This window comes from Delphinapterus leucas, chromosome 1 (assembly GCF_059928025.1).
Source record: "Delphinapterus leucas isolate spDelLeu-1000000601 "Yukka" chromosome 1, BTC_Dleu_Yukka2, whole genome shotgun sequence".
NCBI lineage: Eukaryota > Metazoa > Chordata > Mammalia > Artiodactyla > Monodontidae > Delphinapterus > Delphinapterus leucas.
In genome coordinates, this window is record NC_143129.1 from 51,614,651 (window position 1) to 51,867,209 (window position 252,559).

At 39.4% G+C, this 252,559-nt stretch overlaps 1 protein-coding gene, 1 long non-coding RNA gene and 1 other non-coding gene across 4 annotated transcripts; 1 reads left to right on the plus strand and 2 right to left on the minus strand.

The window, feature by feature from the left end:
* Positions 1-12,124: 12,124 nt before the first annotated feature.
* LOC115803109 (U6 spliceosomal RNA) lies at positions 12,125-12,233 on the minus strand. Its single transcript, XR_004023772.1, has one exon. It is a non-coding gene; the product is annotated as a U6 spliceosomal RNA (small nuclear RNA).
* Positions 12,234-61,902: 49,669 nt separating this feature from the next.
* On the minus strand, positions 61,903-67,089 carry LOC111184656 (uncharacterized). Its single transcript, XR_016392925.1, has 3 exons — positions 66,801-67,089; positions 62,619-62,684; positions 61,903-62,217 (listed from the first exon to the last, which is right to left on the minus strand). It is a non-coding gene; the product is annotated as an uncharacterized LOC111184656 (long non-coding RNA).
* NIBAN1 (niban apoptosis regulator 1) lies at positions 67,078-229,827 on the plus strand. Of its 2 annotated transcripts, XM_022593361.2 has the most exons (14): positions 67,078-67,181; positions 133,221-133,351; positions 137,435-137,566; positions 143,285-143,399; positions 147,605-147,772; positions 198,672-198,787; positions 204,818-204,922; positions 205,231-205,393; positions 211,565-211,752; positions 214,945-215,106; positions 216,680-216,790; positions 219,150-219,257; positions 223,243-223,354; positions 225,278-229,827. In XM_022593361.2, exons 1-14 carry the CDS (start codon positions 67,127-67,129, stop codon positions 226,411-226,413), a joined length of 2,802 nt encoding a protein of 933 aa, XP_022449069.1. In that variant the 5' UTR covers positions 67,078-67,126; the 3' UTR covers positions 226,414-229,827. The 2 variants fall into 2 exon arrangements, with proteins under 2 accessions (XP_022449069.1, XP_089766151.1); XM_089910025.1 differs by lacking the exon at positions 219,150-219,257.
* Positions 229,828-252,559: the final 22,732 nt, after the last annotated feature.

Genomic DNA, 252,559 nt, shown 5'->3' on the forward strand with positions numbered 1-252,559 from the left:
AAGGTCCACTTTCTAGAGACAGGGCAGTTGCAGAAGCAACTCCCTTCTTTGTTCACAACTGCACATGTTCAATTAATGCTGCTCATAATTCAGAACGTTTTGCTTTAGTCAAAATGCTTATGAAAATAATGTGTGGTTAGTTTAAGAAATTCAATTGATGTTGAGGAAAGTGATCATCTGTAAAAAGCATAGGAACTTTATGGATAAAAGTTAAATATGGTACTTTAAAAAAATTCACAGGACAATTGATGGAAAACTTATGGGATATCTGGATTAAATGTGATTAAAAAGCTAGACCTCAGGCTAGCATCCTTAATACGAAAGACACTACTGACAAATTAATGGAACTCATTATCTATTTTCTCTCTTACTCAGAAACTTGGACTGAGTATTATGGGCCTTCCCTGACTACCTTAATCAGGAAAGGCTGTGTTATGGTATAGTAACAAATCTCCATGCCTTAACACGACAGAAGTTTATTGCTTGCTCATGCTTCATGTGAATCAGACTCATTCTATTTCAGTCACTCCAGGACTGACAGAGGGCTCCAGATTGACAGAGGGCTCACCATCTTGTAGCTGTATCACCCAGAACACAGCAACTGAGTCTCTGTGGCAGAGGAAGAAAGTGAGTAAAGAATCCCTTTGAACTTTTCACAGCCTTAGCTTGGGAAGGAAACAGATCGCTGATCACATGTCATTCGCCAAAACTAGTTACATAGCCTCCTCCATCTGCAAGGGGACTGAGTACTTGAGCTGAGGCTGAACCGAGTTCAGAAGAAGTGGTGATATTGGTGGCCAATACTGACGTCAATCACCCTGACCCCACCAGTCAGCTTCTAGATATTATGAAAAATCTCTAAGAAGTTTTATTTCATAACACTAGCTCTTTTGAGTGGCTTCAAGAAAGGTATGCTTTCAAAACATAAACTCTCTGTACTTGTTAAGAGTTGATTATCATATAAATAGAATGGTCTTTCCATTTTTCTTCCCCTTTAATTGTGTATTAAATCAATGTCAGGTCCATAGTCAGCCTGTCAATAGTGATTTGACATATCCAGGCTATATTCTTTTTGCTAATTTTTCGACCTGGCATGAGGGATACCACCCTGAAAAACATTTTCTACTAACACCCTCCTCCTTTGTTAAATGTACTAATTGGAAGTGATAACTATATTTTAAGCAGGAAGACATTAAAATAATGCTGTACAATACTAGATGAACTCTAGTTAGAAAGTTTCTTTTCCCTCAAAACTTCAGAAATAGTACCCTGTTAATCACATGGTGAATTGGGTAGATATCTCTGATTACAAAAATCATCTCTTTACTGGCTTTCTGCTATGGTAATGCTACAAAATTAGATTAGTTCAGCTCAGTCGACTTTTATTGAGCATCTACTATGTGCTAACACTTTGCCGAGTGCTTGGAATAAAGATATTAATGTAACTAGGACACAAGTTCCTTGAGAGCAGAAATCTTGTTCACCAGCGTATACCTAGCACAATGCTTGGCATGTAATAGATGCTCCTTAAATAGGCGTTAAGAGAATGAAAGACTGGGAATCTTTGATTCCAGTGTGTATATGAAATAGAATAGTTCATATGAGCTTGGTTTGCCTCACTTTACCACTTAAAAGCAGACATTCCTATCAAGATTGCATTTAGTCCCCCAGAGGCTTTCTCTGTTTAGGCAGTGTGTCTCAAATGGAAATTCACGCCTGCCTATTCTATATCCACTCCATGGATTTCTTTTCAGCTGTGCTCCAAATATCTAATTGTTATCTGCTTATCTGAGATGAAAATTGCAGGCCACCAATAGTTTGTTAATAACAAGCTATGTATATATCACAGTTTACAGAACACTTTTATATCCATTATTTCACTGACTCTTCAGAACAGTTCTCCAAGGTATTATTCCTACTTCACAGAGGAGGGAAATGTGATTTCTGTGGTTAACTAACTCTCCCAAACATTGAGCTCATAAGTGGCAGAGCTGAGGCTCAAACCTAGGTAATCTGACTCCAAGTCCAGGATACATTCCATTATGCCACACGTGCCTTCCCACTCTGTGCTGCATACACAGCTCCAGCATTTTTCTTCTCTCTAATGGGTAAGCAGTCTGAGGCAAACATCTCCAGAGCTTCCTCTCAACACTAGTATTTATTCCAGTCCTCAATGTGGTCTACTTTCAAGAAGCCAGAGATAATGCTAAATATAATAGTATATGAACCTGATCTGTTGACAAAAAACCATCAGGTTTTGTTTTTGTTTTCTTAGAAAAGTTAAGAAAACAAAACAAAATTAAAACTAAAAGGTAGGTTAAAAGACTGGAATATCTTGGGATTTAATCACTATATATATGTATATATAAATATATATATATAAACTGTCAAAATATATCTTCTACCAGAATCTTTATTTGCCATCTTTTAGATGTGTTGTGCTTTCTTTGAAAGGGTCAAATTAAGTAGAAACATTGTAGAAAGGCCTAAAGAGACCTATAATTCAAGGTGGCTTCAGGAAGCAGGCAACTCAAGATTTGCTACCTCTTCAGCTGAAAAAATATAGCTCTAGCCACAAGCTTTAGTGAAGTTTTTTTAATTTGTATTTCAACATAGTGTATTTCTTTTTGTGACACTTCCCTTTTGGTGTTTTAGTTCATTGTTCCTTTTTATATTCCTAAGACAACCAAAATAATTGGTGCTACTCTTAACTGTTCAGCTTAAACAGATTAAATGAGATGGGCTGGTAGAGCTTTTGGGGAGAACTAAACAATACTGCTATTTCCCTTCTATGGAGACTTGGAATGGTATTTTATATGTCCCAGATGTGGCCACATTCTGCCTAACATCTGTTAGTGCCTTTTAGTAAAATAATGAACTAGGATGTGTTTGAAAAAAGGCAAAAGAATAAAAGTTTTCATTCTGATGCAGCACAACTAGCCAACTGTTTCTTTGTAGTTAATGATGGAGGATATTATTGTGATATCCAACTTGATATATAAAATAAAGTATGATTTAATAATTAACTGGCTTTAGTTTTCTAATGTGAAGTAAGTTTATTCTATTCAAAGAAACTTTGCAGGGTTTTTCCTTTTAAAATGTTTACTGCAAGAGATGAGAACTGTGCCTTGGCATTGATCTAGGAACACCAAGAATAATCCTGGAAACTAGCAAGGGATAGATAATTAAGATCAAAACTTGGAACTAAAATGGAAATTTCTCTGGAAAAGAAGGCTGGAAGATCCCAGGGGAAAGTACAGATGAAGAGTGCGAAATATTTAAATCAAGTTACAGCTTGCTCAAACTGCCCTTGTGGACAATTTAATTTTTCCCACTTAAAACAAGCATGGAAGAATAGTTTTTGTGGGTGAGAGAGTGGAGGGTAAAGACATCTCTTATCTAACACATTTCTTGGAAATGTTTTTCAGTAAAGAATTTAAAAGAACTGCCAGATCCCAACCATACAAAGAAAATTTTGTTTTATTTTAGACTACATCAAGATGTAGAAAACCCTGCAGTATCCATTAGCCTTTAATACTCCACAAAAGTAAACCATTGAAATATACATTGAATAACATACTGAAGTAGGTTACAATTCAGGTAAATCTGAAAACCATTCTGGTCAACCTAGAATACCAAGGTTTTATGTGTTACATCCAGGAAGAGATTTTTTCCTAAGGATTTTAGTCTGTAGAAAATTTTTTGTTTTATATTTTTTAAAAAATTTATTGAAGTATAGTTGACTTACAATAGTATATTATTTTCAGGTGTACAACATGGTATTTCAATATTTTTATAGACTACACACCACAAATATTATACAGTATTATAAAGTATTGACTATCTTCCCTGTGCTGTACATTACATCTCTGTGTCGTATTTATTTTATAACTGCTAGTTTGTACCGCTTAAGCCTTTCACCTGTTTTGCCCCTCCCCTGCCCCCTCCCCTCTGGAAACCACTAGTTTGTTCTGTGAGTCTGTTTCTGTTTTGTTATATTTGTTCGTTTGTTTCATTTTTTAGATTCCACGTAAAGGAAAACGTACAGTATTTGTCTTTCTCTGTCTGAGTTATTTCACTAAGCATAACACCTTCCAGGTCCATCCATGTTGTCCCAAATGGCAAGATTTCATTCTTTTTTATGGCTAATATTCCACTGTATATATTGTTTCATCATTTTTAAATAAACACATTTCATAAGTCATGCTTATAAGATCAGAATTGACTGTGGTTCCTTAAGAATTATGAGTTCTGCCACATATGGAGTAAGATAAGATACAGGTAGCTGCAAATAAATCTTCTTGTCATAGTATCCTGTTAGGTATATAGGGGTGGCCTAACTCACCTGGTTGTGTCCCTCTCCAATACTCACTCATCCTCTGATCTAATCAGCTTTGTTCTAGAACAGTATTGATGTTCAGAGTTAGTGGATTTCCAATTCCTTGACTTCTTGACTCATACATCCTTAGCTCCAGTTTCACTTTTGGACTTCATCACATTAGCTGCCCTGTTTTGACTCTCCCTCTCCTAAAATTCAAAAGACTACTCTGGGCCTGAGCTCAACACAGCTGTCCTTTCTTCTACATGATCCAGTTCTTAGCTATTTGCCAACCTATTCATTTCCTGACTTGGCTCTTTAATTAGGCTTGGCCATATTCTCATCTAAGCCGTTAGCTTGTGGCTTCACACATAGTGAATACAAATTACATTACAAGAAGACGTCACAAATATAACCCGTAGACACCATGTCATTCATGGTATGGAAAAAGAGCCATCTGTGTCAACAAACAGAAAATACAGACCTCTTCAGTGGAAAAGAACAGAGAAGGAATGAGGTTGCTATCTTTAGAAATGAATACTCCAGAAATGATCTTGGGTCAGGAGAGCCCATGTTAAGAATGTCATGTGATGTTATTGCAGCTACCCTAGGAAAAATTCTGACCAACAGGAAAGTTTGTTATTGGGGGACTTTCAGGTAGAACTGCATTTGGATGTTGATTTTAAAGTCTTGTCAAAACACAGTAACATTTCATACCAAGAGTAGAAGTTTAAAATGCTATATATTAATCCTAAATTCCAATTGGGACTCAAAGTTTGACTAGTTCTCAAACCACATTTAGTGTCTTTTCTCCCCAATTCATTTGCTTAGATTAGCAGTGTGCAAGTATGTCCCCCCTCCTCCCAGAGTGAAAGTAGCAGGAGGGCAAAATGTCATTACTCATCTTTCAACACCAGTCATTATTCAGCACTTGAAACAAGGTTTTATATATTTTATGTAGATATCGAATATATATGTGTATATATGTATATATATATACATATATGTTTCTGCCTTGCTCCTAAGATACATTTGTTATACCTTTAATTAATGATAACTACAGTTTTGTAAAAGCAGTCAATAAAAATACTTTATATATTTTACAAAAAGTATCTAACTTGATCATTACCATAACATTTAGAGAAATGCAAATTTGAATAGATATAATTTTCTACCTACCATGTTCAGGCAATTATAATACTCACTGTTGGTCAATGTTTATGAACACAGATATTGCACACTTTGTTGATGTTCATGAAAAATGACACAACCTCTTAAAAAGGCAATTTGGTCATTATCTCTCAAAATTTTAAATGTGTATATTTTTAGCCTAAGAAATCCAATTCCAGGAATATATCCTACAGAAGTACTCACACAGTGTACAAAGAAATATATACATGAACGTTAATTTTTGCATTGATTGTGTTTGTAAAAAACTTAATATAACCTACATTTTTGGCTAAACAAATTTTGGTAAATCCATACAGTAATATATCATATACCCGTTAAAAATGAGACAGAGCTACAAGTACTGACGTAGAAAGGTATCAAAGGTATATTATCAAATAAAATAGTTCTCAGCAATATGTTCCATATATCCCATTTTTGTAATACAGAAATATTTTTTAAATATACACCAAACTATTAGGAGGGATTGAGTATATTTAAGGAGAGGAGGACTTTAGAGGACTTTCAGTTTCTAAATTGTTTACTTTCTGTATTGTTTGAATGTTTCACAATGGAATAAAACATTGGGTTTTATCACAACAGTAGTAAAGGTACAATTACATGCTTATCTGTTAAAAATGAGTGAAATTTTCAGCACATATCTACCTATTATTAACTGAAGGACTGAGGTAAAGAAAACAATTGTTCTAGATCAGGCATCATCAACAAAACAAATAAGAAAACTAGAACTTGGGAATTCTTGACTTTCTAAGAGATCTGGTAGTGTAGTGGGCTTGAAACTCAGGAATTCAAATGGCTTGTCACTAGACCTCAGTCTCTATTCCCTAACCCTACCTGATAAGAATTTAAGCTAAACAGGGACCAACCAATGCTTATAGAGCCCTCAAAAAGAGTTCTAGGACCGATATAATTATTTTGGGATTCTCTTCTCCTCCTACTAATTTATATCCCACAGTCTCTAAGGCAAATGTTAGGTGTCGTTTGCTAGTTAGACTCCTTAGTTCTCCCTCAAGAAATTCCTACTGATTTAGCATGTGATTGCAGGAAGCAAGTACAAATTGTAGGTTGAGAATCAAATATTTGAATTTTCCATCTTATACATCTCTATTCCAGGGAACTTTTTCCCCAGACTCTTTGAGATCACCATATAGTAAAAAGCTTGGGCAGTATATTAGGGTGGGTTCAGGAGACTTGACCTCCCTCCAACTATGGCTCAAATGACCTGAGGGGTCACAGCAAAAAGTGCTATCCACTGAAGTTGGGGAAGAGTGGGGATGGAATTGTGCAGAAATAGAGGGACTCAGGGACTGACTGGAAAGTACAGGTGGTTTTTCCAAAGTGGCCGAATGCCCAGAGCTGGAGCCAGAATACAATACACAGGCAAGGAGAAAGTCCAGGAAAGCAGGGCTTAGGAAGTTTAAGGGGGTGCAAGGCACCCAACCTGAAAGCTGAATCAGAGGGTCTGAAGCAAAGAACATCAAGAGTAGCTATCTCTCTGTCTCTTTCAGTGGAGAAGATGAGAGGTGAGGTGAGGAATAAGGGAAATGTACAGTATGGCTTATGTGAGCTGAGGCTGTAAATGGACACCCCGACCCTATGTCCTCAAGTTGCAGGTGGGCCAAATCTGAAGACAAAGGCAAAACAGAGAATTACTGAGTGAGGGTCATGAGAAGCAGAGGGGCAGATAGGAAAATTAGTGATAATGCCCCGAAGTTGGAAGAAGCTCCTGATATAGATGAGAAGAATCAGAGTGCGTGTTGAAAAGAGCCAGGGACAATGAGAGCTGAACATGTGATGACTGGTTTTCTCTTGGTTCTTCTAATCTCTCTGACCCTCTCTAGCTCAGTCTCTTTTGTGGCTTTTCATCATTACCCCAAACTCTAAGTTTTGGAATGTCCCAGGGTTTAGTCTTAGGACCTTATGTCCTCTTAATTTATATCCCCTCCCTTGGTGATCCTATTCAGCCTATCCTATGGCTCTAAGTACTACCTATATTGACAACTCCCCATTTTCTCCAAACTGTGAACTTCTGTAAGTTTCTGGAAACTTGAGAACCTCTCCAAACTTATGTCCAACTCCCTATTCAGTCTCTCCACTTGGATGTCCAATGGGCATCTCAAACATAAAATGCCTAAACTGGACTTCATCTTTGAAATGTGAACAAAGAAAAATGTGATTGATAACTGTCCTTTTATTTGTAGCTGTAATGTCTATATTGCTCTACTGGACCCAGTTAAAAGAAATTCTTCTTTCTAATTACTTGAAACCATTTAAATAACTCAAATTTAAAATGAATGTTTCAAGTATATTCACATACATGTTCATTTATACATTCCCTTAGCAAGTGTCGACAAATAACCAGAGCCAGTAATTCAGAGACATAAGACATAGATAGACCCTATCCTCAAAGAACGCAGCATCTAGTAGGGGAAACAGACACATACTAAATGTGGTGAGGCCAATAAGAGAAAGGCCACAGAAATAATTCTCCCTCGACCGCCATTATTAATTACACACTATGGAACAGCATTTTCTCTCATAAGACTCCACTCTTGGCAATATCGGCTTTAATCCTAGAAGTTGGAAGAGGTGTAGGCAGAGTCACAGCTGTGCTAATATCCAACAACCTCATAAACTTTGTATGTGTTAGGTACCGTGCAAGTATTTTATAAGCATCATCTCATTTAATCTTTACAACAAACCTATGAGGAAGTTACTACCATCATAACTACCATTTTATGGATTAGAAAATGGAAGTTTAGGGAGTTCCCTGATGGCCTAGTGGTTAGGATTCTGGGCTTTCACTGCCATTGCCCAGGTTCAATCCCTGGTCAGGGAACTGAGATACCACAAGTCACGGCGTGGCCAAAGAAAAGAAAATAGAGGTTTAAAGCATTTCAGTACTTGCCTAAGGCACCTCAAGCAATAGGGTGTGCAAATTAATGTCCTTAACCATTATTTTAAACTGCCCTCTCACAACTGGTGGTCCTGCTTTAATTAATAAAAATGGGGATACATTTTTTTGAATATTTGTACTAAAATAAGAGAATAAACGTATGAATAATCGAAATAGTGAATATCCATTACACTTTAGTAATAATCCCCAATTACTAAACATAACTGGATAAAAAGGACTATAGCATAGGAAGTTGTGAAATGGTGGTTCAGTTTTTCAAAGCTCATAGAGACACAGCAAGGATTGATCATTTCAAGTTTCCCACTGATTGCCTTTGGAGACAAGTTCTGAGTTCTAAAGCACATTCTGTGTGAGCTAAGAATGGAAAAATCATCAGACTTGCAAAGGCTAAAAGAATAGAAGCCAAAGTCTATAGGAATACAGTCTTCCAAATTTATTATCTGTTATGCATTGATTTATCACATGTGGCGGGAATTTAAAACAGATGTGTGTTTTGTGGAGGAGACTATCCCATGACAGGGGAGAGGAATGTGACCTCAACTTGAAAGTAAAGAATCAGAACTCGTACATGGTTCAGAAGTTTCCTTTTATGCTAGTCATATAATGAAATAAAAGTTCTCCAATCATCTTTTCAAATTAACTGGGACTTCATTTCTTAATCTGGAACTTGTTGAAACTTCTGGCTTTTGAAATGCAGTTATTTTCATTGAAATGCAATTATATTTGAAAAATATTTCAAAGATCTAAGATTTTCTGAGTAACTTTTACTTAATCTAAAGCAAAATATCCTCGGAAAATACAGCTTTGATATGTAAATATTAACATTTACACATCCCTATTTTCTCTGTTCTCATCTGTAATTTCAGACATCACATTTCAATAGCTAGAATTCAATAACACATCTTTGTCTGACATCTGCTTTTTTTTTAACTGAAGCTATAAAGAAGTCTATTCTTTTCAGATCACATTTAAGTACCAAAAGTAATTTCATTTTAAAGATTATATCTAAGGAAAAAAAAGATTCTTTTCTACATTAGCCTAACATATCTACCTACAGTTATATAAACTTTCTATTTTTCAATACTTCGAAATTATTCATAAGTATTTCTCATAATAAGTGTTTTAGTTTGGAAACATCTTGAGACAAAAAATGCACAATATAGAATAACTTTGTAGTCATTCGTCTAGTTTTGAGGGAAAATTATCTTAAAAATCATTAGTTAAGCAAAAATGCTTTTCTCAAAAGTACATGTGATTTAGCTTTCAGTTTATTTTTACTATCCATTTATATGATCAGATAAAATTTTAAAAATAATTCATCAATTTAGACAGTTTCTATCACAGGAGAAAAACTCAAGACAACTGATCATACTGTGGAGACATCCACATGTGCACACATACATGTATATTGAACACCAAAGAGAGTTAATTTGCTCAAAGCTAGAGTGATCATTGACAGTCTAAGAAAAGCAGAGAAGGAAGGTCCCTCTCCCTGTAAGAAGTTTTTGAAGGAAACTAGACACATGCCTGGAAGAAGCTACCTGAATTTCTCACTGCATGTCTATAAACTGCCAAAACGATTTGTTCATTTGTTTAACTTTCCTCAAACATGTATTGAGCACTCATTGTGTTCTGGACATTCTTCTAGGCATGAGGGGGAAAGAAAATGAAAAAGATGTATAAATGATATGTCTTGCTTAACAAGCTTAAGGTTTCTTAAGGAGGTAAAAGTGACATGCAGTGAAATGCAATACCTGGTAAGTGTACAACTGGGTGAGCTTTAACAAATGTAACCATGTAACCAACACCGCAATCAAGATATAAGACACTTTCATCACCCCTAGAAAGTTCCTTTATGTCCTCCTTCAGTCAATCTCCCTTCCCAAATAGGCAATCATGTTCTGATTTCTATCACCATGGATTAGTTTGTCTGCTCTTGAAGTCACATAAATGGAATTATACAATACATATTCTTTTGTGTCTGATTCCTTTACTCTGTCCATTGTTTTAGGGATTCGTCCATATTGTTGTATTAGTAGTTCATTCCATTTTATTACTGAGTAATATACCTGTGTATAAATATACAACATTTTTTCAAAAATCCATAATCTTGTTAATGGACATTTGTGTTTGTTTCCAGTTTTTGGAATAAAGCTGCTATTAATATTCTTGGTCAAGTTTTTGTGAATTTATATTTTCCTTCTCTTGGATAAACACCTAGGATTGGAACTGCTGGGTCATTAAGTGGGTGTATAATTTTATAAGCTCCCAAACAGTTGTCCAAAAAAGCTGTGCCATTTTATACTCCCATGAGCAGTGTATGAGCGTTCCACTTGTACCACACGCTTGCCAACAACTGATGTTGCCAATCTTTAATTTTAGCCATTTTAGTGGGTGTGAAGTAGAATTTCAATGTAGTTTGAATTAATATTTCCCCAATGACTAATGATGTTAAGTATCTTTTCACGAGCTTATTGACCACTTGTATGTCTACTTCTGTAAAATGTCTGTTCAAGTCTTTTGCCTATTTTTAATTGAGTTTTAAAATCCTTTTATTTGTAGGAGTCCTTTATAATGGTCTAATGACATAAGTTCTTTATCAGGTATATGTATAAGATTATTCTCTCTCAGTTTTTTAATAGACTTTATTTTTTAGAACAGTTTTAGATTAACAGCAAAACTGAGCAGAAGGTGTAGAGAATTCCCATATACCTCATGCCCCTACACCTCCTCCCTCACTATCAACATTCTGCACCCAAAGTCCATGGTTTACATTAGGATTTTCTCTTGATGTTGTACATTCATTGGATTTGGACATACATCCACCATTATAGTATCATAAAGAGTAGTTTCATACAGAGTAGTTTTAATGCCCTAAAATTCCTGTATACTCTGCCTATTCATCTCTCTCTTCCCTGAACCCCTGACAACCACTGATCTATCTACTGTCTTTGTAGTTTTGCCTCTTTCAGAATAGTTGGAATCATACAGTATGTAGCCTTTTCAGATTGGCTTCTTTCACTTAGAAATATGCATTTAAGATTCCTCCATGTCTTTTCATGGCTTGATAGCTCATATTAATATTTCACTGTCTGGATGTACCAGTTTATTTATCCATTCACCTACTGCAAGATATCTTGCTTGCTTCCAAGTTTTGGCAATTATTAATAAAGCTGCTATAAACATCCATATACAGGTTTTTGTGTGGACATAACTTTTCAACTCATTTGGGTGAACACCAAGGAGCACAATTGTTGGATCATATAATAAGAGTATGTTTAGTTTCGTAAGAAACTGCCAAACTCTCTTCCAAAATGGCTGCATCATTTCGCATTCCCACCAACAGTGAGAGTTCCTGTTGCTCCACATCCTCACCAGCATTCGGTTGTTAGTATTTTGTATTTGGGCCATTCTAATAGGTATATAGTGGTATCTCATTGTTGTTTTAATTTGTAATTGCTTAATGACACATACTATTGATCATCTTTTTCATATGCTTATTTGCCATCTGCATATCTTCTTGAATGAGGTGTCTGTTTAGGTTTTTGCCCATTATTTAATTAGATTGTTCTAATTAAAGAATTTGGTATATACACGCATTGTGAATAGATTAACACTATCAAGCTAATTAACGTATCTGTCACTGCACATAGTTTCTATTTTTTGTGTGTGTGGTAAGAATACTTAAAATCAACTGTCTTAAAAATATGGACTGCTTCTAGAATTTGCATGTCATCCTTGTGCAAAAGCCATGCTAGTCTTCTCTGTATCATTCCAATTTTAGTATACAAGCCGCTGAAATGAGTACTCAAGATTTATTTTTTCCATACATTTTTTCCAGTTGTTCCAACACCATTTGTTTAAAAGGCTTTCCTATCCCATTGAATTGACTTGGCACCTTTGTATTGATAAATATTCAATTAACCGTATATGTGTGGGTCTATTTTTTATTTCACTATTCTGCTTTACACACACACACACACACACACACACACACATTTTATTTTATGACTGTGTTGTATAATCCAGGCTGGATTCATTATTATATTTTTATTATAATTTACATATTATATTTATTATAATTATATTCATTTTAAAATTCTATTTTAAAAAACTAAAACAAAAACATTTTCATGGCTTCCTAAAAGTGTTGTGGGCCCTAGGCACTGTACACTGTGATTAAGGATAATTGGCTCTGGTAGGGATAAAGCTAGCTTCTGCACCCATAGCCATGTCAGAGACTAGGCACAGGGGCCTATGAAATTTCTCTGTGAGCGCAGGCTGGGCTTGTAGCCCCCGAGAGCAGCAATTATCTAGTAACCTGTGATAGGTTACTTTTAATACAGATTTTCATTTTGTTATCCCTGACCCTTCAGTAAAGTCTTTTAAATATTATGATCCTGACTTAGTTGGTCTATGGGGAATTAAGGAAAATATCTTTATCAGTCAGCGTTCTTGGTTGTAAGCAACAGAAGCTGACTTTAGCTGACTGAGTGGGAAAGGATTTTTATTAAAAGGTATGAAGTAGTTCATAGAATGGTTGGAATATTTGGAACATTAAACTCAAGGCTAAGCTTTTAGGAAGAATGCCCAAAACCACATTCCATGAGCAGGTCTAATGAGGAAAATGTTGCCACCACCAGGCACTAGAAGTTACAATTTATCCCATTGCAATTTTGTGCCAGGAAAGCAGTTGTACTCTTACTGCTATAGTCATTAGCCCCAATGTATTATTTGTGCCAAGAATTCAATCTTGCAGCCCCTGTACTGCTAGCACAGAGTGAGAGACTGAATGTTTCATTAATAATTATGTAAAAACACTTTGCCGCATATAAGACCAACCAAAATGTCTGAAAAGCAGAAAGTCAGGAGAATAGGGAATTCTCAATTTCTCAAGAAGCCAAAAATACCACGTAATATATATACTCAAGGAGCTCACAGTTTCTGAAGGAGAGAAACATATGCACAACTACTAGTAAAGCCACTCTCCTCTTTAATATAAATGAAATGCTGTGGGAGCAGAGAAGAGAAGACAATTTCAAACAAGGAGAATTTGAGTCTTAGATCTTGAAGAATAAGCAGGATTTTGGTAAGCAGAGAATGAAACATTCCTGGATAAAGGGACCCAAGTGGGCAGATAAGCAGAGTTCAATTGCACGGTGTATTTGAGGAACTGTAAGTGGTCTACTGTGGGTGGCGGAGAGGCTGCGGTGAGGTGTGAGGCTGAAGAGGTTGATGACTATTATGTCATGTGAGCCTTACTTAAATACGAGCTCCGGAGTTCAAATTTTACTCTGGAAAGCCCATTGGAAGTTTTTGAAAACAGGAAGTAATATGGTACTCAACTTCATCACTGTGCTTGAGGTGGATTAATTATCCTAGGTTAGAGGAACAGTAAGAGACGCTGGGGAAGTGATACAAGAGTTAGATGGACTTTGGACCAGCTTACTCCAACGTGCTTTCTGACCATAAGACTTGATCATTGGAGAGAAAAAGACAATTGGCAGAGATAGCAAATACTGGCCAAAGTACTTCAGGAATAAGGTAATGAGAACCTGGACCTGGTGGTAATAGAGGGCGTGGAAAAGAATACACACATTTGAGAGACATATTTGAGAAAGAAAACCTGTGTTAGTGTCATACTGAATGTGAGAAGTGAGAGAAAGGAGTCCAAAAGTTCCACAGGGTGCTTGAGAACAGAATACTCAGAGTCAATGTTCAGGGAGAGCTATGGCCCTGAAGTCGATGGATTTGCTTGGATGCTTCTGAAAAGAAAAACTCTTGAGCTCTATTGTATTAAAACAGCTTTTTTTTTTAAACTAGTGGAGAAAGCTTTAGCCCACCAGGAAGCTTGTCCTTCCCCAACAGATGGAGTTACAAAGCTTGAACTTGGTCGGGGGCAACTCTGTTCCATAGCAACTAAACCTAGCAAGACACATAGCCATGAATTAGAATGGGATCCGGAATGTAACCCTTAAGTCCTGGTGTTTTGCTTTGTTCCCTCTGAAGATTCTATTCTAGATATGTTAATTCTGTTCTATCATTCCTACTGCCCCCTTTGCCCTTACAATTCCCATTCCTCTCTTTTTATAAGGCTACCACTTTTCATGTCTTGCACCTGGGAGAATACTAGTACCCATAAGGGAAGGTCAGAGAGGGTGTTCATTTGTGAAAAGGATAAAGAATTTTATTTCAGATGAGTTGAGTGTGAACTAAAGGCAAGAAATCTAGGTGCAAATTTCCAGCAGTAGATAGAAAACACAGATCTGAGCTCAAAAAAGAAATTGGAAATAGACGTACAGATTGCAAAGTCCTGGTCAAAAGCTGAGAGTTAAAGTTACTGAAGATTCCAATGGAAAGTGGTTATAGACAGAGCCAGAGGGCTCTGCTGTGAAACTTGGAGCTTGGTCACCTCTATGCAGTGTAGGGAGGAAAAAAGAGTGAAAGGATCCAAGAACAAAAGAGGCAGTGAAGACAGGTGAGAGAAAATCCAGGAGACTGTAGCCTCATGAAAGCAAGGGAAACAGTTTCCAAAAAAAGAGGATCACAGTCCATATTAGTTAAAGTTTTTTAAGTTTAAGAGGTTTGCCAATAACAGGGAGGCCAAAAGAAAGACAAAAAAATAATATAGAATTCAATTAGGCAGAGAGGAGATTCTTACCAAGTCACAGTAACGTCTAAGGTTTTAAAATATGTTGCTTGTTTAAAAGGAAAAAAGGGTCTTTTTGAGGGCATATGCTCTGTCTGTTGGGATCTTCAGCAACTCCAACTCTCAGTTTCTGACTAGGACTTTCCAATCTATATTTCTTTTTCTAACTTCCTTTCTGATTTCATTCTGTGTTTGATATCTATTTACTAGGTTGGAAGAAAGTGGGCAGGCAGGAGAATGACCATCACTGAAAGAAAGGGCTCAGGAAAGAGCCCTAACTTCATAGTCTCTGATAGACCTCAATCTATGGCATTTTTGTGCCCCAATTTTTAGGCCAAGTAGGATGGAAAATCTGCTACCTTTGGTTGGATAAGTGATTCTGTAACCCTGGGAATATATAGAAAATTATGATATAGCTCAGAAGTATTGAATTCCCATTTTTGTAGTAGTTTAGGGCTATGTTTTATAATATTGTGATAATCCATATGTGTTTGTTGATTATTTAAATGTTTAGATAAATCATGCTGTTTATTCTGTCAGATATTTGAAGTATTTGAAGATTATATAAAATTGGAAAACATAGTTTAAAATATTTTAGGGGAATTTAACTTTTTAAAACATAATTATTTGAATATTAGCCTAATAACAAGTAAAAGTGACCTTTTATACTTTAAATTATTCAATTTATAAATAGAATATGTTGAACTTAAAAATGAGGTTTAACTCTTAAAAAACGTAGGGTAAAATATTTATAACATTGGATTTGGCAATGATTTTGTAGATAGGACACCAGAAGCACAGGCAACAAAAGAAAAAATAGATAAACTAAACTTCATCAAAAATTTAAAACTTTTGTGCATCAAAGGACACTATCAAGAAAGTGAAAAGGAAAATCACCATGAGATACCACCTCACGCCTGTCAGAATGGCTATCATTAAAAAGAACACAAATAACAAATGTTGGCAAGGATGTGGAGAAAAGGGAACCCTCATACACTGTTAGTGGGAATGTAAATTGGTGCAGTCACTGTGGAAAACTATATGGAGGTTTCTCAAAAAACTAAAAATAGAACTACCATATGACCCAGCAATTCCACTTCTGGGTATATATCCGAAAAAACCAAAAAAATCCCACTAATTCGAAAGGATACATGCACCCCAATGTTCATGGCAGCATTATTTACAATTGCCAAGACATGGAAGCAATCTAAGTGTCCATCAACAGATAAATGGATAAAGAAGATGTGGTATATACATACACAACAGAATACTACTCAGCCATAGAAAAGAATGAAATTTTGCCACTTGAAGCAACATGGATGGACTTGGAGGGCATTATGCTAAGTGAAATAAGTCAGACAGAGAAAGACAATTACTGCATTATATCACTTATATGTGGAAACTAAAAAATACAAGAAACTAGTGAGTATAACAAAAAAGAAGCAGACTCATAGGTATAGAAAACAAACTAGTGGATATCAGTGGGGAGAGGAGGGGGGGCAACATAGGGGTAGGGGAATAAGAGGTACAAACTATTAGGGGTAAAATAAGCTACAAGGATATATTGTACAATATAGGGAATATAGCCAGTATTTTGTAATAACTATAAATGGAGTATAACCTTTAAAAATTGTGAATCACTATATTGTACACCTGTAACATATAATATTGTACAGCAACTATACTTCAATCAAAAAAGAAAGTGAAAAGAATCTATAGAATTAGAGAAAATATTTGCAAATCATGTATCTGTTAAGAGATTAATATCTAGACTATGTAAAGAACTCCTACAACTCAACAGTGACAACAAAAACCCAATTAGAAAGTATAAAGATGTTTTAGGAGTGGAAAGGACTTGAATAGACATTTATCCAAAGAAGATATACACATGGCCAATAGGCACATTAAAAGATACTCAACATCACTGCTCATTAGGAAAATACAAATTGAAACCACAATGAGATACCACTTTAACCGATTATGACATCATTTATCAAAAAGTGAGAAATACCATTTGTCATCGGGAATGTGGAGAACTTGCAATCCTTATGCATTGCTGGTGGAAATGTAAAATGGTGCAGCTCTGTGGAAAACAGTTTAACAGGTCCTCAGAAGGTTGAACATAGAATTAACTATGATCCAGGGATTCCACACCTAGGTATATACCCTCAAAGAATTGAAAGCAGGGACTCAAACAGATACTTATACAACAGTGTTCACAGATGTATTATTCACAATAGCCAAAAGGTAGAAACAACCTAAATGTCCATCAACAGATGAATGGAAAAACAAATGTGGTATATATACACAATGGAATATTATTCAGCCCTAAAAAGGAACTAAATTGTGATAAATGCTACAACATGGAGGAACCTTGAAAATATCATGCTAAGTAAAATAAGCCAAGCACAAAAGGACAAATACTTATATGAGGCACCTAGAATAGTTAAATTCATAGAGACAGAAAGTAGAATAGAGCTTACCAGCAGGGATAGAGTGGAGCAGGCATACTTGTTTAATGGGTACAGAGATTCTGCTTGAGATGATGAAAGAGTTCTGGAAGTGCATAGTGGCAGTGGTGGTTATACAATATCATGAAAGTACTAATGCCACTGAATTCTACACTTGAAAATGATTGAATGGTAACTTTTATGTTGCATGTATTTTACCACAATAAAAGATAAAATTACATTTTAAAAACCCCAGGGTTTTAAGATTTACAACTTTAACAAATGGAATCCTGATTTTAATACAAGTAATTGTAGATGGGTATCCCTTTCCAAATCAATCTTCCCTGGACAGTGATAATTATCAATTGACAGAACTGTGAACAGGGTCCAGGAGCAATTTGACTTCAGGAGTCAAGAGATTAGTTTAAGTTGTCTGAAGCAGGCAGAAGGCAGAAATCGGAGGCCAAAGAGAATATCGGCGGTGAGGAAATTGAAAGTATTTGATTTTAAACGGAGGAAATAGCCTATACTTAGAAGAAACATTTAGGTCAAGTGACAATGGTGTTTTAATTTAGAAAAGACTGCTGCCTATCTGAAAAGACAGAATGGGCAGAGATTGTAGATGGTGGAAATCAGGGTAAATGAGGTGAGGAGGATGGGGAGGACACAGGAAAGCAGTGGACATTGGAAGGAGGAGCACTTATTCATCTAAGATGTGAAGGAAAAGAAAAAATGTAAGGATGTGTTAGAGATGCAAAGGAAGAAAAGCCAAAGAGATCATTTACCAATAACTTTGATCTCTATACAGCAGGAGGTTGGAGTTTAAATTATCTCTGCATAATGAGGAGTTGCTAGAATGTAAGACTTTGCATGGCCTGTTTCCTCTGTCCTGAAAGCTTTTTCCCATCAAATGGCTCATTCCTCATCTTCTCAGTGAGCCCAACCCTCACACCATGTCTAAAATCGTCACCTGCTCCCTGCAGTCCCGAACTCCATTACCCTCTCCTTTTTCTTTTTTTCCATAGCTCTTCTCACTTTTAAACATTCTATGTATTTACTTACCGTATTTGTTTTCTCTTACCTATGACTCCTACTAGAATGTAAGGCCACTTGGACGGGGGTTTTTTGTGTCTCTTGTTTACTTAAAATGATGCAAGGTGCTCAATAAATATTTATTTATTTTTATTATTATTTTAAAAATATATATTTATTATTATTTTTTTGGTTGCGTTGGGTCTTTGTTGCTGCACATGGGCCTTCTCTAGTTGCAGCGAGCAGGGGCCACTCTTCGCTGTGCCGCGCAGGCTTCTCATTGCGGTGGCTTCTCTTGTTGCGGAGCACGGGCTCTAGGTGCGTGGGCTTCAGTAGTTGTGGCATGAGGGCTCAGTAGTTGTGGCTTGCGGGCTCTAGAGAGCAGGCTCAGCAGTTGTGGCACACAGGCTTAGTTGCTCCACGGCATGTGGGATCTTCCCGGACCAGGGCTTGAACCCGTGTCCCCTGCATTGGCAGGCGGATTCTTAACCACTGTGCCACCAGGGAAGCCCAATAAATATTTTTTGAATGAATAAATAGAAAGGTTGATGTTGAATGGGGGCAGGAAAAAAAGGAGAGACAGTTTTTAGAAAAGTCATAGTTGAAAGCAGGACTGATATTCAGTTGTTTCAAACCATACAGCTGTACTGGTTGTTTAAAATATTGACATGCTTTCATATCAGCTGGTAAATATCTGCTGCTCCTGCAACCTCGCTTCTCTCCCAAGTTGCCTCAATCAGCAACTAAAAGGTAAATACAGGGACTTCCCTGGTGGCACAGTGGTTAAAAATCCATCTGCCAATGCAGGGGACATGGGTTCGAGCCCTGGTCCGGGAAGATCCCACATGTGGCGGAGCAGCTAAACCTGTGCTCCACAACTACTGAGCCCGTGTGCCATAACTACTGAAGGCTGCATGTCACAACTACTGAAGCCTGCGTGCCTAGAGCCCGTGCTCCGCAACAAGAGAAGCTGCCGCAATGAGAAGCCCGCGCACCGCAACGAAGAGTAGCCCCCGCTCGCCGCAACTAGAGAAAGACTGCATGCAGCATCGAAGACACAGTGCAGCCAAAATAAAAAATAAAAGTAAATTTTTTTAAAAGGAGGTAAATACAGGGTGCAGCTGGGATTCTCTCTCAGACATTGCTGTATCAGTTCAAGGATGGTGCCTCTGCTATAGTAGTTAAAATTTTTGAATATTATCCCCAATATAGACAGTGCTAAGGAATCAGTAAGAGATGACCCAAAAGATTCCTGGGCAGCAGTATGGGCTCTGTGGAGGTGACAAGTGTGAATTTAGAGAAAGCAACATCAACAAAGTTCACTGACTTTTTCCAGCAACAATTGTCAGCTTGGGGACCAGCATGCAGAAAGTGGCAGCAGAGATAATCCAGGAAGGTCAGATGCAGTCAGAAGAGTACAGGGGCTAGAGATTTAAGGTGCTAGGAGGAAGCTTCTTTGGCATGGTTGATAACGGAATCCAGCTTAAGGGTTACATGTTCTTAGGAGACTAACAGGTTAGACAACTTGGGAGGGCTCTGGTGTTGAGAGAATCCAGAATGGGGGTCACCCTACCATCCAACTAATCTGAGCTTTGCGGCTAAAAGGGCAGAGAGATAGTGTCTACTTCAACGATTTTTTTTTCCTGCTGTAACAGATCTGAGGAACTTGTTATTTCAATATTATATTGAGACAGAACCTCTTTATCATGGGTTGTCTTGAACATTATAGGAAATAGCATAATCATATGATATGGTGCCTGCTCTCAAGATGTTTATCATCTAGTGGGAGATAAGAGATTGATATTCTTCAAACAACGTATGTCACTTGTAAGATTGTGTATTATAGATTATAAATATGATTTGACTTAAAATTCTATGAAACCAATGTAAAAACAGTGGGTAGTAGACAGCATCTAGTAATCATCCAATGTTCTCCTGGACTCCATCACCAGTATATACTATGGTTTCAGATTCCCTAGAGAATTCTGCCTGCCAGTGAAAGTGCTGCCTTGAAATTGTGTTGTAAAGTGTTCAGACCCATTTCAAATGTAATGCATGTTATCATTGCTGTGATTAGCACCCATACAAGCTCCTGACCACCACCATGCCCATTCCAAATTTCCTCTTTGGAAAGAGCAGCCCTGGTAATAATTATTGCTTGGCCAGTAACCATTTCTGTACCTTTCCTTTCACTTTTGGCTTGTTGTTTGCTTGAATATTATTAGCAATCTGTAAAACGTATCCTGCTTTAATTTCTACTCTTGAATCATGCCATAATCTGTGTGATTTTAATTTAACTAGTGCCTGCTTTTCAGTCTAGATACATGCTTGCCTTGCAATAATAGGTGATACCATCTCTACATAGGAATATGCTTATTAAAGCTCTCGTTGAAAGTACCATATTTTTGTGAGAAACTATGTAGCAATAGCTCTGCTTGTATTTGGGTGGGATGGAGGGAACGATATAGTTCTTCCTTAGCTTTTTATAATTAGAGATACTTGTGTGAAAATAGAATCTCTGTTGCCTGAGTGTTGCTCAGCTCCTGCGGGTCAGTTCTCACTCACAGGCATCTTCCTTTGCGGTGTAATAGTCAGTTGCTGTGGAGATGATTATCCTGTCATGGAGAAAAGAGACTTATGAATCTAAATGAAGAATGAGCAGCAGGAGCAAAAGAACTCTGCCAAAAGCCAGGATTTCATCCAATTTAGTTTTCTCTTGCCTTTTAAATATATATCATAAAGTTGGATGTATCAACTTAAATACTACAGTTTCAGGATTAATTAAGAATAATGACAGAAGAAAATGTAAAAGAAAAGCAAAATATAATGCTGACATTCTATAGGAAACAAGAAGGGGCTCAATTTAAAGAAAACTCAGCAATAATAAACAGATACTATTGGACCATACCACCATGGTTTAGATAAACAAACTATTTGGACAGCTCTACTGCAGCATCAAAAACAACTTGTGATGAGTTGTTGAGATAATTTAAGCATGCAACAAGTAGGAAATAGAATGTAGAGTTAGAAGAGAACAGACTTTATAGCAAGAAGAGCTGGATTGAATATCACTTAGAAATCACTGATTCTAGGCGGGCCAGTTGACCTTCTCTGAACTTCATAAATTTCATCAACGATGAAATTGGGATAAGTTTGTAGAGTTATTTTCTGGGCTGTTCAACTGGTATGGACTCATATGGCCATACCAGCTGTGTACAGCCCATGTCTGTTCTGATTGTTCGTTACATTCATTCTGATATGTCAGTGCCCATTCTGTACTAGTTATTAAATACTCTGAATATTATCTATGTTAGTCGGGACAGGATAGGCTATGCTGAAGTTATAAATTGTGAAATCTTAGCTGTTTAACACAAACAAATTATATTTTTTGCTTTCATAGATTCCTATGTGGATGTGACAGCTGTGCTCCCTCTTGTGATTAATAGCTTCCAATCCAGGAATGTTATAGCAGGAGAGGTATGGAGGACCTCCATATCGGCTTTTAACTTCCTTGGCCTTTAGAGACATATGTTATTTCTACTCAGTCCATTGCCCAGAACTAGTCACATGGCCCTAATCTATCTGCAAGGGAGTCTGGGAAATGCAGAGGAGGTTATAGAGTCATTGTTGAGCACTGTCTTCGCCACATCACCCCTTGTTTTGTGAGGATTAGATGAGATGATGTATATTTACAATTGTACCTGATGAGGCAGGTCAGATCACAAAGGCTGATTCAGGTTTAAAGCTTGGTTTGAATGACGAGTTGGTTGAGATCATTTTCATTTTCACCTGTAACCAGCAAAGAAGCAGAAGAAAGGATACATGCGAAATTGATCAAGAATACAGGGTAGTGCATGTTGAACCTGCCTTGTTCCTTATGGAAGCATGTCTCACATTCAGCTCACGTCTCAGCAGCCCATGTAGGGGAGGAATTTGTGAGGTCGGAGGAGCCCAGAACAGAGGGTTGCTGCCTTTGCACTATTTTAGGCTGCGCTGGATCATGGTAGTATGATGAATGATGGGAGAAGTCAACATGTAAAGACCCACTCTGTTAGCATAAAGGGATTTCTTGCTGAGTCATAGTTACCTATTACATAATTTATTCCTTACTGCAACTTTGGGGCTGCATTAATTAGAATTTCCTGAGTTCCTACTTTATGTCTGTGGTAGAATTACTCTGGGTGCTATGGGGGATGTTAAAGAAAAAGAAATCCTAGTCTTTTCTCATAAGGAATTTATAATCTAGGAGATTAAGTCACTAACAGTAAAGAAGTCAACTCAGTAAAGGGCAAAAATATACTGTGAAAAAAAGACAATTTAAAAATAGGGCAACGTAAGACTCAAAGATATAGAGAACAAACTAGTGGTTACTAGTGGGGAGAGGGAAGAGGAGAGGGGCAATATAGGAATAGGGTATTTTGCAAAAGGGTTATTATGAGATTATATGAAATCATGTGTGTGAAACTTTTGAAGATTGGAAAGCACTGTAGAATTTAAAGAACCTTTCATTCAATAAAATTAAAAAAAATAGAAATAAAAGTAGGGCAGCATATAAGATTGATTTAGAGGTACAAATGACAAAAAAGTAAATGAAAGGAGAGAATAATTACTAGGAAAGTTAGTAGAAGTCAGGCAGCATTAATTCTCTGTGGACAGTTAAAGAACATTTCAGTTTAGTTTCAGGTACCAAAGCCAAGAAGCGCAAAGAATTTCAGATCATATTTAATAACACAACTGGTCTCGGAGGGAGAAGAAATTTCAACCCAGTTGCTATGGACTAGGTTACACCAGGAGTAGCCTGGATGTTGTGGGAATGTAATATACACAAGGTATACCCTGGGGCTTCCCGGAAATCCCTAGGAATACTGGAGAGACAGAACTGAGGTCTTGCAGTTACCCAGAGAGGGGCTGATGAGAAAAAAATGTTGGACATTAATACAGTAATACCAATAGGTTACAGGTATATTTGGATTATATTACAATTGCAATTGTTATCTGCATATAGTTCAAATCTTAATATTGTATTGTAAGCATTTTCCCATATTCTGAAATATTACTTTATTGTATTATAAGCATTTTCCCATATTCTGAAATATTACTTTAAATATCATTTGTAATGGACAGAAAATAATATTTCTCAAGTGTTAGATAATGTGCTAAATGTTTAGAAGCATACATTCTTTCTTTTTTTTAATTAAAATTTTTTTTTTTTATTTTTGGCTGTGTTGGGTCTTTGTTGCTGTGCACACTTTTCTCTAGTTGCGGCGAGCGGGGGCTACTCTTCTTTGCGGTGCACGGGCTTCTCATGGGGTGGCTTCTCTTGTTGCAGAGCACGGGCTCTAGGCACGCAGGCTTCAGTAGTTGTGGCACTTGGGCTCAGTAGTTGTGGCTCGCAGGCTTTAGAGCGCAGGGTCAGTAGTTGTGGCGCACGGGCTCAGTTGCTCCACGGCATATGGGAGCTTCCCAGACCAGGGCTCGAACCCGTGTCCCCTGCATTGGCAGGCAGATTCTTAACCACTGAGCCACCAGGGAAGCCCACATATGTTCTTTCATTTAATTTTTATATCTGTATGAAGTAGGTATAATTATCAACACTTTGTAGATGAAAAATATGAGGCTAGAAAATATTAAAGTCACACAGCAAGTAAGGATCAAACCTTAGTTTGTCTGATTTGGAAACCTCTCCTCTAACTAGCATATTATACTGCCTTTCCTACTGTATGTTATCATGTCGATGTGCCATCAGTGAATAAAATAAAATCCTGGGCTTCCCTGGTGGCGCAGTGGTTGAGAGTCCGCCTGCCGATGCATGGGACACGGGTTCGTGCCCCGGTCTGGGAAGATCCCACATGCCGCGGAGCGGCTAGACCCGTGAGCCATGGCTGCTGAGCCTGCGTGTCCGGAGCCTGTGCTCTGCAACGGGAGAGGCCACAACAGTGAGAAGCCCGCGTACCGTAAAAAAAAAAAAAAAAAAATCCTTATTGTTGCATTTAAGTTGCTTCAAATTTTTTTAATATCAATAATTTATGGTGAATATCCTTACACATAATCTTGTGTACATAAGATTTACATACATCCTTACACCTGAATCTCTTTAACAGTGAATATTTCTGTAGGACAAACTCCTTAAAGAGGAAATACTTTTCATCAAAACAGTTTAAACATTTGAAAGTTTTTGATAACATAATAAAATTTTCCAACTGAAAAGTTTTATCAACTATACTTTCACCTATAATGTATAAAAGTTACTGTTTCCCTGAAATCTTCACACAATGGGGACTGTATCTTTAGAATTTTTGGTCGATCTAACAGCAAAACCTCAAGAACTCGGAGTCCCCAATAATTGGCTAGATCTGTGGTCTTCTAGAAGCCCTAGGTGTTCCTCATTTGGTATTAGTATTTAATGTAATAACAAATGATGCAGTAATTAATTATAACCCATTTGCATATTTAACGTTAGCCCCTCTTGAACCACAAAAACAAATTTATATTAAGAATTTCATGTTAAGTTCCTGAAATTTATTTAATTCAGGTCAGCAGCATTGCTCAGCCAAAGACAATTACTCGTCCATCAGGAGACTTTTGACTAATCCATATCTGAAATTCCTTCTATAAAGGAGAGAAAAAAAGAAAAAAAGCACTATTCTTTTTTTTTTCCAGTTTTGGTGAGATATAATTGACCTATATAGGTTTAAAGTGTACAGCATAATAATCTGACTTACATACATCATAAAATGATTACCACAATAAGTTTAGTGAATATCCAACATCTCATATAAATACAAAATTAAAGAAATAGAAAACATTTTTTCCTTGTGATGAGAACTCAGGATTTACTCTCAACTTTCATATAGAACATACAGCAGTGTTCATTATATTGACCTGGTTGTACGTTACATCCCTAGTACTTAGTCATAGCTGTAAGTTTGTACCATTTGACTGCTTTCATCCAATTTCCCCTCCTTCCACCCCGTCACCTCTGGTTACCACAAACCTGATCTCTTTTCCTGTGTTTGTTTGTTTCTTTGTTTGTTATTAAAGTATAATTGACCTACAACACTATGTTAATTCCTCTTGAACCACTACTATGTTATACAACATAGTGATTCAATATTCTATACATTTCAAAATGATCACCATGATACATCTAGTTACCAGCTGTCCTAAAAAGATATTATGTAATTATTGACTGTATTCCAAACACTGTACATTTCATACCATGACTCATTTATTTTGCAACTGGAAGTTTGTACCTTTTAACCTCCCTCATGTATTTCTCTCCTCTCCCCAATGCGCTCTCCCATCTGGCAACCACCTATTTGTACCTATGACTCTGTTTCTCTTTTGTTATTTGTGTTTTTTTAGATTCCACATATAACTGAAATCATATGGTACTTGTCTTTGTCTGACTTCTAGGTCCATCCATGTTGTCTCAAATGGCAAAATTTCGTTCTTTTTTCTGGCTGAGTAATATTCCATTGCATATGTGTATACCACATCTTCTTTGTCCATTCATCTATTGATGGGCACTTGGGTTGCTTCCATATCTTGGCTGTTGTAAAAAATGCTGTGGTGAACATAAGGATGCATATATCTTTTCGAATTAGTGTTTTCATTTTCTTTGGATAAAAACCTAGGAGTGGAATTGCTAGATTGTATGGTAGTTCTGTTTTTAATTTTTTGAGGAACTTCCATATTGTTTTCCATAGTGGCTGCACCAATTTACACTCCCACCAACGATGCACAAAGGTTCCTTTTTTTCCACATCCTTGCCAACACTTGTTATTTGTTATCTATTTGATAATAGCCATTCTAACAGGTATCAGGGAGTATCTCACTGTGGTTTGATTTCCATTTCCCTGATGAGTAGTAATGTTGAGCATCTTTTCATGTGCCTGTTGGCCATTTGTGTGTCTTCTTTTGGAAAAATGTATGTTCATATCCTCTGCCTACTTTTTTTTAAAGCAATAAAATACCACTTTATTTTTAAAAAATGTTATTGAAGTACAGCTGATTTACAACGTTGTGTTAGTTTCAGGTGTACAGCAAAGTGAGTCAGTTATACATACACATATATCTACTCTTTTTTAGATTCTTTTCCCATATAGCCCTGCCTACTTTTTAATTGGGTTGTGCTTTTGAGTTGTATGATTCTTTCTATATTTTGGATATTAATCCCTTATTGGATATATTATTTGCAAATATCTTCTCCCATTCAGTAGACAGCCTTTCCATTTTGTTGATAGTTTCCTTTGCTGTGCAAAAGCTTTTTAGTTTGTTGTAGTCCCATTTGTTTATTTTTACTTTTGTTTCCTTTGCCTGAGAAGACATATCCCCCAAAGTATTACTAAGACCCATGTCAAAGATTGTACTGCCTATTTTTTATTCTAGGAGTTTTATAGTTTCAGGTCTTACATTTAAGTCTTTAATTCATTTGAATTTATTTTTGTGCATGGTGTGAGAGAGTAGTCCACTTTAATTTTTTGCATGTAGCTGTCCAGTTTTCCCAACACCATTTATTGAAGAGGCTGTTTTTTCCCATTGTATATTCTTGCCCCCTTTGTTGTAGATTGCCCATATAGGTGTGGGTACATTTCCGGGCTCTCTGTTCTGTTCCACTTATCTCTGTGTCTGTTTTAGTGCCAATACCATACTGTTTTGGTGACTAGCTTTGTGTTATAGTTTGAAATAAGGGAGCGTGATACCTCCAGCTTTATACTCCTTTCTCAAGATTGTTTTGGCTATTCAGATCTTTTGTGTTTCCATACAAATTTTAGATTTATTTGTTCTAGTTCTGTGAAAAGTGTCATTTGTATTTTGATAGGTTTTGCATTGAATCTGTAGATTGCTTTGGTAATATGGTCTTTTTAACAATATTCTTCCAATCCATGAGCATGGTAAATCTTTCCATCTATTTGTTTTGTCTTCAGTTTCTTTAATCAGTGCCTTATAGTTTTTAGAGTACAGGTCTTTTACCTCCTTAGTTAGATTTGTTCCTAGGTATTTTATTCTTTTTGATGAGACTGAAAATGGGATTTTATTTTCAATGTAAACTAACTCTCTTATTTAAAATTCTTTTTTCCCCAGTTTCATTGAGAAATAATTGACATATATCACTGTATACGTCTACAGTGTACAGCAGGATGGTTTTATTTACATATATTATGAAATAATTACCACAATAGGTTCAGCTAACACCCATCTTCTCATATAGATACAATAAACAGGGAAGAAAGAAAAAAGGAAAAAACCTTTCTCCTTTTGACGACAATTCATAGGATTTACTCTCTTCACAACTTTCCTACATAACATACAGCAGTGTTACCTATAGTCGTCATGTTTTACATTACATCCCTAGTACTTATTTATCTTTATTTTTTTAACATCTTTATTGGAGTATAATTGCTTTACATTGTTGTGTTAGCTGCTGCTGTATAACAAACTGAATCAGCTATACGTATACATATGTCCCCATATCTCTTCCCTCTTGCGTCTCCCTCCCACCCTCCCTATCCCACCCCTCTGGGTAGTCACAAAGCACCGAGCTGATCTCCCTGTGCTATGCGGCTGCTTCCCACTAGCTATCTATTTTACATTTGGTAGTGTAAATATGTCCATGCCACTCTCTCACTTCGTTCCAGCTTACCCTTCCCCTACCTTATGTCTTCATGTCCATTCTCTACATTTGCGTCTTTATTCCTGTCCTGCCCCTAGGTTCTTCAGAACCTTTTTTTTTTTTAGATTCCATATATATGTGTTAGCATATGGTATTTGTTTTTCTCTGTCTGACTTAATTCACTCTGTATGACAGACTCTAGGTCACTACTATGTGTGACCTAGAGTCCACCTAGGACTCACTACACCACCTCACTACAAATAACTCAATTTCGTTTCTTTTTATGGCTGAGTAATATTCCATTGTATAAAAGTGCCACATCTTCTTTATCTATTCATCTGTCAGTGGACACTTAGGCTGCTTCCATGTCCTGGCTATTGTAAATAGTGCCATGATGAACATGGTGTTACACGACTCTTTTTGAATAATGGTTTTCTCAGGGTATATGCCCAGTAGTGGGATTGCTGGGTCCTATGGTAATTCTATTTTTAGTTTTTTAAGGAACCTCCATACTGTTCTCCATAGTGGCTGTATCAATTTACATTCCCACCAACAGTGCAAGAGGGTTCCCTTTTCTCCACACCCTCTCCAGCATTTATTGTTTGTAGACATTTTGATGATGGCCACTCTGACTGGTGTGAGGTGATATCTCATTGTAGTTTTGATTTGCATTTCTCTAATGATTAGTGACATTGAGCATCCTTTCATGTGTTTGTTGGCAATCTGTATATCTTCTTGGGAGAAATGTCTATTTAGGTCTTCTGCCCATTTTTGGATTGAGTTGTTTGTTTTTTTGATATTGAGCTCCATGTGCTGCTTGTATATTTTGGAGATTAATCCTTTGTCTGTTGATTCCTTTGCACATATTTTCTCCCATTCTGAGGGTTGTAGTGACAGCTTTACTTCTTCTTTTCCAATTTGGATTCCTTTAATTTCTTTTTTTTCTGTGATTGTTGTGGTTAAAACTTCCAAAACTATGTTGAATAATAGTGTTGAGTGTGGGCAGCCTTGTCTTGTTCCTGATCTTAGTGGTAATGGTTTCAGTTTTTAACCACTGAGAACGGTGTTGGCTGTGGGTTTGTCATATATGGCCTTTATTATGTTGAGGTAAGTTCCCTCTATGCCTGCTTTCTGGAAGGTTTTTATCATAAATGGGTATTGAATTTTGTCAGAAGATTTTTCTGCATCTATTGAGATGATCATATGGTTTTTCTCCTTCAATTTGTTAATATGGCTTATCACATTGATTGATTTGCATATACTGAAGAACACTTGCATTCCTGGGATATACCCCACTTGATCATGGTACATGATCCTTTTAATGTGCTGTTGAATTCTGTTTGCTAGTATTTTGTTGAGGTTTTTTGCATCTGTGTTCATCAGTGATATTGGCCTGTAGTTTTCTTTCTTTGTGACATCTTTGTCTGGTTTTGGTATCAGGGTGATGGTGGCCTTGTAGAGTGAGTTTGGGAGTGTTCTTCCCTGTGCTATATTTTGGAAGAGTTTGAGAAGGATAGGTATTACCTCTTCTCTAAATGTTTGATAGAATTCGAATGTGAAGCCATCTGGTCCTGGACTTTTGTTTGTTGGAAGATTCTTAATCACAGTTTCAATTTCAGTTTAAATTGAATCGCAGTTCAATTCAGACCAATCACATTGGTCTGTTTATATTTTCTATTTCTTCCTGGTTCAGTCCCAGAAAGTTGTGCTTTTCTAAGAATTTGTCCAGTTCTTCCAGTTGTCCATTTTATTGGCATATAGTTGCTTGTAGTAATCTCTCATGATCCTTTGTATTTCTGCAGCATCAGTTGTTACTTCTCCTTTTTCATTTCTAATTCTATTGATTTGAATCTTCTCCCTTTTTTTCTTGATGAATCTGGCAAATGGTTTATGAATTTTGTTTACCTTCTCAAAGAACCAGCTTTTAGTTTCATGGATCTTTGCTATCGTTTCCTTCATTTCTTTTTCATTTATTTCTGAACTTATCTTTATGATTTCTTTCCTTCTACTAACTTTGGAGTATTTTTGTTCTTCTTTCTCTGATTGCTTTAGGTGTAAGTTTAGATTGTTCATTTGAGATGTTTCTTGTTTCTTGAGGTAGGATTGTATTGCTGTAAAATTACCTCTTAAAACTGCTTTTGCTGCATTCCACAGGTTTTGGGTCGTTATGCTTTCACTGTCATTTGTTTCTCGGTATTTTTTGATTTCCTCTTTGATTTCTTCAGTGATCTCTTGGTTATTGAGTAGTGTATTGTTTAGCCTTCATGTGTTTGTATTTTTCACAGATTTTTTTCCTGTAATTGCTATCTAGTCTCATAGCGTTGTTGTCAGAAAAGATACTTGATATGATTTCAATTTTCTTAAATTTACCAAGGTTTGATTTGTGACCCAAGATGTGATCTATCCTGGAGAATGTTCAATGAACACTTGAGAAGAAAGTGTATTCTGCTGTTTTTGGATGGAATGTCCTATAAATATCAATTAAGTCCATCTTGTTTAATGTATCATTTAAAGCTTGTGTTTCCTTATTTATTTTCATTTGGGATGATCAGTACATTGGTGTAAGTGAGGTGTTAAAGTCCCCCACTATGACTGTGTTACTGTTGATTTCCCCTTTTATGGCTGTTAGCATTTACCTTATGTATTGAGGTGCTCCTATGTTGGGTGCATAAATATTTACAATTGCTATATCTCCTTCTTGGATTGATCCCTTGATCATTATGTAGAGTCCTTCTTTGTCTCTTGTAATAGTCTTTATTTTAAAATCTATTTTGTCTGATATGAGAATTGCTACTCCAGCTTTCTTTTGATTTCCATTTGCATGGAATATCTTTTCCATTCCCTTACTTTCAGTCTGTATGTGTCCCTAGTTCTGAAGTGGGTCTCGTGTAGACAACATATATACGGGTCTTGTTTTTGTATCCATTCAGCCAGTCTATGTCTTTTGGTTGGAGCACTTAATCCATTTACATTTAAGGTAGTCATTGATATGTATGTTCCTATTACCATTTTCTTAATTGTTTTGGGTTTGTTACTGTAGTTCTTTTGTTTCTCTTGTGTTTCCTACCTAGAGAAGTTCCTTTAGCATTTGTTGTAAAGCTGGTTTGGTGATGCTGAATTCTCTTAGCTTTTGCTTGTCTGTAAAGGTTTTAATTTCTCCATTGAATCTGAATGAGATCCTTGCTGGGTAGAGTAATCTTCATTGTAGGTTTTTCCCTTTCATCACTTTAAATATGTCCTGCCACTCCCTTCTGACTTGCAGAGTTTCTGCTAAAATATCAGCTGTTAACGTTATGGGGATTCCCTTGTATGTTATTTGTTGTTTTGCCCTTGCAGCTTTTCATATTTTTTCTTTGTGTTTAATTTTTTTTTTTTTTTTTTTTTTGTGATACACAGGCTCTCACTGTTGTGGCCTCTCCTGTTGTGGAGCACAGGCTCTGGACACGCAGGCTCAGCGGCCATGGCTCACAGGCCTAGCCACTCCGCGGCATGTGGGATCCCCCTGGACCAGGGCATGAACCTGTATCCCCTGCATCAGCAGGCGGACTCTCAACCACTGCGCCACCAGGGAAGCCCTGTGTTTAATTTTTGATACTTTGATTAATATGTGTCTTGGTGTGTTTCTCCTTGGATTTATCCTGTATGGGACTCTCTGCACTTCCTGGACTTGATTGATTATTTCCTTTCCCATATTAGGAAAGTTTTCAACTATAATCTCTTCACATATTTTCTCAGTCCCTTTCTTTTTCTCTTCTTCTTCTGGGACGCCTGTAATTCAAATGTTGGCGCATTTTATGTTGTCCCAGAGGTCTCTGAGACTGTCCTCAATTCTTTTCATCCTTTTTTCTTTTTACTGTTCTGCAGTAGTTTTTTCCAATATATTATCTTCAGGGTCACTTATCCTTTCTTCTGCCGCAGTTATTCTGCTATTGATTCCTTCTTGAGAATTTTTAATTTCATATATTGTGTAGTTCATCATTGTTTGTTTGCTCTGTAATTCCTCTAGGTCCTTATTCAGTGTTTCTTGTATTTTCTCCATTCTATTTCCAAGATTTTGGATCATCTTTACTATCATTAGTCTGAATTCTTTTTCAGGTAGACTGCCTATTTCCTCTTCATTTGTTTGGTCTGGTGGGTTTTTACTTTGCTCCTTCATCTGCTGTGTATTTCTCTATCTTCTCATTTTGCTTAGCCTACTGTGTTTGGGGTCTCCTTTTCGCAGGCTGCAGGTTCGTAGTTCCCATTGTTTTTGGTGTCTGCCCCCAGTGGGTAAGGTTGGTTCAGTGGATTGTGTAGGCTTCCTGGTGGAGGGGACTGGTGCCTGTGTTCTCGTGGATGAGGCTGGATCTTGTCTTTCTGGTGGGCGGGACCACATCTGGTGGTGTGTTTTGGGGTGTTTGTGAACTTATTATGATTTTGGGCAGCCTCTCTTCTAATGGGTGGGGTTGTGTTCCTGTCTTGCTAGTTGTTTGACATAGTGTGTCCATCATTGTAGCTTTCTGGTCGTTGAGTGGAGCTGAGTCTTAGCATTAAGACAGAGATCTCTGGGAAAGCTCTTGCTGATTGATATTACTTGGGGCTGGGAGTTCTCTGGCGGACCAATGTCCTGAACTCCACTCTCTCACCTAAGAGGCTCAGGCCTGACACCCGGCCAGAGCACCAGGACCCTGTCAGCCACATGGCTCAGAATAAAAGGGAGAAAAAAAAAAGAAAGAAAGAAAGAAGAAAAATAAATAAATAAAATAAAATAAAGTTATTAAAATAAAAAAATTGTTAAATTATTAGAAATAAAAATTAAAATGTAATAAAAAAGAAGAAAGAAAGAAGAGAGCAACCTAACCAAAAAACAAATCCACGAATGATAACAAGTTCTAAAAACTATCCTTAAAAAAAAAAAAAAAAAAAAAGGACAGACAGAACCCTAGGACAAACAGTAAAAGCAAAGGTATACAGACAAAAATCACACAAAGAAGCATACACATACACACTCACAAAAAGAGAAAAAGGAAAAAGAAAAAATATATAAAAGGAAGAGAGCAACCAAATCAATAAACAAGTCTACCAATGATTATAAGCTCTAAATAGTAAACTAAGATAAACATAAAACCAGAAACTAGTTAGATGCAGAAAGCAAACCCCAAGTGTACAGTTGCTCGCAAAGTCCACTGCCTCAATTTTGGGATGATTTCTTGTCTATTCAGGTATTCCAGAGATGCAGGGTACATCAAGTTAATTGTGGAGATTTAATCTGCTGCTCCTGAGACTGCTGGGAGAGATTTCCCTTTCTCTTCTCTGTTTGCACAGCGCCTGGGACTCAGCTTCAGATTTGGCCCCACCTCTGCGCATAGGTCGCCTGAGGGTGTCTGTTCCCCACCCAGACAGGACGGGGTTAAAGGAGCAGCTGATTAGGGCGCTCTGGCTCACTCAGGCCGGGAGGAGGGAGGGGTACAGAATGTGGGGCAAGCCTGCGGCACCAGAGGCCAGCATGACATTGCAACAGCCTGAGCCGCAGCATGTGTTCTCCCAGGGAAGTTGTCCCTGGATCACGGGACCCTGGCAGTGGCGGGCTGCACAGGCTCCCGGGAGGGGAGGTGTGGATGATGACCTGTGCTGGCACACAGGCTTCTTGGTGGCTACAGCAGCAGCCTTAGTGTTTCATGCCCGTCTCTGGGGTCCACACTGATAGCCGTGGCTCGCGCCTGTCTCTGGAACTCGTTTAAGCAGTGCTCTGAATCCCCTCTCCTCGCACACCCAGAAACAATGGTCTCTTGCCTCTTCTGCAGTTCCAGACTTTTTCCCAGACTCCCTCACGGCTAGCTGTGGCACACTAGCCCCCTTCAAGCTGTGTTCATGCAGCCAACCCCAGTCCTCTCCCTGGGATCTGACCTCTGAAGCCCGAGCCTCAGCCCCCAGCCCCCACCCGCCCCAGCAGGTGAGCAGACAAGCCTCTCAAGCTGGTGAGTGCAGGTCGGCACCGATCCTCTGTCGGGAATCTCTCCGCTTTGCCCTCTGCACCTCTGTTGCTGCGCTGTCCTCCATGGCACCAAAGCTTCCCCCCGACCCCCACCGTCTCTGCCAGTGAGGGGGCTTCCTAGTGCGTGGAAAGTTTTCTTTCTTCACAGCTCCTTCCCAGAGGTGCAGGTCCCACCCCTATTCTTTTGTCTCTGTTTTTTCTTTTTTCTTTTGCCTTCCCACTTACATGGGGAATCTTTTGCTTTTTGGGAAGTCTGAGGTCTTCTGCCAGTGTTCAGTAGGTGTTCTGTAGGAGTTATTCCACATATAGATGTATTGTTGATGTATTTGTGAGGAAGAAGGTGATCTCCACATCTTACTCCTCTGCCATCTTGAAGGTCCTCTCCTTATTTACCTTATGAATGGGAGTTTGTACCTTTTGACCACCTTCCTCCAATCTCCCCTCCCCCCACGCTCTGTCTCTGTTAACCACAAGTTTGATCTCTTTTTCTATGAGTTTGCTTTTTTGTGTCTTATTTTAAATTCCACATATAAGTGACATCATATAGTATTTTTCTTTCTCTGAGTTATTTCACTTAACATAATGCACTCAAGGTGTAAATGGGATTGTTTTAATTTCGCCTTCTGATAGCTCATTGTTAGTGTATAGAAATACAAGAGACTTCTATATATTAACTTTGTATCTTGCAACTTTACTGAATTCATTAATAAGATCTAGTAGGTTTTGGTGGTGTCTTTAGGAGTTTCTGCAGAGAGTATCATGTCATCTGCAAACAGTGACAGTTTTACATTTTCTTTTTCAATTTGGGTTTCTTTTATTTCTTTTTCTTTTCTGATTGCTTTGACTAGGACTTCCATACTATGTTGCATAAGTGTGGTGAGAGTGGGCATCCTTGTTTTGTTCCTGATCTTGGAGGAAATGCTTCCAGCTTTTCACTATTGAGTATGATGTTAGCTGTGGGCTTGTCATATACGGCCTTTATTATATTGAGGTATGTTTCCTCCATACTCACTTTGTTGAGAGTTTTTATTATAAGTGGATGCTGAATTTTGTTAAAAGCTTTTTCTGCATCTATTGAGATGATCATATGTTTTTTATTGTTCAATTTGTTGATGTGTTGTACCACATTGATTGATTTGTGGATATTGAACCATCCTTGCATCCCTGAGATAAATCCCACTTGATCATGATGTATGATTCTTTTTTTTTTAATGTTTTAAAATTACATTTAAGTAACATAATGATACGTTTATTCATGGTATACACCATTTAAAAGAAATAAATAATTTGGTTATGTTCCTGAATTTTCATGAGGTGAAATTCCATCACAATCCTTGAGTAACTGAAACTCAGTGATTTTTAGAGCCATCCAATTATAGGAATTCAGTGCAATTATTTTTCTAATAAAGTTAGTTTTCACTTACATGTGTCTGTCATTTCCTGTTGATATTAGGATTTATTTAAATTAAATTAATTAATTTTTATACAGAAGTTTCTTATTAGTTATCTATTTTATACATAGTAGGGTATATATGTTAATCCCAATCTCCCAGTACATCCCACCCCCCCCACACACACACGCACTTCCCCCTTTGGTGTCCATGTTTGTTCTGTACATCTGTGTACCTATTTCTGCCTTGCAAACCAGCTCATCTGTACCATTTTTCTAGATTCCTCATATATGTGTTAATATACGATATTTGTTTTTCCCTTTCTGGCTTGCTTCACTCTGTATGACAGTCTCTAGGTCCATCCACGTCTCTACAAATGACCCAATTTTGTTCCTTTTTATGGATGAGTAATATTCCATTGTATATATGTACCACAACTTCTTTAACCATTCGTCTGTCGATGGGCATTTAAGTTGCTTCCATGACCTGGCTATTGTAAATAGTGCTGCAATGAGCATTGGGGTGCATGTGTCTTTTTGAATTACAGTTTTCTCTGGGTATATGCCCAGTAGTGGGATTGCTAGGTCCTATTGTAATTCTTAGTTTTTTAAGGAACCTCCATACTGTTCTCCATAGTGGCTGTATCAATTTAAATTTCCACCAACAGTGCAAGATGGTTCCCTTTTCTCCACACCCTCTCCAGCATTTGCTGTTTGTAGATTTTCTGATGATGCCCATTCTAACTGGTGTGAGGTGATACCTCATTGTAGTTCTGATTTGCATTTCTCTAATAATTAGTGATGTGGAGCAGCTTTTCATGTGCTACTTGGCCATCTGTATGTCTTTTTTGGAGAAATGTCTATTTAGGTCTTCTGCCCATTTTTTGATTAGGTTGTTTGTTTTTTTAATAATGAGCTTCATGAGCTGTTTATATATTTTGGAGATTAATCCTTTGTCCATTGATTCATTAGCAAATATTTTCTCCCATTCTGAGGGTTGTCTTTTCGTCTTGTTTATAGTTTCCTTTGCTGTGCAAAAACTTTTAAGCTTCATTAGCTCCCATTTGTCTATTTTGTTTTTTATTTCCATTACTGTAGGAGGTGATTCAAAAAAGATCTTGCTGTGATGTATGTCAAAGAATGTTCTTCCTATGTTTTCCTCTAAGAGTTTTAGAGTGTCTGGTCTTACATTTAGGTCTTTAATCCAGTTTGAGTTTATTCTTGTGTATGGTGTTAGGGAGTGTTCTAATTTCATTTTTTACAGGTAGCTGTCCAGTTTTTGCAGCACCACTTATTGAAGAGACTGTCTTTTCTCCATTGTATGTCCTTGCCTCTTTTGTCATAGATTAGTTGACCATAGTTGTGTGGGTTTATCTCTGGGTTTTCTATCCTCTTCCATTAATCTGTATTTCTGTTTCTGTGCCAGTACCATATTGTCCTGACTACTGTAGCTTTGTAGTATAGTCTGAAGTGAGGGAGTCTGATTCCTCCAGCTCCATTTTTTTTCCCTCAAGGTTGCTTTGTCTATTTGGGGTCTTCTGTGTCTCCATACAAATGTTAAGATTTTTTGCTCTAGTACTGTACAAAATGCCACTGGTAGTTTGATAGGGATTGCATTGAATCTGTAGATTGCTTTGAGTAGTATAGTCATTTTCACAATATTGATTCTTCCAATCCAAGAACATGGTATATCTCTCCATCTGTTGGTGTCATCTTTGATTTCTTTCATCAGTGTCTTATAGTTTTCTGAGTACAGGGATTTTACCTCCTTAGGTAGGTTTATTCTTAGGTATTTTATTCTTTTTGTTGCAGTGGTGAATGGGATTGTTTCCTTAATTTCTCCTTCTGACCTTTCATTATTAGTGTATAGGAATGCAAGAGATTTCAGTGCATTAATTTTGTATCCTGCAACTTTACCACATTCGATTAGCTCTGGTAGTTTTCTGGTGGCATCTTTAGGATTCTCTATGTATAGTATCATGTCATCTGCAAACAGTGACATTTTTGCTTCTTCTTTTCCGATTTATATTCCTTTTATTTTTTTTTCTTCTCTGATTGTAGTGGGTCGGACTTCCAAAACTCTGTTGAATAATAGTGACAAGAGTGGACATCCTTGTCTTTTTCCTGATCTTAGAGGAAATGCTTTCAGTTTTTCACCATTGAGAATGATGTTTGCTGTGGGTTTGTCATATATGGCCTTTATTATGTTGAGGTAGGTTCCCTCTATGCCCACTTTTTGGAGAGTTATATCATAAATGGGGGTTGAATTTTGTCAAAATCTTTTTCTGCATCTATTGAGATGATCATAAGTTTTTTTGTTTTTTTTTTTGCAGTACGTGGGCCTCTCACTGTTGTGGCCTCTCCCATTGTGGAGCACAGGTTCCAGATGCGCAGGCTTAGCGGCCACGGCTCACGGGCCCAGCCAGTCCGCGGCATGTGGGATCTTCCCAGACCAGGGCACGAACCCGTGTCCCCTGCATCAGCAGGGGGACTCTCAACCACTGTGCCACCGGGGAAGCCTGATCATATGGTTTTTATTCTTCAGTTTGTTAATATGGTGTATCACATTGATTGATTTGTGTAGATTGAAGAATCCTTGAATCCCTGGGATAAATCCCACTTGATCATGGTGTATGATCCTTTTAATGTGTTGTTGGATTCTGTTTGCTAGTATTTTGTTGAGGATTTTTGCATCTATATTCATCAGTGATATTGGTCTGTGATTTTCTTTTTTAGTAGTATCCTTATCTGGTATTGGTATCAGGGTGATGGTGGCCTCATAGAATGAGTTTGGGAGTGTTCCTTCCTCTGCAATTGTTTTGAAGAGCTTGAGAAGGTTGGGTGTTAGCTCTTCTCTTACTGTTTGATAGAATTCACCTGTGAAGCCATCTGGTCCTAGACTTTTGTTTGTTGAAAGATTTTTAATCACAGTTTCAATTTCATTACTTGATATTGGTCTGTTCATATTTTGTTTCAGTCTTGGAAGGTTATATCTTTCTAAGAATTTGTCCATTTCTCCCAGGTTGTCCATTTTATTGGCATAGAGTTGCTTGTAGTCGTCTCTTAGGATGCTCTGTATTTCTGTGGTGTCCATTGTAACTTCTCCTTTTTCATTTCTAATTTTATTGATTTGAGTCCTCTCCCTCTTTTTCTTGATGAGTCTGGCTAAAGGTTTATCAATTTTGTTTATCTTCTCAAAGAACCAGCTTTTAGTTTTATTGATCTTTGCTATTGTTTTCTTTGTTTCTATTTCATTTATTTCTTCTCTGATCTTCATGATTTCTTTCCTTTTACTAACTTTGGGTTTTGTTTGTTCTTCTTTCTCTAGTTCCTTTGGGTGTAAGTTTAGATTGTTTACTTGAGATTTTTTTTGTTTCTTGAGGTAGGCTTGTATTGCTATAAACTTCCCTCTGAGAACTGCTTTTGCTGCATCCCATAGGTTTTGGATCATCATGTTTTCATTGACTTTTTTCTCTAGGTATTTTTTGATTTCCTCTTTAATTTCTTCAGTGATCTCTTGGTTATTTAGTAACATATTGTTTAGCCTCTATGTGTTTGTGTTTTTTATGTTTTTTTCCCTGTAATTGATTTCTAATCTTATAGTGTTGTGGTCAGAAAAGATGCTTGATATGATTTCAATTTTCTTAAATTTACTGAGGCTTGATTTGTGACCCAAGATGTGCTCTATCCTGGAGAATGTTCCATGAGCACTTGAGAAGTAAGTGTTTTCTGTTGTTTTTGGATGGAATGTCCTATAAATATCAATTAAATCTGTCTGGTCTATTGTGTCCTTTAAAGCTTGTGTTTTTTTGTTAATTTTCTGTCTGGATGATCTGCCCATTGGTGTAAGTGAGGTGTTAAGTCCCCACTATTATTGTGTTACCCTCTATTTCCTGTGTTATAACTGTTAGCAGTTGCCTTCTGTATTGAGGTGCTCCTATGTTGGGTGCATATATATATTTATATATATATATATATATATATATATATAATTGTTATATGTTGTTCTTGGATCGATCCCTTTATCATTATGTAGTGTCCTTCCTTGTCTCTTGTAACATTCTTTATTTTAAAGTCTATTTTATCTGATATGAGTATTGCTACTCCAGCTTTCTTTTGATTTCCATTTGCATGGAATATCTTTTTCCATCCCCTCACTTTCAGTCTGTATGTGTCCCTAGGTCTGAAGTGGGTCTCTTGCAGATAGCATATATATGGGTCTTGTTTTTGTATCCATTCAGCAAGCCTGTGTCTTTTGGTTGGAGCATTTCATCCATTCACATTTAAGGTAGTTATTGATATGTATGTTCCTATTACCATTTTCTTAAATGTTTTGGGTTTGTTTTTGTAGCTCCTTTTCTTCCCTTGTGTTTCCCACTTACAGAACTTCCTTTAGCATTAGTTGTATAGCTGCTTTCGTGGTTCTGAATTCTCTTAGCTTTTGCTTGTCTGTAAAGCTTTTGATTTCTCCATCGAATCTGAATGAGATCCTTGCTGGGTAGAGTAATCTTCATTGTAGTTTCTTCCCTTTTGTCACTTTAAATATATTGTGCCACTCCCTTCTGGCTTGTAGAATTTCTGCTGAGAAATCAGCTGTTAACCTTATGGGTATGTTATTTGTTGTTTTTCCCTTGTTGCTTTTAATAATTTTTCTTTGTCTTTAATTTTTGTCAGTTGGATTACTATGTGTCTTGGCATGTTTCTCCTTGGATTTATCCTGCCTGGGACTCTCTGCACTTCCTGGACTTGGGTGACTATTTCCTTTCCCATGTTAGGGAAGTTTTCAACTATAATCTCTTCAAATATTTTCTTGGGTCCTTTCTCTCTCTCTTCTCCTTCTGGGACCCCTATAATGCGAATGTTGGTGCATTTAATGTTGTCCCAGAGGTCTCTTAGGCTGTCTTCATTTCTTTTCATTCTTTTTTCTTTATTCTGTTCCACAGCAGTGAATTCCACCAATCTGTCTTCCAGGTCACTTATCTGTTCTACTTCCTCAATTATTCTGCTATTTATTCCTTCTAGGGTATTCTTCATTTCAGTTATTGTATTGTTCACCCCTGTTTGTTTGTTCTTTAATTCTTCTAGGTCTTCGTTAAACATTTCTTACATCTTCTCGATCTTTGCCTCCATTCTTTTTCTGAGATCCTGGATCATCTTCACTATCATTATTCTGTATTCTATTTTCTGGAAGGTTGCCTATCTCCACTTCATTTAGTTGTTTTTTGATGTTTTATCTTGTTCCTTCATCTGGTACATAGTCCTCTGCCATTTCATTTTTTCTATTTTCCTGTGAATGTGGTTTTCATTCCACAGGCTGCAGAATTGTAGTTCTTCTTGCTTCTGCTGTCTGCCCTCTGGTGGATGAGGCTATCTAAGAGATTTGTGCAAGCTTCCTGATGGGAGGGACTGGTTGTGGGTAGAGCTGGGTGTTGCTCTGGTGGGCAGAGCTCACTAAAACTTTAATCCAATAATGTGCTGATGGGTGGGGCTGGATTCCTTCCCTGTTGGCTGTTTGGCCTGAGTTGACCCAGCGGTGCAGCCTAATGGCTCTTTGTTGGGACTAACAGCAGAGTCTGGGAGGGCTCATGCCAAGGAGTTCTTCCTAGAACTTCTGCTGCCAGTGTCCCTGCTCCTTGGTGAGCCACAGCCATCCCCCACCTCAGCAGGAAACCCTCCAACACTAGCAGGCAGGTCTGGTTCAGTCTCCCATGGGGTCACCGCTCCCTGAGTCCTCATGTGCACACCTCCCTGTGTGCACCCTCCAGAGTGGAGCCTCCACGTCCCCAGTCCTGTCAAACTCCTGCAGTCAAATCTTGCCAGCCTTCAAAGTCTGACTCTCTAGGAATTCCTCCTCCCATTGACAGACCCCCCCGGTTGGGAAGCCTGACATGGGGCTCAAAACCTTCACTCCAGTGGGTGGACTTCTGTGGTATAAGTGTTCTCCAGTTGTGAGTCACCCACCCGCTTTTTGATGGGACTTGCCTTCATTGTGATTGCGCCCCTCCCACTGTCCCACTGCGGCTTCTCCTTTGTCCTTGGATGTGGGGCATCTTTTCTGGTAAGTTCCGGTGTCTTCCTGTCGATGATTATTCAGCAGTTATTTGTGATTTCGGCGCTCTCTTATTCAGCAGTTATTTGTGATTTCGGCGCTCTCTTATTCAGCAGTTATTTGTGATTTCGGCGCTCTCGCAAGAGGGAGTGAGCGCACGTCCTTCTACTCCACCATCTTGAACTAATCTCGTATAATCCTTTTTTTTTTTTTTGCAGTACACGGGCCTCTCACTGTTGTGGCATCTCCCTTTGCAGAGCAGGCTCAGTGGCCATGGCTCACGGGCCCAGCCGCTCCACGGCATGTGGGATCTTCCCGGTCCCCACGTCCCCTGCATCGGCAGGCAGACTCTCAACCACTGCGCCAGCAGGGAAGCCCTCGTATGATTCTTTTAATGTATTTTTTTCTTTTAGTGTATTGTTTAATTCAGTTTGCTAATATTTCATTGTTGATTTTTGCATCTATGGTCATCAATGATATTGGCCTTTAATTTTCTTTTTTGTGATACATTTGTCTGCTTTTGGTATCAGGGTTATTCTGGCCTCATAGAATGAGTTTGGAAGTGTACCTATCTCTCCAGAAAGCACTATTCTTTAACTTCTTTGTAAACATGAAGTCATCAGGGACTCTTGTGTTTGTGGTCCTGAATATGTGCTTATGTGTGTATGGGCAGGAGCAGAAGATAGGTGACCTATTGTAAAACATGAATGAGATTTAGGAAAAGGAAGGAGTGATGATGAAAAGTGACATTTTTCTAGACTCACAGACATAGAAACCAGACTTATGGTTACCAAAGGGGAAAGGGAATAGGGAGGGATAAATTAGGAATTTGGGATTAATAGATACACACTATTATATACAAAATAAACAAGGACTTACTGTACAGCACAGGAAACTATACTCAGTATCTTATAATAACCTATAATGGAAAATAATCTGAAAAAGAATACATATATATTACATACATATATATATATATATAACTGAATCACTTTGCTGTATACCTGAAACATTGCAAATTCACTATACTTCCAAAAAGTGACATTTTTCCTAATAATAATTGTTAAGAAATAAAATTTTAAAATATTTTGTATATTTCTGTATGTTTTAGGAGAAATAAAAACTTGCCAGGAGTTTTTAAAGTAATGTCTAGAAAATAGGTGTAGCTCATCAGCTAAAACACAAATAAGTTTATTATGTGAAAAGTAATTTAAATGTTTCTTGGAGGTATTAAAATTACTTAAAACCAGTGGCGCATTTTTTGTAAATAGTGCAATGCTACCTTAATTGTATCTGTTCAACAGACTGAGGCACAGTATCTACAGTGGAGCTAACTGAATTCCTAATTTTGGATAAAAATATCCATTGTGCAAATGCATGTAGAATGTGAAAAGTAGCACATGACAAAATTTTATTGTATTAAGGGCATAGGCTTTTGGGTCAGAAAAAAATATTGAATTTATACCAAGTTCTGTCATGTCTTAGCTATTTAATTTGAGGGCAAGGGGCAGTTGCTTAACCTCCTTCACCGTCATTTCCTAAATTATAAAATCGGTATGCTTATACTCACTTGCCACCAGATTGTAAAACTTAAAGAGAATATGCATCTAAAATGACTAGACATAATAGATAGCTAATAAGTGTTACCTTTATCATTCAGCATTGGTAGACAGAGTAGCCATTCCAGACTCATCATAATTTGCTTACTTATAACAAGTTGTCATTCTCACTGAGGGTTCTACTAGGTGTGAAGTAAACAATCTGTAGTTTGTGGTTTTCAGCTAATAGTTATCCAAGCCAGTCTCCAGAGATGAAAAATGAAAATGGAGACTAAAGGTCCATGGGCAATAGAATAAAAAATAACTCTTGGAGAATTTTGAGGAAATGGATTCTTTCAAGGCTGACATTTATTTAAAAATGAGAAATAGCATTAGATATGTGTAGGGAATTTTGTACTTTGGGCGAACATAGGTTAGTGCTAAAGCCTTTTATGTATTACGTTTAATAGACTCATAATGTGTTAAATAGCTACATGATTTTTATTTTTATGTATTTTATGCAGCAAAATAAATAGCTATTTAAGTGCTTTTTGATGTGTGAAGTAATGGACTTTTTAATTGCCACTAGTAAGTGTCTTTAATTTAGTGAAATTTCTCCCCTGTGTGTTGATGGTTTTGCTTCTCTGATAAGGCAGAGAATACTTACTTGCTTCTTGGTACCTATAGGTATTACAATCATCTTTTATCAGCATGGTGATAAGGGATTCAATAATGATATGCAAATAGGTAAATATGAAGATTTATATGAATTGTATCAAGGTAAAAAATTCTCTTTATAAGTGGCACTGGAATTTATCTTAGGGAGGGAATTGTCTTACTTTAGGAAATACTTCAATCAACTTCTTGGGGTGGAAGGTGAGAATCTCAGCAGAGTCATCGGGAGACACGGGAACAAAAGAGGTAGCAGACTGCTTGGTACAAGAAAGGAATGGTGTCCAAGAAGCTAGGAGAAGAGGAGGTGAGGAAGGAGAGAGGATGGCTGAACAATATAGCAAGAAGGTAAAGGGCTCTGTAAAAGGATCTATGATATTCTATTTTAAGCATTTACTTTTCTGTGATGTAAATTACCTCTTTCTCCCTCATGTTTCAGTAAAACTGGCTGTTCACCCTAATTACTTGTAGAAGTTTTGTTTTGTTTTTAAGGAAATTAGGGAGAGGTATTGGGTTTTGCAAAAGGATCCACGTGGTATGTGAAAAAGAAATGGCACATGTGGGACAGTGAGACCTTCCTTTACCTAAATTAACCCAGCAGAAGCAAAAATGAAAGAAAAACTTTGTACTGAACACTTGTTAAAAACAGCAAGACTGATTTTATTTAGTACCACTGCAGTAGAGGAGAGACCTCGGTATATCCTGAGCTCAACTCCAGCAAAACAAAAGGTGGGAGGCTTTTTAAATGCTGGAATGCGTGAAAGAAAAAGTACTGGACGACATCAGTGGGGGAGGTTTAGTCAATATGATGAGGTCATCAGTTTGCTAAGTGATGCTTATTGAACTTAGGCTCCTACCCTCCAGAAACTGGGAGACAGGGGTTGTATCTTTCCTGATGACTACATTTCAAAGAGATGGCTCCCAGGTACATGAGAAACACATTCTTGAGTGTAGAAGATAGGTCTCAAAGAGACAGAGAAAGAATTTATGATTGCAAGTTTTTTTTTAAAGTAAATGCTCTAAGAAAAAGGAGGTCAGGGCCCTATAGTCAAGTGTTGGCTGGAACAAATAGTAAATTCTTTTGGCAGCATCGAGCTTTATTAGGCAGGAACTTAAGGGGGATGGGGCCATCGTCCTAGGGACATAAACTCTAACTCAGAAACTATGCTAGCGTTTCTTCAAGTTTTTTGGTGAAGGGGACGGGGGTGGATGAAATTGTACTAAAAGTTGCAGTTCTTACAGGCCTTGTTGAGAAGAGGACTCAGAGGTGCTTAACTGAAGTTTGGTCAAATTTTATCAGAGCCAGGTAACGACATGAATATGATCTCCCTAGAAATCTTCAGGAATCTTGAGGAAGATATGGGACTTTCTTTTCTTTTTCTTTTCTTTTTTTTTTAATTTATTTTTGGCTGCATTGGGTCTTCTTCATTGCTGCACCTGGGCTTTCTCTAGTTGTTGCAAGCAGGGGCTACTCTTTGTTGTCGTGCACAGGCTTCTCATTGTGGTGGCTTCTCTTCTCGTTGCGGAGCACGGGCTCTAGGTGAGCAGGCTTCACTAGTTGCAGCACACGGGCTCAGTAGTTACAACATGAGGGCCTTAGAGCGTGTAGACTTCAGTAGTTGTGGCGCACGGGCTTAGTAGCTCTGTGGCATGTGGGATCTTCCCAGACTAGGGATTGAACCCGCGTCTCCTGCATTGGCAGGCAGATTCTTAACCACTGCACCACCAGAGAAGTCAGATATGGGATTTTCTAATAGTGCAGTGAATATTTGAGCTGATCCAATCCATATTTCAATGGACAGGATGATCCCAACTGACATATCCTGTGCATGTAAAGTATTCCTGGTTTTGATTAAGTTAATAGGTAATATACTGCAACATATTTGAAGAGTTATTGGGAAAAATAATCCTCTTAAATTAGTATGCTTACATAATTAAATTTTATTTGTCTTAATTCTCTGTAATATTTTATGAATTTGTCCATTTCATCTAAACTTTCAAATTTTTGGCATAAGTTGTTCATAATATTATCTTATTAATTTTTTATATTTCAAATTCACAAGTGGCTTTATACAACTTTTGCTGTATGATGCTATTTTAATGGAAAATAGACAAATACACAAATTATGTTCTTTAAGCTATTTCTTCTACTTTGAGGAAATGTAAATGTAAGAAAGTATTAGTTCCCAAGCCTGGGTCAGTAAATTTATATTGCCTGAACTTGGATTTTCACATTAGATTGGGTATATATTACACCAAGGGGAGCTTCTGAATTATCTGTTGCCTTGCTCTGGTAGAGTGATTTTGCATGTCTTTGTGTGTACCTTTTCCCCAGCCCTTTACTAAATCAATAAGCCATTCCCTGAAAACCAGAGCCGATATTAATGAGGTCTATTATCATGAGGAAGGATGGAAAAATAAAGAATCCAAGCAAGAATTTTAGGAAATAAGGTAAAAAAGAGGGAAATTTCTACATGAGACCTAAATAGTTCTAATAGTTTGGAGAGCTGAATACACAATTTCTTTTAGGGGAAAACCAAGTATGTTTGGCAAAATACTTAAAAAAAAAATCTTGATTGAGATATGTACAGTTTGCTAGGGATACCATAACAAAATACCACTGACTGAGTGGCTTAAACAACAGAAATTTATTTTCTCACAGTTCTGGAGGCTAGAAGTCCAAGACCAAGGTGTCAGCAGATTTGGTGGGTTTTTTTGTTTGTTTTTTTTTTCTGAGGCCTTTCTTCTTATTTTGCAGATGGCTAGCTTCTCACTGTTTTCTCACATGGTCTTTTTCTGTGCACATGCATCCCTGGTGCATCCAAATTTCCTCTTCTTATAAGAATAGCAGTCAGATTGTACTAGGGCCCATCCTAATGACCTCATTTAACTTAATCACTTATTTAAAGGCCCTGTCTTCATATCTAGTCACATTCTGAGGTGCTGGGGGCTAGGGCTTCAATATATGAATTTTGGAGAGATATAACACAGCTCATATGTAATTTCCATACCATAAAATTTATCCATTTAAAGCATGTAATTCAACATTTTTAGTATATTCACAGAATTGTGCAATCATACCACAGTCTTAAGTTTAGAACATTTTCATCACACCCCAAAGATTCTCTGTAACATTAGCAGTCACTCCTCATTGACTACCACCACCCCTGTACCCCACTTCTAGGCAACCACAAATCTACTTCCTTCTTATAGATGTCTATTCTGGATTTTTCATGTAAATGGAATCGTATAATGTGTTGTCTTTTGTGATAGGCTTCTGTCACCCAGTGTAACATTTTAGTGGTTCATCCAGGTTTAGAAAGAATCAACACTTCATTCCTTTTTATTGAAAAATAATATTCCATTGTATGGATGTACCACGTGTAGACATACGGTTTCATTTATCTTGGATACCTATGAGAAGAATTGCTGGACCATATGGTAACTCTATGTCTAACATACTGAGGAACTGCCAGAGTGTTTTCCAAAGTGACTGTACCATTTTACATTCCCACAAGCAATAAACAAGGGTTCCCATTTCTCCAAATCCTCGCCAACACTTGTTATTGTCTATCGTTTTTTATTATAGCCATCTTACTGGGTGTGAATTGTATGTCACTGTGGTTTTGATATCCATTTCCCTACTGACTAATGATGTTGAGCATCCCTTGATGTTCATTAGTCATTTGCATACTTTTCTTGAGACATGTCTATTCAAATCTTTATTAACTTTCTAATGTCTGTAGTAACTATAATTTTGTCCCCCTTTTCATCCTGATATGATTATTTGTTGTTTCTTTTCTTAATCCATATCAATAGAATTTTATCAATTTTTAATTTTTTCAAGGAAACATCTGGCTTTGTTGATACTCTCAACTATATTTTTATTTTGGAGTTCCTTTTTTTTTTTGTTACTTTATTATTTTCTTCCTTCTCCTTCTTTGGGTTTATTTTGCTATAATTTTTTCCAACATCTTGAGAAGTCTGCTTAGCTCATACATTTTCAGCAATTTAAATTTTATAATTTTTGCAATTAAATCTGTAAATTTTCTTTTGGATACTTAGAAGCATCCTCTAAGTTTTGATTCATGACATTTTTAAAATTCCACATTTATTTCTTTTTTGATCCATGGGTTATTTAGAAGTATATTTCTTAATTTCTAGTTATCATTTTAAATTATTGATTTCTAGCACAGCCATATATGATTTCAGTCCTTTGAAATTTGTCATGACTTGCTTTATGGCTCAGTATATGGAGAATTTTTGTAAAGGTTTCTTGTGTCCTAGAAAATAACTTGTTGTCTACAGTTGTTTGAGCCAGTGTTCTGTATGTGTCTGTTATGTTTGTTACTGTTATTTACATCTTCTATAGTCTTCTATAATTCTTTGGCTTCGTTATTCAGCAAAATTGATAGATTTATGGATTCAGAAGCCCAGTGAGCATATTCACTATATGACAAAATTACATTATTTGAGATAGATGCTATATAATGAGAAACTTAATTTCTCAACCAATAATTTAATAATTTGAGTGAGGGAATATTTATAATGTTCATCTGTAAGAATTAAAAGCATTCAGAATACCTTTTCCGGGGGGTCAGAAGTTGTATTGTTATCTTTTAAGCCTTGGGGGCAAAAATATTAACACGGGGGCAATCAGGAATGATACATAGGTGCCCCAACTATCTGGCATAAATATTTGGAGAACATGGTCCTGTACATTCTGATTCCTTTTGATCCAATTACTTATTTCTTTTGAATCCACTGTGTCTCTCCAGTCTTAGCACTTCTAAATGAAGCTGCCCTGGTCACACAAAGTTTATGTTAATAGAACTTAGCCTCTGATGTTAGCTTCTGAGTATTTCACTATTGCATCTGCATATTCCTCTTCCTCTTTCACCTGGGTTGAGCATGCCTTTCAGCTCCTCTGTCTAACTTTGCTCGGTGACCTGTTTTTTGATGTGCTTCTCTGGCTCATGCTCTTTACCCTCCTTCAGACAGTAACTGTAGGTCACAGCCCCCTCCCCACCCCTTACCCCCTCCACCCAGGGCCTGTGGAACTGTTCAGGCAGAACTATTTCCACCAGGGCTTCCCATCAGAAGAGGGGAATATTGTGTTGGGTTCAGTCATCCGTGCAAATACACTCTGCTATCTGGTTCTCAGATGAAGATTTGCCCAGCAACCTCCAACTCCCAGATGCCTGTCTGCTCTACCACAGAGTTCTTAACTAACGGATCATGGTTTCTGCACTCAGCTTTCAGTTCTGGCCTCCCAGTTGATTAGCTCCTTCCTTTCTCCCTCTGGCAAGCCCCAGCGTGTGAGCCTTAATAACAGTCCTAGTACATTCTCCTAGTCTATTCTCCCTTTTTCAATTTCCTGAGTTTAGAACGGCACAATATATAAAAAGGAATGATAAAACATGGATGAAACTTGAAGACACTAAGCTAAGTGAAGTAAGCCAGACACAAAAGAATGATTCCACTTACATGCGGTACCTAGAGTAGTCCAATTTATAGAGACAGAAAGTAGATTAGAAGTTACCAGGGCTTGGGTTAGGGGCAATGGAGAATTATTGTTTCATGGCTACCGGGTTTCTGTTTGGAGTAATGAAAAAGTTTCAGAAATAAATAGTGCTAATGGTTGTACAACATGGTGGATGTAATTAATGCCACTGAATTGTGCACTTATCATTGGTTAAAACGATATGTTTCACGTCATGTATAATTTGCCACAATAAAACAAAAAGGCACAATAATATCTCCTTGACCTTCTTCAGCGTTCTCCAGGGCTGCCCTCTTTGGGTCTGCCTCTTAAATATTAGGATTCAGCAGTTTTGTTCCTTGGTTCTCTCCTTTTATTGTCCTGCCCTCTTCCTCTGGGGAATCTCATTCAATTTGCTAATGAGGACTGAACTTCAGTTTTTAGCCTCAACTCTCTCCCAAGTGGCAGACCCAGGTTACTGCGATTACTTGAAATCTCCACTTGGGTATTCCACTAGCTCTTCAATCTCATCATTCCCCCACTCAACTCATCCTCTTCCTCCCGGAGCAGTTTGTCCTTCTGTCTGTTTTTAGCCTTCTGTTTTCTACAGCCACGGTTTCCCAAACCAGACATTCAGGTGTTTCTCCCCTTTTTCCACCTCCAGTCTCTCACTAAGCCCTATTTTTCTCATTTTACCTTGTGAAATGTCCCACCACGTACCCTACAGCAAGGCTAGGCTGCTAGCCTGGCCCTAAACTGAATTCTGTGCTTTGGAAATCTCCTGCCTGGACTATTTTAGAATGACTTTCCTTGCTTTGATCTCTTTTCTCTTCACCCTCAAATTCTCTGCCCCTTCTACTTCAAGACCTGAGTGAAAGTTCTTGAAGGCTGTTATCTTCTCTTTGCAATCCCCTTATCTCTAGCACAATCATCTTTCTGTCCTTCTTGCCTGGGAAAAGTGTTCTCTCAAATCAGTGTAAATGAAATAATTTTTAAAGCATGTTGCAATTCATCGCAATTACTTGTTTACTTGTCTGACAGTCTCCTCCACTAGACTCTAATCTTTTTAGAGGTGGGGATTGTGTCCAGCTCCCAGCCAGCACCCTGGTCCATGGCAGGTGCTCCTTAAAGAGCTACAGTGTCTGCCTCTATAAACTTGAGAGAACTAGACATTTTTTCAACACTTGAGATTCAAACACTTTTCAGAAGAGTCAATCCATTTTATGTTTTATTCTCTCTTTGCTGTTAGATATTGCTAAGTGACTATCACCTAACCGCTCAGAGCCTTGTTGTAATTGTACTTCCCTCCAGTTTTTCTGTGGCTGCTCCAGATGCTTTCCTGATAGTTCTTATTTCATATTTTAGTGGTTTTAAACTTAGGAAAGTTTAAAAGTTTAGGGGCACATCTAAATATGGATATTGCAACACAACCTGGATACAACATAAGGATTGAAAAAAAATCCTATGGGATCCCTAAAATTAGTGCTTCAGGGTGTTTAAAGTTGCATCACTTTTTCATTGTCTGACTTAATGATGACCTTAGCACTTTATCAAAGCAATAAATTACATGTTTTAAAAATTAAAATGACCTGCAATTAATTTTATTTTTTTAAACCTTGGGTCTTTTTGTACTATAATTAGAGACTGTAGGATTCCAAAGCATATTTGGAGTTAATGTTTCTGAATAAATGCTACCAAAAGAGAGACACAGACTCCTAATTACTTCAATCTTCTTAATACTAGTTTATTTTTGATCTGTTGCAAATAGCATAGCTTCTATATCAGTCACGGTTCTCCAGAGAAACACAATTAATATATATTTCAGAACTAATACATATGTATACTTATATAATGTTTGTGTGAGCAGGGCAGCTTCATTTAGAGTTGCTGAGACTGGAGAGACAACAGGAGTGAATCCAAGAGAAATAAGTAATTGGAGCAAAGGGAGTCAGGATGTATAGGACCAAGGTCCCCCAATATTTGTGCCAGATAGTTGGGGCACCTGACTGTTATTTCTGATTGCCCCTAAAGAGTGCTCTGGGACCCAGTTTCAGTGTGGGCAGGGGTTCCCCCACACATCTTGGACACCAGCAGTGTGTCCTGCAATTCAACTTAATTCTGACACTATCTACCTGGAGATAGAATCAGATTCCACAGGTTAAGGGCTCAGTCTGACAAGACTGTCCCCATCCGCCACTTCAGATGCAGATGTCAAGCCCAGGTTGTTACCTGTACTTCTGAATAACTCGTTAAAAATTAAAGGCTCCCTCTATTCCCTCTTTGGATTCAATTAGTTTGCCAGTGTCTCACAGAAACATTTTACTTACTAGATCATTGGTGTATTATAAAAGGATGTAAGTCAGGAGCAGCCAGGTGGAAGGCATGTGGTAAGGGCACAAAGCTTCCATGTCCTCTGAGCACCATTCTCCCAGCACCTCCAAGCTCTCTGAACCCTGTTTGTTTTTTTAAGGAGGCTTCATTACCTAGGCATGACTGATTAAATCGTTGGCCATTGGCAATTGATTCAACCTCCAGCCCCTCTCCCCTCCCAGAGGTCAGAGGGGTGGGATTCAAAGTTTCAAACCCTCTAATCACAGAGCTGGCTTCCCTGGCAACCAGTTCCCCGCCCCCCGCCCCTCCCCCTCCTTTGGTTACCTAGGGCTTTCCAAAAGTCACTCATTAACATAAAAAAGACACCTTTATCATTCTCAATCTTAGGAAATTCCAAGGGTTTTAGGAGCTCTGTGCCAGAAATGGGGATGAAGACCAAAAATATATTTCTTATTGTAAGTCACGTCACAGTCCCCATATTAATATTTTTACCCCCAAAGCTTAAAAAATATCAGTGCAACTTCTGATAAAAAGAGAAAGTATTTAGGGAATTCCCTGGCGGTTCAATGGTTAGGACTCGCCACTGTCACTGCCGGGCCGGGCTCAATCCCTGGTCGCGGAACTAAGATCCCACAAGCCTCCAGGTGCGGCTAAAAACAAACAAACAAAATTTTTGAATGCTTTTAATTCTTACAGCTGAGTATTTTGAATGCTCTTCTCCCAAATTATTTTATATATAAATATATATATACATAAATATGTAAATAAATATAAAGAGATTCATTTTAAGGAATTGATTGTGGGGGCAGGTAAGTCTAAAATTCACAGGGCAGGGGCTTCCCTGGTGGCGCAGTGGTTAAGAATCTCCCTGCCAATGCAGGGGACACGGGTTCGAGCCCTGGGCCAGGAGGATCCCACATGCCGCGGAACAACTAAGCCCGTGCGCCACAACTACTGAGCCTGCGCTCTAGAGCCCGCGAGCCACAACTACTGAGACCACATGCCACAACTACTGAAGCCCGTGCGCCTAGAGCCCGTGCTCCGCAACAAGAGAAGTCACCGCAATGAGAAGCCCGTGCACTGCAACAAAGAGTAGCCCCTGCTCGCCGCAACTAAGAGAAAAGCTCACGTGCAGCAACGAGACCCAATGTAGCCAAAAATAAATAAATAAATAAATGTATTAAAAAAAAAAATTCACAGGGCAGGCCAGCAGGCTGGTAACACCGAAAAGACTTCTATGTCACAATCTTGAGGCAGAATTCCTTCCTTTCCAGAAATCCTCAATTTTTGCTGTTAAGGCTTTCAATTGAATGAGGCCCACTCACATCATTGAGGGTAATCCCCTTTACTTAAGTCTACTTAAGATTAAATGTTAATCACATTTGCAGAATAACTTCACAGCAATATTTAGACTGTTTGACCAAACAACTGGATACCATAGCCTAGCCAAATTGATCCATAAAATTTAACCATCACAGCTACCCTAGTAGTTATATTCATTAGCATAGGATGACAAAAAGCTATAGTATAATCATTCATTGTGTCTCTAATTTCACCCACAAAACAGCTGGAGAGAAAGTCAAAGAGAAATCTACCAAGGTAGTCCTAGTGGAACTTTGGACTACTTTGTTACGATTACCCTTTGAGCAGCTACCTTACAGCTGTATAATGTTTTCATTTAAAAAGGTATTGCTGTATTATTTTTATCTTACCCTACAATTTGGCTTCCAAGTTAGAACATTTGCTTGAGAAAGATAGTTGATTTTGAACTTAGATAGGCAGAGTTCAGGGTATTGAGCTATAGATGGAATGTATTAGGATTTGCTAATTTCCATGGTTGAATAGTTTGTGTACTTCCTTTAGATAACCCCTTCCTTATCTACAAAATAGGAATAACATTTACCTCGTATTATTGTTGAGAAGTTTAAACAATGTATTGAAGTGTCTAGTACAGTGCCTCATACACAGTCGGTGCTCCATAATTGTTTTCTTCACTCCTCCTACAATAGTTCTCATAACTGCCACCAGGGAGGACCTCTGAGCAACAGCTCCTTGAGCTCATGCACTAGCTAAGAAGATGAAACCTTTCTTTGTTGCTGAACTTTCCATGAACCCTCAGCATCTCATTCTCTTTCTTTTGACTCTGCAAGACTGCAGAAGTAGAAAGAAGGTTACTTTCCCTCCATTTTCTCTCATGCATGCATGTATGCATTCATTCATTTGTCCATTCACTCAACAAACATTTACTGAATGCCTTCATGCTCCAGGCATCATGACAGATACTGGGGATACAACACTGATCACTTACTGTGGTCTTTGTTCTTCAGGGGCTCACAGAAGATGATGGGGTGACCAGGATTGCTGGCACAAAAAAACAGAGAGGACAGAAAGAGGTAGGTTTAGGGTCTACTGATAGTTTCATATTTAATTGTGGAAAGGATAATGATGTTGCCTGTAAGCATCCAGTAAATAATATTTTATAGCTTAAGAAAAATACCACATACTAAAAGAGAGAAAAAGAAAACAACAGATGATGAAAAAAATCTTAATAACAAAATATTTGTCAGTTATTAGTGTTGGCATTTATATTATCCATCCATTGTGTTCTATTTGTTAAATGGACCGGTTTAAATTACTTAAGTATCACTTAGAATAACAAAATTAAGACTTAGGAGAACAACTTTTGCTTTAAAATTTCTGCTGCTTTGATAATCACAGCAAATTAGGAATGGTGCCAGCTAACCTTTGGTGTGGCCTTATGATGGGTTTAGCATTGTGCTAAGCAGTGCAAGCATTCTGTCCTTCAGTCCTCAAAATGACTTTATGATCCCCATCTTGGGAAACGGGAAAGCTAAGGCACAGAGAGTTTGAGTAGCTTACTTAAGGTCGCTGGTAGGATCAGAGTTTGAACCCTGAAAGCCTGACTCCAGAACCCTTTGAACTACCATCTTATAGGAATTTTTTTTTAACTGTCCTAAAATACTGAGACATCACTATGAGCATGCATGTAGTCACATTTTATTTTATTTAAAAACGTAGGCAATGCTCTTATGTGTTTCAAAATTTTAAAGGTATAAAAGGGTATGCAGTAAAAAAGCTTGCTCCAAACCTCATCTGCCAACTACTTACTCCCCCTTCTCACAGGCAACCATGCATATATTAATTTCCCCTCTTTTTACATAAATGGTAGGCTACTATGTGACCCATTTCATATCTTTCTTTTTTTAAAAAAATTTATTTATTTATTATTAATTTGGCTGTGCCAGGTCTTGGCTGCGGCACTTAGGATCTTCCTTGTGGCATGAGGGATCTTTAGTTGCAGCATGCGAACTCTTAGTTGTGACATGTGAGTTCTATGGCATCCCTGTAGTTCCCTGACCAGGGATCGAACCCGGGCCCCCTGCATTGGGAGCACGGAGTCTTAGCCAGTGGACCACCAGGGAAGTACCTCATATCTTTATTTTCCCCCTTAAAAATGTATCCTAGAGGGACTTCCCTTCCCTGGTGGCCCAATGGTTGGGAATCCACCTGCCAATGCAGGAAACACCGGTTCGAGCCCTGGTCCGGGAGGATCCCACATGCCATGGAGCAACTGGGCCTGTGCGCCACGGCTGCTGAGCCTGTGCTCTAGAGCCTTTGAGCCACAACTACTGAAGCCCGTGCGCCTGGAACCCGTGCTCCGCAACGGTAGAGGCTGCCACAATGAGAAGCCCGCATGCTGCGACAAAGAGTAGCCCCCCTCACTGCAGCTAGAGAAAGCCCGCGCACAGCAACGAAGACCCAATGCAGCCAAAAATAAATAAATGAATAAATAAATAAATTTATATTAAAAAATGTATCCTAGAGATCTTTCTATATTTTTACATAAAGTGCTTTCTCTTTCTCTTTTAACGCTTGCCTACTTTTCTATGGAATGAATGTCCCATAATTTATTTACTCTGTATGCTATTAATGGACATTTAAGTTTTTTCCAAACATTTGTTTTAACAAAAATAATTTTGTATTTCTCAAATCATGAGTATTTAATAACAGAGATTTAGTTTGTCTAATCTGCACAGCGTCTTTAAATTTATTTTTAAAATATATAATACATTTATATGCTTTAAAATCCAATATGTATAAAAAATATTGTAAAAGGTCTTTTTCCCCTTCCTGTCTGTCTCCAACATTTCTGCCATAGGCAGTCTACGTTATTAGTTTCTTGTATATTCTTCCAGATAGGTATATGCAAGCAAGTATGTATATATATTTCTCCCTCTTTTTATACAAATGGTAGCATACTATACATACTGTATCTTGTGTTTTTTTTTAATTTAACACTAAATCATGAAGATTTTTCCATACCAGAATTTAAAGGAAAATTTCATTCTTTTTTTATTCCCAGCTACAATAGTGTTCAATTTTACAATTGCTCCAAAATTTATTTAACTGGCTCCTTGATGGACCTTTACCTGGTCTTCAAATCTTTTGTTTTTACTAATAATACTACAAAGAATAACCTTATCAAATGTAATTTTACAAGTGTACAAGTGTACATTCTGTATGTCTGCATCTTTATTCCTCTCCTGTCCCTAGTTTCATCAGAACCATTTTTTTTTGTTTTTTTAGATTTGACTTGTAATTTTTTTAAATGAAGAATTTAAAATATTTATGTGGACATTAATCTTTCCTTGTATGGACTCTAGATTTTTTTGGGGCGGCGGCATTATATTGATAATTAAATCGACATCTTTAAAACAAATCAGAAATCTAAGAAACTTTATAGTAAAATAAAAAAGAACCCAATGAACCTAGAGCCATATTCTTATATAAGGTATATATAGGGTGTACATGTTCTGTACATGTTGTTTACTCTCTTTTTTGTTCACATAAACATTGCAACATATCTTGAAGTATCATGGCTTATTGAATCATTATTACATCCATGTGGAGCCTCTAGATTTTGTGTTATGCTTGGAAAGGCTTTTCCTAATCCAGGATTATAGAAGACTTCCCTCATAGTTTTGTCCAGTACCTTTAAAATTATATTTTAATTTATCTGGAATCGATTTTGTATAAAGTTTGAGCTTTATTTTATTTTTTTCCAGATGGCTACCAGTTGTCCCAATAAAATACTATATCAGTTAAAATGCTTTCAGCTGTGATTGTAACCAGCGGAAAAACAGCTTAAGCAGTTGGTACATTTACCAAGTCACACAACAAGAAATCTGGGGTAGGGTTGTTCCAAAGTTGGTGAATTCAGTGGTTCAACAATGATTTCATGGACCCAGATTCTTTCCACATTTTCAGTGCATTGACTTCATTCCTTTATTCAAACTAAAAATTGAGGGCTTTGTCTCTTCTACATTGTCCTCAAAACAAGGTTAGTTCTATAAGAATTCCATTTATGTCGATAATGATGCTTTTGTAGCACTGAGCATATTATTATCAGATTTGCAGAATATCTTTCACATTGCAAATTAATTGAAGTAGGAATCACATCTATCAAAAGTTTCAGCTATTGTGTCCAATACAAGAAATATGACATTGTCATTCTAATGGCTATGTATGTGACTTCCCTCTGGAGTGGGATTTGACAAAATTGGATACAACTTTGATGGAATTGGCCAAGAACTGCCTCAGCTCCTTACCAAATCCTGCAGCTCACGTGCCTCTGAACTTAGGCATCTGTTTTTCCCTTGAGTTACAGTGAAAGAAGCATCCCTGCTCCAGCCAAGGCCAAAGGCCAATGCTTCCACATGGCTGTGTATCTTCAGTTCTTCCCTTGCTCTCATTTATCATCAAATTCTTTCTCTCTACTGCACTGTTTCCATTAGCAGTCTAACATGTCTCTTGGTGCTCCAGTCTCCTGCAATCACCACTCCATTTCTCTTCCCCACTCCACAGAAAAATTTCTGAAAGCCAAGTTTAACTTGCTACCTTTTTGTCCTTGCCTCCCATTCCACCTCAACACACTTCAGTCAGGCTTTCATTACTCCATTTTCCCATCCCCACATTGATAAGAGACAGTTCCTATTAAGGCTGCCAGTGTAGCTGTCCATGCAGTCGAACTCTTCTGATTTTCTTGTGACTGGCCTGGTAGCTTTCTCAGCACCTTTTCTGGCTGCAGACCTCTAGCAATGCTCCAGGCTCTCTACCTGCACTCTCTCCTACAGCCACGCTTTAAATATCATCTATTTATGGATGACTTCCAAATCCACACCTCTTCTCCTCTATCCTGAGGTCTAGACTTATTTATCTAATTACCTTTTGGCATTTCCACTTAAGTGTTTAATAAAAATGTCAAACATAACATGTCTAAAGCAGAACCAATTATTTTTCCCTTCCTCCCAATTTATTCTTCCCAGAGTCTTCCCCATCACAGTAAATGGCATCTTCATTTGCCCAACTGCCCACATGCAATTATCAGCAAGTCCTATAGGTACTTAACAAAATATGTCTTTAGTCTGGCTACTGCTCTCCCTTCTCCACTGCTACATCCTAGTAGCCTGGATTACTAGGATAGTCTAATCAGTCTCCAGCTTCCTCTCTTTTTCACCTTGGTCCATTCTCCATACAGCAGCCTCAGTGATTTTTCTAAAATGAAAATTAAGTTATATGACTTCCCTCCTCAAAACTTTTTAAATGGTGTCTCATCACCCTCTGTGATAAAACTCCTTTTCCTGATACCCAGGGTTCTACAGTGTGTGGTATTTGCCCACCTAACCTCATTTTATCCCCTCTTCATTCCAGCTGAAGCACTATGGCTACTTTTCTTTCCATCAAGCACACCAAGCTTGTTCCCATTTCAGGACATTTGCACTTGCACTTGGAATATTCTTCCTCTTACATTTGTGTGGGTGTGTCCTCATCATTCAGGGCTCAGCTCACATGAGAGTTCTTAGAGTCCTGTGCTGAGTAATCTACTAAATCACTTGTGTCTTTCCCCACCCTCTGTCATTCTCCACCACAATATTCTATTTTAGTATTTTCAAAGCATGATTTATCAGGAACTGAAATCTTATTTATTCATTGACATGTTAATCATCATTCTCCACTGGAATATAAATTATTTTGGAGGCAGAGACTTGGGCTGTCTTATGCTCTGCTATATTCCCGTTATTTGAAACAGTTCCAAATGTTTATCAAGTAGTGGGTACTCGGTAAATGTTTGTTAACTGATTTATTACCCCATCTTTGTTCTGGGCAGTCACTTTACCTCTTCTGATCTTCTGATCTCAGTTCCTTCAATATTAAGATGAGGAAGCTTGAAGAAAAGGATACCTGAAATTCCTTCTGGCTCAGTCTGCAATGACTATGTCTTAAAACCTACAGTAATTACAGGAAAAATCTTGTTGCATCAAAGATTTGTATCTACTGAAGAACATTCTTTTTTTAAAATTAAAAAAAAATATTTATTTTGGCTGCTCCTGGTCTTAGTTGTGGCATGCGGGATCTTCGTTGTGGCATGTGGACTTCTTAGTTGTGGCATGCGAACTTTTAGTTACAGCATGCATGTGGGATCTAGTTCCCCGACCAGGGATCTAACCCAGGCCCCCTGCATTGGGAACGCAGAGTCTTACCCACTGGACTACCAGGGAAGTCCCATGAAGAGCATTCATTCATTCATTCATTCATTCAACAAGCTTCTTCTGAGTGCTGACCATATCCTGGTACTGTTCTAGGCACTGGAGGCCAAGTCATCGCCATCAAGATTATAGCGCATCAGTCTCAACAAACAGAAAACCTAGAAGGTTAATGCTATCCTTGTTCTCCAGCTGATTTTCTACTGATACTTCACTTTCACAACAGTTTTCTCAATTTTGCTTAGTTTATCTACGTTGGGCTCCCTTTAAGTTAAAGTTATTATCACTATTACCATAGTTAATTTCCAAGAATTCTAGGATAAAGTGACATAATTTATGTGGCTATAACTTTAATAACACCATGTAAAACATAGCCATTAAGGCTGCAGATTTTCTGCCAATCTGATTGTTTTTATTTTCTTTTTTTTTTGATTTAGTTTTAATCCAAACTCTGCCATGCTTCCAAATTTAATTGCAGCTTGACTTAAACTAAATTTTTGAATTTTATGAATCTAATTTTTTGAAAAAGAGATTAATAAGGAACAAAATTTGTATATATTCAGGTCGAGATGTGCAGAGGACTGCTAATTCTCTTGCCAAAATTTGAGCCAGCTGGTTTTAAATTTGAATTAGAATGAGTGTATATGTAGAGCCAATCATTAATCAAATGTCTAGAATGAAAATAAATCACTTTCAAAACTGTAGAGAATGAAAAATGATTAAGAAAAGAAAAGCAAATTGTTATATATTGTGCTAACTGCCATTTGTCAGCACAGGCTACAAATCACTCATAGAAAGCAATGTCTACTTATATTTGCTTTAATCAATTATATAAAGAGGTATAGTATAGCTATATAATGTTTTAATATTGCATACAAGCACTATATTTAAAGCACTATATATTGGTCAAAATGGTTTTGGTTGGGAAGGAAGACAGAAATCCAATTCAGGGGAATATTTATTGTTTCATGTAACTGGGAAAGCCAGAACTCAACTAATGTAATGTCATCAGAGAATTCTTCTCTTTCAATCAGGGGCTCTCCTGGTGAACTAATGTTCACTAGCAGCTCAGGATTCATATCCTACCAGTTTATCAACCCAAGGGGAAAGAACCGGTTCTTTTTCAATAGCTACAATAGAGAAATCCTGGGCAAGATTCTGACTGGCCCAGTTTGGAAACAAACTAACAAAATGTGTTTCAAAGGTCCTCACACTCCTAGATTACTCTTTTTCTCCTCCATAACTGTTATTCTTGCAGTGAGCTGATCTTAGCTAAATTTTAGGAGAATGTAATCTGATTAAATTGATTCACCTTAAGGTATTTAAAATGATAGCTTTATCATTTGCAACTTATCAATAAATGAACTGATAATTGTTACAATGTCAGAATAAGAAAAGGACTTAAGGCAGTGTGGATAAAGACAGTTTTAATCAGGTTCACTAAATCATGCCAATATAGAAGGATACATTCTTTCATACACAAGGCATAGAAATCTGGACATCTCTGCCCTTCTCCTCACACTATTTGTGAGTGCAAATATTTGGCGGTGTATTGGGAAGATGCTGTGAGAGTGGTCTGTCCTTGGTTCAGGCAATAAGAGATACATGGTAGAGAACAGAAAAGAAATAATAAAACTAAGTCAGCTTGTATTTTTTTTTATCATCATGTACAGAAATTCTAAACAATATCAGTGATATAATATCCATCCCCACCTTGATGTACCAGTCCCACTGTTCCTGCATCCCCCTGGGGTTCCTTGCCAATACTTCCTCCCATCTCCCCATTCAAGCATGCCAGAATAGAAGTCAGAGCCCTGGCATATTACTTTTCACAACTATTGATACATGACTAGGGGAATTAATGTATTGGTGACTTGCATTGTAAAGAAAAGAGTGAAATGAGACTGCAAGAGGAAAAATTCAAGAGACAGTGCTTTACAAAATGGATTATAATTCATGTGTTATAAGCAGTAAGTATAATCTTGAAATATAAAATAATTGAATTAGCCCCCCAAATAAATTCGACAGGAAAAGTCTATTCTGGAAGAACAATTCATTTGTCAGCTGAGCAAAAGAAGCTTATAAGGAACAGCTGAATAATGCCAAATGTCTGTTAAACTAATTTAAAGGCAAGCATATGAATTTGATTTGGATCAGAGTGTCTGTCTTCCTTGCCATGTAGCCCTGGCCAGGGAGGGAGTATCATTGCTGGTCCAGCAGGTGGCACTCTTTTCTTTGTGCACTAGTACTAAACTAACAACTAACTTGTCCAAGTACAAGGTAGTTTAGAGTCCTGCCTTCAGAAGAACCCTATAATCTGTTTATCTATGGCAATAATATGGTTATAGATTTCACAAGGGTAACTATGCTGGTCTGGTCTTTGTCAAATTTTTTTCTTAAATCAAAGACTTGTTTTATTATGGTACACGGACTGGGACTGATGTGAGGGGGTGGATGTAGTGGGCAACCACTGCCCTGATTAGCATCAGATGTCCATCCTGATGGCCATGAATGTGCCAAGGTGCCGCCGCTCTGCATCATGGTTTTCCTGACACCGCCCATCAGACCCCGACCCCGTATTCCGATCCTGAGACAGGAAAAGATGCTGAAGAGCGCCCCCGCCGCCATGCCCGCGGTGCAACCCATCACAAAACCCATCTTCACGAGGTGGAAGCAGCTTGGCTGGAACTGTGCGTAGGGACTCAAGGCCACCAGCATCTCGCTTGTGGCCTTGGTCACTTTTGGTCTTTGTCAGATTTGAAGATTGGTCCATACACATCTAACTACCCCATTGGGTCTAGAGTTTGTCATCCTTAGTTTTAAGCCTTTATCGGTTTCTATGCTATGTCTAAGGTCTTGCACAATGCTGGAGGTCTACATAAAATTGTGATGATTCATATTTGAAAAGCAGGTTGAGCAAAAGTAATGTTTCTCAATTAAAACAAAATATTTTTCTAATAAAAATTCCACACATTCTTGGAGCTTCTGAAACTTCCCCTCAAGAATCACTGATGAGAAGTTGGATTCCATCTTCTACATATTCTTTCTAGAAAAGATTTTATCCAGTTAATTTTCTACAGTTTGTATTACAAAAACAGGTTTTTGTGTCTTTCAAATATACAATTAAAACATAATGGGCACATTTTTTTCCCTTTCCAAATTGATCCTAATGTCCTGCCTCCTGGAGAGTGTGATTTGCTGGTCACAAATTAAAGGTACTAAAATAAGCACAAGAATAAAAAGAACTAACATTGATATGTTAATAAAAGCAATTAAAAACCAAACAGTAAAACACCTTTTCATTTATTACCTCTTACTACCATGCTAGTGTCATTTAGAGAGTGCTAAATATGTGCTAGACATATTCATATGTAATAAGTTCATTACATATATGATATCATTTAATTTTCAGATACCCAGTTTGAAGAAAAGAAATATAAAGCTTACAAACTTTATTTCCCCAAGTCATGTGGCAAGTCAGTATCAGAATGAGGATTTCTAAAGCTTTTACCCCTGAAAAAGACAGAACATATTAGAGTATTGCAACAATCTTGTTAGTAAGTGAAGGAGCTTCATTTAAAAAAAACAAAAACAGTTCATAAAATGACTTTCAATAGTTAACTCTATTTTGTACAACAACCTATAACAGATATTAAGATTAGGCCTTCTTTAGAAGTTGTACAAAGAGGAGAGGGGGAGAGAGTGTTAAGTAAAGATGGGAGAGGGTCAGAGACAAATTAAATTGATTTTACAATTTGCCTATGTTTAGCACAATCTTCAAAGAAGATTATTCAATAAAGAACATAAGGAAATATGTTTTAGTAAGCCAAATGTGTTTAATTTGCAGTGTGTGTTAAACAGGTAAATGTCTTTAATATATATAAAGCTCTTACAAATCAATAAGAATAAGAAATCAATAGGAAAATGGAAAAGTATAACAATAGCCATTTCAGAAAGGAACACATATGGCCAGAAAATCCATGGAAAAACTAATTAACCTTCTCGTTAAGAATTTCAAAATTAAACAATAGAACGTTATACCAATTTCAACTCCCCAAATTGCCAAATATTAAAAGGAATAATGAAAATAATAATAATAAATAATAAAAGATATGCCAAAGTCCAATGTGACTGAAGAGTAGGGAAATAGGTATGCATCCATTGCTAGTAGATAGGTGAATTAATTTACATTTATACAATGAACTATCATGGACCTATATCTAAATATTTAGATGGAAATATTCCAGATGAAAAATTATGATACAGATTACAGAATACATATAGAACATCATTTCATTTTGATAAATAATTATAAATAAATGTATATATAGTTATAAATTATAATTGCATATACATTTGTATGTAAATTTGTAGGAATCTACATCAAACTGGTAATTGGGGTTATCTAAAGATATTGATGTCGGGATTTGGGTGAATTTTCCAGGTTTTTTCTTTTTGTTTATCAGTAGTGTCTAATTTTTCTATAGTAAAACCTGGTTACTTATGTAAATAAACAAAAGCAAGATTCAAAATAAAAGAAGCAGTATCGTGGTTAAGAGGATGAACTCTGGAGTCAGGTAAGCCCAGGTGATGGGTGACCTCGATAAATTCCTTAAACTTCTTAATCTTGGTTTCCTTACCTGTAAAATGGTGATAATAATAGTGCCTACCTCAGTGGGTTTTTGTGAAGATTAAATTAGAAAGCTGATGTGACCTACTGTTTGTGCTTACCAGTCAATCAAGTAATTACAGAGCTTATACTCGGATATTACAGGGCAGTACAAGGTACTTGGGGAAATGCACAGTTTGAGATTGTCCCTGCTCTGCAGGCAGTTAAATTCCCAAATAGACAGATGTCACTAACTCAAATGAGAACATGGCAAACAAGGGGTTCAAAGTTCTGTGACATGCAAGGGAATCCCAAAACACAGTCACATTTTCAATGTGCTAAATGTCTATTAAACTAATTTGTTCCTTTAAAAAAAGGTAATTTAAATGGGCGAATTATATTTCAATTAAGATGTTAAAAAAAGATAATCATTTTAGTATGTGAAACTTACCTGAAAGAAATGGTCTCAAGAGTATTTTAAGACCCAAAACACCGATGCAATACAAAAACTAACATTGTAAAGGAAATTTTCTAAACTAGCTGATTTGAATCATATGAAGTTGAATCTGGTTCATAAAGTTATTGAACTGCTTGGAGACTCATTTTAGTGTGTGATTAATAAAATGATTCCCACATAGGATTTGCAAATATTAAATACTATGACTAAAATAATGAATTCCTTAATTTTTCCTGTAAACCGATTGGGGAAAAGAGCTTTATTCGGGGAAAAAAGGGAGCAGAAGTTCCTGCTTAATGTAACATCAGTGATTTTCAAGGTCCAATTAAAATACACTTTCCCTAGAAAATTGCCTCTTTGACCACTCTGTCCTTACTGATAATAACAATCCTAGTTTCCATTTACTGAACACTTATTATGTTCCTTGGAATATGTTAAGTGCTTCATAGACCCAATCAAATTTAATTTTGACTATACTATGAGGTAAGTGTTATTAGCTCCATTTAACAGATAAGGAGACTAAGACAGGTAAGTTAAGAAACTTGACCAGGTCACATGGCTATTAAGTAATCTATCAGGTTAGGATTCCAAGCTGGAACTGTCTGGTTACAAAGCTTGTTAATAACTACACCATACAAAGTCCTTCCTTGTACTTTGTTCATTCTGTGAATGCTACAAATGAGCAAAGAATGATAGATCAGTATAATCAGTCTTTTCTCAGTGTATTCCCAAATAAGAGCTAAAGAGCTAAGACAAGCTAAAACTATACTCTGGCAGGAGATCCAAACTAGTTTTATTTAATAACAATAACAGTATTCTGAGGCATAATTATAGCAATTTATATAATGAAAGGAATTACTACTCTGAGAAAATATACTTAATAGAGCCAACTAGAATATTGAGAAAAGAGTTGAACATTGAATTGTTTAAATCAGTGAATAGTTATCTGGAAATGCTCTTTATTCACTGAGATCACAGCTTTCATTGACTGCAGATTCTTACATTTTATATTTCACGCATTCACTTATTCAGTAGCCGTCCACTGAGCACCTACTATGTGCTAGGTGTTGTTCTAGGCATTTAAGATATATCAGAGAACATAAAATCCCTGTCCTTAAAAACAATAATAATAATAAAGAAAACAAATAATTTTTTAAAAATCCCAAGAAACAACAGTGTCAACAAAGACAATTCCTGACCTCATGGAGTTTCCATCTCAGTGGGGAGAGACAGACAATGAAATATATGTCAGATGATGCTAGGGGATATGAATAGAAATAAGAAAGGGTAAGAGGCAGAGAGATGAAGGCTGGTGTTTAAATAGGGGGTTAAGAAAAGCCTCTCGGAGGTGTTAGCATTTAAGTAGAGCTATGAATGAAGTGACAGAGTTGGAGGGTAAGCCATGTGAATTACCTGAGGGAAGAGAAATCTAGGTGAAGAAAGAGCATGTGCAAAAAAGGCCCTGAGCTTGGTGTGTCCTAGAAGAGGCAAAAAGGCCAGTAGGGCTGGGATAGAGAGAGCAAGGGGGAGGGAGAGTGTGTGGTAGATGAGGGCAGAGAGGAAGTCCCGCCGAGTGTCTGTGACAGACTTTGTGTTTTTTTCTCTGAAGGAGGGAGACCAGTTAGGAGGCTATTGTAATCATCCAGGTGAGAAATGATGGCGTTGATAGCAGTGGAGGGGATGAGAAATGGTTGGATATTGGATGTATTTTGAAGGTAGATTTGAAAGGATTTACTGATGGATTGGAACGTAAGGTGTGAGAGACTGGGTGTGAGATATGAGAGATCTTTGTGCTAAAACGCTAGATAATTAACCTTGGAGGGAAAAGCCTTCAAAGTCCTCCACAGGCCTGGTTCTTGTGTGAACAGACCATTTGACCTTGGAGGTTAAGTCAACAGTAATCACTAAAATCTGACTGCTAAGAATAGGAAGAAATGAGTGGTGACCCTTCTACCGAGCTGGTTCTTGTTTGGGAGAAGCTGCCAAGCTAAACAGTGGTTGTGGGAAAAGAACAAGTGCACTTTCTAATGAACTATTTCTAGTTTGTGGAGGGGAGGAACCGAACCTAAAGATGTTAAGAGCAGACTCTGATCAAGGCCCAGCCTTCGGTTCTCCCTAGCTTTTTCTATTTCCCTCTTTTTTTCCCTTCATCCCCCACTCCCTCCTTGGTCCAACTTCTTGGCTGCAGGAAGGGACAGTTTACCACTGGTTCTCAAACGTCAACAGGCATCAGAATTACCTGGAGTGCCTGTGAAAACAGATTGCTGGGCTCCACTCCCAGAGTTTCTAATTGGGGCGCCGTGTGTGTGTGTGTGTGTGTGTGTGTGTGTGTGTGTGTGTGTATGTGTATGCGCGTGCGTGTGCGTAGAGCGGTAGAGAGGAAAGGTGCCGAGATTTTGCGTTTCTAACAAGTTCTTAGGTTATGCTTGAGAAGAACTGTTGCTTCCGTACCGGAGAGGAGGGCGTGCAAAGCAAGGAGCTCTGGAACTCCACCTCGTGAAATGTGAGGGGGAAGGTTCCAGCTCACAGAGGTTTCCAGTCACTAGGGAAATTGTCCTCTTACCCCAAGGTGAAAATAAGAAGCCAGAGAAGAGAAGAAGCGGGAAGTAGTCCTTCCAGACCAGACATCCCCTCGGAACTTCCCAGTGAAACGAAGGCGGGAAGACAGCCCCGGGCCAGCCCACAGATCCTCAGAGGGCGCGGACCCGTAGGAGGCGCCCGAGAAGGCCGCGCCTCTTGGAGGAAGTTTGCCCTTTAATTGCAGAGCTCAGATCTCCGTCTCATCAACTTCCAGGAGCGGGCAGCGGGCGCCGACGGGAGTGTCAGTCCCTCCCGCCCAGGGACTGGGTCGGGCAGCCGCAGCGTTCAGCGTTCTCCCGCACCGTCGCCATGGGCGGCTCGGCCTCCAGTCAGTTGGACGAGGGCAAGTGCGCCTACATCCGAGGTACGCCCGCCGGGGGCTTCCCGGGATCGCGACGCCCGTCAGCCCGGAGCCTTGGGCCAGGCTGGGTCCCCGGGCACTGGCCCCAGAGGGGGCGACCCGACTGGCGTCCGCAGCGCCCCTGCCCGCCACGGCCCGCTCTCCACCGGCGTGCGCGGGGATGACAGGGGCGCACGGGACGCTCAGCCAGGGTTCCAGCAACCGGACGGCAGTTCGGCCCGCGCGCCCTGGCCCGGGTGGGGTGCAGGGCAGCCAGGACGAAGGGGCTGGGGGTGCTTAGGGAAGCGCCGCCGGGCGGTTGGGAGACGCAGGTGAAGGTTGTGGAGAGGAGGACCACCCAGCTGCCTCCACTCGGGCCTCTTCGTTGTCTGTTCTGCACACCCCGCCCCCCGCCCAGCAACACCTCGCCGTCCTGTACCTGGCATTGGACTCAGTTCTGAGCTCTTTCTGAACTTGCCGCAGAGAGAACAGTGGGGATGTCCCCTCGCTTCTAGAGATTCCCCTGGGGATTCCCGGCATATAAGGCAGAATTTCCCTGGCCTGGTTTTGTAAGACGCAGCGTCGGCCACAGCTTTACTTGAGCTTCGTAGTGTCACTTGTGGGATGGTTTCATCAGAGGCAGAAAGGACAATGTCATCAGGCCCCCAGGTTGTGCGGTTCCCTTCTCTTCCCGGAGGTGAGAGGTTGGGGAAAACCGAAAGAGGAACACTGGCATATTGGGTAACAGTTGCTAAAGTTGTTTATGGGGAGAAACTCATTCGAGAACCTTTCTGGAATATAGTGATACAGTAAAGAGTGTGAGGCAGAAGAAAACAAAACCCAAACTGAGCTGAAACTGCAGAAAATCATGATTCTTTATCTCCTGGGTGTAACTGGCCTCTTTCTCTTCCCTCCCCCGCAAACCTTGCCGACAACCACTACCTAACAGTTGGTTATCTTGTGAATTTAGTTTTTCTGGCTTTAGAAATACCTTCTAAACTAGGTATTATACTCTAGGTTTTACCCTAATTCTGCAAAAAATGTTCTTTCTGGTACCTCTTTCTGGCCCCTGAACCATTTCCTAAGAGGAAAACATTTATTTAGTGTCTTCATTCCAAATTTGCTTTCAGTCACCACAACATTTAAAACCATTTAAAAAGGATATCAAATTAGGGCACTTGAGAGCAATTTAACTGATTTTCCAGACTTCTGCTCTGGTGCTTTGACAGGTAGAAGATCATCAACAACCCCTACTGTCAGGGAATAAAACTTGGTCAAGTATCCCTTTGCTGTTGTTTGTTTAAAATGGGGAAAAGATGGATGATTTGTTTATATGAGAAAAAGAGCTAAACCAAGTCTGCCTTAATCTTACAAATTTGGCTACATGCTTGTTATTTACACCAATGGTTAGGGGACTGAAAGAACAATGTATTAGAACGTTGTGAGAAGGGGCTTGCATTTAATTATTAGCAAAATATGTTTATGGCATTTATTTTATAAAACTTTGTTTCACTGAAAAGCATAGAAACATCAAGTTGCAGCATGGCCTCTACGGTAATCAGTGGAAGTCCCGCAATGTGAGGGGGTTAACTTGCTTGAAGAAGACTTCATGGTTATCATGGATGTTGCTGCAGACACAAGCATTGTACTCATGTGATAAGAAAATGTGTTACCTTTTTCATTCTGAAATTAAATTATGACATACAAAAATATGAGCTAGCTAGTACACAGGAAGGACTTGTAATAAATGCGTTCTGAATGCATAAAACTATAAGCAGATTGTGTGACAGTCATTATATCCTCTAGTCTTGTTCAGTTATATCTCCTCATTATTTGTTTGGGAGGGCACTTCCAAGGTATGTAGGGGTGGAGGGAAGAGAAGAGTTAAAGTTAGAATACCTCCAGAGAAAATGAGAAGTTGCCTCATTTGAGAATACTAGTCTTGCCAAAAAGAGAAAAGAGCACTGGAAAAATGCATGGTGTTGTGAATTGTTAGTGCATGAGCAAAAGAAGTTCATGAGGCTGTGATTTCCTGATGGTTTTCAAGCCCCAGATCCCTGAAAAAAACCATAACCCTGTCTTCACTGCTTTGCCCATCCGTTAGCCCACAAATATTCTCAAGCTTTGATTTGTGAGCAGAACAATTGAAAGTATGACAGTAAAGTTTAAGCACGATTTTATAACCTTTCTCATAAAGTAGCCGCCAGTGAAATATTATAGATTTGAAATCTCCTGTAGCTGAGAAAATAACTTTTTTTCAAGCTTTATAAACTTTGCCAACATGGAGAATAACTAGTCAATACATTTGGAGTGAATTTTGCTAACTTAATCTTGTACGTGTTATGAGCAGCTGTATTGCTAGTAGGCTAATGATTCTGTATCAGCACTTACTTTTGGCCAAATCATCTAATAGCTGCCACTTGGTTTGTGTGCCTCAAAACTTTGTATTATTAGTGATCTTTGTCCCATGGATATTTTGAAAGTACATTATTTCTTAAGATTTGGTAAATCTCTAGATAAAGGGGCACCAGAAGTGTTAAAGGAGTTACTTCATTTCTAAAGATGTTAGTTTTGAAAATTAGTACCGCGCTCATGTTTCTTAACAACAGAATACATTTTGGGGATGTGTCTAGAAGTCTTTCAGTAACTTCCCTTGATGAGATGTTGCTATTAATAAACAATACTAAGACCAGCTTGTAATCACAGGGGCAGTGTCATCTGTTAGCCGTCAGGAATGCTTTTAACAGTGACCTAAAAGGATCTTGCTTTAATGAGAAAGAAAGCTCATAAAATCCAGGCATCAGTGGTCAATTTAGGGCACTTTTCTCTTTTCCTGCCCTGTGTTTTTTTCCTTTTAAACTTTTGGTATGCCTAAAAGTGAACTACAGCGTCAAAAAACACAGCGTTTTCCTGTTAAAGCAATAATTTTATTTCCTTTAAAAAATTACCATTGAATTGTTGATGAATCAAAAGAAAACAAACTTGAAAACTCTCTCGCATATGTCCTGTGGAGGGTCGGAAAAGTACTGGAAAATCAATGCTGCGGCTGAGAACTGAGGGATACTTGGGTTCTTGGGGTGGGCTGGGGGATGCTGGAGGACACCTCTAGGCCTGGTAGCAGCAAATAGCAGTCAGGAAAACTGTTCTTCTCCTAGACTGACTATCGCATTGTCAGCCACACCTCACCTGTAAAGCGGCTTCCTCTGAAATACTCATCAGTGATCTGATGCTTATAAAGGAAGAAATGAGTTTCAGCTTAAAAACAACATGCATTTCTCTCAGGAATTTTCTCATATTTATACCATAAGGGTTAATTAGGCGGCTGCATGTGAAACTTATGCTGATGATAGTGCCTGGAGTGAAGTCTCCCTAGACCAGGTGAACGGAAGATAGGGAGTTTGCAGTCTCCTCAACCTAGATGCGTAGTTATTAGTCCACACATTTGCTTGTTCTTCAGCTGTAATTTGTTGGTAGGAGATGGGCAAAAGAACTGGTCTGATGTAATCTCAGAATTCAATTTATCTCTAGTAAAAGTACAGTTGGCCCTTGAACAATATGGGGGTTAGGGGTGCTGACCCTCTGTACTGTCGAAAATCTGTGTATAACTTATAGTAGGCCCTCTGTAACTGCGGTTCCTTGCTATCCATGGATCCACATCCACGGATTCAACCAACTGTGGATCATGTAGTGCTGTAGTATTTACTATTGAAAAAAAGTAAGCGGACCCACGGAGTTCAAACCCATATGTTGTTCAAGGGTCAACTGTATATTGTAATGGAATTTTAGGATACAGAGTGTGGTAGACACTATTAGATGCCAACCCAGCATCGTTTCCCCATTCCTCTTTCATAACAGAGCCCCAGTTTTGTTAGGGCAGCCCTCTGTTTCCGAGAGGCTAGCCCCACTTATGGCTTCTGAGAGATGGGTGCTAGTTGGTCCATGCCTATCATGGTGGTGTGTTCTTGTCAGTGATTGCAGTTGACCCTTGAACAACATGGATTTGAACTGCATGGGTCCACTTATATGCAGGGTTTTTTCAATAGTAAATTCTGCAGTACTATATGATCCACAGTTCGTTGAATCTGGGCATGTGGAGCCACAGATATGGAGGAACTGCAGTTACTGAGGAACGCATATATGGAGGGCCAACTGTGCAGAGGGGGGGCGCCCCTCACAGCCATCTCCCCGCTGATGTTCAAGGGTCAACTGTATACAAGGCATGGGATTGTGATGAAATCTGGCCACTGAAGCTTTTTTTTTTTTTGGCTGTGTTGGGTCTTCGTTGATGCATGTGGGCTTTTTTCTACTTGTGTTGTGGTGCATGGGCTTCTCATTGCGGTGGCTTCTCTTGTTGTGGAGCACGGGCTCTAGGTGTGTGAGCTTCAGTAGTTGTGGCACGCGAGCTTAGTTGCTCTGTGGCATGTGGGATCTTCCCGGACCAGGGATCAAACCAGTGTCCCCTGCATTGGCAGGTGGATTCTTAACCACTGCGCCAACAGGGAAGTCCCTGTCCATTGAAGCTTGAAGGGAACTTTGCTGGCTGCTTCTAAGAAAACTTTCTTCCCTTTTCAAAAGGAGACAAAGGGAAGAGATGTATTCTCTCCTTCTTTTGGATTTTATTGCGTCTGAAATGTGATGCCTGGAACTGCTGTTTTTATCTTGATGAGCAGGAGGGGCACTAGCTTAAGACATAGGCAACACCTGGAGCAGTGCCAGGCTGAGGCAGTCTCAGAGAGGAGAAGCTGGAGCCCAGCAAACCTCGCTGATTGCCTGCCCTACTCTTGAGTACGTCTTGTTATGATAGATACTAAGTCCTCTTTGAGCTGGGCTGGTAGAGACTGCTAGTTATCCCCTAATATAATTCTCTCTTGCTTTTTAAAATAATAGAACTTCCAAATGTTAACTGGCCACACGAACTCCTAGAATAAAGATATTTCCCAGTCTCCTTTGCAACTAGATAGGGTCATGTAACTGAGTTTTGGCTAATGGGATGTAGGTAGAAGTGCTGTATGCAGTCCCCAGAAAGTGACCTTAAAGGGAAAGGGTGTGCCTTTCTTTGTCCTGTCCTCCATACTGCTGGCTAGATTGCGAAAGTGACTGGAGCAGCCATCTTGGACGATGGCTTGTCCTTTAAGAAGGAATTCATGCAAAGTGGAATAAGTGGGCAAAGGAGCCTAGGTTCCTGAGGACTTCATGTAGTAGAACTTACATACCAGCTTTGGACTACTTACCTCTGGACCATAATAAGGGAGAAATAAACTTCTATCTTACTTAAGCTAGTGTTATCTGTGCTATTACTGTTATCCACAGTCAAACTTATCCTAACTAATATAATTTTCTTCTGTTATTTATGGCCCAAAGCATTCTAGCCAGTACACTAAGTACTGCCTTATTAGGTCCCCCTCAAGAAAAATTAATCCAAAGAAAGTAGGAAGTGGGTAAGAATTATCCCATTAGTATTTGTCTCAGTTCCTAATTTGTAGAAATAAATGGGTTCTCCTAAGAAGTGAGGAATTGCGGTGCCTCAGGTGGGAACAGCAGGGACGGGAGAAAAGCAGAAGGAGAGGGCCCTGTGTAAATAATGCACAAAGATATATTGATCCCATTATGTTTTAATTTAAGAAATGACAGTCTACTAATGAAGCTGGCAGGAGTTTTGCATTAGGAAAACTATTGCAGATTAGGGATTTCTGGTGGCAATGATTACTTTCTACTACCTTTAGTCTTTGCGAATGGAAATCAAGACTTTGGGAATTTAATGTGAATTGAGGTTCTTAGATTCATCAAAAATAAAGACCCTAGGCTGAGACAAATCAATATTTTCTCCCGTGCTTTTGGAAGAAAGAGTGATCTTCCCTCTTTGGTTCCAATTCATGTTCTGATGAACGCATAGAGTCAGATGGTAAATCAAGATCTGGTTTTGATGAAACACTTTTTTTTGCCTATGGACATTGGCTACAAGAGGATCACCTCATCACGGGTGCTTTAGTAATAGTAACTCCTAGAATGACAATAGTGATGTTTATTTATTTTTGCTGTGGACTGCTGAGCTGATTATGGTTTTACTCTGTTGTTCTCTGGAAAGATCTGAACTGGGTTCCCAGGTAGAAAGTGCAACAGGAGGAGCAGAATTTGTGACAGTAGTTTCTAATTTAATTAAAATAAATGTACTGTGAAAGTTTTACAAAATATGCAACGTGCATTATGACAGTGAATTTTAATCTCCTAATCAGAAATTTTAATATTTTTGATCAGTGAAGCTAACTAACACCATTTTAAGAAAAAAGGTACATACAGCAGTTTGCCTTGTGAAATGGAAAATGAAGTCAGAGGTGAGGATAATAATGAAAAGGAAGACAAAAGAATAAAAGAGCACAATTCATCTGCCACAGTCTGTTAAAAGCACTTTAGTAAAACATATGACATGAGGGCTGAAATTCTAACAGTTCCAAACTAAAACACACACACACACACACAATCCCAAATGCAATACAGATTTTCTCCTTTGAAACTGGAAAATTCATTTTAAAAAGCGACTAGCAAGTTGCTGCCAATAAGAAATTGCAGGCCAGCTTATAAAAGTGCCTCTTTTTTTTTTTTTTTTGGTACTACATGTTTTTTCTCACTTACAGGAGAGAAGAAAAGATTTAGATATAGGAAAGAAATTAATTCAGTTTTGCAAATTGCAAGGTCTAAGACCCAAAGAAGTTTATACTTCTATGCTTGATGTTGTTTGGATATTGCTGTAGATAGGATCAGAATAAATCAATAGTTTTTTACTAGGAGGCTTGAAGTGCTTTTTAAAAAGTCCATAGTCTGAAGGAATTTTGGAAAAAGAGTAAAAGTTTCTATGCCAAACCATGTGGATTTTTTTTTCTTTTATTTAAAAATAAAACATGGCTTCAAAACCATGCAAAACAAATGCATAGCTTAGTGCATCATTACAAGGCAAATGTTCTGTAGCCACCACCCAGGTCAAGAAATGGAAGGAACTTTACTAGCCATCCCAGAAGCCTCCATGTACCCCACCCCAATCTTAGACCCCTTTGTGTCTCCAAAAAAAACTACCCCTGAAGATACTGGCTCCTAAAAGAACTATTTATTTCCTCGCAGTTCTGCTATCTGCCTCGGATTCCACTGGGTGATTCTACTTATTTCCTAGTAGTCAGTCCTGTGAGTCCATTCAGCTGGCAGATTGGCTGGTGGCTGGTCTGAACTTGGGTAAGCTGTCTCTCCAGGTGGACTTTCTACATGGTCTTTCCAGTAGGGTCCTGAACTTTTAAAATGCTAGGTCAGGGTTTGCAAGAATGCAAAAGCTTCTAGACGCTGCCAGAGCTTCTTATGGCTTGGCCTTAGGACAGCACAGTATTACTCTGCCACATTCTACTGGTTAAAGCAAGTCTCAGCGCCAGCTCAGATGCGAGAGGAGAGGACTCCACACAGTCATGAATACCATGAGCTGTGGTTCGTTAGGGGCTGCCAGTGTAACAGATGACCACATTACTCATCCCAGATTTTATAGTAATGACTTTCTTATATTTCCTATAGTTTTATCACCCAACAATGCATTTTTAAACACTATAGTTTAGTCTTGCCCATTATAAAGATACCTTTTTAAGTTTCTTTTAATCTACAGGTTTCCCTTACGTCTCTGACTTTTACTTGCAAATGATCTGTTGACAGATCTGGGCTATTGGACATGTAGGGTTTTCCACAGTCTGGAATTTTTTCATGGTGCAGTTCCACGCATTTCTCCTGCATTTTCTACAAATCGACAGATAGTGAGATGTGATCAGACTGAGGATTAATACTTTTGTCAAGGCTATAGGTGGTTCTGTGTTCTTCATTTGGAGGCACCTAACATTTGGTTGTCTCTTTTTGTGATGTTAGCAGTTATTGATGCTCATTGCCAGGACACATTAATTCACTGGGATTGAAGAATGGTGATGTTCTAATTATGTCACTTTGTTTTCACTTATTAGCTGGAATAGTTTTATAGAGTGATACTTTCCTTATTTACTCTTTGGTTGCCTCATACGATAGTTCATATAGGAAAGGCAGGATAAAAACTTTACCCTTTCATTTTATTTACCACTTTTCAAGATAATTTGTTGGTTTCCTGTCATCCCCTGAAGGTGATCAATTAACTTAAAAAATATCATTGTAAACTTATGAATTCCATTGTAATTCTTATCCTTGTTGAAGCCCAAATTTCCCATCATTGGCAATGAAAGCCTCTTCAAGTTGGCTCCTGAGTCCTTTTGAAATTACCCTAGTAGTATTTGATAGCTTCCTTGCCTTCCAGTAAGTCAAGATGTTCTTGGTTCATCACATTTATTTCCTATTCCATACTTGGAATAAGCAATATCTATAAGAATCCCTGGTTTCTTTTAGTGGAAAATGGTATTCAAGAAGACAGTTTGGGCCTAGAGAGGCTCATTGCTATGACTGGGTTGGCCATTGTTTCTGGACCTTTTTGTGGACAGAACTGCGAAAAAAAAGGTATGTCTCCTACATTATATTTTTATCTCCTTTTTCTTGGTTCTCAAAGGCACAATAGATGGTAGAATTAAATATCCTCAAATTGTTATCTATGTTATCCCACTTAATATATACAACTATTTCAGAGAATAATGTGAATACTACCACCATCAATTATGATTGTAGAAAAATGTTGAACAAGCTGATTTAAGAATTAGTAACAAAATTTTTGTATATGCTATCCCAATTCTCCCCCAATTTTATTTTATGATTTTACTATGTCAGGGCATATAACCATTATATTATATTCTTTTTTTCTCATTTAATCTTTGTTTTCCAAGTAAGTATTACTGAATACATCAGTCCTTATGTTGATGTCTCATTGGTGTTTGAAGCTCATTATCTAGTAGATTTCTCAAGTAGAGCTCATGCGAACATAAAGAAACATGAAGGTAGGACTAATTTAGTGGCTCAGCGATATCATCAAAGGTCAGATTATTTCTATCTTTCTGCTCTCTGTGGACTAGCTCTCCTATGGTTGAAAGATGACTAGAGTAGCAAAAGATATCACGTTCTTCAGTAAAGCAATGTCCCAGAGGCCGAGAAGAGGACTGTCTATTCTGTGAGTCTCTTTATAAGAACAAACCTTCTCCAGATGCCTTACAAGCAGACTTGCCTTTATATCCCACTGATCAGAACAGGGTCACACATTCCTTCCTAAATTATTACTGGCAAGAGTATGGAATTATCATGATTTGGTTAGACTAATCCAGATTCACCCCTGCCTGGGGCTGGGCCCTATCCTCACTGAAGCACATGGCTATAGGGACACCTGAACAAAATAAGGCTCACTTGGCAAGGAAGAAGCATGAATGGCTATTAAATGGTAAGTAAGCAACATTACGAGTTTTGATAAATGTTATGAACGGAGTAAAAAGGGTATTGAGACAGAAAACTGATGGTAATGATAGAGCAAGGAGATGAGATATACTTAAGATATAGTGCTCAGGAGGATGGGGAAGAATATTTGGAGTAGAGGGAACAGTGTATAGAAAGGGAAGAGGAGAAGGAACCTGAAGGAATTGAAGAAAGGGTGGTATGGGTGGAATGTAGTGAGCACGAGGGAAAGGTTTGTGATGGAGGGGATTCCTCATAGCACTTATTACTAACAGACATAAAATATATTTATTTGTCAGTTTTTTATTGCCTGTCTATCAGCACTTTCACCTCCACGAAAGCAGGGTCTTTGTTTTGAGAGATCAGTGTCTGGTATATGGTTTGTTACCAATAAATATTTGCTTAATAAATGAATGAAAGGAGAAAAAAATTTTAACTATAGTGAATATCCTAAAAAATGAGAGAAGTATTGAGTTTGGAAAACAAGTTCAGGATGCAATGAAGAAATGACAATAATAGAATAAGAAATATCTCTTGGAAATTAAAAATCTAATGATCAAGAAATTTAAAAATCCAATCGTTGCTCTGGAAAACAAACTTGAGAAAATCTTGGAGAAAATAGAACAAAAACATCTAAATATGGAGAATAGAAGAGGCGATAATAAAAAAAATTCAAGGGTCAATCCAAAAATTTCAATATCTGACTCACAGAAGTCCTAGGAAATAGAGAACAAAGAAAATGAAGAGGAGGGTTTCCCTGGTGGCGCAGTGGTTGGGAGTCTGCCTGCTGATGCAGGGGACACGGGTTCATGCCCCGGTCCGGGAAGATCGCACATGCCGCGGAGCGGCTGGGCCTGTGAGCCATGGCCGCTGAGCCTGCGCGTCTGGAGCCTGTGCTCCACAACGGGAGAGGCCACAACAGAGAGAGGCCCGCGTACCGCAAAAAAAAAAAGAAAGAAAATCAAGAGGAGAAAATTAGTAAAAAAATAATACAAGACCATTTTCTAGAATAGAAGATCATGTGTATCTGGTTTTATAGAGTCAATTCCTGGCACTCATCCAGGACTGGGAATAGTTTACATTCCCATCATCCAAAACAGAAAGACCTTAAAACAACAACAACAACAAAATGAAACAGAAAGACCTTCTATTACATAGGGCATTGTAGTAGTGAACAGAAATTAGCACTAGACGTTAACCCTGGTCTGGACCTGTCTAATAAAAAATGTAAAAAGCAAACCTCAAAAGGATCAGACTGATCCTAAGTAACTTAACTGCATGCCTGAACAAAGTCCAACATTCTTTATAGGAATACAATAAAATGTACGTTCAACAATGTAAAATTCACAATACCCAGAATCTGATCAAAGATTACCAGGCAAATGAAGAAGCAGGAAAATATGCATAACTCAAAGGAAAAAAATCCATCAATAGAATGGATTTAGGAATTACAGACATGATGAAATTAGCAGACAAGGATGTTAAGACAGTTTTTATAAATATGTTCCATTTCCTAAAGTAGAGGAAAACATGACCACAATGAGGAGAGAAATGGAAGATAGAAATAATAATTCTTGTCTCCAGTCTCTAGGAAAGAATATGAATACTGTGTTTTTGAAGTCTGTTGGAACATCTGTTGGAGAATGTAGCTGTACTACTTGCTACCAACATTCTCAATAGATTTGGGAGAGGAGCAGAGCAGATCTTCATGAAGAACTGCTGAGATGGTGCTGGTCTGGGGCCGGGACAGATGAGCAGGATCAACTCAGAAATGAAGGGAAATTGTGGATGTTCTTTTGAAAAGGACACTGTTAGTAGTGGTCACGTACCATTACCTCTGGGGCTCACATAGGGCAAGTGACAATTTCTATGATTAGCTCAAAAGAACTCAGAAGTTTTCCCAATTTCGAGTGAACATGTTTGTTTTAAAAATTATTTCCTATGTAAGTCATGCTGAGTGAGTTAGTTAGGTATGTCTGAATAATGGACTAAACAAAACAGATGTAGGCTTAGAGTTAGAATAAAGGTAAATTTTACTAGCAATGGTAATAATATTGTGTAATATCTGGAGTATAAATATTTTAAATGGTTTCATTGTAAAGAAGGATTAAATTAGCAACATTAATTGAAATGTACTATTAAATTTTTTTTATGTTTATTAACTTTTTTTGTGTGTGTTAGTTTCTGCTTTATAACAAAGTGAATCAGCTATACATATACATATATTGTAGTATTTAAAGCAGATAATTTTAGAGCATAACTAAGACCTGTGCATATCAACTGGGATGTCAATTCTTAACTAAAAATGATAACTTCTGGTCTGAGGAATGATAATAATAATAACAACATTAAACACTAATATTTATTGAGTGCCTACTATGTTCCAGGCAAGTAAATTTCTCAGAGGATAACCAATGGAATATCAAATGTTCTTCCAGAAATTACAAATCTTGTCCACATAGCTTTTTCTTGTCCACATAGCTCCTTTCTGATGGAAAGGAGCATCAGCTTGATAAGATTTGAACAGTCACTTATTAACTTTAAATAAGATAAGCCAGTAATTTATCCCTTGAAACGTTTACTAAACCCTTGATTCCATATCTTAACCCCAAATGATTTGACTGTTTTTTTGAAGTGAATATTTTTAGTGGATGAGATTATAAATAGCTTAATCCAGAAAGTAAAATTTGTCTAAATGTTAGCAAAACATAGTAGGGAATTTACAAATAGGTGAAAGCAGGCATAGTAGGTCACTTTAAATTAACTCTAATAAAATTGTGCCTTTAAACAACTTCATTATAAAAGAAAATATTTATATTTGGGAAGTAAGGCACAAAAGACTCATAAATGGAGCTTTCAAATTTGAAAAATAGGCATGATAATCTCCTGAGGGCTTGCTGAATCTGAAGCTGGATTCTCTGTAGATTTTGGATCTGTCAACTGGCAGATCAGATTCAGTTTCTCATATGTAAAATGGGGACAGCAGTAATGCCCAGTGAAATAAAGGAAGGTCAGAAATGAAGGTCATATAATTCTGGAATTTCCCAATCCTACTATTATGATAATCAATTTTTTTTACTATCAGGAACAGCATGAGGCTTTCCCAGAGTAAATAATTGGCTTTCAGACACTGCTGAATAGTACCTATCTCCCACATTTGTTCTGTAGACTAATTAATGTTTTAGAGTGTTTAAACACAATGCCTCTACAGAAGCAATGGCATTATAATTTGTTGGGACACTCTAGTATTGTAATTAGTACTAATTAGATTCTTTTCAACAGCTTGTTGAATGTACAAATTACTGCATCTAGGGTATTCTGCTTTATTTATTCATCATGAAGAAGTCAGATACGATGATTTAAATAGGAGCTTTTAAACAACTATTCTCAAGATTCTGCACACACCTCTCCCCTCCAACCAGGGGAGGGTGATAGCAAGACACTCTTCTAGGAAATGTCATAAGGAGAGTAGTCCCAGTGATGTCCCAGGAGTCAACTCACGCTGGCTGGGCATCCTTCCTAATTCAGAATTCAGTGACATCATATTGGTAGTTTAAAATCAGCCATGGGGGGGCTTTCCTGGTGGCGCAGTGGTTAAGAATCTGCCTGCCAATGCGGGGGACACGGGTTTGAGCCCTGGTCCAGGAAGAGCCCACATGCCGTGGAGCAGCTAACCCCGTGCACCACAACTACTGAAGCCCGTGTGCCTAGAGCCCGTGCTCTGCAACAAGAGAAGCCCCTGCAATGAGGTGCCTGCGCACTGCAACAAAGAATAGCCCCCGCTCGCCGCGACTAGAGGAAGCCTGCGCGCAGCAATGAACACCCAAGCAGCCAAAAATAAATAAATAAATCAGCCATGGGGGGGGGGGTCCTTTCCTTTTTTTTTTGAGACCCAGTTTACCAGCTTGTAACTGCCAGTGCCTGTCTCTTCAGTGTATGGAATCTGGTCACAGTTGTAACCAGTTGGCATTGGCCTGAAGCCACATTTCAGTTGTACATTAGAGTGGGCTAACTGCTGAAACTAACATTCCTCAAATCTCAGTGGCTTGACATGATAACGATTTATTTCTCACTCATTACACAATCCAGTGTGATTTGGTGTGGGATAGAGAAGGGGGTTGGGGTCATTCAAGGACCCAGAGTCTTTCCCTCTAGTGCATTGTGCCATGGAGCCTTTTGGTAGTCTGGTGAAACCTATGGACCCCTTCTCAGAATAATATTTTTAAATTTAAAAAAGTACACAGGCTTACAAAAGAAACCAATTTTATTGAAATACAGATATCGAAATACATTAAAAATCTGTGACATAATAATATATGTGCTTCTTTATTAATGCAGTCAATGACAAGGTCTCGTGGTGGGTCTAATAACTGCTGTCACTTTGATGAAGTGCTATTGTATGATATTCAGTTAATGAAATGTGCTAAGAAGACATCTGTGATCTCTGTTGAGGATGAGGTCACAAGTACTGTTAAATTCTACTGTGGTTTGCTTACATTCATAATTGAAGGAAATGCTGAATTTGAGTTGAAAGTTAATAAAAGTAAAGTTGTTATTTACCCTCATTCAATTTTTGGACTCCCTGAATTCTATCTGAAGATTCCATAAACATCCATAGACCCCAGATTAGAAACCCCTGATCTGGTGGCTCCATTATTCTTATGGCCACATAGATCTTAATGGAACACCTGCATATGTCTAGATAAGAGAAGAGGGACAGTGGTGAATTAGGTGCAAACATTTTATCAGGCCTGGAGGTGGCATACATCATTTCTGTCTAACCCTTGAATTTCCACATGACACAGCTTCCTTCTGTATCTTTCCATTTGGCAATTACCATCAAAAGTCCAATCCCTTTGTTGATCACATCTTCCCTTACATCTCTTCAATATGTTGACCCTAACATTTTAATGAATAGCTTTTCTACTTTAAATGTAATTTCACTTTGAAGATAAGCTATATCTTTATCTTTAGGTAAGAAAAGCTCAAGCCCTCTAAACTTGACTATTGAGTACTTGAAATATGGCTAGTCCAAATAAAGATAGGATGCAAGTACAAAATACACATCAGGTTTTGAAGACTTAGTACAAAGGAAAGAATGTAAAATATCTTAGTAATATTATTTAATAGCAATTACATATTGAAGTGATACTATTTTGGTCCTTCTGGGTTAAATACATATATAAATAAAATACATTAAATATAAAGTAAAATTAATCCAATCCATTAAAAAATTTTAACCTGCTACTAGAAAACTTCAGATTACATTTGAGACTCATGTTTATGGCTCACATAATTCTTTTAGGCTCCTACTCTTGAATAAAGATTCACAGAACTGCAAGGGACCTTAGAGATAAACATCTAACCCAATCACTTTATTGTGATCTGAGAGACTGAGTTGCTCCTATCTGCATAGCTAGTAATGGCAGATGTGGGACTGGAACTCAGGTCCCCTCACTTCTGGGACAGAGCTCTTTTCATAGTCCATGGTATTTCAACCAAACCAAACCAAAAATCTCTAACTTTAAGTTTCCAGTCCATACCAGAATATACTCTTAATTCATAGTTATACATAAAATCCTGAAAATGGCAAGTTTCTTCTTTCAGTCTGATATCTTGTTCAGCCCCAGGTTTAAAACTTAAGTGCAGCTTCCTCTTGCTACTGAAGAATTGCAGGCACAGGTGGGCAGACAGACTGGCTCATACTTGACTTCCTCCCTCATGATCCCATATAAAAGAAGCCCTGAGATCATTCTTCCCCCCGTATTTCCCTCTGTTGAATGTTTAAGCTCATAAAGAAATGCTACACTATTCTCATCTCTTCTGGATTTTGTCTTAAAGGAATGGAAACATTTGGAACCCTAGTACTTAACATGATCACCCCTTTCTTCCAGCCAGGAGGGAGAACAATGGAGAGCAATTAAAAGAACTAAATGGTGGGCTTCATTTTCTTTTCTCCCATTTTCTCTTCTTGGCTCCCACTGTGGATTCTATAGCCAGATTTGAGAGGATGTCTTAAGTCTTTGCTGACCTTTTTGTTCCAGAATATTCCTTCCCCCGGGTTTTTTCCTTCCTCCAGATCCTTCTCCCTCTATGATGCACCGATTTTCATAGGATCACATTTGGGCCATTGTGTATTTAAATAATATTTAAGATAAGAGTTTAGACAAAAAACCCTTACCTTAAATGATGCATTGCCAATAAATCATTTTTTCCCCTTTTAGGAATTTAAGAAAATGTAAGTGCTTCTTGAATCATATAATTTGCTGTTGCAATTGAAATAAATAGTTCCCTTACTCAACACTCTTTGGAAAGTATTATGTGTCACCTAGACTCTGGGATGTCTCTAAACTTGCATTTCTCGGCATTTTCAGTGGTCCCTAGAATTGTAAGTTTTGGAAGAGCCATAAGGAATGCCTCTTGCCCCATGACAACTTGGTGACCCACTTACCAACATGTTTCATGTCTTGGCACTTCCTCTCTTCAGTATTGTTCTGTGGCACTTTCATGAGAAACTCTTGAGGCATACCATAACTCCTTTGCTTATTTCAGATCATCACAGTTATTGACGTCAATGAATGTCTGAGAAAGAGAGCACAAACTCTTAGTGTCTCTGTACGGTTTTTATGAAAATATTTGACGTCTTGAGATGTGTTGAGAGCCAAACTCATTGTTTCTCTAGGGATATTTTTTCAACTTTGCATTGTGAATTAAAAGGAGAAATGATATATTTTGCAAATGAGTGTAAGATGTTTAAGTTTAATAAAAATTTTCAAAATGGTATTTATAATATGTATCTGTTCCATTTTTCAGGAAAGTGGACAAAATAAAATGAACCTACAGAGCAGATAAATCCTTATAAAACTTTCATCAAACATGTTACCTCTGCAGCTTTTGTGATTCAACAGAACATTGGCTCAGCAGGCAGACTACTAGTTCAGGTTCTGGCCCATCACTTTCTAGCTGTGCAAGCTTTTAAAGTTACCTAACCTCCTCTGACCTTCGTTTCTTCAATGGTAAAATGGGGATCATAGTACTGCCCCAGATGGAGGTTGTAAGGATTCACTGCGCTAATCCTTGCAAAATACTTAACACTTTTAGGGACTTAGACTCTCAACTGTTAGCTGTTTTATCATTTACAATAGTTTATCTTATTTATTCTAAAACCAAAGTAAAAGGTTTTAAATAAACTGTACAGCATATAAAGTTTTTTCCCTTAAAATCCTTAGTCAGCCAGTTAGAACCAGAACTGAACAGATGCCCATTTTCTATAATTCATGGAGTTGAGACTACGGCATGCGCCATACTCAATAGAAAGCATGGACTTTAGGGACAAGTGCATGACACTTGGTACAGAAGAACTTGTTTGAGTCCTGGTTCTAACACTTACTATGTGACTTTGGGCTTGTCTTTAGGCCTCAGTTTTCCTATTAGTGAAACAAGTCATATTATTGATTAAGTCTCACTAAAGAATCTTACTTAGGATGAACTTATAAAATGGCATGGAACAGACCTATTTCTTCTGGTGAGGCATTCACTGTGTATCTTTCCTTTTAGTCATCAAATAGAATGTGCCCTGTTTCATGAACTGAGATGAACAAAACACACTAAACTGCTCTTGAGGGACCTTATCATGGAGGTATTGGTGGGGAAAAATAAACAAATAATAAGATGATATGTGGTAATGAGTATTTTGAAGAAACATAAGAACAGAGAAGAGGAGGGTGTGATGAGGGCTGCTACTTCAGATAAGGGGCCAGGGAAGCCCTCTCTGACATTTGAATGAAGTGCCAGAGTGGGATACAGGAATATCTGGGGGAGATACATCCTGGGCAGAGGGAAAAGCAAGTTCGAAAGCTTTGAATTTGGAAGGGAGCTTATCCTGCCTTAGGAACAGCAGGGAAGCCAGTGTGGTTAGAGAGGAATGAGCAATGAGTGCTAATGGAAGATGGAGGGCAGGGGGTAGGTGGGGCAACATCACACAGGGACTTGCAGGCTACTGTAAGGACTTGGGCTTTTACTCTGAATGAGAAGAGACACCATGGGGAGTTTTGAGCAGAAGGGTGAAATAATCTGATTTCTCTGACTCCTGTGTAGAGAACAGACGGTAAGAGGGAAAAGGGAGAAAGCTGGAGGTTAGTTAGGAAGCTAGATCTGTGATCCAGGTTAGGGAAGGCTTGGACTAGGGGGTAGCTGGAGGTAGTGAGAAGTAGTTGCGTTATAAATACATTTTGAAGGTAGACCTGCTAGGATTTGCTGATGAGGTCTGTGGTATAGGAGGAAAAAAAAAAGTGGCTTCAAGGACACCTCCAAGATTTCTGACCTGAGCAACATAAAGAATGGGGTTGCAACTTACTGAAATAGGGAAGACTGAGGGAAACACATTTGAGAGTGAAGAGTTCATTTTTGGACATGCTACGTTTGAGATCCAAGTGGAGATATCAGATAGACAATGAATGTCTCCTCTAATAATAACTGTTGTTTTGTTTGTTTGTTTTAAGATTTTTATTGGAGTATAGTTGATTTACAATGTTGTGTCAGTTTCAGGTGTACAGCAAAGTGAATCAGTTATACATATGCATATATCCACTCTTTTTTAGATTCTTTTCCCATGTAGGTCATTACAGAGTACTGAGTAGGGTTCCCTGCGCTCTACAGTAGGTCCTTATTAGTTACCTATTTTATATATAGTAGTGTGTATATGTCAATCCCAATCTCCTAATTTATCCCTCCCCCGCCTTAACCTCCTGGTAACCATAAGTTTGTTTTCTACGTCTGTGACTCTGTTTCTGTTTTGTAAGCCTTTAATTACCTGCCAGGCACTATGTTAAGAACTTATACACATTATATCATTTGAATCCTCACAATAACTTTCTGAGAAGGTACTATTATCATACTTATTTTGCAGATGGTAAGACTGAGGCCCAGAGAGATTTTGTCTGTGGTTAAGGTCACATGTGTGTTATTTAGTGGATGGAATTCCCTCTGAAGCCAAGGCCCTGCTCTTAACAGTGTCACTGTATTGCCATGACAGGAAGAGGCTGGGCTTCAGAATAACCTAATTGAGTTCCTGCTCCCAAAAGGAGTTTGCTGTATGGCTTGATATCAGTTGCCTCGTCCTCTTTTTGTCTTAATTCTCATGGATACCTTGAAGGTTGTTGAATTCCAGTCAGAAATATCATTTATTATTTAAGAGCAGAAAGATGCTGATGATACATATATTTATAATATATTTTACTTCCGAGATTACAAATAACTTTAGTGCCAAATTCTATAATTTCAGAAGAGCAGTAAGAACTGTCATCTAATGAAATTATTGTTTTCAAAGGAAATAAGCTTGGATGCTGATTTATGTTCATTATTGTCCTCTTTTACTGCTGAACTAGGAATTTGGTCATGAATTTTCCTTTCTAGCATATCCTAATCTGAAACCAGCTTCTTATTTGTGATGCTACTGAGCAAGTGAAATTTTTCCATCTATATATCATGATAGCCTTTAGATGAACAGCAGAAGTGTAATCATGACGTTCTCATTTCCATAAGCATCTCCCTGACAGGTCATCAGATATCTTTATTGTTCTCGGGTACATTTCGTGAGCTGCTGAAGGCATACATAATCATCTCTAGTAATTCATCTTCTTACCTAGGTTAATGGCCCCTAGTATATATCAGGAGAATGATGGAGCGAAAAGGCAGTGTGTCCATGGCCTGCCTTCTTAAGAATGTGGAGTAAATTACAGTGGGGAATAAATTACATTACTCTTTCTTATTATTCAGTTATCTTTTGCAAATTTCATCTTACGAGGCTAAACAGTGCTGGATGACCTGAAAAAAAAATTGTGCACCTTTTCACCAACAGGCTCAGATTCCTTGTTCAGCATCAAGCTAATAGGTGGTCAATCATGAGACCATCAACTTCTAAATTAATGAAGATTCCTCTTCCCTGGTAACCTTGATCACTCCCCTATAACCCTTGATTTTAAAAAACTATTTTGGAGATAAAGCAGATATAAAAATCATTCTCTTGGGGACTTACCTAGTGGCGCAGTGGTTAAGAATCTGCCTGCCAATGCAGGGGACACGGGTTCGAGCCCTGGTGCAGGAAGATCCCACATGCCGCAGAGCAACTAAGCCCGTGCACCACAACTACTGAGCCTGCACTCTAGAGCCTGCGAGCCACAACTACTGAGTCCATGTGCCACGACTACTGAAGCCCGTGCGCCTAGAGCCCATGCTCTGCAACAAGAGAAGCCACCGCAATGAGAAGCCCGCGCGCCGCAACAAAGAGTAGCCCCCGCTCTCCGCAACTAGAGACAGCCTGCGCACAGCAACGAAGACCCAATGCAGCCAAAAATAAAACTAAACTACAAAAAAAAATCATTGTCTTGATTGAGTTGTTTTAAATAAACACTCCATTGAATTATCTCTTTATTGCTTCTTTTTTGGCCTCCACTCAATAATGATGATGGCAGTAGTGATGGTGATGGTTGCTGTCTGCCTGGTGGTGCTAGAGCCGTATATATGGCTGGTCTGTGTCAGAGCAGGGACCCAAACTCAGTTATACATAATTTCCTACAAATATTATCATCCCCAATTTCCGGATTACGAACTGAGACTTAAATTCTAACTTGTGATTTTACACTTGAATAGGTGCAATTCATGCCCCTTAGCATCACCCTAGTTCAGTTTTCATAGTTACTGTGAAGGACAGCATTATCGCAAAATTAATAACTGCTTCATTTTGAGAGAGAAGTGCAGTGTGCCATCTCTGTGGATTGTATTTCGCATGCAAGTCTGTATACTGCTACTCCACATTATGCCACAAACAATTCTCATCACCAAATGTTCTTCTAAAGCATGTTTTATTGGCTGTGGATGATATCAGCTTCTGTAAATTATATCCTATAATTTATTTAACCATTCTCCTCTGTGGGACATGTCATTTTCAAATTTTTATTATTAAAAATAGATTTTTAGTGAGCATCCTAATGCATTAATATTTATGTGCATCTCTGATTATTCTCTTAGAAGTACTTCTTGGGTGTAGAGTGTGAAAGAAAAAAGAATTGTAGAGTGTGAAAGAAAAAAGAAAGTGTGAAAGAAAAAAGAAAGTGAAAAAAATTTTAAATTATAAAAATTTTATATAAAATTTTATTATATATTTATTATTATATAAAATTTTTTATTATAAAAAATTTTAAATTATAGCTTTAAAACAAAAGGCATAATAGATGCACAATGTATCACCTACACTGAATTTCTGGCAGTAAGTAATCCGAGCTCTTGGGAGGAGAAATTTTACTTATGCATTTTCCTACCCCCTTTGTATTCCATGGTATCTGTCCTCAAAACTTATTTATTGAATGAAATGAATAAATGAATAAATAATTGCATTGAACTGGAGTTAACTGAATCTCCAGACCTTTTTCAGACAGAAATGTATCTGAATCTAAGCACCATTCTAAGCACCTTTCTAAGCACCGTGTATACCTAAGTATCTCTTGAAAAAAATTCCATAGGCATATTTAATAGTGATTATTGTATTTGGCAATTCTTATTTTTAAGGATATTTTCTTCTTGCTGCATATTCTTGAATATCTTGATTGTACTTATCCAGGAGTAGGTTGAATAACCAAATAATCTGAGAGCTCTTTTTCCATCCCCATTATTTTTCCACTTCACCATTATTTGGGGGCATCACTGTATATGTCCCATAGTTTAAAGAGATTATGGTAAAGGAATAAACATCACCTGCTTACCCCTTTGGAAGGGAATTTAAAAGTTATTAAAGGTCATCTTATGCTTGAATGCCCTTATAAGGCTGCGAGGAGCTTTCAATACCTCCAGTAACAGGAAACTCATTATCTCCTAAAGCCAATCTATGCGTATTTGGATTATTATTTTGTTAGTGAATTGTGCTAGAACTGAATTCTTCCTAGTTTCCACCCTCTGCCTCTTGGCTCACACTTAGCTCCTGGATCAGGCCCTCTGCCACCTCCTTTGCCCAGCCCCAGCCAGTTCTCCCTGGTCTTTGGCCTTTGGTCAGCAGTCAGGCTCCTGTGTATATAAGAAGGGATATATTATAGCACAAAGAAATATATTCATTATTTTTTAAAAATAAATTTATTTATTTTTGGCTGTGTTGGGTCTTTGTTGCTGCGCGCGGGCTTTCTCTAGTTGCGGTGAGAGGGAGCTACTCTTCGTTGCGGTGCATGGACTTCTCGTTGTGGTGGCTTCTCGATGCGGAGCACAGGCTCTAGGCACACGGGCTTCAGTAGTTGTGGCACATGGGCTCAGTAGTTGTGGCTCGTGGGATGTAGAGTGCAGGATCAGTAGTTGTGGCACACACTTAGTTGCTCCACGGCATGTGGGATCTTCCCAGACCAGGGCTCTAACCCGTGTCCCCGGCAATGGCAGGCGGATTCTTAACCACTGCGCCACCAGGGAAGTCCTATTCATTATTATTATTATTTTTTTTTTTTCGGTACGCGGGCCTCTCACTGTTGTGGCCTCTCCCGTTGTGGAGCACAGGCTCCGGACGCGCAGGCTCAGCGGCCATGGCTCACGGGCCCAGCCGCTCTGCGGCATGTCGGATCTTCCTGGACCGGGGCACGAACCCGCGTCCCCTGCATCGGCAGGTGGACTCTCAACCACTGCGCCACCAGGGAAACCCTATTCATTATTTTTAAATAACTTTAAATGGAGTGTAATATATAAAAATATTGAATCACTATGTTGTACACCTGAAACATATAATATTGTAAATCGACTATACTTTGATAAGAAAAAAAACAAAAAGAAGGGAGCTCTCAATCTGTAAGAACCTAGGATTCAAACCCAGGTCTGTGTGGTCAAAGCCAGACATCTTTTATTTTTTTATTTTGGTAAAGTATACATAATACAGTATTTATCATTGTAAACATTTGTAAGTGTGCAATTCAGTGGCATTAAGTACATTCACAATGTCGTGTAACTATCACCCCTATCTACATACCCAAAACTTTTTCATCGTTCTCAATGCAAACTCTGTGCCCATTAAATAATAACCTTTATTCTACTTTCTATGAATTGCCCATTCTAGGTACCTCACTGAAGTGGAATAATACAGTATTTGTCCTTCTGTGTCTAAAGCCAGACCTCTTTTGACTACAGCACCTAACTTCATAGCATCATTTGCTATTACTAATGCATTTTGCCTGTATAAATTTTCTTAAACTCATTTAATTCTGAGAGCTGCCGCGTTTTTACAAAGATCTCAAAAGTTTTGACTGCATGTCAGTTGCTCCAGTAGAAAGCAGGGCAGGAGAAACAATGCATTTCTTTGTCTTGGACTCTAAACTCATCTTTAGGCAATTTCTCCTTTCTGTTGTACTAGATTCCCTTTTATAAAAATATGAAGAACGGGGCTTTCCTGGTGGCGCAGTGGTTGGGGGTCCGCCTGCCGATGCAGGGGACACGGGTTCGCGCCCCGGTCCGGGAGGATCCCACATGCCTTGGAGAGGCTAGGCCCGAGAACCATGGCCGCTGAGCCTGCGCATCCGGAGCCTGTGCTCCGCAACGGGAGAGGCCACAACAGTGAGAGGCCCGCATACCGCAAAAAAAAAAAAAAAAAAAAAATGAAGAACGGAGAGAATGAGCCCCCCTCCCCCATAGCAGTCATTCTGGTTTTGATCCTGATTTTTAAAAGAAGTGCTTCTATTTTTTCCCTAATACATTTGATAGTTGCTTTTAGTTTGCAACAGATACTATTTATGATCTATTTTTTAATTTTGAAATTTCAAACTATCCCATTAATATTGACTCTATTAGCTTTGTTTTAAAATTAAGCTCAAAGTCCTGTAGATTGCAAAGTCTGCATTCATGCTTCCTCTTTTCATTTTTTGAGAATCGGATCTACATTTATCCATTCAACTCTTCCAGCACCTCTACTGGTCTGCAACAGTTTAACAATCTTTTTTTGTTTGTTTGTTTTTGTTTTTGTTTTTTTTTGTTTTTGGCTGCACCACTTAGCATGCAGGATCTTCATCGAACCCATGCCCCCTGCAGTGGAAGGACAGAATCTTAACCACTGGACCGCCAGGGAAATTCCAACAGTTTAGCAATCTTAATTGTGAATTTTCTCAGTACACTGGATTGTAGTTATTTTATAGTGTTCCACTGCTCACTTTAAATCTCTTTAACAATCTTGGGCTTTCTTTTTCTCTTACCATATTTAGTCTACTATTTTAAGTCCCAAAATCATTCTTCTTAGAAGAGAAGACGAGGACAAAAATAATAGTGGAGCAGTTGTTTCTCTTTGTTATTCCAGCAACATCACGGCCTTGGTGCCAGACATCGGGCTTATCTCTTCCTGATATTCCTTTTGTTCCTAACATAACTAAAAGAACCCTTTTTGTTGTTCTTATAAATTATAGGTCTCAATCTATCTATTTTCTTATCCTAGGCTGTCTAAATCAGAGGTCATGATAGAACTATGTAGGAACTCCCATCATTTCCCTTGGTGGAATCACTGTCTGTGATTGTATAGGCAGAATTACAGACTATGTGGGCATGTAGGTGCCACTCAACCCTCTTTCAGAGTCTCTTGCCCCAGAGTCTTGGTTCTGTTTCTTTTGAAGTCTGCCTTACAGAAGTCCAGGTTTTATCATCATATTTTCAACCACCCTCTACCTGGCTATCAAGAATGCCTTTTATATGTTGCTGTTGGAATTGTAACAAGATACATGTACTTTGAATATTGTATTTTAACTTAAAATATATTAATGAAACAAATATATTCATTCCCCAATCTTTGACATAGGGCAAAAGTTTCTTTTTGTATCATCAGTAATTTTTTATCATCTATAATTTCTGTATCATTTATAATTTTTATAATTTTCAATTTTGAGTTCCTTTGAGTTGAGCAAGATCTTGTAAAGAAATCTGATCACAAAATCCATCTAGGTCCATTTTTTGTGGCTTTTAGGTTTTCAAACAATGTTTACTGTTGAATTGCTTTACACCTAATTTAACAACAATTCTCATTAGAACTCTATCAAAACTTTCCCAAACATTTAACTTAGTTAACAATTCTTTTCTTTTTGTACTAATATTTAGTCAGTTTGTGTAATATTTAATTTAAATTACTTGTCCACAATAGCCAGTACAACTGGCATGAATAGGTTTGGAAGGAAGCACAACAGATGTTTGATGAGCACACAGCTTGGCAGGTGAAGTGGAGGTACTAGAGGGTAGTCTGTCAAACCTGAGCCCTGGGATTCTGTGAATCAGCAAGTGTGTTTTATGAAGAGAGTGAAAAGCCTTGGGTGAGTGAAGGATGGTTAAGAGGGCTTTACATATGATACAATGGCATCATTGCCTTCACCCAACTTTCTTTATTTTACTTCACTAGCTGATATCTTGGTTGTTTAGAATAAGATTCAAGTAGCAATTCCCCTGGTTACTGCTTCTCTTTATAGAAAAATAAAGTTGCTATCCAGTACAGGCAGTAACTTGTCAGACATTCTGTTTTCAGTTTAGAGTCTCCAATCAAATGTTTGGCTAGTTGAAGTTTCCCATCACAACTCTTTTTTACCTCTGTGCCAGCACTGTAAACTAAATTAGGAACACATCATCCATTTCTTCCACTTGGCCAGATAGTCTGTTAATATGGATTTCATCAACAAGATGATATCTTTTCCTCTCATTTAATCCTCATTCAAATGGTTTTTCATCACCCTTACCGCCTAGGTTCATGGATTTTCACACAGATGATAAGTGATATTTCTTTAGCACCCTTCCTTACAGATATTTCTTTGGAATGCTACCAACTCCTAGTAATTATTATGAGATTGTATTTACCATCTTACTCTCCAATTCCCATGCTCTGTTCTGGTCCCATACAACAACTATGAGACCCTTGAGAGTGTCATTTTGGGAACTTTTCCCTATTGTTTTCTTATAGGAGTCTCATGGCTCCTCCTGAACTATTCTTCATTTTCCCATGGCAAGACTGCAGACATTTCTGGCAACTGGTTTCATGATTTTGCATGAATATTGCTTTCTTTTTTTCTTCCATATTCAATTTAAAGACCACCTAATAGTCTCCAAGACTTTCTTCCATGTCCTCATGAGAGGTACTCCAGCCCTACCCAAAGTCCATCATTGTACTACATAAAGTCATCAAACAGAAAATGACATCCTGTTTGCTAAACACCTCTTCCTAGTAAGTTCACTTCCTTAATATTCTCACTTTTCCAAAGTCCTAACCATTGAAAGGAAGATGTATGAGAATCCCACTTGTACTCTTGGGTCTTTTAGTCTCCAGCCTGGGACTTCTTAGATGACAATGATGTTCCCTCTGTCTTCAAGCATTCATTCCCATGAAGATCCAAGGACTGAATCCTGGGTTAATGGGGCTTAGTATGTTTCCGTAGACTATTATATTCCAGAACTAGTCACCAGAAAGATGGACAGCAAGCAAGATTGACTTTATCTTGTCTGCACAGAGCCTTTAATACCCCCAACAAAGAATGATAATCATCACCCACTCTTTTCCTCCCAGGGCGGGTAGCAGGTTTCTTTATTCTAGTGGTGCTTGGGTATCTTCTGGATGTGACTCGGTGCTGCACATACACAAAGACAGAAATCAGCAGTGGCTGTAGAGGTAACTATATAGAAGCTGCTATACAATGTGGTAGAGATAAATGTAGTAAATGTTTTTTCCATATTTCTTTTTGGAATTTCATCCTACCCTCCCTACCTTCCTTTTTGTGGTAAGTTTCAAATGCTGAGCTTTCTTTTTTTCATTTGGAGCGTAATCTTCCACAGTGAACTGTACTCTTTTATATCACCTGCATTGTTTAACATAGTGTGCTAGATAATTTAGCGCTTAATAAAGATTTTTTAAGTTAATTAACTCATAAAGAGCCCACTAACTATATGAGCAAAGATTTTGGAATCCACTTTTGAACAGTAATTTGCAGTTGCTGGGTTATTGGTTTTGACTTGCTACATTGCATTTTCTTAGCAGGTTGCAAATATTCAAACCTCAAGATATGTGGTCAACTTCTAAACAGTATGGATGTTTTTTTCTGTGTCATTCAGCAGTAACATTTGCTAGCTTCATTAACAAACTTCAGCTACAACCTTTCTGTTTCCATTAAGAAAATAGAATTTTCTCGCTAAGAAATGGCTTTGATGCATTGGTATTATATTCAAGTTGCAGTGGTCTGGGGCCTACATTAATTCCAGAGAGTCACCATTTTAAATATTGAATTTAAGCCTGAGCTAAAATATTAATAAAATTTAGATGTAATCTCCTCTTTTCCTTTTCTCTTTCAGTACAAGCCCATTATTTTTCCATTTGTTGGCCAATGCAGGCTTCCCACAGAACTCATTCTGATCTAATTTTGTAACTGAGAATATTAGTGATGCTAGCTTCAGAAGGATTCTTCTCAGACATCTAAATCAAAATGTCTTGACCTGGAGCCAGGGAATTTAAAGTGGCATAACTTTGTGTCTATATACCTCTTTCTGGTATCCAAAACTTTCAGCATACTGTTAAATGGGCCTGTGACCCAAAAAGCTTAACCATTTTTCTAGACATGTTAGATTACAACAAAAAGTATCACTTTCTCTCGAAAATAAACGAAACAGCTCACGTTCTCATTGATGTTCTTATCTTCACGTTTCTTTTTCTTGTTTTGGGTTGAGGATTTTTCTAAAACATCACTGATTTTCAAGTCACATGGAGGTGCCTTCTCATATTTGATGTGACACGTCATGGGGGCTGGCTGTTTTGTTAGTGCACAGAGTTACAGAGCTTGAGTATGAGAGACTGTTCCCACCAGTCATTGCCTTGGTTCTACATGTGGACAGTTAGTCAACCATATCCCTGGAGAGCATCCAGGAGAAATGTGATTCTTTTAAAAATGGCACTTTTAAACATATTTTTACTGCACATATGTCTGAGATTAAAGTTTACCCATTAAATTTATTTGTAAAGATTTCTTCCAAGAGGTGATACAGATTTTCTCTAAAGCTAAGTGTTGTTGTATTTTATAACCTGCAAAATGCATCTCCTTTTTAAAGCTGAAGACAGCCAAATGGACTTTAAAAAGCGTAACTTTAACGCACACAGGAAGTGCAAAGATACAGTGGTTACTATGTTCTCTTTCTGATAGTTTACTGTTGTATTTCTTGGCCTACCCAGCTTTCATTATGAACTCTATAGGCTCCCTGAGAAATTATTCTACAGATCAATAATTTTTGTGTATCTGAATCAATGATAACTCGGGGACCTCAGGAGACTTTAAATTGTACCAGTTAATTTGGTTTTGTAAACTTCAGGCCTTGTATGTACTATGCATTGTCTTAATATAGTTTCTGTTATTGGGCTGCGAGCTGTGGGAAGTTGAGTCAAGATTGGTCCTCTATTTTAACATCCTTGTATTTCAGCTGTCTTTGTATCCTTCCCTATTAAAAATTTAAGTTAAAAACTTCAAAAGTTTCCCCTTCTCCTGAGAACTATGAACATCCTTCTTATCAGAGACTTACACGCCCCCTGCACTTCCCTGTTTGAGCAACCGACCCCATAAACCGACCCCAAACACTTTAATTACAGACTTGGCTATCATCACTTACACTATTGTACACCTTTTTAGGTCCTAGAGACACAATTCATGGTGAGACTAATATCTTTACACAACCTCTTTCTTAAATAGAATTGGGAAGACAAGATCTGAATTAGGAGTGAGGAGGTCGGAGAGCTGCAAAATGAATGGCTGAAGATTTGCTACAAATTAGGGCAAATATAGTCTCCTTCATCTCCCAGCAGCAGACCTTAAGCCAAATTATAGATGCATCTCTGAGAATGTTGCAGGAACGTGACAACAGACACAAATCTATGATATCATTTAGCATGGGACATAGGGAAGCACTTCTAATTGGTTTTAAGTAACCACAGTAAAGTAACTAGTATTGTAAGATATATGTATTATGTCCCCACCCCCATCTGAATTCAGGAGGTCCATGGAATCTCTCCCAGATTCTTTAAATAAAAGTGTTGACATTTTAGAGGTTTAACTTTCATAATCTAGAACAAGACTTGTTGGCATTGAGAGGGAAAGGAATGCCGAAGAGCTTCAGCGGGCTTTAGTTTACTTGCCTCAACATCTTCTCTCCTTTAAATTCTCCTTTTTCCTTTTCCTTCTTCTGTTTGCCAAATCCCAGAGTGGTCTGGGTATTGTTCTAAGTGATGTCCAGAGTCAACAAAATGTTTATCACATTTTCCATAATGTGAACCAGGAAATAATTGGGACACAGAACGGGTAGACTGAAGGGGGTGCAGTGCCTTTTCAGTTGTATCTATGTAGGCAGCCAGGAGATGTAGGAAGTAACCCATTCGACACATCTCAAGCAGAGTAAGTGACAAAATGTTGATGATTTCACTTATTTTCCGGTCAGAAATAGAAAGAGCCTTCTCACATTTTTACAAAGATTATCTATTTTGTCTATTAGAATGCAGAATGTGCCTGAGCATTTTTACTCACAGAACTAATGAGGACAAGTTAAAAAAATATTGTACAAGTATTTTGCTTAACTTTCTTGCCAAATGCCTGCTGTAATAGTAAGTTAATATGAACTGTATTACTGTCACATGGTCTTAGGACAATAGGACAATAGTAGTCCTTTTGCTTGCCCTCTACTAAAATAAATTAGGGTATACCAAATTTATACTAATTAGGATCCTGTATACCTATCACTGTGCTTTCATCAGAAAAGCATTTTAAAGCAATACATTATAAATTGTTTTCTTTCCCATATTTTTAAGCTTCTTGCTGCTTAAAAGTGGTATGGGGGTAGTCTGTGGTATTACGCGATTTGAGGAACTTTCAAAGTTCCAAGTCACTCCCAGGTCTGCAAAAGTAAATTTGCTTCCTTGCTACCATTCACAATTGCTGATATCTTCAAAACCAGGTGTCCTACAGTGAATGTGGGAATTCTTGTTTAGTCTCTGAGGTCTAGCTACAGTTCTGTTGGGCCAGCACCAGAAAGAGCTGTTCTAGTAAAATCCAGGGACTTTGGCTTCTGGGCTCTCTTGTCATAATGGTCTCTGAATGGCCACTTACCCACACTGTCCTTTTTCGGGGCAAGAGGAGTCTCCTTTTAATCTCAAGTTAGCCTAGGACCTGACCTCCTCATCCATTCCCTCTTCCTCTCTGTCCGGAGCCTTTCCCTCCTCCCTGGTTTCTTCTTCTGATCTTGGAAACCGGCTAAAGTCTTTCCTGTCTCACACACACCATAATCACCACCTCCACCTTCACCACGAGGAAATCCTTCCTTTGACCTTTTGCGTTGTTATCCCTTGAGCTGCCATCACATAGCTCTCTTTTCCTTCACCACCAACCTTTTTTCAAGAGTAGAATTTTGTATTCATTGCTTTCCCTCACTCTCACTTCTTATCACCCTATATTCCTCTTCCCACCTTCCCTTGTCTACTAAAACTACTACTTTCATATTATCAGTGACCTCTATTCATGAAATTCATTTTTTTTTTTTGCCTTCCTTTTCCTGTTCCCCACTGTTGAGATAGTTGCTTTCATCTGAATCTCTTTTTCAACTTGGTTTCCATGAGCAGGGCTGTCCTATGGTTTTCCTCTTTCCCTAGTCAGTTCCCTTCTTGCACCATCCCTGTTTTTTCTTTCTTCTCCAAACTGGAAAATGTGAGATTATTCTAGGCTCTATTCTCTCTTTTTCTTTCGTCTTTGTATTCCACCTTTTGATATCACTACTGTGTACATAACTCAGATCTACACGTCAATGTAGGTGATTTCCTTTTGAGTGCTAATTCTGAATCACTATCTGTTTATTTGATATTTTCTCCTCAAGATCTTCTCGAGACGCTCCCAGAGTCAGGTATTGGTCACTGAAAATTTTAATTTATTCAGCATTTTCCAAGTGCTGTGCGAGACACTCCCAGAGTCAGGTATTTGTCACTGAAAATTTTAATTTATTCAGCATTTTCCAAGTGCTGTGCGAGACACTCCCAGAGTCAGGTATTTGTCACTGAAAATTTTAATTTATTCAGCACTTTCCAAGTGCTGTGCAAGAGTCTGGAACTACAAAGACAAATAGGATATATCCCTACCCGTCAGAGGTTTACAATCTAGTGTCAGAGACAGTTGTAAGTATGTGATAAAGCACTTACTGAGCATTGACCTTTGTAGGTTTGGTGCTAAGCCCTTGACGTAATTTACCCCATGTAATCCTAACCGATAATATAGGTATCTCCATGTCACACATGAGGAAATCAAAGCACAGAAAGATTGAGTAATTTGCCCAAAGTCCTTTGAATGTCAAGTGGCAAAAGTGAGGGACTTAAAATCAGGCAGTCGTTCTCAAATAACACCTTATACATGCATTTAAACTGTGTTTGGAGGGGCCTTGTGAGTTTAAAAGGAAACTTTAAATTCTACCTAAAATTGTCAGAGAAGGCTTCCTAGAGGAAGTAACATTTGAAATGAGATCAGCAGAAGGAGAAAGGAAGGAAGGAAGGCATTTTAGCCAAAGTAGCCTCAGTGGGAAGGAACAAGCTCTATTGGAGGAACTGAAAGAATAGGGGAGAAACCTTGGGCTTATTACCTTCTGCCTTTTTTGTTTCTGTGATTCTCTCTGCCTGAGAGTTTTTCTCTCTTCGTCTCTGCCTTCAGTTATTTGCCCTGAAAGTGTAACTCTCCTTTGAACTCTCAGAGCCTTGTTTACGGCACTTACGTGGTGCCCGGTGCATTCTGCCTTGTACAGAACATGCTGTATCTCACCTCTACCTTGGCACCAAATTGTGTTCTTCTATATAATTCTGTGGCTTCTTGTGGGGTTGCATGTAATAGCAACCCAATACACATTTACTGAATACTGAATGAATGTTAATCAGGGCAAGAAAAGTAAAATTACTGGGAAAGGAAAAATAATCCATAATCCTTGCCAGATGTAATGGTAATCAATTTAGTTCAGGAGTAAATTAGCCAGTGGATGTTTGATAATGTAACCTACAATGTAACTTGATTTAGCTGCTGAAGCTAACTTTTAAAGTTACAGTTTATCTGCCGTCCATGGGATGTTGGTCATGATTACTAGGGTGAACTCTAAAATTCTACCTTTAATATTGTATTTACATTTGGTATCTACAGCCTCTCAGCACTCTATAATTCCCATTAGTGAAGAGAATGCTTTAACTTAAGAATTCCATCAGATGAACCGGTTTGCAGGGCAGAAATTGAGACACAGATGTAGAGAACAAACGTATGGACACCAAGGGGGAAAAGCCGTGGGTGGTGGTGGTGGTGTGATGAATTGGGCGATTGGGATTGACATGTATACACTGATGTGTATAAAATGGATGACTAATAAGAAAAAAGAAAAGAAGAGAATTCCATCAGAATAATTAATTTCTGAAAAGAAAGCTTAATGGGATTTAAAAATACATTTATAGTGGCTTCATGCTGTCACAACAACCACTTGAAAGCTGAAAAGTATGTTCAACATATTTTTGTATTTATATCTCTGTTTGAATTTCTTCTTTGATTCAAAAAGAAAGATTTTGTTTGATTTTACTAGAAAGAAAACATAGAAAAACACAGATATGCAGATGTCACTTGAGAATCTTGGAGCCATCCTGATCTCCTTACTCTCTGTTACCTGTCATGGACAATCCCCCACTAAATAGTAAATTCTACCTCCAAAGTGTCTTTAATGTTCTTCCTCTCTTATCCTCTTCCATGTCACTGCCCAACTTCAAGCCTATATGAACTTTTGCCAGGATTATTACACCAAATTGTAACTGATCTTCCCAACTCTCATTTTCGTGTGTACCCCAAACCATCCTTGACACGTCTGCATAAATCTGAGCATGTCACTTCCCCCTTAGAAGGTCTCCAGTGGCCCTTTGTAAACCTCATGACTGACTCCTGCCCGCCTCTCCAGCCTCACCTTGTAACCTTCTTTCTAATTACCTTGAGATTTTAGTCTTTGCCTGAACTGGCCCGACAAACCTTTACGTGCATGTTGAGTTTCAGTTTAAGCCTTACGTCTCTGTCAAGCTTCCCCAATTCCCTCAGGCCACTTAGATGCTCCTTGCACCTTGCCTTATATATATTATATTATTTAGTTCTCATGATAGTTGTTTAAAGTGAGTAGTCTTTGTTTCCATCTTACAGGTAAGAAAAGTGAGGCTCAAAGAGCTTAAGTAATTTGCCTAAGGTCCCAGAGTAAGGCAGTAAGTGGTAAGCTGGGATTTGAATCCAGTTCTTTCTGTTTCAAGAACCTGAGCTCTTTCTGCAATGTGTTGCTCCATTGCTGTAGCTTCGCCTGGTACCTGTATTTACTTTCATTCTGGCATTCATCACGTTTACTGTGTTGGCAATTCTCCATATCTGCTACATTCACTGGGAACACCAGCCCACCTTTCATCTTTGTATCTGCAAGGATTAGCACAGTGTCTGGATCGTGGTAGGAAGTTAAGAATATTTACTGAGGTAATGAATGAAACAAACAACATGCAAACCATATATAAATTTTAACTACCTGTGAAGGAAAATATAACTTGATCTTTTCTGTATGGTGGTATGGGGAAGCAGAAGAAGGGGAAAACTAATGAGGGCCATCTTCTAGAGTAGAAGCGTTATCGGAGGACAACAGAAGGGTTGTACAATCTCCAGAACCATCTTAAGGCGGATCTAAAAATCAGCTGCTAAAAGAAGTCAGGAATGAATACCTAGATAATTTCATTAGATTTTTTGAATGTTTATACTGCCTAACACGCTTCCTTAGATGAACTTATAATTAATTCTTACAAAGAAATGTGCAAGTAACAAAGGGGCATAGGAGAAATAGAAACAGGATGGAGTCTTGCAGTGTGGCTTCATATGAGACCATCAGTTTCTTTATTTGAAAATATTTTTATGTTAACAGTGAAAGTGACTTTTGTTAACATGGTGTAGTAGACTGAAGAATGTCCCTCAGAGAAGATATCAGGGCCTGACTCCTGAAATCTGTGATGTTAAATTATTTAAAATAAGGGTCTTTGCAGATGTGATTAATTATCTTGAGACGAGGTGATTAAATGCAATCACATGTATCCTTATAAGAGAAAGGCAGAGGGAGATTAGACACACACACACACATACACATGCACACGAAGGCAATGTGGAGACTGAGGCAGAGTTTTGAGTGATGCAGCCACAAACCAAGGAATGCTGGCAGCTACCAGAAGCTGGTAGAGGCAAGGAACAAATTCTCCCCTAGAGCCTCTGGAGGGAGTGTGACTCTGCCAGAGGGAGGGGAGCCTGCTGCATCTTGATTTTGTCCCAATGCTACCGATTTTAGACTTCTGGCCTCTAGAACTATGAGAGAATGAGTTTCTGTTATTTTAAGCAAAGAATAAGTTTCTGTTATTTTAAGTTTGTAGTAATTTTTTACAGCAGCCATAGGAAATTAGTATACACTGGGAAGCAGCAATCTGGGAGTGTGATAAACATGAAACTCCATAAATAGAGAGCTCCTTTTTTTTTTTTGGTCACACCACATGGCATGTGGGATCTTAATTCCCCAATCAGGGATTGAAACCACACTCCCTGCAGTGGAAGCACGGAGTCTTAGCCACTGGACCACCAGGGAAGTCCCAACAGAGAGCTCCTTTGGATGGCTCTCCATCCCACTTCCCTTGGAAAGTGTTCTACTTTCACTTTCCAGGAGATCAAAAATGGAAAGTGTCTGCCTCCAGAACTATACTGCTGGACTTTGTGAGCTCTCCAGTAGTTCTTTTCTCTCTCGTGATCCTCTGATCCCAGTATCCATCACAGTTCAGGCAAGGCATATATGCATTCCTTCTGGGTGCATATGGCTTTCACTGCCTGGTGATGGAATGTGGGAGCACAGCTATATTTAGATGAGGTCAGTTATAAGTGGGCAAGCTCATAGTACTTACTTAGTTTAGCATAAGTGTAAACCTTTAGACTCAACTTTCTCGTTTTTGTGTCTATCATAAGAATAGTTTTGATTAGATAGCAGTTATGGTCCCTTCCAGCTCTAAAATCCTGTCAGCCTCTCCCTAGTCTACATTTGCTTTCAACCATGAGCCTGTAGCTCTTTCTCACTGTGTAGCTGCTTCTACCTCCTGACTCAAGTTGAGCTCTCGGAGTAACTTAAGATGTCTCTCAGCTACTTAAGTTCCTAGAGAAGGAGGATTGTTTTTCTTTCTGGGTCTCAAATCCTAGTCAAAGCTTAAAAAACCCTTAGCTCTTGACTAATTTGGTGTCCCTGGATTCAGACTTTGACATTTATTCAACTAGCCTTTCTTTGGTCCCCAGGATCTACATTTTACTCAGCATCTGTGAACAGAGCGTGATGAAGCCAGTCTGAATTCTCACAAACTTTCTTCTCTTGTTCACATTTCTTTCTTTTAATACTTTTTCTAGTATGTTACTTACTTTAGACCTTCCAGTCTTAATCAGGTCAACATATTTTCCCTTTTGTGAACCAATGGTTTTCCCACATACACTCTGAGATTCTTCACAACCCTCATCTTTCCTCTCATTCCAACTTCTGATGAGGATTTGGTACGTCCCCACTTCTCACAATGTCAAGGAGATCAGTTGGCCTAAGACCCTCATCTTTGCATCATTATGAACCATCATTGGCATTCACCAGAATACCTGGGACACAATTTTCCTTGTAAACACATTTTGAGCACCTACTATAAGTCAGATATTTCATATAGGGTCAAGTTACACATTAGAATGAGTAAGATTCAATTCTTGTTTTAAGATGTCATTGTAATAGAGAAGGTAAGATGACTATGCAAATAATAAGATCAAGTGAATGCTGCTGAAATATTGATGGAAATAGAGCCAGATACAAAAGTCAGTAGAATCTGCTTCTGGTCCCTAATAAGACACTTGCCATGAATGTGAATTTATGAGCATCAGTTTTTTTCATATGACCAGTGGGTCTGTGGTAACACTATTTAGTTAGGCTGTTATATGGATTAAATGATGTAAATGCATGTGCAAGTGCCCAGTATTATCCATGGTATAGAATAGGAGATCAGTAAGAGATTGTTAAATTGAAATAATACTAGAGAAGAGGAGTTAAAGGAAGAAGAGATCACAAGTGGTTGAGTGGATCCAAAAGGGCTCTGTGGATGATGTAGCATTTAATATAAGTCAGACTGGTGGCTCCTCAGGACAGGCACCTTCCAAATTACTTTTTTTAAAATCCTTAGTGTGCTACACTTAGACTGTGCTTAATATATATTGAATGAATGGATTTTGAAGGATGGGTAGGATTTCTGGAGGGTTGAGTTGGACTTGAAGAAAGGGCATTCTAGACAGAGGGCACAGCATGGACATGGGAAGGTGCAAGTCTTGTTGGCAGAACAATGGTCTAGTTTGATGGGAGTGTAGGGAAGTAGCAGAAGTAAGAGTAAAATGCAAGCTGGGAATTTATATGGGTATTTAAAGGGTTTCCAGTGTTAGAGAGGGAAGTTTGTACTTAATTCAGTCTGGTTACTTTTTAATTTCAATGTCTTCAGTCAAATTTGGGGGGAGGGATTTTTTTTTTGTCATGCTTTCTGGGTTATTGAAAGTTTACCATTATAATGATCATCTGTTGTGTTTCTATTTTTTTGTTGGCAGGGTTGTAGGTAGTCCTTAGTAGGGATAAAGGGAAAATTTTTCTATATGCTAAAGAAAACAGATATAAAGAGACTAGTACTAAAAAGGAATAGAGAGGCAGTTAAGTTTTTCTTTGATTATGCCCAGACTTTGTCTTTCTTAAATACTGTGCTAAACATTAATAACTTTCAAGCTTTTAGAAAATCATAAATTCAAGTCAAAGAAACCAAACATACAAAAGGGAAGAATTCATCATGTTTGGTTGAATTGGCACTCTGCTTAGAACCACCAATAAGGGAATCAAATATATTTGAACCTATGATTTTCCATGTATTCTAGATTGTTTCAAGGAATAATGCAAAACAGTTTATAGCTTTAGCCATCTGTGTCCATAACTTATTTCATAATTAGATATTATGTTTCAAATATTAGTATCTCCCAGAGGGGTAATACTAATGTGCAGGAACAGCTGGGAGTGTATTGAGGTACCTGAAGAAAGGGAGAACCACAGAGAGGGTACTGAGGCCAAATCTAACTATAGTATTCCACTGCTTTGTGTATGATCTCAATTGTGAGTGCACAACTATTTTATGAAAAAAAAGTGCTGCCAATTATGTTTAACGATCATCCTGCACTATACATGATTTGGCCGAATTGGATTATCATTGCTTGGACATTTCTTGCATCTCTTCTGAGATATTTGGCATTTCCACCTGCTCTCAGTTGTATTGCTTGGCATTAGGTGGACAGTCCTTTGCCTGTATCATTGTAACAACATGCAACTCAAATTCCTCTACTGACTGTTTAAATCTCATTTAAAAATTGATTGTTGCTTCACAACAAAATAAGGAATTATGGTCATTTCTCCAAAGGTAAATATTTGTTCCATTAAGTTAAAATTTATCCTGCAACTCCATTTCCATGCCTATTTGTACAATGATTTTTTGTTTTGATGTCAAATCAGTATAATCTTTTAAAGACATATAAAAATGCCAATTAAATTTAATGCTAACTATAAACAAAGCTCAGTTAAAGTGACAGCAATGTGAACAGCTATGACCAAGTTTGTGTACATGCAGTCGTGCCATGATAGCAACTTCGTAGAAGGCAATTATAAGGCCCCATTGATTATAAAACACAGTCCCAATTTAGAGATGTTAAAATATGAAGAAACTGTGCATTTTAGGAGCAATGAAATACACTTACTTTAAAACATGCCAGGGACCAATCTACCTCTTACTGAAGTATTGCCTCTACCACTAAAGACTAAATTAGTTGAGCCACATCCCTTTGTGGTTCTGGTTTCTTGAAATGTACTAACACGTGTCCTAAAACCATAATGTAAATCTGTGACTGCAGTCATCTTACCAAAGGCTCTTCCAGGAGGGAGGCCAAAGCACTGAGCATCCATACTCCTGAACTCTCCTGCCCAAGTTGGTGGTTGTATGTTTACGTGGAGTCATCATAGGCATATTTGCCCTTACTCCCTTCCACCCATAATATGCACTTGTTAGGAGTTATTTAATGGATGATTTTGTGCTTCCGTCTGACTTACTTCTTGTCTGCATTACTTCTTGATGATTCCTTATTTACGAAAGCATATCTTTTCATACACACACAGGAAAGCGTGTGTTGAAATCATATAATTTGCTCTTCTTGGGTCAGTTTCATTCTTATTATTCTGAGCATGCTCATTTCAGGCCATCTCTGTACTAAGGAGTGTGCCCCACAGATATGTGGGAAATCTGCCAAAAGAAATCAGACTGTCAGTCTCTCTGTCTTCCAGGCTGAAGATTGATAGATACATGTGTTTTAGCAGCCTTCACTTTGAATTGAGCAGATTTCAAAATTTCCTCTCAGTAGTCTACCTGGAGTTTAATCTCCGAAGACTTTTATTTCATTGCTGATTATTTGAAAGATGAATAGGTTTGAGTTTTACCCTATCCATTTTTCTCCAGTCTCTTACTGGTAAAATAGTCGCTGAGTAGGAAGTTGTGAAAGAGGATAAAGAAAAGCCCAGTAAACCGGATAGTCCTGTAAAGTCTGTGAGAGACAATGTGTAAGGAAAACACAGTAGTGGCTTTGGTTTCTGGCAGCCAAGGTCACTGAAGCATGAAGAGGACAACTGCAGCTTGGAGCTGGATATACTGATCCTTTGGATGTTCCCTTGGGGTGGAGGGGTTCTTGATTCCTGTTTTTGATCTTATGCCTATTACTATCTCTGGAGGGTTGCTTGTGCTGTAACCTGCTGGGTGTGGTATTATGGCTGGTTAAGTGATGCCATGTGATAATGTTTAAAGCACCAAGCACAATGTTCAGTAAAAGTTAGACAAATCTTATTCCTATTCACATTTCATGACAATCTAATCCATCCAGTACACTTTAACATCTTTGACTGAGCATTAATGGAGCTGATACAATTAGCCAGCATTTGCTTTTTTTGTATTAAGAAAAACCCCCAAATGTAAATTTAAGTGTAAAATCTGTTTGGTGGAGAAAAAGACATACTTTCAGAAGGAAATTCTTAAATCAGTGAGATTTCTTAAAAACTAAATGAGTGCTTTAAAACTTAATATTTCTTCTTCTTTTTGAAAAGAAATCTTCTAGTAAATTGTTATTTACAAAAAATAAGTGTCATAGACCTTCTTTTCAAACTTTTAGAAACCAGACTTACTAAATCTCAGAAAGTCAAAGGACAACACTGTTTGGAATCATTTAAAATTATGATTTTAGAGTACTACAACATTTAAATGGTACTAAATGTTATTATTTGTTTGATGGATGGCCCAAATTTTTTTTTGAGTCTTTGGGGACGATAAAAATATTTTACACCATGATCATGTGATAGTTGTACGATTATAAACATTTGTCAAAACTCATTGAATTGTACTCTTAAAATTGGTAGCTTTTTTTTTTAAAACATCTTTTTTTTTTTTTTTTTTTTTTTTCGGTACGCGGGCCTCTCACTGTTGCGGTCTCTCCCGTTGCGGAGCACAGGCTCCGGACGCGCAGGCTCAGCGGCCATGGCTCACGGGCCCAGCCGCTCTGCGGCATGTGGGATCTTTCCGGGCCGGGGCATGAACCCGTGTCCCATGCATCGGCAGGCGGACTCTCAACCACTGCACCACCAGGGAAGCCCTAAAAATCTTTATTGGAGTATAATTGCTTTACAGTGTTGTGTTCATTTCTGCTGTATAACAAAGTGAAGCAGCTATATGTATACATATATCCCCATATCCTCTCCCTCTTGCGTCTCCCTCCCACCCTCCCTAACCCACCCCTCTAGGTGGTCACAAAGCATAAAATTGGTAACTTTTATGGTATGTAAATTATACTTAAAAAATGCTGACCAAAAAAATTAAGTATTTTGGGAATTAGAAAAGGACTGGCTGGAATTCCAAGGAAGGGAGTTTCTATGGATAAACTATAATACCAAGGTCATAGATGGCAACAGAAATTATTATTTTAATTAGAAGTCAAATGTAATGAAACTATTAAGAAAAATGATTTAGTGTCATTGTATTTTACAAGCTTATACTTCCCAGTATGTTTGAGTTCTCTCCCCAGTGACGTTATAATCATTTGTATGTCTGGAGGTGGAATGCGATGGGGATGAGGGAGTGGGTGGTGGGTGTGCCTCACAGAAATGTAAAAAGAATGAAGAAGGTAAAAAGGGTAGAAAGTGGGGAGAATCATTCCTTCTACTCCTATCAATTCACTTACTGTAATTATGTGCATATAATAAACATTTAATATATTTTGAAAGAATCATGTGTTAAAACTGTAATATAGAAGAAGCAGTTAAAATTGCTATTATTATGTAATTACTTGTTCTTTAAAATTGGGACTACATCTTGAAATAACCACAGCACAGAATCATAGCTTAGCTAAATCAATCCCTTATTTCAACTGTATAAATATTCTTAAAAATGATGGCAGAATCGATGCTGTTTGAGAGATTACTATTGATTACTACTACTCTTAAAATGATTGAATTGATTATGCCATGCTTTGTCAGTTAATGGGACACCCTTTTACCTTGATTTTCAAATACTAATTTAATAATATGTAATGGTTTTATTTGGGCAATTGTGTGCTCTCTAATCTGGTTTTTTAGACCTTAACTAAGCAGGTTATTACTCTGTACTTTTTCTCTGGAGAAAGTTTTCTTTCTTACCCATTTAAAAATAAAATATACCTACCAAAGCATAGCCCTTTATATAAATAGATGGAAAAAACTCATCCATGAGTTTATTATTCAATAATCACTGTTATCGTTTTAGTAGTTTCTTTCAGTCTTTTTTTCCCCTCTGTCCAGCTGGGTTTCTTTGTTTGTTTTTGTTTCATTTGTTTACTTCTCTGTGAACTCTCTATTTCGTTATTGTTGCTTACTTTTATGACATGCATTTTTACATGTTAGCTCCTTTCACAAATATATTTTCAGTAGTTGCTTTCAATTTAAAATATACCATATTTTACTTCCCTGACAGTACCACTTTCTTACACTTTATTATGCATAATTAGATAGGGAAATACACTGCTTTTCAATAGAAGAAAATTTTTATTTGCTTCAACTTTTATATTATAACTTTAAAGCAGCAGATAAACTACCAAGTTTTATAACATTAAGATATCTAAGTTCAGACTACTGAATTTTAAATAATCCCAGAGAATTATATAATAAAAAAGAGGTGTTCTTATTCTACTTTTAAAATGTTTCCTTTGGATTTTTAATGATTTGATGATTTACATACATTTTAATGGCAAACTTAGAAGGTTTTATATATAATACACCTTCTATCTTCTTGATGTCTCTTGATTTTCTTCTTATAGTCTCTTCAAATAGCCGTAAAATTCTAATATGTTGTATTATTCATCTTTCTGATAATCTAGCCTTGGGCTTTGAGTTTCTCTTTTAAGATGAGGTCCTCGATTTACCACTTTTACACACCTTGTGGGTTTCCTACTCCTTAATCCACTCCAGTTGACAGCTCAAAACCACTTCCTCTTTAAAGTTTGCCTCATTTCCTGTGCATTCATTTCCCTGGCTTTGGTTGGCAGGTGTTATTTATTTAAAGCCTTAATAACAAATATATATAGATATTTTTTTCTAGCCCTGGGTAACTGAGAGAAGACTTTCATCTCTTTCCCTCCTAAGGGAAATTCCTTCAATCTTAAAATTATTTTTGAGTACGTTTGGTTAAATTTTTTTCTGTGTGGTTATTGTTTAGTGTTTGTTTTATTTGTTTGTTTATCTGGAGATTTTTAAAGAGCCTGTGACTCATAGAAGGCATTGTGTGTAGAGATATGTTTTATACTCATTACGTAGGATGTTTGCAGAATTTCCCTCTCCCCCAGGGAGTCAATATGCAGCTGCTCTTTATGCCTCACCTGTTGCCATTACCCAAATATAGACAAGTCCAAAGCACCATAGAAACCTATCATGGAAAACAGCAGAACAGATGACAGAGGAACTCACTTCTTTTCTTCTTAAAGGTCTCTCTTTTAAAATTATTTCCAGCATAAATTTGGGTTTCTTTTCCAATAAGAAGTGAATTTCAAATATTCACACTGTTTAAACTTGATTGCCCCCCCCCCGCTTCATGGTGAATGGGATTAAATCAACTAAGTATTTTTGTGCCACCTAAGCATGGTCTTAATCTAAATTTCTACCTCACAACTTTCTTTGTAAATGTGTAGCTTTGATGATTTGTTCCCAGTAGAACAGTAAACTTCAGATCAGATTTGGAGAAAAGGAATAAAATGCTGCCTCTGTGAGTTCCTCTTCTGGAGCCCCAGGCTGTGGGAAGCAGATCAGCCTGATTCATCAGGAGGTCATGACAGTCCAGTTTGTACCAGCTACCTAAACACTTAAGATTACTGATTTTGTTTCTTTGTTTGTTTGCAATTTGTCTCGTACTAAATCCCTGCATAGCTAAGCATATTGCTTTAGAATGACTCTTTCTGACAAATTATTATTTAAATGAAGGCTTCCTCATCCTCTAATAAAGGCAAAATAAGCCCACAGTATGCAAGAAACAGAACAGTTTTGGAATGGAGCTTTCTAAAGAATTCTAGAGGTACTTACAAGTTTAAATGTTGGTGCAAATGTTCCATTTGTTTGCCAAATTAATTTTCTACTTGCTTTTTCCTTAGTCCTGTGGTGATGGATGTTGGGAGGATGGGCAGAAAATGCATTCAAAATAGAGCTGATATCTACAATATCCATTCCTCAGATATTTATCGAGGCATACTACATGCCTGCTACTAACCTCTCTAGGCTCTCAGGAGTTTTCACTGAGCTGCTGTACTGGCGAAAGAGGGGATGTAAACAATTAACTACACTACAGTACACTACAGTGGAAAGGGGAAAACTGGGGGTTCAATTTGGGTTGTAAATATACAAAAGGGCGCAATTAATTCTGACTGAGGTGGTGGGTGAAGGAAAGTCATGAGAAGCTTCAGGGTAGGTTTTCAATTTGACTTTGAAGATGAATAGAAGTTTGGACCTACGGGTTCCAAGAAAAGTGAACGTATATACACTACCAGGTGTAAGATAGATAGCTAGTGGGAGGCAGCCGCATAGCACAGGGAGATCAGCTCAGTGCTTTTTGACCACCTGGAGGGGTGGGATAGGGAGGGTGGGAGGGAGGGAGATGCAGGAGGGAGGAGATATGGGAACATATGTATATGTATAACTGATTCACTTTGTTATAAAGCAGAAACTAACACACCATTGTAAAGCTCCAATAAACCTCCATCTTTACTCCAATAAAGATGTAAAAAAAAAAAAAAAAAAAAGAAGAGCGAACGGTAGAGCCAAAGGGTCAGAGGTGTGCATGTTCAACAGCAGTGGGGAACGTGGCGTAGCCAGTGCACACTGTGCTCTGTGGATAGAGGAGAGCCTGGAGAGGAGGGCTGGGGACAACTTGAGAAAGGCCTGAAGAGCCCAAGATAGTTCTTACCAGGGGAGGGGTCTGATCAGTTACGCACTTTTCATGACGTTACCTTTGTTGGTGGTGTGAAAAACAGATTTGAAAAGGGAGAGGTCAGAGGGAGGAGACAAGATAGGAGCCCAGGAATTGTTCTTGCAGGAGATGAGGGTCTGAACAATCATTGGTAGCAGGGCTGCAATTGGGAGCAATTCCTGAGGTCAAATGGGAAGGATTTGGTGTCTGTAGCACCGAAAGGAGGAAAGGATGACTGAGATTTCTACTGCAGGCACCCAGGTAATGGTGGATCTGTTAAGTGACATAGGAAGCAAGTTTGAAGTGCCTCTAAGGACGTCCATGTGGAGTCTTTAGGAGGAGACAGTTGGAAATATATGACAATGTTCAGGAGAGGGTGGGATGATAGATGTAGTACATGGGTGAGTCATCAAGGTGTACAGCCTGTGGTTTGGAGTTGTGTTTCTAAGGGGGAACGTGGCTGATTAAGAAGTAGATAGGAGGGCTTCCCTGGTAGCGCAGTGGTTGAGAGTCTGCCTGCTGATGTAGGGGACATAGGTTCGTGCCGCGGTCCGGGAAGATCCCACATGCCGTGGAGTGGCTGGGCCCGTGAGCCATGGCCGCTGAGCCTGTGTGTCCGGAGCCTGTGCTCCGCAATGGGAGAGGCCACAACAGTGAGAGGCCCAAGAAGTAGATAGGAGGTGAGGGATTTAGAAGTGGATTTTTTGCTTTGGTTTGTTTTTGTTTCAGGACTTGAGCACATTTGTGGGCTTAGAGGTAAAAACCAGTGGAGAGGAAGATAATGACAATGCAAGAAAAAGGACATAGTTGATGGGGTAAGAGTTTGGAGGAAGAAGTTGGGATGTCTTCCTCTGAGACAGGCAGGAAGGAGGAAAGTGTATTTGACAATGAGATGAACTGGAAGTGGATACGAGAGAAGTGACACTTGTTATCTCTATTTTCTTAAAAAAAGGAAGTCTGGGAGTAAAGGGAAAATGGAGGAGGGAGTGAGGATACTGATGAAGATGCGGTAGCTGCTGTGGAGAGTGGAAGAGGCAGTCACCAAGGATGAGAAAAGGTTTGCTGAATAGTGATGCGTCCAGCCCAGGCTGGAGCTCATTTGTTTGTAGTGGAGCCAAATGCACGGCTTTGTGATGTCTTCTGTACTGCTGGGAAGGCTGCAAGAAGCAGCCGGAGAAAGTGGGCAGAGGAGTTGATCCAGGGCTAGAAACTGATGTGGCAGATTTTGTAGATAGTTAGGGGTAAGAAAATAAAAGGTGTTCCTGACTGTGGTATTAAAGGATAAATCACGGTATCCCAGAGTGCTAGGATAGGTAGTGAAGGAAGTTAAGCTTGGAGGCATTCTAGGGGTTGGTTGGGAGAATCAGAACAGGCAAGTGCCTAAGGGGTGGGAGGTGAATAGTAGAATATTAGGTTTAAACGAAGAAAGAGAGAGAGACAGAGAGAGACATAAAGAGAATATGAATGAGGAAGAAGGAAGAGAGGATGTTGTGAGCAAAAGAATAGTGCTTTCATACTTAGCCAGTTCATTCATTCACTAAAAATATTTATTTTCGTTATATTATTATAATATAAAATATTAATATTTTGTTATTATATTAGATGGAACAAACAACCTCCAATCTTATCTTGGAAATTAAATATTTTACTTAAAAAAACGCCTCATTTTAAAGCTTTAGACCAAATTATATATAATTTGTTTGGTTTTTTAACATAAATCAATTATTTAAAAGGGATAAAGAAGAATTAATGAATTCTTTTGCATTTTTGCTCATAGCTAGGTTATCTCCCATCTACTGTAGTAGTAAAAGTCAAAATTTGCAGTTAGCCTAACATTATAATTTACATGTTACAATTAAAGTGAAATTTAAAATGGAAATTCAAGTGAAGTTCCCAACCTGAGCTTCTTTTAGCTTTACACATATATATTTATTTACCTCATTGCAGCTTTCTTCTTCCCCAAATTACCATCTTTTATTCCTGTTTCTGTATATCTACTATAAAGCAGACCCAATGGTATCTATTTATACTATTCAAGATCAGTCTCCTTGATGAGAAGAGCCCACAGAGCAATAATAGACACATTTATTAGCTTATGATGTTTCTTCTACAAATAACAAACTTTCTGGTACTGTTTGTATCTTTTATTAGGAGAGCTTCAAGTACTCTGAAAGAATGTCATTATGTTCCCTTAAGGAAAGTAAATGAGCAGATGAATTCCACATCTGCAAAATGGGAATGTTCACAGATTTCTGGAACTATATTGAAATTTCAGAATTCCCTTTGGTGGTTATGTAATATATTCATTGAAACAGCAACAAATTTAGGAATGGACTAGAATGCAGGCTATTTGACAAAAAGCCATCCTTTAATCCTACTGAGATCCTTCTTTTTTCTATTTCATGAAGTTAACAACTTTGACATTAAAGAGACTTTTTGCTATAAAAGATTTTTCTTTCAACTTTTCTCTTTCCCCTATCCCTCTTTTACATCTGTTTTTCAAATTATCTTGGTGGTATAATTACATATTAGTTTTCTCGTACCTCCCCATTCCAACTTCCTTCACCAAATTTCCAATATAATTTACCCCATCCAATAGCGTCAAGATCATCCAGCCTTAAAGCTACCATTGAGAGATTCATTGCTTATATTATTCTATTCCTTTCCATTACAACAAACAAAGGAAAACTGATAAAGTGCCCTCAGCCTTCTGGAATATCCCCCACCCCCAGAAGTACTACACTGTCTTACCATATGTCAGAGAGCTTTGAATTGGGTGCTGTAGGGGAGGAAGAAAAAAGCAGCAACTTTCCTCTACCCTCTTAAATTCGGTGGCTGGGGCCTATGATTTAAACTGACAAGAGACAATAACAGGAGAAAAAATAGTTTATTTAAGCGTGCAATTCACATATATTCAACTCAGTATTGAGTATCAGATGGGTAGTTAGAATTTGGGGCTTTTATACCACCTTAACAAAGGGTGATAAATTTGTGGAGAAGTGACAAGACAAAGGAAAAGGGATTTGGGCTTCTAGGGCAGTAAATTGTGGGAAGGTAAATATATGGGGGAAAATAATGAAAGTTAAGGTTTATTTTATTTTATATAAATTTATTTTTTTATCTTTCGCTGCGTTGGCTCTTCGTTGCTGGACACGGGTTTTCTCTAGTTGCGGCGAGCAGGGGCTACTCTTTGTTGCGGTGCGCAGGCTTCTCATTGCCCTCTTCGTTGCGGTGCGCCAGCTTCAATAGTTGAGGCATGTGGGCTCTAGAGTGCAGGCTCGGTAGTTGTGGCGCATGGGCTTGGTTGCTCTGTGGTATGTGGGATCTTCCTGGACCAGGGCTCGAACCTGTGTCTCTTGCATTGGCAGGCAGATTCTTAACCACTGCGCCACCAGGGAAGTCCCAAGGTTTATCTTAGTAAGGTTTGTTTGTACAGACCCATTTTGGTGCTAACTTTCTTTCTCCAGTGATAATGGTTGTTTTCTTCCTCTTGTATGGGAGATGCGAAGGGGGACACATTCACAAAGGGAAATTTATGTCCTGCTTTTAGGTGGATAGGGGAAGGGAAAAGAGCTCTTTCTGTGTTTGCTGCTTCTTAACTGCTTTCAGCTCAAAATAATTCTTATGTCAAAGTAGCATATTTTTTTGTTGCATATTCTGATCCCCTTCAGTACTTTAGATATTAGTGAGCACATATGTTTATACAACAAAATGACTTCTCCAGAACCGGATTCTTCTCTCTCTGGGATGTGTACTGTGCAGGCATCCATATCTACTCTTCATTATAATGCTATTATTAAATACCAAACTCGTCTGATCATAAGAATCAACTGGAAGAAGATATTCAAGGTACAGGATCTCTAGCCTTTCTTGAGTACATTCCAATTCAGTAGGTCTGATGTAGGAAATGGAATTTTCTGTTTGTTTGTTTGTTGTTGTTTTAATCAGGCAGCCTAGGAGAATCTTATGACCAGAAAGATGAAGGAAAACACTGAGATGGGTGGTTTTTAATCCCCATTTTTTTTTTTTTAATCCCCATTTTGAGATGAAGACATGAAGGTTTTCTAGAGCTGCAATACTCTTGGTAGCCACTAGCCATGGTTATTCAAATTAAAGGTAACTATAGATAACTGAAATATTACTCAGTTTCTCAGTCACACTAGCCACATTTCAAGTAACCAGTAGCCTCATGTGACTAGTAGCTACCATACTACATAGAACAGATGTAGGACATCTTCATCGTAGCAGAAATTTCTATTAAATGACACTGCCCTAGAGATAAAGTGACTTGCCTATGGTCATATAATGAATAAGTGGTGGAACCATCTTAATGGGTATTTGGATGCACACCTCTCTGAAAGAGAATTTTTGGCCACTGTAAGTCCAGCCTTGGTCAGGAGAATCTGCCCAAGGGAAAGGCTTGAGGATCTGCTCAGTGCTGAGACTGAGCCAGCTTTCTTCAGATGTATCTGAAACCCCAGAAGTCTCTCATTTAGGGCGTTAGTTCTGAAACCAAATGAGCCCTCTGAGTGCTTGGTGTAAACCTCAAATGGTGACATATTTGGGGGACTGTGGACAGATGACAGCCACTGATCTGATGACACAGTAAGTCAAGTTTGCATCCATAGGAGCCATCCACCTCTGATCTACATTCAGTCAACCGCAGAAGTTCATCTTGTTCAAGAGAGAACCTCCTTTTAAAGTGTTTCCCTTTTGCAAAGTGGAAGTAACAGTTTCTCTTCTCGTATCTAGATAGTCCTTCATGTACTCCAAATGTTTTAATTATAAGTCAGTGATTTGGATTTAGGAAGGCCTTTTCCTGTAGAAACAACTTATAACTGTTAGTTTGGTTTCCAGGCTGGCCTACAAGAACCTGCAATGTATAGAAAAGAAATGGATGCACCTAAACTGTAATAAGGAAGTATAAAAACAGTGTTAGTTACATGTACCTACCATTTACCACTCTTCTTTTGTGAGACTGTACAGTGTACATTTTAATGTACATTCTTGCACAGGTACAAAAGACACATATAAGATGATTCATTACCACATTGCTTACACTAGACAGAGGAAACTGTCCAAGTATCCATCAGTAGAGGACTGAATAGACTGATGGTTCTAAACTTCACTGTGTATCAGAATCACTTGTAGGACTTGCTAAAACACAGGTTGCTGGGCCTCACCCCTTGAGTTTCTGATTCAGTAGGTCTGGGGCTGGGCCTGAGAATTTGCATTTCTAACAAGTTTCTAAGTGATGTTGATGAGGCTGGTCTAGGGCCCACACTTCAAGAATCATCAAATTAAATAACTGGTTTATCCATATAATGGAATACCATGCAAAAGTTAAAAAAAGGAATGAGGACACTTTCTGTGTATTGATATTGAAAAGTCTTCAGGATATGCTGTTAAATGAAAAAGCAAGTTTCAAAGCAGTGTATAAATATGCTAACCTTTGCATAATACATAGGTAAAAATCAGAATATATATATATATATATATATATACATATACACACACACACACACAGGAAAGATATATAAGAAACTAATAAAAGTGATTGCATTTAAGAGACAGGTGGAAATGGAATGGACAAGGATGGGGTGGGAGGAAGATATCTCAAAGTATATCTTTTTATATTACTTTTATTTTTGAACTATATGAATATTACCTATTTAATAAAATAAACACAATTAAAAATAAAATGAATGAAAGATAAAAAAAGAAATCATTCAAGGTCAATGATTCTCAATAGGGACTAGAAGGGCCATTTCACAATTTTTTTAATGGCACTTTTTCAAACATTTGCTACTAATTATTGAGGGCTTATAATGTACCAGGCACTTTGCCAGGTTCCACATGAATTGTTCCTTTGATCCTCAGAATTCTGCTATTTCTGAGATGTGCAAGAGTCAAAACAATTCAATTTCTACTTTTGCCCAAACTATAAGCATTTCTTCTCTGCTTTAATGTTCTCATCTGTAAAATAGGTATATTAGATAAGTTAATAACATAAAGGGTTTAGGATGCTAACTATTACTATTTTCTTAGCGCTCATATACTTCTTTGAACATTATTTTAGCTCTTCCTACACACTCTCATAAGCACCTGGCTATCATACATTCTGCACTTAGGAGGGTAGAACAAGTATCCCTTCTATGGGGCACTCCAGGCTCAAGGATCTCATTTTGGGAGATATCTAGTTGTACAACAGTAGAAGCCCTAGAACTCCATATAATGTCAAAGGGAGTGCAAAGTTCATAGCTGATAATCTCACATCTCCACTCCACTCACCAAAAACCTAAAAACTCTTAAATGGTCCAGTCAAACATCCCTCCTTTATGAAGGCAGAAACCATGTTGTTGATGCTTTTCTTTTAATGCTTCTCATAGTCTTTCTTATGTCATAGTCACTTGAATACAACTTATTTCTCTTTTCTAGGCTGTCTGCTCCTTGACCTCATGAACTCTTACTTGGCTTTAACAGTTGTAGTACCTGGGAAGGACCTTAAGCATAAAAGGAGCTAATTATTTATTGGATTGAATTGGAAAGGCAATTGCAAGTTGTAAAATGCAATTACTCTTTAGCCTAATGATACAGGGATAGACAATAGACAAATGGATCAGAGTAGAGGGTGCAAAAACAACCCATGATATGTATGGGAGCCTGATACATATCATTTGTGGTTATACATATTGGGAGAAATGTGGACTATTCAATAAATAGTGCTGGAATAATTAGTTATCTGTAGGGAAAAGTATGGATTCCTAAATCATATTCTACACAAAAATTAATTCCAGGTTGTAAAAGCTTAATGCTAAAGCACTTTTAGAAGAAAATATAGGAAAAGATCCTTACAAAGAAAATAGTAAGGAAGGATTTCTTAAACCAGACCCTAAAATTACAAACCAGAGAGGATAGGATAGTTAAATTTGACTTCACTAAACTTTAAAACTTTTGTTCAACACTATAATCAATGGGAAAAGGCAAGCCACAGACTGGGAAAAAACAACTGCAATGTTTATATCTGAGAAGGATTCACACCTAAAATTGATAAACAATGCCTGCACATCAGTAAGAATACATATGGAGAGAGGGTGTGAATTCACAGAATAAGAAACCTGAATGACCAATAAATGTATGAAAAGATGCTCAACTCACTAGTAATCCGATAAATGTAAATTAAGGCACCATTTTTTCACATATCAAAATAGACAAAGATGTGTAGTGGGACAATACCTAGAGTTTCTAATGACATGCGAGGAGGAAACTCTCGTACTCAGCTGGTGGGATATGAATTCCACAGTCACTTTGGAGAGAAATTTGGCAATACCAAGTCAGGTAAAGATGCTCACATTTTGCTCCAGAATTCTACACTCAACGCTAGAGAAACTCTTGTGTATTTGCACCGTAAATATTCACACCAGCATTGATTATAAGAGCAAAGCAAGAGGAAGCAAGTGAGAGGTCCATCAACAAGGAGATAAATTGTAGTCTATGTTAGAAGTATAGATAGCAGTTAAAATGAATAAGCTAGAATTAAATACCTTATATATATGTATATGACATATGATGTCTATCTATCTGCCATAATATGGATGAAGAAAACAAGCTGCAGAATGACAGGTAGAATCGAGTTTGAAAATATGCATAACAATGCTATTAGTTTCATATGGATACCTACGCATGTTTCTAAGAGTCTAAAATGCCTTAAAGGAATAAACATCACTTTGAGTATAGTGGTGCCTAGTAGTGTTGTGAGGCAGGGTAAAGGGGGCTAAAAGTGTAGCTGTAGTGTTTGTTTGTTTGTTTGTTTTTCAGGGTTACTGGTTTATTTCAAGATGTAATATTTTGACAACTGTACCAAATTTCAAAAAGATAAATAAAAACCATAGGTAAAGTTGCTTAACTTATCAAGTGTATTCATTATAGCATTTACTGTGTATTAAGTATTCAATTAAAATTCAGTTTATAAATCCCTGATCCTAGTATTTTTTTGAGAGAACACAGTATGACTGATTTATAAATTTGACCACACAAAATTATATACACTCTTATTTCTCCTCAAGTACATCTATACATACATAAAATAACGAAAAGGCAAAGAGCCACTTTGTTAAAAAACGCCAATTCTTTGTTTGAAAGACTGCAATCAAAATCAGGAGTAAAAATTCTCTGATCCTACTGTGTAAATCAAAGGACTCAGATAATTTGAGATAAAGTAAATGGCTAAAAGATCTACATATATTTTCAGATGCATGGGAAATGAAATAATTGCAAAGTAAGGTCATTAGCATACCCTTTTTTTTTTTTTTTTTTTGCGGCACGCGGGCCTCTCACTGCTGTGGCCTCTCCCGTTGCGGAGCACAGGCTCCAGACGCGCAGGCTCAGCGGCCATGGCTCACGGGCCTAGCCGCTCCGCGGCATGTGGGATCTTCCTGGACCGGGGCACGAACCCGTGTCCCCTGCATCGGCAGGCGGACTCTCAACCACTGCGCCACCAGGGAAGCCCAGCATACCCCTTTTTACCTCTTAAATTTTTTTCATTTATTTCACTGAAGACACAGTGAAATATATGTTTCATAGACTGTGAAAAATGTGTACTACTGTTGCAAGGATGTATTTGCAAGCATTCCTCATTGTGGATCTTTCTCATCAACATGGAAATATGGTCAAATATGCCCGGTCTTAAGAGTTAGAAAGAAATGCCTTCACTTCATTTTATATCCCTCTATAGATAATACCCAATTTCTCTACTCCGGTTAATTAATAAGGTACTTGGACATATGTTCTACTTTTACTGGAAGCACTTTATGACTCTCCTGCCTTTTCTTTCTTCTTCCTTTTTTTTTTTTTTTTTTGTCATACAACAGCAGAAATTTATTCTCTTACAGTTCTGAAGGCTAGAAGTCCAAAGTCAAGGTGTCAATAGGGCTATGATCTTTGAAGGCTCTGGGGAAGAATCCTTCCTTGCCTTTTTGTAGCTTCTGGTGGCTGCTGGCAATCCTTGATGCTCTTTTTATTTTACATCTTTATTGGAGTATAATTGCTTTATAATGGTGTGTTAGTTTCTGCTGTATAACAAAGTGAATCAGCTATATGTATACATATGTCCCCTTATCCCCTCTCTCTTGAGCCTCCCTCCCACCCTCCCTATCCCACACCTCTAGGTGGTCACAAAGCACCGAACTGATCTCCCTGCGCTATGTGGCTGCTTTCCACTAGCTATTTTACATTTGGTAGAGTATATATGTCAGTGCTACTCTCTCACTTCGTCCCAGCTTACCCTCCCCCCCAACCCCCATGTCCTCAAGTCCATCCTCTATGTCTGCATCTTTGTCCCTGTCCTGCCACTAGGTTCATCAGAACTTTTTTTTTAGATTGCACATATATGTCTTAGCATACGGCATTTGTTTTGCTCTAGCTGTAGTGTTTTGTTTAAAATTTTTTTGAGGTAAATATGGTGTAATGGTAAAATTTATTTAGATGGATAGTGGGAATATATGTTACTCACTTTATTGTTCATTATGTTGAAATGGTTCATAATTGAAATATACACATATACAAAACCCTTGTTATTAGTGGTTTGTCTCAGATAAAGTAGAATATAGAGAAGCAATGAGAGAAACTTTGTTAAAGACATTTCGAATATCCTACAGATGATGGGGTTGGTCCATAGTAAGTTTTAACCTTGATTTGGTGCAAAACAGATTCTTAATCAGCAGATAAGAAAATCTACCTAATTAGTGTATTTCCCAAGGAGCTTTATGGCATTAGCCAATAGAGACTGCAGCTTTAATTGAGACAGTGATACCACTTAATTGGAACACCTGAATGAGATTAAGGGGCACTCAGATAAGGTCAGCTTGTTCCCCCTGTACCCAGAGCTTTGCTGGGTCTCTGCCTTCTTGCTGGCAACCTCTGCCAACTGGATGAAGCTGAGCCAAATGCTTTTACTGTCCTTCATAAATCACTTAATGGAATGTTTTAAATACAGATTCCATGTGTTTCAGAGAGTATTCTGAAACACACTGGCTTGCAGATTCTACTGAAAAATTTAGAGCTCATTACATTGAAGCCCTAGACATTTTCATTACTTTTAACTTGTTGACCCAACAATTTAATATACATTTAATGAAATAAATTGAGACTTTTGTGAGGATTCAATAATGTACTTCAATTGATTATATCTGTATTAGGGTGAGAAAGAGAGAGAGACAGGAGAGGTGTTTTAAATAAGGAATCGACTCACACAATTCTGGAGACTAATGAGTCCCAAGATCTGAGGGCAGCAAAGTGGACACCGAGAAGAGCTGATGTTGTAGCTCCGGTTTGAAAGCTGGCAGCCTAGAGATCCAGGAGGAGCTGTTTCAGTCTAAGTCCAGGGGCCAGCAAAGACAAATGTCCCAGCTCAAAAGTCAGGCAGGAGGAAATTCCCTCTTAACGCAGCCTTTTTGTTCTATTTAGGCCTTTAACTGATTGGATAAGGTCTAGCTGTAGTGTTTTGTCCACATTGGGGAGGACAATATTCATTACTCGGTTTACCTATTCAGATACTAACCTCATCCAGAAACACCCTCAAAGACACCCTCCTGAATAATGTTTGAGCATATATCTGGGCATCTCATGGCCCGCTAAAGTGGACACATAAGATTAAACATAACAACATCTTTCTACCTAAATTTAAGATCATTTCACAAGGCTTCTTGACAATGTGGTTTTTATTACGAAAGAGTACTTACATTCCTCCATTAATAAAAAGGGAATGCTTGAATTCCTCCATAAAAATCAGTTAGTCTTAGTAGAGAGGAAAACTTTGTTAAAAACACTGACAGTGATCTTTAAAAATTTTCATAAATGTTCTATTACTAACTAGTTTTGTGACCATGGGCCAATTAATTTCTTGTTCTGAAAATAGGAAAAGGTTGGAAATGACCCTTATGATCCCATCCAGCTCTAGAAGTCTGTAATCTTTGGTCTTTTCATCAATATATGGAAGTTGGAATGTGACTGACATTGGCATGTCTGTGCTACTGTCCAGATGGACTCAAGTTGCTTTTGTACGGCTATTGTGGAAGGTAGTCTCAGTTATTTACAGTTCTACTTCATATTTAACCCCCTTGGTACATATAATGCTAGTTTAGAGTAAGTGAATTACCTGTGAGGCTTGGACTCCAAGCAGAGCTAATCGTATGAGGTCCTAGCACATTTATTAAGTGCCATGCGAATTTACTTTATGGAAGAGCAATTCCCACAGTAAAAATGTGTGACTTTAAATAACCTGGTACTATTTAGATAGTACTGTTGGGGTTTTTGGTGGGGTTTTTCTGTTTCTGTTTTTAGAGCATCACATACAATAGCTTTTAGTTAATTTTTCACTAGCGTACATTACTCAAGAATTTTTAAATTTAGTGATTAACTGATATACTGGCTGGCAGTCATTAGGTTGTCAAAAAAAGCAAAATTGAAAGTGTTTGAGCTATCATCAAGAAAATTGTATTCAGAGGACTCAGTGCCCGACTGAATCAAGTGGACAGGGGTCAGAACCATTTTGGCAGTTCTGAAATTTGTGTGAGGATAAGTTAGATCATGCTAAAATATTTTCCCTAATGAGTACTTTATCTACCTTGTAAATGGTTTCAGAAAGTTAGCTGGCCTGCAGAAATGTTGACTAGTTCATGAAGTTTTCCTGGACTTTCCCAAACCTAGCAATGCCACCTTTCATTTTATAGCAAAGTCCACTCCTTCTTATTGTTACCTGTCTCCCCAGACTAACAAAGCACAAGCGTATCTGGGTCCCAAACATAGTTTTCTTGAATTTTTTCTTTTTTTTTTTGCATTAATAGCATAAACTCTTTTTTTTTTTTTTTTTTTTTTTTGCGGTACGTGGGCCTCTCACTGTTGTGGCCTCTCCCGTTGCGGAGCACAGGCTCCGGACGCGCAGGCTCAGCGGCCATGGCTCACGGGCCCAGCCGCTCCGTGGCATGTGGGATCTTCCCGGCCCGGGGCACGAACCCGTGTCCCCTGCATCGGCAGGCGGACTCTCAACCACTGCGCCACCAGGGAAGCCCAATAGCATAAATTCTTGAAGAGAAGAAGTAAAAACTGTAACAGAAAGCATTTCAGACAAACATACTTCTGTGCAGAAAGAAGAAAAGTGGAATAAAATAAGAAAAAAGAAAGGGCATAGTTAGGAAAATAAAAGAGAATCTGAAGGAGACACCAGAGAACCTATTATGTTGGAAGGGGAATCACTTAGTAACATTCCTAAGCTTGTTGCTTCATTTAAGTATGGCCTGACTTCTATTAATGTGCATGTTGTATTCATTTGCATGGCTGCAATCTCAAAGCAAAGATTATCTTCAGGATTTTGGAATAATCTGAGAGCCTCTGATAAAATATGTGCAAAAACTTTAATAACATAATTAGACTCAAAAAGAGCAAAGGGGATTTCATTTTTTCAGTTTCTGTATTTCAGTTTTATATTTTCTTCAAAACCAAAAAAGATTGTTTAATGGGAAAAATATTAGTATTCTTCCTAAATTCATAGTTCTTGTGATGCTTTCTGAAAAAGTAGCTGTATCAGATTGGTTTAATTTTCTTTTTCACACTCTTCCCTCTCCTTTTTTTAAAAATAAAAAAAGACAGCCAATCAGCAACTTCCTTAGGGGAAATTAGACAATTTAGAGAAGTAGCAAAATAAACATGATTTATTCTCATCAAATGTGTCATGAGGAAATTGGAGGCATGCTGTGAAGTAATGGCAAAATAATCTTGAAAATTTCCAAGCACTTTTCCCAAATGAAATGGAAGAAAATTTAAAGTTAGCTTCCATCTAATTATGGCTAAAGAAAAATGTGTGCATAAAAGTACAGGCATATGTATTTTTCTAACACTGCAGTTGGTTTCTTCCCCTAAAAAAGAGGAAACCAGACTTAAGGTCCTACAAGTTCTAAAAATCTGTTCTCTTGAATAGCTGACCACAGTAGGATTTTTATTTTTCCTTAGAGTCAACGTAGTGAGGATTGTAATATAATATGGTAGTGTGTTTTTCCCCCCATAGATAGCTCCTCCCATTTCTCTTATATTAACCTGTCAAAGTATTGTTCTACTAAATATGTAGTGCAGATGGGAACCTTAATTCATTTCAGTGGCTGTGATCATTTGTAGAAAACACCGTTTTTGCTTCTGCCTCACCAACTGGAGCTGGTGCCTGGCCCCTTACGTAGCATCTGTAAGTACATGTGGACTCCCTGAATGCCTTAATGGGCTAAGCTTTGTGGCTATATTAAAGATAATGCGCCTGCTTTTAGAATAGGGATTGGAAAAAAATGAGGGTCTCTAACAGTCCAAGGGCAAGTACACTCAGAGTTTAGGATTTCTATGAGTGTAAGTTTTGGAAACAAGGAAACTGTTTTATTGTTTGTTCCTAAGTATATCTGCTTTCTATCCAGATGCTTTCTGAGTCCGGGGAGGGTCCTGGCATGACTCTGATATATTAAATAGAAGCTCTTGGGAGCATAAGTGTGTGCTTCTCTTCTGTGGATTAATATCTGAAGTAAATCACAGAGAACTTTAGTTGGTTTATATGTCTCATTTTTAACTCAAAGTGGAGTTTCTGCCAGCTAGGATACGGGGACCTGCTGGCATCAGTGCTGCCCATGAAGAATTTTTGTAGTAGAGTCTGTTAAGAAAACCTGTCACTCAAGCACCAATAATAAATGTGCTTTAAAAAATAAAACATCATTTAGTTCAATTATGGAGAATCCAATTTATCCCCATTCTCTAAGGCATTTACTAGAAGAAAGAGAGAGCCCTTGGGCAGTATTTTGTGTAATTAGATTTTTGCACCTTTGTATTGTGAATTGGGATTTCTGATATCTCCACCCTAAGGTGCAAAGTGATGGTGCTTAGAAACCTGGAACTAAAGCTGATGTTATAACTCAGCAGGACTTTTAAACTTTTATAATCTGAGAAACTCTGGGGAAAATAAACAATAGTGGATATTATTATACTTTTATAAATATTAAAAATATTTTATTTTCAGAGCTACTTCTGTCATTCTCCCAAATTAATCTTCACCTGAAACCTCGAAAGGTTTTAAGATATGGTGCCAGGATGGACCTAGAGTCTGTCATACAGAGTGAAGTAAGTCAGAAAGAGAAAAACAAGTACCGTATGCTAACACATATATATGGAATCTAAAAAAAAGTGGTTCTGATGAACCTAGGGGCAGGACAGGAATAAAGATGCAGATGTAGAGAATGGACTTGAGGACACGGGGAGGGGGAAGGTTAAGCTGGGACGAAGTGAGAGAGTGGCATGGACATATACACACCACCAAATGTAAAATAGATAGCTAGTGGGAAGCAGTCACATAGCACAGGGAGATCAGCTTGGTGCTTTGTGACCACCTAGAGGGGTGGGATAGGGAGGGTGGGAGGGAGACGCAAGAGGGAGAGGATATGGGGATATATGTATACATACAGCTGATTCACTTTGTTATACAGCAGAAACTAACACACCATTGTAAAGCAATTATACTCCAATTAAGATGTTAAAAAAAAAAAGGATAGTGTGCCAAAGGCCTAGTTAACCCTCTTCTCATGTGTGAATTTGCCTCAGTTTTCAGGAAACAGCCACTTTGTTAAAAGGAACCTATTTATTTTTTTAATTTCTGTATTTTTCTCCTTCATAGTAACAATAGAAATGTAACATCTGAAAAATGTAATTTTTTGTTTTTTGTAGTATCATAGGAAAAACCAAAGGTGAAGTGTGAAGTAAATAAAACTGGATACAAAATGTAATAATCTCAACTATTTAAAAAATAATTGAAAAAAGATAAGGATATATAGCAAAAATAGTGCTTGGATTTTTTATATCTTGCTGTACTTATGAGCTACATTTCTAAAAGTGACTGAAACAGCATAGAATCTGAATATTTTGGAGAAGATTTTTTAATATACCATAATTGTTTTGACCCTGGGAATAATGAAGGAACTAGGAATAATCCACTAGAAACAGTATCTTTCAAGGAAGAAAACTATTGATAAAGTGTAGAATTGAGATAAGTTACTGAAGGACTGGAATATTGACAAACAACCTTCTAGAATGAGAAAATATACAAATCTGTCAGGTTCTTCAGACTTTATATAAGTTTTACCTAGGCCCTTCCCATGTCTACAAACTGGTCAAGAAAAACAAACAAACCAAGAAAAGCTTTTGTTTGTAAATAATTCCCCACCTATAATTTCAGGGACAAAATTCATCTAAAAGCTTAAACGGAGTTAACCTGTGAGAGTCAGATATTTTTTTTAAACAAAAGAATTGTGCTGTGAGAGTGCATAGTTTTAATAATAAATAGTCAAGCTGAGAGCTGGACCTTTCTCCTTTCTTGGGGTACTAGCATGGGTTTCATGATTGTGATGCACTGTGCTTTGCTTTACTCTTAAATACTTACTTAGCCATTCTCTCATTCATTCAACAAATATTTGCTGAGTACATAAATACACTATACCCCTGGAGGAGAGATAAGCTATATTTAAACAGCGGTAGCAAAAGTGGTGCAGTTTTGGGAGAATACGAAAGAAGGTGAGTGTTTCCAGCTGGGGAGAGCCCAAAAGTCTTCTTCTTGGGTTGGGATTGCCACCTGGACTTTAAAGGAGGGAGAAATCATGGCCATGTACAGGGGACGAGGAGGGTTAGTCTGAGTAGAGAGGTGAGAAATAAAAGATAGTGGGAGCCAGATCACAGGGCCTTTGGTGTCAGGCTAAGTGGTTACTTTTCTAGGCAGTGGGGAACGTTGAAGGTTTTTACAAAGGAATTAATGTGATCTTGCAACAACATGTCAAATGAAACTTGTCAGGCCGGGATGCAGAGGATTATGGTTCTACGACTATGAGGTATGTCTCTTAAGGCTTTCAAAAGAGTTTCCTGGGAGCATTAATGGCAAGACTTGGTTCTGAAGGCCAGTTCCCCAGTCTAACATCTGGGCCTTGATAATTCGTGTCAGCTTTCTCTTGAGTGGAACCATGGTGGCCAGATAGGATTCAGCCTTTCCTGTTCTGCTCCATCAACTCTGGACTCGCTCTGGCCACTTCCTAGAATCTGCCTTTGTAACACAGACCAAGCTTTGTCTTTCTCCCATAATCCTCCAGGATTTATGTATCAGCAGTGGCACTGCCCCCTCCCACTCTGGCTTTGACTTTTTTGTTCCTCTTTTAGAACTGAGAGCTAGAATGGTTTTTCTGGTTTGTTTGCTATGTTTTGTTTTGCATAGTTGCTCCACTGTGTTTCTGAGGTGGGGCAGATTAAGAGACTTTTACAGTGTTGTTTCAAGATAATAAAGACTTGATTGAAGGCATGGGGGTTGGGATGGGGAAAAGAAGATGGATTCAAGAAATATTGTAGAAGTGACAATACCTGATGACTGAATATGGGAGCAAGGGAAAAGGAATCAAATAATAGTGCTGAGTTTTGGAGTCTGTATGAATTCAAATGGTTTTAAGAGGTCCAGAAGATACTTTTCTTATTTTTACAGAGTTGAACTGAAGCTAAGTGTTGTGGACAGACCTGTCATGGAGGCTTCTTTTAACATTAGTGATGATCACCCTGAAGGGTGTTGAGAGCAGCCTGGTCAAGTAAATGGTAGCAGCACCACACCCAGCATAGTATGCTTCAGTAATTGAGTAGGATTAGAAGAAATATGCCTGTGCCAAAAATGCTTGGGTAAGAAAATGCAGAAGAAGCCCTTTGTGGCTCTAGTCTTTATATTATTGAGTAACTTCCTTTTAGAGAAAGACCTGGCACTGTGTTTTACAGACAATTTAGGAAAGGGAATATTATACTAAATAGTGGCAATTCAATACTCAAGCATCTTGGAAACTGTGGAAACAAGCTGGTTTAAGCTGAAGTTATTTTGTGTGGTGCCTGTGGGATGATCCACTTATTTGAATGCTGTCATGGTGGAATATTAAATAATAGTAATAATAGTCAAAATTTATTGAGTAACTAAAGTGTCTGACACTGCTATAGGTACTTTTTAACCTGTAGAATATCCCATTGGATCTTCACAAAACGCTATGAAAATGGGTGTCTTATAATCCCCATTTTACAGGTGACAAAATTAAGGCTCAGACATTTTTCACAGAGCTAGAACAGATAATCCTAAAATCCATATGAAACCATAAAAGACCTGGAATCGCCAAAGCAATCCTGAAAAAAAAGAACAAAGCAGGAGGCATAACCCTCCCAAACTTCAGACAATACTACAAATCTGCAGTAATCAAAACAGCATGGTACTGGCACAAAAACAGACATATAGATCAATGGGACAGTATAGAGAGCCCAGAAATAAACCCACACACCTATGGTCAATTATTCTTTGACAAAGGAGGCAAGAATATACAATGGAGAAAAGACCATCTCCTCAGCAAGTGGTGTTGGGAAAATTGGGCAGCCACATTTAAATCAGTGAAGTTAGAACACACCCTCTCCTCACTATAAACAAATATAAACTCAAAATGACTTAGAGACTTAAACATAAGACATGACACCATAAAACTCCTAGAAGATAACATAGACAAAACATTCCCTGACATAAATAGTACCAATGTTTTCTTAGGTCAGTCTCCAAAGGCAATAGAAATAAAAACAAAAATAAACAAATGGGACCTAATCAAACTTACAAGCTTTTGCACAGCAAAGGAAACCATAAACAAAACAAAAAGACAACCTACAGAATGGGAGAAAATATTAGCAAATGATGCAACTGACAAGGGATTAATTTCCAAAATATACAAATAGCTCATACAACTCAACAACAGAAAAACGAAGCAACCCTATCCAAAAATGGGCAGAAGATCTAAATAGACATTTCTCCAAAGAAGACATACAGATGGCCAATAGGCACATGAAAAGATGCTCAACACCACTAATTATTAGAGAAATGCGATCAAAACTACAATGAGGTATCACTTCACACCAGTCAGAATGGCCATCATCAAAAAGTCTACAATTAACAAATGCTGGAGAGGGTGTGGAGAAAAGGGGACCCTCTACACTGTTGGTGGGAATGTAAGTTGGTGCAGCCACTGTTGAAAACAGTGTGGAGGCTCCTCAGAAAACTAACAGTGGAATTACCATATGATCCAGCAATCCCACTCCTGGGCATATATCTGGACAAAACTATAATTCAGAAAGATGCATGCACCCTTATGTTCATAGCAGCACTATTCACAATAGCCAAGACATGGAAACAACCTAAATGTCCATTGACAGATGAATGGATAAAGAAGATGTGGTACATATAGACAGTGGAATATTACTCCACCATAAAAAAGAATGAAATAATGCTATTCGCAGCAACAGCAACATGGATGCAACTAGCGATTATCATACTAAGTGAGATAAGTCAGACGGAGAAAGACAAATACCACAGATATCACTTACAGGTGGAATCTAAAATATGGCACAAATGAACTTATCTGTGAAACAGAAAGAGAATCACAGACATAGAGAACAGACTGATGGTTACCAAGGGGGAGGGGATTAGGGGAGGGATGGAGTGGGAGGTTGGGGTTAGCAGATGTAGGCTTTTATATGTGGAATGATTAAGCAGCAAGTTCCTACTGTATGGCACAGAGAACTATGTTCAATCTCTTATGATAAACCATAATGGAAAATATAAAAAAAAGAATGTATATATATGTATAACTGAATCACTTTGCTGTACAGCAGTAATTAACACAACACTATAAATCAACTATACTTCAGTATAAAAAAATTGAGGCTCGGAGAGAGGAGCTCAATGTAACACAGCTACTAACTCGCTTTTCACTTTGACTCATTAAGGCTAATGTTTGATTTAGTTGGTTTTAAGTCAGGTTGCACTGAGGGCCTCTTACGTGCTGGTAAGCATTCCTAAAACATCTGTGAAAATGTAGGTTATGTTTGTCTTGAGCTTGCCGTGAGTAGGACAGCTGTTCGGTATGCAGCAGGGCAGGATGGCCCCAGTTAAAGAGTTACAATAGACAACTTGCTTTTGGCTACTCCTTGATTCCTCAGTTTAGTTTAAGGACCTTCCCTGGGTGGTTGGCTTGGGTGTTTCATCATCAATTTAATTACTAGGGATCACCAAAAACTTTCTATGTGCCAAATGCAGTGCTGAGCACTTTTATTTTACTGTGTTGTTTCATGTAATTAAGACAGCACTATGAGGGATCCCCTGGTGGTGCAGTGGTTGAGAGTCTGCCTGCCGATGCAGGGGACACGGGTTCGTTCCACAGTCCGGGAAGATCCCACATGCCGCGGAACGGCTGGGCCTGTGAGCCATGGCCGCTGAGCCTGCGCATACGGACGGAGCCTGTGCTCTGCAGCGAGAGAGGCCACAACAGTGAGAGGCCCGCGTACCGTAAAAAAAAAAAAAAAAAAGACACCACTATGAGATTGCTACTCTTTTTTTCTAATTGAAGTATAGTTGATTTACAATATTGTGTTAGTTTTAGGTGTACAGCAAAGTGATTCAATATTTTTGCAGATTATATTCCATTATAGGTTATTATAAGATAATGGGTATAATTCCCTCTTCTGCACAGTATATCCTTATTGCTTATCTATTGTATATATAGTAGTTTGTATCTGTTATTACCATACCCCTAATTTGTCCTTCCCCCTTCCCTCTCCCCTTTGGTAACCACAAGTTTGTTTTCTATATCTGTGAGTCTTTCTGTTTTGCATATACATTCATTTGTATTACTTTTTAGATTCCACATATAAGTGATATCATACAGTATTTGTCAGCCTGACATTTCACTAAGAATAATACTCTCCATTTCCAGCCACGTTGCTGCTAATGGCAGTATTTCTTTCTTTTTTATGATTGAATAATATAACATCTTAATCCATGAGATTGCTACTCTTGTTGGCTTCATTTTATATGAGGGAAAGTAACTGGTGTGAAGTCCCACTACTAGTAAGTAGCAGAGATGGGACTCTTTAGAGTCAGCCCATGTCTGTCTGACTCCAGAGTCCGTCCTCCTAACTACAGTGGTATTTTGCCCCAACACCAGGCTTTTCTCAAATTGTCAAGATCCCTACACTGGGCATTCCTTTATTTGGGTTTAGATCAGCTTGATCTAAAATCTAGATGCATTTTGGGAATTGCTTTAGGTTCTTTTCCTCTTAGAACTTGTGATGTTGTTAGCTGTTTTATTTACATTTTGAACCAGTCTTTAGGTTAATTCCCTTAGGAAGCTGTAATCTCTTTTTTATAAACGCTCCCTGGTGGATGCTGTGCTGATAGTATATGCAGATATTCAAATCACAGAAACATTTTTCTCATACATTGGGAGGGGGTGGTGGCATTGTAGCATCTCAGTAGAAGCAGGGCATCCTTGAGGGGGCTTGGTGATGTGGCAGGATGTCAGGTTTCAAGGCTTTGTAGAGCTCATCATAAAATGACATCCACCTCCTTTTATTTAAATCCAATTGCTTGCAAGAGTGCAAAAATTAATCAGAAATTAACTGGCTGCTCTCCTGCTAGACTAAATAGTGGTTACTTGGATCTTAAGGGCAAATTTTGTTAATCATTTATATGTTTCAGTGAGGTGAGACCATTCTCATTGTGGGGATTCTCAAAGATGTCCCATGCCTATACAAGAAAATTATAGACAAGTATATAGAATTTTATTCCTTATGCACTGTATAAAAGCTAAAAAAAAAAAAACCAATTAGACACATAAAGCCTGAGTATATTAAAGTATTATGCAAATATTGATTAATAGTAATACCATAAACTCACAAAGCAAGCAAAAGTATACCTGATTCAAATTATAGGAACTTTTATTTGCATTTCTACAAAACCTATTATTAGTGGGTATCAAAGCACCTTACAAGTAATAATTATTAAAGCTCATAAATGCAACCAGAAAATGTCATTTTATTGAGGGAATAAGCAAGAATTCCCCTTTACCTCATATGTATTATGAGATCTAAATGCCTAAACTAAAGAAGGATCTTCCTTATAGAGAGAGTATTTATACACTGTGGGTGTTTGGGGCAATGATTCCATAGGCATAGAAGTTGGCAGCTATGGATTCAAGTTTCTCATATTGAGTGTCTTGATCTATGTGGTTAGAACCCTTCACTTATTTTTGAAATTTTACATGTGTAATAGCTCTAAACAGCTATAAATAAATATAAGTATAAAATATAACATACAGGGCTTCCCTGGTGGCGCAGTGGTTGAGAGTCCGCCTGCTGAACGCAGGTTCGTGCCCCAGTCTGGGAAGATCCCACGTGCCACGGAGCGGCTGGGCCCGTGAGCCATGGCTGCAGAGCCTGCGTGTCCGGAGCTTGTGCTCGGCAATGGGAGAGGCCACAACAGTGAGAGGCCCGCGTACCGCGAAAAAAAAAAAAAAAAAAAAAACCATACAGAGCTATAAGTAGCTATGTCCTTATATTTTAATATTTCTCTCTTGACTATAATATCAAATTTGAAAACAAAAATTATGCCAAGTTCACATGAGAGTATTTTAAAATATTTTGGAATGTTATATCAGGTTTATTTTTTCTCAAACTAATATCTTATTCCAAGGACTAACAGCTTGTAAGCACAGTCAGTGTGACCTGTATTTATTTGTATACTCTGGCAAGTCCTTGAAATATTGTGCGAATTTCTCATCTGCTTCAGAATGCCCCTTTGCCCTTTCTCCCCTATTTCTCCTTCTCCTTTCCTGCCTTTGCAATTTCCCTACTTTCTAAAGTTAAGCATAGGTTGGAAAAGCTCAAGAGTATTCCAGTGCCTGACTCTCCCTCTCCCTCCATCTCGAGTCCTCAAGCTCCTCCCACATGATTATTCCTCAGATTTATTTTCTTCTGGTGCTAAGAGGTCATATTGTAGTTGCTGGTCACAGTTGTGAGGCAGCTGTGCTTGCATGGTTATATTTCACTGTCACGTAGATTCCAAGAAAAGTGTGGACTAGTGAGTGAGCATCTTCCTTTACAGTTAGGATGCTGGAGCCTAGAGAGAATGAGTGACAACTGAGGTCATACAGCTGGTTCACTTCTCTGTCTTCTAGAATTGGGACCAGAATTTAGGTCTTGAGACTCTTAATCCAAAGTTTTTACCTCTACCCCATGGTATTTATATCATTCTCTGAATCATAAAAAATTTTAGGGACTTCCCTGGTGGTGCAGTGGTTAAGAATCCGCCTGCCATTGCAGGGGACACAGGTTTGAGCCCTGGTCCAGGAAGATCCCACATGCTGTGGAGCAACTAAGCCTGTGCGCCACAACTACTTAGCCTGTGCTCTAGAGCTCGCAAGCCACAACTACTGAGCCCTCGTGCCACAACTACTGAAGCTTGCGCACCTAGAGCCCATGCTCCACAACAATGGAAGCCACTGCAATGAGAAGCCCACGCACCGCAACGAAGAGTAGCCCCAGCTTGTCACAACTAGAGAAAGCCCGCATGCAGCAACAAGACCCAACCCAGCCAAAAAATATATAAATAAATAAAATGAAACAAAAAAATTTTTAAACCAGAAACGTAGGAGCAGAACTAGAAGAAACAGTTTGTTGATTTTATCCAGGGCTGTGGATCAGCAGGACTAGAAGTGGAGCCTTAGGATCTGAAGACAAACGGAGTGATGTGTGTGCAGAGTTGAAATGGTGAACCCTGGGATTATTGTCGTATTGCTGTGTAGGAGAAGTTGAATGACTGGAGGTAGAAGATAATGAAGAGCAAGTTGAAGTGGAGAACAGGGTGAGGTAGAATGGTGGTTGTAGAAGAACTAGGAGGATGGTTGAATTTATGGTCATGGCAATGGGTTGTTAATGTAAAATGAAGAAAGTTGGTTACTGAATAGATGGTCCTTAAGGACCTCCAAGTCTCTCAGGACGATGCCAGAGGGGGAGGAAGTCATGGCAGCAGGTATCAAAGTCCTCAGGGCATGTGGGCTAATAACGAATCCCTAGGAAGCAGAGGTGTTGGGGAGCCTAGAGGGGTATATATAGAATTATGGAGAGAGATGCTACATTTGTAAATTCTAATTTTCATATTCTTCCAGGGAAAACTGAGGCTGCTATCAAAAACTTCAGTCCCTACTACAGTCGCCAGTACTCTGTGGCTTTCTGCAATTATGTACGCAGTGAAGTAGAACAGCAAAGAGATTTAACATCACAATTTTTGAAGACCAAGGTAACCCATGGAATTTGGTTTCCATATTTCTCCCACTGAATAATGGTTTATAATTCCTAATATTTCTGAAATAAACAATAATTTGAATGACAGTTTAAAAAATCTGTTCTCCAGTCATTTCATGCTCAAAAAACTATTTGCCTGGAAGTTAGAACATATGATTTCTTGTTGATGGTGTAATCCACATAAAAAGAAAACTAACATGATTTCAGTTTTACTATGTTTTTCCCACATTGATGCTTTGACGTCAGAAATCTGACTTGCTGCGATGAAGCACAGTAAAAAAAAAAGTCATAATTTCAGTGCCTCATACTATGGGTGTTTTTATTTTGGTCATTGATCAAATGTGATTTTATCTTCTAAACCTGTAACTTATTCTCTCTCCTTTGCTCCATTATAATAATTATCCACAACCTAAAAAAATATTTATTGACACTATGTGCCAGGCCCTAGTCTAAGAACTTGAGAACAAGACAAATTCTCTGCTTTCCTGTTAATATTCAAATAGAAGACAGACAATAAACAAATAAACAAATGAACATCAGGTAATAAGAAATGCTACAAAGTAAAATAAAGCAGGAGTCTTATTTCAGAGAGGGTGGTCAGTGAAGCCTTCTGTGGTGATGACATCTGAGCAGAAACTAGAGTGAAATAAGAGAATAGGCTGTGTGAATATCTGTGGGAAGAGTGTTCCAGGCACATGGAACAGAAGTGCAAAGACCTTGCAGCAGTCAGAAGCATAGCAGGAAGGCTAGTGTGCTGAAAGCCATATAAGCAAGGGAGGAGAGCTGAAAAAGGAATGCAGAGTGACAAATAGGGACCAGATCATGTAGGCCCATAGACCACAATAAAGGTTTTTAAGTGTGATGGGAAGTTATTGGAGGGTATTGAATACAGAGTGACTTATAATTTTAAGTGATCTTTCTGGCCTTTCTATAGAGAATAGACTATGGGGAGGGACATGAGAAGAAACTGGAAACTGGCAAGGAAGACACTGTAGCAGTCCAAGAGAAGGATGATGGCCAATTGGACTAGGGTGGTAATGGAAACAGTTGTGAGAAGAGTCCAAGTCAGAGCTGACAGAACTTGTTGATGGGTTGGGTATGAGATAATAGAAGAAGAGAGAAATCAGTGATGACTTGGCTTTTAGCTTGAGCAAATAAGCAGATGGGCTTGTCTTTTACTCAGAAGAGTCAGAGGTGGATGGGAATCATTTCACTTTTGGCCACATTATGTTTAAGATACTTATTTCACATACACCCATGGAAATACTGACTAGGTAGTTGAATGCTCTGATTTGGAGCTCAGTGGAGAGGTTGAGGCTAAGGAATAGAAGTTTGGGAGTTCTTAGCTCATAACTGGTATTAAAGTCGTGGGACATAATCAAGGGAAAGTATAAGCAGAGAAAAGGAGAGCTTCCGTGACCAAGTCCTGGCCCCTCCAACATTTGGAGATCAGAAAAAGGAGAAAGATTCAGCAAGATGGACTGACAGAAAAATAGCCTGTGGAGTAGGAAAAAAAAAATCAGGAAAGTGCAATGTGCCAGAGTCAAGTAAAGAAGGGGTTTCAAGAAAGAGGGAGTGATAAGTAGGTCAGGTATTGCTGAAAGTTGACCAATAGATTCAGCAGCGTGGCTTTGTAGGGATAACTAATTGTCATCCCCATAAAACAGTGATTGACAAAATTTGGGGAGTTTGATAAAAATGCAACCTCTGGTCTGTACCCCCAGAGATTCTGATATAGTATCAGTATAGTATAGTATATAGTATATAAGTCTAGGGTGAGGCTGCATTTTTTTGGACAAATATTGTACAACTCCTGTTACATGAATTTCCCAAAGTAGTCAAATTCATATAGACAAAAAGTAGCATAGTAGTAACAAGGGAGTGGAGGTGAGGGAAATAGAGAGTTATTATTTAATTGGCACAGAATTTCAGTTTGTGGTGATAAAAAGGTCTGGAGATAGATAGTGGTGATGGTTGCACAACAGTGTGAATATAATTAATGCCACTGAACTGTACACTTAAAAATGGTTAAAACGGTAAACTTTGTGCCATGTGTATTTATTTTACCACAATAAAAAATAACATAAGGAAAAAAAGAATACAATACTCAGGGATAAACTTAACCATGTAGATGAAAGAATTGTACACTGAAAACAAAATGTTGCTGCAAGAAATTAAACAACACATAAATAAATGGAAAAGCATCCTGTGTTCATGTGTATTTTACCACAATAAAAAATACTCAGTATAATGAAGGACTTAAATTAATAAGATTAAACCGATCAGGATACAGTAATATATGGTATGGTAAAAAGACAACACCAAAATCTCACTGGCTTAAAAACAGTAGTTTGTTTTTCCCTCATATTACATGCCCTACGTGTCCACTGCATAGATTGCAGAGGGCTGCTCTGCTCCACAGGGTCCTCCCTCAGGGACACAGTTTGACCAAGTCTCCACTATCTGGATGGTTGGTGAGGCGGCATTTTTAACAAGCGTATCACTTGATCTAAGTGGCCCAGGTTTGGGCTTCCCTGGTGGCGCAGTGGTTGAGAATCCGCCTGCCAATGCAGGGGACATGGGTTCGAGCCCTGGTCCGGGAACATCCCACATGCCGCGGAGCAACTACGCCCGTGTGCCACAACTACTGAGCCTGTGCTCTAGAGCCCGTCAGCCACAACTACGGAAGCCCCCATGCCACAACTACTGACGCCTGTGCACCTAGAGCCCGTGCCCCGCAGTGAGAAGCCCGCACACTGCAACGAAGAGTAGTCCCCGCTTGCCCCCCTGCTCGCCGCAACTAGAGAAAGCCTGTGCGCAGCAATGAAGACCCAATGTAGCCGTAAATAAATAAATAAATATAAATAAATAAATAAAAGAAAAAAAGTGGCCCAGGTTTAAGAAATGCTGTACCTAAGAACTATAAAGTTCAGCTTATATATGGTTGCAGTCTCATTTTAAGAGGAGAGTGAGGTCTTCTTTTACGTGTTAATGAGTCCATATAGGAGAGTGCCTCATTATCTGCCTCAATATTAAGCCTTGGAATTTATAAGGCTATTTATTTCAACCCTTAGCAGATTCTTAAAAAGATTAGCATATCACTCTTCTCTGTATGGTTCATGTAAATTTTGCTTGAAAGGGGAGGCATGAGTTTCTAAAGGGACTATGGTTTTTTTTTTGATTGAAGTATAGTTGGTTTACAATATTGTGTTAAAGGCACTGTAGTGTTTGAATAACATCAATGTAAAGTCAGTGACACGTGAAAGACAGGAGGCCCATTCCTATATTTTGAGATAATACATGAGGTAGGATGGGAATTACCCCTTACACGGTTAGCCCAACAGAAGACCTAACTAGGTATCTAACAGAGACTTCCCTACAGCACAAATAATAGAAGAGAGAAATCAGTGATGACTTGGCTTTTAGCCGGGGTTATGAACGAGAAATCCCTAGACCTTTAAGTGGAAGAGGTAGAATGAAGGTTTGCTGGCTTGCCTGCTTGTTCTTTAATTAGAGAGTAAACAGAGTCTCCTTGAAGAGCACAAAGGTGGGTTAAGTGTTTTTAGCCTTGGTTCCCAGACCTTTGGATCTGGGGAAACCACTGAACACTGATTCTTGAGGCAGCCCCTGAAGGTTGACAAAGAGGGGAACAGCCTGTTAACTCCCCTGTTTTAATTAACACTGAGGTATATTCAGGGTGTTGGGATAGATGTCCACAACTTACAGTTAACTGCCTCACTCCCTCTCTTCCACAGAGTTTACCAAGGATTTATTAAGTGCCACAGGTATGCAAGGCATAACCTTGCTACTATAATCCCTTCTAGCATGTGCTTCTGTTCTTGTAGGATAATGAAGGGAATGCAAATCACAAAAATATCAATAAGACAAATATTTGCGTTTGGTCAGGAGAAGTAGGAAAGGGCAAAGTGGAGGGAGGTGGGGGGAAGCAACAATTTCCCCAGGATCTCAGCACAAAATAGTTTCTGAAAATATTCCTTGAAATACTGTGAATAGACTCAGTGGTAGCATGATATGCTATCTTTTGTTGTGACAGTTAATTGCATTCATCTTCTTTAAGCCACCATTGGAGCCTGGAACTGTTTTGTATGAAGCAGAGCTATCACAGTTTGCTGAGGACATAAAGAAATGGAAGGAGAGATACGTTGTGGTTAAAAATGACTTTGCTGTGGAAAGCTATGAGAACAAAGAGGTAAGACATTTCCTTGTTACCACTGATTCTTGCAATTTTCTTAAATGTTGGCTGGGTTGACTGACAAGCCCTCTCCTTTGAGACTGACTGATCCAGTGAGCACTAACAGATTCAGGTATTCATTTCAGTCAACAGATATTTATTGTGGGTTATAGTAGGTTCTAGGCATATCACTGTAGATTAGACAGGTGCTTGCAGTCTAGTGGGCAACGTAGACTTTGAACAAGTCATTGCAAGTGAGTGTGAAGATGGAAGGTTATACTGAGTGGCCAGTGCGGGAGCCTTTCCTATGATCACTGGGCCTCGAGGCCTGTCTTAGTCACCTCCCTGATATCTCTCCCTCTCTGCTCTGTGTCTCCATGTCTTCCCACTCTTAAGCCTCCTCTGTGGCAGAGGAATTATTTATTAAGAGTGTGACTGGATTTGCATGGGTTCCTAAAAATTCAGAACTTTCCACTTTATTTCACTTCTACGTATGAATTTTTTTCACTAGCTTTTTCCTGGTTATCTCATTTTTTCCCTTGTCTGTAAAATGTGGAGAGATGAGATAGCATATGTACAGTGCCTAGCACCTGAGAGGACCTTAGTTTTTATTGGTTCCCATTTCTTTCCCCATCAAGGGAGGTAATGTGGTGTAAATGAAAGAACATTGGGCAGAGAATTTGGAAAACTAAAGTTGAGGTCAGGCCTCCATTAAACTAGAGTGTGAGGCTGAATGATCCCACTGATTCCTTCCAGATCTCATACTGTGCACATATTCAGTCTACATAGATTCTCAAGCTCCCTTTGAAATGAATAGTTACTATTTATGGGTTAAAGTTAGTAACATATTTAAAACTCTGCACTCTTCACTCTTAAGTTCAAAACTAGTCAGGACATCCTCTGCAGATACTCTGAGTAATTACCCCTAATGCTAAACCTTTAGGAAGAGGCTTCAGGCTGACAGATAATGTGTCTCCTTCCAATTTTTGATGGAAAATAGAAATAAAATATAATACAAACTTATTATACCACCTACCAGGCAGTACTTGAGTGCTTTCTTGGGTAGTCTTATTCTTTTCAACATTTGTTAAGCCAGTATCTTCTCTGCTTTATCTATTTTAGGATTTTAGTCAACATTTGATTTGCTCTCTGAAGCAAATGATCAATACAGTACAAATAATGATAATAATAACAAATCACTTTAGATTTCATACGGCCCGTTATACTGTCCTCTCAGGGAAGCTTGAGAAGAGGCAGTATAGCCTAATGGTTAATATTATGCACTTTGAATCACACCTTTACCAGTTACCAGATATGTGTCCTTGCATAAGTTATAAATCTCCTTGGGCCTCAGTTTTCTCATCTGTAAAATGGTGAGCATGATTCCTTCATCACAATGTTGTTGTGAGGATTAAAGACATGAATGCATTGAACGCCTTAGCATATGGCCAAGTGCTGGCAGAGCCCAATATAGAGCAGTTGTCAGCATGACAACTAACTAATGTGGAGGAAACACTCATAGAACTCACTCTTGTATTTATTAAGGTTTTCACCACATTTGGCACTCACGGAAGTTTCATTTTAAATCAAATTTTGGTGTTTTTTTTCCCCTTTTCATTTTTTTACGCTTGCTCCCTCAACTTGCAATTTATGGACTATATTGCTTTCTTTACTTTGCTCATCATTTTCAGGTGAACTTGTTCCGATTGTTAAGATATAGTCACTGAATTTGGTAATAACCAATTTTTTTTTAAACTTGGAATAAAAATGCCCATGCAGTGTGCCATAATTCCTTAAAGTTTTAATGATATCCTGCTTTTTAATTACAGAAGGTTTTTTAAAAAAATTATACCTAAGAGTTATACATTAAGTATCTATCTATAAACTGCCTATTCTTTTATTGAGAATCCAGTTTTGGCTGGTAATTGAGGAGGAAAAAAATGAGCATTCTCATTCTCACTTCCTACTTCCTATACACTTGCGCTGGGGCTGGACAAACCCAGGTACGAATCCTGGATTTGTCACCTACTCACCACTGGGTCATTGGCAAGTTATTTAACCTCTCTGAGCTTCATTTTTCTCGTGTATAAAATGGAGATAATGTCTAATTCACAATGCTGGTTTTTTTTTGTTTTTTTTGTTTTTTTTGTTTTGCGGTACGCGGGCCTCTCACTGCTGTGGCCTCTCCCGTTGCGGAGCACAGGCTCCGGACGCGCAGGCTCAGCGGCCATGGCTCACGGGCCCAGCCGCTCCGCGGCATGTGGGATCTTCCCGGACCGGGGCACGAACCTGTGTCCCCTGCATCGGCAGGCGGACTCTCAACCACTGCGCCACCAGGGAAGCCCCACAATGCTGTTTTGAGGATTAAATAATATAATATATAATGTTTATTAAAGCCTAGATCAGGCCTGTTTTCACAGATAACACAATTCACATTTGAGGCCAGTCTGAATCAACCTGTTCGTAGACTTTCTCAAAATCACACCATTTTGGATTCTTCTCTCTTCTGCTCTGGGTCCTAATGTGCTTGGGCACGTGATTAGTAGTTCTTACAAGAATGAAAACAACCTTCTTAGGTATACAAGAGTTTGTTTTGTTTGGGTTTCTTCAGTCACTATCTTATTGATGCAGAATGAGTCTTGCTACTTGCAGAATGTGCATTTACTCTGATTTTATGGCCCTGATCAACATTATTTTAGTTATTCGCGAGTACACTACAGATTTTGGGTCCCACAGTTTCGTGGTTTCAGTTCTCAACGTGCTTTTAGCTTGTTAGTCTCAAAATTTTCCCTTGACTTATGCCCTCCCATCAGATGCACATGCTTACATTTTATCTTATCTGCATGTCCATGTGAGTATATCTGTTTAACCAACTGCTTCACTGCTTTAGCAATGCTCTGTACCCCTTTTACATTTCTCAAACAGCAGAGCTTTTTGTGTGCTGGCCGGAATTTGTTCTGATGTCATGTCATGATATTACACTTCCATCCCAGATCTTTTTACTGCAAAACAGTCTCACGCCTGAGGGCAAAGTGGCGGTATATTTTATCATGGTTACATTTTTATGTTTCTGGTAAAAATCCTTGGCAACCATAATTGAAGTTACATGTCCCACGGTCTCATTTGTCATTAGTCTCCAAGCATTTTGTGTGGTAAATGTCTGTATGCATCATCATCCTTTTGGTTATTAGAATGATTCAGGCGCTAGCATCTGAAATGATAAGTGTGGTGCAGAATTTCTGAAGTTACTGAGATTATGTTTCACCCCCTTTGAGAAACATATCTACAGTGAATCTCCCTGAGATTAGGGACTCTGACTTACCATCTTGTGACCGTCACACAAAAGTATTAAAGTACTACCCACAAGTAGCAAGGACGCAAAACATTTTTTTCACCCTTGGGGCCAGGAGGGGCTGTGACCCACATCAGGTCAAGTAAAGCTCTACCCTGACTGAAGTGATTGGTCTAGTCTAGAGCTGGTCACATGATCACAGCCCAAAAAAAAAAAAAAGCTACATTAATCAAAACAGCGTGATATTGGCACAAAAACAGACATATGGATCAATGGAATAGAATAGAGAGCCCAGAAATAAACCCACACACCTATAGTCAATTAATCTTCGACAAAGGAGGCAAGAATATACAATGGAGAAAAGTTATTCTCTTCAGCAAGTGGTATTGGGGAAATTGGACAGCCGCATTTAAATTAATGAAGTTAGAACACACCCTCACACCATATATAAAAATAAACTCAAAATGGCTTAAAGACTTAATTATAAGACTTAACACCGTAAAACTCCTAGAAGAGAAAATAGGCAAAACCTTCCCTGACATAGATCATACCAATGTTTTCTTAGGTCAGTCTCTCAAGGCAATAGAAACAAAAGCAAAAATAAACAAGTGGGACTGAATCAAATTTATAAGCTTTTGCACAGCAAAGGAAACCATAAGCAAAACGAAAAAACAACCTGTAGAGTGGGAGAAAATATTTGCAAATGATGCAACTGACAAGGGATTAATTTCCAAAATATACAAACAGCTTATATAGCTCAATATCAAAAAAAAGAAAAAAAACCCAATCAAAATATGGGCAAAATATCTAAATAGACATTTCTCCAAAGAAGACATGCAGGTGGCCAAAAGGCACATGAAAAGATGCTCAGCATTGCTGATTATTAGAGAAATGCAAATCAAATCTACAATGAGGTATCACCTCACACCAGTCAGAATGGCCATCATCAAAAAGTCTATAAATTATAAATGCTGGAGAGGGTGTGGAGAAAAGGGAACCCTCTTGCGCTGTTGGTGGGAATGTAAATTGGTGCAGCCACTATGGAGAACAGTATGGGGCTTCCTTACAAAACTAAAAATAAAGTTACCATATGATCCAGCAATCCCACTCCTGGGCACATATCCAGAGAATCTCTAATTTGAAAAGATACATGCACCCCAGTGTTCATAGCAGCACTATTTAAATAGCCAGGACACGAAAGCACCCTAAATGTCCATGACAGATGAATGGATAAAGAAGATGTGGTGTATATATACAATGGAATATTACTCAGCCATAAAAAAGAATGAGGTAATGCCATTTGCAGCAACATGGATGGACCTAGAGATTATCATACTCAGTGAAGTAAGTTAAAGAAAAATAAATATACAGTATCACTTATATGAGGAATCTAAAAAAAATGATACAAGTGAACATATTTACAAAACAGAAATAGACTCACAGACATAGAAAACAAACTTATGGTTACCAAAAGGGGAAAGGGGAAGGGACGGATAAATTAGGAGTTTGAGATTAACAGATACACACTACTATACATAAAATAGATAATCAACGAGGACCTACTGTGTAGCACAGGGAACTGTATTCAGTATCTTATAATAACCTATGATGGAAAAGAATCTGAAAAAGAATATATATATATATGTAACTGAATCACTTTGCTGTACATCTGAAACTAGCACAACATTGTAAATCAACTATACTTCAATAAAAAAAAATTTTTCTTAAGATAAAAAAAAGAAAAAGGGGCTGGGATTGGTGGCTCCTGACTTGAAATCTCCACAGCACAGGTCCAGTTTCAGGCACATTTGGATCCACAGCTCCAGTGATATCAGAACTCAGTTTGTTCTTTCTTCCATCTCAGATCTTTGCCTTCATTCAGCCTGACTTCCCTAACAGGCCACAATCTCCACTGTCAGGCTCCTTCACAGTCCTCCACAGTAACAAGATGGTGGTGGTGTCCTGTCCTCATCTCCTCGCAGAGCTGAGGCTTTCCTGTCAGCCCCTCTTGTAAGGCCTGTAGCTCACTCTGATTGGATTGAATCAGGTCATGTGACTGACCCTGACCCAATCACTGCAGCCAGGATATAGCCAGTGGAATCTATAAGAGCTCTTCTCGCTGGCCCTGGGACAAACCCTAACTCTCACTCTGATTGGACATGCTGAGGTCATGTGACCTTCCCTGACACAATCACTGCAGCTATAACATAGCCAGTGGAAAGTATAATAGCCTTTCTTCCTTTTGGTCCTGGAGCAAGTCCTGATGCTGTCTCTGACAGAGGCTTCCAGTGCAAAACATATTTTTTGAATAAATGGCTCTTACTCGTTGACATAGTGTGGGAATTTCTATCTCTGAGTATATTTGTCTATTTCTAATATTCCTGATATTTTCCAAAAATCCAAATGAGGAAAAAATCCACTCACTTATGCCTTTCCTTTCCCAGGCCTATCAGAGAGGAGCTCCCCCTAAAAGCCGAATTCTTCCAGCTGGTGGCAAGGTGTTAACCTCAGAAGATGAATACGGTTTATTATCTGATCGGCATTTCCCAGACCCCATTGGTGAGTTGCTGAACATTCCTTCCCAAGACAAAATTCCTAAACATGTTTTGCTTAGCTAGATCAGTGCTTCTCAAGGGGAGGGGTGATGATTTCACTCTCCAGGGACAGTTGGCTGTGTCTGGAGACATTTTTGGTTGTCACAACTTGGGAGGATCGTGCTACAGGCATTTAGTGGGTAGAGGCCAGTGATGCTCGCTAAACAACCCCTGACAATGAAGAATTATCTGGCATTAAATATCAGTAGTTGCCAAGGTTGAGAAACCCTGGGCTAGACACACATTCTCCATAGGCAAACGGAAGATACAATTTCTCTAATTCAGGTAAACATTGTAACAGTTCTGTTACTTTAAATCATATTTGGTAATACACAAGTCAGTCACAGTGCTTCTAGCACATGGAAAATATACCATTGGTCAGGCGTCTTGAAGCTTTGGAATATCTTGCAAGCTTTACACAAGACAGCAGAAATAAATATGTAGGGCCCAGTTTGTGAAATGTGTAATCCCATCTTTCAGTAAGAGCTGTCAGAGAATATTATTTTTCTAATTTTAGGATGATATGCAATAAAATATCCTAAATCAACAAAATAGTTTTAACAAGCATTACAGTAACTCATAGCTACTGTGTAAAAAAGCATTGCATTAATTAGCATATCTTTAATAATAGCTGAATGCTGCCATGGAAAGAGCATTGAACTGAGAATTTGAAGGCTGGATTTTTATCTGGTTCTATCTGTGACGCTTATCAAGCATTTTCCCTAGCTGTTGCTGAACCTCTCTGATTTCTGTTTCTCCCAGTTCTAGGGCCTTGAAATTGAAAATCTAGAAGGATATTACCAGCTCTAACATACTTTGATTCTCATTCATTTCACTTTTTCCATGTAGAGAGTGTGATGGATAGTATTCAGACGAAATAGAGCGTTTCATAGAGATTCATGAACTGTGGATAATGTAATAACACCATCTGGCTTTGTGTAAATCACACTGCACAGTAATTACTTAGTTTCTTGAAGAGAGCCCTGGTTCTTATTAATAGGTATAATCATTTCACTGGAATTTATGGGGAAAATATAAAATTATTTTATCAATTGTTATTTCGGTGCAGAATGCTTAATGTTTTTAATGACACTGTTATAGGATTAGTACATGAACCATAAACCTAGATTAACAAACTCTTACTAAGTAATTCAAGCTAAAACAACACTTTATGTACACTATACATATTATTATATTTTAACATCTACTTACATGTTATCTTGGCTTTGGAGCTGCCACTTAGAAATGGGGATGCCAATACGTTGACTCTTTAGAACCACTTCAAAAGAACTTTCCAATGAAATCAGTCAGAACTGACAATACGTTTATTGATTTATTGATGAAATATATCAGAAGGAATGAAAAGGAATAAAAAACACAAGGCCTGTGTGACTAGTGCCATTTGGCCCAGGGCTTCAGACTGGACATTTCAAAGACTTTTTAAATTGTATGTTGTGCCCTTCTCAGTTTTAAAAATAGAATATTCTACAGTAGATCATTTGTGTTATCCTTATACTCAACTCAGAAAAAATGCAGACTAACCGGTATCTGGAAAATTGTTGTAAAATGTTAAATGAATGATAACAAGAGGCTAATAGGAATGAATTTTATGGGGCTTCCTAAGGCTTTTTTAAATGTAAGTGGTGAATGTTGCTTTTAATTGTTTGTACAAAATTGTGACATCTTGGAAAGGGCAAGGAGAGTGTTTTCACAAAACTATATTAACAGGAATCACACTGTTAACAGCAGTGTGATTCTAATTTTATTGGAAAGAATAAAGGCACAATAAAGATGGGAGAAATTAACCTCACTAGAGGTAAAGCACTGGAGGTTTATCAATGTAGGTCTTCTTTACACAGCAGTGTGCTAAGATGATGTTCAAAAATGGTCCCATGTTTTGCTAAAATGATTCACTTGTTTGGCATTTTATTAGCTAGAATCTACTTTTGTTGCACACAACAAAAATCTCAAATTAAATACATATGTTTTTATTTTCTTGCTAAAAATATTTGGATATTACCAGTACAGGCTGGTGTGGCAGTTCCATAAAGGTCAGGGACTCTTTTTAGCTTTCTGCCCCTTTATCTCTGGGTTGTGGCCCAGATTTACATAGTCCAAGGTGGCTGCTGGAACTCCAGCCACGGCTTTCTCATTCCAGACAGGAGGAAGGAGAAAAGATGAGGAGGCCGGCACATTCCCTCTCCTTAAGGATGCTTCTAGGAAGTCTCACTGCCACTTACATTTCATTGGCCGAAACTTAGTGGCTGTGACACACGAAACTGCAACGGAGGCTGGAAATGTAGTCTTTATTGTATGCAGGCACTTGCTAAACTAAAAATCAGGGGTTTTACTACTGAGAAAGAGGAGAGAATAGAGATGTGTTACAACTAAGAGCTCTCTACTACAGCATTCAATCATTTATTCATTTGTTGTCTTTCATGTGTTGATTCATTCTCATGTTATCATGTGCCAGGCATTTTGCTAGGGACTGGTGGGCCGAAGTTTGTGCTCCCAGTGCATTTGACTCTGTTACCTTCAGAAACAGAATTCCAATGTATGCCCCAGGAAATCTATTCTTTATCTAAGCCAATCTTGATTTATTCATTTGCCAGTAGCAAGACTCAGTTCCAGAGCCTTCCTTAGGGTTATGATCCATTTCTTGCTATGCCCAGTGCTTTCAGTTGCCTCTTACTGGGTCCCTCTTCCCTTGCTTTCCTTGAAATTGTGCCCATTAGGTAGGCTGAGAGCACAGAACTAATTTTTTCTTCTGCTTGTTTTCCGTGACTCTGGAAATAAGCTGGGGCTCGTTTATCCTAGTGCAGTATCATAGAATTGGAATGCACGGAGGGGAATAAAGTTTAGACAGGGGATCTGAATGATAAGGCGTTAACGTCAGTTTCTTGGAATTGATTTTGAGGGAAGAGGTGAAAGTCCCATTGTTTAAGGCTTTTAAAATTTCCTAGGACAACACAGCACATTTATTCATTCAACAAACCGTAGTAGAACATCTACTAGGTCCCATGGCTCTGCTATGGGCTGAGCATACAAAGATAAGTAAGATGAAGCCTCCATCCTCTAGGAGCTCCGGGGCAGTGGTTCTGCTTCCCAGGGAAAATTATTTGGCTGGGGAGGCTTATCTCACTTTGTGTCTCTCACTCTGAGTGTGGGTACCAGACACAAAAACAGATCATTACATTATTTTGGCAGAACAAGGTAGGGTGCACCCAACTCTGTCTCTGGTGCCAACAAAGGCACCCCAGAGGAGGTGGCTTTTGAACTGACTTTTGAAGGACGAATGAGAGTTTTCTATGCAAAAGCATGGTGGAAAGGAAGGAGGAAAAGGAAATATGAATTGCAGAAGCAATATGCAAAATCATGGGGAGAATGATGACACCTCAGGAGAGTAGAGATGAGAATGGATCAGAAACCAGCACAGAACAGGGTAAATACCAACACTTAAAGAGGGAGACGGAGAGAAGGGGCAGAGGAACCAATAAAGCTGAAAAGAGGAAACAATTTTTAAAAAGCATGAAGGACACTGAGGAGAGAGGTGCCCCTGGAAGTCAAGAGAATGTTTTCAAAAGAAGGGGTAATTGACAGCAACAGATGTTTCCAATCGGGTTGAAAGGGTGGGTAATGAAGAAGCCATAGGCCGGCAGTCAGGATGACATTAGTAACAGGCAATTTGGTTTTGGGACGGTGGAGCAGGAACAAGACTAGGGTGAGAATAGGGGTTGATGGCATCAAAGCAGCAAATGCTAGTGTAGCAGTGACAAGGAGGCGGGAGAGAGTGCAGGGCAGAGAGCAGACCTGGTGGGATGGGAGCCTGGGGGAGAGTAGGGTAAGTGCCTGACAGGTAGACACATCAACTGCCGAGGACCGGTAGGGAAGAGTGAGCTCTTTTTGTGGCTCATTCCTGGTGAGGAAGTTGAGATAGATTATGTCTGATGGCCTTGGTTGTCCCTGTGGATAGGAGGTGAGGCCACCTGCTAGAGTGAGACAGGTGAAGCTGAACTCTTCTTTTCCCCCACCCTGTGAAGACATCTCACACCACCTTTCCATCGCATTGGCTGCCCCCCAGCCGGAAATAAACCTTCACAGCCTGAAATAAATATTTTAAATGAGAGATACATGTTTTAAAACATCTTTGTGTTTTCCATGTTTCTTCAGCGTCCAGTGAGAAGGAGAACACGCAGCCCTTTGTGGTCCTGCCCAAGGAATTCCCGGTGTACCTGTGGCAGCCATTCCTCAGACATGGCTATTTCTGCTTCCAGGATGCCGCTGACCAGAGGAAGTTCAGTGCTCTCCTGAGTGACTGCATCAGACATCTAAATCATGGTATGGCACGGCTGCCCTCTGGTCCCCAGTTAGGCTGCCTTTTCTCAGTTGGTCTGGTCAGTCATCTGTTAGAATGATTCCTAGAAAGAGCCACAGACGGTGCTGCCTCTGGAAGGAGAGGGAAATCGAACAAAGTGAGAGTTTTGTACACAAAGAGCGTGGCCACCTTGCTGGTTGTTTAGTCAGGGCAGGGAAGCCTCAGCGCAACAGGACGTGGAGTAGGTATCTGATGGCACATGTAGACAGAGCACCATATTCATGCATATAATTTTGAGTATAATTCCTCCTCTTCCTTCTTCCTGATTTTTAAAAATCTCAGTGACAGCAAGAATGTACCAATTGTCCCTGGCAAAATCCTAGTCCCTTTGACATTTCTTGTTTATTTTCACCTTTATTTCTGAAGAAGTTACTCAGAACTTTAGCGTACATAAGAATCGCCTGGAAAACTTGCTAAACAGATTTTTTTTTGGATCCACCTTCAGATATACTGATACTGGGGCCCTGATTTTGGTTTTCTAACAAACTGCCAAGGGATGCTGATGATGTTAGTCCGTGGACCACACTTGGAGTTGCATTGCTTTAGACCCTGTTGCCTCTATGTACCGATTTCATTACTACTGGGTCCATAATAAAAACGATTTCTCTTTCCAGTATGTGATGTTTTTGATAAATTGATGTGAATGCTGCTTTTTCTGGACTCTGCAAAACCTTCAGGTACAGATAATTGAGCTCTTTGTTACTTGGCAGTTGGAAAGGTAACCAGTCAAATGTTATTGAGGATTTACTCTGTGCCAACCTATAAAGGTATTAGGAACAGAGTAATGAACCATGCAGAGTTCCCCTCTTTGGGGTCTACATTCAAACAGGAAAGAGGGGCAAACACACGTACAAATTCACAAGATAACTTGATAGTTATCAAAGTTATGTGTTACAGAGTAACAAGAGGTTACTATGTAGGGAAGAAGGGAGAAGGCTTGTCAGGGGAGGCCTTTCTGGGCAGGTGACATTTGAGTTGAGTCACCTCATCCATCTGTGCCTTTACTGTATTTCCTAATAATTTCATTGTACATTTACTTTAAAGTTCTCAGGTTTCCCTGAGAGTGTCAGTGCCACGGAGCAAAAGTCACTAGTGATGCATCTCAGTCTGTTCTTGATTTTAGCTTGTGTAATGATAGAAGGCTAATGGAAAAAGATAATGTCACTCTATTTTGCTCTAGCAACCCTGACCAACGTTCATCATAATATTGGCTCATAACTCATTAGGGACTTTACAAAAATGATAACCTTATTAATATCTTACCTTGTGGTTTTGATGTTTTAGAGACAAAGAATTCCCCAGCACTGCCTGCACCATCTAACTAGTACACTTACACCTCTGTGTGCAGGGCCTTGGTCTAGTATGAACATGCATTTGGCACTAAACACAAGAACCATGAAGTTTCACTAAGCAGAGAATGTTCTCCACCCAGCCAGATGGGACTGGCTTCATTCCCCCTTCCGTGTCCATAATAGGAGTTTCTCTGAGGAGTTTTTGGAAGTTATGTAGCCTGTATTTAGAGTCCATTTATGGAAGATTTCAGTCGATTCACAACCCCACTCTGCTTTCCAGTATGTTATCAAAGGCACTGAGGTAATGGGGTCTAGTCACATTGCCCTTGTTCTGTGTCACATTCCTCTGTCCAGAAACCTCACTTTATGCAGACTTAACGTGATTTGGCATAGCTTCCAGTGGCTCCAGTCAGACCCAGAGACCATCAAAACATTGTAGGGAACTGTCTTTGACTGTCATGGGCCAATGAGCTCATGGGTCTCTCCCTTCTCGCCTCTATTTCTTTGTTTTTGACGGCACAATGCATCACCCATCTTTACTGTGTCACTTTTTTTTTTTTTTTTTCTTTTTGGTTTCCATCTCTGCCTGTTACTCATTGTGGGATCTTGACTAAACCAGTAAGAGATTTCACAGACTCCCAGTTAACCATTATTGTTTCCATAATAACCAAAAGAGTTTAGAAATAGGTATAAAATTAGTGTTGTGATAAGGGCCAGAAACCCTGAGGGGGCTTTGGAGAGGCTGCTGCGTTCCATCCCCAGGCGACCAGAGCCAGGGCTGTATGCCTTTGTCATTGCCCCGTTGGCTCTCAGGCCAGCATGCCTGCATGCCTGAGAGCCAGTTGACAGCTAGGCCGTTGACAACTAGGCCCAAGGTATTCTAGCAGCTGATTCTGGGCCGCTATTGATCTGTCCATTCACAAGTCCTCGGGATCTTTTTTTCCCACTTTTATTAAGATATCATTGACATATAACATTGTATTAGTTTAAGGTGTACAACATAATGATTTAATGTATGATCATTGCAAAGTGATCAGCACAATAAGTTTAGTTAACACCTGTCACCTCACGTAGTTAACAAAAGTTTTTCTTGCGATGAGATCTTTTAAGCTCTACTCTCTTAGCAACTTTTCATATACGGTACAGTATTGTTAACTATAGTCGCCATGCTGTACATTACAACCTGTGACTTAATTTATCCTATAACTGGAAGTTTGACCCCTTTAACCCATCCTCCCCCCACCTCCTCTGGCAACGACCAATCTGTTCTCTGTTTCTGAGTCGTTGTTTTACGATTCCACATATAAGTGAGATCATACAGTATTTGTTTTTCTCTGTCTGACTTAGTTCACTTAGCATAATGCCCTTAAGGGATCTTTCAGGGAAGATCATCTCGTTGCCTTCATGGTAAGTTCTGCCAATGATTTCTGTTACTTGGGGTTCCCAGGTGCTCAAATCCCACCACACAGCCCAGGCCACTTGCCCCGGGAGTTCTGGGTTCAAATCGGTCTAGGTACCCATGTCCATTCATTCTGAATCTGGAACCACTTCTCCTGTTCCTCCTTATGGAATGGTTTTTTTCCTATTTAACCCTGACAAAGGGCTTAATTACACCCTGCTCTTGGACAATAAGGCTATATTCTGAGGTAGGTAAGGGCAAGTAGAGGGCTCTCTGCTCCTCCTTCCTTCAAGTGACAGATCTTCCTCTGGGTGCCTCAAAGATGATTTACACTCACAAGGGCCATAGAGGGGTGCGTGTGTGTGTGTGTGTGTGTGTGTGTGTGTTGTTTTTGGCACCCCTTCACTGAGCAGGCATAAGAAAACTCCACAAGATTAATCTTCAGAACATACTGGACAAAATATCAAGCCCACTGTGTGAGGGAGAGGGGAAATTTCCCCTTCCCCACCTTGGTTCTTTTGGCTGGCAATTAAAATGACACAAGGCAGGTTAACGGAGAAAAATCAAATTTATTACATGCAGATGGGGAATTCACTTAAGTATGAAGAATTTCAAAGACAGCAAGGCAAGATGAGGTTTATATATATTCTGGACTAAGGAGAAAGAGCTGGGGGTCTGAGGCTTTTTTTTCCTTGAGGGAAAGTAAGATAATTCACAGGAAGATAGGAAGAGTTAATGTTTGCTGGGCCATCCAAAGACAGTGGGACACAGAGAGGACTCTGATCAAACAGCTTTGCTTAGGCTCCTCCCTGTCTACCACTCCTAATTTCAATACTTTATTACAGTTATCTTTGGTGATAGCTTCTTCCTGGGACAGTCCTCCTACCTTAAATTCTTTTAGGCAGTAAAGGGGAAGTTCAGAGGCTCTTCCTGAGTCTTTTGGGCTTTGATTGTTTTCAGCTCAAAATAATCCTCATGCTAGAGTAGCACAACTTGGGGCAGCCTGCCCTCAACCCCATCAAGTGACATGTACCTAGAGCAGCTGCTGTCTTCTGTCCTTTTGGAATCTTACTGCAGCCCCTTGTCCCTGATGGGAGAAGTCCAGGGTTCTGGAATGTCCACTTCTACAAAAAATGGGACTTATATAAAGCCAAAATGTTCTAAGACAGTCCTATTGTCCAAAATTCAGTCCTATTCAGAACTGTAGTTTGCAAAATATGGTTCTCGTAGTTACAGGGATATAGCTAAAACTATTAACATATATAGAAGACTGTATACATGCAATGTGGAATAATGATCATTATCAATGTGAATCTGTCCTTCCAGCTCAGGATAAACATTTCTTGGCATAAGAATTTTCAGGAAGGGGAAAAAGTGTTCCTGGCAGGAAAAATAGGATATGTTGGGGCCAGGAAGAGAGTCAGAGCATGGACTATTAGAGGAACTGAACGAATTTCATGTGGCTGGTGCTTAGAGAGGAGAGAGGTGCCAAGCAAGCATGGAGAGATGGGCAGGAGCCAGACTATAAAGGGCTTTGTGGAGCATATTAGGGAGTTTGCACTTTACTCTAGCATCAATAAGAAACCATTAAAGGGCTTTAAGCAGATAAGCAACTCAAACATATTTTCATTTTAGAAAGGTCACACGTACTGGCTGCTGTGTGGGCAGTGGATGGGAGGGTAGCCGCTGGGATGCCAGGAGGCCACTTAGGAAGCTTTGGCAGGCTACAGATGGTGGTAGCTTGCACCAAAGAGGTGACAATGGAAATGGCAAGAGGTGGCTGAATAAGAGAGATATCCAGGAAGTAGAATCAATAGAACTTAAGGATAGATCATGTGCGGAGTGAGGCAGTGGGAGAACCCAAGGAAGAGCCCCAGGTTTCTGCCATTCTTTGAGATGGGAGCCTTGTGTGGAGAGGAGCAGCCTCCAGGGAAAGGAAACGACGTGTTCAGTGTTGCAGATGTTGAGCTGGAGAAGTCTAGGGACGTCCAGGCGAGCGCGTCTCATAGACAGATGCCTGGACAAGGCTGGAGAACTGGAGCACAATCTAGAGTAGAGACAGGTGGGAAGTCAGCAGCCTGTCTGTGCTCATGGAGTTGGCTGAGGGCCTGGCATCTGGCACAGGCTCTGTCAACATGTCCACCCTCCATCCTCATGTATAGTTACAAATATGCCCATGTGGGAGAAGCATGGGGCATGTGTGTTGAAGTAGATTAAAGATGTTTGTATCCAAAATCTGTAAGCATTAATATAAAATAGGTTGGTGACTTTGTGTTAAATACTAACTTCACTCACGACATGGGCCTATGATTTTACTGTTGAGTATCTAAACAACATGTTCCTTAGGAATACAAAGTCTGTGAAATTCAGTAAATCAGGGTCTCTGACTCACCCTCTTCATAGAGATAATACTCAAATGCCAGTGTCTCTTCTGTATTTTATTTCAAGTTCATTGCTACCAATCTGTTTTGGGACTCATAAAAAACATTCCCAGAGGCTTTTAGTTGATCTTACTTTTTCCCAATTACTGCCACCTCCTTCCATGTGTGACAGTCAGATAAATCATATTTAAACACAATTTTTGATTAAAATCCTTCAGTGGCACTGCCATTTTCAAAAAGACGAAAATTCCAAAGAGACTGGCTATTGTGTGCCTGATTTCCTACTATTCTCAAGTACAAGCCTCCTGTCCCCCAACCTTGCTACCCTACCCCACCCACCTGCTTTTTTTTTTTTTTCTGCGGTACGCGGGCCTCTCACTGTTGTGGCCTCTCCCGTTGTGGAGCACAGGCTCCGGACGCGCAGGCTCAGCGGCCATGGCTCACGGCCCCAGCCACTCCGCGGCATATGGGATCTTCCCAGACTGTGGCACGAACCCGCGTCCCCTGCATCGGCAGGCGGACTCTCAACCACTGCGCCACCAGGGAAGCTCCACCCACCTGCTTTTAATGAAAGTTTTACCTAGACATTTTTGGGCTTCTCATACACCTGAAACACCCACTCCTCACCTATTCGAATTCTCTCTTATTTCCTTAAGAACAAGCTTCAGTCTGACCCCTGCCATGAAGGCCACAGGGCTAACTTCACTAGTGCCTATTATCTGTTCCACTGATTGGATGCTCACCACAGTCTGCCTTACATTATTCATTTTCATGTCTAGTTGTCCTATTTCTCCAACTCTATTGCAAATTCCTGAAGGAGAATCTTGTATCATCTTTTGTGTCCCTTTGTAGTGCTCAGACATATATCTTGTGTTTCATAAAATGGTTCAAAGACACTAATGAATTAATAACTTAGTACCAAAGTAAAGCTGATTTCAGAATCGAAGTGTGATTTTAGAGATGACAGTTATAAATGTGGTTTGGCCTAATTCGTAAACACACTGGCATGAGTAAGTGAAAGAATTGTCAATACAAGCATAAAGTATTTGAGGAATAAGGGAATCACATGTCAGGCAGCCATCATCAGAAGAAGGTGATTCTGGAATGAAGGTGGAATGATGGCACAGTCTTGTTCAGCAGTACTGTGCTAGCTTGAAGGACAGTCAGGACTGCCACTGAACAAACGCCAGTGGTTCCCGTCATCATGAACACTAAGAAATAGGGCACAGTAGAACATCTGGGAAACATAAGGGCACGTGCATTGGAAAAGATACTATTAAAAAAAACACATCTTTCTTGATAAAGAGAACACAACCATGTAAAGACACTTTGCAAACTTCTGCTTTAACTTGGACTAGTTCAATCACCTATGACATTTATGTTATTCAAGGGTACATGTGATGGAGTGAGTTAGGCTGAATGTGGAGCTATAATAGACAGTTAAACTTTGGAACTGGTTGCTGTCAGGGTTGTATGCCTTGAGCTCTTATCCCAGAAATCCCATGTCAAATCAAATGCCTTTATTAGATTGGATTTTGACACTTACATGTTTTAGGTGTTCAATTAATGATGCTGAATTTAATAGAATTTTATTTATTTATTTTTAAATAAATAAATTTATTTTATCTTTGGCTGTGTTGGGTCTTCGTTGCTGCACACGGGCTTTTCTCTGGTTGTGGTGAGCGGGGCTACTCTTCGTTGCGGTGCGCAGGCTTCTCATTTTGGTGGCTTCTCTTGTTGCGGAGCACAGACTCTAGGCGTGCGGGCTTCAGTAGTTGTGGCATATGGGCTCTAGAGCTCAGGCTCAGTAGTTGTGGCACACGGGCGTAGTTGCTCTGCGGCATGTGGGATCTTCCCGGATCAGGGCTTGAACCTGTGTCCCCTGAACTGGCAGGCAGATTCTTAACCACTGCGCCAGCAGGGAAGCCCCTAAATTGAATTTTAAAACAGAAAAGTGTCAGACTTCCCTGGTGGCACAGTGGTTAAGAATCTACCAGCCAATGCAGGGGACACGGGTTCGAGCCCTGGTCTGGGAAGATTCCACATGCCACGGAACAGCTAAGCCCATGTGCCACCACTGCTGAAGCCTGTGTGCCACAACTACTGAGCCCGCGTGCCACAACTACTGAAGCCTGCGTGCCTAGAGCCCGTGCTCCACAACAAGAGAAACCACCACAATGAGAAGCCCACGCACCACAACGAAGAGTAGCCCCCACTCGCCACAACTAGAGAAAGCCCATACTCAGCAACAAAGACCCAACGCAGCCAAAAAATAAATAAATAAATGAAGTTAAAAAAAAAAAAACAGAAAAGAGTCGTATGATTCAAATTAGCTAGAGCAAATCCTTTTTGGTGTGTTTATTTGAACACCCATTACCATTCATGAAACAAGTTTATTACTTGAGGGACTAAGTGTCTGACGTGGGCATCAATAAATTTTAACTGAAAATATTCAATGAATTTTCTTTTGTAATATATGAAAACATATTTCTGAATTTATGGCACATACTTATATTTATATACACACACATATCTATGAATTACAAAATGCTAACCGTACTTGGGCTCTTTTGGACACTTTACTGCAAATGAATAATGTTTGACTGGACATAGATAAACAAATACAATTTTTGTAAATATCTATTTGAATGCTTTTACTTATAAAAGGTATTTCATAGTGTACGTTTGTTTCAGTGCATTAAAACCTCTATGCATTGTAAACAAAAATGTTTGCTAATTGCTGTTTAATAAATAACTAGATACCAATTTCTAGTTTTCATAAACTGTCCCAAACAAACATTTTTAAAAGGATTCTCTCTGCTTGGAGATTAGTCTCTCTTTGAGTTTACTGTATACTCTTTGCCTCACATAGGTAATACTCGACACATTATAAATATGTGACGTATATGAATATGCCATTTTTTCTTAGGAAGTTATCATTTTCCCCTTCTGACCCTTTTTTACTGTTCATAAAACTCTAAATTTGGAAGAGATCTTAGTGATTGCCTACTCTATCTCCTCAGAGTTTATTTATAAGGCTCAGATAGTAACTTACTTGCCCAAGGTCCCAGCTAGTCAGTGGTAGAGGACCAGTTGTCCTGACACCTAGTCCTTGACTTCTGTTTCAGTTATACATTACCATGTTGTCTTTTCAACATTACTTCTTAAAAGAATTTTTCATCTTTTGGTCAATTAAAGCACATTACTATTAAATCAAGTTACTCTTGTGATACGTTTGCATGATCTAAAGTGAAGCAAACCTGTACCATTCATTGGAGATCATCTGAGACCTGGGATATGTCTGTTTTTTTCATAAGTAGCAACATCTGATAACTTGGTATTTTGTCCACTGGCTAAACATGACTATATTTTTTAGTTCAGATATGTTCAGGGAAAAAAATATTTGGTAATGTAGCTGTTTAATGGTTAAATTTTGTGTAGTATAAAATGCAAACCATCATATAGGGCCTGAACCAAGATGGCAGAGTAGAAGGACGTGCCCTCAGTCCCTCTTGTGAGAACACCAGAATAACAGCTAGCTGCTGGACAGTCATCGACAGTAAGACACTGGAACTCACCAAAAAACATACCCCACATCCAAAGACAAAGGAGAAGCCACAATGAGACAGTAGGAGGGGCACAATCACAGTAAAATCAAATCCCATAACTGCTGGGTGGGTGACTCACGGACTGGAGAACACTTATACCACAGAAGTCCACCCACTGGAGTGAAGTTTATGAGCCCCACGTCAGGCTTCCCAACCTGGGGGTCCGGAAATGGGAGGAGGAATTCCTAGAGAATCAGACTTTGAAGGCTAGTGGGATTTGATTGCAGGACTTCAACAGGACTGGGGGAAAAAGAGACTCCACTCTTGGAGGGCACACACAAACTAGTGTGTGGATCAGGACCCAAGGGAAGAAGTGACCTCAGGGGAGACTGAACCAGGCCTACCTGCTAGTGTTGGATGGTCTCCTGCAGAGGTGGGGGTGGCTGTGGCTCACCATGGGGACAAGGACACTGGCAGCAGAAGTTCTGGGAAGTACTCCTTGGCGTGAGCCCTCCCAGAGTCCACCATTAGCCCCACCAAAGAGCCCAGGTAGTCTCCAGTGTTGGGTTGCCTCAGGCCAAAAAACCAACAGGGAGGGAACCCAGCCCCACCCATCAGCAGTCAAGAGGATTAAAGTTTTACTGAGCTCTGCCCACCAGAGCAACAGCCAGCTCTACCCACCACCAGTCCCTCCCATCAGGAAACTTGCACAAGCCTCTTAGATAGCCTCATCCACCAGAGGACAGACAGCAGAATCAAGAAGAACTATGATCCTGCAGCCTGTGGAACAAAAACCACATTCACAGAAAGATAGACAAGATGAAAAGGCAGAGGGCTACGTACCAGAGGAAGGAACAAGATAAAACCCCAGAAAAGCAACTAAATGAAGTGGAGATAGGCAATCTTCCAGCAAAAGAATTCAGAATAATGATAGTGAAGATGATCCAAGACCTCAGAAAAAGAACGGAGGCAAAGATCAATAAGATGCAAGAAATGTTTAACAAAGACCTAGAAGAATTAAAGAACAAAAAGAGATGAACAATACAACAACTGAAATGAAACTACACTAGAAGGAATCAATAGCAGAATAACTGAGGCAGAAGAACGGATAAGTGACCTGGAAGACAGAATGGTGGAATTCACTGCTGCAGAACAGAATGAAGAAAAAAGGATGAAAAGAAATGAAGACAGTCTAAGGGAACTCTGGGATAATATTAAACGCAACAACATTCACATTATAGGGGTCCCAGAAGGAGAAGAGAGAGAGAAGGGACCCGAGAAAATATTTGAAGAGATTATAGTTGAAAACTTCCCTAACATGGGAAAGGAAATAGTCACCCAAGTCCAGGAAGTGCAGAGAGTCCCAGGCAGGATAAACCGAAGGAGAAACACACCGAGACACATAATAATCAAATTGGCAAAAATTAAAGACAAAGAAAAATTATTGAAAGCAGCAAGGGAAAAACAACAAATAATATACAAGGGAACTCCCATAAGGTTAACAGCTGATTTCTCAGCAGAAACTCTACAAGCCAGAAGGGAGTGGCATGATAAAGTGATGAAAGGGAAGAACCTACAACCAAGATTACTCTACCCAGCAAAGATCTCTTTCAGATTCCATGGAGAAATCAAAAGTTTTACAGACAAGCAAAAGCCAAGAGAATTCAGCACCACCAAATCAGCCCTACAACAAATGCTAAAGGAACTTCTCTAAGTGGGAAACAGAAGAGAAGAAAAGGACCTACAAAAACAAACCCAAAACAATTAAGAAAATGGTCATAGGAACATACATATTGATAATTACCTTAAACGTGAATGGATTAAATGCTCCAACCAAAAAACACAGGCTTGCTGAATGGATACAAAAACAAGACCCATATGTATGCTGTCTACAAGGCACCCACTTCAGACCTAGGGACACATACAGACTGAAAGTGAGGGGATGGAAAAAGATATTCCATGCAATTGGAAATCAAAAGAAAGCTGGAGTAGCAATACTCATATCAGATAAAATAGACTTTAAAATAAAGAATGTTACAAGAGACAAGGAAGAACACTAATGATCAAAGGATGAATCCAGGAAAAAGGTATAACAATTATAAATATATATGCACCCAACATAGGAGCACCTCAATACATACATAAGGCAACTGCTAACAGCTATAAAGGAGGAAATCAACAGTAACACAATAATAGTGGGGGACTTTAACACCTCACTTACACCAATGGACAGATCATCCAAAATGAAAATAAATAAGGAAACAGAAGCTTTAAATGACACAATAGACCAGATAGATTTAATTGATATTTATAGGGCATTCCATCCAAAAACAGCAGATTACACTGTCTTCTCAAGTGCGCATGGAACATTCTCCAGGATAGATCACATCTTGGGTCACAAATAAAGCCTCAGTAAATTTAAGAAAATTGACATCATATCCAGCATCTTTTCTGACCACAACGTTATGAGATAAGAAATCAATTACAGGGAAAAAAACGTAAAAAACACAAACGAATGGAGGCTAAACAATACGTTACTAAATAACCAAGGGATCACTGAAGAAATAAAAGAGGAAATCAAAAAATACCTAGAGACAAATGACAATGAGAACATGATGATCCAAAACCTGTGGGATGCAGCAAAAGCAGTTCTAAGAGGGAAGTTTATAGCTATACAAGCCTACCTCGAGAAACAAGAAAAATCTCAAATAAACAAATTAACCTTACACCTAAAGGAACTAGGGAAAGAAGAACAAACAAAACCCAAAGTTAACAGAAGGAAAGAAATCATAAAGATCAGAGCAGAAATAAATGAAATAGAAACAGAGAAAACAACAGCAAAGATCAGTAAAACTAAAAGCTGATTCTTTGAGAAGGTTAACAAAATTGATAAACCATTAGCCAGACTCATGAAGAAAAAGAGGGAGAGGACTCAAATCAATAAAATCAGAAATGAAAAAGAAGTTACAACAGACACTGCAGAAATACAAAGCATCCTAAGAGATTACTACAAGCAACTCTAGGCCAATAAAATGGACAACCTGGAAGAAATGGACAAATTTTTAGAAAGGTATAACCTTCCAAGGCTGAACCAGGAAGAAATAGAAAATATGAACAGACCAATCACAAGTAATGAAGTTGAAACTGTGATTAAAAATGTTCCAACAAACAAAAGTCCAGGACCAGATGGCTTCACAGCTGTATTGTATGAAACATTTAGAGAAGAGCTAACACACATCCTTCTCAAACTCTTCCTAAAAATTGCAGAGGAAGGAACACTCCCAAACTCATTCTATGAGGCCACCATCACCCTGATACCCAAACCAGACAAAGATACTACAAAAAAAGAAAATTACAGACCAATATCACTGATGAATATAGATGCAAAAATCCTCCACAAAATACTAGCAAACAGAATCCAACAACACATTAAAAGAATCATACACCATGATCAAGAGGGATTTATCCCAGGTATGCAAGGATTCTTCAATATATGCAAATCAATCAATGTGGTACACCATATTAACAAATTGAAGAAGAAAAATCATATGATCATATCAATAGATGCAGAAAAAGCTTTTGACAAAATTCAGCACCCATTTATGATAAAAACTCTCCAGAGAGTGGGCATAGACAGAACCTACCTCAACATAATAAAGGCCATATATGACAGACCCACAGCAAACACCATTCTCAATGGTGAAAAACAGAAAGCATTTCCTCTAAGATCAGGAACGAGACAAGGATGTCCACTTGCACCACTATTATTCAACATAGTTTTGGAAGTCCTAGCCACAGCAATCAGAGAAGAAAAAGAAATAAAAGAATACAAATTGGAAAAGAAGAAGTAAAACTGTCGCTGTTTGCAGATGACATGATACTATACATAGAGAATCCTAAAGATGCCACCAGAAAACTACTAGAGCTAATCAATGAATTTGGTAGAGTAGCAGGATACAAAATTAATGCACAGAAATCTCTTGCATTCCTATACACTAATGATGAAAAATGTGAAAGAAATTAAGGAAACACTCCCGTTTACCACTGCAACAAAAAGAATAAAATACCTCAGAATAAATCTACCTAGGGAGACAAAAACCTGAATGCAGAAAACTCTAAGACACTGATGAAAGAACTTAAAGATGATACCAACAAATGGAGAGATATACCATATTCTTGGATTGGAAGAATCAACATTTTGAAAATGACTCTACTACCCAAAGCAATCTACAGATTCAATGCAATCCCTATCAAATTACCAATGGCATTTTTTTACAGAACTAGAATGAAAAATCTTAAAATTTGTATGGAGACACAGAAGACCCTGAATAGCCAAAGCCGTCTTGAGGGAAAAAAACAGAGCTGGAGTAATCAGACTCCCTGACTTCAGACTATACTACAAAGCTACAGTATTCAAGGCAATATGGTACGGGCACAAAAACAGAAACATAGATAAATGGAACAAGATAGAAAGCCCAGAGATAAACCCACGCAGCTATCATCAACTAATCTATGACAAAGGAGGCAAGGATATACAATGGAGAAAAGACAGTCTCTTCAATAAGTGGTGCTGGGAAAACTGGACAGCTCCATGTAAAAGAATGAAATTAGAACACTCCCTAACACCATACACAGAAGTAAACTCAAAATGGATTAGAGACCTAAACGTTAGACCGCACACTATAAAACTCTTAGAGGAAAACATAGGAAGAACACTCTATGACATAAATCACAGCAAGATATTTTTTGATCCACCTCCTAGAGTAATGGAAATAAAAACAAAAATAAACAATGGGACCTAATGATACTTCAAAGCTTTTGCACAGCAGAGGAAACCATAAACAAGATGAAAAGACAGCCCTCAGAATTGGAGAAAATATTTGCAAACGAATCAACAGACAGAGGATTAATCTCCAAAATATATAAACAGCTCATGCAGCTCAATATTAAAAAAACAAACAACCCAGTCCAAAAATGGGCAGAAGACCTAAATAGACATTTCTCCAAAGAAGATATACAGATTGCCAACAAACGCTTGAAAGGATGCTCAACATCACTAATCATTAGAGAAATGCAAATCAAAACTACAATGAGGTATCACCTCACAGCAGTAAGAATGGGCATCATCAGAAAATCTACAAACAGCAAATGCTGAAGAGGGTGTGGAGAAAAGGGAACCATCTTGCACTGTTGGTGCGAATGTAAATTGATACAGCCACTATGGAGAACAGTATGGAGGTTACTTAAAAATCTAAAAATAGAATTACCATATGACCCAGCAATCCCACTACTGGGCATATACCCAGAGAAAACCATAATTCAAAAAGACACATGCACCGCAGTGTTCATTGCAGCACTATTTACAATAGCCAGGCCATGGAAGCAACCTAAATGCCCATCAACAGACGAATGGTTAAAGAAGATGTGGTACATATATACAATGGAATATTACTCAGCCATAAAAAGGAACAAAATTGGGTCATTTGTTGAGACGTGGATGGATCTAGAGACTGTCATACAGAGTGAAGTAAGTCAGAAAGAGAAAAACAAATATCGTATATTAACACATATATGTGGAACCTAGAAAAATGGTACAGATGAACCAGTTTGCAAGGCAGAAATTGAGACACAGATGTAGAGAACAAACGTATGGACACCAAGGCGGGTAAGCAGCGGGGAGGCTTGTAGTGTGATGAATTGGGAGATTGGGATTGACATGTATACACTGATGTGTATAAAATGGATGACTAATAAGAAAAAAAAATGCCAACCATATATGGTTTTTATACAATTTAAATAAAAACTCTGATTTGTAAAGGAAGATTATACAGCTTTTGAGGACATAGGTTGGAATACTTTTTAAATGTAATTAATCTAAAATAAGCCAGGCAGAGGAAGACAATTAATGCATAGAATCACTTATATGTGAAATCTTAAAAAAAAAAAAAAGTTCGAAGGCTAGAAACAGAGCAGAAAAGTGGTTGCCAGGGCGGGAGGTGGGGGAAATAAGAGGAGGTTGGTAACAGGGTACAGAGTTTCAGTTATAAGATGAGTAAGGTCTGAGGATCTAACGAAAAACATGGCGACCGTAGTGATAACACTGTATTGTATAATTGAAATTTGCTGAAAAAGTGGAACTTAAATGTTCTTACCTCCCCTCAAAAAGGATAAATACGTAAGGTGATGGATGTGTTAATTAACGAGATGGGTGGAATCCTTTTACAATGTACACATAGATGAAATCACCACGATGTACATTTTAAACGTCTTGTAATTTTATGTCAATTATACCTCAATAAAGCTGAAATAATAGGTCTAAACATGTTTTATTCATAGTGTTTATACTTTTGGATTTACTTAAATTACTTGAATCTCTCAAAACAGTCTAAGAGTTGGACCTGAAAGAACAGGTCTCCATCAGAGACCAGAAAAAATAGAACTGCTCCTCTCAGCCATTTAGCATTTATCACCACCAGTTCATATATAGTCTTTGGTTCATTTGTTGTCTAAAGCTATGTTGCCATGGAACTACTCTTGAATATTTCTTTTGGCCTGTCAAACACACGCTATAGTTTCAGTCAAACCATGGATTCCTGCCCATCTTCCCCCTCCACTTTCAAGGAATCAAGTAGTTATTTTGGTATGAAGGTCTAAAAATTGTGTTATTACGGTAGTTAAGGGTGACAAATTGGAACAATAATAGAAAAGATTAAACAGCCAGAGAGTTAAAGTGAATTCAAGCAAAAATTTTTTGTCTGTGCCATTTGGATTGGGTGAATTCAAAAACCACAGGACAGTTTTTGATGTTATTATGACTGAAAGCTTGAATAGCTTTCCGTTTTTTTTACTTGTACCTGGAATATGGTTAAGACTGAAACACACTTATTAAAATGACAGAGCAAATGGTATGGTTGTTTTAATATGTGGCTAGATAATCAACATTATGAAAGAGTTCTATTTGGCATGTATTCCAAATTTCTTTTAAAAATCAACATTCAGGAGAGCTTGGAGAAAATTCTCACCTATTGTTATAGAATGGTGAGCTACAGTACTCCTTCCTATGCTGTAAAGAAATTTAGAGCATATGAGATAGAAGAGACCATACTAGGAGCTATTGTTCATTCTGTTAGTTGTTTTGAGGTTTTTAAATTAAATATTGAGTAGCTATAAAAGAAAGCTTATGAAGCTTACAGAAGATATAAAGAACATTACTGTTACCTCTGTTATTTCTTATGTGCCTCTCCCTGATCCTATTAACTTCTTTTCCCTTTGAGAGAGCACCATCCTGGATTTTGTAGTTTTATCACATGTGTTTAATCATTTTGCATGTTCTTAGACTTAATCCTATGGAATTTTATGACATCTTCTTTCATGGCTTCTGTTTTTCAATATTATATTCCAGTGATTCACCCGTATTATTGCTTGTAGCTGTATTTCATTGATTTTCATTGCTGAATACGTTCCATTATGTTAATATGCTATAATTTCTAGTATCTATTTTACTGTTGATAGGCATTTGGGCTGTTTCCATTATTTATTATTAGCGGTGCTGCTGTGAACACTTTCTGTTTGCTGCTTGTTTATAGAAATTTACTTTTGATTTGATTTGCTAACGTCTTAAGGAATGTTCACATCGTGTGTTTGACCTGTAATTTTCCTATTTTGCAATGACATTTTTAGATTTTGCTATCAAGGTTATTCTTGCTTCGGAAAAGGAGTTAGAGAGTGTTCCTGCCACTTCTTTTCCCTTTTATATAATCTGGAATAGTTTGTTTAAGACTAGAATTACTAGTGTATTTTTCCATTTGGTAGAGCTTGCCTGTAAGACCTTAATTTAGCATGCTTTTTGAGGGAGGATTTTAAACCACTGACAGATTTTTAAATTGTTATAGGATTATTCAGTTTTTCTGTTTCTTAAGTCTGTTTTAGTAGGTTACAGTTTTCTAGAAATGTATCCATTTTGTTTATGATTTTAAAAAATTAGTGGCATAAAGTTATGTATAACATCCTCTTGTTTTTAAAGAATATACTCACAGTGCCCCCGTTATTCTCTGTAGCATCTGTACTTGTTCCTTCCTTATTTCTCATGTTGTTTATTTGTACCTCCTCTCTTTTTTTCTTGTTCAGTCTCACTAGGAGTTTGTCAGTTTTGTCAACTTTTTCAAAAAACCAAATTTGGACTTTGCAGGTTATTGTGTATCTGTTTTCTATTTTGTTAATTTCTAATGTTGTCATTTAAAATTGCCTTTTTTCTGTTTCCTTGGGCTTATTTTGCTAGAGTTTTTTTCTCACCTCTACAATGAATAGGTGCTCAGCTCATTGTGATTGTTTTAAAATGCTTTGACACCCTTTCCTTAAAAAAAAAAAAAAGGACCTGATTTTCCTCCTCTTGTGAACAAGACTTAGTGACTCACTTCTCACAAATAGAATGTGGCAAAAATGATGGTATGTGGCTTCCAAGAATAGGTCACAAAAAGAACAGCTTCTGCCTGGCTTTTTCTCTTTTGGATCACCCAGTTGGGAGAACCTAGCCACCATCTAGTGAGAACACACAAGCAGCCCTCTGTGAAGGGTCACGTGGAGAGAAACTGAGGCCTCCCTGCCAACAGCCAGCACCAGCTTGCCAGCTAACAACCTTGGAAGTGGATGCTTCTGTTTCATTCAAGCCTTCAGATGATGTGACTGCAACCTCACGAGACACCTCAAGCCAGAACCACGTAGCCATGCTTTTGAAATCCTGACCCACAAAAACTATGAGAGAGGATAGATATTTATTGTTGCTCTACACCATTAGCTTTTGGTGTAATTCGTCTTGCAACAGTAGAAACCATTATAATATATTCATTAATCACCAGCCCTTCTACCCTGACATAAGCATTTAAATGCTATAAATTTCCCTCTACATATTGTTTTAACTAAATCCCACAAATTTGGATAGGCAGTATTTTTCATTATCATTAAGATTTAAATATTTTCTGATTTCCATTATTTCTTCTTCTTTGACTTATGAGTTACTTAGAATTATGTTTCATAATTTCCAAATATATATTGTATATTTGTTATTGATTTCTAGGTTAACTGCATTTTGAACAGAAAATATAGTCTATATGATATAATCCTTTAAAATTTGTTGCATCTTACTTTATGGCCCTGTACGTGGTCGATTTTTATAAAAGCTCCATAGGTAATTGTAAAGAATATATATTCAACAGTTGCATACACCCGTTAGCTAAAGTGTGTCAATTGTGTCATTTAAATCTTCTGTATTTTTACTAATTATCTTTTATTATGCTAAGTTTATCAGTTACTAGGAGAGGTATGTTAAAATTTGCCACTATGATGGTAGATTTTTTTCATTTCTATTAACAGTTGAATTATATTTTGTTACATATTTTGTAACATATATATATAACTAGATGAATACATATTTGACATTGTTTTATCTTCCTAGTGAATTGAACCTTTTATCATTATGAAATGACCCATTTTATCATAATGCTTTTTGCCTTCAAGTTTATTTTGTCTGATATTGATGTAGCTACACTAACTTTCTTTTTCTTTAGGGCTTGCATGGAATATCTAGTTAGTAAAAACAACAATCTTTTAAATGGAGCATTCAGTCCATTTACATCTACTATAATTATTCATATAGACCTACCATCTTATTTTGTATTTTCTATATATCCCCCGTTGCCTTTTCTCTACATTCTTGCCTTCTTCTGGATTATTATCACTCTACAATAGATATGTGTATATTCCACTTATATTTTGTTAGCCTGCATAACTTAACTTCTCAAAGTCAAAAATTAACCAGTATCCTTAATTTTCTCTCAAAAAATACAGAGAGCTTAAAGCATTTTAACTCCATTAACACTAACCCTCCCCGCCCCCCACTGATAGGCAGGCTATTGTTGGCTTGAATTTTAATGGTATCTTTTTATCTTAACCTTCCAGTATATTACTGTTACTGCTTTATACACTTCTGATGTTTGCCACAGCTTTACCACTCTTTGTTCATGATTCCTTCTTACATCTCAGACCTTCCATCTGGGAGCATTGTCTTTCTTCCTCAAGTATATCCTGTAGAATTTTCTTTACTTTGGGATCACACGTTCTTAGATTTTGTTTATCAGAAAATGTCTTTATCTCATCCTTATTCTTAAATGATATTTTCACTACATATGAAATTTTCGGGTGGCAGTTATGTTTCTATCACCACATCGAATATTTCATTCCACTATCTTCTGGCTTCTGTCACTTAAGTCGAGAAATTTGCTATCAGCTTAATTGCTGTTCTTTCGAGAGTAATTTGATTCCTTTCTCTCTTATTTTTTATTTTATTTTTTTTAAGATGTTGGGGATAGGAGTTTATTAATTTATTTTATTTTTATTTTTTGCTGTGTTGGGTCTTCGTTTCTGTGCAAGGGCTTTCTCTCCAAAATTTACAAGCAGCTCATGCAGCTCAATAACAAAAAAACGAACAACCCAATCCAAAAATGGGCAGAAGACCTAAATAGACATTTCTCCAAAGAAGATATACAGACTGCCAACAAATACATGAAAGAATGCTCAACATCATTAGTCATTAGAGAAATGCAAATCAAAACTACAATGAGATATCATCTCACACCAGTCAGAATGGCCATCATCAAAAAATCTAGAAACAATAAATGCTGGAGAGGGTGTGGAGAAAAGGGAACACTCTTGCACTGCTGGTGGGAATGTGAATTGGTACAGCCACTATGGAGAACAGTATGGAGGTTCCTCGAAACTACAAATGGAACTACCATATGACCCAGCAATCCCACTACTGGGCATATACCCTGAGAAAACCATAATTCAAAAAGAGTCATGTACCAAAATGTTCATTGCAGCTGTATTTACAATACCCAGGAGATGGAAACAACCTAAGTGTCCATCATCGGATGAATGGATAAAGAAGATGTGGCACATATATACAATGGAATATTACTCAGCCATAAAAAGAAACGAAATTGGGCTATTTGTACTGAGGTGGATGGACCTAGAGTCTGTCATACAGAGTGAAGTAAGTCAGAAAGAGAAAGACAAATACCATATGCTAACACATATATATGGAATTTAAGAAAAAAATAATGTCATGAAGAACCTAGGGGTAAGACAGTAATAAAGACACAGACCTACTAGAGAATGGACTTGAGGATATGGGGAGGGGGAAGGGTAAGCTGTGACAAAGTGAGAGAGTGGCATGGACATATATACACTACCAAACGTAAGGTAGATAGCTAGTGGGAAGCAGCCGCATAGCACAGGGAGATCAGCTCAGTGCTTTGTGACCACCTAGAGGGGTGGGATAGGGAGGGTGGGAGGGAGACGCAAGAGGGAAGAGATATGGGGACATATGTATATGTATAACTGATTCACTTTGTTATAAAGCAGAAACTAACACACCACTGTAAAGCAATTATACTCCAATAAAGACGTTAAAAACAAAAAGATGTTGGGGTAGGAGTTTATTAATTTATTTTATTTTTATTTTTTGCTGTGTTGGGTCTTCGTTTCTGTGCGAGGGCTTTCTCTAGTTGTGGCAAGCGGGGGCCACTCTTAATCGCGGTGCGCGGGCCTCTCACTATCGCGGCCTCTCTTGTTGCGGAGCACAGGCTCCAGATGTGCAGGCTCAGTAGTTGTGGCTCACGGGCCTAGTTGCTCCGCGGCATGTGGGATTCTCCCAGACCAGGGCTCGAACCTGTGTCCCCTGCATTAGCAGGCAGATTCTCAACTACTGCGCCACCAGGGAAGCCCCTCTCATTTTTTTTTTAAACATCTCTTTGTCTTTGGTATTCTGCAAATTCACAAGAATGTGTCTTAGCTGTGATTTCGTATTTATTTATACTGCTTGAGGTTATCTGTGGGTTATTATTTAATCAATTTTGGAAAACTCTTAGCCATTATCTCTTCTTCTCCCTCATTCTCTGTCTCTTCTCCTTTGGGGAATCTGATTAGATATATATTATATGTTCTTATTCCCTTAACCTTTTATTTAAGATTTTCCATATTTTTTTTCCTAAACAGTTTCTACAGATCTCTATTCTCAACTGTATTTAATCTGCTTTTAAACACATCTGTTGAGTTTTAATTTTTATATTTTTTATTTCTAGTTTGATTTTTTTTCTAACCTGAATAGTCTTAAAATTGTCTCTTTCTGTTCACTCACATTTCCAATTCCTTCTTTTATTTTTAAACATGTTAAACTTAATATATTTTGTATCCTGTGGTTGCTAATTCCAACATCTGAGATCTTTATGGGCTGTATTCTGCTATCTCTTATTTCTCTTCATTCTTGCTCATGGCACCTTATTAACTTGTGTACTTTGTGATTTTTTATGATAAGCTCATATCACACTGAGGCCAATTGAAGGTGAATTCCTCTAGAGGGGATTTGTGTTACCTCTTACCAGATGCTTGAGGGCACTGCTAGATATTTGGACCACTCATCTCATGTGAATTTAGGCCATAAAGCCTGTGGGCACATGCTTATGAATATGCGTTCTCATGAGAAATATTTATCTCCTTCACTCAGTGCCAAGGTTTTGAGACAGGTAATTTTCCTTGTCATGGTCTAAGACCATTTGTATGCAGGTGGTTTCTGCAGTTTAAGTTAGTACCTTATATGGATTTGTTGCCAACCCTTTTGAGTTGGGCCCCGACAAGGGTCCTCCTGCTTGGTGTCACTTGTGCCAATAGAATGAGATTGATTTCAGTTCAGAAGCAAAGGAAAGCTTTATTCTTTGATCAAAGAATGGAGACACCTGTGCTCTACAACTCATGCTTTCCTGGGCAGGCCCTTGGCGGGGTTGCTTTGGAAGGTCCTGTCTGTGGAGGGAGGGGGCAGAGTTCTTGCCAGTTGGCAGCACAGGCATGTTGCACATGGTGTGCCAGACTGAAGTGCCAGGCAGAGCATCTCTACCCATGGCCTGCCACCACCGTCTTGAATTGCAGTATGGCGTGCAGGGCTTCTGCACGTGGCCTGCCGAGCTGAGGCATCAGGCAAGCAGTCCTTCACTGGGAACTCTAATCTGATGTGTTAGGCACAAGGCGTCTGCACCTGGCCCCCTATAGGCAAGTGAAACTAGACTAAGCACAAAGGAAGAGGTTAGACCTTATCACTTAGATTCCATCTTAGTTTCCTGGGGACCCCAGTAGGTTTTGCCAGTGACAGATTGGGACTTTGTTTGTGGTCCTCAGCATCCTGGGAGGCTATGAAAAGAGTAGCTAAAGGTTATTAGCTTAAAGATAGTAAGGGCATTAGGTCTAATAATGCCTTTACTTTTCTAAAAGTGGCTTCAAGGCTTGGCTTACATTTTGGTGTTTTATATTAGTTTCCTAGGACTGTTTTTGGGTTTTGTATCAGTTTGCTAAGGCTGATATAACAGAGTACCACTGACTAAGTGGCTTAAAACACCAAAACTTTATTGTCTCATCATTCTGGAGGCAAAAATATGTTGGAAGGGTTGGTTCCTTCTGAGGGTTGTGAGGGAAGGATCCATTCCAGGCTTCTCTCCTTGGCTTATAGAAGCATCACTTCTATCTCTGCCTTTATCGTCACAAAGTATTCTCCCTATGTGCATGTCTGTGTCCAAATTTCCCCTTTTTATAAGGAAATCATTGTATTAGGGCTCAACCAACCCCAGAATGGCTTCATCTTAACTAATTTCTTCTACAATGACCTTATTTCTAAACAAGGTCACTTTTTAAAATACTGGAGGTCAGACCTTCAACATATGAATTTTGGCGGAGCACAGTGCAACCCATAACAGATTACTTACTTTATTGCCAGCTCATTAAGGCATTTAAAAATATTACTTACAGTGTAATTTATCCAACATATTTTTATTTTCAGTTAGAGGATTGGTTGAAGTAGAGAGCCTACCATATTGTTGGATACCAACAGATAAAATTTGAACAGTGTTCAAAAGTTAATTGTCACTAATAGCAGTTTTACAAAGGCCACTTCCATCTTTTAAGCCCCCATTCATTTTGCAACCGTGTTGTATTGCTCTTGAGGTTCTGCAGCTGTACATTTGCCTCCTTGCCCTTGGGGAAAAGACTTAAAAGCTAAAGCTGACACTTAGAATATTTTCAAGTTCTAGGGCCACTTTAGGAATCAGTGTTTTGGTCAACTCTGTTGAATGCTGTCTGCAACTATAGCACATATCAGCCATGACAATAATCATAAAGTCTTCTGTCATCAAGATTAAATTATACCCTATATGCTATGGGTAAGATGACAGAAAAATGTGGACTACATCTTATGAAGCTTTCCATTAAGAATAGTTCAAACCTTTCCTGTATATAAAGGGTTAAGAAGTCTCAGCTCTGAAAACTTTGCTTAATCTGAAGCTCTTATTTGTTTAGGGTTATCTGTAGACAAGGATTTTTAGCCATGTTTTTCAAAATGTGGTCTGTGAACCACTTGTCCCTGAATGACCTGGTGTGGGATCAGGGTGCAGGTGAAGAGACTTAAAATTTCAGGTTCCCTGGCTTTACCCCACACCTACTAAATGAGAATCTCTGAGGAGTGGAACCCAGAAATCTGTATTCTAAACCAGCATCCCTTCAAAGTTAGAGAATGGTTACTGCCTAGGGTCTCCTCTAAAATGTAAGATATTTTGCTTTAAGCAACTTAATTTTTGTTTTTCTTAAATTACATTCCTGATAGTTAGGATTTTTATAATATGAAATCAGTGTTTGAAGTGACATTCAATTAATAGTTAAAAAGCAGAGAAGGGCCACAATGTGCTTAGCAATTATGTGATAAAATTGAACCATTTATAATATTTCAGTTAGGGTACTACAACTTCATAGAATTTCCTTTTTGAAAATTATCTTAAATCTAACAGCAAGTAAAACTGGGATGTATTTTATTTACTTACTGAGTTTTACATTCCCAATGTGAGCCTTTTTCTTTTCTACTGAATTATCCAATTTTACATGAAAGCTCCCTCTGCCAAGTTGTACCTTGAGTATGTGTGTATGGATGATCTCCTTTAAAAGATGGACTCTTTCCCCTTCTGCCTGTGTCCTCTTCTTCTAACTACGGTATGGGAGAAAAAGCTTTTCTCCACCCTTTTAGGGTCCCTGGCTGGCTCTGAATATTAGACTGACAAAGACAGATTAACAGGAGAAAAGCTTATAGATTTATTTAATATAAGTTTTAGATGACATGGGCACCTTCATAAGGAAATGAAGACCTGAAGAAACGGTTAAACCTGAGTGTTTTTAAGTGTGATGAATAGTGGAAAGTCATGAAAAGATATGAGCTAAGTTCAGTAAACTGGGGGAACCTTAGCATGGTCTGTTTGTTCGGATTCTTCTTGGTGTCCCCCTGTTTTGGGGATAAGGAAGTTCCTTCCTCCGGGTATAGGGAAGGCACCTCTCACAAGAGGAGAGGAACCTTGGGTTTTGAAAACTTAAGTTAGCCTAGTTGTTGCCTTTAAATGTTAATGTTCTTGAGGGCTCCCTGAATGTTCCCGTGAGCTTGGGAACAAAGGGAACTGTGCTGTTTGCTTACAGGCATAAATTCAGTGATTCTCCAACTTTGGTGGCATCAGAATCCCCTGGAAGGCCTGTTAAAGCCCGGATTGCTGGGCCCCACCTCCAAAGTTCATGAATCAATAGGTCTAAGAATTGGGTCCTAAGAATTTGCATTTCTACCATGTTCTTGGGTATCGCTGATATTCCTGGTGTGGTGACCATACTTGGAAAACCACTGTATTAACTCATTTAACCCTCACAAGAGCCCTGTAAGGTAGACACCATTATCATCACATCTCCATTTTATACATGAGGATTCTGAGGCAGCCAGGAAGACAGCTAGTAATTAGTACAAGATTTTAAACCCAGGCAGTCTGACTCCAAAGTCCACGCTCTATCTCTCTGTACCATTGTGGCTTCTCAGTGAGCACGTACTTATTAAGCACCCATTGTGTGCTCTTTATTTGACTAGCTGCTATTTTAAAAATCTAGTCCAATTCCTTATTCAGGCCCAGATGATTTGAGGTTAGTCACTTCTCACTGCACCATACTAGCATGGTTAATTTCCTAATATCTATCCAAGAGGGAAGTGAGCTTCTGTCCATCTGTTGAAATTCAGGTGGCAATTGAGATACAGAAGTTCAGTCTTTTCTCTGCTTTTAAGCATGAAGTTGTGTCCTCACCCAGATGGGTGTTCCCATGGTAAACTGTGTACTATAAAAATGCTCTTCCAAAGTCAGAATTTTCTTGGCTTATGCAAATATACAGCTGAGAATCATTTTGTGGGGTATAGTGCAGGGGTGAAGATGAAAATTCATGGTACTTCTGTGTTACCATCTCCTTATGTTTTAAGTACCTAGCCTTTATATATTTTTTTCCTTTCAGCATTTTCTTATGCCAGCTGGATTCCTATATTGGCTTTTGCTGAAGGGAAGTCCTGACTTGACCTGATATGTTTTTAGTGTTTTCTTTTGGAGACCACAAATTATGCTTCAGGTGACCACCATCTGCCTGTTAGTGGGACATTCCTATTTTAAGGGGCTTAGAAAGGGAGTGAAAGAGAAGGAAGTCAGGGAGGAGCATTTTTGACCAAGCCACTCCCTACCTAGTTCCCTTTCCTGTGGGAGATCAGGGCATGAGCTATGCAAGTACCGACTAAGAAAAGAACTGAGACTTCTCTTCATTTGTACTTCTCTGTTCCTTCCCAAGCTTTCCATAGAAGGTAGAGGACTGCCCAAATGCCGGACTGGTGTAACCAATTTTCTTCTAGTTTTGTGCATATATGCCAGGGATAAAGGACACCTTAAGTGACGAGGTAGGCAAAAATTGGAACAAAAAAAACCTTATTAAGTGCCTACCATATCCAGAACATTGTCTTAGGTGCTGGTGGGAGGAAACAAACCAAAAACATACAGCTGCTGCTTATAAGCAAGGCTCCATTGTAAGGCTAGCCCATTCAATCAATAGTGGAGAGTTTTGGAATTATTTTCTTCTGACTGTCAAGGACAGGTGGAATAACAGAATTGGAAAGTCGACCAGGAACATCATTTTACCTCATTCCATCTCATTTCAAGGCCACTCCTGCCCAATTTGAAGTGGTTCAGTTCCCGAGAACATGGCGAATCAGCCCAAATGTGCTTCTGTAAGACATCTAAGCCATTGTCCTTTCCTTCTTCACTTCCTTGTGAGGAGGATGGTAGTTTAAGGTCTCCCCTCTTCTGTTTTTCTCCAGTCGTTAAGACATCAAATTAGATATTTTCAAGTTTTGAGCACCAAAAGCCTTTCCACAAAGTTGTAGACTCCTTTTGGCAATTGTAATGAGTCACTCTTGCCGAGAGCATAGGTAGTTTGCATCCGTCTAGCACTTCTTGTCAGCAGAAGCTTAACATAGACAGAGTGAGCCATACTTCCTGGCACTATGTACCCTAGTCAGAAACCACAACATTTTGCAACAAGGCCATTCATTAAGCGCATTCAGTATTATAGCTGGGCCACTTTTGATATGTGTAGTCTGTGTGTGTGTGTGTGTGTGTGTGTGTGTGTGTGTGTGAGTGAATGTGTGTGTGAGAATGTGTGTGTGTGTGTGTGCCGTGTGTAATGGGGGCTACATCCCAGCTTTCTGGTTGGCCTCACTGATGTCACAGCCTTAGTACAGGTGCTGCACTGTGTATCTTTGTGCAGATGTAGGTCATCATATTTAGTGTTTGACTTTAAAATAAATCAATTTACCTGCATTTGTGCTGGTCAATGAGCAACATTAAAATGGAAAAGAAATTGAATTCTTGTTGGCTGAAACAAGTGCAAAACTTCCATTATTTCTTCTATAGCTACCTTGCAAACAAAACCTTCTTAGGACTGCCAGAAAGTTCTAAATATCTTGAATATCATTAATTTTGTGATAGGTTGATTGACATTTATAGTTGGCTTTGGTCATGATGAAGTATAGGGAAATTCCCAGCATAGATGAGTAAGTTGCCATTGGTTAGAGAAGGTGGTCTAAAGTTTTTCCATTTCTGGTTCCTCTTCTGATTTCTAATTCCATATTTGGTGATTTTAACTGAACATGGTACTACGCTATTCAAACAATTTTCCTTTTAGCAGGTTAGGAATCTAAGTCACTTATGGTCCAATTAAGATGTTCCTAGAAATGTGAATTTCATAACTGAAGAGAAAGGAGCAGATTTGAAATTGAAATATTATAATAGGGAGCTAACAATTGGAAATAAATGGACTGTTACACATTATAATCTTGAAATTATATTTCTTGTCTTCTTAATTTTCCTCCAAAGAATATATCCTAGAATTACAACACTATTTTCACTGCCTTTGCTTCTTTCTGCCTTAGGAATAAATCCTGGGCTAGTAGCTCACTTGGGATTCCTTAGTTTCATTTTCTGAAGGCCTGAGCTTATGTGCTATTTCCCCTGGAAAGCCTTCCTTAATTTATAAGGGCTAGATGAAAGCCCTTCTGATATCCTTCTTCCAGTCTGTCCATCTTTCTTTCCTCCCAGTACTAACTACATTATATCATCACTGACTGCTTACTTGCCTGACTCCCAAAATTAGAAGCTCCTGGAGGCTGGGCCAGTGCCCATCTACTATTGCATTTCAGCGCTAGCCCCAGGCCTGGGGTATAATAATCATGCACACATTTTCTTTTTTTTTTTTAACTGAATGAATGACCTTAAGGAGGAGGTCATTATTTGAAGAAGTGTCTGAAAATGATGAGTAGCTATTAAAGCTATCCAGAGTGTTGGGAGGAAGGTACATTTTATTTGTGTTAACAGCAAAGGCAATTTCCTTGGAAGACTCAGCTTTCTTCCTTGACTATCCACTTGACTATGAATTATTTGATTATTTTCCATTTCTCCAAAGGTGCATCAACTTTGCAACTTTTTCTCATGTTCCTTATCACTTCCTATGATTCCTGTTTAGTCTTTATTCTTGGTATAGAAGAGTACTTTTAGCTTATTATTTGGGTAATTCATGAAAATCTATCTTACTTGACTACTAAGACTGGCCAAGCAAAGTGAAATTTGTTGCATTGTGCTATTAAATTAATTGTTTTGCTGGTTGTGCCCCATTAAATATTCCTTCTTTTTGTTTAAAAAAATTATTTTTGTACATTGGTGGTCATTTTACATATAATCCTTTACAGTTACATTGGTAATTGTAATTGGTAGAGTCACTTTTGAATAAGTAACTTAACAAAAGAAGAACACAAAGAACATTTCTTCACCTGCACAGACTTTTCTCTCACATTGAAGTGGTTTCTGAACCCCTATGCTCTCCATAAAGCTTTAGTGGAATAATGTCAGCCAGGCCAGACAATGTACTGGGTGCTTGATATATGGTCTTTCAGTCCCCATGACAATACTAAGGAGACTTCATTTTTAGCCCCATTTTGCAGATGAAGAAACTGAGACTCATGGAAAACAAAGAAATTTGTTTAAGGTCACAAGACTATTAAATAGCTCAGCCTGATTCATGCATAGATCTGGGTTCTTGCTGCTGCAACGTACTGGAGTGCGTTCAGAGAGGTGATGAATAGTACGAGGTCAGGAAACCAGGTTGTGTGATGAGAAAACTCACAATGATTGAGGAGAGGAAAAAAATCTTCAACTATCTTCTGTCACAAAGAAGAAGGATCAGGGGCTTCCCTGGTGGCGCAGAGGTTGAGAGTCCGCCTGCTGATGTGGAGAGTATGGGTTCGTGCCCCGGTCTGGGAGGATCCCACATGCCGCGGAGCGGCTAGGCCCGTGAGCCATGGCCGCTGAGCCTGCGCGTCCGGAGCCTGTGCTCCGCAACGGGAGAGGCCACAACAGTGAGAGGCCCGCGTACCGCAAAAAAAAAAAGACTGCACAGTGCTAGTCAGAGTGGTGGAGGGGAAGGTGGCTTTCTGAAGCACACTAATCCCACTCCAGAACGCAGAAGCACGTTAAGTATGAGAAGCTGCCATCGTCCTTCTTCCCTCCCTCCCTTCCTTCCTCCTTCCCTCTTTCTCCCTCCCTTCCTTCTGCCAACAGATACTCAGCACCTTTTTTATTTTGAGCACTTGTAGTATACAGAACAGATATGACCCCCGCCTTCTTAGAGGTTACAAACTAGTAATAATAAAGAAAAAAATTACAAATTGAGATGTGTGTGTAAAAGATGCACCCAAACATTTTAATAGAGGGCTTGATTTAGGTTGGTTCAAGGGAAAGATTCTCTGAAGGAGTGACATGGCAAATTAGCCTTGAAGAACGTGTGGTCTAAAGCAAGAGTTGGCAAACTGTGGTCTATAGGACACATTTGGCCGCCACCTGTTTTTGTGTAAAACACAGCCACACTCTTCACCTAGGTATCCTATGGCTGCTTTCGCAATACTATGGTAGCGTTGAGTAGCTGTGACCGAGACGATATGGCCTTCAAAGCCTAAAGCATTTACTATTTTGCCTTTTACAGAAAAAGCTTGTTGACCCCTGGTCTAGAAAATACTTGAAAATAAGAGCTATGATATTTAGTTTGACCCATGCATTTTCAGACAATGTGGGCCATAGACTTTGCATGACTGAAATATTTGTGGGCACAATTTTTTTTTTTTTTTGGACGTGATGGCATATGTCTCTTCATGAAGTAGGCTTTAAGCAAAAAACTTTCTCTGAAACTTGACATTGCATAATTCAAGTGGATTTTCTATTTGTGGAGAGTGTTATGGCATGGTGATGTGAGCTTTACATGGAATCAGATTATTTTGAATTCAAATACTGGCTTTACCACTTAGGAGCTTCACTTATGTGCTGTGTTATTTACCCTTATTGCTCTTCACTTTTCTCATCAGTAAGAGAGAAGTACTTATAGTGCTGACCTCATGTAGTTACTGTGAAAATTCCATGAGATAATAATGCAGAAGAGTACATAGTACAATGACTGACATACAGTAAATGCTGAATACATATGATACATTATAATTATTTTTAAGATACAAAAACATTTTCATAAAATGACATGTCAGTGTTTGTAATGTCATCCCATAAACAGTATTCACAGTTTTTCTTTTATTTTCTATTCTAATAAACACATTTTTTTCATGATGTCTGAGGATAAATAAAAGAGGTGACATCTAAGTCACAATTTTGCAATGATTGAAATTGATGTTATAATATTTTGAAATTTTTAGCATGTTCACAAAATTAAATTTTTTTTAAATTTGAGGGTTTTGCCACATCTCCCTCTCCCAGTGCTATATTTAGGGGGCGTGTGCTTCTTACTGAACTTCACTGCATCAGCTTTGCGTATCTGTGAATGCCCATCGAGGCATGCCTTCCTCCTTACTGCTTCCTCAGTCTACAACTCCAGCCTGTATTAACCCTGTAGCTTTAAGTCCAACCCCACCCAACACAACAGTTCTTGGGTTTATTTTCAGCTATTCAGAGAGGGCCAATTCTTGTAACCTTTTCTTATTGTCTCTCTCTCTCTCTCTCTCTCTCTCTCTCTCTCTGTCTCTCTATTTGTTGTCTATAGTCCCTGTTCTGATGTCCACTCCTCCCACCGCCATCTCACCCTAGCCCATTCTGCCCTAAATTTCCAGCTTTGGTTCCAGTTTCCTATGACTCTGATGTGCCGAGCACATGGGTACTGATTGATTATCATCTGAAGAACCGTGAGGTGTTGGGGTGACAACAGTGAAAGCTGATTACTTCGCACGCACTCTGCTCAGCTGTCCCTCCTCCCGTTCCAGGCCTCAGTTCCCTGCTGAGCAATGGAGTTCTCACCATGCTGTTCATGAAACTGGCACCCAGCACTTCCCTTAAAATGCCTATTTGGTGGCCAGAAGTCATCCGACAGAAATTCAGTGAACACTGCAAAGCACATCAGCAATGTACAGCAAGTGAGCCCGCTTGCACACCGTGGTGACGGCTTCACAGCAACATGAAAATAAGCATTGGCCTGATTACCTAGTCAAGAAAAATTTTTAAAAAGAGAACGGTTAAAACAGAAATCAGGTAGTGGGGTATAGTCTGCTTCTGCTTTCTGACCCTTTCTGTAGGCCACATGGTTACCTGGGAAATACAAACATAGACTTGTGTTTTCAGAGACATCAGTTGATGATGCCAAAGCTGGAGAGAACCTTGAGATCATGTGCTCCACCCCATCATTTGGTAGATAAGGACACAGGGAGGCTGGGTGCCTTACCCAGGATCACATGGAGGAAAAGCAGCATTGATAAACGTGGGTGGGAGGAGGACCAATTTGCAGGCAGCAGAGGGCTTTAGTGAACTACATGATTTTTTTGAGACAAATGTTGTTTCCTCCTTTTTGTTTTATTTTATTTAAAATTCTCTCATCTATATATAAAAAAGACATATAAGTTTATATAAATGCATGAATTGGATATCATAAATTCTAGGCTTTTTTGTTTGCTCTCTCCTTCCTATTCTCTTCATTTCTCTGTAAACAATATTAAAAACCCTATATGTATCTTTCCATATTTTTCTCCATATACATACATACATTATAGGGGTTTTTGTGGTCACTGTTTTTTTTTAATAAGACTGTATTAAAAGTATGTGATACATACTTTTCTGCATTTTTGTTTTTCTTAATAGGGCCTCATGGAAATCTATCCAAGTCAATTGACATAGTTAAGACTTATTAGTTAGTGGCCATATAATAATATTTCATGGTTTGTGTCCTACATTATTCAACCATTCTCTTATTGACAGCCTTAACTTTGCTTCCTGCTTTACCACTATAATTCATGATGAAATAGATATCCTTGTGCATGTATCCTCTTGTTCTTTTTCCTCTGAGGCAGTGAAAAGGAAGTAGAATTACTAAATTTAAAGGTAAATGTATTTTTAATTTAGTAGATGTTGCCAGATTAATTTTCTGATGAATTGTAAAATTTCACATTTCTACAGCATATGAGAGCACTCTTGTTTCTGCATTCCTGTCACTGATAGGCCTTTTTGCTCTTTTTTCTGCTGTGACAAGCTGATGGGGGCGGGGAGAGTGAATCTCCTTGATACTTAGAGTGCCCTTTCTTTGACTACCCGTGAGTCTAAGCATCTTATCCAGTATTTATTGGCCTTGTGAATTTACTTTTATGTGAATTGTCCATCGATGTTCTTTGACCATTTTCATTCATTCATTCATTCTTTTGTTCTCTACCCCCACTCCCTATTTTGGTTATATTCTTGTAAGAGCTCTGTGAAAATTCAGATAATAACCTTTTTTTTTTAACATCTTTATTGGAGTATAATTGCTTTACAATGGTGTGTTAGTTTCTGCTTTATAACAAAGTGAATCAGTTATACATATACATATGTTCCCATATCTCTTCCCTCTTGCGTCTCCCTCCCTCCCACCCTCCCTATCCCACCCCTCTAGGTGGTCACAGAGCATCGAGCTGATCTCCCTGTGCTATGCAGCTGCTTCCCACTAGCTAGCTATTTTACATTTGGTTGTGTATATATGTCCATGCCACTCTCTCACTTCATCCCAGCTAACCCTTCCCCCTCCCCGTATCCTCAAGTCCATTCTCTACATCTGCATATTTATTCCTGTCCTGCCCCTAGGTTCTTCATGACCATTTGTTTTATTTTTTATTTTTTATTTTTTTAGATTCCATATATATGTGTTAGCATACGGTATTTTTTTTCTCTTTCTGACTTACTTCACTCTGAATGACAGTCTCTAGCTCCATCCACCTCACTACAAATAACTCAGTTTCGTTCCTTTTTATGGCTGAGTAATATTCCATTGTATATATGTGCCACATCTTCTTATCCATTCATCTGTAGATAGTAACTCTTTTCTATCTCTTCATTAAAAACATTTTTCTCAAATTCATCATTTATCTGTTGTCATTAGCCAATCATATTGGGGTTTTTGCCACCCATATTTCAAAAATGAGAATATTTCACATTTATTTAAAGATGTTTTTCTCTACAGAGGCATAGGGAAAGTTTTTGAGAAAATTTTACACTTTCTGTAATAGTAATCTTTCTTTTTTTTTTAATAGTAATCTTTCTTAAATGAATCAGGATTACAGACACCAAAAGGAACATGTCAGTTTACAGTTACAAACTATGATTACGATAGGAGACACACATGTGTCTGGAATGGAACCCCCCCCCCCCAGATAATCCAGAGAAAAGTGAAAAAATCTAATTTATTAGCACTGATAATACAGTTAACATATTTTGTCGCCCACATTCTCTCAAAGGAGTTACAAGTTTTAAAGAAGGAAAAGCTGTGAAATAAATGTAAACAAGATATTTTCAGATTAGATGTAATACATCAAGGACCTATATAGGAATTTGGGAGCAATTTAATCATATTGTCATTAACCTTTCATTATGATATATTTTGCCATGCAAAGATGTCTCATTTTTATACAGTCAAATGTGTCTATCTTTTGTTTTATGGCTTTTGGATTTTCTGCCTTTGTTAATATTTCCCCTACCCCTAGCTTATTATGTAATTTCCCTTGATTTTTCTTGAAGTTTTTATATTGCTTTATTTTTAATATTTAAATCTCTAGTCTTCCTGAAAATCACTTGTATATATGTATATTAGTGGATAACCAGTTGTGCCAGCACCATTTATTAAATCTAACCTTCCCCACTGAATAATTGAATAAGCTACTATCTTTGCCATATAACATTATATATATAATCTTTAGGTTATCTAAATATTCTCTTTTATTTTTCATTGATCTATTTATTCCCATGTTAATGTGATTTTGATTCTATTACGGTAGATTTTTGTTGTATGTTCTTATATCTGATAAGAGAAGTTTCCCCTTACAATTCATTCATGTTATACTTTTCTTGACTACTTTAGGCATATAGTCTTTTTTATGAATTCACACTCATTGTAGCTAAGTATCCCCTAATGCCTGCTGGAATTCCAATTGCATTAATTTATAAATTACTTTAGAAAGTATTAACTTATTACATGTCATATTCAGTGGAGGATTATAAAAACTCTTTAAAGACCAGACTCACACTAATGGGGATACACTAGAGTGTCGTACAGCCAAACCTTGTTTGGTTGTGCTTTTGCTTTATTGCACTTTGCACATACTGCATTTTTTACACATAGAAGGCTTGTGGCTATTCCTCATCAAACAAGTCTGTTGGCGCCATTTTTCCAGCAGCATTTGCTCACTTCATGTCTCTGTGTCACATTTGGGCAAGTCTTGCAATATTTCAAGCTTTTTAATTATTATTATTGTTATGGTGATCTGTGATCAGCGATCTTTGTTGTTACTATTGCAAAAAGATTATGACTCACTGAAGGCTCAGATGATGGTTAGGATTTCTTAGCAATAAGATATTTTTTAAGCAAGGTATATACATTGTTTTTTAGACATAATGTTACTGCACACTTAATAGACTACAGTATAGTGTAAACATAACTTTTATATGCACTGGGAAACCAGAAAATTCATGTGACTCCCTTTATTGGGATATTTGCTTTATTGTAGCGGTCTGGAACCGAACCGCAGTATCTCCAAGGTATGCCTGTAATGTGCACTTTTCCTGCCAAGTAAGCTCAAGGCTGCAGTTAGGACACTGAGTGAAGGAGAGGAAGGAAAGCTACTAGCAGCTGTAGAGAAGCCACAAGTGCCAGTCTCTGTCCTCAGTCCTTTGCACGGTGCCTCATACACATAATTTTATATCTGCACTTAATATAAATTAAAAACCCTTTCTGCAGGTAGGTTTGAAGATTTCGTAGCTCAGATATTTGAAAACAGGAAATGCTGTTTGGTGAGGACAGCTCGTGTGTGCTCTGTGTGGTTTGCCTCTTTGCTTTGGATCATGCCCCTCCGTTTGCCTTGAACACCCGCAACCTGCCGCAATTCAACCTATCCTTGTCCACTTAGCTCCCTGTTCCAGGAAAACTTTCCCATCCCAAACCAGAGAGACTCCTTTCCCTTCTTAACTCCCATGGCCTTCTGCTCTCTCTGATAGCATTTATTACACCCTTTATTGTCTTATGGATAATTAGACATTCTTTGTACCACTTTTACCAAATTGAACATCTGCCCTGTGGTTGTTTGGGGTGCTGGGGATACAATGGTGAGGAGATGGTGGATTTATCGTTATTTTCTACACTAAACTTCATGCCTATGAACCAAATCTTTTTCCCTTCTATTCAGAGAATTCTTCACAGTGACTCATACATAGAACATGTTCAACCAGTGTTTGGTGAGTGAGTGAATATATGATAGGGATTAGGCCATAGGTGCAATGATTGTGGCTGAAATATGATTTTTCTCAGTTCTACATCAATCAGTTATCACTTTTTCCCTACTTTAAAATTTTTTAGAATACACCGTATTTGTTGCTTTTCCCCCAAATGTCTTTTGTCAAATTTTTCCTAGTTTGCCAGAATTATTTTTCATTTTTTAAAAAAAATAATAATAATTTAAGATTTTCCCCTACTATATTTTAGGCACCATAATAAGCATTGGGGATAAAATGGAGATCAAAAACAAACCCACATCAATAAAATTGCTGTTTAAAAGATGGAAGTTGGGTCTGTTTTCTCCAGATAGCATGTAGGCACAATATTTTTTAATCTAAAATTATGAGGTCTAACTTATAATACAGGTAAAGGTGTTAGGAGCCTAAAATAGATTTAATATTTGATACCTATATTTAAATTGAGAAGTGAGTGAACATAACTCTGAATATTCTAGATTTGTGGACTTAGTGTTCATAATTAGAAAAATATGGGACTAAAACAGAAATAATCAGTGCTCCCAATCCTTGCTACTGAAGAGTAACAAACTTTTTAAAGAATGAATACCTCCAGTATAACCCAGTTTTCTTCTCTATTGTAATAAAATAAACATTTATTTTAAATTTAGACATTTAATTGTGTCTTGCCTGATATACTTACGATTCAGCTAGAAACGTGTGTCTAGATGAATACTTATACATTAACTTAATTAGAAACTGTGAATTTACACTGACCAGGTCTATATTTATTGAGCATATACTACGTGCCAGGGACTATTCTAGGAACTCAGGGTACAGCAATGAGCAAAACAAAGATCCCTGTTCTTGTGCACTTATATTCTAGTTAGGGGCCGATGGGGGAGACAGCAAATAAACCATAAACATAATAAATGAGCAAATTATGAAATATGATAAAAGGTAATAAGTGCTATGGAAAAATAGTAGGGGAGATTAAGGGGGTTTAAGGGTGCTGGAAGTGAAGGGGTCAGGGCAGGCTGCAGTATAAAATAAGGTTATATTAAATATAATAAGGTTATATTAAATAAGGTTATGTTAATATTAAGTTAAATAGGAAGAACTACGCCCAGCCTAAAACTTAAGAAATGTGGAGTTGTAGAGTGCTATCAGAGGAGATTCAAAACTGCAAGTATGGGGTTGAAAAATAAAAACTGTAAGGAATCTTAGAGATACTTGTATTACTCAGCTTGAAAGAAAAGGTCTGGGAAGACACAATAATGATGTTCCAATGGTGTTTCTAACTCCATTGAAGATGCTACTTGCAGAAATGTTCTCAGTTGTAACATGAGAAATGTAGGTCCCCCATAAGGGAGAACTGCCTGAGAACGCGAACTCTTGTGTTCTAAAATGTGATGTATGGAAAGACTGAGAGAATGTCTTCTGAATGACTTAAACTTGATTAATTTTGATTTGTAAACCCACACATGGAATGTACTACTTAATAAGTATTAGCTTTTACTATTATGAGTAATGATCATAGGTCTGGAATAATTTATGTGGTATTTCAGTTATTAAATAAATAAATGCTACCCTACTCGTAGAGAAATGAACTAGACATTAAAAGTCCATTCTAGTTCTGTGATTCCATCATGTCTTCCTTAGTGGTAAAAATACCATTAAGAGCTGTGAATACTCAAGAGATATTTGCTTATAACTAACACATCAAGGTAAGAGATGTGTGGGCATGTTCTCTTTCTCTCTTCCTCTCATGCATTCAGAAGCTTTGATACTTCCAAAGCTTTTCCAAAGCTTTCCAAAGAATTGAAGTTTTCTTTTTATTTCCTCTTTCTTTTTTTTACCATAAGAGAATTAGATCATCAGGCCAATTCTTCCAAATAGTTCCATGGAATGAGTTGGTTACATCATGTAATTCAAGTCTATACCAACTACTGAGATTGTCTACAGTAGGAACAGGAGGCACCTAAATCCATCAAGCATTTTAGCTGTTTTTTTTCTTTTTGGTGGAACATAAGAGAGGGGTGAACAATTTGCTGCTACAAATATAGCAGATTGTTGTAAGGCTGTATCCTGTTTGGAAATGATCTCATCTAATATGTCCGTTGGTGGTTAGCCACACTAAGCAGAACTATTATGATACAGCATTGTTGTTAGAGAGGCTTCAAAGTTAAAGCCGTAAGGATTCCTCACTGCCCATGGGGCAGGGCTTATGAGTGAGATGTAGTTGTCAAGGGTCTTCAACTCTAACCTTAATCCATATAAGGACTTGTTGCAAGTCATCTTCTTTCTTATTTTCACGCATTATTGTGCTCCTAGGATTATTCTAGTAGATGAACTGTGCTATGTGTGTAACGATGAATTAGAGATAAAGTCAGGTTTCTTCCTTCTTTATTGATTTAGAGTAGGAATACATCTGCATACATCTCCTTTGCAATCATGCTGCTTGAATACCGTTCAGGCGTGCAGTGGCGTGCCCTCTTTTATTGCCTCCTTCCTCTGCCCCCACTCAGATAAACAATAGAACTTAAACCATGAACATTCAGAGCTGTGCAGTCTAACATGGTGGCCACTAGCTGCCTGTGGCTACTGATCACTTGAAACGTGGATAGTCCGAGATGAAATGTGCTGAAAGTGTAAAACACTCACCAGATTTCGAAAACTTAGTAAAAAAAAAAAAAAAAAGAAAGAATGTAAACTATCTCATTGATAATTTTTATATTGCTTACATATTTTGGATATATTGGTTTAAATAAAATATATTATTAATCTTAACTTTCTTTTTACTTTTATGATGTGGCTACTATAAAATTTAAAATCGCATATGTGGCTTTCATTATATTTCTACCGGGCAGCGCTGGTCTAGAGTCTCTTTGCCCTCCCACTTTCCCTTCTGTTACCCTGGGAGAAACCTTTAGAGCCAGTATTGATTACTTCACGCAGCCCAGGGAAAGGTTTGTTTCTCGGCGTGTGAGCTGGAGAAGGAGCAAAAGAAGGAAAAGGAAGGGAGTAGTTTCAACCAGCATCGGTCTGAGACGCCATCCCTTAAAGTAAGGAAGGAGGAAGAGCCGAGCACAAATTAGTTCCCCATCAGGCAACTTTGTTCTTTGTTTTAATAGAGGGAGAATCACTGGGACATCAGACTCTTCTGAATTAAAATGTAGACACAAAATACAGAAGCAGGGCTTCCCTGGTGGCGCAGTGGTTGAGAGTCCGCCTGCCGATGCAGGGGACACGGGTTCGTGCCCCGGTCCGGGAAGATCCCACGTGCCGCGGAGCGGCTGGGCCCGTGAGCCATGGCCGCTGAGCCTGCACGTCCGGACCCTGTGCTCCGCAGCGGGAGAGGCCGCAACAGTGAGAGGCCCGCGTACCGCAAAAAAAAAAAAAATTAAAAAAAACATACAGAAGCAAACAAAGTTTTAAGAATTATCATTGTCATCACTTTCCTTAGTCAACAAAGATAATTAAGAACCGACCTATATCCCACCTGATAGTTCTGATTTGGATAAAGGATATAGTATGTTCTATTCTGCAGCATTTTATAAAAGAGAAGTTTCTGGCTGAGATAGAGTCTTTTAATGATCTTATAGTTTACACTTAAATAAACATCCAAACTAATATGATGGTGTTCCTGGAGAACTGGAAGATTTTGTAAATCAACATGCTTTTGTTAAAAGTTAAGATATCAGGCAGATTCTACTTTTTCAAGAAAAAATAAGGGTATTTTAGAGACCAAGCCCATATGACTTAAGTCAATGATTTAATAGTCTACATAAGACGAATCAGTTTTACTATAATCTTGTCATAGATCATGAAATGGCAAACAAATATTTTCACCATTTTATTGGCATAATTAATTAAATAGCCCAGGTGGGGAGCCCAGTGATAATAACCACAAACTGAACTGTTATTTAGGTTAATGAAAGGGGAAAGGGGAGGGCCAAGACATTTAGATCAGCGCTAGCCAATAGAATATGTAATGAAAGCCACATCTGTAAGTTAATATTTTCTAATAGCCACACTGATTACTTTCTGCAGCTCAGAGAAAGACACATTATTTGCGAGAGAGAGAGAAAGTTTAGTGTGAAGCAAAGGATGAAGTGGTCCTGCAGCTGGAACTTTATATCCCCAGGTTGGAACACTGTCATGGAAAGCTCTAGCCAAGTGTTGATAAACTAACTATACTTGCAGTTTATCATAGGGTTACACTATTTCATAGCCGAAGACGGAGACCTGACAGCCTCTCATTTCAAGGGAGATGAATTAGGCCCAAGGTAGCAAAGTAACTCACCTCAAGTCCCACAGCCGAAGGGGCAGAAGTAGAAATAGCACGCAGTTTTTATCCCCTGTAGACGGTTGTCCGCACTGTTCCATGGTGCCTCTGGATTATTGCGTCGTTCATTTCTTTGCTCATTGCTCTGTTCAGAAGAACATTTGGTGCCAGGCACCGTGCTATGGCCTTAGGATACAGTGATGGATATGACCATCCTCGTCCTCAAGGGCATTATGTCATCCTGTGACCCTGTTCAATTTTCATGGTAAGCTGAGGATAGGAATACTTCAAAGGATATTTGTGACAAGCTCAAAGGGCTCCAAGATGTAAGGGTTTGCCCTCCATCTGTGAAGAGAAACACTTGAAGGAGTCAGCAGAGACCTATTCTGAGTGAACCACACTAAACAATATGGTTAAGGAGAGGACAAAACGCATGACCTCTTCAGTTGAAATCACACTGGAAACTGCTTGATGGACTGCATGAGGAGCCAGGCTTGGGTCCCACCTGTCCTGAGGGAGAGAAAGGCTGTTCCACTCACATCATTTAATTGACAAACACTTCATTATGGACCCTGAATGTTTGGGATCATGGAACATGCCACGATTTGGCAACTGCTGGTGCTCTGAGGATTTAAGAGACAAACCGCCACGGGACTGTTTTGACTCTGGAGGGGCAAATATTGTTCATGGTCATGAGAGGATTGGTAAAAGAAAAGAAAAAAAAACAAAACAAGAAAAGTCATTAGGTCATCACGAATCTTCCTAAGGATCATAATACATTTCATAAAGTTTGAGTCACAAATACAAAGTCCCCATAACTCATTTCCCATTTCCTATGCATTCCCTCCCAGTCAATGCTCCTATGAGTACATATTTTACATTGTTTAATCAGGATGTATGTGTAATTTTTATAACCTGGATTTTGCAATTAAAAATTTCCCCAAACTGCTTTTCCACAGTTTGTCTAAGTCATCATAGTTGTTATTTTAGTGACTGCATAATATTCCGTTCAGTATTCCTATCATGTTTTGCTTAAACTTGTTGTTAACCAACTTATTAAAGAAGATGCTCCTTGGACTTTACTGAAAATCATTGTGAATGCCTAAGAGTTTTCATGATAAAACACATACTTACCCTATAAAGCACATTCAATGGATCATTTAGTGGCACAGTATATGCTGCTGTAGAGTCATAGGCCTTCAACCTCCCCAATAGCAAGATGCTTTCAAAGTGTCTTTTGGCTTAAAACAATTTTGCAAAATTGGTACATATAATAGGCTCAGCTAACCCAGAAATTAAAAAGAACTCTGTTGGCAGCACTGCCCCTTCTTGTAATAGGTCAGGAATGTGGACACTGTTTTTATTGGTACATGACTGCTGAAGTTCCTAGTTTGTTTGTTTTTTGCGGTATGCGGGCCTCTCACTGCTGTGGCCTCTCCCTTTGCGGAGCACAGGCTTGGGACGCGCAGGTTCAGCGGCCATGGCTCACGGGCCCAGCCGCTCCGCGGCATGTGGGATCTTCCCAGACCAGGGCACGAACCTGTGTCCCCTGCATCGGCAGGCGGACTCTCAACCACTGCACCACCAGGGAAGCCCATGAAGTTCCTAGTTTTTATAAAGTGATCTGGTCCCTAAGAACCTGAGGACTAAACTATATAGTGACCCTCCAAACCTAAGGAGGAGACCGTGGATTAACTAGCCTCACTTTTTTAATCAGGGCAGGATAATGGGTTCCAGGAGTCTGTGGCTGCTGTACCTACTTAGGAAGGGAATGGAGCATGGGTCAACTTAATTTTTTAGGTCTTTGGAAAACTGTTATAAATAATATAGGAAACTAAGATATTTTATCCTAGATAAAAGTAGTTACAACTTCTGTTGTAGTTAGAAGTTTTAAGTAAGGTTAGGTCCTTTTTGATATTGAGTCTTTATGGGAGTAGAAATTTTCTTTCTGCCGATTATTTTAACTTTCATTTGATGACCTGATAAAAGGAGTTATGTATTCATCTGACCTTGGGCAATGACTTAAACTTCTTTGATTTTCACTTCTTTCCATTTTCTACCTGGGAATGATTACATCTGGCTTACCTGTATCATGAGATTGCTGTGAGAATCAAATGAGATGTAAACTGTAAAATCTTCTGACAAGTGCAAGGTGGATGCTATTATTAATCACTGGTGATGATAAATGATCATGATGAGTGAGAAATCCCCAGATACATCATCAGACAGCAGGACACTCTGTGGGTGTGTCAGGCTAGGATATGGTGAAGTGATGCCAGTTAGCACCAGTGATTTGTTCCCTAATGTAAACCTCTTCCTTTACTTGTGGAAGCATGCTTCCACAGACTAGGCAAGGTGTTCTGAACTCACAATATTAAGGTCATCCAGAGAATCAGCCAGGAAGAATTTCCCTAATATTTTTGTGTTCTGCAGTGACAAATTATACCAAGACCCATGTGTAAACAGTTATTTCCAGGAATAAGAGACAGTGTCATCAAAAATTGAAGACAAGTCTGTGGCTAGAGGAGCATCTTCCCTATGCATTTGAACACTCAAGCTTGCTTTAAATTGTGTCCAGGTTGTGTGGTTAAGTTTTTGCCTGCAGGGAGTAAACCACACAACTCCCCACAATTTCAGTGGGAGGCACCTGACCCAGTTTCCGTGGTCTGAGCTGAAAGATTACCCGAGTGTGGGCACTGTCACAACGGCCTATAAACATTACATAAAGAACTCTTTTAAAATTCACATTTTAAAGAGTAAATTAGATAGTCTTCATTTGTTTTGCTTAGGTTTTTGGGTGTAATTACTTTTTCCTCCTGAGGCATTTCAGCATCATCTCCACAAATAGTTATTAGAGGATTGGGAAACAGTTCTGCACTCACTGTCTTAGAATATAAATCTCACCCATGTAAAGCCATATATGTTTGTCCTGGGCAGATAGGAAATGACTGATTGTGTCATTGTTCTCTTGGCCTGACTCTGCCCAGGTATCTTAGATACATAGGGTGATAGACAAACTCTTTCAGGGCCACGGAAGACATATTCAACGAATATAGCTTCAGGGCACAGAGTATCTTCACGGTATTTGGAAAGAATAAACTATTTCCTCCTTCCTTACCAGGAGTTCGATTACACCATCCTTACCTTTGGAAGAGATGAGAGCATAGGTCATTTCTATCTCTTTGAGACTTTGAAAAAAATTAAGATAAAGAAAGTGAGATAATATATGCTGAAGAAAAGAAGGCTGCCACAGAAGATATAGTCCACATATCCACTGAGTACCAAAAAAGGGAAAATGAGGTTTAACTAGGGTTGCATCTGAGGATTTATGTCCAGACAATGATGATTGCCTCTGAAGTGAGTGGGAGTTCCCTTCCACGGGTAGAGTTCTAGTTGCATGAGATGATGTCCTTACGAACCTGCCTAAAGTGGCTCCTTATCCACATACCTCTGATAAATCTCCGTCATAGTACTATTTTTATACATCACTTTGAGTAAGTAGAAGGGTTCATTTGTGTTAAATAGGTGAGCAGTTGGCAGAGGGGACATTTCTTAACCTGATAATGAGGGAAAGACCTCATTAAGACCCTAAGCATTCAAGAGTCACGGTCTTCTACTGTATCTCTTCCTTCTCTGTAATTTGTTTTCTCAAAATCTGGTCTGTAAACCACCTGCAGCAGAATCACTTGGAGAGCTTGTTAGAAATGCACATTCTTGGGCCCCAGTTCAGACCTGCTGAATCGGAGACTCTGGGGTGGGGCCCAACAGTCTGCGTCAGCAAGCCCTGCAGGGGATTCTGATGCTCGCCAGAGTCTGAGAAGCATTGGGATGAGGACATCCATTTCCTTCAGAAATTCTTTACAACGGTAGGGAAAAGACTCGCGAAGAGAATGTGATTCATTCGCAGTGCTTGGGTTTTGTTAATCTCAGTTTAGAAGGGAATTTATAAGGAGATTTAATCCAGCCCTCTCTCTAGTATTTGAATCACTCCCTTCCTCCCTTTCTCCCTTCCTCTCTTTCTTTCCTCCTTCCTTCCCTCATTTCTTTTCCCTCTTTCTCTTTCTATCTTATGTGCCAGACACTAGACCAGGGATTGAGGATGCAGTGATGAATGCGAACAGCAGTCTCCTGTCTTCCTAGAGCTTACAGTCTAGGGAAAAGGCATATTAAAATGATTATACTAACAACTATGAAATTATAATTGTTCTAAGTACTATGGTGAGGAGGTACACAATGTCATGATAGTGTATAATAGAGAGATTTAAGCAAGTCCGTACACTTTCTACAAGGTAACTCAGCCCTGATGGAGCACTTCCTCTTGGAGGGGAACTTTTGACAACTTATTGGAGCCTATTTCACTCTAAGATAAATCTAAATGTTAGAAATTTTGAGTCAAAATATTAAGTCAAAATCTGCCACACTCTACTTTGGACCATGCTATCCTGACTCTAGTATCTGGAATCTACAAGGAACAAATCCAGTCCTCTTTTACATTGCAGATCTTCACACAGATAAAGAATTCTTCCCTCTAGTTTTTTTCTTTCCAAGGCTGTGAGATTCCTCATTTACTTGGTCTTCTTCAGAATACTCCACCTTTTTTTCTTTATTTTTAAATTTTTTGTAAAATATTCTGTTGCTCAGCATGAGCTGGAAGTATATAATGATAAGCTCAGAGTGGTGTATCTCAGAATCTATCTATAACCGTCATTGTCTTTGGTATATTCCACATTCCTGTGGTCCAACCTCACCTGCTTTACGTACGACTGTATCACACCACTGACTTGTACTGAGCTCACAGTTAAGTGAAACCCTGGTTACCTATCTATCTCTATCTGTCTGTCTGTCTATATATTACCTTTTCCAAGTAATTGAAAATGTTTTCCTCTAAGATGTCAGTAACATCAGCCCTTTAACCAGCACCCATCATTTAGGCTATTTACCTACTTCATTATGTTTGTTTGCATTATCAACTAATCTAAATTTCTTCAGTGTGTCAGTCAAAATTATGTAAAGCTCTAATATTTGTCTTGCTAAAATCTAGATACAGGATGTCTCCAAAGTCAAAGGTAGCTATATTCTACCAATGTAATTTGTTTAAAGGAAATGAGGTTAGTTTGTCTTCACTTGTTTTAGTAATTTCCACTTCATTTTCTGTGTTAACAAACAGCCTTTTAATATTTATTGACAAGTCAAAAATTCATGAGATGTACCGCTTTTAGCTAGATGAAGCATACAGTTTTTCTGCGTGGTTAAAACATTCTATCAAAACAATAGAAACACCTTTTTTCCATTTATTTAAGAAGTCTTTTATATCCTCAGAGTGAGTTCTCGTATGTTTGTATTTTCAACTAGAGTAACACCATTATAATTCATTCTGGGGTCCCTGGATCTTCAGGAGGTGTACATTCTTTCTTGGCTTATTCCTCTTCTCTTCCTGGTAGGTCTGTGCTCACTAACACAGACATGGTTTGGCCGGTAGATGAATATTTTCGTCTGGCAGTTTACAGAATACTATTCAGGGACTTCTAAGTAAACCTGGGGCTAGTTCTCATAAGAGTTATTATTTACAATTTGGTAATAAATATTTGCTTAAGTTGGTCATGAATAAATAAGTTTTTTAATAAAAATAAAAATTTTTATTACCATTTCATTAGAACAGACATCATTCATTTTTAATCCCAATGAGAGGGTTTTCTTTTGTTTTGTTTTTAATAATGCACATCACATTCTATCTTGCCCTCAATCTGCTCACTAATCAAATGAGTGGTTTGGACTAAATGATCCCTGTGATATAGTCAAATTCTAGAATTATATGATTCTAAACTTTGAGAAGGAAATAAAATTTAAAATAACTTTATAAAATAGTTGCCTGGTGGGAAGCAGCCGCATAGCACAGGGAGATCAGCTCGGTGCTTTGTGACGACCTAGAGGGGTGGGATAGGGAGGGTGGGAGGGAGGCTCAAGAGGGAGGGATATGGGGATATATGTATACCTATAGCTGATTCACTTTGTTGTACAGCAGAAACTAACACCACATTGTAAAGCAGTTATATTCCAATAAAGATATAAAAAAAATAAAATAATTTTAAAGTTAAACCACAACACACACACACACACACACACACACACACACACACACATACACACACACCCACCACCTGTGCATGTAAAACTGATGAAATCTGAATAAGGTGGCTAGATTGAATCAGTGTCAATTTCCTGCTTGTGATATTGTACTATAGCTTTTGCAAGATATTTCCATTAGGGAAAACTGGGTGAGGATATGTTGGATATCTCTGTATTATTTCTTATAAAAATGTGAATGTACGATTGTCTCAAAATAAAAAGTTAAAAAAATAAAACCATAGAGTGTTATAACAGGACATTGGAAGCAAATAGGCCTTGCTTGTCCATATACTAGCTGAAATGGATTAGTTAACCTTTCTGAAACTCAGTTTCTTTGTCAGCCTTAAAGTGGGAATATGAATTCCTACCTAATGGGATTATTGGAAGGATTATATGAGACAGTGTGTGTAAACATCTCTTATGGTTCATACTCCATGATAGTATTCAGTAAATGCTGGTTACTTTCCCCAGGGCTGCTTCTGTGCTCTGGAAGAGAAACTAGGACAAACAGCCTTGCTGCAGGTCTCCTAAAAAAAAGACGACATATGACCTGAAGCTGAAGACAGTTTGGAAGCGTACATTAGTGAGATGAACCCCATAGCAGTGTAGTGAGTAATGCTGTTACATAACTTTCACAAATCACCAGGCAGATCAGCTAACATGGCTTGGCACCATTTACCAATAAAATAAAATAACAAGGCAGCTTCCAAACCCAGCCCGAGTCAGGGAGTCCCGACACAGCAGCCAGAGTTAAAATCCAGGATGACTACATAGGCCTTGGAGCTTTGGCGTTTCAGTTGACTCAGACATGCAGTAAATCCGTATAAGTGGAAAAAAAACAAAAACGATTTCTCTCTGGCTGGACCCCTGAATAATTGTCCCCAAGGGGCCTAGAGAAGCTTTCTTTCCCTTGCAAAAGTCCTTAATCATGTCTCCCAAATATGAGTTTTCCATGCAGCTGCACAGATGAGAACTAGGGAGGGACTAAGGAAAATAGACATGTCTTGGTCCCGAGGATGCGATTGTTGAGTGAATGGCCAAGATGTGTCTCCCACATGTCTCCTAAAATGTTTAGAGTTTCCCAGGGCTCTGTCCTCACCTTTGATCTGATGAATGTTTTTGTCAGTGAGTTGGATAGAAACACAGAAGGTTAAGCCCACCAAATCTTCGTATGATACCGAGGTAAAAAAGGGAGTCTGGGGACAGAATTACAATTTTTTAATGATTTTGGCAGGCTCTAGGTCACTGAACTGATCACGGTAAGTTGTACTTTAACAGGGGTAATGTTAAAGCCTGCACTTCAAAATCAAAAGCAGAAGTATAGGTTAGAAAAGGCTTAGATTGACAAGGGTTTTTTATGAAAAAGTTGTAGGGATTTTATTGGACTACAGGAAATGTATGAGCCAACAGGTTGCTATGGTTGATTAAAAAAGAGGTTAGGGACCAGAAAAAGGAAAGTAATCTTTCTACTTTACATTATTTGCACTAGTTAGACAATACTCTTTATGTTGTATTCAGTCTAGGTCCAAATTTAAGAAAGATATTGACAGATTCAAATTGGTCACTAAGGGAAGGAAGGAAAAAGGAGGGCCAAGTTTTTAAAAATCCCCAAACTATATTGTTTAAAGGATGATTGCAGGAAGATAAGGATACTCAGCTATCTTTTAGTTACCATATGGAAGAAGAGTAAACTTGTCTATTTTGCTCTGAAAGGCAGAAGCAGGATTAATGAGAGTTCATGGAAACAGATTTTGGCTCAACAGAAGGAAAATTTTTCAAATAATTACAGCAGTTCAGTGACAAAAAAGACTATTTCATTAAATTGTGAGCCTCCTGTCACTGGAAATATTCAAGCTAAGGCTGGACGAGTGTCTCAGGGATTCTGAAGTCTCCCAGCATTGAAAAGAGCTTGGGATGGGTGACCTTTGAGATCAGTTCTAACTCTCATAGTCTATGATTTAAGTAAGCATGAATGCCAAGGCTGCTTATGACATGCCAGAGCCACTTTTTCAACTCTTGGCTCTGATTCTGACCAGCTGTGTGACCTTCAGCTAAGAAATTAACCATTTCTTCTTCCAGTTTCCTCATCCGTAAATTGAAGGAGCTGGATTTAATGATGCCTAAGTTCTCCCCAGCACGTCTGTCTCCTTGAGCATCCTCATGACTACAGCATGTTGGAAAAGTAGAGTCTGAGCTGATGCCTGCCATTTTTCTAAGTCAGCTTGCAGGAGAGGGCCGAAAGACCAAAAACCATTGTTGATTCTGGGGGCCATGGAACTAACTCTCAAGTTCTTGTTGGCAGGAGCATGGGTGATTATGATCCCAGAATCTGTTCCCATGGGATCCGTGGCAGGAAGTAGATTAAATAACTGAAAATCTGGTTTCTTTCAAACACCTGTACATTCTGGCTGAGTTCAGCAGTGCCTTGGCAAACAGCTTAGAAGAAGTGAAGATCATATGAGCATTGCATTGTAGTTCTGTCCTTTACAAAGCAAACCTTTGTCTTTATTTCCTTAATGATCTGGCAGTTTCTATTGGACTTTGTTTATAATCATGAGAACCAATATCCATAAAGCAACTTATTACGTGACAGATAGTGTTCTAAAAGTTTTATATAAATTACTTTACTCCGTTTATAATCTAAAAAATCTAATGATGAAATCAGTGATTGGTCCTTTTTACCATAAGGAAAAAGAGTAGTTAAAATCCAGTGTAAGTCTGGCTTAATGGTAGAGTCCAGAATGGAGATTCATGCCCTTATTTTTTTAAACTTCATTACTACTGTTCGATGACTATAATTTCCTTTGTGGTCCATTTGATTGCTAATACTTTTCTTCTCTGCCTATATTAACATGCCTCATCCTGCATCACTGCTGCATTCTAGCTCTTCCACTTCTTCCTTGACTTCTCTCTGGCTCCCACATCATTGCCTCCAAATCTCATTTCTTCAGTTATTTTCTCCAAAGGTCTTTGAAAAAGCAGCCATCAGGGGGAGTGTCATAGTTTTCTTTACATATATATGTATATAGATATAGATGGTATGGCCATGATTTCAGATACCTCCTCCGGTTACTGAGGTCAGCTAGGGGAGAAAGAAGTAAATTGATGCTTCTTGTAGGGACTTGAAGAACTTAAACCTCATTCCCAGGCTCGTGGGTCTGGCAATACTCACTCCATCTAAGTACCACATTTTCTTCCATCTCTTTGTTTCCTTAGGCTGGAAATGAAAACAGCTGTTAAAAATAAGAGCACATGAGTCAGTTTTGAATCTCAGTGTAGTAATTACAGTTTCCATCTCAATTGGTATAGTTCCTCCCCGTGTACTGAGCCCCATATCACAGCCCCCTTGTTGCCAATTTTATACCAAGACCTTAACTTGTGTTTTCCAAACCTCTAAGATTAAACACTAAATCAATTGCCAAACCAAATAAATAAATGGCAAGGAAGAAAACACTTCAGTTTGAAAACCTGATTCTTGGGACATGCCCTTTTTCTGATTTAGATTTTTTTTTTTTTTTTTTTTTTGCGGTACACAGGCCTCTCACTGCCGTGGCCTCTCCCGTTGCGGAGCACAGGCTCCGGACGTGCAGGCCCAGCGGCCACGGCTCACGGGCCCAGCCGCTCCGCGGCATGTGGGATCCTCCCGGACCGGGGCACGAACCCGTGTCCCCTGCATCGGCAGGCAGACTCTCAACCACTGCGCCACCAGGGAAGCCCTGCTTGTACTCATATAGAGGCTATTCCTTGAGTTGTATTTTCTCTTTTCCAAGTTCCTGAGGTTTATGACCTAGTAAGCCAATCTCAAAAGAGTCATCTACAATCCATTAATTGATTGTCCCCTTTTAGAGCAGATTGATCCTCTTTTAGTTCTGCTCAGTCCCCGAATCAACCATTGAGTCCTTAACTGAGCAATCCCACTGGCTTAAAGCTCTGAAGGTCCTCCCCCCCAGTGAATCAGCTGCCTTCAACTGACCTATCTAATATTGCCCTATTAATACAGATCATACGCTATTAGCAAGAGAACTTTGTGTCCTACTGGGGGAGAAGCAGGAGGCAGGAGACTTGACCCTTTCAGTCATTTCACTTTGCCTACTTTATTTCCATTTTCTAAGATTTGATTTCTTTATTGTTAGATTAGATTATTTCTAAAATTCACTTTCCTGCTAATATTTCTATAATTCGGTTATCACTGTATCCTCCATGAGCTAGTTTTATGTGATGAAAATTCTCTTGGTCAGTTTGGGCTGCTCTAACAAAAATACCATGGTCTTGGAAGTCCAAGATCAAGGCAGTGGCAGATCCAGTGTCTGGACAGAGACAGAGACAGAGACAGAGAGAGAGGAGAGAGACAGAGCAAGAGAGCGAGCCTTTTCTTATAAGGGCTTAAGTCCAACGTGAGGGCTCTACCTTCATGACCTAATTACCTCCCAAAGCCTCCATCTCCAAATATCATTACATTGGGGATTAGGGTTTCAACATATGAATTTTAGGAGACACAAGCATTCAGTCCATTGCAGAAATGAAGATATTTGCATGCACGGTATGATTTGTGGAATTCCAGGAAGGCCATTTAGCACACTTAAAAATCCTATACCGGGCTTCCCTGGTCGCGCAGTGGTTGAGAGTCTGCCTGCCGATGCAGGGGACGTGGGTTCGTTCCCCGGTCCAGGAAGATCCCACATGCCACGGAGCGGCTGGGCCCGTGAGCCATGGCCGCTGAGCCTGCGCGTCCGGAGCCTGTGCTCCGCAACGGGAGGGGCCACGACAGTGAGAGGCCCGCGTACCGCAAAAAAAAAAAAAAAAAAAATCCTATACCATTAGGTATACATTCCTTTGTGGTAGGATATTACCTCTCAGATAAAACACCTTTTAAAATCCAATATGTTTGGAAAGGGAAATCAAAAAACTAGTATGTGAGGTAGTATAGCGTAGCGCTTAGAAGCAGGCTCTTGGGTCAAACTATCTGAGTTCATACCCTTATTGGTATATGACCTTTGGCAATTAATTCACCTTTCTGTGCTGCCTGTGCTATAGTCTCCTCATCTGCAAGCTGGAGATGATAATACTCACCTCAGAGGTTCCTGTGAGGTTTCAATGAAATATGTAACACGCTTAGAAGAACAGCATCTTGCTATATGTGTTAGCAATTATTATCCTTCATTTGTATAAATCAGCCTATTATATTGATGTCCTTTTGACAGAAAGTTGATATCAGGTCACAGAGAAATTGGAGTTTTATTTGGGAAGCTGGGAGGGGATACCTTGGGTACATGAGGGACTTTGAGGAATAGTCTGCCTTACTGAGGTGTTATAGTTGGTGGCATAAAGCCACTAAGTGCCTGGGTGTCTGAGGGAAATACAAGAGAGATAAAGGGGGATAGATTTGCTCTGGTCATAACCAGCATGTCTAGTAACTGATAGAATTAATCAGCTGGTAGAGTGAGCAAGTCATGTGATATACACCTGCAAATGAATTTGGAATTCAGTACTTGCTTAACTTTTTTGTGTCTCATAATTCTATCCCTTGTAATATTCAGGTAATGCTAGGTCTCTGGACCATGGCAAAATGTAAAATAAAGTGGTTTTGTTTGCTAAATGCCCTTGCCTCTTTCTTTTAGATTACATGAAGCAGACGACATTTGAAGTCCAAGCCTTTTTAGAAGCTGTGCAATTCTTCCGACAGGAGAAGGGACACTATGGCTCGTGGGAAATGATCACTGGGGATGAAGTCCAGGTAACATGGGGCTCAGACTTTTGGATCCTATTCTCCATCTGAGTGGTAGGAGGTCAGAGTCATAATAAATAAGCAAATTTTAAAACTTGCAAGCATGGAGGATGTGGTTCCAAAGGCCATTTCTCTCATTGTCTAGAAGCGTTTGGTCAGGAAACTATCCGACACCTTCTCTAAAGACCTCCAGACCAGACACTAAATAGGGCAGCCCAAAATACTGCAACTGCAATGGAAGAGCTACTTCCAGTTTCTTTCTGGAAAATGCATATTCTCTCAAATGACCTCATGCTTCCAGACTAGAAGCAAATGTGAGCAGTGTGGCATAGTGCAAAGTGTGTGGTGGGGCTTTAGGTCAGAAGACTTGGGTTAAAGCCTGCCGACCTTATTTAACCACTTTTAGTCTCAGGTTACTCCTCTGAAAAAAATAAGAATGACAATGTTTGTGTTGCAGGGTTGTGAGAATTAAATGAGATGTTGTTGGAAAAGTATTTGGCAAATAGCTGTCTTTATCTATGGAATGATTTATAAAGGAAGTAATTAAAGGAAACAAATTTTGAAAGCATTAGGTAGTTTTCTATGTTTCATTTACCTTTTCTGGTACTCTATTCCCTGTGGTCCAGTATAATTTCCCAAGACCCTGATTAAATGTCAGTCATAGGCTAAGTGTCTTGGTTGGTTTGGTACCAGGCACTTTGTTACAATCTCCAAGGAGACTGTATTTCATGATGTGACCTCATCCTCCATAAGGACACCAATCACACAGCTGATTCAGCCAGGAAGAGGGGGCTGGGTATGGGCATTATTTAATTAAAGGCATACAGGGTCCAAGAATGCTATTCTTTAATTTCCCCTCATATCCCAGAATAGCAAGTGTGAAATTTGTTATTAGGGAACAATATTTGGAAGATGCCAGATGGTGTCTTGCCTTTGTATGGTCATTAAACATCTAAAGCCAAAATCATTTTCTCATGGTAGTGGGCTGTTCTTTACTGTTTTACCATATGACTCAGAATCTTCTCCTCCTCCTTCTCCCCCTTCTTTTTCTTCTTCTTCCTTTTTCTTTTTCTTTTTTTAACATCTTTATTGGAGTATAACTGCTCTACAATGGTGTGTTAGTTTCTGCTTTATAACAAAGTGAATCAGTTATACATATACATATGTCCCCATATCTCCTCCCTCTTGCGTCTCCCTCCCACCCTCCCTATCCCACCCCTCTAGGTCGTCACAAAGCACCGAGCTGATCTCCCTGTGCTATGTGGCTGCTTCCCACTAGCTATCTACTTTACGTTTGGTAGTGTATCTATGTCCATGCCACTCTCTTACTTCGTCCCAGCTTACCCTTCCCCCTCCCTGTGTCCTCAAGTCCATTCTCTAGTAGGTCTGCGTCTTTATTCCCATCCTGCCTCTAGGTTCTTCAGAACCTTTTTTTTTTTTTTTAGATTCCATATATATGTGTTAGCATACGGTATTTGTTTTTCTCTTTCTGACTTACTTGACTCTGTATGACAGACTCCACGTCCATCCACCTCACTGCAAATAACTCAATTCCATTTCTTTTTATGGCTGAGTAATATTCCATTGTCTATATGTGCCTCATCTTCTTTATCCATTCATCTGTCAATGGACACTTAGGTTGCTTCCATGTCCTGGCTATTGTAAATAGAGCTGCAATGAACATTGTGGTACGTGGCTCTTTTTGAATTATGGTTTTCTCAGGGTATATGCCCAGTAGTGGGATTGCTGGGTGGTATGGTAGTTCTATTTTTAGTTTTTTCAGGAACCTCCATACTGTTCTCCATAGTGGCTGTATCAATTTACATTTCCCATCAGCAGTGCAAGAGGATTCCCTTTTCTCCACACCCTCTCCAGCATTTATTTGTAGACTTTTTGATCATGGCCATTCTGATTGGTGTGAGATGATACCTCATTGTTTTGATTTGCATTTCTCTAATGACTAATGATGTTGAGCATCCTTTCACGTGTTTGTTGGCAATCTGTATATCTTCTTTGGAGAAATGTCTCTTTAAGTCTTCTGCCCATTTTTGGATTGGGTTGTTTGTTTTTATGATACTGAGCTGCATGAGCTGCTTGTAAATTTTGGAGATTAATCCTTTGTCAGTTGCTTTGTTTGCAAATATTTTCTCCCATTCTGAGGGTTGTCTTTTGGTCTTGTTTATGGTTTCCTTTGCTGTGCAAAAGCTTTTAAGTTTCATTAGGTCCCGTTTGTTTATTTTCTTTTTCTTTTTTTTTTTTTTTTTGGTGGATTCTAAACTCATTTATTTCCCATCCTGAGACTTACTCAAGAACTTTAATCAATTCTTGGTTTCTGATATTTGGAGGAAGCACATCCATTTATACATCTGAGAGGACTAAGGACTAGCCATACTTATGCCAAAAAGAAAAATGAAAGCATAGGGGAGGCTGAACCACTTGTCATTGATTGGCCTGTTATATAAACATGCATATTTAATAGATATACCAGTATTAAAATGCCATTGTATGGTACTTTTTATGTTCAAATCCTAACTCTTTTCGTTTTATCAATCTCATGAGATATGTAGAGCAGTTATTATTTCCATTTTGTAACTGAGGGAAGAATAGAGCGATTAAGTGACTTGCTCAGTTTTATTCATTCAACAATTATTTATTGAGCTGCTGTATTCCAGGCACTATGCTGGGTGCTAGTGAACCAGAGATGGACAAGGCAGCATGGTCCTTGCCTTGTGGAGCTGATTGTTTTGGTCACTTGCTAAGTGGATAAATGGCAAAGCAAATGATGGCTTCCGACTTCTGGTGCAGTGAAAGATCAACATCAACCATGGGGCTATACCAAGTTAAACGGTTATTTAGCTCCTTGAGTTTAGCCAGGGTACTTGATTTTTTCTTTCATTTGAAATCTCACATCAGCTCACATTCCTTCACGATTGCATTGAAAGCAGGTACTAAGTCCTTTCTGGGAGTTAAGTATTGAGTTTGTTTTCTTTTGTTGACTTTCTGCTCTTTAGTTTGGGCTGATAGGTGTGAATTGCTCTAAAGTGTAAAAGAATGAAATGACTCATCCATTGCCATCGTGGTGAGGCAAGACATACCTAGAAACATCCAGAGAACAAGGCAGCCTTAGCAGTGTGTGTGGGTACATGTGTGGGTCTGTTCGTATATGGACATCATAAAGCATTAGCACAAAGCAGTCACAGGAAGGTGTTAATTTTGCTGTATAAAAAAAATACCTTAAAGGGGAAAACAAAACAAAACAAAAACCAGAGAAGAAATCAGTAAAATCTGGAGTTATCAAGTGACCCAATATGAAGTTTTCCTCCCCCAGGAATCTAAGTTTCTTTGGTGAAATCACAGACTCATCAGGTGTGAGCACTGGAAAGGCATTTCAGGATAATTTGTCCAGTACCCTCCAGGCGAGAGAAAGAACATTCAGAGAAGTTGGCCCAAGTCACAAAGCCAGCCTGTGACAGATACGCGTTTTGAGCCATGTCAGGTGATCCTTTAAGAAGCTGGTAAAAGGAAATAACTTTCAAGACTTTACTGTGTGGGGCCTGGTGAGGGTAAGCTTCACTGTAACCGCTTGCACATGGAGCTGAAGCAGTGTCTGTCCTACGACCCACAGAGAAAAGAGGTCAGCGCCCCAAAGAAGCTACCAAGTAGTTAAAGAAAAGGGCATAGCATAACTGAGTTTGAGAATATGACATCTTTTGTTTAAAGCACTGAATTTACTTGCATTTTTTTCATGTCTGCTAAGAACTTAATCATAACACAGTCCTAGGGGACTGTATTCAGAAGATTTTCAGCATTGTTACATTATTATCTTCATAGTAATGACTCACACAGCTAGTATGGCATGCCCTCGTGGTGATGGTTATTTTAGGCAAGTGTCTAGGCAAAGCAAATATCTTAGAATAACTTGCCTGACAGACTATTAAGGTGAAAATATTTGTACACCAGTTAAAGCATCAATATATTTTCTACTTAATAAAAAATGTATCAAATGAAGTCATGAGGGAAAGCATTTTGTAAAATGTAAGTACAAGCTATGTGGCATACTTATTATTTGCCTTTAAATTAACCAGATGGGCCAAGAGAACAGTTCAAAATTCCCACAGATCAGGGTGGTTTCAAGACCAGAAGACTATCCACATTTTTTTAGGCCTTGTCCATAGGTTGTCTTTTGTCTAATGACCTTGAATGCGACCCATTTAAATGGATTCTTTCACCCATGGTTGCTGAGTAACACAAAGGGCACAAGGCCAACAGCCTGATCAGACCATGGGGCCAGCCTCAGGAAGGAGGGCAGTCTCTCTGGGCCTCACACCTTCCTCACAGCTGCAGCATCTGGAAGGTAACAGGTGGTGTGGCCTTCAGGGAGCGGGCCTGCGTTTCTTGGTTTCGATCAACCTAATGCCGGGTTTGGTTTCGTACATGTGTGGTGGAATTTTTAAATCTCCCAGTTAAATCCCAGCAATTAAATTTACACCCCCCACCCCCACCCCCGTTTTTAAAGCACGAGAGATATCTTTAGGTTCCTTATGATAAAACTCAGTGGATTCTATTCTGAAGAGGGAAGGTTGGGGAAACTCCTTCATTAGTATGATTGGTTTTATTAGATTAGCTACTTTCTTTTCGATAGCCCCAGGGCTTTGGACCCTGCTCATGGAGGGCTGACCAAGGTAAGGAATCTCAGAGCAGACGCTGGGCAGGTGAGGATCCTCACAAGGTCAGGATGTGGTGGGGCTGACGTTTACAGGAGGAAGAGCTGTTGGGATGAGACAGAGTTGGCCTCTGCCTGCCCCAGAGCTATTCCCCCATCACCAACACCCTCCCCCCACCCCACCCCACCCCCGCTTTCAACGCCCTCCCATCCCCCTCCTTTTTTTTTCCAGACATATTTCCTTTCCAATCCCTTAAGTTATAAAATAGAACCAAATTTCTTGGAGCATTGTATGGGAAAGACTAAAAGAAAACTATAAGCCCACCCAGATGGAATGTTCTTTTTCTTTGGACGGTATAATGTTTTCATCTTTCAAATCCCTTTCACACTCATGTTCAGATTCAAGCCAATCTCTGCAAAAGGATGAATTTGGACAATTATTATGATTCTTGAATTTAATACTTTTAAACTAAGACAGTATTTCCCATTGATTTGAAGTTCTGGCTTCAGTGTCCTTACTCTCTCAGCTCACTCTCCCCGTGCCAACACTTCCATCACTCTTGGGCAGATGTGTTCCAAACAAGAATTTACTCCACTGGGCAAGATGAGGTTCATGAATTATTGATGATGTACTTGAACCTAATTTTTGGACTTGCTGATTTCTATGGAGTTTGCACATGTCAAGTTCCTCTTAAACTCCTCAAAAATGCTGCTTCACCTCAGCATTTTAGGAAAGACTTGGGAGCAATATTTTTTTAAAAACACCCTGAAAACTGTAGACAACCCTCGCCCATATTCTACTCATCCCACCAATGTCCAGTTGTTCCAAAGTATTTGTTATTCCCCTCTTTTTCTAAACTTTAAAGAAGATGGAGGTGGGATTCAGGGTGCAGTAGAGACAAAGAGCATGAAGACACTTAGATCCCAAGAAAGCTCCAGGGGAAACGACGGTCTCAGGGGATACAGACAAGAACTCAAGCCACCAAAACCAAGCCTGACCCCCTTCACAGTTTTGCTAAGGATACCCTTATCTATAATGGAAGTTCCCCCTCTTATCCTAAATGGGCTAGATTCTTCTAGTTTGACTAGTAGAAGTTTGAACTGAGGAATTTGTCCTTTCCAATGGGAAAATGTCAACAGGCGTGACTGTTCCTTGCAGGTATTTAAGAACGTTTACCATCTAGGATTGTCTTCCTAGAGATTTCTGTGGCCTCAGACCCAGAGTTAAACTATTAACCTAACAGATTTCATGTAGCGCAGGACAATCTCACGTAGCCAGGACGGGGTTGGCCAGTCATGACACCTTCAGTTAGCCTGATGCTGAGATTTAGGCGTCACCAACTAAACCAGCTCTGAGGCTCTCTTCCTCTTGACAGATCCTGAGTAACCTGGTGATGGAGGAGCTCATGCCAACCCTTCAGACAGACATCCTGCCTAAAATGAAGGGGAAGAAGAACGACAGAAAGAGGGCCTGGTTCGGTGTAAGCGATGATTTTGCCCTGCAGCTGTGCCACTCAAAATGAACATGCCTTTCCCTTCTCTTTTTAGGTTTTTTTTTTTTTTTTTTAATATGTAATTCCTTCCCTGGGTGGAGAACTGCCCAGTCTGCTCAGTCTCACTTACATGAGGACTAATCCAAACAGACTCAAACTTTGAAAGACAAATTAGAATGTGTGTGCAGTTTTGTTTATGTTGCGATTGTCTGCGATTAACCCACCCGCCTCTACTTGACTCCCTCAGGTGCTGACGCACGACAGAGCCCCAATTTATGTGTTGTTCTCTGTTGCAGCTCCTCGAAGAGGCCTACAACCTGGTTCGGCATCAAGTTTCAGAAGGATTAAGTGCATTGAAGGAGGAATGCAGGGCTCTGACAAAAGGCCTGGAAGGCACCATCCGTTCAGACATGGATCAGATTGTGAACTCAAAGAACTTTTTGATTGGAAAGATCAAAGGTCAGTGGAGATAATCCATGCTCCTACAAACTAAATAAGCTGTGTATCTAAGGCTCCATCACATAGTGAGAATTCCTAGTTTTAGAGGAGAATTACACGAGGGACTTGGAAGGAGATGATAACACTTGAAATAGGAGCGTGCTGGTGGTGCTCTGAAGGGCCTCCGCATGGAAACTTCAAGGACACAGGGTGGAGGAAACGTTGCTGCTTGCCTTGTAGTGGTGCCTGTGTGTCCTGATCCTGCACCTCTCCCGTTGTAGCACTTCTCGTACCAAATTGTAATGGCTCTGCTCCTGCCCTCTCCCTGCTGTAAGCTCTCGAAGAGCAGGGCCATGCTGCGCTGGTTCACTCAGGTATTCCCAGTGCCTAGTACCATGCCTGGTATATGCAGACTCACAGTGAATATTTGAATCAGTGAATAATGGATTTTCCTTTAACAAGAAAAAGACTTTGGGCTTAGAGTCAATAAATCTGGATCCTACAGATCTTCCTCCACTTATGATGGGGTTACATGCCAATAAACCCACCATACGTTGAAAATGCATTTAGTACATCTAACCTACCAAATACCATAGCTTAGCATAGTTACCTTAAACACGCTCAGAACACTTATATTAGCCTACAGTTGGGAAAAATCATCTAACACAAAGCCTCTTTTCTAATAAAGTGTTGAATATCTCACTTAATTTATTGAATACTGTACCAAAGATGAAAAACAGAAGGTCGTCTGGGTACAGAATAGTTGTCAGTGTATCGGTTGTTTACCCTCGTGATGCGGTGGCTGATGGGGAATTGTGGCTGCTGACCCTGCCCAGCATCAGGAGAGAGAATCTTACTGCTTATCACTAGCCCCAGAAAAGATCAAAATGCAAAATTTGAGGTACGGTTTCTGCTGAACGCCTATTGCTTTCACACCACTGTAAACTTGAAAAATCGTTAAGTCAAACCATCCTAAGTAGGGAACCGTCTATAGTCCCAGCTCTAATGGTAGATGGTCATGTGTGCTCAGGGAGGTCACTCGACTTCTATGTGCCTCAGTATCCTCCTCTGAAATCACATGGGAGGGCCCATGAGATTGGGGTCAGCAAACTGTGGCCCTTGGGCCAAAGCTGGCCTGCCACCTATTTTTGTAAATAGCATTTTATTGGAAGACAGCTGTGCCCACTCATTTGTGTACTGGCTGAGGCTGCTTTCATGCTACAAAGGCACTGTTGAGTCGTTGGAACTGAGACCTTAGGGACGGCAAAGCTGAAAATGTTCAGTATCTGGCCCTTGAAAGAAAGAAGTTTGTGTGTTTCCACACAAGAGAACTTAGATGACCTCTGAGGAATCCTACAGGATAAAATTCTATGGTTCTGCATTCCTACATCCCAAAAAGCACACCACACTGAACATCATTTCAGAGGGAAAGCACGCCGGCTCATCTGTGATTGTATATCAGCAATCTTCTTATATAGTCAGTTTTCAAATTATTCACTCACTCATTCATTCAAAATATAGTCACTAAGTGCTTTCTGAGCAAGGTGATGGAGCTTTAGCAGTGAACAGGGAAGACCCAGTTCCTGTGCTCAAGAGACTTAGAACCTAATGGGATTTTCTGCTTGGTGGGTTATCCTCTGCACTTCAGGCCCTGTTCATACTGCAGCCCAGCTCGCACCAGGCTCTTCTAACAGGTCCTCCTGAGAGGAGGTTGGAGGAGGCATAACTAGAGCAAAGGAGTGTGTGTCTGAATCTGTTGTTTACCTGTTCAGGTGATGCCTTCTAAAGCCAGATATAAATTAACTTCAGAGTGTTTTCTGTTTCCTATTATCCAGATCTCTTATTCCTTTATTAGCTCAACAGATCTAGAGTTGACTGTATATTGAAATGCTTTATACAGCTTAAAACTGCCAACACCCAACTCCTGTGCCCGGATACATTCTGTTTGTCTGGAGCTGAGCTGAACCTAACAGTGGCCATTCTCATGGCCTGAATTAAACCGGTCTCTCTTTCTCTCTTGCCTAAATCTCTGTGGCTCCAGTATATTTCACATAAAATGGAAAAATATTCTGCCCTGGACTAGTGTTTGTTTCCTAAAGGAAGCCTTGGAAGGAAATCGTGATCAGGTCTTTTTAAAACGGAATATCAGAAACACATTGTAACCAGGCCTCTGGTTCTCTCCCTTTAAAACAAGAAACTGCACATCAGGCTGCATTGATAAAGGACTTTGGATTTCAAGAAAAAAACTTTGGGAGTATTAAAGTAGCAATCTCTCCATTTCTTCCCATATGACTCTTGAGAGTGAAGCAACTGGCTTAAGTTCTGCCCCACAAATACCGACTCATTTAATAAGCATTTATTCTGCTCCTGCTGAATACAAGGTCTTTGAAGAGTCAAAGAAGAAGACATGATTTTACAAGTAGAAGAGGATAAAAAGCATGTCACAGATACTGAAACAGAAGGAAAAATATTATAAATGCCATAAAAGAGACAAGAACAGAGAGCACAGCGGTTCCTAAGCAGGAACCATTTCGACTTCAAAAAACCATGTGGGCTCCTCACAATGAGAGTACTGTTTTAGTGTCAGTTGATGGGAAAGAATGGTAATGCTAACAGGTATAGTAAAAGCTAACAGTTACTGAGTACTTGCAGAGGGTCACATAGGGCTCTGAGCACTTTGAACACAGTGAACTCATTTAATCCTCACCATAACCCTCAGAGTAATTACTCTTATGATCCCCATTTTACAGATGAGAGAACTGAGGTAGAGATTAAGTAATTTGCCTGAGATTCCAAAGGTAGAGTGTGACAGTCAGAACAAACCCAGCCCCCAGCCCCAGCATTTTCTCTCTTAATCACTCTGCTCAACTGAATTAATGTATGGCTCTTGAATTAATGTGTCACAACACATGAATCATTACAGCAGCATCTCTGCATCCTTGAAAAATAGCAGAGCATACCTGTGTGGGATGTAAAATTTATTCAATCATTAAGGAAACACCAGCAGACCATAGTTCAGGAAGCTGTGTGGTGGTTCCGGGCATTAGGCTGTCCTGAGTAGGTGAAATTTAAACTTGGCCTTGAGGGCTTCCCTGGTGGCACAGTGGTTGAGAGTCCGCCTGCCGATGCAGGGGACACGGGTTCGTGCCCTGGTCCGGGAGGATCCCACATGCCGCAGAGCGGCTGGGCCCGTGAGCCGTGGCCGCTGGGCCTGCGCATCCGGAGCCTGTGCTCCGCAACGGGAGAGGCCACAACAGTGAGAGGCCCGCGTACCGGCAAAAAAAAAACACAAAAACTTGGCCTTGAAGAGGTGAGTAGGATGTTTACAAGCAGAGGTGGAGGAAGGAAGGTACAGGTGAAAGGAACACTGAATAAAGGCACAGAGAGGGGGCTGGAGAACATGGTGGTACATAGGCAAGGGGGGATCAAGCAGAGAGGAGCATGGCCTTCCACGACCCCTCCCTGTGCCTCTCTCTGCCCCCATGCAGCAGCGGACATCAGCCAGCTGCTAAATCTTTTATGTATATTACGCGTGTTCATGATTATTCTGAAATTGCAATTAGACACTTTTCAAATAGTTCTTCTCTCAGAGTTAATTTATAAATAATTCATTTATCTTCCTGGCAAACGATTTTGCATTTTGGTATCAAGTAAGTTATTTATAGGAGTCATAGATTGTTTCATATTTGAGTCATACAATAGAAAGGGGCTTTTCCCTAGTAATTGTATGACCTGGTTAATATTTTATATCTCAAATACTTGTGAGTTACTCATAGTATCAATAGTATTGGTCGTCTCAGATTCTCAGAGTAAGAGGCAGTCTGACCCTCTGTAACTCTGTGAAATATTTCTGCAAATTGAAATAAGAATGTGGCCATTTGTCTCACCATAAGCAAGTTATTTGCCAATAAAAATAAACAAATATATTTGAATTATAATTCTGGATCTGAAAATTAGGGCGTGACCTTGGTTGTATCAGCTAACATCTCCAGGCCCCCTTTTTCACATCTGTAAAATGAGGGCCTGGACACTGAGATGAGTTTGTACTTCTTTGATCCCGTATGAGGTTAGGTGACTTAAAGAGTTCAGCAAAGCTAGACTTCCATCCACACAGTGAGCTCAAGCCTCTTCCAACTCAAATTTCCTTTACTGCATTGCTGCTTCCAAACCTGGTTAATCATGAGAATCACCTTAGCACTTAAAAATAAATGCAGATTTCCATGTCGTATCCAGACTTAGTGAATCGGGATCTTTACTACGCTTCTCTTTTTGACCCACCTCCTAGAGAAATGGAAATAAAAACAAAAATAAACAAATGGGACCTAATGAAACTTCAAAGCTTTTGCACAGCAAAGGAAACCATAAACAAGACCAAAAGACAACCCTCAGAATGGGAGAAAATATTTGCAAATGAAGCAACTGACAAAGGGTTAATTTCCAAAATTTACAAGCAGCTCATGCAGTGCAATAACAAAAAAAACAAACAACCCAATCCAAAAATGGGCAGAAGACCTAAACAGACATTTCTCCAAAGAAGATATACAGATTGCCAACAAACACATGAAAGAATGCTCCACATCATTAATCATTAGAGAAATGCAAATCAAAACTACAATGAGATATCATCTCACGCCAGTCAGAATGGCCATCATCAAAAAATCTAGAAACAATAAATGCTGGAGAGGGTGTGGAGAAAAGGGAACACTCTTTCACTGCTAGTGGGAATGTGAATTGGTACAGCCACTATGGAGAACAGTATGGAGGTTCCTTAAAAAACTAAAAATAGAACTACCATACCACCCAGCAATCCCAGTACTGGGCATATACCCTGAGAAAACCATAATTCAAAAAGAGTCATGTACCAAAATGTTCATTGCAGCTCTATTTACAATAGCCAGGACATGGAAGCAAGCTAAGTGTCCACGAACAGATGAATGGATAAAGAAGATGTGGCACATATATACAATGGAATATTACTCAGCCATAAAAAGAAACGAAATTGAGTTATTTGTAGTGAGGTGGATGGACCTAGAGTCTGTCATACAGAGTGAAGTAAGTCAGAAAGAGAAAGACAAATACCATATGCTAACACATATATATGGAATCTAAGAAAAAAAAATGTCTTGAAGAACCTAGAGACAAGATGGGAATAAAGGCACAGACCTACTAGAGAATGGACTTGAGGATATGGGGAGGAGGAATGGTAAGCTGTGACAAAGTGAGAGAGTGGCATGGACATATATACACTACCAAACGTAAAATAGATAGCTAGTGGGAAGCAGCCGCATAGCACAGGGAGATCAGTTCCGTGCTTTGTGACCACCTAGAGGGGTGGGGTAGGGAGGGTGGGAGGGAGGGAGACGCAAGAGGGAAGAGATATGGGAACATACGTATATGTATAACTGATTCACTTTGTTATAAAGCAGAAACACACCATCGTAAAGCAATTATACTCCAATAAAGATGTTGAAAAAAATAAATAAATAAATAAGTCAATCAATCAAACGGCAGTATTTCCTCTGGGAAGTAAGAGTATGGTTACATTTTTTTTTTAATCCCTCTTTATGATTTTCTGTACTCTTTATGTTTCTGTCACTAAGCATGTCATACTTGATTATCAGAAAAAATAGCGTGTGTTTTAAAATTGGGGGTGGGGCTGGGAGGCGGGGTGGCAAACCAGTTAGAATTTGTTTCCATTTGCCCCACAAAAAGATGGTACTTGAGCTTTTAAAAAGGCCCTGGAGAAGCGGGGAGGGGAATTGAATTATATCAACTGGTTAACGCTTAGAAAAATGAATTAAAACTTAATAAATTGTGTTTTTAGAAGACAAACTATGAATTTAGAACGATGATGATTGATAGGAAATACATGGGTCATTGGCATTTTCTTTTTTTTTGTAATAGGCATTATATATTCATAGGGACCAAGCAGAAAAATGCATTTCATCCCAGGGGAGAGGTAATCTTGGGGAGGGGAGGGATTCTCCTTGTTCCAATTCTCAAAGAGAGATTCTCTTTTTCCATTCTAGTGAGTGCTGGCACAGGACTCACTGTGTTGGTCTGTCTTGCCCATTTGAGCTTGCCTTGGCTGTTAAAGGGCTCTGTGGGGCACTGTCCAGCCCGGCCCCGCTCCAGTGCCTCTGAACCCAATTTTGCCATCACTCACAGTTTTCTGACTCTTTCCTACCTCAGCGATGGTGGCTCAGCCAGCAGAGAGAAGTTGTGCAGAGAGTGTGCAACCATTCCTGGCATCCATTCTGGAGGAGCTCATGGGACCGGTGAGCTCAGGATTCAGTGAAGTACGCTCACTCTTTGAAAAAGAAGTGGATGAACTTAACCAGAACTTTCAGACCACCAAAGACAGTGCCCAGCTAAAGGAGGTAGGATACGAAGCCAGGGAGTGGAATGTGAATTGTCTGCCTGGGACTGCCTTTTTGTGGGTCTTTATCTGCATTCATTCATTCTTTCCTCCCTCTCTCCCTCCCTCCCTCTCTCCCTTCCTTCCTTCTTTCCTTCCTTCCATTCAGCTCCCCTTCCATCTATTCATCTAGCCTTTCTGCGATTCATTCAAACACATTATTCATTCATCCATTCATCCATCTATCTACCTGCTTTCCTTTATTAATGGTTTTCAAGTTGCAAAAATAATAACATGCTTGTATAAGGTAAACAATATACAAAAATACTTATATAAAGGCAAAATTAATCACCATCACCCATACCCACCTAATTTTAGTCCACCCCAACTCCTAAGCCCTCTCCACTTCCAACTCCCTGAATTAACTAATATAAATAGCTTAGTATGTGTTTTCACCTGCTTCTCCCTTGTTCATACAAATATATACACGTATATCCTCATTTATATAAATTCTGTTTGTTGGTTTGTCTGCTTCCAAAAGTATGGACTCATCATAAAAACTAATGTTTCTCAAAGTATGGTCCTTGGACCAGCATCATCGTCATCATTATGGCTGCCCCACTGATGATTTACCAGATCAGAAACTCTGGGGTAGGGCCCAGCAGTCTGTTTTAACAAGACCTCCAGAGGACCTGATGTATCCTAAAATTTTAGAATCACTGACAGACATAACTGGGCAGCTTTGTTTTACACTTGCCATATCACGATAGACATCCCTATAAGTCAGTGGATAAAACCAGACACCTCTGTTTCTTTCCCTTTCTTTTTTTTTTTAATGCATACATACACAAAATTGTATATAAACAAGATCATTTGTAAATATTTTGAGGTTTCTTATTGTAGCCTTTTTTTGAACTTAACTTTACTCTCCCACCTCCCCCCCATCCCCTCCTTCCACTCAAGCAACTAGTGTTAACAACTTAGCATATGCTATTCTGTGCTTTTCTCCATGCTCATACAGCCTATAAAACACACACATTTTGTAGGCTATGTCTTTTTAGGTAGTTTGCTCTTAGAAAAATGGGATTATATTATATGTACTGCTCTGCTTTTCAGTTTTCTCATTCAAAAATACCTCATGAAACAATTTTTAAGTTAACTGTTCTAGCTCGAAATCATTTTTTGTAGTAACCGCATAATATTTCATGTATGAATACACCATGATTTATTCAATCATCCAAATGTTGCTAGCACCATGAACAAAGCTGCAATAAATAATCTTGTTATATATATTCATTTACTTTGATGCTTTTATTTCTATGGGATAGATGCCTAGGACAGGATTGCTAGGTTGAAAGGTAGGAATATTTCTCATGTTAACTGATGTTTCCATTTGCTTCCCAAAAAAAGCATTAAAATTTTACAATTCTACCAATTGTACATGGCAGAGGACTTTCTCCTTTATATTCCTGTCAGCATTAGGGAATCACTTGTTTAACTTCTGCCAATCTTACAGGAGCAAAGTGGTAACCGATTGATTTTTCCTCTCCTGTCTGTTTAATGATATTTAAAAAAATAGACACATTACAAATTATATGTCAAGGGGCAAGTTTGACAGCATGCTTTTGGTCATTAATTCTACTTCAGTGAGGTTCTCCAGAACTCACTTTTTTTTTTTTTTTTTTTGCGGTACGCGGGCCTCTCACTGTTGTGGCCTCCCCTGTCGCGGAGCACAGGCTCCGGACGCACAGGCCCAGCGGCCATGGCTCACGGGCCCAGCCGCTCTGCGGCATGTGGGATCTTCCCGGACCGGGGCACAAACCCGTGTCCCCTGCATCGGCAGGCAGACTCTCAACCACTGCGCCACCAGGGAAGCCCCAGAACTTACTTCTAAAGGGAGTAATATGTTCCTTTTACAAGCACAATGAAAGTGGGCCCTTGTTAAATTCTTTTTTTTTTCTTATAAATAACCAAGTTTCTGTATCTTTTTTAATTAATTAATTAATTAATATTTAATTTTGGCTGTGTTGGGTCTTCGTTGCTGCACGTGGGCTTTCTCTAGTTGCGGTGAGCGGGGGCTACTCTTCGTTGCAGAGCACAGGCTCTAGGCGCATGGGCTTCAGTAGTTGTGGCATGCAAGCTCAGTAGTTGTGGCTCGCAGGCTCTAGAACGCAGGCTTAGTAGTCATGGTGTGTCCCCTGCACTGGCAGGCGTATTTTTAACCACTGAACCACCAGGGAAGTCCCCTTGTTAAATTCTTGTTTAGAGAAATCTAGAACTCTAGATTTATCTCTTTTCTGTGACCTGAAACTCAGACAGCACATCCTGTATTATTCACAATCACCCTGTTACTGTGTTACTCCCCAGTTCTCCGTAGGCCTCCATTTTCAGCACCTTTCTTTCTGTCTTCTCTTTCTCCACCCACCCTCCTGTTTATTCTAGATCTGCAATATTCAATTTTTAAAATTACTTTTAAATAAACTTGGAAAATAAGATGCATTCTGTTGGCAAAAACACTCATAGTGTAAGACTATGTTGATAATACTTGAGGTCCTTAGTGGATGAGGTCAGTTGCTGTCCTCTTGCTGGAAGTCGTATGGCCTCATCGATCAAGTTATCACTTGTACAAACTAGAGGAGGGGGGACCTCAGGTTTTAAAACTGGATACCTCTTCTAGGCTAGGCCTCTTCCTATCTCACCCACCTCCCCATCCACTAGCAGAGGGAAGCCCTTGGGCACTGACAGAGCCTCAGAGAACTGTGGGGACTCTGGCTTTACTCTTAGAGTCCAGGGGGCATCCTGAACTCCCTGGGATTTTCTGAGAGGGATGTCACTCATTAAAGAAGGCTTTGGAGGCTTGTGAGCCCACAGCAGTTCCATGTGCCAAAGAGCCTTCCTGAACTCTTGAGCTCTGGAAGTGGGTACTTGGAGTCCATCAAGGGCTTGACAAGACTGAGCCCCACTGAATGCAGCCCTGGGAGCTTCCATTGTCCAGTTGGTTCTTCTACCAATCTCTATCCTAGCACTAGAGCTGCCCTAGGAACCTATCCAAGAACGGAAATAAGACAATGAAGATGTCACAGATATAGTGATCTGAGAAGTGATTCAGTCTAATAACATGTGTGATGGTTTAGAATTTATGTAATATGTAATAGTCGTGTAATATAGTTCCTAAGTCTGAAGGTGTGTAATTTTTCCCTTCACCAAAATGCAGCATCTAGACCGGCTTATGAATCTTCCATTGGATTCCGTGAAGATGGAACCTTGTTATAGTAAAGTCAACCTGCTTCAGGAGCACCTGCAGGATCTCAAGAGCCGCTTCAGATTCCCCCACATCGATCTGGTGGTCCAGAGGACGCAGAACTACATGCAAGAGGTAGGGGCGGTGAGGTCATCCACGTGGATGAGGTTGGGGGAGCAGAGAAACGAGTGCGGCAAATGAGACAGGTGTATTAGTGTAGCTCAGGGAAATGAGGCCCATTTCTTTAGTCACCATGTTGAGTGAGGACATATTTTGTGCTGTTCCAGCTGGCTCATCTTTCTTCCATGTTGATGAGCATCATAAAGAAGAGATATCTCAGGGAAATAAAGTAGCATTAATTGATAATTACTCGATTTGTCAAATCAGTGCTATTAATGTTGGATGCAGATTAGAATCATCTGGGAGCTTTTAAGAAATACTGATGTCTAGGCCACACTCCTAGTGATTTTGATATTATCTTTTTGGTAATTAAAAAAAATTTCTTCCACTCCCATCCCTACTGCTTTTAATATGCAACCAGGATGGAGAACCAGTGGCTTGAATCAATTCCCTAACCTAGTTAAAAGTAAATCAATCAATCAGTCAATCAGAGCTTTAAATTTGGATTTCTTGGGTCTCCTTGATAGGTTCCTTTTTTTCCCACAAGGAACTTTTTCTCCAGGGCAGGAGCGAATAGCTCAAACTCGTTCCATATTCTAATGCTTTCTAAATGAAGGAAGGGTGTGATCATTGAAGCCGTTAAGAGCACAATTCTACTTCACAAATGTTGGAAGGGAGCTTCCTGTGGGTTGGACACTGTGCCAGATTCCACTCTGGGGAGCTGATAGAGAGATTCTTAGGTAAATTCACTACAGCGTTGAAAGTGCTGAGAGAAAGGTATTGTGCTGGATGCTTTCGGATCACAGGCTTGGGGAAGAAAGGAGATTTTTCTTCTTAAAAGTTATAGGCAGGATTAAGTGGCACACTTTATTATCTAACCTCTGAGTTGTGAGGGATTAAAGACAGACAAGGAACAAAATTGGTCAACGGTTTGACTGAAGTCCCTTTGATAGTACTGGACCCTGGTGAAACAGGTACAGGCACAAGTGCAGAGAATAAGAAATCTGAACTACTTCCGTTCCCTAACCCACGAGCATGTCAGCCACAGTCTCCACTGAGCTCTGACCCTGCCTCCCTTCCCAGCCTGGCAGAGAAAGGAAGAGGAGTAGGGCGGGAGACTGGAAAATGGAGCGAGAGGTGTGCTGGCATGGTTTACATCCATCTGAAAGTGGAGGTGCAGAACTAAAGGGCCACCTCATTTCATTAAGCCCTGACCACAGGCACCAGGGAACACAGGAAGGGGATGACCACAGGAAATGATGATATCCTCAACCTCATGGTCTTGGGTTTCCCAGTTAAGGGTGGAAGGAGAAGAGATGAGAAGAAAAGATACATACACGTGTACATACACGCATAGGTATGTGTGTGTGTGTGCTTCCCAGCCCTTACTGATGCCACTGTGGCCATGGGCCTATGCATTTCACAGTCCATATAGTGGGATGAGGACCTGTTGCCCTGGGTCATCCACAGGGTAGTGACCATCTTTGGTGGTCATCGTCTCCTTCTCTCCAAGTTGATGTAGACTTGGAGAGGGTAGTGATCCCAGCCTGTAACTGCGGTCTGTTTCTGTGTTGCTTTTGGTTTCTAGCTAATGGAGAATGCGGTATTCACTTTTGAGCAGTTGCTTTCCCCACATCTCCAAGGAGAGGCCTCCAAAATCACAGTCGCCATTGAGAAGGTTAAGCTCCGAGTCTTAAAGGTAAAATTGTTCTCTCATTTGTGGGAAGCATGAAGCAAGAATGTGACCCATTTGTTTTGTTAAGTGGAAAATACCAAGTTCTCTGTTTCACTTGCCTCGCCTTTTAAAAATCTTTCCCCTTCTCTTTCCTCCCTGAGACACCCGTGACTATCACCTAGCAGCAGTTCCCCCACGACTTTCATGCCTATTCTGCCATCTAGTGGCTACTTTAGGGACCACAGGTCCTCAGCATCATTGTCACTTCCTCAGCCAGAAGTGACGTGTCCAGGCTTACTTGCATAGCAAGTGGACTTGATATTTATTGGCTATCCACTATAAGCAAAGGATTGTGATAGGTATTGCATGGAATATAAAAATAGACAAGGCACACCCTCTTTCTTCGAGGAGTTTACAGTATAGTAAAACCTATTTAAATTAACCATCATGATACCTGCTTTATGAAATTGTTTTAAATGTGCTTCATGCATAAGTTTATATTAAAATAGCTGTAATAATAGGAGCTTACATATATAGGTCATATCTTTAAGCTTTTTTAAAAACAACCCGGACTTCCCGGGTGGCACAGTGGTTAAGAATCCGCCTGCCAACGCAGGGGACACAGGTTCGATCCCTGGCCCAGGAAGATCCCACATGCTGCAGAGCAGCTAAACCCCTGCACCGCAACTACTGAGCCTGTGCTGTAGAGCCTGTGAGCCATAACTACTGAGCCCACATGCCACAACTGCTGAAGCCCGTGCGCCTAGAGCCCGTGCTCTGCAACAAGAGAAGTCACTGCAATGAGAAGCCCACGCACCACAACGAAGAGTAGCCCCGTTCGCCGCAACTAGAGAAAGCCCGTGTGCAACAACAAAGACCCAACACAGCCAAGATAAATTTTTTTAAAAACCTGTTTCATTTGATCCTCACAAGAACTTGTGAGATCGTTGGAATATGTCTCCATTGTAGAGATGAGGAAACTGACCTCCTAAGACATCACATGACTTACGTAAGCTCAATAGGCTAGTCTGTGGTGAGCTTAGAGCTAAAACTATCCCTAAGCCTAGTCCACTAATTTTTTATTACCTACTTTCCCTAAGCATGGCTTTGGAACAGAAGATCAAAGTCTCACAGAGCCTAGGAGGGGGTCCCTGAATTTCAGACCTGATCTTAATGCCTCACAGGCAGTAGGAAACTCTGGCAACCAAATCATTGAGATTAAAAGCAATATTTGTCACAATAACACACAGAATAATGAACCTGCCATTGAGAAAGAAAAGATAGTCCCAATGTCAATGCCACCTGCCACATCAACACAATTTTTACCTCTCAGGACAGTCCATCTCTTTCCTGGACACTTTTATCTACAAGAACATACTTCCTAATGCTAAGCCAAAGTTCTCACCACTGGTAATTCTAGTTCTACCCTCTTTGCTCATGTCCTTCTTCCACATGGTAGCCTTTGGTTGTTTGAATAGAGCTATGTTTTTGCCCCAAGTTATTATCTCCAGTATAAATCTCTTTAACCATTTTTTTTTTTTTTTTGCGGTACGCGGGCCTCTCACTTTTGCGGCCTCTCCCATTGTGGAGCACAGGCTCCAGACACGCAGGCTCAGCGGCCATGGCTCACAGGCCCAGCCACTCCGCGGCATGTGGGATCCTCCCGGACCAGGGCACGAACCCGTGTCCCCTGCATCGGCAGGCGGACTCTCAACCACTGCGCCACCAGGGAAGCCCTAACCATTCTTTATTTGGCCTGACCGTTCTGCTTACATGCCTGTGACTATGCTCCAGTTTGTCTGTGCCTTCCCCACTTTAAAGCAACACCTAAAACCAAACCCTGGTCTCTAGGTATGGATGTTCCATGTAGAACAGAGTGAATCATCATCTTTCCAGTTCCAGATACTGCACCTCTTTGGTTAACATGACATGGTGTTAATGTAGCTGTGAGCCAGATGCTCTCTTTCCTTGGTGGAAATCGTTACAACCTACCAATCCTGCTTTCAGGATGTAGAGTGAAGGAAGGAGATGATCATGACTCCCATGGACCAACTCAGGACAGGGGTGGTGAAATAATAACCCATCCCCCAGTTCTGTCTTCAACTTTCTAACACAGAAGTCACTCTGTTTTTTTTTTTATCTTACTTCAGTTTCCACATGTGTAAGAGGGGAGGGTAAGATGGGTCATTATCAGTCATAACCTTTACTTAGAGTGTGAGAGAAGTGCACAGAAAGATCTCTGAAACCTTGGAACACCACAAGGGTCCTCAGAAATTAGGGGGGGAAAGGGAGATGAAGTGAGTAGCTGAGTTTTTTGTTGAAGCAAAAGTGAACAGATTGTAATGTTGCTATTTAGCCTATGTTTCTATCTCTGTATTGACAGCAATATGATTATGACAGCAGCACCATCCGGAAGAGGATATTTCAAGAGGCGCTGGTTCAAATCACACTTCCCACCGTGCAGAAGGCACTGGCGTCCGTGTGCAAACCAGTAAGGGGATGGGTTACTCCAGAGCCTGCTGTCGTTGCCTATGAAGTTCAAGCAATTTTTTTTGGTCATGATGTGCTTACAAACAGTATTTGACCAGGGAGGGGTCAACAGACTTTTCCAATAAATAGTCAGATAGTAAATATTTTAGGCTTCCCGGCCATACTGTTTCTGTTGCAATCACTCAGTTCTGCTGTTGTAGCACTGAAGCAGCCATAGGTGATACATAAACAAATGGGCAGTCTGTGTTCCTATAATACTTTATTTACAAAAACAAGCAGCTGGCTGGATTTGCTGACCCTTGGACAAGACAAAAATCTCAAAGGGTAATAATCAGAGTTTGAGCCAAGTTAAGGGTTGCCATAGAATGCCTGAGGATACCAGGGGTTCCTCATTATGGTGTGACTCATAGGTCCAGCGTGTCCTCTGAAACTTGACCTCTACATCCATGAAGAGACCTTACATAACACGATTACAGAAGGCTATTTGTTCTGTTAAATCCAGTAACGTATGCTTACTGAAATCAATGAAACTGAAACCATTTAAAGCTGCCACGGACACTAGGCAACCAGTGACAGCCATGATTGTGAAGATGTGACTTAGTCTGTAGAGGAGGGTCGTGGATGAGCCAACTGCGGAGCCTGGGTCAAGACCTGGGTTCAAGTCCCAGCTCCTCTGTGTATGAGCTCTGGGGCCTCGGGCAAGTCACTTTTCTTCTCTCTTGGCCTAGATTTCATCAAGAAATGGAGATTATAATACTTTGCAGTATCCTCCTTAAGACTGAGAAGGCTAGGGTGATACAGTGAACATTTGATAAGTGCTTGCATGTGCTTGGCACTTTGTATGGATTGTCTCCATGATACTCATGACAACCCTATGAGGAGGTACTATTTATATCCTCATTGCACAAATGAGGAAGCCTGAGGGGCTAAGTAATGGGCCCAAAGTCACAGAGCTGGGAGCCGCCAGAGTCTGAACCTAGATCCCACTCACTGATAACACGGTATGTACTCAGAAAATGGTATTTACTACTGCCTTTACTACTGCTACATGATCTATGAGCTGGGACATTTGCAAGGCCGGCTCCCTCTTGGCACAAATGATAAAGAGCTTTTTAGAATTTAAAAAGGGCTTTTTGGCAACTTAGAGAGTCTCCAAGCATTGGAACGTTAAAATACTCTGCGTGAGTTATTTTACTGCGGAAATTTCTTTGGTCATTTTTATATTCTGTAAATGCTGTTTTTCTTCAGAAAACCATGGGCATTTCTAGTACCTGGCACTTCTTTCTGAGAGTATATTTCTTTCATAGAAAAGGATTTGATCAAATCAGGGCAGTAAAGAATCTGTCTATATGATTGTCTCTTGCCTGATGTGGATAGAAAAGTCCAGCCATCCAAAGGATGACTCAGTGCACCTTGGACATGTCTGCACGCAGATGTTCTGCTTAGTTTTCTTTTCCAATTCCAAAGGCAATCTGGGGTCCTTGGAGCCACATCCTCCCATGAGGGGAGAAGAGTAAGGAAAGTCCCCCTTCCAGTCTGCTCCCCTTTTTCCAGGAATCCGCAGAGTTGTACCCAATCTGTCAGAGGCTTTTGTGATTTTTAATCAAGAGAGACTGGTTTCAAGAGAAAGGCCCAGCGTTTTCAGTAATGAAGGATATTGTATCAGGGTCAAGAAATTTAAAAACATCTGGATTTACAGAATAAATAAATTAGGGAAGCATCTGCTTCAGAGAAGGATTCTTTATTTAACTGAAGTGTGTTTCCCTTGGTTCTTTAAGTCACAGCTTCCAAGATCTGTGGTACTCAACCCAAGCTGCACCTTAGAATTGCCTGGGGAGATTCTTTTTTAAATTCTGATTCTCCCAGACCCACCCTCAGGGATTCCAATTTAGTGGATCCAGGGAATATATGTCACAGTTTGATCAATTCAGTATAGAAGGCCTGTTTTGTAAAGTTGTACGCATCACAGTAAGTTCCCCTAGAAATGATTCCTCTCCGCAGAATTATTTAGCTGGTTGAAAGTTTAAAGGTCTACTGTTTATTTATTCAGCAAACATATATAATATGTATCAAATACGATCCAGGCGCTGTGCCAGGACAGTGTCCCTGCTGTCCTGGGGTTCACAGCCTAGAGGCCGGAGACAGAGACAGGTACACAGTGGACTTTGTGATGAGCACAGCAGAAGCCTTGTGGGGAAGAGTGATAGCAGAGTTCAGAGGAGGGTGCCCAACTCTGCCTATGGGGGCAGAGAGGACTTCCCAGAGTCGTGTTTTCGCCCAGTCCTGAGGGATGAATAACAGTCAGGGGACTAAGGAGCGGAAGACCACATGGGGAGATGAAAGGTGTTGCAGACATGAGCCTGTGCCCCTCATTTTGCAGAGGTAGAGAGAGGCGCAGGGCAGTGACCTGGCTTGCCTAGGGTCCCACAGCTAGTCCAGGGCAGTGTCCAGTTCCTGGGCAATGCTCTTCCCATGTGGCACTTTTCTGTGTGTCTGTCCTGTCCCACAGACCCTCTTGAGATCATGGAAGCTCATGTCTCTTCAGTCCTGTGGCTTTCCCTTAGGGTGGGTATAAAGGGGTCCCATTATTACCCACTGTGATCTGGTCCTGGGCTACAGAACCCCAAGTCCTAGCACTGAGAGTTGTCTGAATGTGGTGGCTTCTGATCACCTGCTATAAATCTTCTCCCTCCAGGCAAAAGGCATTGAATCCCACTGCTAAGTCCCTGGCTCTCTAAGAACCAGATGTCAGGAGCCCTCCTCCAGCACCATCAGGTGCAAGGATTACTGAGTTGATCACTAGGATATGATTTAGTTCATTTTGATCCACGACTTGACCTCATACCAATAACAGGCAAGCCATGTGGAAACTCTTGGAAAGCAGGAAGTGTTAAAGGATTTTGCATGATGCCTGGATTGCCTTAGATGGAATCAGTGAGTTCCAGGGCCAGTTGGAGGGAAAGAGGAGAACATTTCTGAAGAGTCTTTGACTAGAGATCCTCCACACCTGAAAAGGGGTCCCATCCTAAGAGAGTTAAACATACCTCTACTCTAGGACCCAGCAATCTCACTTCTAGGTGTACACTCAAGATAAATAAGTCCTAAATCCACAAAATCATGCACAAGAATATTCATAGCAGTTATGTTCATAACAGTCAATATCATCAATAGGAGTAGAGATAAACAATTTTAGTTTACCCATATGAGTGCCATTTATCAATAAAAAGGAATGAGCTACTGCTACATGTGGAAACATGGATGAATCTCAAAAAAAAAAACACAAAAAAAGAATACAGGATTCCATTTATATAATTTTAAAGAACAAGAAAAACTAATCTATTGTGATAGGCACAAGATCAGTGCTTATCTCTTGGGGTGGGAGGAGTGTGGACTAGAAAAGGGTATGAGGGTGATGGAAGTGTTTTCTGTCTTGATCTGGGTTATGGATTTATAGTATATAAATCCATATATTTTATAGTATATAAATATATATATATATACTATATATATATACTATATATTTTATAGTATATAAATATATAGTATATAAATATATATAGTATATAAATCCATATATTCCATATAAATATAAATGTATATTTATACATTTAAAATCATTGAGCTGTACTTTTAAAATGTGTGCATTTTTCTGGGTATAACTTATACCTTAGTAAAGTACTTTTGGCATTTAAAAAAATAGCAGAAGCAGAAGAGGGAGGAAATGTTTTGGTTATGATGAAAAAAAGGAGGGTCCCAGACCCACTGACAAGGCCTTGAGATGATCAGAATCTCTGGTGTCTGCCCACTCGAAGGGCACAGAGCATGTCCCCAGTACAGGGAATGGTGCCTGCGGAAAGGGAAGGGGAATGACCAATGCATCACACTCCAAGGGGGGATCACAAGTGACAGCCGTCCTTTCCATAGCTCCTCTGAGAACTGGCATCTCATGTTTTGTCCCCCTTGTCTTCTTATCTCTTCCTCTACAGGAGCTTCAGAAATATGAGCAGTTCATCTTTGCAGATCACACCAATATGATCCATGTTGAAAATGTCTATGAGGAGATTTTACATCAGATCCTCCTTGATGAAACTCTGAAAGGTAAGGAAGGTTTCCCTGGTGCTGGAGAAAGCTCTAGATAGAGGGGAGTACCCCTGAGTGGACCCTGGGAGGCCAGCTAGGTTTTATCAACAGGAATGAAAGGGGAAGAGGAAATTGACACGAGGAGCTGGGGAGACAGAGAACAGGGACAGAAGGGACGTCCCCTGAGCAGTCATGATTGGGCTCATACTCTGGCCCGTTAGATATTATTTCTCTTTCAATCCAGATAAGGACTCTGTGAGAGGAGATTTTTAAGCTTCATTTTTCAGATGAGAAAACTAAGGCTTAGAGACATTAAACCCAGGGTGTCTCATGAACAGCTATCTTCCTCCAGCTGTTGCAGACAGAACAGAGGAAAAAGGGCTCTTCTTAGCCACAGGCTCACAACCCCTCCCGAGCCTGGAGGGGGTGATTCAGTAGCAGGGCTTCCCAGCTGCTCTGCTCTCTCAGCACATTACTCACCTCAGCTCAGCTGGACAGAAAGACACTGGGCGATGACTCCGTCCTCTGTGAGTCTTGTTAAGACTCTAGCACCCAGTGTCCCATGGAATCAGTCCTTGTTTGGGATAGGAGTGTAGATAGGAAAACTTGGATAGAAATAGGCTGGAGAGGGCCGTCCCTAAAACTATAGGCCTGAAACATATCTGGTCTCCACAAAGAGCATCACCAAAACCCCTCCACAAAGAAAGCTGGCCAAGCACAAGCCCCAGGTCCAAGTAGCTCATCCAGTGAGATAAGGAGTATAAAGATGTCAGCACAGGGCTTCCCTGGTGGCACAGTGGTTGAGAGTCCGCCAGCTGATGCAGGGGACACGGGTTCGTGCCCCGGTCTGGGAAGATCCCACATGCCGCAGAGCGGCTGGGCCCGTGAGCCATGGCCGCTGAGCCTGCGCGTCCGGAGCCTGTGCTCCGCAGCGGGAGGGGCCCCAACAGTGAGAGGCCCGCGTACCGCAAAAAAAAAAAAAAAAAAAAAAAAAAAAGATGTCAGCACAGTATCTGCACAAAGGAAGGGCTCAGTCAAGGCCACTGGTAGTCCACCATAGCACCTTTGGGCAAATTAGAAAAAGGCTCCCTTCCTCCAGACACCTGACTACTCTCTGTCAAAAAATTGTCATGACATACTGATTTGGTTCAAGCAGGACATGCTACTGCTGCCTGCTGGAAAATTACTACGCTGAATACCCACATCTATGCTGTCTCTGATGTGAATGGCACCCCCTTGGGTGTGAGATCACTGGGCACTGTACAACCTGCACAGCCAGAGGTGGAGGCTGGTTGTCAGAAATGTCAGCTGCTGGTTGTTACTGTTGATTTTACTCCTCTCAAGCCTCTAGGGCTGAGTTAGAGGTACATAGGCCTTCAGTTTGGACACTGCAGGTCAACAGAGCTCTCTCTGCATGCTCAATACTGAGGACCCATTACACTTTCAGGACTGGACTTTGAGTAAAAGCAGAGAAAGTTAAGGCCTGTTCTGCCCTAAAGGAGTTCAGTCAAAGTAGGCAAACTGGAGCCACACATACTAGCAGCTAATGAAATGTGATGGGGACCTCCATGGGTACTACAGATCATGCTGTTATAGATTTGAGCTCCTTGAAAGCCAAGGCCATATTTTATTCATCTTTGGATTCTCAGAGTCTGTCCCATAGTTGATGTCCAGTCAATGTGTGCTGTCTGAAGAAGTAAATGAGTGAAGGAATGAATGAATGAACATTACAGAGGTTCAGGGTTTGGCACGAGTTTGTAGGCTCTGGTCATCAGGGAAGACTACCTGGAAGAGGGTGGATGTAAGCTGAAACTTGAAATTGGGAAATTTTGATGGCCAGAAAAGCTGAGAGGGGAGTTTGGCTTCTGGATAAAAATCAGAAAATCCAGGTTGGCCAGGGCAGAGTATTAACATTATGTTTTGTTTTCTGGCATCCCTCAGTGATAAAGGAAGCTGCTATCCTGAAGAAACACAATTTATTTGAAGACAACATGGCCTTGCCCAGTGAAAGCGTGTCCAGCTTAACTGATCTAAAAACTCCTGCAGGGTCAAACCAGGCCAGCCCTGCCAGGAGAGCCTCGGCCATTCTGCCGGAAGTTCCAGATAGTGAGATCCTGAGTAACGAGGTATTCCAGGAGTCAGGGGAAAAAAAACAGCCGGGGGTCCCTCGTCCATTGGCCAAAGGAGAAAGCCTTTGTTTCCCTGTGCCCAGCCCGCCCCCAGATGGGGACGGGCAGGTCATCATTTCAAGCACAGATGACCCTGTTGTGAATCCGGTGGCTGCAGAAGACACAGCAGGAGCCCTGGGCAAACACTTGTCAGAGCTGGAGTTTGGAGAGACTCATGAGGGCCAAGAACCCACCCAGGAAAAGCCAGAGCCCACCTCCGCCTTGGGCTCCTTGAAAGAGCTCAGAAATTTGTTGACGGTGACCACTGAAGTACCAGGGGAATCTGCCGCGCCTGAGATTGAAAAAGATACAAGTAAGGAGACCCTTGTTCCCCAAGAAATTGAAAAAGAAGAGGAAATGACCCAAATCTACACAGAGACCAATCAAGCACCTGCCTCTAGTCAGGTCAGCAGCGAAGAAAGTGAAGTCAGTGAGAGGGAGGTCCATCCTCCCTCTCCCGAGGCTGAGGCTGGTGGGGTAGAGTTGGGGGCATCTCCAGAGGCTCAGCCAGCCTGCGGGGGGCTCAGCGAGGGCGCCAGGGGCCCAGGCCCCTTAGAGGAGCCAGCGGAGGCCGGGGAGCCCACGGAGAGGGAGCTCACGGCCAGGTCCTCCGGACTGGACGCCCTTGAGGGAGGAGGGCCCAGGTGCGCTGTGGAGGCTGAGGCTATGCCCCAGGAAGGTTGCAAGTTAAGTTGTGACCCCGTCAGCCCCAGTGAGAGCCAGGTTTCTCTGGAAGAAGAGGCGGTGGGAGGGAGCCACAGCACAGACCAGGCTACCGCTAGCGTGGAGGCAAAGAAGAGTAAGGCCACCCGCGTTCACGAGTGTCAGTGGGTGGTTGAGAGTGACGCAGACACCTATAGCCTAGATTCACAGAGAGAAGATCCCCCAGAGCGGCCCTCGGAGGAGTGAAAGGGACAATTTGCCAAAAGTCTTTCTTTGAACAAACTCAGCCGAAAGGATACAGCTCAAGGATACACTTCGGGGTTGCCTGCAAGTTGTTACCAGAACAAAAAGAAAAAAAAAATATGAAGTACTTCCTTAATTTGTGTAATGAAGCTAGAGGGAATGCGCATAGAGCATGAGCGCTGAGGCAAACCTTTGTGCAGTGGAACTGTTCTGCCATGAATTACTGCTTTAGCATTTTGACAGGAATTACAAAGGTAACGGAGTGTGTGGGGTGAGAGGCAGCTGAGGGTGTCCCCGGAGGGAGGGTGCTGCAGAGAAGACAGTCGGAGCGCTCTGCACATTCTCCTCTAATGCACTTCAAGGCTTCAGAATTTCTTGTAAGAATGCAAAGGCATACTGTAAATGCAGCTTCGCCGTCTACTTACTATACCAGCCTCACGGTCTCTTAAGAAAGGGAGGTGGTGAACGTCAGTCCCCCTGCTGTGTGCAGCCCCACAGAGCCCGAGAGATCATGCCCCAGACATCTCGGGGGAAGCTGAGATGGGGAGCAGAAACGGAGGAAGGTTGTGGTCTGTGAAGTGGTCTGGGCTGCTTCCTAATTGTGCTATCAATTTCTTACTAATTAATCTTGTTAATTCTTATAAATTAATCACTTTTTGGAGAAAATCAGATGAGACAAGGAAATTTCCTGGGCATGTTTACGCCTGAAAGCATTCCAAATTAGCCTTAGACTGTGCAGAGAAAGAGCTTAGCTGAATTATCGAGCATAAAGCCTACCAATTAAACAGACATCATTTGAACAGCTATACTAGGCCACATGCTGTGTTAGGCACAGTCACAACAACAACAACGAAAGGACGCAAGAAAGAAAGAAAAAAATGAAAAGATAAGGTGCTTGTCTAGTATAAATTAAAAGGCCCAAAGGAACTTAATCTAAAAGAAAAAATATGACAACTTTCTGTCTTTCCATTGAAACAGTCCTGGTTTATTCTCAGGAGGGAATGAAGTGAATACAGTGAATTAAAAAAGAAAGAAAGTAGAAAAGAGGGAAAGAAAAGGGAACGAGAAAGGAAGAGAGAGAGGGAGAGAAAAACCAAGCTATAGATCATTAAGTTCCAAAGATGTTACCAGAAAAGGAAATTATTTGTTCAGTTGTTCAGCAAGTTGTTATGTCCCAGGTGCTGGGATACTGTGGTGAAAATGACTCTGCTCCTTTCTCCCAGAGCTTACACTTTAATGGAAATAGACGGAAATACGTCTTCTAAATGGATCTTGACCTTTACCTGTTAATGTTAAAGGTGGAATGGACTTACTTGTAAAAGATTAAAAAGATGTGTCCTCTTGTCCTTCAGGAAAATACCAGATTATTTCCTGAAAGCTTTAGTCCCAGTTCCACATCTTGAAGTTTCCTTCCACAAATTTTAATATTAGATCCAACATATTGTCCTAAGAGCTTGTTTTGATCGTCATCAGCAAGTAGTTTATATCAGTTTTTTAAAGAATTCGTCCCATAGTTTGACCATTTAACCAGGAACTAAAATGTCTCCCTCTCCACCTCTCCATGAAGAATTGCTTGGATTTCTAGGTCATAAGGGATGTAGAATAATCAGTATCAGTATACTCTCATACTGAATTGTTTCAACTTCTTTTTCAGTGTTTAGATCCTCACGTTTGTGAAGGATCTCATTGTAGGTAAAGAAGGTGGAGGTCACTCCTCCCCTGGTCCTCGCAGTGCCCGTGCTCACTCATGTCCTTGCGTTTGGCTTAGAATATGACAATTATGTTTACTTCCTGTCTCTCCAGGGGCTCCTTCCTTCAAGGACGGACACCAGGGTTTAGTCCTCCTGTGTACTTCCTGCACACACAGCCTTGAATAATGGCTCCCTGCCTTCTCAAGTCACTTGAATATCCCTAGTGCCTAACAAGGAACTGCTTGTGTCCCGGTGCTCAGGAAATGTGAGAACTGATCACCCACCACACGGCTGTGCCGGGGCTATTTGGGGCTTTTGCTGTCAGGCAAGGAGATGTTTTTACTTGGGCTTTCTGCCCTTGGGGAGTCTTCTCTTAAGTCAAGTCCAAAGTCCAAGGGGCAAGTGGCCAGATGGTCCGATGTGCTGCCCAGTAAGGCCGGGAGCCAAAGGAGCAGTACCCAGCCTCGCCCAGGACTGCCCTTCTCTCCGGGAGAATTGTGACAAGGAAGCGAGGAGGTCAGGGCCCAGGCTGAGCCCACACCGGAGCTTCCCAGCTTCGTCCCTTTGCTCACTTCAGGGCTTTTGGCACATCTTGGAAAGCTAAGAGATTTTTCCAAACCTAAATGAGAGTACCTGTCCCTTCACTGGATGGATGAACATCAATCAGTGCCCTCCCTTTACCCATCCGTAGACCAGAGGCGACCAGACACCAAGTGGAAGGATGTAGCTGAGAACACAAGGAATTTTTCTGTACATATTTCACAAAAGACAAGTCCACTAGATTAAGTCTGATGATTGTTCCATTTGAAGATGGAACAGGAAATTAAAGTGCATTAAAATTTCCTTATCTGTTTTAACATGTTGAGTGGAATAGCTTCATATTACCATGAGCTTGTCTTGCTTTTAATACAGACTTATCTGTATTGCTTCAGTGGTTTCCAGGTTGGAGCAAGGTTATTGTGATTTAAATGAGCAGCTCAAAAAGCCTCTGCAGGCTGCTTTGGGGATCTGTCTTATGGGCAAATCATTTGAAACGCATAAAACCTCAAGACATGGTCTTCAGCAAAAATTCCATGACTTTAGTTATGTTACCACTGACTTTTCACAAAGAAAGAATATTTTCCTTGAAAAATAATTAGCTTGTCATTTTTTTTCCTTTGCAGCTTAAAGACAGTAGTGCTTTGCATTATGCAGAGTAAACTCTCCTTTCAAAAAAAAACGTATTTTAGAGACCACAAGGATAAGATTCCAGTTTGTCCAAAAGCTTTATAAAGAGGCTGAGTGTGAAGAACTACAGGTCTTCAGGCTCGATCTTCTACATTTTATTACAGAGATTCTCAAGTCTGGTTTTGTAACCCTCAGATTGGAGCCAGTGATTTCAAAGGGTTCCACAGTTCTCTCAGACAAGTGATTTTATTTCTTTATAAAAAGTGATAAGTGATATATGCTACATAGCAATTTTAATTTGGGGAAGAGAAGGACATCACTGACTAAATAATAAAATTTCACTAGGTAAAAAAGTTGGCTACATGTGCCTTCTTACTTTACCATAAACAAATGGGTTTTACGATTTGCCTTCTGAAGTCTGCAACCTCAGCAAAGAAATCTACACTGTGGATTGATTTTTCTGGTCACTATAGAAAGCATATAAACTTAAAACACTTTGTAACGACATATTTACCCTGCCAAGTGCCTATATTGCAATAAAATGTTTGTCCTTAAAGAAGTGTCCAATGTCATATTTATTTGGAATGGGGCTGGTTTCATCTTTTAAGCATATGTCATACTTGAGCTGGGAGGAAGAGACCTCAGAGACAGAAAGGTGAGTCACTGTTGCTGTATTATGGAACTCTTTACTTTTCTCTCATCAGGAAAGAAGCCACAGGGAAGTCACTTAATGTCAGTTGTAATTATGCTTTTAAAATGCATATGCTAATTTCTCTAGGAATTGGATTACGTCTATAATACAGCAATGGGCAATTATTCTTGATGTAATTGAACTGCTGTTCAAACAAATTTGTTTTCAATGGGCAACACTGAGCAAAATATTTATTCTTTCTATAATTATAAGTAAAACAATATTTACTCACCAATATCCACAGTTGCTCATTCATCCATAAATTCATTCATCCAAAAAACAATGATTGTGTATGCAGGCGCTCTAGTGAGTGCTGGAGAAACAGAGGTGAGCACGGTGGACATGATCCCTGTATCAGTAACCTCGAATTCTCAGGGTGGACACGGCCAGGGAGAGCTCAGAGTGGGTGGTTGCTTCCTTATCTGACATAAGCGTTGTCTGTGATCTCAGCTTTAACTTTATCTACACCAACAGCTTCAGGCAAGAGAGGAAGAAGAACTGGAGAAATCATGTCTGGTGGTGATGGGGACACTGTGTAGCACAAGCTTCACCACTCCCACTCCTCCGTCCATACCCAAATTCCGGTACGCAAGCATCAGTCTCAGGGTGGCTCCTCCAGAACTTCTATTTAGGGCCAATAATCAGATTAGAATTGGGGTGGGGGGGAATTTGAAAGCACTTTTGCATGTTTTTTTTTTGTTTTTTTTTTTTTGCGATACGCGGGCCTCTCACTGTTGTGGCCTCTCCCGTTGCGGAGCACAGGCTCCGGACGCGCAGGCTCAGCGGCCATGGCTCACGGGCCCAGCTGCTCCGCGGCGTGTGGGATCTTCCCGGACCGGGGCACGAACCCGTGTCCCCTGCATCGGCAGGCGGACTCTCAACCACTGCGCCACCAGGGAAGCCCTGCATGTTTTTTGTTTTATGTTTATCTGGTGTGGCTAGGATGGAACTGACGGAGGTCCCGGGAAAGGTCAACTACAGCTTTTCTCTCCTCACAAGCTTCGAGCCCCTCCTGGTTGAACACCTCTCAACCTTTGCCACAGCCTCCCCTTTGTCAAGAATATCTGTCCCTCCCTTCTCCACCTGGCCAATTCCCACTACTTCTCCTGTAAGAGTCAGTACAAGTCAGGCCAGTTTCCCCATCCTGCTCCCACCCCCGGTAACACTTTGCTGAACTCTCAGCCAAATGTACTTGCTCACTTCTGCTCATCTCCTCTCACTGCTGCAGCCATATACCTGTCCTGTGCCTTGGGGCAGGGACCCTGCCTTTAGTCTTTGAATCGTTAGCACAGCATAGGTCCCTGCATATAGCAAGTGCTCAGGAAGTGTTGAATTAATGAATAAATATCCCCAATCCCAGATGTAAGAGACAAGTGGAGATATAGCTGGTGATCCCTTAGCACATAATAAGGATCTGTGATGCTGGGAAGTTTACCCACCCTCAGTCTACTTAGATAGTTCTGTTTTAGTGATGGGACTTGATCATGGGTTTTTGCACACCCATCCCTCTTGTGAGGGAGCATCAGAGCCAAGTTGCCCCCAAATCAAGCTAGCTACTATGAACCACCTCCTAGTTTTCAGGAAAGTAGCCTCCACTGGGTTTTCCTGAGGTCCCTATGAGGTCAACAATGCAAAAAGTTTAAGAAGTTTACCATTGAATGGCATCCAAATCTGTGAAGCATGAGCAAATGCCTGAGAATTAATGGACAGCATCTTCCTTCTAGCAAGCCCTCTTCTTGAGGATGGCCAAGGAGCAGGGAAGAAGATGTGGTCCCTGATTTGGGGGAATTCAGTCCAGCTGGGAAATCTGGGAAGAAAATGGTGGTTCTGCAAGAAGAGGAAGAAGGGTTCAGGCAGCAGAAGTGGCAACTGAGGACGCTGCTCAAGAAATTGCAGGTTTGATTGTTGAACCTATTAACGTTTGCCCTTTGTTTCTTGCCTCTTTTATTTCTTCTCTGTCATGAGCTAAAATCCAAAATCCAGCTGCCTACAGATACCCTGAAGAAAATTTTTATCGAAATTGCTATCTACTAGTCTCTACACACTTTTCCCAGGAACCTTGAGTCCTCTGTGGAAGCTGTTCCAGACCTTCTGCAGATCCAGTTGTGTTTTTCCCCCTCTGGTCTCTACACAAAGGGGTATGCATATGTAGTAGTGAGAGCTCTCTTTGTATTAGCAATTCCAAGTGTAACTGTTGGGGTAGGAAAGTGGGTTTATGTGTTGGAGAATTTCTACAAGGCATTGGGGTGATTTTGAAGCTAAGAGCTGATGTCTCCTAGTAAGACTTCAACACCTCCACTCCCTGCCTCACCCTCCTTTGTGCTCCTGCCTGAATCATGTGGGGGACAGTTTTTTCTGCACAGTTTGAGAGGGATCGTGTGAGGGAAAATGAAGGTATTTTCATTTCTGTCTGCTGGACGCTTCAAGTTTTGAACCTTAAATTTTTGATTCAGATTTTAGAGTAAATGATGTTTTCCATGTACTGTCAGGATTCATTCATGGATTAATTTTTTTCAAATAATATTTATCGATATCTGCTAATGTGCCATGGACTCTGCCAGACCCTGGGAACAAAACAATCAGCCCCTGCCAGCATTACCTTCAGTTTGAGGGTTATCTTTTCTGCACTGAGATTTTCAATTATTCCATGTAAGGAAATACTCTTAATATTCATGAGCCTTTCTGCCTTTCAGATCACAATTTAGAATTCTTCACGAAGTTTGCTCATAAACTTGGTTTACTTGCTTTGAAGTCCTTTATGAGAAAATTGTATGGCTGTCAACGTATTGTGTGAACTTGGGCTAACCACTTAACCTTTATAAGAATTAGTTTGTTTGTGAAATGGGAATAATAGCACCCAATCACAAGGTTATTGTCAGGATTAAAAGAGATAATGTGCATTTAAGCACAATGAATAAAAGGAGCCTCAAAGAAGTTAAGCAACTTCTGAAGGTTACACAGCTAGTAACTAGTTGAACCAGGTGTATAATTTAGCAATCTCCACGAAATGAAACCACTCCAAAACTCAGTGGATTAAAGCAGTAAGCATTTATTATTGCTCAGAAGTCTATGGGTCAAACACCAGGTAGATGACTCTTCTCATCCTGGCTGGCTCTCTCAACATGTGTGGGAGGTGACTGGCTGTATGTTGGTGGAGCCTATCCATTGCTGGGCAACTGGGCTCTACTCCGTGTGGTCTCTCATCCTTCAGCAGGCTGGTTCAGGCGCATTCCTGTTGCAGAAGCCAGGAAAAGAGAGGGAGAGAAGGAAAGAGAGAGAGAGAGGCAAAAAGCTTCTTGAGACCTGGGCTCAGAACTGGTGCAACATCACTTCTGCCATATTCTATTGGCCAAAGCAAGTCACAAGGCTGGGCGAGATTCAGGGATGGAAGAGCTGCAAAGTCACACACTGCATTGGGCAAGAGTTCAGGGGAGCCATTAACTGGGGCATCAGTGCAGTCAGCCTGCCTCACCAGGATTCAGATGACTTCTGTTTGATTCTAAAACGGTACTCTTGCCTCCATAGGATACTAACTATGAACACTCACACAGAACGTTGGTCCCTCTCACATCCTTCCCCAATGTCTATGTGCTGCTGTAGCCCCACTCTCCATTAGGTGAACAAAACACAATCATTCCCAACCTTAATCCGTTGATCTATCAAAGAATCTTGATTTTTGCATTGGTTTGGAAAATGAGTCTTCTATTTAAAAGTATTTTTTAAACTTACAAACCTTGTAAGAAGAAAGGTCTAAAAGAGATCCCCCCATCTTAGCCATATATACTTTATATATTGCTTAGATTAATTATAACAAGGTCATTGGTCATGATCAACATGTTAATTATCTCAGGAGAGTGAGAAAATTTGACCGGTGACAAACAGTATATAACTTCATATAAACAAGCACCATTCTCTACAACAAACATGCCCATAATAGATGCAGTTTTCTATAGCAAATAATGGTAGTCTTCAGGGAAGGTTACAGTCCTTGGGGGATAATTATAAACACACACCCACTTCTGAAGGAAAGTTCTTTTCCCTTCTCAAAAGGAAAATAAAATAAAAGTAAACCAAAATTTTAAACCAGCTAGAAACTCTTATTTCCTGCCACAAAACAGTTAAGTAAGGATAAATCTTACTTAAAAGTTTATCCTACCTCGTTAGTATTCTATATTCTTTGTAACTCTAAGGTAACTGATTTGTAAATATTCCTAATCCCTCTCCTTTTCCTGTTTAAATATGATCCTCAGGATATAACATTTTAAAAGCACTTGTATCAGATTTTGCACTTCCAGCTTTCTTGCTAGAATATTGTTGTACCTAGTGACCCATAGTTTCTTTTAAATTTTTAATGAAAGCTGGATAAAAGGTTTTGGGGCTTACAATAATTTTCCTTTACATCTTGTAGTATGCCATCTCACCAAGAATGTCTTTTCTTGTCTGTCCAGCACCAAGGACTGCATCAGGACTCACATTCTGCTCCCTGCATCATTTCAAGCCTTTTTTCTCAGAATTCCTTCAGCTTTTATGCTGACAACTTTTGGCACTTAATCATGTATCACCAAGAAATTTTTAATGATTTCTAATATGTTTTGACTCATAACTTTTAGAAGAGAGGGAGTTTTCCCTGCATGCCTAGATATTCAATATATTCATAGAATCATAGACTCTCAAGGTTGGAAGATACCCTAATGTTCATCGAGTGCAAATGCTTCCACAGTGCTTGCATTTACCCTTTAAAAAAGCTCCTGCTAGTTGGTCATCCTCTAGGGATGGGGAACTCACTATCTCCCAAAGGAGATCGTTTTGTTTTCAGACAGCTCTGATGTTTGGAGAGCAGAAATGTTACTGTCATGCTCTGCTCCTCCTCTGCCACCATCCTTAACTATAATTTCCATCCCATGGGTCCGATTTTGTCCATCAGGGAAATACACAGCGATCTAAGCTCTTTTCCTCCTGACAGATTTCAAACATCTCCAAACAACTGAGATCCCTTTTCCAGACTATCCCCCAATTTGTCTCTTTTTATGTAATAACGGCTTTGACTTCCTTTGTTGAGTCTTTTTACAGCTCAATTACAAACTAGTTCTTTGTGTTTTCCTTTCTTCTTTGAAGCTGGCTTCTCAAAACTCCCTTCTCCCTCAATAGCCTCCACCTCATAGCCAAAACGCCTTCTCTCGAAAATGTTCTCTCCCCTAGCCCAGTCCAGTAAGGCACACTTTTGTCACTTCCTCCCTTCCTTGTTATCTTCAAAGGGAAGCAAAGAGCATTTTTTTATGGTAAAGTGTTTGCTTTCAAGCACTGTGGGAAGATACATGAAATAAAAATAAAAACTCTAAAAATTACAAAAAAGTTAAGTCCGTAGATTTAAGTTCCCAGGTCCACCATTTTTGAGTCCTTTTGAGAAGGTAAAAGGAAGACTGGTTAATTGTCAGCCCACTACTTATTTCTAAATGTGGGGCTCGTCCACGTTCCCACTCCACTTCTGACCGCAGCTTAGAGAAGGCCATAATGAACCCATTCCTGCAAGAAGCATCTCTGCCCAGAACGTGAATCAGGCAAAGCAAGTGCCTTAGTGGTCAAATATCTAGAAGGGGTCCCAGATTGCAAATAATCTCCACTAGATTTGTCCTACTTTTGGAAGCCTATCTCCTTTTAACATTTTATCTTTCTCCTTAGAGACCTTTTGTTGACTTCTGGGCATTTACTGATCAAAATTTTTCACCAAAAAAAAAAGAGGATATATAGAACAAGAGTTCAAAAAAAATCAGGGCTAGAAATAGGGATCTGGGGGAAATAGTCCCCAGAATTAGTCAGTGGCATATATTTGGTAATTGAAGCTACAGAAATGATAGGATCTCCCTTGGAGAATTTATAGAAGAAAAGTGGGCTAGGAAGCTTAGGGAACATCCATATTTGTAGAGCAGAAGGAGAAAATGTAATGGTCAGATAAGTGGTAAAAAAAAGTAAAAGGGGGCTTCCCTGGTGGTGCAGTGGTGGCGCAGTGGTTGAGAGTCCGCCTGCCGATGCAGGGGACACGGGTTTGTGCCCCGGGCCGGGAAGATCCCACATGCCGCGGAGCGGCTGCACCCGTGAGCCATGGCCGCTGAACCTGCGCGTCCGGAGCCTGTGCTCCGCAGCGGGAGAGGCCACAACAGTGAGAGGCCCGCGTACCGCAAAAAAAAAAAAAAAAAAAATGTAAAAGGATATAATGACAAGCAACCAGAGGAGAAGACAACTTGAGGGAGGAAGGAGTGGTCCATGTGTCAAATACTGCAGCGAGGTCAAATAGGATAAGGCATGAAATGTGTCCACTGGCCCACAAAAAATTCATCAGTGCCTCGGTAAGACAGAAACCAGACTGTGATGGGAGGTGAAGGTGGATACACTTCAGTTTGTCTTTGTCTGTCTTACTGTCTTAGAGTGTGTGACCCAAAACTGAACCTGATATTCCAAGCATGGTCTGACTGGTGGCATAAAGTGAGATCATGTCCACTTTGACCAATTCACTCGTGTCTGGTAATGAAGCTTCAGCCCACATTCAGTTATTTTTGGCAGTCCCACTTACTTCAGCACTCCAGTGACTCACATGAAAGTAGTCTGCTTAAACCTTATGTTATTTCCATATGTGGCAGAACTAATTCATGACTTCCCATCTCATGCTTGTGCAGCTGAGTTTTAAAACTAAGTTCAGAACCTCATTCAGCTACAATTCACCTTATTAGTTTCAGTTCTTTATTCCAAACAATGAAATATTCTTTGTTCTAATTCTGTCATCCAACATATTAGCTATCCTCCTGGCATTATGGCATTCATAAATTTGATTTATTTTGGTGTTTCCATCCAAGTTATCAATAATGTCAAGTCCCAAGCATTCAGGCAAGGGCTGGGTGGAAACTGGAAGATAATGGCTGGGTCTGAAGCCAATAACAAGTGTCTAAATGCTGACACTAGCAGGTCTGAAGCCAGGGGAGTTAGTGATTGTGGTACTAGGGGTTGTTCAAGGGGGTAAGGGCAGTGGATAAATAATGGGGCAGAAGCCAGGAACTGAGCCAAATCACAACCTAGGTGAGCAGATTCAATACAAAGGACAAATCTAGAAGCTAGAGAAATTAAAAGAATATCTAAAGTTATAACAGGCTCAAGGGGGAAAGTTCATATATAGACACTGATTTTTGGACTTCCAGGTGGCTTTTATTTTTTCTCTTCCATGTGCAAGGGTGTCTGTCCTTTAAAATTCTAAGGGTTTTTGATAAATAAAAATATGGTACAAGACAGGTCTTCTGGCTCTTTCCTAAGTAGCTTCTCTCATGTGAAACATTTTTTGGGTTGGCCAGGTAACCAGCTACTACTAATTCACCTAACTCTACTGGTGTCTACTTCATATTTCTCTTTCTGTCCCCAAGGAGACGAAATTTTATAAGAAAAGTGAATGGGGAGCAAGAATAGTTGAGCAAAGGGGAGCAAGGGAAGGAAAAGAGAATGACTTTTCACTGGGGTTCCCATGTTGTATTTATTTTCTGTCCTGGAATTTCATCAAAGATTAGCATCAGTATTATTTTTAACACATATTAGCATAGCTAAAATGAAAACAAGGCTGAGTGCCGGGAAGGATGCAGCTAGAACTCTCATACACTGCTGGAGGGAATGCAAAAGAGAGATGTCCACTTTAGAAAACAGTTCGGCAGTTTCTTGCAAAGTTAAACATACCCTGGGGCTTCCCTGGTGGCGCAGTGGTTGAGAGTCTGCCTGCCGATGCATGGGACACGGGTTCGTGCCCCGGTCCGGGAAGATCCCACATGCCGTGGAGCGGCTGGGCCCGTGAGCCATGGCCGCTGAGCCTGTGCGTCCGGAGCCTGTGCGTCCGGAGCCTGTGCTCCACAATGGGAGAGGCCACAACAGTGAGAGGCCCGCGTACCGCAAAAAAATAGTTAAACATACCCTTATAGTATGACCCAGTAATTCCATTCCTAGGTGTTTACTGAAGAGAAATAAAAACTCTTGTTCACACAAAAACCTGTATGCCGATGTCTATAGTTGCTGTATTAATAATTGTCAAAAACTGGAAAACCCAAATGTTCTTCAGCTGGTGAATGAATGAATAAACTGGTACATGCATATAAGACTACTACTCAACAATGAAAAGGAATGCTCTACTGACATATTACAATAACATGGATGAGTCTCAGAATAATTAGGCAGAGTAAAAAAAGGATACATACTGTATGATCCCTTTTATATTACAATCTGGGACAGGAAAAACTATAGGGATAAAAATAGGTCATTGGTTACCTGCAGGTGGGGTCGTGGGAGGGACTGACTATGAAGTGGCATGTGAGGGGATTTTGGAGGGTGATGGAACTATTCTATATCTTGATTACGGTGGTTGCTCCATTGCTTTATGCATTTATCAATACTCATAAAACTGTGTACTGAAAAGGGCAGATTTTAGTAGTATGTAAATTATACATCAATAAACATGACTAAAAATATGTTTTAAGTGGCCCAAGTTTTCAACAATAAAGTAATTATTAAATATATTATGAAACATTTATACAATAAAGCGTTACACAGTTGTTTTGAGTTTTGTTATACTTTTTCTCTGCCCAGTAGCTTATGAAGAGCTTTTACATATGGACAAAATTTCTCTGTTCCTAACTTTGAAGTCACCAACTTGTTTTTCCACTTTCCCCCGCAGCTAGGGCATGGTTATGTGTTGTATGTTCCTCTAGTCAGATTCACTCTTTCAAAACTTCAATTCAAAACAGTGGTAAGAAAAAAGAGGTGTCCATGAAAACAATCCATTCTGCTGAGGGTGGTAGGTTTTAGCAGAGAGATATCCAGCTCTCAGAGGGGCAGTGACAGAGGGGCTAGCAACAGCGTTCGAACTCCAAAGTCAGTGGTGCAGTTAAATTCCTGAAGCATCCTGGTGCTCTAATTTGAGCTGTATATTCCTCAAGCCGGTTCTTGGGCCCTCCAAGAGATTAACATATTTACATTGATTTAAACTTTAAATTAATTAATTTAATTAGCTAGAGTGTTGTTTGCAACCAAGAACCTCGAGTGATAGAACAATCATTAAAAATTATGCTTACAACCAGAGCCTTACTAACATGAGCTAAGACTCCATCATGGATATGGTGGCTTAGACCATCATGGAGAAATGTGATGTGTGCCTGGCAATGACTTCCACACCATGAGCACGTGTAGGAGGTGAATGTCCTCATCCTTGGCAAGAAGCTCTACAACAAGGTACAGCCTACATCACTCTTCTAATAAAATGGATTCCGAGTCTCCATTTAAACTGCAGGAAGAAGAGAGAGGAGAAAACTGTCTTCACCTATAGGTTTCCAAACTCATAGCTGCATTGAACTTCAGAACACCGAGAAGAACCATTTAAATCTTTCTGCTGAGCTATTTTATTTTCAATATATCTAGGTGTACCATCCTTGAAAAGAATCATTTATAAAGAGTTTGCAACAATGTAGGAGAGGCTTAGCCATGGTTTTGAGTTTAAAATAAAAAAATCACAAGGAAGTTAAATATATATGTATAGTCAAAACAGCCTGGAAGAAAATTTGCTGAAATGGAAACAGTGGCTTGGGCTGGCGAGATTTTAAATGGTTCTTATTGTCTTTTGCAGCCGCCTCCCTCCTCCCCTTCCATGTTCCAAAATGAAGATGTCTTACTGTCAAAAATCAGAAAAACATGAATGTTTCGAAATATCTGAAATTTGAATTTAAATTCAGCAAAAATGTCCTGTTTTCCTAGAATCCCATAAATTAAGGGATTCTTTGGGTGCATTTACGTCTAGTCTTAAGCCTGTTGACTCCCATAACTGGGAATGATATATCAGCAAAAGGGAGATAGTCACTGGAAACCTTTGCCAAGTTAAAATTGGCCTCACAATAACCATTTGATAAGTACTGTTCTGAAGGGCTCCGCTGCTTCTTTTGAAGTTCTGATTTTTTTTTTTTTTTTTGCGGTACGCGGGCCTCTCACTGTTGTGGCCTCTCCCGTTGCGAAGCACAGGCTCTGGACGTGCAGGCTCAGCGGCCATGGCTCACAGGCCTAGCCGCTCCAATGGCATGTGGGATCTTCCCGGGCCGGGGCACAAACCCGCGTCCCCTGCATCGGCAGGCGGACTCTCAACCAATGCGCCACCAGGGAAGCCCTGAAGTTCTGATCTTGATGCAAAGTTTCTTCATCAGGATCCCTAAGGTGATGCCCCGGCATCTGCCAGACCACCTTGCCAGCACTTTCTTCCCACCATGAAGAGCCAGGCGCCTCGGCATGCAAGATCTGACAGACTGTCCCGTGGGAAGTTAGGACCTCCTAGGTTCTATTTTTAGCCATGTATTACGAGGGATCCCCCAAGAGGTTTTACACGAAAGACAATTTATTTAAGCCCATTACCGCTTGCTTGTTATGCCTTAAGGAATTGCAAATACGAAAGAGGTCACACTCATTAAAGCACAATGTGACATGCTATGAAAAACACAACATATGGTCACTTGAAGTCTGAAAAAATTGCTGAGTTTTAAACTTTTCATCCGAATATCCTTTGGTGTATAACCGTGTCCTTTCTGATTCTTTGAAAAATAAGGGTTTCTAGATCAAAACCACAGATGGAAACTTTCCCTCAGTTGGTAAAAAATGCCTGAAGATAAAGTTGCTAGACTCCATTAAAGGGATGACATTAAACACATGGACACAAAGCATTTTTTTTAACATCTTTATTGGAGTATAATTGCTTTACAATGGTGTGTTAGTTTCTGCTTTATAACAAAGTGAATCAGTTATACATATACATATGTCCCCATATCTCTTTCCTCTTGCATCTCCTTCCCTCCCACCCTCCCTATCCCACCCCTCTCGGTGGTCACAAACCACCTAGCTGATCTCCCTGTGCTATGCGGCTGCTTCTCACTAGTTTTACGTTTGGTAGTGTATATATGTCCATGCCACTCTCTGACTGTCACAGCTTACCCTTCCCCCTCCCCATATCCTCAAGTCCATGCCCTAGTAGGTCTGTGTCTTTTTTTTTTTTTTTGCGGTACGCAGCCCTCTCACTGCTGTGGCCTCTCCCGTTGCGGAGCACAGGCTCCGGAAGCACAGGCCCAGCGGCCATGGCCCACGGGCCCAGCCACTCCGTGGCGTGTGGGGTCCTCCCGGACCGGGGCACGAACCCATATCCCCTGAACCGGCAGGCGGACCTTCAACCACTGCGCCACCAGGGAAGCCCAGGTCTGTGTCTTTATTCCCGTCTTGCCCCTAGTTACTTCAGGACACAAAGCATTTTAAATACTTCTACATGAAAAAGATAATCTCTCTAAAATTTAGTAAACCTATAAAATTTGTAGGGACACTCCTTTAAATGAAATATTTTTTTCACTTCTAGTTATACAATGGCTATCATGGAAGCAGTAACCTTATTCCACTTAATTAAAACTGGTGACCCTTTATCAATTACACACAGCTGTACCTGAGACTATTGGGATTAATATTAGTTTGGAATCAGTAGCATTATAGTAAAATCCCTGAGAACAGGGATTATGCATTAAATTTTATGCTAGAACTTTTGCTAACTAAATTAGTGCTAAAATGTAAGTGATAAAGTTAATTGTGAAGTATGCAAAATTTCCTTTCTTCTCTTTATTTGGAACTTTAATTCCCATCCCTAGGCCTTCAGCTAGGATTCGTTTTGCAGTACTTTTTCTCTCTGTAGTATTTTAGATGCACCAATAAGATGTTAGTTACCAAATGCTAACCTTCCTGTCTCAGTAAATGCTATTTTGGATGCAAGTAACAAAATCCTACTCAAATTATGTAGGAAAAATGAAGGGAGTTGATTTTATGGTTATAGAAGTATCTCGCTGGAACTAAAGTACCCCAAATCCATCAGGAGATAATTTCTCCATTTTTCCCATCTCTGAGGCTACCTGATCTCCCATTTTTGCCTCTCTGCTCATCTGTTCCATTATCATCTATCTGCAGAGTAGCTTTCTCCACTTTTCTATACATAGGTAGGACTGTGACTAACTAATGGCCCCTGAGTTTATTTATCCACATTTCTAGGAACCAGCAAAGACTATAATTTCTGGGCCCAGTTTGCTTAGTTGCCGTAGTATCGAAATCAGCAATAGCCAGGGGGTAAGGTGACATAGCAGACATCTGGCCCAGAGCTTCCTATATTTATTTGAACACAGAACACTACCCACCCCCAGTCCCTGGCTCTGGGTAAGGGTATTGTGGGGTATACCCGTTTATATCCTTCAAAAGAGAATTCCTCAAGATAGCAGTTTGGGATGTTCTGATCTAACTTACTCCTTTAATTTTAGGGAGAGGCAAACATAGACCTAAAGAGATAAAATAACTTGCTTAGGGGCTTCCCTGGTAGCGCAGTGGTTGAGAGTCCGCCTGCTGATTCAGGGGACATGGGTTCGTGCCCCGGTTCGGGAGGATCCCACATGCCGCGGAGTGGTTGGGCCCGTGAGCCATGGCCGCTGAGCCTGTGTGTCCGGAGCCTATGCGTCCGGAGCCTGTGCTCTGCAACGGGAGAGGCCACAACAGTGAGAAGCCCGCCTACCACAAAAAATAAAAAAATAAATAACTTGCTTAAATTATCAAGATAATGGCAGAGTAGGGATTATGAGTAATGATTATTATTCAGTAATTAATATGATTAGGGCTGAGTAATTTGACATGTTATACCTTCAATCCAACCTTGATACCAATAAAAGTATAATGGCTACCTGGGCCAAAAGTGAAGGTTGAAAGTTGACTATTTCCTTCCCCCCTCCTCAGCTAGTTTACAAGTTAAGGCTTTTTATCACAAGCAAGGCTATACTAGTGTCCTAGGGCTGCCATCACAGTTTCCACAAACTTGGTGGCTTAAAGCAAAAGAAACTTATTTTCTCACAGTTCTGGAAGCCAGAAGTTGGAAATCAAGGTGTCCACAAGGCAGTGCCCCCTCTGAAGGCTCTAGGGGCAAAGCTTCCCTTGCCTCTTCCAGCTTCTGGTGGCTCCAGGTGTTCTTTGGCTTGTGGCCACCCAACTCCAATCTCTGCTTCAGTTTTTACATGGCCTTCTCCTCTGTGTCTTCTCCTCTGTTTCTTTTAAGGTTGCTTATCGTTGGCTTTAGGACCCACCAAAGATAATCCACAGATCCTTAATTTAATTACATCTGCAAAGACCCTTTTATCCAAATAAGCTCACATTCACAGGTTGCAGGGGTGAGGATATAAACATATCTCTTGGGGGCCACCATTCATACCACTACAAAGACCTTATAAGGTACCATATGGTACTTAAAAACATCAAGAGGGTGGCAAAAGGGAAGGGATGAAAGGGTAATGATTTGGTATTTTTCTTCTCAAAAATAAAGGATGCAGAATGGAGGAAGAAAGTGTAGTAGAATTTCAAGAAAATACAATATCCTATTTTCCAGGATATAAAATTTACATTCCTAGATATTTACTAATTCGTTAATTAATCTAACATTTGGGCCATGTTTTTCAACCTATCACACAAGTATGGTGCTGTTTTTTGCTTGTAAAAAAATTTTCCTGACAAAAAAATTGTTTGATTGTATGAGAGACAATTCACATCATATGAATTTTGCTACACCATCATAAAAAATCATTCTTTGAAAGGGCTTCATCAGTTTTCCCCTGGTGCTTCTCAATCCTTTGGTATTGAAATCACTCCTTTTGGAAGAAACTATTGTGTTCTAGAGACACCAGTGTTAAAACGAAAATGAAGTTAGTGCAGGCTAACATTTTTAGAGGTCAGTTCATTAGTGAATATTTTTATCTTATAACGACTCTTGCTTTTCTCCACAAACTTGTATCTATAGAGATTGAATATTCTGATAAAAGAACTTCTATTAACAAATGAGAATGTGTCAAACAAGTAAAGGGAACAGGAATTGCTCTGGGGTGGAGTCAACTTGAGCTGGGGCAGATGAAGGGGGCATGATACTGTTTACAGTTACTTATACAGTACCTCACACTTTTTAAGTTAAATCAAATGGTAAGACTCATATGGCAAGAAGGATAAGATTTATTTTAATTATGCGAAAGGAGAAAGTCTTAGAAGAAGTTGAAATTACAGAGAGCCAATATTCTTCCCACTGTGAAGAAAGGGTTTCTGATAGAATTGTCCATAAATGGAAAGGATCATCATGCAAAATAGTAAAGCAGCCACCATTAGAAATTTTTCAACCCAAGGCCAATGACTCTGGGGTACATTATCAGTGTCCTTCCGTTGATTTGGGGAATGAGAGTGTATAGGGTGGAGAGGCTGTTGGTTTAAAACTCTATAACCTTTGAATGAAGACAATGTGCCCTAGACTAGATCAGTTCAAGCCTGGAAAAAGAGATTGTCTATCCTCTCCCTGATGTAGCTTGTAAATCAGCACTGTTCAATAGAAATATGGTATGAAATCATAATATAATTAAGATTCTTCTAGTAGTCACATTAAAAAAGTGAAAAGAAACAGATCAAATTAGTGTTCATAATATATTTGATTTAACCTGATGTATTTAAAATAGTATTACCTGAACATGGAATCGATATTAAAAAATCATCAGATAGTCTACATTATTCTTTCACAACAGGGCTTTGAAATCCAGTATATATTTACATTTATGGACTAACCACATTTCAAGTGCTCGACAGCCACACGTGGCTACTGGCTACCATGTTGAATAGCACAGTTCTTGAATTTGCTGTTAATGAAATCACAAATCAGATTTCTGGGAGTTGGAAAAAACTTCATAAACGCATAAAAATGGTTCTAAAATCTAGGTTTCCTGGAATACTGGAAGAATGCAAGTGTTGGGAAAACACTTCTGATTCACACTTACTTGGGTGACTATTCTCATAATTTCCCCGCTTTCTTACGAAAACCTAATATTAAGTAAAGTAAATAACTTTGCAAACCACTAAGTTTTCTTATCAACTTCCAACAGGATCCACTCTCCAAAAGTGAAACAGTAAATAATAGCCCTCTAGTACTTTTATGTTAATCCTACTATATTTAATAAATTTAATAAATTAATATTTTATTCCAGGAGCAACTGCAATTACTGATAATATAGCTTTTACTGTTTACTAGCTGTCTCTTCTCCCCACGGGATTTAAGTACTCTCAAGGGAAGCTGTCTCGCAGTATTTCTAGTAACACACCGTCTCTATGCACCTTATACACATGAGACAGGATAAAGAAAGTCATAATGATAAGCTGGGCTACCTCTGTAACCAAACTTTCTCCAAGGTTCAGTCAAAATAATGTTTTTTAACACCTCTCCCAGGAGACTCTATTATTTATTTAGAGTATTTGGGGATTTGACAGATAAACTATATATAATAAGCAAAATTAAAAGTAAAACAGGATTTTCCAGAGTTATCCTATTTTAGTTTTTAATCTAAAAAACTCATACTTGGGGCTTCCCTGGCGGCGCAGTGGTTGAGCGTCCGCCTGCCGATGCAGGGAACATGGGTTCGTGCCCCGGTCCGGGAGGATCCCACGTGCCGCGGAGCGGCTGGGCCCGTGAGCCACGGCCGCTGAGCCTGCGCGTCCGGAGCCTGTGCCACGCAACGGGAGAGGCCACAACAGTGAGAGGCCCGCGTACCGCAAAAAACAAACAAACAAAAAAAACCCCTCATACTTGCATCTGTAAGTATAATCATGACTGTAAGAACACCATAGCAAGAGTTTGGCACAGACTGTCAAGTGTCTCCCAATATTTGTTATCCTTTTCTCCTGTCCAGTAACAGAATCTCCTGAGTTTAAGCTTGGCACATGGCTGCTCAGTTAGAGGCTAAAAATCTCAGCCTTCCTTGCAGCTCTGTGTGACCACCTGAATAACTCCTTTCCGATGAGATGTGAGCCTAAGTGGTGTGTGCACCTTCCTGGTCACATTCCTTTATGAAGGAAACTGCTTGCCCTCCTCTCTTTCCCTTCAGGGGAGCTGGAAGGTTTATATGATGCTGGTGAGCCAGTTTCTACTGTTGAGATGCCTACCAGGGGACAGAATAGCATCCTGAGTTCCTGAATGACTTCGTGGAGTAGAATTGTCCATCAGGCCTGAATCACTCATCTGCTTCTGAATATTACCTGGGAGAGAAACAACTTTCTAACTTGTATAAATCACTGTATCTGGCATCTCTTTCTTGCAGTCCCTTGGCTTATATCATAATTAATAAAAGGGTTTACCATCAGCACCACTATCATTTGAACTATGTTCAAAACTTCTGTCTACTTTTAAATTAATTTATTTAATTAATTTATTTTTGGCTTTGTTGGGTCTTTGTTCCTGCGTAAGGGCTTACTCTAGTTGCGGCGAGCGGGGGCTACTCTTCTTTGTGGCGCGCGGGCTTCTCATTGCGGTGGCTTCTCTTGTTGTGGAGCACGGGCTTTAGGTGTGCGGGCTACAGTAGTTGTGGCTCGTGGGCTCTAGAGCGCAGGCTCAGTAGTTGTGGCGCACGGGCTTGGTTGCTCCGCGGCATGTGGGATCTTCCTGGACCAGGGCTCGAACATGTGTCCCCTGCATTGGCAGGCGGATTCTTAAACACTGTGCCACCAGGGAAGCCATTGTCTATTATTTTTAACCATCTTTATACTATATGAGACTACCTCCTTAAAACACATAGGGACTTTTTTTTTTTTTAAGCTTATAAGAAAGGCTTCTATGACTACTTGCTTAGGGGGGTGGTGGGCGACTCTTAGTATTAAATGATACTATACAGTGTTTATGAAATCTTTATAAACTTAAAAGGGTTGCAAATAAAAAGTCAGGATGTTAATCTCAAGCTAACAATCCACAATAGTAGTGGGTTAATGGTATTTCTGCAAACATTTTAGCCAGCTAATGTTTGTAGCCCACCTCCCAGGTGACATAATCCAGTCGACGTGCACTTGCTTCCAGAATAATCAGTTTTTCAGGCACTGTAGTATAGCAGGAGGGACAGTGAAGTATACAGAGACATTGTCTTTTCATTCACTTCATAGAAGGGGCTGTTTACTAAACAGCTTTAGAGCCAACTGGAGCTGGCTCTAGTTATTTAGGAGATTGATTCAGTTCACCACTTAAAAGAGACTTTATAAAGTGGCCTCATAAGATCTTAACTGTCTAAGTTCTTATATGTTTCATGTGTTAATGTGACAGCAAACCTAATTAAGCCTGCCATTGGCATATCACTCTATTAATTTTTCTTTCACCCCTCTCAAATGATTTAATGGATATAATTTTTCTGTCAACATTTACTGAGTATCCACTGCGTACAGAACACTCCTGAGGGAATTGGCAAGAAAGATAAGGACCTTTCTGTCCTTATCTCATTTGACCTTTCTGCCACATGGGACACTATTGACCACTCCCTCCATGAAACTTTCTCATCCTTTGACTTCTGTGACTCTTTCCAAATTTTATGATCTTTTCTTTGCTGTTCTTCCACTTCTTAAATGTTGGAGATCCCTGCTGTTTCTTCCTGAACCTTTTCTTTTCACCCTTCATTCTTAGCCTTTTTGGAGTCACAAATTCCTTGGAGAATGTGATGACATACGTCCTGTGGGGAGGGCTTGTTGCATATAATTTTAGGATTACATGGACATCCTGAAGCACCTGATGACTCCCTGTGGGTCCTTACCCCTCAGGTGAAGAACTCCTTTTCCATGGCTTGAACTACTACTACTTGATGACTCTCAAATCTTTTATATTTAGATGGGCTCTCTCCAGACCCAGACATCCAGCTTCTTAATGCATTCCTTCACTTGGATGTCAAATAGGTACCTTAAACTCAAACTCAGCATGTCCCATTTGAACTTACCATCTGTCACTCTCTCCCCAATTGCCCCCATCCTATGGTTTCCGTTTTGGTGAGTGGCACCACCATCCAATAAATTGCTCAAGTTGTAAAGAAATAAAAGCATCAACCCTGATTACTACGTCTGAAAAAGAGTTTGTCAAATGACTAAAAGAATGGAAAGATGGATCAAGTATGATGAAGACAACAGAGGATAACTATTGAGAATGATATAATGAGACTTATGTTCAACTGTACAGATGAGAGCTAAAGGCTGGCTTAATTAAGCAAAGTCTTCAACCAAATGAATATGTATTTATTAAGCACCTATTAGGGCGAGGCACTGATTTCATTAAGGATTAGACTTTAACAATATTTTCAAGGAAATGAGGAGTATGGTTTGTCAGAAAAGAGTAATCTCAGTATTTCAAATGAGATAAATATTATTTACTTAAATCGAATTAATCTTACCTCATGACCAAGAAATGCTAAATTATTAACAGCTTCTTTAGGTCCTTATTATGATACTTTCACAGATTTCATCATAGTTTGCACATAGCAGCTATGACAATGGATACTCAAGGAAATGGGACACTCTTTGGAGTTTAAGATCATTAGATTGGGCAGCTTTGCCTCCCTGAACTCCCTTAGCTCTTTATTTGCCCTTCTCTGATGGCACTTATTTTCTGTTTCATTTTATAATGCTTTGTGGGCATCTCTTATCTCTCTTAGACATGTCCCCCTGGCACCGCTCTGCCCAAAGACTCTGTGCTTACCCAATTTTGTGTCTTATATCTGGAAGGCGAACAGAAAATATTGAGTCAATGAATGTTTTTCAATGTCAAAAACCCATTTAAAGATAATATCAAATGTCCTATAAGTCAAGGAAATTGTGTTACAATTGGTGTTATAAAGTTTGTCATGTTTTCCAATATGACAGCTGCATGTGGAACAATTAAGCAAATTACAGATGTTTGTTTTAGTACTTTAAGGCAGCGGGGAACATGCTAACCCATTTTAGAAAGTTTGTCATGAAGCAAGGAATTGGCTGGTTGAACGCCGCCTCCAGGGCCAGACTGCGTGCCTTTGAAACCTGGCTTTGCCATTCAGTGGCTGGGAGGCTGAGGGCCTCTTGGTGTCTCACTTTCCTCATCTGGAAAATGAGAATCGTAATAGTACTTACTTCACAGAATTGTTAAAAGGACAAAAAATAATGTATACACACAATGCACACAGAATGGTGTTCAAATTCATTAGACACTAGCCATCATATTCTTACAATCCCAACAAGAAGAAAGGGGGGGATCACGATCACATTATTAGATTAGGAAAGAATGAGATTTTCTTCTTTGGAAATATGATATAGACAAGATCTGTCCTATCTTCCAAGCTCGAAACACTCCCAGGACCCCCGCCTTGACATGACACCACAAATGCCTAGTGGGTATTTTTAAGATGTAGGTAAGAGTTGAAACACATTTTATTATCAATCAAATAGGTGTAAATTTCACACAAACCATGTTCTATCCTTTTTAGCATTCCCTACTCAAAAGACTCATTTCCCCTCCAAGACCAAGGTAACAGATTTTACCGTGTGGTTGTCCCCTTCTCCCATCTTCCCCACCCTTTACTCCAAAAAGCTTCCTAGAATTTAAAGATAGAGGCTGGATCTAACCAAGGGCACAATGCAAAGAATTAATCAGTGAATCCCAAGTTGTCTAGTTGGTCTTGTTGGCCTTCTAGAATGTTCTCAATCTGCCATTGCTGCCAGCCCACTGTTGGCAAGGCTTCAGGCAATATCACAGGTGGGAAGAGGGTGTGGCTGCAGCTTAACCTTAGTGTAGAAGCTACAAAGAATAGTACACTTCAGAGAGGGGACCATTAGAAACACTGAAACAATAGCCTCTGATAGTCAACCCAGTCATGGGATGATGAGTGACAGAGGGCTGCCTTTGCCTCACACAAGAGCGCTTCTCAGTTCTGGAGGCCCGCTCACTATGGGATCACGTGGTGATGTGTCTCTGCCATGGGGAGCCCACTGATGAGCAAAGGCCAGCATTTCTCAACCCATATACATCCACAGATGGCTGTATTTATCTTGTAAGAAAAGGTCATGGCAGGGTAAGGAATTTTAGTATTGCTTAGAGAAGGAATGCTCTGAGACAATTTTCAAGGAATCCTAGAGAAGTGCTTTCTAGTTCCCACAACGGAGGTAAATCTAATTCTATACCGAAGATGCACGCACGCGCGCGTGTGTGTGTGTGTGTGTGTGTGTTTTGAGGTATAACTGACACATAGCATTAGTTTCAAGTGACAATGTAATGCTTCAATATTTGTATATATTGCAAAATGACCACCACAATAAGTCTAGTTAACATCTGTCACCACAGTTACAAAATTTTTCCTTGTGATGAGAACTTTTAAGATCACTCCCTTAGCAACTTTCAAATATGGATTACAGTATTATTAACTACAGTCATGTTGTACATTACATCCCCATGACATTGATTTTATAACTGAAAGTTTGTAACCAAAGGTATGATTTTTATATTATACCTAAGGTGGTAAAAATTGGGTGCAATTTTTTTCTCTTTTAGTAAGGATAAATGGAAACAGACAAAACAGACACCGAATTTAGTCAATATGAATGTTCTTGGGCAAACACGGTTGAAAATATAGCTTAACTTCAATAATGGTCTTATTCTTTTTCCCATAATTTTCATCGCATTTTATAATCGGTTACTTCAGTCTGTCCAATTTCTTGGTGACTCATTATTACATCTTTCTTAATAAAGGAGGAGACGTATATTTCCTGTTAGCAGGATTTTCTTTTCCTGAATTTGTGCCACCTAATTATACTGTTTTTTCTCCCTTTTATTCAAAATAGCCTGATGGGGCAAGAAAAAGCCAGGCCAGGAGCACTTGCTTGGTGTGTTCATACATCTGAGAGAATCTGACATAGTTGGGGAATGGAGATCCCTAGATTTTGAAGGCCATGTAATATACTTTGGATGATTATATGTTATTATTTAAACTGGGACTGTTTTGAAAATGAAAGGGGGCACTAATCGGATAGGATAATATTGTAAATCAAGACTGTCACAGGCAAACCAGAATTTAGGGTCATCCTAATGTGGTAGAAATGGTCTGGACTTATATCCAAATCTTGACTGTACCATTTCCCTGCTTTTGACCTGTGCAAAGTGATATAACCTCTCTGAACTTCACTTTCTACATCAGTAAAACAAGGATAATAATTCTCATGTGGTCAGGGCAGGGGCATGTACCTGGCGTACTATATATCCTTTGTAAATATTATCATAATGATGTCTGCCTGTATATCTAAAATTCTTTACCATAGGCAGTATGATATTATGAATGGATTAGGTTAAATTGCACTTGAGGTGCAGTCAGTTGCCCCATCACAAATCCCCACTCCTGGATGGCAGCCAGAGATCTCATCAGGGAGACTCCCTGTAGAGGTGGGTACTACAAGTACATTTCTCCATCTTATCTCTATTAGCATCAAAGATCATTTTATTTAATATAACAAATGTCAAAAATGAATTTTCATTGTTGAAATTAATGGTTAGTCATCATAATGAATGTTAGAAATAGTCTCTCATTGATAGAATTTGTGATTTCCAAGATATACGGACTAGCTAAAATATTTTAGAGGTACTCCCACCCTGGCATGAACAAGTTGTAAAAAGCTGGACCATTAGAAATGGTGTGGGGGATGAAGGGATTCCAGTTGGTTGATGCTTACTAAAAGGATGATAGAATCCTGGCTCTGGAATATTGTTCATATGCCCCCAGTGAATCTTTCATGCAAGGTCATGATTACAGAATCCAAAAGGACCAAGACCTGGCATTTCATCAGACTCACAGAACAGGTGGTATATGTTAACTTGTCTCTGCTTGCTAAACAAATGTTTAACAAATGTCTGTATGACAGAAACTGGCCTAAGACTTGGTTTAATTATAAACTGGTTATGAGGTTGTCGGATCAAACAAACAGGTTGTCAAAATCCTGATTCCTGTATTTTGGTTGCTATCACTATCTACCAACAATAAGCCGGCAGTTTTGCATAATTAAATTATTTGCAAGTTATTTGCTCCTTCTTAACCACTGACCACTAATGTGATTCCACAGCTAGAACTTCAGCCTATCTCTGTTGGCCATATGGAATGAAAAAACAAAACAAAACGAAAAACTGAGTCTTAGAGAAACTGACGTGCATAGAATGGTAAATGGCAGATCCAGGTCGAGAACTCAAGTCATGTGATTTGAAGTTCAATGCTCAGCAGTGGGCACAAAACAAATGTGTGTGTGTGTGTGTGTGTGTGTCACACATCCATGTCAGATGAAGAGAAGGAATAGGAAGGAAAGGGAAGTGACGTGAGGGGACATGGAGAAAAACCAGAAAAAAATTAGACATTAGAATGCGGTGCCCTGGGACCCCAAAGAGGGTGCTAAAATTGGGGTTAAGCCCCCAAAGACGGGATAGGAAAGCTCTGAAGATATTTGTTCAAGAACTAGTTCTATAAATAATAATAGAGTCCATTAGAAAACAAACTTATGGTTACCAAAGGGGAAAGGTGGAGGTGAGGGATAAATTAGGAGTTTGGGATTAACATATACGCACTACTATATATAAAATACATAATCAACAAGGACCTACTGTATAGCACAGGGAACTCTACTCAATACTCTGTAATAACCTATAATGGAAAAGAATCTGAAAAAGAATAGATACGTGTGTATGTATAACTGAATCACTTTGCTG

What these genes read in the sequence shown, in the direction of transcription:
- NIBAN1 (XM_022593361.2), top strand. Translation starts at nt 67,127, where the DNA reads ATGGGCGGCTCGGCCTCCAGTCAGTTGGACGAGGGCAAGTGCGCCTAC. An exon ending in TTTGATTGGAAAGATCAAAG is followed by an intron (nt 205,394 to 211,564) that starts GTCAGTGGAGAT and finishes TTCCTACCTCAG; the next exon opens with CGATGGTGGCTCAGCCAGCA. An exon ending in ACAGTGCCCAGCTAAAGGAG is followed by an intron (nt 211,753 to 214,944) that starts GTAGGATACGAA and finishes ACCAAAATGCAG; the next exon opens with CATCTAGACCGGCTTATGAA.